General features: G+C 38.8%; 5 protein-coding genes across 10 annotated transcripts; 2 read left to right on the top strand and 3 right to left on the bottom strand.

Annotated features, from left to right (window-relative positions):
• Nucleotides 1-41,380: 41,380 nt before the first annotated feature.
• On the bottom strand, nucleotides 41,381-63,002 carry COPB1 (COPI coat complex subunit beta 1; the record flags this gene model as incomplete). Of its 4 annotated transcripts, none has more annotated exons than XM_080346069.1 (22): nucleotides 62,495-63,000; nucleotides 59,153-59,304; nucleotides 58,197-58,426; nucleotides 57,350-57,519; nucleotides 56,588-56,702; nucleotides 55,883-55,975; nucleotides 55,209-55,346; nucleotides 54,062-54,181; nucleotides 53,517-53,624; nucleotides 53,277-53,423; nucleotides 52,710-52,855; nucleotides 51,556-51,652; nucleotides 50,859-51,019; nucleotides 50,086-50,206; nucleotides 49,522-49,749; nucleotides 49,168-49,347; nucleotides 47,425-47,569; nucleotides 45,891-46,010; nucleotides 45,300-45,445; nucleotides 43,916-44,005; nucleotides 42,977-43,132; nucleotides 41,381-41,707 (listed from the first exon to the last, which is right to left on the bottom strand). In XM_080346069.1, the coding sequence occupies exons 2-22, from the start codon at nucleotides 59,241-59,243 to the stop codon at nucleotides 41,648-41,650; spliced, it is 2,862 nt and encodes a 953-aa protein (XP_080202195.1). In that variant the 5' UTR covers nucleotides 59,244-59,304; nucleotides 62,495-63,000. The 4 variants fall into 4 exon arrangements, with proteins under 4 accessions (XP_080202195.1, XP_080202193.1, XP_080202194.1 ...); XM_080346067.1 differs by lacking the exon at nucleotides 41,381-41,707 and adding an exon at nucleotides 61,910-62,059 and having other exon boundaries at nucleotides 42,884-43,132; nucleotides 62,495-63,002; XM_080346068.1 differs by lacking the exon at nucleotides 41,381-41,707 and adding an exon at nucleotides 61,910-62,030 and having other exon boundaries at nucleotides 42,884-43,132; nucleotides 62,495-63,002.
• A 1,676-nt stretch (nucleotides 63,003-64,678) lies between these two features.
• PSMA1 (proteasome 20S subunit alpha 1) lies at nucleotides 64,679-73,847 on the bottom strand. Its single transcript, XM_080345456.1, has 10 exons — nucleotides 73,732-73,847; nucleotides 73,069-73,113; nucleotides 70,606-70,707; nucleotides 70,020-70,123; nucleotides 69,113-69,201; nucleotides 68,322-68,392; nucleotides 67,256-67,385; nucleotides 66,499-66,578; nucleotides 65,522-65,626; nucleotides 64,679-65,027 (listed from the first exon to the last, which is right to left on the bottom strand). Exons 1-10 carry the CDS (start codon nucleotides 73,732-73,734, stop codon nucleotides 64,971-64,973), a joined length of 786 nt encoding a protein of 261 aa, XP_080201582.1. The 5' UTR covers nucleotides 73,735-73,847; the 3' UTR covers nucleotides 64,679-64,970.
• Nucleotides 73,848-95,134: 21,287 nt separating this feature from the next.
• On the top strand, nucleotides 95,135-186,045 carry PDE3B (phosphodiesterase 3B). Its single transcript, XM_080346100.1, has 16 exons — nucleotides 95,135-97,988; nucleotides 159,396-159,446; nucleotides 160,447-160,695; nucleotides 164,751-164,893; nucleotides 168,011-168,117; nucleotides 170,387-170,588; nucleotides 171,133-171,206; nucleotides 171,710-171,813; nucleotides 173,376-173,510; nucleotides 175,281-175,392; nucleotides 176,152-176,265; nucleotides 178,896-179,095; nucleotides 180,946-181,149; nucleotides 181,550-181,711; nucleotides 183,280-183,529; nucleotides 183,869-186,045. Exons 1-16 carry the CDS (start codon nucleotides 96,954-96,956, stop codon nucleotides 184,093-184,095), a joined length of 3,369 nt encoding a protein of 1,122 aa, XP_080202226.1. The 5' UTR covers nucleotides 95,135-96,953; the 3' UTR covers nucleotides 184,096-186,045.
• Nucleotides 186,046-199,445: 13,400 nt separating this feature from the next.
• Nucleotides 199,446-208,978, bottom strand: CYP2R1 (cytochrome P450 family 2 subfamily R member 1; the record flags this gene model as incomplete). Its single annotated transcript, XM_080345281.1, is given in 6 exon segments — nucleotides 199,446-199,621; nucleotides 200,891-201,220; nucleotides 203,963-204,595; nucleotides 204,879-205,020; nucleotides 208,444-208,680; nucleotides 208,682-208,978. Coding segments are annotated over 6 exon segments (1,815 nt in total).
• A 10,033-nt stretch (nucleotides 208,979-219,011) lies between these two features.
• CALCB (calcitonin related polypeptide beta) lies at nucleotides 219,012-222,412 on the top strand (the record flags this gene model as incomplete). Of its 3 annotated transcripts, none has more annotated exons than XM_080345215.1 (3): nucleotides 219,012-219,103; nucleotides 219,399-219,530; nucleotides 220,349-220,547. In XM_080345215.1, the coding sequence occupies 3 exons, from the start codon at nucleotides 219,018-219,020 to the stop codon at nucleotides 220,545-220,547; spliced, it is 417 nt and encodes a 138-aa protein (XP_080201341.1). The 3 variants fall into 3 exon arrangements, with proteins under 3 accessions (XP_080201341.1, XP_080201340.1, XP_080201339.1); XM_080345214.1 differs by lacking the exon at nucleotides 220,349-220,547 and adding an exon at nucleotides 222,253-222,412 and having other exon boundaries at nucleotides 219,018-219,103; XM_080345213.1 differs by lacking the exon at nucleotides 220,349-220,547 and adding an exon at nucleotides 222,250-222,412 and having other exon boundaries at nucleotides 219,018-219,103.
• Nucleotides 222,413-281,928: the final 59,516 nt, after the last annotated feature.

Below are 281,928 nucleotides of genomic sequence, written 5' to 3'. Positions count from 1 at the left end.
CCTAACACTTACATAACTGCACTGAGTAACTGACATGTGGGCAAATTTGGGGTTTTTTAGAGAATGCACCAGTATCAGTTCTTTAGTGAGCAGGCCAGGTTTTGCACAGCCAGGCATTCAGGCAATCCTCTATCTAAGCAAGCAATCCAATCTTGATTATTTTTTTCCGTGTCACTTTTTCTGGTCACTTTCCAGTTGAAGTGAGTAACCAGACATACAGCCACTGGTTGTGACGCCCAGCAGAAGCAAGCTGGGAACAGGTGGCATCTCCTTGCTGCTCAGCGCGAGGGCCTCTGGAGCAGAGCAGCCACGTCCATCCTGCACCCTGAAGCATGGTGTTGCCTTCAATGCCTTACACTGCAAACCTCCGTCTATCTCCTCTGGTCACCACTGACCCATCCTTCTTGCAGTATGGGACCACACCAGAGCGTTCCATGGAGGTTGTCATGCCCTCAGGCGCTGTTTGTGCCCCTTGCAGAGAGCTGCCCAAGACCATCACAGGGGCCTTCATGGCATCTTAGAATCATAGAATCATTTCAGTTGGAAAAGACCCTCAAGATCATTGAGTCCAACCATAACCTAACCTAACTCTAGCACTAAACTGTGTTCCTAAGAACCTCATCTATATGCCTTTTAAACACCTCCAGGGATGATGACTCCACTGCTTCCCTGGGCAGCCTGTTCCAACACCTGACAACTCTTTCCGTGAAGAATTTTTTCCTAATATCCAATCTAAACCTCCCCTGGCACAACTTGAGGCCATTTTCTCTTGTTCTCTCGCTTGCTAGTTGGGAGAAGAAACAAAGAACCTCCATGCTACAACCTCCTTTCAGGTAGCTGTAGACAGCAATAAGGTCTCCCCTCAGAGACCCGTCTCTAGGGCAGAGGGATGGGGCAATGCCAGAGCTTGCTGGCTGGGGGACCCCCAGCATCCAAGAGGAGCTTGTGTGGTGGTGCCCATGCCTTGGTGGGTAACTGCCCCCACGATTTCCTGATGCAGGGGCACACAGAGCCCTGTGCCTCAGGAGCAGGCAGCCGCCATGCAGCACCAGAACCTGTGCCCAGGGAGGGGGCTGCTGCAGAGCCTTGCTTGCCGCAGCGAACCCATGGGTGGCGAGTTCAGAGCTGAGAGCTGAGGTAACACCTGCAACTCTCTGTCCCCATGCTCATCTCGGTGTGTGTCCCCAATGGCAGCAATTTGCCACCTACATGAGGGCAGTTTGAGGGATTCGCAACCTGCCAGGCTGACATTTGCACCTCAACCAGCTGCCCCTCTCTCAGGTTGCACTGCGGGACAGCCCCCTTCAGCCCGATGGTGCTCAGCAGCTGAATTCGCTGTGCCCACCACCTCCGCAATCAGGGGGCTTCAGGTGGGAATGAACCAGCAGTGCTGTAGAAGACAGTCCCACAAACCACAGACGGATCTCCTTGGCCAGAAAATGAGCTGCCTTAATCAATGCACTCAGCCACTTCATGTACCAGAATACAACCAGAGCCTCTGCCCCGGACAAGACACAGAAACTGGGGTTTTTTCCCTCACCACGGAAAAGCTAAACACTGCTGGTTTCTTTCCCCCTTGTACAGATTATAAGAAACTTCTTATTTTCCGCTCACATTCATAAGCCTATTTGCTTTCTTACATTTAATATGTTTCCACAGAGCGATGAGAGAGAGGCAGGATAACAAAACGATAGGTCTTGTGTAGGAAATGCATGGATATCCATAACAGCCTCTGAATCTCAAGATTTGGAACAGCCAGATTTTCACACACCTCTTGATCATGCATGATCCTGCTGCCCCAAAATGCATTACCACTTGCCCCAAGAAACCTCTCCCACTCACCTTGTGAAAAACCTGAGCGTTTGCATGGACTCTTCTTGTTGATCAGTCCGGATGTCAGTCCAGCTCTGCCCCATCATGCCCCACTTCCCAGCTGCTTCACACCTATGGGCAAAGCTCAGAGGCTTTGGCTCTCAGACCAGAGGAATTAAAAACATTAAATCTGTCCTGTGGTGTTATCTTCTTCTTCTCAAACTAAATTCAAACAATGACCATGCTAGCTATGAAAAAGAAAGGTTTCTAACTGCAGGAATAAAATTAACATGTTTTCAGTCAAACAGCACAGGAGATCAGGAGATTGGAGAGAATAAATGGAGAAAGGGGGAAAAGGAAGAGTAGAGTATTATGGATCAGTCACTCTAATCTCGATTTCTGGAAAAAGTATTAAAACAAATAACTAAACTATTTGTAAATACCTGGGGAAAAAAAAAAACAAACAACAAAACAAAAAAAAACCAAAAAACACACAAAAAAACCCCACAAACAAATACAAAACCAAACCAAACAAGCAAACAAAAACCAACAAGAAGGTAACTGACAATCAATATGTTCTTCTCCAAGAACAAATTGTGCCAGATCAAAATATTTTTCTCCTATCATCCATTAACAGGCATTTGAGTTGGAGGAAGCAGCATGCATTCTATATCTTGATTTTAGTAGAGCTTCTGATACTGTCTTCATGAGGTAGTTGTACATAGACTAGTTCCCCATGTTAAGTTAGATGGCAGCACAACAGCAGGAGCAGGGCAGGTGGGAACACTGGACTCGGTGATTTTCAGTGGTTTAGTGACAAAACCGAGGAGGGTACCACATAGCTATCCAGAAGACCTGACCCAATCTAGTATTATTAAATATTTCGGTAATAAACTAGATGATGAAACAAGAAAGCACGTCCCACATTTTCAGAAGGTGCGTGCTGGGAGAGGAAAAAAAAGAATTCCAAATGACCACAAGAATTAAAGAAAAGTTCTTAAAAGAGAGAATGTAATTCAGAAACAACACATGCTTTGTTCCATATGTAGACAAGAATTTGTGAGCTATTTGATTGCAGTTAAGTATATTAGAATATAATTTTTAAAAAATATTAATTTCCCCTTCCCTGGTGCTTTCCCTCACTTCCTGGTATTGTACAACACCTGAGCTTGAACTCCCTCATTTTACTTACATACTTTCAGAAATATCCTTTGTTGCATTTTATTTTTCTTGCTAAATTGCAGTGTAATTTCCACGATAAAGGCTTGTATTACCATTTTAGTACAACTCGTTAGTATGATGACCTACATTTCATTTTCTGCATGTTTCCTTATGCTGAGATCAAAGGAGAGCTAATGATTGAGGCACTCTGGTCTTATTAATACTAAAATTCCTGTCCTCCTTTTGCACTAAGGTGGAGCGTGCTTGTGCTTCACAGCATTTCTTTAGCAAACTGCCAACTCTACTATTACCTGCAAACTCACTTTTTGTAAGGCTGCTCACTTGCAGCCTCGTTTCTATTTCCCTTTACCCTTTGTGACCCATTCCCATGGATTACTTTTCTGATGCGATTTTACTAGAATTCATTGTCCCAGTATTTTTGTACCTCAGCCGTATGCAGAGAGCCAATTGGTTAATTCTGAGAACTCGAAATCCACACAGGAGCAAAATGCACTAGGAATCATTTACTGAAATGCATGACCTCGAAATCGCGTAGTTCCATAGCACAGATGGAGTTTACCAGATGTCTGAGACTATGAAATGATGAGATTTAAAAGATTCAGTGCTTCAGAGTGGTTTAAACAACTGAGATTGCAGTATAGGATAAAGCTACCGGAAGTATATTTAAATGAAACAAGCACATTTTTACATGGATCCATGATTCTGGTGCCTAGACTAGTTTACCCAGCCTGCCTCTCCAGTGTGCACTTACCCATGCAATGCAGGTACATCCTGAGGACAGTGGAAGATTTGGTTTTTGTTGGTACAAAACATGGGGTTCTTCCTTCAACCATCAGACCTGCTCTGGTGATGATAAACCCTCTGTTGTTGGCTGTCCAATGTTTGGTTCTTCAAGATGTCACATTCTGATCTCATGGTGGTGACTGAAATCACCAAAAATCCATATAATGTGGGGTGAACATCTATCTACCCAGAAGAGCTGTCCTTCAAAATACTCACATCATCTTTCACATTTCCAGTGCTAAAAATAGGGCAGTAAGGATTCTTCATGTAGGAGGTGTCTTAGAACAGTGCTGTTGTTAGCAATGGGGTTTGTACAGCAAGGTCCTGACTGTAGAGAGCTTCACAGATACACAAACTTTATTCTTCCTCTGGCTAAAAGCTCCTTGGGCACATGAATTTCTTTCAAGGAGGTATTTTTCCTGTCCCCATTCTCTTTTTCATGCATCCTATCACCAAAGTGCCATGTTTCTTCATACTTCCAAGATGCCCAACAGTTGAAGCTTCCTTTACTATTTTGGTCATCTCTTAACTAGTGACCATGGTTGCCTATAAAACCTACCAGGTTTAATACTCTAAGCTAGTAAGTAAAGGACAGGCTAGTCTGTCTCTGTTTTCAAATGTCACAGGTTGCTGAAATCACTGCTATTGCTTGGTGAAACTGTTTTCTCAACCTACAATGATCTGCCTTAGCACTGTCATTTCATCACATAAGGGTTAGTTGAGGTTGAACGGGAGAAAGTTCAGCAGTTCATTTTCTTTGAACAAGACAACTGAGATGCCAATGTAAAAATGTTGTAAAATGTGTCTTTTTCTCCTGGCTGCCATTCTTCTAATTTGTTTCTTCCCATTCTGCAGGCAAATCCTTGTAAGCTAACTCCCACTCTACTGCTTTCCTCTGCTGGTCTTGTCCTCAGATTCTTCCACCAGCTCCTGGAGCCTCATGGTCTCATCACACCTCCTGTATATCTCAATACATGACAAACAATGAAGTCAGCTCCCTTTCCAAACTCTTCCCATCATCAGCTGGCCAAGGAGCCCCTTCTCAGGATATGGGGTGTTCTTTGGTACTGCTGAACACCAGCTTAAACACCTGGAGGGGTGTTTTTACAAAACTTAACAGATATATGCTACTCAAGTGAAATTGTGGTCTTCTGGCTTGTCCCAATTTAGGTATGGGGAAATAGGAGTGGAAGAAGAATTGCTGGAGGTGAGAAAATAAGCTGTTTCAGAGTTGCAGCAATTCCTTTTCCTCTCCTTTTCCTCCTGCCCCAATCTATTAATACATACCTCAATGAAACCCTATATGCGTAGCAGAATACACTATATTCAGAATATCTTCTGTTTGACTCTGGTGGCACTTGAGCTTTTGGTTCAAAGGTGATGTTAGAAGACTTTGCCAAATCTGTCATATTGTGGCCAGTGAGGCCTATCGCCCAGAAGAAGAAAAGCACTTGTTCAAATATGTGAAATTAGTTCATACCCAGATTTCAGATGAGGAAATAACATTCAATTTTTCATATTTGTACAAGCTGGTTTTTACCACCAACTTAAAGAACCAGTATTAGTGGATCACCCTGGTGGATTCTGTATCAACATGTTGTAAGACCCAGTTTCTGTCACATGGAAATTACCATCTAAAGAGACAGAAGAAATATTATTCCGCCGTTCGCAGACAGGGCATTCAAGCACAAACATGCTAAAGAATAAGCCTGAGGATATGGAGAAAGCCTGCATCAGTCAACTGAGCCATACTGGGAATAAACAACACAAGCCCTTTAACTTCTTTTCCAAACACTCTACATCTTCCTTTAAATCAGCCTATTAATTCACCACCAGCAGCACCGCAGGTGAAGAAGCTGTTGAAATAGTTTTTCTTTTTGTTGTTATTATTTATGTACATGATAACAAGGGACTGAAGTCTATATTAATCAATTAGATCAATATATCTGCTGTAGGAATTAAGTAATTTTAAATACATGTTTTTTAAAAAATTATATTATGCTTGTTCATGCTTTTAAATCACTGAAAATCAGAATCTATCTGAAAAGAGAAAAATGTACCTACTAAATGAAGAATAGGGAAATTAAGGTAAAAACCAACAGGCTAGCTTGATAACAAGTGCATGATAAACAGACATTTTAGTGAAAAGGAGACTTCAGATATTTCCATGACATATTGTTGCCACTTGAAATGTGGTGCCTTCTGGTGCTGTCTCAGAATATCTGGCAGAACATGTTGCATGTAATCAGACACTATTTTTTCAATGTATAATTTTTTTAAAAAAAATCTGTCTTTTCTGATAAGCATCGTGCAAGACAAATGTTCTCTTTGCTAGATAATATCCTTCAGAAAAATCGAACAAACACAGCTCTAGGATTTTCTGTTACTAGCAGCTCTGACTCCCATTTTGAAAGTCCATAACACAATAAGCAAAATTTTTAAGATGCTTTGGCTCACTATCAAATCTTCTATTAAAGGAAAAGATATATTAAAAATGAAAAAAAAACCATTAATCATACAAAATAACAATGGAACAAACAATAATAATAATTAAACCTACCATTAAATCTAAATTTATCTTTCTATTAGTTACACAGGATAAACAGTTCAATTGAGGAGCTTACGCTGTGAGCACACTGAAATGTGGGCATTCACCATTCACCGAATTCAGTCCTGTGCTTAAAGTGGCACTTGCCTTGTAGTAAATGAATGTTGGTCAGGAATATTCCAGCAAATTCTTACCCAGATAAATAATCTCTTGGTCCTCCAAGTAGAACCTGTGCATGGACATTTTCCAAAAGCATTGGCATGACTAGGGCCTGATTTTAACCACCTATGCTTTAAAAAGCAAAGGACAAAAAGGAAAGCAGTGAAAATGAAAATCGGCAGAGACAATGCCAAATACAATGGTAAATAGCAGGTTCCGAGGTGATGAGGGCCAGCACATCTTCCCCGGCCATGGCAGCGCCTGAGCAGGAAACAGGCAACTTTTTCTCACATTATCACGTTGGTGGGGAGGCGTGTGGGGAAGTGCAGAAAGAGATCTGCAGCTTTCCTGGGTTCTGGCATCGAGTCTAGTGCATTAGATTTGCACTTCTTCGAAACAGCTTATAAGACACAAGCAAATATTTGCGCACTTGGCTCCCCACAAATGAAAACATTTAAGTTCTGGCTTGAGCACTGCCTGCTTACAAGGAGCACAGTGAGACAGAGTGGATCAGGAGATCAAATTCAACCATACCGAGGTCCCTACAGCTGTGGTATGCACTGCTGTACCATTTTGGACAAGACGTAGTTTGGTTCCCTGGACTGAAAAACCATGCAAGAGGTTCGAAGCTCTGAGTTCCTGCCAGTTGTCTTTCCACCTGCCACATCTCAGCCCAGCCATCCCCTGTGGCGCAAGGTCCCCCATGCACAAGCTTTTTGCTTCTAATCATATTCCTGCCTCACTCATTCTATGTCCCATTCCAGGTGACACCACAGGCCTGCTGTCCAGGTCTCATCCCAGTGTTGAGTCTGGTCACAGATGGAGGCAGGACGAGAGGCTTCACACTGCAGTCACAGCAGGTCCTCTGGGAGGTCACCCAGTGTGAACTGGTTCTTCCTGGACAACCCCTTGCTTGGGGAAGAACATAAAGTCATTGAGTTTCTGAAAGCCTTTGTCAGTATAATTGCGTTGCCCATTGTCAGCTGAAGACTCTGAGCCAGGGAGGTGAGCTCGGACCAGTGGGTCAACCAGTAGCGAGATGCAGAACTTCAAAATGAAACCTGCTGGCACCACCACTGCAATGCGTGGTGGTTGCCCCTCAGAGCCTTGTGACCTCTGAGTCTTACCAGCCAGTAGCCAAGCAGGCTGTGGTGGACAAATCCAACACAGGCAAAGTCATGATTAAAGATCCCGAGGCCTTCCTCCAAATCTTCTCAGTTTGGACTGCACGAGTCACGGGTATCATTGACACATCCAGGCCACCACTGCCCACAGGTTCCCTCTCTGACAAGACCCACTTTCCCATCCAGTGCCCACCTTAGAGCAGCTGCAACTGCTTAACCTGCTACCACTCCATTGTCAGTAAGCCTCAGTGGACCTGCTAATGCAGATTTACAGACATTCTGGCAGGCTTTACCAGAAGGCCTCATGATATCTGTGATTTCCCTGCCTCCAGCATCAGGTGCAAAGGGGATGCTGAAACCTTCTTTCCAAGCAGGATCATTCACAGCATAAAGCAGAAGAGGCTGAAACCCCTCTGTACTGCTGAGTGATGAAGCCATACCCACAAAACAGTGAAAAGAGTTAGTTTAACCACATTGCTATGAAATGGTATGAATAAGTGGAATGTGCTTTTTTCATTGACTACAATATGGCAGGTCCCGATTGACAGACTAGACACAAATGTGCAAACTGCACAAGCTGCACAAATCAGTTCAGCTCTGATGACTGCTGTGTCCTACACAGCTTCTGCAAGGAATTGGCTGAGCCTTTCCATCTGGACCAGAAGAACAAGGACTAGTTTCTTCAGCAGCCTTATGCCCATCTTCTACAGTCTGTGAGTAGCTGAAGAAGCCGGACGACCCCCTGTGTCTGACCATGCCTTTATTAGTGGGGAGAACTGAGCAGGTCAGGGTGGAGTCCAATTGACTACACATGACTTTTCTGCCTCATTCTGTTTCCTAGGGGTGGGGTTTAGGTTTAGGCTTTACCCACTCAGTCCCCAGGGGACCTCAATCCACACTTCTTGGGGGCAAGCATGGTTACTCTGACTGTGTCTGTCCTGGCTCTTTGTGTCTTTTTTGACCTTTCAAGCATTCTGGCATGCAGCTGTGATTGCTGCCTCCACAACCCTCGGGAAACATCACAAGCTGAGGGCTGCGTGTTTTGCTGGAGAAAAATGCAGCTGACAAGTGGCTGTGCCATGCGGTTCAGGAGAGGGGGAGGGCGAGGGGAGATTTGCTCAGCCTGCTTCTTGGGAGCAGCGGAGAGAGCAGCAGAGGGAACAAGGCTGTGTGAGCAGCAGAGGGAACAAGGCTGTGTGAGCAGCAGAGGGAACAAGGCTGTGAGAGCAGCTCGGATGGATGGGAGAGTAAGACTTGATAAGGGCTATAAAGGCAAGGGGTGGAACCAGCTGGCTGGATTCTACGGGACACAAAAAATGCCATTTCACCAAGGAAATCTTCTTTCCTCCTGTCCACAGTGACACAAGACCTTCTGTCCTGTCCAGTCCTCTTCCTTTTTTATCTCTAGAGAAACTGGCCATTTCACCGTTTACCTAGGCTTTTGGGCAACTGCTCTATTCATGGAGTGGCCATGCCTTTTGAACCTCACAAAAGGCCTGCACCCTAGCTGTTATTAAGCCCCTCTGTTTTGTGGAGAGGAGATGCCATAATGGTCACCCTGTGGTTTGGAGCCTGCTGCCATTTTGTGTCCCACCTAAAGAGGGAGCCAGAAACTCGCCTGGCAGAAGCTGCAGCTTGTACCCCCCACCAATTGCTCATAAAAATAAATCCTTAGAAAAGCAGCCTCCTTTCTCAGCCTGGAATGAGAAGTACTGGCACAGGATATTGTTGATGCTGGCTGGGGCCGGGAGTACAATGAAGAGGTTTGCTGAATTTGTCTTCTCTGGAGCGTTCTCTGGGGTCTAGAATCGGCATCCAAATGATACTTACTCCTTGTGACTCTCCTGCACGGTCTACTTAGAGAGTGGATATCCAAAGAAGTGTCTGATTAAGTAGTGGAAGATGTGGAAAGTGTCTGTACCACATCGTAACATGGGGAACAGCTGCCATGTCACCACCCTGCCTGGTTCAGGTCTTCAAGGACATGAGAACCTTGAACTTGTTCTCATTACCAGCTGGCAACCTCCTGATGCTGCTGCAATGCTGTTTCCTTCAAGCTCTAGGTTGTTCTGTGCTGGCTCTCCTGGAACAAGGAAAGGATTGATATTACTAAGCAAACAAACAAACAAGCCCAACATCAGCAACAACGAAAAGAGAGATAAAAGAGATTGGTGCTTCAGCAAGGGGGAACAGCAACAGAAGGTACAGCAACGAAAGAAGGGAAAAGATTAAGCAGGGAAATCTTAGGGAAGATGAAGAAGTGAGTTACAAACATGAGAGGGCTAACAGTCCGCAGGAAACTTGAGGGGCCTGACGCAATTGGAGCTTTTGTACATCCTGAAAAGCACCTCGGAGTGTCACAGGATCTCCCAGAGAACTTCAGTCCACGCTAGAGGACTTTATGATGGTGTGGACCACTTGCTGCTTTTAGCACTTTGAGAGTGGGCACACAGTAAGTACACACCTAAAAGTGGTTTAGTTTCCTCTAGAAAGGACGTGGTCTGCATGCACCAGAACTGCTGTGTGGTCCAAACCAACAGGCAGCACATGGGGACAACTGGGAGCATTTGCTCCAGAGCCACCCCAGCACTCCAAGCCAAACTACATTATATCTGCAGCTGATGGCCGACAGTGCACAAACACAAACGTAGCTGCTGCTGTAAGGAAATTACAAACCAAAGACAAGGCAGTGGCACAGCCCTGAGATCAGACAGAACAAGCAGACTCCTGATCACAGCTTGGCACCAGCTCAGATCACAGGCACAGAGAAACCAAGTCTTGCCAGGGGTATCACCCATCCCCAAAGGGACGGGGACCAGGTGAGTCTGGGGCTTCAGCCGCAGCCCCAGCAGTGGGGATTGCTGGCCAGCTTGGCCAAGGAGCCTCCTCCACTGCAGCCCCGTGCCCAAGGCAGGACAAGCAAGACCAGCTTGCTCCTTAAAAGGGACATGAGAATCACATCACCAGAAGTCTTTAGGTGATGCAACTAAAAGGTGTGGCCTGTTTGTTTTGTTTGGATTTACCTGACATTAGTGAAATGATAGAGATTCACGTTAGTACTAGCATTAAGTTTTTTACAATTAGGCCTAAAGTGATAGAGACTTTGGCTTCCAAATACTTTCATCAAGCCATGTCTTCACATTTGCTGAAAATGCTCCTCAGTTTGTTGAAAGCAAGATTTCACACTGCCTGTTTAATCAAACTTCTTTATAATTCCTGCTCTCAGAAAAGTAAAGTTGTTTCTCATTTCATTGTAGGAAGTCATAAAAACAAACCTGTCATTCACTCATGCCCTACAGGCTTTTTAGGCTTTTTTCTTTCGGCACTTGTCCTACTATTGGAGAACATTTCTAGATAATTAGGCAATGAAGTGTTAATGTTTTCTGGGCCTGAAGTGAGGGATGGCCTTTGTTTTCCAGAAAGAAACAGAACAATGTCTAATGTAGACAAAATCTGAGTTTTGTTCTTTGTTGACTTTTTAATGTGGTGTATATCTGAACAGGTATTCATCCTCACTTCTTTTTTTCATGACAGTCTGGATTTAATAATGTGAGGCATAGTACAGAGACCATCTTTTCTTGCCATTTGGGAATGGATTGGACATGGTTGTAGTTATTACATCCAAAAGCAGCGTGATCGTATTATTTTTGTGTTTCAATATATAAAAAAAAAGCTGCCCTAGGGATAACAGGCAGGTCTAAGTAACATACACATAACATATGGGTTCCTGCTGTGTATTTTTGACACTCCTTAACAGTGAGAATTAAGATCTATGGCTCTCATCTTTCAGCTGATAACATCAAGACAGGCTGCAGTGACTACACAGAGCCTTCCTGGAATCAAATTGGTCTCTGAGCAAACACAGCAGTTCATGTGAGAACTACTAAATAAGAACAATTTAGGACTGCAGTTTAAAGTGCAGTGTATATAGAAACAAGCACTATTTACTGCAGCAGATGATGCTGTAGCTGATAGTTCTCTCTGACTTGGTTCTGTGATAAAGGGTCACGCTTTTTTAAGGGATGTGGACAGGAACTACCAGCAGCAGCTCATAGCTATGCAAAGAGGTAATCTCCGGTGGGAAAAAAAAACCCAACCGTCACCAAATAATTAATCTTGCATTCCACTTGAGAGCCCTCCCACACAAATGGGGGAAGGTGTGTCATGATTCAGATCACTGCCAAAATAGCACAACATGGCATTTCTTTGTTTAATTGTTTCAACAGATCTTTTGGTTGTTTTTTTGTAAGAATGAGTTTTATTTGAGTTCTCATCCTTGAAATACCAGGGGGAACTTCATTAAGTGCCGTTTACCCTCACTGGATGCCTAAGGAGACCTCCAGTGTCACAGGAAGCACAGCACACTGCACCCCCTCCAGCCACAGCCGTACCCTCCGTTGTCCTTCAGCATGTGTTCAACACCGGGCAGCAATCAATGGTCCATGGCAAGAAGACACTAGCAAGACCCCTGAGACAGTCGGATTTGGAGGGAGAAAGCCCAGGGAAAACAGGGTGATCCCAGTACTACGAACTTGAATCAGACAGGCTTCTACCTTCTACCTTTTTGATCATGAGCCCTAAGAGACTGCCCCAGGAGTCTCCTGAGAACACCAGCACACTGCGTTGAGAAGAAGCCCTCACGTGCCTGCCAGACACCTTACTCACACATATAATTTACTTGTTTCTTCAGTCAGTGGTAATTTTTCCCTTAGAAATGCCAGAAGTGGCTTCTGGTATTAGTAGTTTCAACTCAGCACTTACATGTTAGGGATGTAGTAAGTATTTTAGAACAGGTTCATAAGAAGTTTATAAAGCCTTTGTAAAATCTCAATGCACTTGTCTTTTATATGTCATTCCTGCCTTCTTAACAGTAAAAATGTCGAAAATGAAGACGGTGAATCCTTAGTTGGACAATTACCTACTTAAAACACTGGATATACATCCAAGGCACTAAAATGTTTTTTAGAGAAATACACGAGTGCATGCATGTGATTACTAACAAGCTATAGGGGTTTCTAACCATGCACTTACCATATTAAAAGAAAAATACATGGCAATACAAAGTCATTTGTAGAAACAAATGAGAGTAATGGGCTAGAGTTTCCCAGATTTCCCCCTACTGAATGATAAATATATATTTTTACCACTTACTGGTACACTACATTGAGATTAAGATTAATTTGATTTGATCTCAATACTGGGTTCCTGAGCTCAGAGTATCTGCAGCAAGCACAACAGATGAGGAAGGTGGAAACCACTGCAAGGTGAGCAAAATACTCAGCAATTCACCCCACGAGTGCCCTTTTATCTATTGCTTGTTAAGGATTTAATGCAACACTGATTGAAATTGGTGAGGATTTTACTGCAGAATTAATAAGAATTGTGAGCTACAAATTATCACACAAAAAAGGACTCCCACCATCAATATGGCAGGCACATAAAGAAATAGGCAATAAATTTACTTTTTACATGTCCTGGTGTTTATCTGAAGGTAACCTGTGAGTTCACACAAAGTGCACTAGTTTTCCGTAACTGATAAACGGAGGCAATTCTCTTCCACCTTTACACTAAGATACCCTTCCACTGCACTGCAGTAGGCCAAGCCACAGGTCAGATGCAAAAGAAGATTTCTTCAAGGCAACATGATGTCACTCACCTTATCTTAGTCATCAGAAATGAAACCTGCACTGTTAGAGAGTCCCCAGGACCTTCCTTTGACATTGCCATAGAGCTTTGCTCCAGTTCTTAGAAGTAATATTCACACTTTACTGTTGCAATTAAATGTTGGTATATTTTTCATGAACAATATAAAATAATACTAAGAAATATAGGTACACAAGACAGGAAGTATTTTGCAGTTTAGCAACCAATATCTATATTTATTTAACATTTTTAAAGGCCAAGACTAGGAGAACTGAAGAGCAAGGGCTGAGATTCAATCCATACATCCTTACAGGGCAAAGCCTCCTGAGTTTTTCAATTCCAGACAGCACCTGCCGAGAAGGTAGTTTGCACTAGTTACTAGTGAACTTGGACTTTGTCCTTCCTTAAATAACACATATAACAAACATCAACAACACAAATAATACCCCTACCTCGCCCCCAACAGTAGCTGAAACAGAAATCAGTAGAATGACAAAAGCAAGAATAAACCCACAGCCCATGTGACAATGCTGAACAAATGCAAAAGCAGAGCTGCAGTCTGGTTTGCAACAGCCCTTCACCTCCACTTGAAACCCTGGAACAGACAGCCGTGACTTGGCTAATACACACATTAGGGATAAAGAATGGATCCACTTACACAGTATTTGCACTGACAGTAATTTATTCAATAAAAAGCAGCTCATGCCCACCCTGTCACAATCTCTAGTAAACAGATTCTATTTATCTCTCCACCTACTTCTTATTCCTATCTTCCTTGCCACTCATTATTCTCTCCACAGTCAAGATGCATTGCTTCACTAGCACTCATTTCTCAGTTAAAATCTCACCAGAGACATCCCTCACTGCAAAAGCTCAGCCACCATTCAATAGGATTATCTCTGACCTCCCTCCACAGCCTCCCAAGCCCCTCACGGCTCTTCCTTACTTCATCCTGGGCTAGTTACAGTAGAGTTCTAATAACAAATCATCTTAGAATCATAGAATCATTTCAGTTGGAAGAGACCCTCAAGATCACCGAGTCCAACCATAAGCTAACCTAACTCTAGCATTAAACCATGTCCCTAAGAACCTCATCTATATGCCTTTTAAACACCTCTAGGGATGGTGACTCCACCACTTCCCTGGGCAGCCTGTTCCAATGCCTGACAGTCTTCCCCTTCACACTGTCTTGGAGTCCGTCTCCTTCAAGGAATTCTTCTGCTGGCCTCCTGCCTTTGTGTCCATGTTTCCAAGCCCCAGTGACTCACACAATCTCACTTCCATTGTTGCTGCCATTTCTCTTTTTCTTTCCTTAAAGGTTTCCTAAGCATCTCTTCCTGCTGAAACCCTGTGTCTTTGCCACCATCTCCTTTCTTCAACTACAACATGCTAAAAGTGAGATTTTGTTCAAGCACTTTGGAGACAGAATTGCTGTTCACGGGAGGATTTTTAAGATCATAAATGTCTAAGATCAGAGATCATATGTCCTTCAAATACAGTCTCTGTTGAAATGTGTCCACGAGCTATGTTTGATCCATCTGTAAAACTGGAAATAGCAATAGCACTAAGGAAAGGGGTAATTGCTGTGAATTTCCAAGAGCTGTAGCATTTGCCAGAGATCAAAGAGGAAGAGGAGATGACAGTAATCAAGGTTAGACTTGCCTGCCTGCCCCTCATAGTGAGATTTTGCACTGAGCTCTCCTGATGCTCATCACCACCAAGAGGACAAAATGGGAACCCATTATCCCATAAGTTAAGGTGAATAGCTGGTAGGTGTGATGGGAACATCACTTGAGGCTTGTAGTAGCTCTTTTCCCATAAGTGAAGAGGGAAAAAGGTATTGTGCATCAAAAAAGTATGAAAGTGTCCCGGGTCTTCTCCTTGTACACTGTTATTCATCTGCACCCCAGGGTCTTTCCTTAGGCAATGTCAAACCTGGAGAAAGAGAACAAGATTTAAAAGTTCGGGATGTCACTAAGAGAGTGGTAAAGGGCCAAATGGAGGAGGAGAGCAATGGAGGGGGGGACTGGAAGGTGGGAAATAGTGTAAGAGGTTAAAGTAATTTTAAGAAAAACAAAGGCAAAACAAAACAAACTAACTAACAAAAACACACAACAGAAAGTGAGAAGCTAGTGAATGTGGATAAAAACTCAGCTGAAATGTAAAAAATGAACTCTAAATATAAAAATATTCCAACACATAATATACAATCATTCCCATTATATACATAGTGGGAGCAAAGTGAAGACATCAGAGCAAAAGAAATGGAAGAGCGTAAAGGAAACGAGTCTAAATGAAGTGTCCATTTCAATATAGAACCATTTTCCCAGTTTCACTAAAACAGAATTTTATAAGCAAGTAGTATTTTCTGGAGGGAAGCTGGTTAGATTTGTTGGTTTGGTGGTTTTATTTTAATATTATCAGCACTTGCTATAAATTATATTTGTCTCTGTGCCCAGATATATTGCTCTTGAGAGGAAAGCAGGTTTTCTCCCCCTATCTGCTGTTCTTGGAGAGATTTTAGAGTATTCTCTCATAGTGCCTCCCCACGGTTCCAGCGAAGAACTTGGTGTAGTTGGGGCTACGGATAGATTGCGATAAATTTTATAAAGAGAAAAAAAGATGACAAATCTGGCTCTAGAAAGTTAACTTTCATGTCATCTGTTGACAGGTTCCATACTACTGCCAGATTACTGTTTTAATTAAGGTACTGCCTAGGAATATCAGATAGAAATCAGGAGCCTATTTCTGAACACAATGTAGAGATAAATAATACCATTTTCACCACTTCTAATAAAAAACCAAAAAGCGTTAGCCAGATCCTGTGCCCAGCTCAGATAGTTTCATCGTGGATGCTCATGGTCCAGGAGTTGGTTCTGAGGCAGTAGAGACACCAAACAGAAAAAAGCAACAGGTGTAGGCAAGAAAACAGGCATCAAAAAGGGGAATGAAATCTAACAAGAACCCAGGACTTTGAGGACACGGCTCCTTATTTGCTCACCCTCTGTCTTCTACAAGTTGTGAGAATGGTCCCTATGGTAGCTTGCCATGGGGCCTTTTCATATTTCTACTTGGTTTTATTCAGGGGGAGACACTCAGGAGTCGAATAATGGAAAGTAATATTAGAAGTTATGAAAAAAGCATTATAGAGTTCAAATTTGAAACAGATCTGTAAATGAGCCTTGCCCTTACCTCTTCACTGGAGGAGAAAGGTGGATACTTGCGTTGTACACCGCTAATGAATGCTCACCTGGCATAATGAGACCTGCGCTAAATAAACTCTCAAGCCAATCACATTTAAGAAGTTTACTGGAATTTTATGCTTTTCTATTTAAGGGTCTTCTACCTAACTTTTGCAGTTCATTCAGTATGAGGTCCTGCCTACAGACATTATATAATATTCCCTAATTACTACCAACCATTAGTTCTTCACTATTCATCATTTTTTTGTACTCTGGTAGATTGCTTGTCCTCATTTCAATCAGTCAACTCATCCCACGAGTCAGAGTCTGTATAAATGTCAAGTCAATACTTAATTCTGTTAAGGTTGAAATTGAAAACCTTATTTCATAAACCAAACTACATTTTGCAGTCTAGGCCCTGAGTCAAAATCAGGTGACGTGGGGAAAGCTCAGAGAATCGGAAGAAATTCCTGGAACATTTTGTAAGTAAGTGACAATAAATTGCGTGTCCTACCAAATTCCACTTCAGATAGATCCCTGCCTCCCTACACTAGGGTGAACTGTCAAAGGTTTACCATTTCCAGTAAAGATTATTGTATTTTAGTAGGGACTTAAGGGATATTTTGCATCCATTAGTGGCCTGCTCTGTGCTGAAAGACTTAATGAATTTCTTGAGATATCTAAAATAGTATATTATCACTCACTTATTGGAAAAGTACCAGGCAGATTATAAAATGATGCTATTTAAAAAAAATTAATTAATAACTAAGGAGACACTGCTTTTAACTGCAGGAAATTTCAGTAATCATTCAATACATAGAGATCACAAGCCACAGAGAAATTAAAAGGAAACATATAACAGTGTCTTTTGACAACAGTAGGTCCTGACTCTATGAAGATTTTCTAATTACAAAGCTTCAAGAGAACACCATTTTCATGGTTTGACAGGAGGAGAAGAGTGGAGACGTATGCTCCTGCTTATATGTTTGCTGGGAACTCAGTCTCCCTGCATGGTGAATTTTTTCTTGATGGTTTAGATAGATGTAAGATTGAATTTCCAGCTAAATTAGCTTCATAATATTAGTAAATGAGACTGCACTGCTCTATATTTATAGTCTTCTTGGAAATGTGAGATTCATCTGCCCTTTGTGAGACAGACATCAATGAACAGACTAAGAACTCCAAGCCAAACATTTTCCAGAAAAAAAAATTATCTTTTTTTAGCTTCGTATGATTTTATGTATTTTAGATATAATCTAGTGGGGGCACTAAAAACATAGGATTTTGAGCTGCTGAGTACCCTACATTTTCTGTGAAGGATATACTTAAACAAACCATGAAGGATGAACCCCTGCGTGGGACCTGCTTAGTGTCCGAGAAGTGAGGAACATTTTATGCCTTATCACAACCCCCTAGGTCTGCTTTACAGGCACTAGTAAGGAAAATGCAAATAAAACAAAACAAAACAAATGAAGCAGAGCTGGGCAACAAAATTTCTCATTTGAACAGGTCCTACAGCAGAGCAAGTGCAACCTTGGGAAGGGTCACCACTAGACCTGGCCATTCACCTCTCTGGAAAGCGTCCCCTCTTCTGGTGACTGTTGGGCCATGTAACTGCCAACTCAGGTCATCAATACCTGGAAAAAATTGCAAATTTAAAAAAAAAAATGTTTGTTTTAAACTAAAATGTTAAGACAGATTCATAGGCTTACAAAAACCATTAAAAAACCATTTATCAGTTACAGGTCTTCAGGTTTTAGCATGGACTTTGATAACTGAATTCCTAAGCAGTCTTGAGGCATGACCGGAATGACTTTGGCAAGATCTCCCATCCTGAGCAACTGGGCATGAATTTTTACTCCCTCAAACATAAAAAAACCATCTGCTATTGACTAAAACCAAAACTAACCCCTCCTTCATTTTTTACCCATCACTTACTTAGAGAAACAGAGTGGGGTTAAAGTCTTCTCACAGTAAGGCAGGAGAGATGCAGAGCTGCACCAGAAAGGGGAGAAAAGTCATTATTTGATTTTATTTTGTTCTGGCAAGCACAGCCCCGCTGCCCACTGTCCTGCCAAACCCCCGCCCCACCAGGGCGCTGCAGGGTCCATCTCCAGCTCAGACCAACCTGCATGGGGAGCCCACAGGCACTCCTGCGCATCAGGGCATCGCCAGGAGATTTGTGTGTTTGGGAGAGGGCAGAGACTGTTTGAAATCACGGTTGCCTCTCTTGAGCAGTGAGATTCAAAAAGGATGTTTTTTCCCCTAAGCAGGGCACTAAACAGGGTTTCTAAGACCTGTTTAGGAAAATGAGGAAGCATCCTCACCATTTTTGTCTTGCTATTCAGCAAATGAAATACAAATTAACCCTAACCTATAGCTTCCAGTTTACACCGGTGGCTTTTAAATGTGCTTCTCAGTGAGGATGAGAAAGCCCAAGCTGCCACCATGCCATGGCCGATGAGAAGGTCAGATGTGGAGCCCTTGCAAACCTGCGCTGCCATTCTGCCTGCTGCAAACCGGCCGTCAAACTGGGAGTCTCTGAGGGTTAAAGCACGCTCCAGGACACAGCCTCGGCTAGCTGCTGGTATCCAAACAAGCTGGCAGCGACTCCCTTTTCCACTGAAAATAAAGGCTCCTGTGTTAGGTTTGATAACTTCACCTTTCATTTGGTAAGTCTCCTCAGTATGAAATGAATTGAAATTAGAATCCTGTATTATGGGCTTAAAGCCACCAGCTTTTTCACTGATTTCAATGTTTTCTAAACTATACAGCAGAGTATCCTGGGAGGTACTGAGGTGGAGTACTTCAGGCCTTAGGCAGCACCTGAGAAAGACAAGTTTCTAAGTCAGGCTCTCAGCTTGATTTCCTTCCTGCTTTTGAGGTCCTGCATTCCCTGTCTCTGTTTTGTGTACCTTTGTTGCAGGCTCCTCAAACGGTGAATTTCTCCGCGCAGGGGTTGTCTCCCACCATGTATGTGGAGAGCCCAGAAAGATGAACTTCCACCCAGGTCCTACTGAAATACAAGTAATCAGCTAATTTGATTGTAGCCGGGGATACACTTTGCTAAAGCAATGGGATATAAACACTGACCTTTGTTTAATATGGCTTTAGAAATCAGTGAATTCTTCTTTGAGAACCAATACTTGAAATAATAATTTCCAAAATAAAGCACAGAAACCCAAGCAGAAATGCAAGCCCAGCTAGAAACCTGCATGTGACAGGAGATGTCCGAGTCCTGCCTGGCGTGGGGTACACACAGAAGCAACCCAAAAAAGCAAAGAGAGGAGGAAGCTCACTCTGAACAAGTGTGGCAGTGTCATCACGAAAAGCACCCCAGTGACCGAAGGGGGGTGTTTGCCGTAAGATCACAGTGACAGTCTCTGCTCCAGTGGTTCTCCTGTGCTCAAGAAAGGACAACTGGCTTCCCAAATAAACCAGATCTGCTCTTAGCAGTACCCCTCTCTTTCAACAGTTTCTTTACAGTGAGACAATCAACAAGATCCTGAAGATCCTTTTCTTTTAGCTAGATATGCACATCAAAGAAGTATTAATATTGGCAATTCTTATTAATACAGCAGAAAAAGAAATGTCAGGACAAATAAGCCAGGGAAGATACACGTGCTATGTTTGTTACCGAGTAACAGCAAGAAGCAGGTGGCACAAATCCCCAAACCTCACTATATAGGAAGTTTTTCTCCCTTGCTTTGCTGCTGCTGTGTGACTTTCATTCTGCTTTTGCTGTGTCAGTTCACACAGGATCAGTCAAAAAGAAACACTCCTGATCTTCTGAACCTATAAACACCCAAGGCTCTCCACGAGCACAAAGGAACAAAGACCCGTGGGTTCATGCGGCAATCCAGACCTGTAGAAACACCGTGTAATTCTGCTTCCTTTTTAATCCTGGCAGAACAAAATCCAGACTTACATCCTGAAAGGAAGAGTCACCAAAGGGCGTGCTGGGTGACCTCACAGACCTTTCACATCTCTAACCTCTGATTCAGCGTGAAGAATGCAGACCTGTGAATCATGACACCGCGCCGAACAAGCAGTGACACAGCTGGAGCCAAAAGATCTCCAAACATTGACACTCTTCCCAATGCCTTATCACAAGGATGTAATGAACAGAAAAAGATGATGTGTTTGAGATAGAAACACAAAGCCCAATCCCTCCAGCAGCATGTTTCCCTGCAGAGGTAGCAGTCTTTGGGCTAAAGACTGCGTGGGCAGGGGATGGAAAAGAATCCCAAACTCGGTACCTCGCAGGTGGGTGGAGATTCTGATTCACATTGCAATCATTTGTCATAGCCTGCAGGCATGAGGAAAAATACTTTCATCTCCTCAGATCTCATAAGCTAAGCAGTGTTAGCTGGATCAATATTTGCAGTGGAAGGTCTCCAAGTGGCAGGAAGCGATGCTCATGGAGCTGGGCTCCTACCCCAACCCCACGCTGAGCCAGGGCCGCAGGACAAGGTTTGGAAGGCTTTGCAGGACAAGGTTTGGAAGGCGTTACAGCACAGGATGAGGCTTGAAAGGTGTTACTCTGCTTCTGACACAGGGCTGTAAAGGACAGTCCTGGTGATGCACTGTCAATAAAAGCACCAGGCCACTTTCTCTCTGAACAGGGTGTCCTGAGACCCTGGACAAAGTCCAGCCCATGCCATTGCATCCCAACCCCTTGCAGCAACTGCAACTAGGGACAACATGGATTCTCCCTGTTCACAAACCCATGCGGGTCGTTGGGTTCTCTGTATGTGCTGATCTAACGCGGTCCAGAACCACGGTGATCCACAGTTCTAATTAACTTTACAGATTTAACAGGTTAAGGCTGCTAAACCTGGTCTGAAATCTTGAGCTGATTTCAATAAAACCCAAGGAAATGCTTAAGGAATGTGTTGGTTTTCTTGAGCTGTTGTCTCCAGTTAAAAATAATGTGCCAATAGATAATGATAAGTTTGAAATGAGGATCTTTGCATATGCTTCAGCACATTTTGTCTCTTTGGGGAATAGCCAAAGAATTCAAGACTGAAAAAATAAGCACAAGCAAAATACAGTGGTCTCCTTGTTACTGAAACAAACACTAAGTCATATATTATCATTGTCATAAAAAGACTTTATCGGGACAAAAAGACTCAATGCTACAGCCTGCAGCAAAGATACCATTAATAAAATAAATCACATAATTCACAACTACAAGTGCTTCACTTTAAAAGCAAAACATAGGGAGAATAGGACTGTGTGTACTTGGATGAAACAGTACAATCTGTATCAGTGTACTGCACACGTCAACACTGCTCATACAATGAATAAAGAGGAAATGCAACACAGTCAAATAACTTTATTAATATTCTGCACAATGACCTTCTACTAAACTCATATAACCAAAGGTCTACATGCTATATAACCTATCAGATTTGTCCCCCATGAATAAATAAAATTCCACAGAAAAAGAAAAAAAAAAGAGAGAACGAAAGCTCAATTATTGGTATCTTTTAAGGCTAGTGGGCAAATACTTCAATAAAATATAAGATGACTTGGGGTGAAATAGGAGCACATTAAAGTTTTTCAGCATAAGCAGCAAACTGATACCCCTCCTGTTAATACCAATTTCAGCCAAATTTTGCATATTACTTGAGATTATTCTTTTTCTTTATGCAAATTAGCATAATGGAAGATAGAAACCCAAGGAAGTAGCCACATAGAGGAAAAATGAATACAATAAAGGAGCAGCCAGCTGGAGGTGTTTAACAGACGTAGATGAGGTTCTTAGGGGCATGGTTTAGAGGTGTACTTGGCAGTGTTAGGTTAATGGTTGGACTTGATCTTAAAGGTCTTTTCCAACCAAAAGGATTCTATGATCCTATGACTAACAAGCACATTAGTACTGACCTGTCAGTCAGCTCATCCATAACTCTAAATCAGCCAAAATGATGATACTTGTCCAGAGAAATGCAGAAAGGGAACTAGAAAGTCTTATAAAAGCAGAAGGAAAAGCAGGGTGGATATGAGCAGGTGATGAATATACAGAACACAAATATGTAGGAAAGCTACATTAGCTCTTCTGTGAGTAGAAAACTTGTGTTTCTCAAGGATATTATGGTTAACTTTCTCAAGTGAGGAAACAACAGGACAAATCCTTTATCCTGCTAAGGAAATTTGGTGGCAATACAGAGTAAAATGCAGTTTTAAATGAGACGGAGGTTCTAGCTTAGACCTCCCAGTGTGTGAGGAGACCTTCTGGTGCCAGCCACCCTATCACTCCCTCGGAGGAGGAAGAGAGGATGTGACAGGAGCAGGACTGATATGAAATGCATCATGTCCAGACTTCCTTTAACACAAACAGCTTTACATACATCTAAAGTTGATTTTTTTTTTTGATAGAAGAGGTTCTGAATTGGAGACATGCAACAATCTCTCTGCATTAGTTCTGAAGTATGGACTGGGACTTACCCAACATTGATTTGGTTTTTTACGCATGGATGCTGTGAATGTGAAATGTGTAAATAAACACTTTTAAAATACTACGCAAACTCCCAGGTAGCTCACAGATGCACTCAGAAGCAGTCTGAAAACATTAAATAAGTTCAGAAGAGTTGCTGAGAAAATGGGGTCAAAATTGTCAAACGAAGAATTTGCTTGAAAATGAAGGTCTGCATGAAGTCTTGAAGACTGAAAGCTAAAGGGGGCTGAGGACACACCACACTCAGGAATAGATGCCATCAATTAGTTCTCTTGTCAAGGTTTGATTGCGGGGTGACAGTAAAACCCTGGCAGATGTATCGTTAACCCCCTTTTCCCCTGCTTCCCCCTTTAGTCCCTCCCTCTCCCCCTTTCCCACTCAGGGCAGGCGATCGGGAGGGAAAGAAGGACAGAGAGAAGAGAGCTGGAAAATTTAAAAATGTTTTACTAATGCCACTAATAAAAATCAAGAAAATAATACAAAATATACAAAACCGATCTTGAAAGTCCCGGCAACTGCTCTGGCAGATGTAGTGCCAGCACCCGAAGTCCTGGACTGGACTCTGCAGCCAACCGGAACTGGATTCAGTCTCTCACCAGGCCTCAGTTTGCAGGGACAACTCGCAAGGTCCTGTCCTAATGTTGGCCACAAGGAAAAGGGACGAGATCCTCATGATCTCCCACTTTTATATGAAGTATCACATGAATGGGATGGGATGGGATGGGATGGGATACTTAGTTGGTCATTTTTTTGGTCACCTGTTTCTCATTGCCGCTCTCGCGGGATGTACATCCATCCTTATAATGACCTCGCATTCCATTGCTATGTCTACCAAAACATGTATCTGGCTTTCAGGAAAATGCAGCTAATAAGAAGGCTTTAGCTGACAGGCAAATTCACTAAAAGAGAAGCTTGTTTTTAACAAAACCAGGACATCTCTAAATGACGAAGACTTCTAAACTTTCCCAGACGAGCCCAACAGGAGAGAGAACAGGTCAAACACATCTGATCTTTACTGCCATGCAGGAATATAAGGGAAGTGATGGTCATGCAGGTATCTCAGGTCTGGGACACTACAAGCCCACAGGCACACGGTTTCCGTACCAGGCAGCAGAGGTGAGAACACACGTGATGTACCTATGGGCACACGTGTGTGCTGTCACCCCCAGACCAGCTCTGCTCCTACCTGGCCACGTTCTCCAGACACGGAGTGTTGAGACCCCCACCCTGCAGTAAAGGAGCAGCCGGGGGCATCTGTATGGAACAGGAACAACCCGCCAACACTCATACCCTCTCCAAAATACAATAAGTGTGTTTTAGATACACTAGCTGCAGATTAATTAGAAAAACGAAGGATAATTAAAACTGACCTTAAATCAGTAAAGCGAAGAGCTATGATTAGAATAAATACAGACAACAAATCTGCTACAAAAGGGCCTGATTCGAAGTCCGTAAGGAAAGCTGTTTCAAACAGCATTCTCCACAGCAGCGTTCCCTTTTATAGCACAGAAGAGATGCATGGCTGTGTTTAGGATATCCAAGCAGAAAGCCCAGAAGCAGAGTAAGAACCAAAGACTTTTTATGTCAACAGAAAGGTATACTTTCTTCTCCTCTCCTTTCTTCTTCTCTACACAAACACATTATGCAGTGCCAAAAAAAAAGGGAAGGAAATGAAAAGAAAATGGATCAGTTGAAGCCTCCAGGAAATATAACCTTCAAAGGAAATTTAGCGGAAAATTGAAGAAAATAGAAGCTGAGATTTCTCTTGTACCTCATGGCTACAGAAATAGATAAGTAGGAGAAAAGGCTGCAAGCAGCATTGCTCCTTTTTGTGACAAGAGAGAAAGCCCCAGATATATTCAATCAATTCCAAAGGGAGAAAGATAATGAGAAATTAGAAATATCCATGAATAGGTTTGAAGTTTACTGCTTCTGGACACACAGCATTGACAAGAACATGCAATTTCTACACAGGCGAGAGAGTGAATCAAATGAACTATATGCGACACACTTAAAAACTCACAGAAACACCCAAGCAAAGTTTTAGAAGCTACCAGTGTTATCGAATCTCCATTAGGCTTCCAGAAACTTTTCCCTATTATTACAGATGTATCTGTGAATAAGTAAAAAACCTACTACTTCATCTACAATGCAACACTCCTGAGGCTGTGGCATCCAAGAATAGCTACGCTAAAGAGCAAAAATTAACATTCCTCCCATCAACTTGTTGCTGCCTGCATGGGGGAGGGAGAATTTGGAAAAGGAAAAAACACAGGAAAAAGCTGAGACAGCAACATTTAACATTAATAGCTTGATTTGAAATTAACATCAACTCCAAGAGACAGGGGTTGTTTTGTTTTGAGTGGGTTTAAGTTTTGGGTTTTTTTTGTTTCTTTGGGATTTTTTTTAGCAGAATACAGGCTGATCACTGGGTGAGCAGAGGGGTTGGGGCAAGAGCTCCCGTGTTCCCTTGGCTATATCATCTTGATTTGGTGGCAAGGAGGAAGATCAGCATTTTCTTTAGTTTCTGGGCTTAATTAATTAGCCTGTTACGGCAGTGCGTCCCTGAAGTGGGGGAAGTCTGCTGGAGGGTAAGGAAGGCAGAGAAAGAAAGGTGAGATTGCCTTCTTTAAAATGATGGGGGAGAAGGAGGGATTGGCAGAGCCCAGGAAACAGGCGCTGCCGGTTTGTGCAAATACCCTGCCTGAGACCAAACCGTCCCACCGCTGGGCATCTTCTGGTACTCACAGAATTAAAGTGATCCCAACAGCAGGAATCTTAACAAAGGGTTGCCATGGAAACAAGGCACTCCTGGAAAAAAAAAAAAGAAAACGCTTTTCTGCAACATCAAGGGACTTGCTGGTTACACCTCATTTTCTCTCATGCATTTCCACTGTAAACAACAAAAATGAAGCAACTGCAGTTTTAAGATGACATTTGCAAATGACCCGAATCCTTCAAAACAGTCTCACCACAGCTAAGGCACCCAGTTGCAGAAGTAGTGGACACTCTTCCAGTTGTCCAGCTTCCTTCCATGGATGCCAGCCTGTGATCAGCATTGGCAGTAGTCTCGCAAAACAAATAAATCTTTAAACAATGAGCTACAGATTAAAAGCCTGAGAGGGTCCCCTGTGTCCCATGCAGAAATAAGAGCATTACAGAGAGGGCTGGAGATCGGTGGTGCAGAAAGTTGAGTCACCGAAGACACGAGTTCATATTTGATGCATGGGTAGAGGTGAAACGGGCTGATGGCCCTCAGACACTTCAGGGATTTGTTCTTACTGCAGCACTCGCGCCATAGCCATTTCCTGATGTGGAGAGTCTAAAGGCTGGAATAATGAATGTGTTGTAGGCAGAAATAACTGAGGTTCAACAGCAGCGCTGGGTGGAAATCTGTACTCAGTACCTGCTTTGTCTGTTGTCAAAAGTACCTTATAGTGCCTGTCATCCTTGGGTTTAAACACTGACTACACCGGTGAGATTAGTGTAACGCTAAACCTAGAGTGGATAACTTCTGCCACTGACCAGTGAAAGATCTGTGTTTTTCTTTCTCTTTGTCTCTCTCAGAAACATATGAAGTGTCTGCACCTGCTGGTAACCATCCCTCTCAAGAATACAACTATTAATATATATTCCTAGGGACATCCAGAGGAATACAGGCAGCAGCAGGACACGTGCTGCAATGGACAGTGTGTATATAAAGTGAGGTGTGCTGCCCCTGGCTTGTGGCAAAGTCAGAAAGGGCACATCCATGCTTCGCTGTCATCAATGAGAAACCGATTCCATGCCAGCATGAAGGAAGAAGCTGTTCCAAAAAAATAGAGGACTCAGTTGTCTGCTTTATGAAGTTGCTGTTTCTGCCGACAGTACACAGAGCAAAAGAGAGCAATATAAGTCATTGTGGCAGCAGCCAGCCCTACACTATGACCTTGCCCAGCTCAGAGCACAGGAGAGGAGGAGCCCATCAGCGCTCCCTGTTTCTTGCATGGTCGCGGGCAGGACCATGGCACGCAGCGCTGTCCTCATGGGAACTCACCGTCGCGCCCGCTGACTCTGGAGCTGCTGCTGCTCGGGACCTCAGATGCATCTGCCTGCTGGAATAAGAATAATTTCATTTAAAATGCACTAATATCTCACATCCAACAGGCTATGAAAAAGGAACACTGCCACAGGACTCCTCCCTTGTATGAGGCGTTAGATAAGTATAACCAGGTCCTGTATAACCAAGTAATTTGCTATCAAAAACAAAGCAAAAAATAAAGCCAACAGTGTGGGTACATACATGGATTTTCCCCTACAGCTGACGCTGAATCTAAATGAAATTAAATTGTTTTCATAATTTGCAACCTCTGGTTTCTCCATAATTACAATGTTGTGAAAGGAGCTGAAACAGCTAGTAGATACCCACAGGGAAGAATTACATCTAGTGACCCTGTAATGGTCTAGGATGAAGAAGATGCAATAAAGGAACCCACACTATTCATTAATGAATAAGATCAGTAAGGAAGGAGGAAGCTAGAGTTAATTAATGTATATAAGATTTAGATGCAGAAGCTGCAGAGAGAAGTAGCCAATTGTTTTATGCCAGCAATTGTCTTAGCCATAAAATACTTCATTAGAAACAATAATCTGGAAAATCCCCAAACTCTCCCCATCTGCAGAATGCTGGAGAAAAAAACTATTTAAAAAATACTTTGCCTTTAAAATACAGTGTAAAGAGATGTTATTAGCTATTACATGTGAAATATTCTGCTAAAAACTAATCCTAACCTCATCTGATTTTAGAGCTGCTGCTTCCACCTGTTTTTCCCTTGCACTGCTGAACTGTCTTTTTGTTGACTATCAAAGCTTAAATAATCTCTCAGTGATGCTGTGTTCTTTTATTCACCTGCTATTGTTCTGACTCTGTTAAGTGTTTATCAAAAAAAAAAGTGTAAGCATACCACTAAGACAGGTGGCTATAGAAACTTACAGAAGTACAGAAAGTTAGAAGGAATTTCCCTTCCAACACACAGTCTTCCCTTGTTTCTTTCTCACAATCCTTTGATCCTTGGCGATTGAGAATATACATAACACTAGGTAAAGAGAAGGCAAAAAATCATTTGAAGCTTATATTATGGTATCACTCAGATAACCCGGTCATAACTGATGGCACAGCATGCCATGGTCCAAACATGTCTCGCATATGTTACATACATACCATCCCTGTCTCCATAAAACCTATCTGACAATCTAGATAAGATTCAAAACACAGTTTCATGGTGGGAAGAGCTCACTTGGTTAACTGAGTGTTCTGGCTAAAGCTCAATTTAAGGGGTACCTTTTGGGAAAGGCAAGTTCCCCTTTGCTGACACAGTTTGCAGTAATTACGTTGTGGTTGCACATTTGCACCTGTGACTGATCTGTACCAACAAAGATTTTGATTTGTGTTCATGCTTTGGCACGCAGATAAAAACGCAGAGAATAAGCTGTAGCCTGCTCCAGCATCATTAAAGAACGCAACATTCCATACGTGTGAACTCTATCCTGCCTACTTAACACTCCTACCTTACAGGATTAAATATACCCTTGCTTCTAGTGAATAATTGCATCTGGTATCAAGCCTTGATGGTGAACTCTAACTGCCTGATAAAACTTAGGAGAAGGATGAGCATCATAGCTGCCGGTTCCTTGCTGAGCAACCACATGGGAAACCCTTCTCTTTACCCCCAGGGGCTGCGCATCCACCCGTGTTCTGAACTCCCAGGAAAGGCCGATTACTCAGAAAACAGTGTGCTAAACAATCTTCTAAAAATCCTTATGTTTAAAAAAAAATATTCTTAGAAAATTAGAATTCTTCTGTAAAAATAATCTTCTATCATTACAAACAGTATCATAAGCAGCAAACAACTGGATGATTAGCATTTTCATTGTGCGTTAAAAACTCCCCACTGATAACTAAAGAGGGTAAGACTTTCTTTAGAAAAGTTTAAAGCACATGCCTTATATTCAGAGCTACCAACAGAAGTTAATGAATATCTCAGAGACTTGTTTAATCTCTCAGAAATCTGCTGGATGAAGAATTGCGAAGCCATTTATTTTGTAAAATCCCATTAGTTTTTGATAAAGTCTTTCAGACAAATGGTAATTTTGAATGATTCACCTGAACAAAATAACGCACTCAAACTCTCAAAATGCCATTGGGGTGAGGTCAGGCAGAGAATGAGTCTGCCAGTGTAAATGACTGCATTTGTCTCCTGTCAGAGTCCTTCACTTCAGGCACAAAATGCACTTCCATAAGATTATTGGCTTGACAGAGATCAAGAAAATTGATTGATTTTTAATTTTCAGGAAGTTTTCAAGGAATTTAGAATAACAGATCGTTTTTAAAAGCTTCAGAAGGTCCGAGAGTACGTGGGCCTGTGTGTGGATGGGGAAGTGCACCTCCCTGTGGGGTTTACGGAGGTAGGACAACCAAGGACCGCCCTTCTCTCAGTTATATATCACTACATCATGTACAGTTGTGAACATTTGTGGAAGTAAACATGGAGAACTTGGGTTTCAAAGTGAAATACAGTTGTTGGCAGAGACCACTAATGCCCTTTGGATGAGGGCTGCAATGCTTTTATCTAGAAACAGTCTTTCCAGACTAAATCAACCACAATACCCTCCTGAAACACACTCCTAAAAGAAAACAGATTTATTTCTAAAGTTCAACCCTGCATTAACCCTCTTTAGCAAATGTGCAGGTGGTACAAAAATTTGGTTCTAAGGATATCAGCAAAGGCCCTGGCACCAGTACAGCCAGTAATAACTGCTGTTACAACCACGGGTAGTACCTGGCTTGTAAATATTGTAATGGAGGCATTAGAGCAGGTGTGTCAAACTCATTTTCACCGGCGGCCACATCAGCCTCGGGGTTGCCTTCAAAGGGCCAAATGTAATTTTAGGACTGTATAAATGTAGGAGTAGTTAGAGGAAAAACTGTTTATGACCCTCCCATGGCGCTCAGATCCGTCCCTCCTTGTCCTTCTCTTGTGGGGAGCAACAGCCCAACCCCAGCCAGCCCCAAGCCTCTCATGCTCCAGGTTTCAAGATTCTATCTGACTTTTGTCTCTAAGCTGGCTCTGGCTGGGACACCACCAAGCTTCCTTGCCACTTCAGAACCAGCCTCTAGCAAATGACAACCTTCCTCTTCTGCCGTATCAATGTCCTGATCTACTAGTCCCAAATCTAGCACTGAAGAAACCTGAATTAGCACTTGGTTACTGCACCACTGATATTGCAGAGTAGCTGTGCATGAGGTTCTGTTTCCTTGGATCCAAACTGCAGGGCAGAGATGATCATCAGCCAGTTCTTCTCAAGCTCAGATCTTGTTTCCATCCCATAACTCAAATTCTGCACGGAAAGGACTAACACAAGATCCATTTCTCTAAGTAGCTAAGTTATGAAAGCTGAGATTTAGTGGAACTTCGAAGAGACAGGTATCTTTGCCCAGTCATAAGCACCAGAATTAATTTCAGCTACAGGAACCTAACATATATACAGTCAAACAAAAATGCATTGTATTGCCATTGGGCAATCTATACGATTCAGCTAGATTTTGAAATGATTACATGGAGCTCATCTCTGTGAATGGCACCAATTCAATGTACTTTTCAGATGACTGAACTTTATATGATACTCTATACTGTTAGAGCTGTATCACATTTAAGACTGTCATCAAAAAACATGAAGAGACAAGTGATTGTAATACCTGCATCACTTACATCACCCAGGAAAACTTTCATCATGTGATACAGACCCACTCCACAACATAACTCTGTTATCACTGTCATTCACCCTCTCCATGTAGTAGGGCTCTGGGGCAGCAGCCTTTGTCAATGAACACCACCAGGAGTGTAGTACACAGCATCATTTTTTTAGATGTCATTGCCTTTTCATGTTATCAATTAATTAAATGCAATTTCAGGTTAGTTTAAAGTCTACTGTATACTGCAAAACATGAAGTTAAAAATCCACACCTGAAATCCAGATAACTGCAGTGATCAGCTATAACACTGTCTAGGCTGGCAAAGTATTTCCTTGCCTTAGTAAGATTTGGGCACTTCAGTAGCAGAGGACAGTGCCACTAAAGGAGTCCTGAACGATTCAAGGATACTAACCTTTTTTACAAAGGTAGTTATACGATAGTGTCACAGAAAGATGAAAAAATTAATTTCCCCCCAAGCTCATAATCTAATGAAGCAGGATTAGCTAAACCTTTCAAGGGGCATTTAAGAGTTCTTTGGAGGAGGAATCAACTCCATGGCTTTTCCCCTTTTCAGTGATTACAAATCCCTTCTGTCTCCCTTGAGCAAAGTATATGTCAATTTGCAGATTCTCCTTAAAATAGCAAGATCTGGTCCTCTACACTTATCTAAATCAGCTTGGTTTTTTGTGACTTGAAGCAATCGAAGCTTGATGCAGTACACTAAAGCATAGAATCATAGAATAGTTTGGGTGGGAAGGGTTTAAAGGTCATTTAGTCCAAGCTCCCTGCAATGAGCAGGGACATCTCCAACTAGATCAGGTTGCTCAGAGCCCCGTCCAGCCTGGCCTTGAACATTTCCAGGGATGGGGCATCTACCACCTCTCTGAGCAACCTGGGCCAGTACTTTACCACCCTCATCACAAAACATTTCTTCCTTATATTTAGTTCGAATCTACCCTCTTTTAGTTTAAAAGCATCACCCCTTGTTCTATCGCTACAGGCCCTCCTAAAAAATCTGTCCCCATCTTTCTCGTAAGCCCACTTTAAGTACTGAAAGGCCACAATAGGGTCTCCCCAGAGCCTTCTCTTCTCCAGGCTGAACAACCCCAACTCTCTCAGCCTGTTCTCATAGGAAAGGTGTTTCATTCTTCTGATCGCTTTTGCAGCTTCCTCTAGACTCTCTCCAACAGGTCCATGTCTTTCCTGTGCTGAGGGCTCCAGAGCTGGATGCAGCACTGCAGGTGGGGTCTCACTAGAGAAGAACAAAGGGGCAGAATCACCTCCCTTGCCCTGCTGGCCGTTCTTCTTTTGACATGGCCCAGGATAGAGTTGGCTTTCTGGGCTGTGAGCACACATTGCTGGGTCATGTCCAGCTTTTCATCCACAGGTACCCCCAAGTCCTTCTCCGCAGGGCTGCTCTCAGTCGCTTCATCCCCCAGTGTGTCTTGATTCCTGGGGTTGCCTTGACCCAGGTGCAGGACCTTGCACTTGGCCTTGTTTAACCTCACAAGGTTCCCATTGGCCCACTCTCTTGAGTTTTTCCTGGTCCTTCTGGATGGCATCCCGTCCCTCAGGCATGTCAACTGCTTCAATCACTCCACAAATTTGCTGAGGGTGCACTCGATCCCATTGTCTGTGTTGCTGATGAAGATATTAAACAGTACTGCTCCAAATATGGACCCTGAGGAACATCACTGATCTCCATCTGGACACTGAGCCACTGCCCTCTGGAAGTGACCATCCAGCTAGTTCCTTGTCCACCAAACAGTCCATCCACCAAATCCATACCTCTCCAGTTTGGAGAAGGGTGTTGTGCGGGGCCATGTCAAAGGCCTTACAGAAGTCCAAATGTTAATAGATGACATCCATAGCTCTTCCATTTCCACTGATGTAGTCACTCCACCACAGAAGGCCACTAGGTTGGTCAGGCAAGACTTGCCCTTGGTGAAGCCATGCTGACTGTCTCAAACCACCTCCCTGTCCCCCAAGTGCCATAGCTTCTAGGAGGATCTGTTCCATGATCTTCCCAGGCACAGAGGTGAGGCTGACAGGTACCTTTCTCTAGATCAGCTTCCCAAAGCCCCAGCCAGCCTGACCTTGAACACTTGCAGGGATGGGACATCCACAGCTTCTCTGGACAGCCTGCTGCAGTGTCTTGTCACCTTCATGACCAGAGGCAGTTCCCTCAATGTCGTCTTCTGCACCCTGGCCCCTCACGATCTCAAAGGCCCTGGGCTGAGCCCACACCCAACACATCAGTGTCTTTCCTCGACTGGGTAGACCAGGAGGTGGGTGCAGACACCAAAGTACCAAACAAGAGAGGAGGAAAGGACCTTTACTGTTATTTTCACGGTTTGTTGGTGAGGGTTTGTTTTGGGGGCCAGGAAGAAGGGTTCACACCACCCGTGGCAATCAACACAATAATGGTTGATGCTGGAAGACGAAATGATTGAGCCTGCAGGATGGCCAGGCACAGAGGCTGGGCTTCCCAGGTAACGGCAGGTGTGACAGTTGGGCTGTGTTGGTGGCATCATGTGTAGTAGTGTCAGGGGAGCTGTGCTGGAGGTGGATCCACTTCCGTCTGTTTTTCTCCATCTGTGGATGGACCCACCTCCATGGGCTCCACACCACAAGCCACAAGGTGGAAAACAGCAACTGAGCTTTTGTACAGAACTTTTCACCAACAGATCCCAGAACACTTCACAAATGTGGCAGCTCATCTCCACAGCTGCGAAACTGAGGCCGTAAGGTGATTTCCTGGACATATGCAAAAATTGCAGAAACCTATTTCATTCTCAAGACCTACTCCCATGTACCATCCATTAAATACCACTGTAAAAATCAGTTACAAGCTTTAGAAAACATGGTTGCCCCAATTGCAAACCCAAATAATCTCCTAGAAATCTACTAATGCAGAAATACATTGGTAACAAAAAAACCAAAAGTTAAACAAGATTTGAAGCTTCATTATTCATATGCTGTAATATGTATAACTAATTTACACTTCCAGAAATATAAGTACATATTTGGTAGGGCTTGTAGCTTCACGCTCTACAGTAACACTTGAGGAATTAGCTGGAACACACACAATTCCTGATTTTTCACTTAATTAACAAATGCATTCCATAGTCTCACATGATCTGTATTTTCCATAAATAATAAGCTTAACTGATTAACTGATAAATGTCTTCATCTGCTTTTAGCATCTGCACGCTGCAAGAACAGGTTTCTTTGGCATTCCACACCTCTCTCACAGTGACAGTGTTTCTACGGTAACGTTCACATTTATTAAGGCTGGATATAGTATCACTGCTGAACTTGTGCGCCTGAAGTGTAAGTGAGAACAGGCGTAGGAAAAAACACCTGTTCTTACGTATGGAGTAGGCATACAAACCCTGGAATAATTATATATCTTGTTAAAGATGCATTGACATGGTGTTACAGGTTTTAAAATACAAACACTAAAGTATTGACGTGTCAAACACCTTAAGGTTTTAACAGCTTATTTTCTTGTACCTTTATAAAATCAAGTTTGATATGGCATTCAAAAAAAAATCTCATATGGAATCCAAGGCCATTCCTGCTAATCTGAGTAAGAGGTGAATCAGTTTCCTATGATGGAAATATTTATATTGTATAGCTAAGCCATAAGAAGCAAAATTTCAGTGTTGTCAATCACCTTGTTGGTCTCTGTATGCCAGAAAGTCAGGAGGATACAGCCACTTGTACCACAGGACAGCACAGAACAGCACAGGAAGTCAGATACTGTACTTGTGGTGAAATCACCCTTCTGAGACAATCTCTACCCAGTCTACATCCGATGAGCCAGAAAAGCAGAAATGCTCCTACAACAGGGTTTTTACTGCCAGGCAAGTGGTACCTGAGCAGTTAAACACCCATCTGAATGCAACCTGGTAAACTGGGGAAGATGGGGTTTACAGAAACGGGGGTTTGGGGAGCAGGTGCAGCCAGCAGGACTCTCCCTGGTCACACGAGCAGGAGCTTGCAGACAGTCTGAATCAGCCGGCAACATGTGCTTTGCTGCACGTGCCACCAGTTGCAGAGTCAAGTGGCCTCTTTTCCTCCACCGACCTGAAGTACGGATGAAGGGTGAGCAACAGGATCCTTGAGGATGACGACATTGCAAAGAACCATAGCTACTGCAGAATAAGAATCAGATAAACTGGGACACTTGCCTTCCAGGCTGGTATCAGATCTGTGCACAACGCACAATAAATTAAGTGCACCATTTCAAGTTGCGGTTTTCAGATGTTAGAATGTTGTAAACAAACAGAGATGTTGCTTAAGACTTAATATATCGAAGCCTGGAGGATAACTCCCATCTGGTACAAAGAACCGTACATTTGGTCTTTGTGACAGGATGTCTCATCATGTACGGTGGCCTCCTGCTGACAGGCATCGAACAGCCTGAGAGAGCTCAGAGATAATGCCCAGAGCAGGCAGACACTTCTCTGCCAGCAGCCGCTGGATGAGGTAGGAACGACACAGATAACGGTTGAAGCGAAGCTCAGACAACAACTTGGAGATCAGCTCAGATTTGGTCTGATCTGTTGCCATTCTACTCCCACGCGCTCAGGCTCACCCAGGAATGAAGGTGGCACCAGGTGCCGGTCCCAGGTGCTCCCCACACACAGACCTGGCTGCTGGGGGTCCTCACCAGTGAAGCAGTGGGGCAGTGCCCCGGTTCAGATCTTCAGCACAGGTCCCACCAGGAGGAACACTGCTTTAAGCTGGGGGCTTGGACTAGATGATCTTTCGAGGTCCCTTCCAATCCTTAACATTCTGTGATTCTGTGATGTTCAAGGGCATACCACAGAATCACAGAATGTCAGGGATTGGAAGGGACCTTGAAAGATCATCTAGTCCAATTCCCCTGCCGGAGCAGGAACATCCAGATGAGGTTACACAGGACTACACATGACTACAGCTACAGACACAAAGTAGATTTACCCGAAAACCACGCACTACGTTATTAAAACAGATGAAACCAGCAGGTTGCCATTGTGCCTAAAGGTCCCACGTTCTTGTTTTACAGGTTAAAAGGGAGAGTGAGTACCCTGCAATAAGCTGGGGACCTCTGAAGTGACAGTGCCACCCTCCAGAGTTTGAAGGGGTTTATACACACCTGCACCGTTCACTCGCTATTCCTGGCCTCAGAAAATAATTTACTGCTAAATGATACATGATTCTGCAGATGAACAACCCTCTCGTGTTTCAGTAGGCACAGCTCAAAGAGGAAACTGGCCCACAAGCACCACTAAAGTCAATGGATATTGGAAAGAATGACAGAATTTCATCTGAAAAACAATTAAAAGCAGGGATGCCTATGCAACACGTCATGTTAGTTTTGGACAGGACAGTACAAGAGATCTGCAGTTGTCGGTAAGAAGGAAAAAGTAAAAGGCAAGGAGAATCTCATCTAGAGTGAAGTTTCTACACATTATTAAAATTTTCATGCATTCTCATATAAAGTATAGCTTTAGGACAACTCAGTGAAAAGAATTCTTTTGTCTCGTGTCTGAATATGAGTGACAGCAAAGTTATTCTAAAAGATCAGATTAAAAACTTATTGCTGCATTTTGAAATTCAAATGATCATTTCTTTAACAGAAAATGGTTTCCCAGCCTTTCTAAATATGGAAGTTAGATGGCACCTCCAAACTTTGGAATCAAATAAAATGAGAAACATAATAAAATCCTTACAACTCTCTATGGTATTGTAAGGACTTAGAAAAATAAGAGACCACGTTTTTAATATAAAGTTGTTGGTGTGACCACCTGTTGTAAAATACTAGACCTTTGATCAGGTGTTGCAGGGAAAACATGAAACATCAAACCTGAAAAATACAACGAATGAGATGTAGGAACAGTGGGAGCCACTAACTCTGCTCTTATGCTGGGGCCTGGATAACAACAGACTTATTTTGTTCTGCTTCCCCTCAATGAAATTCCAGTGAAAGAAAGAGCAAAATAGGGACTCATAAGCCACAGAAGCTGCGGATCTTGTACCTATGTAAAATAACTGGTTTTGACAACATTTGAATTCATATAACTCAATTATAAAATATCTACAAACTATAGCTTTAAGAACTATGCTGAAAAATAAGAATTAGCAACTCCATTCTATTCTTGGCAATTGTGCATCATTCTGATGAAATTCGCTGCACTGATGCAATCAAAAATGAGGTACAGAGTTTGGAAAAGGTTAAAATTACAAGATACTGACTATACAAAAAAATCAGGAGAAATATCTGTTGAAATAAGACGGATATTTATGGCTTTGCTCAAACACAAAATTGTCTAAATTACAACTGTACAGGCAAATTCACAGCTGGAATTTCCTGTATTTCACCCATAGCCCTTTCTTAATGAACACATTATCATGTTTTCCAAAAAGCAGATCCTCCCTAGGCCAGCTGCATACAGCCAAATCTCTCTCATTATGCTTTAGAAAAGTAAACTCTCTAGAGAAAAAGTCAGTGTTGAAACATATGGACTATATTAGTGATCCGAGCTGTCAGCACCACTGTGCACTGGTTATACACAGCTAGGCAACTCGAAAAATATACAAAAAAACAACCAAAAGTGATCCTGAGAGTGGGCCAAAATCACCCTGTACCACTTTTCTGACAAAACCTGCACCATATCCTTTACTTTCTTCCACTTAACACTTAATAAATAAATAAATAAAAATTTCTTATCGGTTGTGAGACAGCACCCCCTGGTGCAGCAACACAATATAAACTTATAAAATATGTGAATTTGTGACGAGGTGCAGCTAACTGACAGGCATTCCTCTGTGGGTTACCCAAGGTGTGGAATAACCAGGCGGGTCTTTCCTCAACACTCCAGCTGCAGCTCTGTGCCAAAAAGCACATGATACAGAGCAACCGCCCCTCACGTGAGGCTTCACATCTCTGAGAGCTGTTTGAAGGTGTCTCTACAGAAACCACTTAAAGATCTTGTTAAAGCTCAGTATACAAACTATGTCCCTCCATGGCCTGATTTATTTTTGTATCACCTGCTTTCATGTCTTCTTGGGATGATCCCTTCCTCTCCCAGATAACTGAGAGTTGCCTATATCATGCCTGCCACCAGATAAACATTCCTGCTTCTCATGTTATCATCTAAATAGGACAGAAAAATATAAATCCTCACCGGGTCCTTAATAAAGAAATCTGTCCCCAACTTGCAGCAGCTCTATGTTAGGAGCAGAGGAGAAACCAGCCTCCTGCCTCGTGCAATGACTTTCAAAAACTTTCAATGGAAAAGCAGCCAGTTTTCTTGTTCCATTTACACCTACTGCTGATTGATTCCCATTCTCATCCAAGCTTCTGAAATCAGAGTTGTGGAATAACTTTACTTTCCCAAGCATAGTGTACACAATACATACTCACTGCTGCTCAGAAAATAGGTTAATAACCTCCTGGTACAAAGTTTTGAACTATACAGCCTAGCTACAGATTTACACGAGCTTTTCTTAAGTTTTGGTGCAATGTAAAAGCTCTAAGTGGATCCTAAAGCAGATTGTAGATCATAGAATCATTTCAGAGGGAAGGGACCAACCAAAAGTAGGATAGTCTGTGTAAGATATTCCTAGGTATATGCAAAACAGTTCATTAGTATCTAGCTAACATTTTGCACCCCATTAATGTTGATCAAACACTTCAATAGCAACTACTTCAGAGTTCCCATTCTCCTTAGAACAGCAATTTTTAAGGTAATCACTAATTCTCCTGGAAACCATGATGATGATACATCAACTTTCCTCCCGTTTCCTTTCCCTGTAAGTGGTTGTGGTAGTTGTCGCAGGTACAGGTTTTTTTACACAGTGATGAGCCCAGCCCCCTCAAGTAACACAACTTGAGAATCCTGTCTATGTGCACAGGCAGACACAGAAAATCTGTCAGTCTCTCTTTAGGGCACTAAAGCTACTTTTAAAAAAGGTGTTCTAATTCAAAATCAGTCCATTACCTGAGCTACCGAGCTAAAGCTTAGCCAAAACACAACAGAATATATATAAAAGCATAGAATTTCATCTCTGAAGTACAGACATGAAACATGCTTCTAACTTTTTTTAGTGTTCAGGCTATTGGAAAAATACACACCACCAATGAAAACTTGCACAAGACCAATTCTGCAGGAGAGTTATTGAAAAGCATGACAGGTGGAATATGAATCCTAAAGTCATAGCAGCTTCTGCTGAACAAGTGTTTCCAAATCCCTGCATATAGTTGTGACAGCAAAAGATATCCTAAACCGAGTTAAATTAAGTGTCCCTCCCAGCTGACTAAGAGCCACATGAAATATGGCTATATGCATGTCAGGATGGTTTTCTGTTCTCCAACAAGGAGAGCAGATTGTGACTGAACCAGGGCTTGGGTAACACATACTGCAAGCCAATTCTGCTTCTCCAAAAACATCCTTTCCTTAGCTGTGGTCAGCAAATCCATCTTGTTCACGTTAGTGTATACACAGCTATGACTCAATCTCTGTTGGTGTCCCAGTAATCAGTGTCTTTGCAATGATGAAACCATCCACTGGAGTCTCAGGATTCTCTTCTTTCTTGGTTTGGCTTAGAGTAACTGGAGAAAAAAATGTCCCCCACACCCTCCCAAGCAGCAGACCAATATCCATAGAATTCCACAGGAGAGTACATACAACCTATTCCTATGTTTTTCTCCCATCATCCCTTCCAAATTATGAAGTACTAAGCAGTTAAGATCACATTCTGATTATCTCTACTATAGCCTCGTTAATCTGGTCTAACTTCCCAGAAGGCAATACAACTGCTGTGAGATCATGCGGAGACATCACTTCATTCTCAAGGCAGAGCTGCAGCTCCCATTGGTATCATGCGGTGCAGGAGTTGGGGCTTTCCATAGAAAGCAAAAATAATGGCAGAACCAAAAAGGGATTTCAAAACACACAAACCAAATAGGTCACTCAGCAAAACCATGCTGCACTATCTTACTGATTTACTGCCTTTAACATCTACTGGAGTACAAAAGCTGGATAACCCCCCACTATAGCAGGTAAATATTTTAAAAATCAGATTGTCATATTGAGGGTCAACAATATCTACTATTGATGCCTGAAGCATACATTACTGTGACCTGTACATGTCACAGCCGTATTTGATGCTCAGAAAAGTGCACAAGGTAATCAGAACCTTCAGAAGCTGTTTTCTTTTTCTCTGCTCAAACTCCTGGCAATGGCCTTGCTCATCGAAGGTCTTTTCCTTTTTTCTTACTGTAGGTAATAAGCATGAGGTATGTGCCTATGAAAAAATAGTAAACAGACTGTAGCTTCAGAACTCACACATTTTGCAACTAGAGTATTTCACAGAAGATGTAGCCTTAGCACATGTATGGGTTTGTCTGTACACTGGGGTACAGTAATGCAGACTTTGGTATTGTAAGACACAGCATGGTTTTGATGGCTAATGGCTTAAAAATTACTACTACCAGCAGACTTACTGATTTTATGATTTTTACGTGCTAAAAATTCCAAATTGTACAGCTGCATCAGTGCAAAGTGTTACCTGTTGACAGATCTGCCCCACTTTTTACTATGGGCAAACTATCTTCTTCTAGTACCTAAGCTTAAGAACAGGATAGGAATGAAAACTGAAACCTGGTGCTTACAAGAACAGACCAAAGCTAGCTGACAAAAAGTAGCATTGGGAGGAACAGGTAACAAAATATTTATATGAATGTCACTTATTAGTTCAGTTTTCGCATTGTACTTCTAGGGCTATCCTAGGATACCCAGATAAAATACAGCAGCCTAGACTCTTTCATTTCAGAATTTACATGTGTCCTCCTTCCTGTGCTTATTCAGAGTGGAAAACGGGTATCTTTATCACCAAGGCCTTAAATGTTTTGGGTACTCCGGTTCTTGTCTGTAATACTGGAGCAGGACACAGCTGTTCACCTTCAGCAGCAGGACTTTCTGCCAACTGGAAGAGTACTGTTGGCTACTGTTGCCTCTGGGGACTCTTCTGTAGAATTGCTTGCTTGAAACAATCAAACAAATTCAGAATTAATGCTTAACAGATTCAGCTAAAAGTATTATCAACCTAATGCTTATATTTTAATCTACTGCTAATTTGCATAACATTTAGTAGCCAAATGGTGTTAACTCACTTCCATGTCCTGGCCTGACCTCACAGTTCTTCCTTTCTCCACATTGTCTCAACTTGGTTCATTTCGCTGCAAGACCATAATCAGTCTGAATCCCTCCTTCTCCAGCTCACACATGTGGCCACTGGCTGTGTTGTCTGAGAGTGCTGCTCACGCTGCTGCAGCTTTGACACTGCACTTGCCTGTCTTTTCCGTACTACCAAAAATAAGACCATCACACCAGCGATGTTGTGTTACTCATGACAATACTGTTAGGAAAGCATCTCAGAAAAAATGTTTCTCCTTTGATTCTACCAGTTGCTGGAAAGAGCTGAATTCTGACCATCTCTTTTCTGATGTTACAATCTTGTGATTACATCACTAAACCAGCCACCTAGAACACACCACCTTCGATTTACTTGTCAAATATACATATTCTCCAAGGTAGACCAGTCATGATCACACATCCACACAATTCAGGCCTAGTTATTACTGTAAACACTTAAGCTATTACACACTCCCATCTTCTTAGACTACCAAAATACCCCACCAGATATTCAATACAGATCAAATAATACAGAGTTTATAATTTACAGACAAAACAGTACTGGCATAATTTGTTTATTGTACTGTGAGCATCAGTATATATTAGAGACAAAGAAAACATGACTTCCAGTACAAAGAAAAAAACCTGGAGATTTAAAATGTTGCTCAGTATCAATCATGGAGAACCTATAAATTATCTGCTGGAATGCTTTCAGCTCAAAAGCTTGGCTTCTACAATTACAGAACACTGAGGAATATAAGATGTTCTGGATCCCAAAAGCCACATACCTAAGGTTAAATTGTAAAAGATCTGAAAAGATACTAGGTAAAATTTATAAACTTGTTTTCTTCTGAGACAGATTGATCTTATCTCCAAGACTCAGGGCCATTCCCTGTAAGGAAGAGAAAGAAAACATTCATGACACTGGCACTTCAAAATAACTTTATCTATATTAAAGTGGAAGTTCCATGTACAGAAATCTATGAAGTTAGCTACATGCAAATTGAAGTATTTCTAACTGTTCATTTATTTATATCAATAACAGGGCATACCTTCTTGACACTAGGTAAAGGCTACATCTACACATGTTATTGAAATAATGACACTTAAATTTAAGCTAGCAACTGCTAAATCTGTTACCAATATCGAAGGCAGGAAAAAAAAAACCAGAAGTGGAAGCCTTTTGACCTCCCACCACTTGAAGATATGCTGCCACTGAAGAAATTACAGCAGTCGATCGAGTTACTGAAATTCAGCTGTTGAAAGTCTCAGTGTTGATACTACACTCAATGAACTAAAACTATAGAAAATAACTTCATCTCAGAACCATATTTTCACACAGAAAATGAAGTAGTCTCAAAAGAAACTGCACAAACAAAACCACCTAATAAACAGAGTGATCTCAAGATGAAACTAAGCTGGCATATATAAGTGAATGTAGTCTTATGTAAAAATGCCACTGCGAACATATCAGAAATATTGATTTTAAACCACTCTGAAATCTTTACAACGACAAACTAAATGGTTTTAATGAGACATGTGCGAAAATTCACAGGCAGTCCTTTATTGCACACTGTTTAAAATATTTTTATCGGTACACTAGCTGTTTTGTTATTAAATGGTTCCAAACTTGGCACTTTTTTTAGTCAGAAGTTCTAAAATCCAAAGCAGACTCATGGATGATAGACTTTGGGGTTTGTTTTGTTGTTTTTAAAAGGAACTAGTGAACAGAAATTACATGCATAAAATTTCCTTGTTATATGAAATTGAAATGTAGAATTCCGTAGGAAATAGATCATAGAACCTTGGGGACCATTTGCTCTTTACTTAAAAGCAAATCAAGTATACTGTCCTATTTGCAGCACTATGGATAAAATAAGAAAATCTTGGCCCAAAGGCCTAGTTTATGATAATGCACTGAGAGAGAAGAGGTACAACGTGGTTTTAGGGTATGAGTACACCTAACTAAAAAGCAATTGTCACAAAATACGTATAAGATCATTCTTTAAAACTAAGCCTAAAGTTTCTCTATTCATCTTCCCCAAAAATTTCCCAAGAATACCAGAAACTAATGTCCAAAATTTGCAAGTTTTTTAGAGTGCTCAGTACATTTTATTAAAAATGATGAGGAGAAACAGTACTCAAACAGAAGCCACATTACCTGACTCTTTGCACGGATTCGTATGTGACCAGTGACAGGTGCCTCTGGTCCAAGATGAATTGGCTTTTCAATGCTGACGTTTGCAAGTGCATCTTCTCCGAAAATGGAACGCGCATAAAGATTGGCCGCCATGAAGCCACAATAACCAGAAAGTGCCTACAGAAAGCACACATTAACTCTTTAGAATGGCCAAAATCCTTTACATACATTTTCATTCATCCTACCTATAGCTCGACATACACCAACATTTAAGCCTCTTTCTTCACATACAACCTTCCTTAAAATGTGAAAGTCATGCAATTGGAAAACAGTGGCAGCCTTTTTCTAAAATTAATATTGAAAGATATGCAATCTACAATATTCATCAAAACACAGTAGGATGGCATTTTATGATCTGATTTAATGAACAGCAAAATGATAAAGAAGCTACATAGTAGCAACAGCTACTATACCTATTTTGGCTAACAACTATTATATACACTGTATGTTAAAAGCAAATAGCTAGTTATACATATATTTTGTTTTGCAACAAAAAGGCAAAATTGGCAAAAGAAAGGTAAATTTTGACAGAGAAGGAAGGAACTTGGAGCTACTGAAAAAAGACTTGTATAAAACCAGATGGTTCCATCAAATCTATACTACAGCTTAGCTACTACAAATGAAAACAAACATTCTGGTTTTCTAGCTGGCCAAGAAATAACTAAAATGATTAAGAGACACCGAATTTTTGTAACATTAACTTGCTTTTACTCATTTCAGAGTACTCATTTAAAAATTTGAAGTATATGTACTATTTCATATTTATGAAATAAGAATATTTAAAACAAATAAATATAACAGTAACAAATTTATAATAATATTTACAAAAAATGTTAAACAAATTAAACAAAGCCCACAAACTAAAAAGGGTGTCTAAAAGTCTTCAAGCAAATAGCTCACCTTCTCTGGAGTCAGGCATTTCATATTGGTTGACTTCAGTATGTGCTGTAAGTATTCATTTAGATCAATGATATTGGTATTCACTGTAACCTTCAAGAAGGGAAAAAAAATGGCAATTGCTTTAATTAGTATCTCAGGCATTTCTGAAACCATCTAATCTTCAGGGCTCTATTAAGAGGATCACCGCTACATCTCTCCAAATCACATTATGTGACAGCATCATACGAAGTCTTCACCTCCTACCATCTGCTTGTTAAAGGGTGGTAAATCCATGCTATGACTATGATTCCTAAAATGTATTAGGTGAATATGATACTCTGCTGAACAGGTAGACTCTCTACAGCAAATCGTACACTTCTTGTCTGAATATAGTTCACACATTGTCAGCACAAAAAAAAAAAAAGTGGTATCTAGTCCAAAGCTTGCTTTTAGCCAATGATAAAAATTACTCTCATATTTCCCTTCTGGTGACCAAGCTCTCTAGGCTGCGTTGGCTTCCTCAGATTGAGTATTGTGGGTCTTGTTTAAATTGCTTTTTAACACATCTTTCAGGAGTTGTTTACAAATTGTTAAGGCTTCCCTATTACAGATTAAAATTTGTTTTTAATTTCCCTTTAAGGGAACTTAAATCCACTCTCAAGTGAATATATGTAAATACATGTAGCAAACAAAGGTACAGTTCGTGTAAAATATCACCCATTCTGCTTTAATGTTTCTATTCTTAAATTAAGTTGCTCTGTCGCATGAGATTACCCCTCTTAAAGCCCTTTTGTTCTGTAAGATTATCTCCCTTAAACTCTTTTTAACAGGTCTGTAACTAACAGTTTTGGCACTAACTGTGTAATGTACCTACCATTTTGTTGGTCTTATGTAGCATCCATAGCCACTTTGTATGCTATGGCTGTACTGCAAAGCAATAAATCAAAGATGGCCCTGCCCACAGCAAGGGGGCTGGACTAAATTATCACTAGAAGGTCCCCTACAACCCAAAACATTCTATGATTAAAAAAAAAGACAACATAATTCCAAACTGGAGAGGCTGAGGAGTATGACCAGTTCTCTAGTGTCAGCACAAACTTAGCATTTGTTGCTATTTCACCTTTGAGCCAAAACACACAGCAAGCACCAAGCCATTTGGACACCTTCCGTACAGGAGGTAACGCTCAATGCACACACCCCTTTTCTAAGAAATAACTAGTTATTGCATCACTAAGCTCGTGAAACAGAAAACAGTAAGAGAATGAGTTACTTGAGGCCAAGATCCAATGTGTATGTTGAATGAGGTTTATATCACAAGAGATAATGTTGACATAATGAACTGATGTAGATACAATTATACCTCACCAACAAAACCCCAAATAACATATAAAAAAATAACACTAACTTTGTTTTCCCACTCAAATTCTGCCCACATCTGTCTGAACTCCGCATCCGTACAAGAAGCAGGCTGGATGTAATCCATGATGTCAATGTGAATATCACTGAGCACTACACAGTTCCTGTCACTGGCTGCTCCAGAGATGTCATACACTGCAACATAGAGCACAAACAACCTTAATGTTTAAGAAAATGAATTTGCGCTAAATCAGAGTGCTTAGTTACCACCTGCCAGTTAACAACAGTCAGCACTTGCTCAGCCTCCTCTGTCAACCAGAGCCAACCTCTGTCATCTTCAAGTGCTTTACCCAGTTGCCACAGAACTTTCAGTGAAGTTCCTGGTCCTTCAGGCCAGGCTGCCCAGCTCATCTCATATTCAGAGATGTCAGTTCGAGTATCATGATGACACTCATTCTCAAGGTAGCACGTTCTACTATCATTTTAAGTGAAAGTGATACAATCTTTTTTTTAAACCATACTCATACATTGTAGACCATTTACTTTCCTCTTCCAGTGTTTTAATTTTTTTTGAGCTCATTAAGCAGTTAAGAAATGTTGTACATTAATTTTAATTTTGCATACTGAACTGTGTACTTACCAATATTACCAAAAATTATTCCATTTTCTGTTGAAGCAACTTTGACATTAGCTTTAATGTTTGCAAAATCATGAGGAGCAAGTGTCAGAGGAGATGGTTTTTCCACAAGTTTCAAGTCACCTGTATAAAGAAATTGCAAGACAGAGATCAGGAAAGATTCCTAGTACACAATGAGTTTGGCTTTTGGAGTAGCACTGTTTTATTTTCTTGTCACTTAATTCTGATGTCTACAGAGTTGCGCTAAATACCAGCATAAATACACCAGCTGATTTGGATTTTTTTGTTTGTTTGTGGGTTTTTTGGTGTTGTTTTGTTTTGGTTCTGTTTTTGGTTTTTTGTTGTTGTTGTTTTTTACTGTTTGCTACTTGCAAGACAAAACAATTCACATTACATTAAAAATTTCAGTTAAAATATTTGTGTATTCATCCAAATGCCACTGAAAATAAATATAAATACTGACTTAAACGGGCTTTGGATTGAGTCTAGTATTAATTTTTAACGATCAGGAAATGGTTAATTCTACCTTATGTTTCAATCACTGACATCATAATAGGTAATCCTACTGTCAATTGTCTCAAACCCAAAGTTCAATGTCCAGTATTACATACACTAAGCTATTTATAAATAGGTCAAAGTATCCCCTTGGTTTTGAATATGTTCACAGGAAACAATAACAGGTGTATTTTTCCTAATGCTTTAGCAAGTAATTGTAAAAGACTCCTTAGTTCTATCAAACTGTGGAGTTTGAGAACATAACACAAACAGCATCTACTCTACACACAAGAATGAAGAATCAAGTCAGTTTTTGCAATATATCAGAAGACACCAACTGGGAAATACAGGATTCCACTTTACTGAGCTGGTAAACAGAAAAATCCACAAAATTTATTACATAAAATATTTGTGTTACTTACTTCCATCATTAGTCTGATCAAATGATTTACAAAAGATTAGAAGGAAGGTTATGCCCCTCACACATTGATATCAATTAAAAGTATATAATATGAGTTCTAATACGTTGCAAAAATATTTCAACTCCTGACTGTCAAAACAGAAGACAACTAATAGGTTACTGTTCTTAGATTATTTGTTCCAGTCCCTCTCCTCCAAGTTAATGAAGCCTCAGCATTTGTCCAAGCAAGGCTCTGGTACGGCTGCTGGTGCAGGGCATTGTTTCGGCTGAGGGAATTTGGGATTTAAGTACTGCAGGCTGAGGGCAAGAACCACCTCGGCCAGGTGGCTGGCTGTTGCCTGACATTTGCTCCATACCAGTTTGGATTTGGTCCTCTTGCTCTCCAGAATAATGGGGAATAAATATATAAAAAATCCTATGCAATGTCTCAGGAAAAAAAGCAGAAATAGAACGCTATTTTTCTAGTGAAAAAAGCCTGAAAAAGTGTAAGATTTGACTATGGTTTATATCAGGTTTATATTTTTATTTTTTATATTAACTACTCCTACATTTATACAGTCCTTTGAAGGCAACTGCAAGGCTGATGTGGCCCCTGGTGAAAATGCATCTGATGGCCCTTACCTAGCGTGGCCAGCTCTAGTGTGCAGTTCTGCAGGGTGTCACTGGTCTGGTTCACCACCAGCACATCCAGCACAATGTCATACTGGTTGACATGGACATACGCTTCTGCATAGACAGGGTCCGAAAAACCTGTCAGCTGAGTAACCTGAGAAAGAAGAGAGTTTAAGGTGTTTCTTTTTTTCCTCATAAACCAGTTTAAAACATGGAATCATGACCAACAGTGACAAAAAATAAAAATCAACTACAATTAAATCCAATGCTCTTCAATATGAGCATCCAAATCAAGTTGGTGTGCAAGAGCTTTTAATTTCACAGAATTAACTTGCTAGTAAGAAAAAAAAAGAAAATTGAAAAAACCCCACTGCAATCACCACAAGTTTTGTCTAGAAAATAGCATTTAAAGAAGTCGTGATGTTTAGGAAATATAAAGTACGTGCGTAAGTCTTCCAAAATAAACAGATTTAATCTATTTATAGCTAAATACACAGTAACTGTCCATATTATTCATACAAATAAATTTTAACTGCATCCTTCCTTCACATGTTCTTTTGCGTACACTCTACAATTATAAATCCTTTCCAGATGAAATGTATTCTGAACTTAATTCACTTAAGTATCTAAAATATAGACTGTAATATCATTCATTCTTAAAAATATCACTATGACAAAGAAATGCTGAGTTAAAATGAAAAGGTAACATTAAACAGTAAAAATAATTCAACTAGACTTTTAAAGAATAGAAGTCTTTTTAACTCTAACAAATGAATGAATGAATGAATGAATGAAGAGATTCCTTCTCTTCGTGCCTTCTCTACAGCTCCTGGTACCAGCAGCAAAAAAAATAAAAAAGGTATAAAGAATGAAACAAGGATGCACTGCACTTGGCAAAAGGATATGGTGGCCAAAGAAAGAACAGGGTTCTTAATCACTTGTGACATCCCTGTACTCTTCCCCATGAACCTTACTGGGCTCTTCAGACAAGCAAACAATCTTAATTTCCTCTTGACATCCCATAGCACAGCACTTTCCAAGTCTCAGAATCACAGAATGTTAGGGATTAGAAGGAACCTCAGAAGATCATCCAGTCCAATCCCCCTGCTGGAGCAGGAACACCCAGATGAGGTTACACAGGAAGGTGTCCAGGCAGGTTTTGAATGTCTCCAGAGAAGGAGACTCCACAACCTCCCTGGGCAGCCTGTTCCAGTGTCTGTCACCCTCACTGAGAAGAAGTTTCTTCTCATATTTAAGTGGAACCTCTTGTGTTCCAGTTTGAACCCACTACCCCTTGCATTGGTTGTCACCAAGAAGAGCCTGGCTGCGTCCTCGTGACACTCACCCTTTATATATCTGTAAACGTTAATGAGGTCACCCCTCAGTCTCCTCCAAGCTAAAGAGCCCCAGCTCCTTCAGCCTTTCCCCATAAGGAAGATGCTCCACTCCATCATCTTCGTTGCCCTGCGTTGGACTCTCTCGAGCAGTTCCCTGTCCTGGAATTGAGGGGCCCAGAACTGGACACAATATTCCAGAATTCTCCTCCTTATTCTTCCTCTCCCACATGAAGAAAGTAACAACTTTGGGCAAAAGAGCTTTTATCTTTCTCCTGATCTTACCCAGGAAATAGCTGGGTCTTTCCAATCAACCAGCGTAGCCTGGCTCATCACTTCCAGCCTGTGACTCACAAAGCTGTTCTTGTGCATAAGCAGCACAAAGGGTAAATAATTAAAACACTGACTTTCACATTACCTTATTAAGTTTGGACGCAAGAGGATCAGCAGCTTCTTTCCTCTGTGTGTTTCCCATCGCTGCAAGAAGGCTAAGCTGAAACTGGTCTTCTTTTGAGCTCATTTCATTTTTAGCAGTAAGCTGCATGAAGGAAATGGGATCATCGGGCTGAATCGTCACATTCCTCTTCTCAGATTCCTTCTGCAAGAAGAGAAATATTCAAGAATTCATTATGAATTCCATTCTTTAGCACAGAAACACACTCAACTAACAGCTGACTTGGACACAAACAAATGGTGACATTTCTGGGAGCTGCCTGGATGTGAACATCTGCAAAATACTCCAAGTGTTTATGGTTACAGACTTATAGCTCACCTTCTGGGAAAGTTTCTCCTCTTCTAGCTTGGCTGAGAGCATGTGAGAGAGGGACTGCCTGCATTCTTTGTTGAAAATATCATTCATGAGAGGAGAACATTCTGACAGAACTTTCAGACACAAGGAAATACGATCCACATCATCATCTGTAATCGGCTTCTTGGGAAGAGAGGACTTTCCCAAATGGAGAATTGTGGCCATCAGCAACATAGCTTCAGCAATGAAGGACTGAGGAGGAAGAAAGAGAAAGGAAGGAGATTATTGCGTTTTACACAGCTTTACAGCTCATTTTTTTATAAAAAGGTGTACATTATTCTGTTCAGATATTTTACTATTTGATAACTTATTTTTTTAGTACTTATTATCTAGAAACTGAGCAGTATGATTTAGAGATTGTCTGGATAGAGTGGTTGGAAAGCAGCAGGCCCTGTTTGTGAGCCCAATTATTGTTATCTAATCATAGAACTGGCACCTCATTTGGACTTAACCCTTTTGCATCTGTTTAAAAGAGGCAACAACCAGCCCTTCTTTGCAACTACAGTGAAAACACAACAGATTACTTACATTTTGCTTCTTCTTTTCCTGAACTAGTGACACATATCGTAAAGCAATCTTAGTTAAAGTTGTAGCGAGAGAAGCTGCAACAAAGAAATCGCCATCAAGCAGGAATCCTCGTAATGGAGGTCTGCAAAGACAAATGATAATCAGAAAACTGATTTTGGATGACACTCTTTAGCCTACTTATCTTCATACCTTAACATCCATACTGTACAAACAAAATAAGTTGAAAGGTCACAGAAGTTTGTTTGTTTTCCTTTAGCAGTAATTTTCCAGATACAGAGACATTCGCAAGTCGCATAGCCATTTCCACACAAAATAGGGAGTGAAAAGTGTAATGGATAATAATTCCATTGTAGCTCTGAGACGATAATGGCTACTCAAGATGAAGTAGCCCATCTGCAGTAATTAAGGAAACAGAGCAATTGTTCTGGCTACCAATGAAATAAACTACAGCAAGAAGTACAAGGCAATATCAAGGAAAAAAAAAAAGTTCTAATCTAAAGGCAACATTCCTGTATCCAATTACAATTGTGAGGGGATTTTATGCATAAATCATAAAGAATCAACTAGGATTTAGAAGACCGTAATTAATTACGTCCTTTTTGATATGCAGTAAGCTTTGATTACAAATCATAAGCAACTAGGCAGCTACTATCTACTTGGGATAATACCTTAAAACAGGAAAAATACCTCAACCACTAAATTGCATGACAGGGAATACTACTCAAAAAAAAATTAACCAACTCAATCCTGGCCTAGTATGAAATCTTAAATACCTGTCTTCTTCTTTTTTGGCAGGTCGGGAACTACTGAGAGCACTCTGTGTGGCATAAGTGCCCATCTCTGTCACCAGTTTTTGGGCTGGACCCACAGACACCTCTTCTTCAGGTTTTAGCTCACCAGCTTCTTTCTTGATTTCAGATTCTACTATTGGGATCTAGATACAAACAGGAAACAATTGTTACAATTAATACAATTTTCTTTTTTTCTCTGTAGAAGGTTTTAATTAAAAGCATCTGCATTGTTAAGGTTTTTATAAGTAAAAGGTCAGTTACAGTGCAACAGTTTTGTGAGAATCTGAGAAGACGGGCAGATGTTGAAATACATACAGAAGCCTCCTACCCATGCACAAAGGTCACGTTACACAGACTGTCTTAGACGCCTATCAGAACAACCCAGACTCAAAGCACTCTTCTTTTGTTAGTGGATATAATTAAATCGTATCTTAAAGCTGCCATAACTCTCTGATACAAGGAATTTCTCATCTCTCCTCTTAACAGCTATCACTTATTCTCTATATATGCCACTTAAAAAAAATTAATAAAGAATGCAAAACCATAACATAAGTGCTCAAAACCCTATTGCATTTTATTCCATTTTTTAAAATATCCTTTTTTTTTAATAAAAACAAACAAACACACTGTCTAAGAGCAAGTAAGACCATAAAGAGCTAGCCTAATGAAGCAAACGCACCTCTCCAAGTGATCTGCGAACTTCTGTCATTACACTTTGTATATCTTCCTTTGTGCTGCAATATTCTCCAAGGATCCACAAAGCTCCTCGATAAATCCTAAGACAAGAACAGTAAATTAAGTCACGCTTTCATTATATATACTCACACTATCATCAAAGGAATTGATATATAGTCAGGTGATAAAGTCCAGTCTTGACAGATACAAAAGGACGTGATTGACAGAAAACAAATTTGATCAAGAGGAATCAGCCTCGGTCAAGAGGTCTTGATCAAGAGCATTCAAATCCTTTCAGCCTTGGTAATCTAATGAACAAGTATATGAAGTGAAATATATTCTCTGCTACAAATTTATTTCCATCTGTGTTAATCCTGATATTCAAAAAATTGAATTTCATTACGATCATAATGAAATAATTCCACTGTATGCAAATAAAGTCAGGTGTAATTCCTCCAGCTAACTGAGACTGTCTTTTCCTTCATATAGGAGAAAATGAAAATCAAAAACATGAATGAAGATTAGGGAATAAATAGTAAAGCTTCAGAGTGTTTTTTTTCCCCACTTAATGAGATGACGATGGAGATAGGATTTCCTGTGTATTGGAAAATGGTTCATTGGTGTCTTGATACAGAGAAGTTCTCATTTGACTTAACCTTTGCAGATCCATCAGATAACCAAGTTTTTAGAGCCCTGAAAGGTACTATAAAAGCTTTGGAGATTGCAAATCCCAGTCTATGTTAGACTGGGTTTTCTAATAAATGTACAGTAAGTACTTCCAGTTGCCTACAAGTATAAATTCCTGCTGCAATAATCCCTTAGTAACTCTGTTTTAACAAATATATCACTTTAGAGTTGGCTTTCATCAACAATGCTATCTTCTAACATGCAGAAATACAGTTATCAATTGCATCATAAAAACAAAATTTGAATTTCTTTTCTTCATTCAATGCAACAAGCACCCTATATGTGTTTTGTACAAGTAGGCAAGAAGGAAGTTGTAACTAGAAATCATCTACACCCAAAATACCTCAGCTTCACTTAATTCTTTTGTGCGTGTGAGCTGCAAGGATTTTAGCAGATATTTCCTGACAACACATATTTCATGCAAGTGAACCACAAGAAGCACCAATGTCTGGTATCATATTTTGGACTCACTTGACAGATTTAATAGCGTGAAAGACTTCAAGCATCTTCTCAACAATAAGAGGTCTGAGGTTATCAAATCGCTGGATCGCTTCCCGCACAAACTCCAAGACATCAGCAGCTGCCGCTTCATTATTATCACTCAGGAACTCCATCAGCTAGCACAGGAGAGTGGATATGAGCACAAATAGCAGCACGGCTGAGTGTGTAAACAGTATTTTCCTTCTACATTCAGAAAAATTAAACTACATATACATATCCCGTGAAACAAAGCTGAAGCCAAACCAACATAAGAACATTCCAATCAATTATCTAATACCAAAATTGTTTTTCTAATGATACAAACTATTGCACGTTTAAGGAAAGGCACCCTTCAGCTCATGTTCCTCAAAAATATTTTAAAATAAAGTCTCAGAAAACAAATAACTATAACATCAAAAATCCTATATTTCTTTAGGAATACAAATAGCATTGCTTCATGTGAGGCCACCATTAGAAACACCTCAGCTTCAGTTATTCTCCAGGTTTTGCATATAGCTAGAACATATTTAATGACAATATAAGTAAACATTTGCGTACCACTGGAATAACATTTGCAGCCATATCTGGAAACCGAACACTACAGGAATGCAATGTACGAACAAGCAGCTGTCTGTACTTGTCTGTATCTTCATGCTCTGTCACATTGTTAGTTTTAATCACCTCCTTCTTCAGAACAATCACGAGCTGCAGAAAAGATCAAATAAAATTGAAGAATGGCCCATATTTTTCCACAGAATAAAAAACAGCGTAACGAAACACAAGCAATATATATTTTACCTCCTCCACATTTCTTGAAGAGACAAGATCCAGAGCCAGTTGAAGGGTTTTTTTGCGCACTTCTAGATCTGGGGTACTCAACACTCTGAGGATGTCCATAACGAGATCCTGAAACAATCACAAAATTGTAACTACTTTTGGTGCTTTAAATTACTTCCTTTTCATACACTTCTAATTTTCAGTCCTCAGTAAGACTTTCTGGATACATAGTGTATAATCTGCTGACAAAAAAAGCAAGATATCCTAGACATTAGGAACTGCACGGTGTTCATTTAATACATTCTACATTTATTTAAAAGTCTACCATGCAAACAACATCATTGCTACGATCCAGATAGCATTTGCTACTGTTAGTTCTTATGCAGACAATAAAAGCAGCAAGTCATAAACACAGAAGTCCATCAAATATGTTTTTACCAAAAAACATATCAACAGAAGACTGAAACTGCAGAAGTGCATTTTTCCATACATCACAACACCCAGAAGTTTAATTTATGAAAGAAAAGCCTTCAATAAGATTACAAGAAAAGAGACAGCTCACATACCTGTAACACTCGTTCATGGGAGGGATGCTCCTTTAATTCAACCAACCGATCCAAAACAATCAATTTCACATTATTATCACTTTCTTTAATAATCAAATCTATGTAGCACTGGGCAGCTGCCTAAAATTAAAAGGATCAAAAAGCTTTTTTCAAGCAACAAAGAGGAAAAACTGGTAAATTCCAGACAGAAATTCAGTAAAACACATCTTCTATTTTACTATTAAACCAACTACTCAAAGAGTTGGCACAGAAATGAACCCAAGAACAGTCTTTAAAACCTTCTGGTCCACTGTAAACATTGATTCTAGCACATTACAAAAATGACACAGGAACGCTCACAACGGCATCAGCTTATGAAACACAGACTTGATTTCAAATTCAAAGAAAGTCATAAAGAGATACATTTCCTGGCATGCTTTGGGTCAGCGCTTAGGTATGCAACAGGGCATGAAAACCAGTTTAAAATAGTTGCCGGTGTTAGCCTATCTAGATATGGTTTTAATGACAGCTTCTATGAACAATATTCCTACTCAATAAAAATGACTACACCAAAGCAAGAATATTGGGATACTTATTCTGATCTTTTGAAACTACTATGTACAGTGCTTTCACTCTAAATCTAGACTGCCATAAACTACTTTTGAAATTTACTTGCAAGCTCAAAATTATTCAAAGTGTAGTCTCAAATAATTGTACAAACATAAATTTAGGAACCCAAGGTCAATCAGTAATCAACATAAATCTTCACTGCTTTATGTTTCCACCCTGGTCTGAAAAGAGTAATATTTATGAGTAAATAAAGTAATTCAACCTCTGCAAATCTTCAGCTTTAGCTTGCTTTACTAAGTGTGCCAAGAAGATTGGAGGTTGATACCAACCACTGTACAACAGTTTGCGAGTATTCAAGCTTTTTCCCTGCCAAAGTGACATGAACTCCACTAGCTGCAGGTCTGCAAAAATACAGTCCTAGTCTTTTTTTTAGAGACCAATTTAAAGAGACATTTTAAGACAGTGTTTTGCACATGAAGTGTTAAAACATTCCATATCACTAAAGCCTTCGCTCTTTCAAAATATCAATGTACAGCACACAGTATTAATTCCAGCACGCTAAAAGCTACTGAAACATCTGAAAACATCACTTTTGTACCTTGATTGCTGTTGGTGCACTGGAGAGTGTAACCAGAGTACCTGCAGCTTCATACTTCACTGCAGGACTTGATGACTGCAGTAAATTGTAGATGCAGCGGATAAACCGAGCTCTCTCTGATGGATTTGCATGACAGACCTAGATAAGAAAAACAATGCATAGTTGATGCATAAAGAAAAAACAAAATAGCAACTGTAAAGCCTGACCGCTCCATTATCTTACAATGAGGAGAAAATAAAGCAAAAGATGACAACCTTTCCTGGGAATAAGAAGTGTCATTCATAGTTGTAAAAATCTAATTACATAAGCTATTAAACAAGCTATTATTCACAATTGTATGTGATGCTATAAGGTCTTAAAATCTCGGATCAAAATGAAGAGCAGAGCCTCCACCAGCTTCTGTAACAGATGTCCTGCTCATGTCTATGAAGAACAGTCTGATAACACACAGACCACATCACAGCAAATCCAGTGAGACATCTCACTCTGCACTGTCACATTTCAGCTATTTATTGTTTCAAGAGACAAGTCTTACTCAGCTCTACTAAACAATGACATAATCCTTACATGGACTAAATGCCTTTTCCAGCAACATTCTATCTCTTTTAAAAAGCAGTCTAATACAATCTAACATGTACATTTATTCGGAATGTGCCACAACATTTCTCTTTTACCTTATAAATTAGCTCAACAATAACCAGCTGCAGTATGTCACCGAATGTCTGGACTTGGTCAATACAGGTACTCAAATAATCCAAAGCTCGATCCTATAGAAATAAAAGATAAATTATTCTAAATTATTCTAAATTATTTGGAGTTTGCTCACTCAGTTATATTTTAAATCAAAACACATTTTAAAAATCAAAGCACAAACCAACGTATATTCAACCCTTCAACTTGAAATCTAAAACAATTAATGAAAATATTGTAAATCTGAAGAGAAATTAATCCATTCTGCTGATAAATGGCAAAAAAGAGATGAAACTAATGGTTATTAGGCACAAAAGGCAGTTGACAGTAAATAATCCAAAATACTAAACAGAAATTGCTGTTTCTTTCTCATGTGTCTACAGAAGCTATAAAACAGTAGGTAATGGAGCACTTCTTAATCTGGTTAAGTTCACTTGGCAAAACTAATTACAGTTTTCAGCATCAATATATGCCTTCACCAAATACAGCAATTCTCCTTTTAAATTAACACAGCACTGAAGACCTACTTTAACTTTTGCAGTTACCAAATATTCCACAAATGGGTTAACACTACCATATATGGCTTTTAATTAATATAAATAGTTTATATCACCAAACAACTATTGGCTAGTTACCCAGTACATTTTCAAGCATTTAAACCAAGACAGTTTGAGGACAAGTATTCTTACCTGATCTGCATGAATTAGCATCATAAATGCATTTCTTTTGCAGCTTGCATCTTTCTCATTCACCAAGAAATCATGGATCAATTCAGGAGCATCAGGTATAAGATGTTCAAAATTTCTTTTTAAAAAAAAAAAAGGTAATTAAAAGAAGTACTGGTAAGGAGTAGAACATAAGGCTTAATTGCATAACCTAAAGACAAACTTCGACAAAAATTCAAAAAGCATAAAACACAGCTTTTGTGTAGCTATTTGAAATGCCAACAGACTCAAGGAGCTTTAAAAAATTTGTTTGCTATCATGACAGCTAAGATATTACCCCATCAATTACTTCTGTTCAATAGTAACGTTCAGCCACACTGTTCAGGTAACAACTGCAATAATGTTTAGTGTACACCTGTAGTACATTAAGAATGCCTTACTTGAAATAAATGTGTATCTGCATATTCCTGTGAAGATTCTTCTATATTTATGGTTGTGGACAACAGTTACTATTAATAACATTTAAATCGTTAAGGAAGGCATCTGCCCATACAAATTAACCTGCAATATAAGGACTGCAGTCACACTTCAGAAAGCAGCAACAGTAGCTCTTGCTTTCCCAGAGAAGCCCATGAGACACCAGGAGAAAAAGCAAACAAACCAACCAACCCTCAAACACCAAACCATTGATTGGTAAATGTTTATGAGATCTCAAAAACTACCCAGATCACTAAAACTAGCCTTGGTCTTCTGCCTCCGTGACTTTATATAGTTTCTGGCATTTACCTATAAATGGTGTAAATTGCAAGAACTGCATTTCTGCGCACGTAGCTGTGACGATGCTCTAGACACGCGCGAATGGCTGGCATCAAAGGCTCCAGCAGTTCTGCCTCTTTCAGCTTGCAAAGAAAACGGAGAGTAGATCCTCTGATAAATTCATTTGGGTGCTGAAGATCCTAAAATCGACAAGAAACATATTTGAAATGCCAGACTCTTCCGCCCTCTTGTTAAGCTCAGATGAATATGCTTGCTACCCTACTTCTCCCACGCTCAGCCTTAAAACACTGCTGCCCCACAATATTTAAAAGCACACATTTCTGTGTAGTAAAACTTTGGCTGTGGGATGCTTTTTTGTGCATTGTGTATGTTTTCTCTGATCACTAGGGCTGTAAAAGCTCACCCTGCAGGCACTCCTGCACACTGGATACCAATCTCTAGGTCATCTGCTTCTGACCCATTCTCAAAGAAGCTGAAGGACCTTATTATCCTTGTGAAGGACTGTCCTACGATGAAGATATTCCAAAAGTCGTGTTCTTTTATGACCCGTGGCTCGACCCAAGACAATATGAAGACCGTAACTAGGTTATCCCTCATCTTTGAGGTTCATTGACTTGGAAACAAAGAGCACTAAATTTTTGTTAAGTTGTAATAGTAAAAGAACACATAAAATATTCCTTGGCAGGAGGTCTCCTGGTCATCTACAATTGCCCAGCTCTGAAGCACTGGGACATAACAGTTAGGAAGGAAATGCTGAGCATAAACCACTTTTAGACTTATCAAACAAGACAAAATGAGATACATCACAGAAAGATCCAGTATAGGCCCTTAAGTAATTAACTAAACAATGGGCTACCTTTCTGTATGCATCACACACAAGGATCATTTCCTGCAACAGCCGTCCATCTGGAGTGGTCTTGGGCACTATCTCCCAAAAGACAAGAAGCAGTTTTTTGATGGTATGATCTTGGAGAGGCAGTACAAAACGTATAATGGTCATCAGAAGGCCAGGCAGTTTTTCACCATTCAGAATCATGATGATGACTTTCTTCAAGGCCTCTGTCTTCAGCTTGACATCTCCTTTTTCTAGAGAAGGAGGAAAGGAAATCAGGAAGGCTAACCTGGCACAGCTAGTTTAAGAGGAATATTGACCTTCAGTGTCAGAAGATACGAAACCCCTCTGAAAGAGTGCAATATAGCATAGCAATAAAATTCACCCCATTACTTCTACTAAAAGGATAAAGGGGAAGCAAGAGATATTTCACGAATAACCACGGAGTTCAGACTTAATTCTAGAATGCACATAACGGAATTAACAGAGTTCAACAAATTTTAGAACTGTTCCAATGTTTAAACAGCCTTTCATACCAGGATACTGCCATGTACTCTGATGTCATACCTATACTAAATACTAACACTGCCTTTCCTCCAAGCAAGACAGAGCAGTGAGTGCGCTGAACAAGTGATAAGACAACTTGCTTCTTATCACTGCATTATTTAAATCTGCCTGAGCCCAAACAGGTATGACTTCAAACAGAAAGACAGAAAAAGATTTCCAATTTTTGCGCAGACTGAGGGGAGGAAAACAAACAAACAACAACCAAACACTTATGATAAATACAATGAAGTTTCTCAAAACATGTCAAACAGAGGAATGCATACATTTCAAATATCAACAAAACAAAATCAACATTAAATTGACTTGTTTGCATTTATAAAACATAAACAATATTCTAGGAAAGGCACAATGAGAGAATATGAGAATTATCCAGGTAAAATGGAATATCCTTCAAATCACTGTCCATTACTTGCCTAGGTCATTTTTTAAGCTGATTTCAGAAGGTGGTTCTGAATCCATAGGAACATTGATTAACGTGTAACACACGTTTTCTGCAGCTGTCATGGTTCTTGGTTACAAAAGTTTTCTCAGTGGAAGAACTATTTTGACACAAATATCAGACAACCTAAAAAGCAAACAAAATCATCCCAAAGTTAACAGATTTTATTAACAAACACCATAAAAATATTTTCTAAACTGATATAATTATTTGAAGGGATTGCTGGGTTTCTTGAGAAGGCACATTCAAAAGCCATCTCAATTTTCTGTTATGCTAAAATATTCCCATCAGTACCAGAAAATGAAGAGCATGAAGTTTCCCAAAGAGGAAAAAAAAAAGTAAATGAAAAAAAAAATCTTTCCAATACTTCAACACAGTCAGAGATAACTGAAGTGTATGGGCACCTGACTGCAGCTCAATGGAAGCAGCAGTTTTTCCCTCATCTTCTCACTCCTCTGATCCCAGGTCTGTATTCCCACAACCTTTCCTGCAGCTCTGTGCCTCTCTAGGTGAGCTGACACAAGCTGCAAAGTCATAGAATCATGTAGGTTGGAAAAGACCTTTAAGATCATCAAGTTCAACTGTTGACCTAGCACCGTCAAGTCCACCTCTAAACCATGTCCCTAAGAACCTCATCTACACATTTTTTAAACACCTCCAGGGATGGTGAGTCCATCATTTCCCTGGGCAGCCTGTTCCAATGCCCAACAAACCTTTCAGTGAATAAATTTTTCCTAATATCCAATCTAAACCTCCCCTGGTGCAACCTGAGGCCATTTCCTCTTGTCCTACCGCTTGTTCCTTGGGAGAAGAGACCAAACCCCATCTCACTACAACATCCTTTCAGGTAGCTGTAGACAGCAATATGTCCCCCCTACCTGAAAAACATCACAGCAAAGAAAGGTGAAGAGTTTTTGGCTCATTTAACAAGTTGAATCAGCCTATGAAGGAAGCTTTGAAGATGAGCACGAGATCCAACAGAGGAGAAACAGCACTGCAGTGGAGAGGGAAGCAGGACCAGAATCCCCAGACCAGCTCAACTCTACTGTCTAACTGTTCCACTGGACACTAATGAGGAAAATAAGTATTTTTACAGTCAAAAGTATGACAAAGTTACAGATCTATCAAACCTGCCCTTGGCTCACAGTTCAGGTAACAAGATTACCAATTAAGCTCAGTCCTCATTCTCATGTTTGTTACTTCCTTATACATGATAGACATACACGATCAAATAAAATGTTTTATTCTATTTCTTAAGTAATGAAAAGTGTCCAAATTTGAGCTTCCTCAGTTAACACTATGATACCATACTGACAAGCACAGTAAATTGTTACTTTTTATTACATCACCACTGTTGTATTTTCTACAGAAAAATGTGTCAAAAAAACTAAAGACAAACTACTTTCTCTGTGTTTCTATTGCTGTTAATTTTCTGGAAGTCTTAGACCGAGTTTAATACATCATTAAAACAAGGAAGATGCCTTTTTACTTTAAATTAAGATACTACACATCAGTCAAACATTGTATAAAAGCATGCTTGTTTTATGTAATTATTATTATTAACTGAACAATATGTTCCCCATCAGTGGTTGTGGCTGACATAAAGATGAAAACACTAAACTTTCCAACTCCAGGCTGTGCTTTCACTGCAGATCACTTTTCCTCTAAGAACAATGATCTCAAGGAGGGCCATACATCCCTGACATAAAAGATTTCACTAACACACCAGTTTACAAAGTTATTGTCTGGGGACGCCAGCTCCTACCCCACATCACCTTTTTGAGCTGTGCAGACAACTTGGGGGATGCAAACCCTGTAACCTTCCACTTCAGCCTTATTTCTGAAGCAGTAAGAAATACACGCAAAATCCAACAGGCCCACACACTCCATTCCCAGCCTGGTTAAAAGCACCATCCAATGAACAGCTCTGAGGAAAGAGAGGGAAGGGCGGACATGGAATCGCAGCATTTGCATGAACAGCTGAGATGCCGATGAACTGCTGATGCACAAGCCGGTCCTGGGTCCAAAGTCCCTCTTCCCAACCAAGAAGCACCTAGAGAACCTTGGGCTGAACAGTGAACAGCTAACTTGTGCTAACTTGGACTCCAGCCTCTTCCTACACAAGGAAACAACACAACTAAAATAGTACCGCAACTACTACCCAAAATAATAAATGCAAGATGATTTTTTCTTTTTTAACGCTTCTGTTATGATTTCTATATTTTTAATAATTAGATTCTTCAAGTTCATTGTTTACAAATATCTACACAAACTACTCCTGCTCATTTTTAGAAATACAACAGTTTTCTTGCCTCGGCAGCAGTTTTTTGCGTACTTTTTCCATAGTTACCCAGAACTCCTGCCTCAAAGCCCTGAAGCCAACCACCTTCTTCTCCAATAATGACTCAAAGACCAGAAAGTAGATTTTTGTGAAAAGCAGACCAGGTATCTTTGCTCATACAAAGATCTCAACTGCAGAAATTCTATGAAAAATTGAAGCCAAACAGGTCTCTAAAGCATGAAAACATGGATTGTATTTTAGGCTCTGAAAAGCAGCAGTGAAAACCAAGTCCCTTAAAATGTGGAGCTGGTGACTGGGCAGGGAGAGCCACCACTGAACCTTCCCCCTTGCAAGGCACCAAGCCTTGATATCACAGTTTAACCTTACAGAGAATCCCCACAGACACAGAAGTAGGTGTTATTTTTCTTCAGCGATAAAACATCTGGGTACCTGCATAAGGAAACTGAAAGTTTTACAGTTCATACAACACAGGAAGATCAAAAGCTGCGCCTGCTCTCCAGGTACATCCTTGAGAAGCCTTATGAACTGGGGTACCTGGCGAACCAAAATCCTGAGAGAATCATTTTATTGATGCACGACCTACAATATATAATGTCAAAACGTTTATTAAAGAATCCCAAGTAAACGTATAGTTTAGATTTTGCTCATGATTTCCTATATGACTACTTTTTGCTCAAAAAAAAGCATTTTTAGCGACGAGTTAAAACTTTAAATACGTGGATGCCCGCGTTTGCCCGCCATTCCCCTCAGCAAATTGGGAAACCTACAACCCCCAACCCCCCAGCACCCGCTCAGCGAAGCTCCCAGAAACGTTAGCGATGCCGGGGGCTCCCTCAGCGACCCACACGCAAGGAACCCCTCCCCACATCCCTCAGGGAACCCCCAGGAAGGTGCGGGCGGGGCCGTGAGGCCTCGGGCCTGCGGGCCCCACCGGAGCGGCGGCTGCACCGCCACGGTGCCCACCGTCCTTGAGCCCCGGCGAGGCCGCTGCTCCCCAGGCGCAAAACTCCGTACCCGCTGGCGCGGCGGCCCAGCCCAGTCCGCTCGAGTCGGGCCCGATGCGGAGCTCAGCCCGCGGCGCTCCGGCGATGGCTGACGTGGAGCCGCTCCCTCCCCAGGCCACATCGATAGTACGGCGGCCCTAGCGGGACACGCCTCCAACCCGGACGGCAACGCGAAAGGGGCGGAGCCGCCCGCGGCGGCTCCGCCCCTTTCGCGGTGCCGCCCGGGTTGGGAAGGGGGCGGGCTCCTGCGTCTGACGTCACGGCCTCGTGGCAGGCAACGTCATTGCCCACGTAAGGTGGTTCGGGCAGTGGGGGTGGGAGAGACCAGACCGAGAAAAAACTAAAAATAATAAAATAAAAGGGACGGGGAACTAGAAAAATAAATGGGGGGGGAAGTAGAAAAGGCCATAGGGGCGAAAAAATAGGGGAAAAATTAACAATACTAAGGGGAAAAAAATTACACAACTAATTAGTAATAGAATAGAACAAATAAAACTGAAAGGTGCTTGTCCCAGTGGTTAAAGCCAAATACACAGCCCTAATGTTATTATTCTGCTAATATTTTTGTGACTGAACTATTTAAATGGATTCAACATAGTGTTTGTCTTTTATTAAAGACAACATGCAAAGTTTTTGTGTTTTGTTTTGTTTTCTTAAGTACATTGAGCAGGGTATCAAGGCCCTATATAAGTCCACCCCGAAAACTTGGGGTTTTATCATTTTCAATGTATTAATTAGGGAGAATGATTACAGCAGAATGATTGAACATGGAAAATGAAAAAAACAAATAAAAATGCAGAACTAATTTTGCTTAAAATACAGCATCACACCCATTTCGCACACAGGAAGCACTGACTCACTGGGCTTCCCTGCCAGATGTCCCCAAGGAAGTTGCCGCCTGTCTCCAACTTTAGGGCGCTCAGCTTGAATCCAAATGGGCAGCGGGGACCCACTGCAGGGACACAGCACATCACAGGGACACGGCCCCACTGCAGGGACACCCCCGGCCCCACAGAGCCCGTGTGCTCAGCAGTGATGCCGACCCCAGCGCTCAGGGGATCTGCCATGGGAACTTAATGCGCTTCCCTCACTACTTCAATTTATGCCGTGAACAGCACTCCACTACCCCAGAGCTAGGCAGTGGCTCTCAAGAAAGGGATTGATTTTGGTTCCACATGAGCCAGGGTTTACTGGATCAGAGAGCTGAAAAAAAAACAGATACACAAGCTGGTTGGCAGCCTGTCCTGGTTTTGTTTAAAAAAAACAAGTTTCTCTTTCAGTGAATTTGCCTGTCAGCTAAAGCCTTCTTCTTAGTTGCGTTTTCCTTGAAAGCCAGATACATGTTTTGGTAGACACAGCAATGGAATGTGAGGTCATTGCTAAGAACGGATGCACATCTCATGAGAGGGGCAACGAGAAACAGGTGACCAAAAATTGACTGAGTATACCAACCCATTCATGTCATACTTCATATAAAAGTGGGAGATCAGGAGGATATCGTCCCTTTTTCCTTATGGCCGACATTAGGAGAGGACCTTGCTAGTCATCCCTGCAAACTGAGGCCTAGTGACAGACTGAATCCAGCTCCGGTTGGCTGCAGAGTCCAATCCAGGACTTTGGGTGCTGGCTCTGCAGTTGTTGAGACTTTCAAGATTGTTTTTTTATATTTTGTATTATTTTCTCTATTTTTATTGGTAGCATTGGAAAAATTAAAAATGTTTTACTAACTCTCTTCTCTCTGTCCTTCTTTCCCTCCCAATCGCCTGTCCTTCGTGGGAAAGGGGGAGAGAGAGGGGCTGACGGGGGAAGCTGGGGGGAGAAGGGGTTAACAATACATCTACCACGATTTTATTATCACCGCACAATCAAAACCTCAACACAGCCTCGTGCTTATTCAGTCTACAATGTTTCTGGTGAACAGTCATAACCAGAAACATCTTTTCAAGTTGAGTTTGAGACAATGCCAAGATGACGTGGCGAAACACGCTGCATCCTCTTTGGTCCACAGCTCTTTTGTAGTTTTGTAGGCATTTTAAAGCCCTCTCAGTTCAACATTTTCCAAGAGCAACACATCTATAAATAGTAAGTAAATGCTCACATGGACAAATGGTCAAATACATAATGGCACCTCAATACAACAGAAGTATTTCAATAAGTGTTTGTTCAGATTAAAAAAATGAAACCCAGAGCAGATTCCAAGAAAGTGATTTATTTCCACTTGTCCTTACAAGTTTTATGCTTGTCGTTAAAAAACAGTATCATGTAATATTTAGAAAATGATTACACCTTTCTTGTCAAAGAAAATACACCCAATTATGATGTCCTGTCTACCTTTTAAGCATAGGTGGGTTGGTTTCATTCTTTTTAAAGAGTAATCCTCAGAATGTATCGTCAGAACACACATATAAGTGAGGATAAAGTTACGGCAAATGGATACGTTCCTGTATAATTAGACATACGTTAACACAGAGTAACTCATCCACCAACTAGTGCTCCATGGGCTCCTCTGCCTTTTCTGCAGGTTCATCAGCAGGTGGAGCAGGCTTGAAGAGAGAAGAAAAATACATTATAGAAGGGCAGAAAACAGCACATGACAAACCAGCTTTATCCTGGATTAAGCATCATGAGTGCATCCATGCAGATCATGTCAGCAAAGAGCTTACAAAGTGGTGTTACCCAAATTAACGATGGAGCAAGACAGAGCTGGTAATTAGGAGACTAAGAATGCGCATGAGAAACATATGTAGATACTTCCGTTGCAAAGAAAATGAAAACCAGTACTTGGTCACAGATGAAGAAAGACGACAACTTTGGAAAGGCCCATCACCAATTCAGCATAAACTGATTTAATTGGCATCTTAGTCTCCAGCTAAGATGATACAGTTTCATGTAGTAACTTCAGATTTTAAAAATCACATTCCTAAAACTCTACTAGAATACTAGAGAGTGTTAAATGTCAAACTTAAATGTGATGGGCCATATATCACAAAATCTTGTCTTTCAATAAAGCCTATTTATTTCTATCTAAAACACATACCTTTCTCTGTGGTCTCTCCTCAAGACCTTCTAGGAATGGTGCTACATCATCATCATCATAGATGGTAAAGTCCATGTCTTTGCCAACAATCCCAATGGAAACATTCTGTTCAGCAAAGTTTTGAAAGAAGTGAGAAGCATTTTTCTGCAAATAACTCTGTGGCTTTACAGCTTTTGTGAAACAGATAAAAGTTCCCTCTCATTATGAAGAGACTTACTATCCTGTTTGTGTCTACTTAAGGAAAAAAGGAAATTTTGTGAGACTCCCTCTTTGATATCAAAGACTGTACCAGAAACAGAAAGGGAAGCAGATTTACTCCCTATGGAAGCTATATCATGGTTCAAAATCTTGTTAGTAAAACCACTTTTCAAGGATTTCAATTTATTTTAATTTTTTGTTTTATTTTTAATAACATACATGATTTAAAAAAAAAAAAATTAATCTTATTTTGCATATTGATTATTTTAAGAGCTCTAAGAAGCAAGCTGGGCTCAGAACAAAACAAAAAAACAAGGAAAAGGGCAAAGCAGGCACAAGCAGAACACCAACTAACGGATATCCTTAGAATTTTCTGGTTCAACAGTTCCTCAATTAATTATCAGAAGTTTCTGCAGCTTCTTGATGCCAAGGTTACTCAATTAACTATTTTTGCATTACCTTCCCTCACCTCCAAGGTGATTTACGGTGCTTATAATGCAAAGTTGTGACTCTAGTTGCATGTAATGTATCTTAAAGACTGATCGAAGTTTAAAATAGAATGAAGCAACAACAGAGAGAGTAAATTTTTTCTTAGGAAAACTCAATCTGAGATAATTAAGGAAACTCTGGATAAAATGGTGATGTACAAAATCAAGATGATACTATCTACCAGTGTTCAGCTTCCAAATTTCAGTGCCAGTCGTACCTTACACAACTTTTTTCATGGTAACTTCTAACAAAAATGGCAGTAAAATTTCTTAAGAAAACCCAATGTTTACCTTGGTGGTCAGATCCTGTTCAGCAGGAAGAGTCTCTCTCAGGGCACGCAGTCCATGTTTAACTAGCTCATTTAGGTTACCTTAAAATGAAATCAGAAAGACATTTACTAAATAAGTGCTATTATCTCTAGACATTAATTTCCCCTTCTTTCCACTCCTAGTTGACAATGAGAAAAACTTGGCCAGCCTGACTTCCAGAACTCCTCTCCTTAGGTACTTCTGGTACTGATCACAGAGCTGGTTCTAAAAGCACACCTTGAGAAACCAGCCCTTCCCTACGCTGGAAGTCAAATGCATCTGGTTTTGGCACCTGCCCTGTCTCCTCTACAGTGATAATCACACTCATTTTGCCCAAGAAGACATTTAGGAGCCTCTTCCTCACCATTTCACATAAAAATAAATTCACCATTTTAAATGCACCACCTAAATACTTGCCCTGAAATACTATCCCTGCTCTGACAGGGAAAGAATTGTTCTTTCCCTGGGTTAAACAGAGCATAGGCATTTAAATTTTTCTTTGCTTTTCTGAGCTCAATTTCTCTTTTCATTAGAAATAATAAGCATCCAGATGTTAGACATGAAGATTTGCAATATTTTCCTTACAATTTTTGTCTTAATGCAAATTTACACTTATGCCAAACTTCATTCCACAAATCCATCTTCCCACTTTACTAAATAGCAAAGAATGGAGCAATAGTAGAAAAACTGCACAACTGATGAATAAATCCCATTAGACAGACAGGGTTTCATTACTCACAGTCAGTAAATTCAGTCATGTGTCTCTCCAAGTACGTTCGCGCTGACTGTGAACGAGCACCGATGGACATTGCTTTGCAGTCAAAATAGTTTGCAGAGGGACAAGTCTGGAAGATGTGAGGACCCATATCCTACAGAGGGGAAAAAAAAAAAATCCACTAAACATACCACAAATGTATATATTCATACCAAATCTGCTGCTGGAACACATGGCATTTTCTAAAACATAGCTTTGATTCGTAGTACATCACACAGCTCACATGGACACACATATACATATTTTACACTGCTTATCATACCACTCCTCTTATACAATTCATTCAAAGCTACTGTAAAGAACAAAATCAAGCAAATCTTTCTTTATACTTTGTTCATTAGGATGCAGTCTTTATGCAGGCAGGATAGCTGGCACCAAAAACATTTCCTTCTCTGTTCCATAAACTGTACTGTGCTTATTTACGCTTTCAACTTCTTGGCTTGCAGTAGCTATTTGACACACATTCTGTCTTATCTGCACAAAAGTAAAAACCTGTTGTAGATTTAACAATGCCATGCAAGATTTCAGGCAAGATGACAGCTTCCTTCAACCTTCCTCATGTCAAAAATCTTCAGGGCAGCAATATTGTGTGTGCTGCACTAAGCAAACTGTTGTTACTAAACAAGTAAGAGAGAGGCCAGTGATCATTTCCACATCCATTTTTTACAAAAAGTATTTAAAACAGTGGTTTGTAAAACTCCAGAATCACTAGTAAAATAATCACTGTTATAAAGGAATCAACATTTTGATCCCTTAAAAGATGAACAAATTTTAGTTTCGCAGTATTTTGCACCTTAAAATAATTAGTTTTTCCTTTTTGCGAATGTAGACCTCATATAAGCAATGGTAGCATTAGCTATTAAAAAACATTTTTTAAAATTATGTTTTAGGGCAAGACGTGGAAAATTATTTCCTTAGAGAATTTTGATGAGTCCACCTCTTCCTTCCTTTCTTAATACCCATTTGTTGTAAAAAATTCCATTAAGCACATTTTCTTTCAGATCAATAGTAACTAGCACAGCTCACTTACATCATAACCTGCAATGAGCAGTCCTACGCCGTATGGTCTTCTGCCATAACGCTGTGTTGGTATCTGGGTTTCTTAGGCAAGGTAAGGAAACAATCTCAAAATAACATGTTAATTACCAAAAACATTTTCCTAAGCCAAGTAGAGATGCACCAAAATCACTAGTCTTTGAAAACCTTTTTGCAGCAGTGAAGACTACATTCAAAGAAACAGATTGCAGAACTTATTTGAAGTACTGACTTCTTTTTTACCTAAAGAAAATTTAGCGATTAGCTTTCCTGAAATAACTGAGTGGTGCAGTCAGCCAAGTCATATAAACAGTTCACCTAACGCTGCATGGCCTCATTTATTTCTTAGCCCTTTGAATTTTTTTTCTAGACACCTAAGAACAGAATCCAAGGTCTCCACTGTGTTCCATGCAGAGATAGAAGTTGCCACAGGGAAAAAGGGGAAAAAGATTTGAGCAAGTAGCTGCAATCCAGTAAGTGATCATATCTTGAACACTGAATTTACTGACCCTGCCACACCTACAGAGGCACAGGGCCGTGGAACAGAAAAACAGTGCGATGTTGAATGTTGCACAGCACTTTACTGCTTCTCTATGAGTTCAGTCCATATTATGGGATATTCTCAGAAAGAACACACAAACAATGTAAATAAAGAAAAATTAATTTAAAATTAACTTCTTCAACTTAATATTACTTTTAAGCTGCAATATATGAAAATTATTTTATTAATAAGTATGAACAAGTACAAAGCTATAAAGGTGTTGCAAGTGTTAACAAAAAGGATACTGCTTCCAATTAGTGACACTAGACGAGAAACTGGAAGAGGTCTATCAAACACAAATCTAGAATCCAGACACTCCTGACGCATGAAATTGCTAGGAGGAATAAATAAGTAAATATCAAACCAATGCATAGATAAAAGTCAGGAGATACTGTCTCAATTCTTATCTGTTAAGGTAAGTATATTTTTATTTCGGTTCTGCTCACTGAGAAAAAGGGTCAAAGGCATTACATAATTTCATTTCATCATGACCTATAATTGTCATTTAGAAAGCTGACCAAACGTTTGAGAGAGTATTACAGTATTTCAGCCATACAAATGCAAAGAAGGTAGAAGTTCATGCAGGCAACAGACAGATCATCTGGAAAAAAGCCATGGTTAAATGGCAGCATTTCTTTGTAACATTGCAGCATTTAAAATTTGTTCTATAAATTCTTCCTATGCTTTCTTTCTCCTTTCCTATCAAACTGAAGAACACTCCTTCCATATACATTTACCCATTTGATGAAACTAAGTGGCCAGCAGGTAAAAATCAAGACCCTCTGAAGCTGACACATAAAGTAGTTTATGTTTTTAGTAACTTTCTTAAATGTGTGCACACAGAGGCAGCTGTGAGGGAAATAAGTGATGCACTTTCTCAGACTGCTTGGAAACCCCGTCACACTGAAGAAACCAGATAGGACTGTGTTACCAATAACAAAACCAAAGAGCAAAATTTTGGGCCAAACAAATGAGATTTCTGCCAACTAGTTAAAAATCTGCCAGAATTTCACGCTGAGGTCTTTGGCATAGTGCAACAGAGCAGTAACTCAAGACTAATCCTTAAGTGACCATAAAATTTCATTCGCAATAGTCCACAAATGAACTTTCACTCGTTGCAGAACTGCGTATGTCAACAACTGAGCTACTCACCACAAGAGCCGTGCATCAGCAGTAAGTCCAGCAATTGAGATACCAATATGGTTGTCAACGTACAGGATTTTTTTCTGATGGGCTGCCAGCTCAGACTGTGCTCTCTACACATAAAAGGAGAAAGCTAAGTGGCAGACTGAACAGTTAGCCAAGCACTGTGGAGAAATCTGCTAACATTTATAGCAAGAACTGAATATGATCATGAAACAATAAAAAAACCCAAAACTTTTATAAACTTGCAACAGAAGACAAGAAAAACCTAATTCCACTTCAGTAGGAAACTTTCAGAACAAAAGAAAGAACAAACATCCAAGCTTTGGGAAAGTAAATATATAGTTTTACTACTTAACAACTAATAAAAAAAAAAAGGAACACATCTTTCAAGGGAAAAAGCAAAATCTTTCACTTCTTTCCTTCACCATTTTGTGAAAATCAGATTTGCATAGGTACTGAAAATATTTCTAGTTCTATGCTGGTACTCAAGCAAAAGGAAACTGGCATTGCATTTACATTACACACAGAAGTTCAGATGGCACAGAACTAATCTGCCAAACCAAATGTTTTCTACTAACAGCTTTGAAGTTACCTTGAGAGCGACCAGAACAGCATGTGTTTTCGACTTCAGCCCTACAGTAGCTGAGCCTTGTTTCACAGCTTCCATGGCATATTCTATTTGATGAATTCGGCCCTACAGAATAAAATCAAAGGTAATGATTCTAAAGTTAATCCTCTTTTTCAATGTTTTTTTTTGTTTTTTTATTTTCAGACCTTCGATACCCCAACAGGTACACTTACTGCATAACAGTTTAAGCCTACAACCAACAGACTTCCTCAATTATCTTCTGCAAATACATCACTGTTAACTCACAAAAATCTGGCCATCAATGATCCGCTCCTTACTGCATACAAAGAAAGAGGAAAACTATAAAGAAATGGTGAATAATCATGACATTATAAGAATCACAAGATTTTTGTCACTGTCTTCAGAGGAATCAGTATCTGACCTGAAGTGATTCAATAACAGAACTTCCAGCTGAAGCTGGACACTTAACTTTTAATCGAGTTTCCTGAAGACATGAGTCTTATGCAATTGTTGTGTCTCACCATCCATTCCCTAATAACTTCTGGACAAGTTATTGGTCAACTGCAATGAAGTTGGAAAGAGGAGTAGAGGTCTCAAAGACCATTATGTCCCCACAAGTTCTGCACAGGCAGCCAGCAGCTTTGCAGGAAAATAAGACAACGTCCTTTTAATGCAACCGCTGAGGGCAAAGTAGGTCATTTTCTGCACTCCAGCTGGCCAGCCGGTGTCCAACAGCCAGCATGCTCAGTGCTGCTGGGCTCGGACTGGAATCACCAACCGCAGCACACAGCTGCATCTCACCAGTTGTGATGGAGTGGAATGTAGAAGCCATTATAGTGAAATGTACTGGGGAAATCTACAGGAAATCATCCTCTATTAGATTGTTGAGGTTTGGGGTTTTTTTCATAAAAGGTTTTTTATTTGATTTACCTAGAGAAATACAAAGTTCATTAGATGATTAAAATGCCCTCATGTTCCCCTTCATCCACCAAGTTATAAATGGAATTTCAATAACAGGATATTTCCTGCCCAAGAGCAGTATGGAATCATTGTGACCTGTTCAACATGCATTTATCACTTTCATCAATGCCTTGCAAGGCTGTAAAAGTGTGAAACCCATTCTAGCCTTTAATCACATATTTCCTTTTCTTTACAACAATATTTGAAAACATCTCCCAATAAAATATGATTATTCTTTGTTCTTATATTAATAATGCCAAGAATTGTGGTATCATATCACTGCCTTACCTACAGAAACATACAGAACAGTAATTGCAGCATAGTAGCAATTTTAAATGTCTTTTTTATAAAAGCCATCAACATTATACTTTTTTCCAATGCAATTTATGAAAAAAATTAAGTTAGCCGTAATAATGACTTCACAATATCAACTAAAAGTCTCAAGATAATGTTAGAATTTTAAAAGTAACTTTTATAGTAATAGACAGATTAAAAAATTTAAAATTAAAGTTCCTGATAAAGAATCTGCCAGAGAAACGCAATCATTAAAAGGATGAAAGCAGTTCAAAGCCATCACACGGGAAACCAGGGACATGCAGTTGCACAGACTTCACTGTTATAGCACAATGTAAAGTCTGTTATGAATTATATGGCATGTAACCACTTACATGTTCTAGCTCTTAATGTTATAAACTTTATGCAGGGAGTTAATTCAGCAGTGATGTCTGTGGCCATTTTGATTCATACTGTGAATTCATACTGCAAAAATCAGTATCTCAGATTCCATGTTTCAGATGACCATATAGGTACAGTCATTCAAAACACAGGCTTATAAGGCAGTAAACATTGTGTGTACAAAAAGAGAAACAGGTGCTGTTATGCCATACTTGAAGAAATCAGTCTATTCTCACATAAGCACTAAATATTAAATTTGATTTTGTTCTGAACAATCTGAATACAGTAAAGCTCTTCATTAAAAACCAAAAAAAGTTCTTCCGAATTGTAAACTGAATAGTTCCTTCCCAATATTAGCTAGTGAATAAAAGACACAAAGACTCAGCTGTGGACTAACACTGTGGAGATATAAGGTCAGTTTCATGCTTTTTCATACCTTACTTACCAACTTCTTATTACAGGTCTGTAAATTTATCATAGACTCGCAGAACTGTTTGGGTTGGAAGGGCCTTCTAAAGATCATCTAGTCCAGCCCCAACGATGATATAATGTATTTTGTAGCTCACAGCTACATTCAGAAAGCAACTGCCTTAATTACTTTGAGGTAACAGGACGCACCTAAGCATCCTTCAGGTTGATACCGAGGAACTTAAGAGATGTCCTAATGCCCTTCTAGAAACCTAGAGCCTATGAAACAAGAAGGGAGCGGAGATTTAAGCGCCTGAATACAGTCTATGCTACTGTGATACCATTGGGGCAAGAACGAAGAAAAATACAACAACAACAAAAAAGCAGGTAAAAAGCCAGCTAAGAAGCTTACAAAGATTTTACCTGTGGGCTCCACACCGTGACATCGTTGTCATACTGGTTGCGAAACTAGAAGGGACAAAAGGAAATCCATGAGCACAGCTAGCGCGGAGGCGGCAAGTGCGACCCCGAGGGAAGTTCTGCTCCATTTCCTTTACAAAGCTTTTCAGGCCAGGTGCCTGTGCCCAGGCCCGAAACACGGGCGGCTCTCCCGTCACGTTTCTCTCGCTGCCGGTGCAGGGGCTCGCAGGCACCGGGCAGCACAAGAGCCTCGGCCCGCACACGGGTTCTGGTTCAGGTGCCGGCGCCGGGCGGGGGTCACTGCCCGCCCGCTCCCCCGGGTACGCGATGCTGCTCCACCCGCTCAGCCCATGGCGGGGCAGCCGAGCGGCCCCGACTCGGCTCCTGCAGCGTCACGCCGGGCCGAGGAGGCCGCATCCCGCCGCCGCCGTGCGCTCCGCTCCCTGCCCGGGCCCCGCCGAGCACAGCGCGGCCGCCCCTTCCCCAGCAGCCCCGGCGCCGAGGCCCAGGCCCGACCCCGACCCCGGCCCCGCATGGCCCGCGAACTGCTTACTCACGACCTAGCTCCCTCCCTCTCGCCCTCCTTCCTCCTTCCCTCCCGCTCGCGCCGCAGCCCGAGCAGGAGTTGCGGATGTCCCGACCCGAACCGAACCGGCCGCCCCTCACCATCCTCCTTCCCCCGACAACGGCACGGGCTCCGGGGCAGCGAGGTGGGACCGCTCCGGCAGCGACCGCTCTGGACTGGAAGCGGCCAAGCAGCGCTAGCCGCACTCCGAGTCATCGATGGAGCTCACAGCGGATAGCCCCGCCCCTGGAGGGAGCGGCGCACGCGGGTCCCGCCCCGGCCGCGCATGCGCTGTCCCTCAGGGCGCGCCCGGCGGCCGTTGGGGTAGCGGCCGGTCGCGCGCAGCGCGGTAACCGCCGCCGCGGGGAGGGAGGAGGCGGGCGGGCGGGTGTCCCCGGAGCCTGGGACGCCCCGCGCTGCCCACGGCCCTCAGCTGGCAAAACCCCGGCAGCTGCGCGGCGCTGAACGGCTCCGTTCGGCCCGCGCTGCCCGGCGTGTCGCTGCTGTCCAAGATCAGCAAAGCGATGGAGCGTGTCTATAGAGATCCTGTGTGCGATACAAAAATTCATTGCTGGAGGAAAACTTCCATTGTGGAATTTGGAATTCATTTATTTTTCTCAGTCAACGTTAGCCATTTTATTAGTTTTGAAAAAGCTGTAGTAGTTTTTAAACTGCTGAAGATAAAGGCTGTGACGTAAAATGGGATTCACGTGCTGTTAATTGTCTTTGTACTCCGGGAAAACTCCCTCTTTGTTCTTGATGTTCACAGGCTATGAAGAGAGCAGGGGAACAATTGTTACAGCCACCGCTAGAAATGTTTTGGGTTCTATCAAAATATGTAGGAGGGCATACGGATAAATTCAATCACAGTTCTCTTTAAAAACTGATTAAAAACCAAAACGAACCACTGTGAACTTCCCAAAAGCTACCCTGAAACCGGCTGTGAGAACTTGTTCACGAAGTTGTGAGTTTGTGCACAGGCACTCAGGAAGGTACTGCAGAACCATCAATATTAGGTTTGTACTGGTTTTTCTCCTCAGTTGTTTTTGTTGGTTCATTTGGTTTGGTTTTGTTTTTTCCACTCTGAGGCAAAATGCGTTGCTGTCAAGAAAAGGGGATCTCTGTAGAGCGTCTGTGTGTTGCACCAACCTTGTGTGGACGGCGAAGATATGAATGGGACCTCTTGCTTCGGGAAGCTCCAGAGCCAAGCCCTGCCTCTTCCAAAACCACTGGAATGAGACTTTAAAGCTGGATTTCACTCATTGCCCTTTCATTGCAAGCAGGTGGTTTATGAAGTGCTGTGCTGCCCAAAACTGCAGGGAAGTTTTCATACAGTGTCCAGGCTACCAAAGGGTATGAGCTTTGGCAGTTCAGGGTAAAAAAACAGATGAAGGCAGTTTGGTGGGAGTAAACCAACAGCCACTGTTAATCAGATGTAGCAGAGGTAAAATCCTCTTATATTTCTCTCTTGGAAAAAAAGGGTACAGGAAGTCTCTGGAATTATATAAAACTGAATAAGAAGCACTATTATGAATTGTATTTCAAAAATATTACTTTGTCTTTCTTAATTAAAGCTGCAATTAAATTTCTAAATGGGTCTTTTTGCTCTCAAAGATAAACTGCAAGTGCTTAACAAAAATGAATTGCTTAGTGGAATTGTTTGCACAATGTAAAAGATTTTTATATAGTTGTAACTGAAAACTGCGTTTAAAATTACTACGAAATCTCCCCTACAGGATTGCGTGACTTAAGCATTAAGATAAAAGATAATCAATTATACTGTATTGATATGTTTTATTTTTTTTTAAACAAGTATCCAGCTGCTGGATTTGCAGTCATTAAATTAGTATTCTGTCACCTTTTGATTGTTGCAGGACCAGTGACACCTTCCTCTTACCACTGGAGAATTTTCTTTTTCCCTGTAGAGGGCTATGGTGTTGTCAAGGTAAAACAAACAAACAAAAACCACAACAAACTAAAGAGACTCATTTACATTATCTTTTTTGTTATTTTTAAGCTTTCTGATGAATAAAAATCCACTTGATTTGAAATAACTTCCTTTCTTCAACATTGTTGAGTGTGCACTGAAACAGGATATATAAACATTTTATTAAGTGAGCTGAACAGCTTTTGAGTTTCATGAAACTCTGAGTAGAACTCCTGCAGCCTCTGCTGTAATGTCGTTCTGTAATAACTTCCTACAGTAATAAGGGACTCCCTAAAATTCCGTTTACTCCACCTACACTAACAGAACAATAGACAGACATTTCCTCTTTCTTGGCAAAAGTGTGTAGTTTTGACAGAATGTTAAACTCTGCTAAGACCATTGTACTGTAGATACACAGCAAGTGCTGTTAGGACTCACGATTTTAGTGATAAGAAGGCAGGATTTGTAAAACTTCACATAGAAAATCGGTAAAAGCTGCATAAAAGAAGAACTTTGGGAAGCTATATGAACTATTGTGTAGGTTTATTAAATAACAGCTTATGTATTTTCCTGAATAATCTTTTTTCCTTTATTACATGAATAGAAAAATATATTCAAAGCCAAACTAACCAGCTGTCCAGCTATTAAAAAAAATATTCTAAAGCAAACTGATGGTGGTCATGTGCCGGCAGGAAGGGTGGCAGGGGATGGAGTTCCAGCTGCTCCCCGAACTCCAGGCAGCACAGGTGTTACCGCTTTCCTGGCAGCAGCACCGGGGGATGTCAGGGCAGGAATGATCTCTGGAAGGGGAAATGCTCAGGGGGAAGGAAGTCATTCACTTCCTTCTGAGTGCTCCTGCTTGCCCTTCAGGCTCAGTGGGTGCTCTCTACAGGCAGGACTAAAGACAGCGGGTTTGTCAGGCGTTTCTGATTACATCTCAGTGCGTTGGTGTTAAAAAAACACCTAGCCTATTCCCCACTGATGTACTGGAACCTGGAGTGTAATATTTAAATACAAAAGGAGAGAAAGGAATGAACAAGGCAAAAATCAAATAGCTCGTTTTCAGACAACAAAGACATCAAATCAGAAGGGAAGCATTTTACATAAATTTTGCCCGAATATAGCAAACTTACTGAAATTAGTGAAGTTGGTCGTCTGTCAGTCATCCAAAGTTGTTAGAAAAATCGAATGAAGGCCTTAAATGAGAGTTTCAGTAGAATTTAAATTATACATAAGCATCATGTTGGCCACTGCACCCGAGAAAATGTCGCACTTGCTATACTTAATGATGTACAGTGGCCTGCACAAAATGATCGGACAGTTTTAGCTTCACAGAAGATAAAAATCCACATGACGAAAGGCTACAGTAACACAGACACAGTGGATAGACACAGCAGAAAAAACAGTGCTGAGTGACCAAGAGGGTTAACCTGCTGTTGTCTCCAAGCTGTGTTATGAGACACATCAATGAGGCAACGTGGGACACAACTTCCCACTGATTTTGCCACTGCTGTATCTGATCCATTATTAAATATCTACATAACTATCCCAGTTGTCCATATGGCAGGTATTAATTTTATATAATACTAAAAGCTATAGGAAATTGCATCAAACATTTTGGTAACAGTCATAACGCCAGTCTTAAGATATGCTTGCATAGTTCTATAGAAGGTTGAATTAATAGAAAAAGAGCATTAAAGAAATTTACAAATTACAAATGTAATTGTAGAGAAAAAAAAAAGAGAACAGCAACCAGCAATCAACATATTACATCAAGAAAACCCAGTATAAAAGACTACAGGACTGTAAATCTAAAACTATCCTCACATTTAAATAATCTACTTATAAAACATCTATGTAAGGAGAAAATAGTATTTTCTCACTTTTAGTTTCATGGTTGGCAACCTGATAATCAGGATCACTTCAGATAAATGAATACGCAATGGATAGCTCTGCAAAAATATGCTCAATGCTCAGTAACAAATTAAATGTTAGGGATTATTAGGAAGGAGAACTGTATAAATCCATACTACATCTGACACCATTAAGACTTGAACACTGACTGTAATTTTTGTTTCCCACCTTAAAATGATGTGGCAGTAGTGAAGGCACTGGGAAAAGTAGAAAAAAATATTCAAATTATGGGTTAGCTTCATATAAAGAATGACAGTAAAGAGAAGTTTTCAGTCTAAGTAACAGATAAACAAGGGGAAGTGATGAACACTTATCAAATCACAACTGGCACGGAGATGCTGAACAGATCTGATGGTTCTCTCTGTCCTCCAGCACTGGTACTGGGTGTCATTAAAAGCAGCAGGTTCAAGCAAAGGCAAGGCAAGAGACGTCATAGCTGTGCTGTGGAAACCTTTTCACCTGAACACATCGTGGTCTTTTGGTCATGTATTGAGAGAACAACTGGACAAATTCACAGTCAAAACAACTTTTCAAGCCACCTTACAATACTGCTGATACAATGGTTGAACTAAGTGCAGCAATGAAAAAACAGCTAACATAAAACATGCATATACAGTCTCAAGAGAAATTAATGATACTATTTTGTTCTATGTTATGTTTCCAGCATAGTTATAAACAGCAACTGACATCTGAGTGATGGCAGGCACTGCTCTGCAGAGATTAATATCCAGGAACTAAAAGGCAAGGCCATTACGCCTCCTCTTCTGCTGATTCATTAGAGGAAACAACATTCCACCAAGTCCCCTTTTGGGATACCACTCACCGCCAACCTACATTAACCACTCTGGTGCTGTGCACTGCACTGCTGTAGTTGCACAGAGGTTTTTTTGGTAAAAGATGGGCTCTGCTGGGGTCAGTGGTAATGCTCCCAGGGACTGCATGTTTTGCACTACATAGGGACAGCAGATTGCAAAATAAGAAAGGAGACTCAGAGACAGACTGAATGAAGGCAGCATCTTTATCCCCTTGGAGAAGGACAGGTCCCAGGGAGCTCACAGAGCACTCCTGACAGATGGACAAGTGGTTACTCACAAATAGTTACTGCTGAGCAAGAAGGAATGGGCATATTACTGTAACATTATTCAAATAACCTACTTCAGTGTCTTTGGCTGGTATTTCATGGCTCTGAACTATAACTTCTTGCACTAAGAAGCCATTCATATATAAAAGTCTTATCAATTAATCTCAATCCTCCTCCTCCTCAAAAAAAAAAAAAAATCTGTTGCTTAATATCTAGCAATTGTTGGGAGTTTGTTACCATTGGGGGAAAGAAGTGGTCAATATCAGCCTCAGGACAGCTGAAGGTTCTATTTGCGCTGAAGAGGAAGGATGAAGTAAAGCTCAGTAGCCAAGCAAAAGTCAGACTGCTCCTATTAATAGAATAGGTGGCTATGCCAAGAACACATGGTAACAAAAAGTGAGCTGCATTAGGCAAGTAACTGTCAAAGGTTTTATAACAATGCTTTCCCTATTGAAATGAAATGTGGGACACTGTAAGAAACTAAGGACAGCAAAATACTGAGACACAAATAATTTAGTTTGTACAGACAGCTCCCTTTTCTGTATTGTGTGGTGGATGTCTATTTGATGATCAGTCATCTAGGCCAACACTAGAGAGGGAGTGGATACCTTCTTCGGGAACAGAGTACAAGACTTTCCTAAAAATTATAATCAGGAGAATGTGCTACAGAAGAGAGACCTGAAAACAGCAGTGCTCTTCCTTCCCATATTAAAAGAAAAATCCAAACCACCAAAAATTGGTCTTCTTGTAGTCTACAAATACTGGAGGGCAGAAATGGCAATCACATTTGTTTCAGAAGACCCTTTGATTTGACATGCTGTATTTAGTTGAACTACATTTACGCCAAATTTAGTCTCAAGTGACCATGGTTGATAATCACTAGACTTTAAGTGCCTCTTACACTTCTCAGTTAATTGATTTGTATCTTTCGTTTTAAATGCCACAAACCCAGATCTTAATCTCTAAAATAAAACTGGGTTTAAATAATGGACCAAACAACCTTATTCCAGTCTGACATACATACAAACATTTCAGCTTCATGTACGCTGGTTGGTTTCATCAAAATAAGATAACTTAAAATTAGATTAAATTGGATATTGTCGTAATAAATTCAGGATTGAACATTTTGACTTAAGGGTTTTTTTGAGAACTGGCTTACTCTTTTGGCAATGTGAATAGCCCATATTTAGATTTAATGCCAGTAATAAATTTACTTCATGAATAGATATTTTATAAGGTGAAAAGACTACTTAATTGTAAGCATTTAGGTATGACATTGGTCATATTTGATGACATTTTCATCAGCTAGGTTAAGACCAAGGGCAAATATTTGACAGCTGCTATAAATGGATGTACTTGTCTTTAGAATCATTAAAAGATGACCTCAGGAGTGCTCACAAAGGAAAAAAAAAAAATCTATCCTTTTGTATTTAGTACTGCAAATAGGCAAAATAACTTGTCTCTATAAATGATGCCAAATTCCTTTCCTGTTCTTTTGCAAGTTTTCAGCAGAGGTGCAGACATTTCTTTCTCTATGACAACCTCAGACTCATGTTGCCAAAGGCATTTTTCTAAACTACTGACCAATTTAAAACACTGCAATATTTTGTAATTAAAAATGTTAACTACACAAATTTTTAAAGTCTATTTGTAATATTTTAAAACCCATAGCTTTTGTGAACTGACATCATTTGTCCTTTCCAGGACAGGCCTTCAGGGCAATTAACCTTGTTTGATCATCAAAGCTGGCTGGGAAAGACCAGGCAATGCTGAGAGCAGGCTAAAATAATCCCTCTGGAAAAAGAACTGCAGAAAAGACTCTGGCTCTTTCTGTGCAGCTCTGGAACAAACAAGGGGCACAAGGTTCAACACAGTAGAGTTGTTGTAGCATATCCCGGTCATTGAAATAGTTTATAAGTTCCTGCTTGAATAAAACAAAAATATATTTAGAGATAAATTAATATGGATATTATTGCTGGTTATTTCTTGGAAGTGAAATTTATTTCTTTGTTCTTAGTGAGGAAGGGTTTCTGTACATTACTTGTACAGGAGTAATATTTTGAGCTGTAAATTGCTTGCTAGCCTAGAAGTTATGATTTAAACAGTGTTCATAGTATTGCCTGAGTCATCAAAAGATAACTGAAGAACTATTATCATAATTTATGGGAGTATTATGAAATTTATTATTTTGCTTCAATGAATGACAGTTATTATTTTAAGGTTCTTAGGATAAAAGATCAATTTCAGTGGGCATACAGCTGCACAAACTCTTTCAAATATATTGCTCCTGTTGATTTGTATTGTTGGAATTACTTTTGACTGACTATACCTGAATCAAAACTAAAGTGTCATCAGACATTCAGCAGTTGATATATATATAACGTTTTGAGACGGGCGTCTATGAATGATGCAAAGTTCATGAATGAATACTACATCAGTTATGTAGTGATGAAATTTTTCAAGATTTCTATCTATGAAAGAATTAAGTATAATTGTCAGCACAGATTGGAATTAACAAATACAATGATACAGAAATAAAGCCTTTGTAATCCATAAGACCACTAATGGATCCCATTTCCTTATGACAGACATTATTGTCATATTAAATTAATGGCTGGACAAAGTATTACCTTCTTAGTTATGCATTTATATTCCATAAATATTTTACAATGAATACTTACATGTAGATCACACAATAAAAAATTCTCAATGCTTTTGCTCCATCTACTATTGCCAAAAGTTTCTGCTTGAAAAATTGAAATACATTCACATACTGAAACAAATTTGCCAGAGGCTATTACACTAAGTACTTTAAAAAAAAAACAGAAAAGAAAAGAGATATATAAGACCCTAGGAATGAATTACTATTCCTGGCAAGACCTGAAGGATTTCTGTTGACACTTCTCTTTACAGGCATTTTCAAGTTCTACAGGAGTGTTAAACTTATTGTAATAGTCAATTACTATTTAGGCAACAATTCCGGTATTTGTGGACCAAACTTTTCAAAAAATGACTCAGCCCATTCTTAGCATGGATTCAGTTTTTGATTAGGAAAGACTACAATACAGAATTAATATGCAGGAAAAAAACAGATGTTTGAATAAGCTTTAGTCTTGAAAAGTCTTGCTGTCATCAGCCATTTTTTTCTGCTGTTTGCCAAGCTCCTAATTTTGCTGCATGGATTTTAGCAGCTTTGCTGTCAGCCATATCCTGTTTTCATAGTACAAATTTTATTTGGCACTGCCATCTTTACTGCATATATTCCTAAACTAACAACAGTGCAAGCAGAAATCTAAGCCTGTCCTGACAAATGTGAGAGAGCTTCTGGCAGTGTAATGTCCATTGTCTGCAATCATCCTGACAGATCACTGAGCTCAGATAATGCATCATAAATGCTTAAATTATGAACAAATTCCATTGAAGCAAGGACAATTCTAAATCCAGAGCATTTGGTGCAACATAGGCCTGGCTTTCAAGCCTGGTCCATGGAAGGATTCAGTGATGGGCCTCAAGGGCTCTAAATTAATTTCAGACCACCACAATACAACCCTCCCTTCAAACTATAATAGCTAGGGAATATCTAAAAATTCCTGCAGTAGTTATTAGCATATCACCATACAGTCAGCACATCTGCATGTTTTTTATTTTCAGAAGTACATATCAAATAAATTTGTGACTACATGTATTTCATCACAACAAATTCTGTGGCACCAAAATATTTTTAAGCTGTGTTTAATTACATCATTAAATGAACAGGAATAATTCTTCAGACAAAAGGTATCACCAAAGGGAATATTTCATACTTGGAATAGGAAAAGTTAAAAAAAAGAGCATAAAATCAGAATCTTTGCATTTGTAGAGACTCTTTGAACTGTGCTATAATAATTAATAAAAACAGGAAGATATTATCCAGATTGGAAACTGAATATGTACCGGTCAATTTTGAAGTGACCATTGATAGAGGCTACCAATTTTTTGTTATGCAACTTGGTAATCCAACTTGCAATATGCATCTTAAGGTAACACAATTACCAGAAAGCCCTGGGTATCTCCATGTTTCATAGTGAGCAGCAATTATGAATGGATTTGTATTTCTTTTTAATATTGATTTGATAATGCAACTTTCTGCTGAAGGGCTATCAATGTATATTTCTAATGCAAATCAGACTCATTAAACATTTCTTCAGAATACGTTCAACTGGAGTTTTAAAATCCGGTTTCTCAATTACAATCTTTACATTATTATAAATGATTTTTTTTTTCACTGACTTCAGTATACCCACAGTTTTATTTAGATGTTTAACATGTAGTTGGTACTGTCAAATTTAAATCAAATTAAGAAAGTATCTACAATATAGTTTGTTTTCTGCTTTTATTGCAAATTGGTGTATTTGTTTATGTATCTCCAAATTTCATATCATAGCATTTGCCTTGTGAATTTAAAGGATTAATCTAGATACTGGGTATCAGCCTGCAGCAACATATTCATAAATGGTCTTCTGTCTTTTGGCCTGAATCTGATTAGTCACAAATAAGGAAAGAAATTTAAAAATATAACAGGAATTGACAGAATAACAACTTTATTACGAACATTTTAATAATACAGTGCTATGCAACTGTAGCATACAAATAAAATGACAGCAGTATTTCATTGCTTAGGAGTGATTTCCTTCTCCATGAAAAGACTTTTGAGCATTAGTATCAAATTGACCAACTTTCTCTGGTTTCTAGCCAGGGGTGAGTTCATTAATAAAATCACTTCTACAAAGTGAAGTAAATGTGAATTTCATGGAATGTTTCTAAGCTCAGGAAATGCCATTTCTTAAATTGCACTCCTGCGTGTACACATCACCACTTTAATGTCTTTTCTTTAAATAGTTGATAACAGTTTTAACATATATCTAGCTTTGCATGTGTTCCTTTTTTCCATACTTTTTCTTTGTTAATGCATATTTCTTTCCAAGATTGGCTGAAGTTATCAAGGACCTGTGATGAACATTCACAAACACTTCAAAGTTCAAGTACCATTTCCGATCACTCAAAAAGTGTTCAGAAACAGAGGAAACAATTATGACATTGACATCCTACTAATACATAGAGGAGAAAAAAAAATATTAACAAACCCTTCAATACAATTCCTATAGTATCAACAAAAACAAAGAAGCCACCAGCCTGGAAGTGCAGCGCTGAAACAGTTGTCAAATAGATGGAGCTGACAGGGGAACCCAGTGCCATCCAGGAAACTGAGCAGAATTCCAGACAGTGAAGCCAAGGAAAGGAAAATTGGCTTTTCTGTGTATCACAAGGAAAATTACATCTACTTGGCAAAATGCACTTGCCTTTATTGGTTCTTCTATTAATTACGGAATTTCTCTGAAGGGAAAAGAAAATCTCTGGGCATATTAAAAAAAAAGGAGGACTTCAACAATGAAGTCAAAATTATGTCAGATCTGCCTTATGTTCATCCTTAGCTATCAGAAGGATCATCATTATCCTCATTTATCTTTCAGAACAACTCTGAAAATTAGAAAACACATGCATGGTTGACATGATTGCATCTGTCTCCCTTAAGAGCTGCTTACAAAAGGGTCTTACAAAACACTCTGGAGTAAAAAAGATGGCATTTCCCATTCACATCCATGGGAAGAATAGGTCTTGGCTAACCACATTCTTGTAGAAAAGTGTTCAGAACATTGTCTTGGACTTCCTGCCTATGACGTGAATATCTGAAATGACCTAATCTGTTTTACAGCTCATTCAAGAACTCAGGCAGATTGCTAGCAAAAAAGTCTGATACCTGATATACTATACTTCTGGAGACGGAAGTGTATCTCCTTCCAATCTCAAGTCACCCAAGGACAACTTCTGGTTAAGAAAGCAAGCATCTGTTACAAAGACCTGGAAAAATGGGTAATTAGAAGAACATCCTAATAATGACATTGCTCAGACTCAGCAACAAAAATTCTATACTTCAAAAAAGGGCAAAACTTCACTAAACAACCAAAAGAAGAGTGAACTATTTCCTACCACTTTTGCTTGCTTCTGGTACAACACTCCAGTTTGCACCCCTTTGTGGTCTATAATGCTCCTTTGGAATGGATGCTCAAGAATCTCGTTCTTTATAATTGTTCTATTCTCCCCCAAAACACAGAAGCCAAGAAAATTGCCTAAGAAATAAGGAGGAGGTGAAAGCAGAGAGTGCTGTCCCTGCTGTGTCAAGTGAGGCTTGCAGGATTGTTCTAGATGACATACGACCCTCAATAACTGGAGTGTCAAGCTTCTGGCAAAAATCTTTGGGCAGTAATCTGATAAAGGTCACCAGATGGTCACAGATCTTGTGGATATAGTTTGAGATGCACACAAGGTAGTTCCAAATGTGGAATTGAAGTGAGGGTGAAGAGTCCAGTCTTTTATGGAGCTCAGGAGTTCTTAGAAAAGCACCTTTGGAAAGTACTTAAGAAGCATGGAGAGGAGGTGAAGATCTAGACCACAGGGAGATCTCTTCCTTAAGAACATGATAATATGGCAATATCCTGTGTTGGGGCTCTCTGGAAACAGGCAGTGTGATGCTGAAGGTCTGACAAGCTTCTCCAATTGCTACTATGGTCATGGAGCTGACCCGCTCATGAGATCTTGCTCAGGAATCAGAGGGTCCAACGCATGGGCTTTTGTCTTTGTCTAGAGTAGAAGTGTTTCCTATTCTGACTGAAACAGGGTGGCCAAAGGCAATTCTCTAGTTGTGTTGACAGGATAATAAGCAATTTTGATGCTACTTGGTCCTGAAGAGCCCACAAACATAATCAACAAATGCTCCTGAAGCTAATGCTAATGATCTCAGCGGGCAAAAACACAAAGTTGCCCACAAATATGGGCTATCAAAGCAATGAGAATGATTATCTGAGATTAAGAAACAAATGCCAAGATCAATGCACCTCTGAAAACCCAAAGAAAAACCCAGAGTAGAATAACAATATCAGCAGTAGCCGAAACTCTCTTAGCTAGAAGAAAAAATGAAAAAGTTTCAAAGTTGGGAGTCAACTTTCTACGCACCACAGGTATGAAATGAGGAATCATTTTGATTCAGTAGACATATAAAAGCAATTGAGTAGAAAGAGGATTGTGCTTATTGTTGCATTGGTATTATGCAGGGGGTTGATACTTGTGCATGTTCCTGCTGCTATAGGATTATCTGAGCTATAATACTAGGTACAGATACACTCTCAGTGTGAACATAAACATAGATCAGCTGATAAAGAGAATATTGAATCCTTGCCTAATTCAAACAAAGGATGTTTAGCTTACTACTAATCATCAAGGAAGCTTTTTAAGCAAGCTAGCCCTTAAAGTGTCCCATAGCCTGTCTACATGGGAAAAAAAGGAAAAAGGAGAGGAAAAATGCGGAAAAAAAAAAAAAGGTGGGGAAAGAAAAAAAAACAGATTGCAGATTTCTTATCAGAAGAAATGGCTTTCAGCTCTTGGAACATATTGTTTGCATTCCATGTCTAAAAAGTTTACATTTGTGAACTATGTTCAGTGATTAAGTAATTAACAATACATGGAAAGCACCTGATTGAATTGGTTAAGGTTCATGTAAGTTAAATTTCTGCAAGTCATTTTGTCATTTACGACTAACTTCCCAAGTAACTGGGAAAGCACGTCCTGACTTCACAAACATCTTATAAAATGTCATGTCCATTTATAAAAATAGTTTATGTATGTTTAAGGTTAACACAAACAGAGAACAAATGTACTTGTGCACACTGCTCTGGCAACTGGAATCTTGTTACCTTACATATAGTAAGATAAATTATATACTAATTTCATTTATGTCCCAAGTCAGTATCTACTATAAAAACAAAGGCTTTTAGATGGACCTCTCGAAAGCATAATTCTGTTTATAGATCATTATTGCCTAAAGCCTCAGTATAAAAAATATATATTAAAGCAGAATTCCTGCCTATCCTCTCTAAGGTTCTTTTATTTTTGCTGGGTACTGTACAGAATTTGGCCTCTCATCTCAAAACTGGAAAATTCCTTAGTTATTTTAATTTACATGCCAGATTATTATGTTTTACAGGAACTGAAAGTTCTTCTATTCACAAATATGTTAATTGCACAATTAGATTTGGTACAGACCTACTTGTGTAGGAGCCTACTTGTGTAGGCTGAGGAAGTAACTAAATAGGATACATCCCAGGATTTCAAGTAACACCATAACTGCCCCACGTACATTTTAACAATTCCTAACCTACCAAGTATATAAATTCAGTCTGGAAAATGGTTATGTTTTTTTTTCCCCTAATATATCAGAAAGCATTGAAAGTTTAACTAAACATTTCCTTAAGGTTGGAATGCTGTTTTCCTTCTTCCTTCCATCCCTTTCAGAACTCACATGAAAAATCCATCTGTCGTGGGAAGGGGACATGTTAATTAAAAAAAGGCAAAACTAAATTTATGTGTAAAGCATAGATTCCTCACTTTCAGCATTAAAGAAAACAAATGTTCCAAGTACATAGTATTGTAATAAATAGGACTATTTAAGTAACCTCACAATAAGTAATTAAGGCCAAAACAGTAGAACATAAAATCTTGTTTAAATCCAACCTTTAACAATACTACCTGACATCTGATGTTCACTTTTTAATACAAATTAACAGCAGCAATTTGAATACATGATGTATGCAACTTCAGTTAAAGTATGTCACTCAGCTTCTTTGGTGTTTAGCTTACCACCGGTGCATGGCTTTCCTGTAATTTTTATCTACCAGATAATGAAAACAGCGTGTAGTGTTTTAAATCCCAAAGGTTGCATGCATCTCCGAGACCTGCATTTAGGAAACTAATACATTGCAATAAGCCTTACAGTAATTAAGTACTAAAAACCAAAGTGGTCAGGAATCAAACTTTCAAACCATTATCAAGCACACATTGGTACTAAGCAGTAATTATTACTAAGTTTAGAGTCTCTGTAATTAGCAGGAGTCACAGAGCAACAGATTACAAATCAGCAAATTTTACAAATTGGCAAGTAGGTAAACAATAATAAAGGGTAATACAGGCACATGTTCGCTTCATTTACTAATTGTACTTTTTTTTCCCTAGCAATATACTGATGTAATAGTCACATTTAATAATCATTCTAATTCTAGTAAAGAAGACATTTTCAATATAGCAATACAAGTAATCAAGTAAACATAGCACTGCAGCTTGTTGTAGATCAGTGCTAGTGAATGCCGTATCCGTGAAATTTATTATGTGACATCTATTCATCTTGAAAAAAATATTTGAATGCTAAGTAAATAAAAACCTCTGTAACTCAGTTCATGGTAAATGTTATGCTAATCGGTTTAATAATATAATAAGGTACATGTACTTCATGTAACTTGCAGTTGATAGAACATTTTTTCCTAATGTAATTAAAATTCCATCAAGGTTGAACTAGACAGATTTTCAGGTCCTAAAAAAAAAAAAAATCAGTATTTTTTTCTATGTGCACATGAAATCTTACATAATTTTAAAAAATCACAACAGCAATCATTATGGAATGGTATAAATGATATTGCATGTACAAGATAAAGAAGAAATCAGTTAATGATGTAAACTTAAACGTAGTTCTTCACTGTTTGAGTTTGTTATATTAAGCATCAGTCATTGCTACCTAGTTATTACTAATTGAGCAGAAGTACAAAGATATCATAATGCAAACCTCAGGGTTTCATTAGTCTGTTCTGGAAAAACCTATTGCTGTGTCTAGTTCACTCTCTTTCAAGGTCCTTTCCTCTCAGGTTGTTAATTCAAACACAAAAACTCCAAAGCAAAGACAGAACCCTTCTAAATGAGTTGCTTTTGTTATTGCAGGTCAATTGTTGCTCTTTCACTGCAAGAGAGATCCAACAGGTTCACATGGCTGATGGTTTCTACATCATTAGTTTGTACCCCAGTATGCTGGACACAGTTTAGCGTTCAATGAGCACATAAAATTTAATCAACTGAAATTAATACACTTGCATTCTCTAGATTCAGAATTTGTACAATTTCCACAGCCTACCCTCGTTTTTGCTTACGTAGTCAATTCAGACATGTTGTGAGCAACAGGGGAGAGGCTTATGATGGGTAAACCCCATAGATATTAGCAGTATTTTCTAAAAGATCCTATTTCATTCTTACATATAAAGAATATCACCTGAGAAAAATTAACATCTTGGAAATATTTAAATACATTTTCACATCCAACTGTTCTTCCTCCTCGTACTGTAGTAGTTTTGAGCACAAAAACAGCTGAGTTAAATGATCTGTTACTCAGTCTTGTGAATTGCTGTCTGCTTTACCTACATTTGCCTTTGACAACTAAATAAAATCCCTTAATGTTTGTAAATAATCATGATCATTAAGCCATAATCATAATCATTAAGCCATACAGAGGAGACAAAAGCAGCAAACCCAGTCAGAGTTACACAAATATTTCAAATCTTTACTTGGTGTGCCATTTCTGATGTGGTAAATTCAGGCTCTGTGTTGTATTAATGCAATTGGTTATGCTTTCAATAAACTCGGAATGGGGAAAGGGACCTTCAGCAAAGATGCTAAGAGCAGGCTGATAAATTACTGCAATTGTACACAGTATTGATTATGAATGCTAAACAGTCCTATTGCACTATATGAGGAAGAAAACTAACTTTTAGTTAAATAGGTAGACTTAAATAGGAAAGATGACTGAGACAAGTTGTTAGCAATTGGAACACTTTCACTGAGTGTCATGACTCCCTGGACAACACAGAAAGATCAGGTTATACATGATGAACAACGTGGTCTTAACAATTAATAAAAATAAAATTAACCTAAGAAATGCCAGGGCTTAGGTTTTAGAGGACAGACATAAACCACATAAATGTATCATTTTAAAATCAGGTGATTTCTGTCTCCTACCACAATTTATTCCTGTCTGCTTTTTTACTCAGATGAATTCCTTCTGTGGTGAGAATGACAAAATATTTCCACGTTATCAAGCTAATTAGCTTAATTGCATAATTTTGCTGGGTTTTGATCTCATGTGGAATCTCCAGAAGAAATAGTTACTAAGTCACAAGTACAAGATTCTGATAAATTTCTCCTTCTTGGCAAGGAGGTGGAGACTTACATTTACATGTTTACATATTTTATTCTGGAGATTTGCTTACATGGACTGTCTTATTAGAACATCATTACTTTGAATGCTAAATATTCCAGATTTTTTTTTATTCAAGAGGTAAGACATGGTACGTATTTCCAAATATTTGCTGTCAAAGCACAATTATTCAGACATCTGTAGCCTGATACTTCAAGTCAAAAGTTTCAGTTTTATTTAATACAGCCAAACAAAATATTTGAGACTATACTCAAGCATGTGCTGAAACACAGGCCAGACCCTGAAGAGTTATAATGCAGCACAATTTCTTTACTAGGTTGTTTTATGCCTACTGACAATATAATATAATTTTAGCAATTTAACAGAATTCAAATGAATGTTAATTAACAAGGACCTGTCTTAATGATTTAGGGCAAATAAAATGTGTATCTGAAAGATGTGGAAATGAGAGAAGCTAACTGATTCAGCTCACTTCTTCCACCACCCCTCCCCCATAAATAACTTGACTTGGACAGACTTTGATCTTTTTTAGAATACATTTATGCATCTGATGCCCATGTGTTAAGTCAGACTCCTCTGAAAAACCAAACCAGCTCCCTAGTTTAGATTTAATCTTTAGCACTATTAATGAGCAGAGTCCATAAAATGTCTCTATTTCAATTCAACACAGAAATTTCAATTAGCAAGTTAAGGACTGAATTGCCATCAAAATATTAGTATGTAGTCTTAAGTCTAATGATATTTCACTAAAGGTGTAGATTTGATAATAAAACACAATTTGGCATAAACTTTATAGAGAGATGCTACATATGAAGAAAGTCACCTATTTTTTGTTTTATTATTAATCTTCAATTTTGCATATACCATAGGATGACTAATTGTTCTCAAATAACCAACCAGCTTTTAAAAAGTAAAATCTGGTAAAAAAATCATATTTGACAAATTCCTGCATTTTTATTGCCAAAATATTTATCTATCCCACTATCCTCCAGATAAGCTCATGTAAAAAAATCAGTACCATATATAATTACAGAGTTCTCTAATAACCTTAAAGCCAGAATTTTGACAACTATTTGTTGCACTTGATAGCCCATGATCTTTATTGTTACTAGTAAATAAGCATCCAAATTCATGGTACTTTGTGGGAAAATTCAGCTAAAGACATGCTTATTTATTTAAATGGATAATTTCTGAATGACTTCTCATTTTTAAAAATGTATACATCATATATTGCATTAAAACAATATCTTAAAAAGTTATGCAATTCCATTATAACTTTCCCTAAAGCTAATATGAAGTGTTAGACTATTAATGTTATTTGAAGGAATACGCAGATTATATGTGGCCTGACTATTGAAATCACATCAGCATCAATAGATTCTGCTTGTAAAACATTAAAAATCATTACCTATTGAAAATTTCACCTTTAAAGTGAGACCTAGGGTATGATCAAAATACATTTCAGCTGTAGGTGTGCACATCATTACATTCTTATCTGGAGATGCAAACGTTGGTCCACATCAGAAGAGTCTGAGTTTGTTCAAATGAGGAGGCTGATTGCTTAGATTTAAAAATACAGTAGTAGAAGCATCTGGATACAGTACCAGCACCCAGCATGCTGTTGCTTCTCTTCATAAAAACAAAAATATGGGACCCACAAAAATCCTGAGAAACCAGATAAAGATTTGTGTCCTTCTAGTTTCCAAAGAGCTAGTGTTCAATTAGGTTGATGCAATATTTTTGCTACTCACTGATTTTTTCCTCAAAGTTTGTCACTGCTGTCTACAGCTTGGATCATCACACTGATATTTTTCTTTGCCTCTAACAGTGGCATATCATAGCAGCTCTGTCTTTCTAGTGCTATCACCTACACTTTATAAACTGACAAACGCGATATCCACTAGAGACATATCATCATACAAGGAACAACTTCTGTTCCATGTCCTGTTTTTTGACAAATTAAACTAAAAGATGTAATTTGTAGTAACTTGGTCTTTGCTGCCACATACTGAAGATCACAATGTTGTGACTTATCTTCGAAACTGATGGCTTTGCTTACTGTGGAATGCAACTGGCTCTCTCTTTTCCACCCTTAGACATGACAAACATGCTAAGGACACCTTATTGCAAGTATACTGACAGCATGCTGGCACAAGAAGCCTCTTTTACCTGTGGTCTTTTAATTCCCTTTAGTAATTACATCTTGGAATCCTTCACGCACTTGTTTCCACTATGTCTGGTTGCCTACAAACCACCGCAGATCCCTCTAGGCCTTTAGTGCTGAAGACATACAAACATCTCAGCAATCGGTATCATAGCCTGCTTTTAAAGGACAGATAACTATGAGATCATCCAAGAAGCTCTAGTTGCTAGCTGCAGCACAACAAAGCAGCCACAGTGTTTGCCGCAGTATAACTTAGAATGATAATACATAATGCTGGTGTTTCTCCAAACATTCACTCAAGTTTGGTTAAGACTTTTGATTTCACTTAGAGTACCACACTTGTATGAGGCTTCTAGAGGTGTAATATTTCTTTTGTTTGTTGGTTGAGCATTTTTATTAACTGATTATGGCAGTAATAATGCCATTTCTTTATTTATTCAAGCACATGATGTAAAACTGATAACAAAGTTGAGGCACAGAGAGTTACTGCCTGCATCATCTTAAATGTCTTTACATTAATTTATAAACTAATTTCTCAAATTGTAATATTCAAAGAAAAAGTAATGAAAAACATGGCATTCAGACATCAACTTCCTCATGGATATGAATGAAAGAAAAGGCGCAAATGCAGTAACTCATTAACTCAGAGCTCCAATACAAGATACGTCCCACTTTTTTCTCTTCTTTTTTTACATACACTCTACATCAGTAGTCAGGTAGTAGAATATTGTTCCCTGAACAAGGGATCAATTCATCCATTCTTCAATCATACACAAGAATTTCTACGTAAATGATCCCAGATTATGATTAGAAAGCCAAGCTATTTAAACCACGTAGCTGGTTTAAATTTCTTTTGTTTCCAATTTCAAAAGACACTTTGTTTAAAGAACTTGATTACATCTAAGTCCATTATTAAAATGAATCTCAAACGGAACAGATGCATTTTGGCCAAGATAAAGTTCAGTCCTTGAGAAAGCTGTCAACCATATCTGGGACAATTTTGTCACAGAAATACACAAAAAGGAGAATCTGGAAAGCACTGATGTGTCTCATAACTTCCTGAAATACTACCCTGTGAAAGTTTCCAAGTTAGGCACCATATTGTTAATCTCTTTCCTGATGTAAAAAGGGCAAGGATTACAGGCAAGGCACAACTACGTATAATAATAATGAGATCTAATTATTATTAATTTGATTAATACAGTATGGAAGGCTTGAGGAGAAACTTTAAAGAGGACTTCCTAGAATTTGATTAACCTTCCAGTGTTGATTGTATCAGAAAGCACAAAATGGTTTTATGAAGAGCTAGGCAGCTGTGTCCAAAGTTATTAAACAGATGCAAAAGTTGTCCACATGGTGAGAAACTGATCAGAATCACGGGACTAAATTAGGAAGGAATAACGAAGTGTTTGTATTTGATGTGTCTGAAGAATGGGAGACAGCAAGGTACTTTATGGTGAAAACCACAGAAATTGTGAACAGAGCTGATCCCTGTGCATACCAAGATTATAGGGCACGCAATAGCCAAGGCATAATTGACCAAAAAAATAAAAAACAGAGGGAATGATTAAAACTTAGAAATATTCAAGTGGTTGTGGTAAGATTTAGACATGTTCTGGATGTGTGGGTCAAAGGAATAAAACAGGCCAAAGAAGATGCCAAGATTACAGCCTTGAGTGAAGAGAGTCATGGTTATATTCTCTGTTCTTTCTGGTTATTCTGTTTCCGAACAGAGAACAGACAACGAAAATAATAACTCAATATTTTGAAAAATTATAGTCAAATTTTAATTTAGAAACTTACCTAATAGCTACTCAGGTCTTGAGTCAAGGCCATAGTATCAATAGCCATTGTTGCACAGGTGCAACATATATTGTATCATATGATACCTTAAGAATCAATCAAAATCACCAAACTACCTATCTTCTTTTGTTAGAGAAAGTGGAAGATGACAAAAAAAATACACTACCCTGAAATTAATTTCTTCATTCCAATTTAAATAAACACTTTATATTATTCTGTATTTCTTTAAGAAATAGTAAAGGAAAAGGTAATTCTTTATTCTAGAAAAAAAATCTGTCACAAGGAGATTTAGTTAGCGTTCATCTATAATAGTTTATAGTTGATGCTAAATTACTCAAACCAAGTTTTCTTTATACTGAAATTGTTGATGATTACGTTGTAAACTACTCAGGACAGGGGCCTGGAATATGCTAGGAAGAGTATTGTTAGGCAAGAGAGATGCTACTAGAGAACAACATATTCTCATTACATTTTGGAATGAATTGTATATACATTTCTTCAGAGTGTTTTTGCACAGACATAGCACTGAAATAAAAGCCAACTAATTCATTATGATCTGAAAACAAATAAATAGCAAGGTGGTGAAAAATGTTGTTGATACTAAGTTACTGAGCGTAGTGAAAATAGAGCTGGCTGAGGGAATCTGCATAAGGCCTCACAATCCTGAGTGCATAGGTGGGTGAAACTTAATGTAGATAAACATAAAATAAACACAGGGAAAAAAATCTATCCTTACTTGTAAAACTATCTAGTGGATATAGATGTTAACAGTCAGAAAACAGATCCTGGGATCGATGCAGTTACTGCTATGACAACAGTGTTCAATGTTTGTTGAATGTTTAACAAAACAACATTCAACATTGCTCAGTTTATGTTTTGTCACTTCCCTAATAAAGCAAACCAAATAAATGGCAGGAATTATAAGGAAAGGACTGAATAATGGCATGAAAGACATTATTTGGACTGCTCTTGTGTCTGGACTACTGTGTGTAACTCCTGGTCTCCTCATCTCCAAAAGCATATAGTAGTGTTCAAAAAATAAATGATGAGTTGAAGAGAAAAGGTGACCAGAGAGCAACCGTTCATTGTTTCTACCAAAATGAGAAGAAGAGAAACTAAGACAGATAGAAAACTTTTAAAAAAACAAAACCACATTTCTCACAATGCATAGTCAAGTTGCATTGATCAAGGACCTGCAGATGCCCAAAGCCTACGTGGACTTAAAAAAAAAATTGATTGTGCAAATTTGTGAGATAAAAATCTATTGGGAACGGTTAAAAACAAGACACCACTTCTGATTCAGAAAGTGCTAAAGCCACAGATGGTGACAGTCAGGGTATTATGGGATCATATGATGCCCTATCTCTGTAGTCTTCCTTAGGTACTTTCTAGTGCTCATTGTTACAGACATATATACTCAAATACTCAAACAAAGACTACAATATCTAATTATTTCTGAAATGCATTTATTTATAGCTGAATTCAAGGAAATTCAACAATAAAGGATAGGCATAATAGGAAGATACATCTTAGCCTTGAAAACATTTACATAGACACTTGATTGTGGTCCAGTTGACATAATTAATATACGAAATGCATGTAAGAATATAACCCCCAAAGGAACTTCACATTTTCTCATTTGAAAACTTTTTAACACAATTTTGTACCATCATACTGGTACTAGTGTACCAAGCCGGGAGAGAATTAATTTTGCTTTTTTTTGGTAAGAGTGTAGGTGTACCACGGTATTAAAATTCCATCAATTTCATCTGCCTCTTGAAAAACAAATCATTACTTATTTCCACCTTCCTATGTACAATCATTGCATATTGTATTTTCCGTTAGAAATCATGCTGGACGATTTCTGCATATTGTGAACTTTTAGGCCCATGTCCTGCAGCAGCACTTCCTGCTACATCAGCTTCCACAAAGCAGCTGCTGCTCCAGTGTATTCAAAAGCAGCAAATCACAAGCAATGGCACCAAGTCATTTCAATAATTCCCTGTTTCAATAAGCAAGCAAAAAGTGCAATCATCGACTTACCTGATCTGATTTCTAAACCAATTTAAGAAAAGCAGTACAGTATTATGTGGAAACATGGCTCAAATGACATTTAAGTAACAAGGAAAAGATGTACAGTTAAAATTAAAATTTCAAAAGTACTAAACAGTTACTCTTCCAGAAACAAACAAACAGGATGAACTGAGCGAAAGCATTACTCAAAATCCCATTAGGTGCCTATTTTCACTTAGAGCAGCCTAAACACTTTTAAAAGTCTGGTCCAAAATGATTATTTTGATCAATTCCAAAGGGATGAGCTGTTCAAATACTCAAACCTGGTCGAGCAATGCAGTCTAATCTGAAATTCAGTTAACAAAGACTGGAAAAAGTGTAGAAAGAGACTCTAATCCATACTTACTTTTCAAGTGTTTAAAAAAAAAAAAAAGTCCTTAAAGGGAAAACACCTCGATACTCTTTGTGTGCTTTAAAGCCCGTACTAGCAACTTTTCCGTGGTGTCTCAGGACAAAAAGACAAATCAGGAAAGTTGAAGCAGCTCAGCGTTTCCGTCCGTTCCGCGGCTGCGGCGCGGGGCCGAGGCCGGTTCTGCCCGCCCGGGCTCGCCGGGCCCGGCTCGCTCCCCACACGGTCCCCGCGGGGGCGGCTGGCCGCCGCGCGGGACCTACACGGATTTTAGAAAGAGCCGCGTGGTACGCACGGCCGGCGCGGCTCCCCGGGGCCCGGTCGCGCTGGATCGCTCCGCTGGCCGCGGCGAGCGCCGCTCGGGGTGCCCGGGCCCCGCCTGTCGCCGCGGGGCGCTGGGAAGCGGCCGGTGGCTCGCGACGGGCGCGCCTCCCCCCGCCCCCGCTCCTCGTGCGGCCGTTAGCGCGTGGCAGTTAGCGCTGCAACCGCTCCCGGGGCGCGTGCCGCCGCAGGCGTTTCCGCGCGCGCCGTGTGCAGCGGCGTGAGGAAAAGCGGGCGGGCGGCCGGGCGGCGGCCGTTCCCGCCTCACTCCCACCGCCGCCGGGGCTCCGCCAGCGGCCGCTGCTGCCTGTCAGCGCTGGGAGGCGACAGCGAGTCCCTGCCGCTGGATCCGTTCGGGGAAAGCGAACGAGCGAGCGAGACTTTTACCTTTTCTCTTTTTTCCCCTGTCTTTACCACCATGCTGCGGACGCCGCTGCCCGCCGAGGAGAAGCGGCGGCTCAGCCCGGCGCCTTTCTCTTGAGGAGATGAGGGAGGGGAGGCCGGGCCGGAGCTAGCGCGACCCGCGCGTCTCCCTCGTCCTCCCCCCTCCCGCGTCTCCGACCACCATGAGGGAAGAGAGAGAAGCCGCCGCCGCGGCCGCCTCCCCCCCCGGACCCAGCAAAGCCCCGCAGCGCTGCCAGCACCCGGACGGGAGCGGGGCGTTTGCCCCCCTGGCGCTCCCCGGCGGCGGCGGCAGCAGCCCGGAGAGCCTGCGGAACGGCTACGTGAAGAGCTGCGCGACCCCCCTGAGGCAGGACCCCCCGAAGAGCTTCCTTTCTCTCCTGCTGTTCCCGACCGCCGCCTCCTCGTCCTCCTCCAGGGCTCTGCTCAGCCTGGGCGCCCTGGCCGCCCTTGTCCTCTCGTTCCTGGCCTTTCACAGCCGGGGCAGCGCCGGGGGCCAGCAGGACGGGAGCAGCTGGCGGAGCCTCCGGCCGCTGAACGCCTTGCTGTGCCTGTCCCGCTGCCTCAGCCCCCTCTTCAGCATCGCCTGTGCCTTCTTCTTCCTCACCTGCTACCTGATCGGCGACAGGCGCGGGGAGCCCGGCGGCGGCACGACCCGCTGGTGGCTGCTGGCGCTTCCCGTGTGCTGCTACTTGGGGGACTTCGTGGTGCTGCAGTGGCTGCTGCCCGCGGAGGGGCACGAAGACGAGTCCCAGCACCCCGCCGAGCCGCAGATGGTCCTGGGCAGGCTCCTGACAGTGCTGGTCTCGGTGGCAGCGCTGACCCTGCTGCAGAGCTCGCTGAAGTTGCGCCGGAGACTCCTCGTCTTGGTCTTCTCCAGCCTGGTGTGGCTCGCGTCGCTCACCAGCCTTCACTCGCTGCCCCCAGCCCTCCGACCGCTGCTGGCCGGCTCGGTCGGGGTGGCAGGCTGCCTCCTGGCACTCTGCGTCGGGGAGCACGGCATCTTCTCGGCTCAGAGCCGAGAAGCGCACTACCAGCATCATCACCACCCTCGGCTCCCCAGCGTGGAGGAAAAAGTGCCTGTGATCAGACCCAGGAGGAGATCTAGCTGCGTATCCTTAGGGGAAACTTCGGCCAGCTACCATGGCAGCTGCAAAATGTTTAGGAGACCCTCGTTGCCTTGCATTTCCAGAGAGCAGGTAGGTTTCTCCGAAACTGGAGGGAGAAACTTTCTGAGGAATGAGCGCCACTCGCTTTTCCTAACTGCCGTGTATGTTTGTGCTGGATCTCTGCTGTCAAACTCCTGTTAGTAGAGGAATGGAGGAAAATGTTAGTCCCGTAGCGAGTTTCTCAACTCGGTTCTGCAGAATCGATTTAATCCTTTATGTCTGCAGAGAAGCTAAATCATTATAATGTGTTTGCTGTAGGATAGAAGGCTCGTTCACTTTTCATACGATCTTAAGTATTAAAAAGTAGTTCTTATTGGTTAAAACAGAACCCCAAAACACACATCTTCTGCCGTGAGCTACCTTGTTATTTTGTTTGTTTCTTTTCCAAAGCCCACCACCTCCTCCAGTTCTGGCAGACTTAACAAGAGAAAGAAAGTACAGCTTTCTAGCTGCTCGGCACTTCTGATTCTTACAGCTTTCTAGCTGCTCGGCACTTCTGATTCTTACAGCTTTCTATCGACCAAGCGATTGCCGAAGTGCTAAAGAAATACCAGGTTTTGAAGGATGTTATTTATCAAATGTTGGCGTTGTTTGAGTGGCAGCTGTCCTTCTGCCTTGCAGGTTACCGTCTCTTGTTTCTCTCTCGCCCTCTCAGCCTCTCTTCCTCGCTCCACATAAGTTAGCATTAGGTTTGGGTTGATGGGATTTCAGAAACTTCTTTTTACTGAAGAGAGAGCTGTTCAGCAGAGTCTGGAGGGATGCCCGAAACGCTCAGTTTTCTTGAATGGAACTCTGTTGGTTTCTACCTCCCGGAAAACTTTTCAATGAGTCTTGGTTTTTTTTTTTTGTAGCACAGATCTCTGTGTGGGGGGAAGTTTGTTTTTATTTGGGAACTTGCACGTGAACTGTAGGAACATTGAGTTGTGTTGCTGGTGGAACTGGCCTGAGGCTGCTGCAAGTGGATTATCAGTCCGTTACAGGAGGGAGACTAAGGGGAGTATATTTCATAAACGTGCAAGTGAACAGTTTCTGGGAAGTGATTATTGCTGTAGAATCCCCCATGTACTACTGTTGTCCCTGAAATGCATAGATATTACACGAAATTTTCTAATTTTGCTGTGACGTGTATTCTGTAATGCACCTCTTGTGACTAACTGTAAAATAAGCCTGAGGAAATATGAGGTGAATCTGAAACGGTGTAGCAGTTTTTGAGCGTTCCTTTCCCTGAATTTGCACAATAGAACAATACAGCAGTAATTGTTATTGCATAAAAACTTAAAATGCAAGGATGCTGCAACAGGCATCAGAAATAACTTGTTCACTAAGTTTCAAATTATCTAATGCATACTGTGAAATAAACATTAAAATACTTTATTAGCAGTTAAGATATGTAGGGAATATTGTATAATTTACTTTCTCTGTTCTCTTCTGAATAGTTAATGCTCTCTTTTTCTATTGCATTTGTCTGCAGTACAAAAACCTCAGAAAATGTGGTTTCATTAACCTTTCCAGATGACAGAAGATATTTGTTCTTATACAAGTTACTAAATGCTTCCTTTGATATTCGGCTCAATTCCTCAAGGCATGCACATATTTCAAGTTAAGGCATTTATTATTCTTTAAGTAACATCATAAATGTCAACCATAACTAAATACATAGAATTTATTGGCAGTAGTTAAATCATACGTGTTCATAATAAAATGTAACTGGTAGACTTCCAGAATTTGATATCTTTTTTATCACTGGAAGTGAACAGAAACAACAGAGAGATCTGACGTTCTTTGTTTTCCTAATAGTCTATTATGCTTTACAATAAATATTTGTGCTTTATTAAGCACAGTTTAATGGAATTCATAGATATATGTTTGGTGCAGTATTTTACGTGTGACTTTATAAGGATAACACAGGTTAAATCCTCTGATCCGTCAGACTTGAAGAGAGATCAGACAATGCAGAGCTGATAAAACATCATTTGGGTGTGGGAGAGTGGGAGGTAGTAAGCCCATAATGTGTGACTTTATTTGAATAAACATTACAAGGTTTTTATATTGCTTCCGTGAAACTGAAGGAACATGTGCACTTAATGCTTTTCAGAGAGCGTTTATTATGTGAATTTTCTTTAAAGACTGATGGCATGTTTTGCAGATTTTTATAAAATAATACAAAGATTCTCTTCCAATATTAATGAGTGAGTGTGATAAGCATTGTTGGGAAGGTCAGTGGAGTACAAAGAATGTGCTGCAGGTCCACCAAGACAGGAATAGTTTGATGAATGACAGCTAAGTTGCTATTGTGGTTTTATTAGAAGTATTTTGTATGATTTTTAAGGAGCCTCTTGTATATAGAGATTTGTTCGAACCTCTGCAAGCAGGCGCATATAAAAACAAAAAAGGCAGATGTATCAAGTCATAGAATACCAGGTTGCAAGGCACCACAAGGATCATCTTGGCAAAAGCACAGTCTAGATAAGGTGGCCCAGCACCTGGTCCAGCTCAATCTTAAAAGTTTCCAGTCTTGGGGAATCTACCACTTCCCTGGGCAGTTTATTCGAATGGATTATTATTCTTATTGTGAAAAATTTTCCTCTTCTGTAGATTTTAGCTACTCTTTGAGGAAAATAGGGAATGCCAATACTGACCTTAAGTTTTCAGTTACCTGTTGATTTGAAATTAAGCCTGACTCTCTGTGTTGTTAAATATCAGAGGAAAAAAAAATATTGAGTTGGCTGCTCTTTTAATTCATAAGCTCAAGCCAACAATTCCAAGGGGTCTCTGCATGGGGAGTGAGGGAACAGGTATGTGCAACAAGTAGTGTGTGCACACTGGACTTGGATGTAGCTATCACTGTTTGCTGGGGCAGAAGTGGAAAGAGGGCCTGTGAGCACAAATGTTTTCTAATTTGAGCAATCCTTATGGCAAATATTTAGATTATTGCTTTCTGTACTTGAACAGGTATGGCAACTATAATGTTGGAAGGCTGATAAAATTAGATTACCTTTATTCTTTTATATGAGTATCTATGTTTACTTTAGCCTCCAAAGTTTACAAATTCATACTGTGTGTGGCTTTTCCGCAGTACATATGGCTAGCAATGTAGTTTTAGCCAAGAGGAAAGAGTATTGAATAGATTGTATCTTTAATTTTTTATGTGAGTATACTTAAATGTTGCTATCAAAATATATAAATACACATATAAGGAAGCAATGTGACTGAAATTAAGACTAAAATCATGCAAATTCAATATATTTTCTGAACTCTACCATATTAATGCTTCTGCTCACAGAAATTCATATGATTTTAGCAGTAAACAGATTTTTGCATTCTTACTCCAGGATTCATCTTGGACCTAGAGAGGAATAGGCTATTAGCAGTACAACTGCAGTATTGATTGGTATGAGAAATTTTGCATAGATGGTGTTTTGATTACACGTATTAATCGGATGCTAAATGTTTTAGTGGTACCTACTGCTACTGGTATCAAAGGGTTTATCTTCATTGACTGTTGCACATTTACCACTTTTTTTTTAAAAAATTATTATTTTTATGAAAGCCAAGTCAGAATTGGGAATCAAAAAGGCACTTATAAGTATTACAGATCTTGTAAACACTCTATGTCCTGAAAAATACAGTAGTAAACTACTTTTTTCTTTAATGTGATGGTGAACATGTATATGAGAGCAAATAACTACAGGTAGAAACTCCTACATAGGAACAGAATAGCTGATTTCTAAAATTCGTATTTTTCCTTGGGTAAAGAATGGGCCTTCCTAATTAAGTAGATAGCATATGTGTCCAAAAGATTCTGCAGACAGAGCTGATACTTTCTCTAGTTACCTGACTGGGTTCAAACATGAAGGAAGGCTGGAATATTTCATGGATAAAGACTGCTTTCACATTGCACTCTGTTAATTACAGGAAGAATCATCTTGTGGTTAGGTTGTTGGATTGACTGCCACCTCTCTCCAGTTTCTGTTCCAAGGTATCTCGTACCTTTAATGCATTACCTTAGGAAGACCAGGACTTGATTTCAAGAGTCTAAAATGTTTATGCAACTTGAAATTAATGCAGTACCTTATTTGCGTAGACAGTTTGTATCTATTGCCTATTTGTGAACCAAATTATACTTTGTCCTTAAGTACTCGGGGTATAAGCTTTCTAGTGCAGAAGCTGTCTGTTAATATGCATTTTACACTGTCTCGTTAACACTGAATTGTTAAATTCAGATACTGTTTGTAGCCTAGAAACATGTAAGCCTTTACCTGTTGGTTGCAGCCAATAACATAAAATGTAACTCTTCTTGTTATGTATTTGACAAACAAGCTCTTTGAAATTTAAAGTTTTCCCCTAATGATTGTAATGACCACACCATAAGTGTATTTGGATGTCAAGATTTGTATCTGTTGTTAACAGAATCTTTGTATCTCTTGGGGTTTTTTTGTCTGTATTATGGAGAAAATCAAGGTAGAAATGCAGGTGTGGTGAGCTGTGAATGTAATCAATTTCAGTGGGATGCAACTGAGTGTCATGTTTATATGGTGAAAGCAATAGTCTTGGAAAACTGTTTTTGTAACCATATTTCAGATGAGTAGGATTATATTGTTTCTTCTTCTCTCTAACCTTGACAAAATGTTTTGTGCTAGATGAAATGTGATATGAGAAGACTCTTGGTAAAAATTGTATCTTCTGGTTTTTTTCATCCTGAAGTTATATTCTTGAAGTATTATACTGTAAAGAAAGGATGATTTGAGCATGGTCTGCCCATAGGCACCTGTAGAGAGGTCATACTTTAAGATAGTATCCTCCAGCAAAGTGAGCACCAGGACCACACAGTGGTTCATAGAGAATGACAAAGAATGCTATTAGGGAGACTGAGTGCAGTTAAAAACTTTCTTAGCTAAGTTTACCTTAAGCTGGTTTTCAGATATCCAGGACTTGGTGGCAGTTCATGTTCTGGACAGAATAAAGTGTGGCAAAAGCAGGGAAACATGTCTGTAAGTTGTCAGTGTAGCAAAGGAGGTTGACTGTTTCTGCAGGTATGGCTTCCTGAAAAGAAAATGTAAAAGAAGAAAGGAAGAAGATCAAAGACAACTGCTGTGGAAATGCTGGATAAATTTGGAGGGAGGTGAGGGTGGAATATTACAGGAGTGACCAGAGCGCCAGTAGGAAAGAAATGGAGGAAGTCGGGAGGAAACTGGGAGAAAAGGTTCCAAGAACTGCCAGATCATAGAATAGTTTGGGTTGGAAGGGACCTTTAAAGGTCATGTAAGTCCAATTCCCCTGCAATGATCAGGGACATTCCAACTAGAGCAGGTTGATAGACCCCCGTCCAACCTGACCTTGAATGTTTCCAGGGATGGGGCATGCACCCTGTCCACCTCTCTAGGCACCTCTCTCAGCAACCTGTTCCAGTGTTTTACCACCCACACTCACTGTAAAAGACGTTTCCTCCTCATGTTTAGCCTGACTCTCCCCTCTTTTAGCTTAAAACCATGACCACTTGTCCTATCACAACAGGCCCTATGAAAAAGTCTGCCCCCATCTTTCTTATAGGCCCCTTTTATAAGAAGTACTAAAAAGGCCATAATAAGATCTCCACAGAGCCTTTTCTTCTCCAGGCTGAACAACTCCAACTCTCTCAGCCTGTCATCATAGGAGAAGGGTTCCAGCCCATTTTTGTGGCCTCCTCTGGACCCTCTCCAAGAGGTCCGTGTCCAGAGCTAAGCTTGACTGCATCAAAGAAAACTAAGGATAAATGGGATGAAGTACTAATTTTCAGCTTTGAGTAGGAAGGCATTTTAAACTTATGAAAGAAAATTGTAGAGATGATGAACAAAAGGTTCCCAGGAGAGTCTCTAGAATGGCAAAGGGGACAGCCTTCACACTGCGGTTTGTGAATGTTGTATTCTGTGATGTTAAATATGAAAGGGGAGAGAATTATAAGGAGTCAGGTGTATTTTCCTGAGGAAAAGACTCATCTTCTGACACAAGGTATGTGTGTGCATGGAACTGAAAGGGTAGTTTAAGATGAGAGTGAAGAAGAGTGAAAGGACGGTGAATTTCAAGTGACTTTTTCAGTGGGTGAAAACAATGCTTAGCAAGATGGAACAACACAAAATAAATTTTAATGGAAAAAAATAGTGGGACTTTTCTGCAACTCACTTAAAATTTAAGATGAAGCTGAGGGCTTGGATTGTTCAGGGTAGACTGTATAATATGTGAGTAAATGTTAGTGAACCATAAGCATGATAAATAATTTTAAGGATCCAGTAGATGTCAAAGAGTACTAGAGCCCTCTAGACAGACAGGAATCATGGATGCTAATAAACTGGAGTTCACAGGGTAACAAGTAAACTGACAGATTATGGTAATTGGGAAGGGGAAGTGTGACAGAAACAGATTGGAGAGATCTGTCCTTAAAGAAGACCAGTTAAGTGAATGGGCTTATTGATGAGTGTGACAAAACAAAGTGTTCTAGGAACTAGGGATGGCATAACAAATGACTGCTGAAATAAAATTATGATTTCTGAAGCAGTTTTATATCTGAAAATGGATCATACTGTTTTGAGAAAGGACATAATTCATATAAATACAGGCAGGGATCTGGTGACCAGACGTAAGTTGTGATGTGTTGGGCCATCCCTACTTTTTTTTTTTTTTTTTTTTTTTTTTTTAAAATAGCTGTTATATGCAGCACGTTGCTTTGAAACAAGTGCAAGTTTACTGACAGCAGGACAGAATAGGGCACAGATGTCCAAGTAATTTTTGTATATCTCTTTGTTTGATAGTTCAATATTTATGAAAACCAGTACTACTATGCAGAACATTAATGACTACCAGTGCTAACCTCACTTTGCACGGGAGCTGTGGAAAAAGCTGATATATTTCCAATTAAATGACTGATTGAATGGTAATCCTTACAAGTTCTGTTATCTGATACTGAGTTGGCAGCCTTAGTGTTCCTTTACGCAAACCCAAATACCTTCTACTAAGTTAACAGCATATTTGCAGCAAATGCTCCATTTGTTGTTCATTTCATAAATAGAAGTTCGTTTTATGGAATGTTAGAATGACCTTTTACGTATATAATTTACTATTTTTAAGCTATTCAAGATACCCTAGGAAATTTACCATGTGAAGCTGTATTTAGGTGCTTTGAATTTTTGAGAGATCTTCCCTCTGAGGCGCATTCTAGGATTTTTAGCATGAGTTAGCAATATAGGTACATTGGTTTAGCTGTACCCATGCTGGTAATAGTAATTGGGAAATATACATGGTATTTAATTTGGGATGAATCCTTTCAGTATGTCCAAAACAACCAGTGCTGCTTCCCCCACCCCAGAGGAACTGTGCCACTGTTAAATGGTGGTACAGCAAGTCTGTGTCACACCTGCCTGTTTATATCTATTGTCAGTCCAGTTTTACCTGCAAAGTTCATAATATAGACTAAGGTCTTCTGAAAGTTTGTGAAACTTAAGGTTTGCAGGGGGAAGTTTTATCAGTTTTATTGAAATAACAGCTTAACTATGACTCCCTGCATAGGCATTATGGTATTAGTGTCTCTCTTAACCTTCATTATTGGTCATGTTACATTTTCTTTTTTACTATATTAAACCCCTTTAATAGGATCGGAGCTAAACTAACGGCTAAAAAAGGCATTCTTATACTAGGCTCTCTGTCCACATCTTTAGCATGACTTTTTTCCCAATGTGACCTAAAATTAAAGGCCTGTATTTACATTTAGGGTCTTCTCATATTTTCTTAGAGTCAATTTAGTATTAGACATTCAATAAGAACTTTGTTTGTTTGTTTGTTTGTTTTTGTGTGTGTTTTTTAGGGGGTGTTTTTTGTTGTTGTTTGGTGTTTTATGTTTGTTTGGGGTTTTTGTTTATTTGTTTTGGTTTTATTTTTTTCCATTTCTATCCCCTAAGCACTCTTGTGTGATACTTGTTTGCAACTTCAGGAATGTAGTTTTGTTCCTTTTGTCTGGTAAATTCTCTTAAAGGAATTCTAAATTTCTGGGTACTCTAAGTTACTAATATAGGATAAGAAATGCAGGGTTGTTTTTTTTTAAGAACAGATATCAGTGAGGTTTTTCTAGTACTTTTGGCTCTCCAGTACAGTTTCTGTCCTTTCACACAAATTGCTGGTGCACCTGCTGTTTTCCAACATTTGATGACTGATAAACACTAGATATCTCATTATCTTCTGTGTGCAATGTATGTTGGCCAAGAACCTTACAGCGTGTGTGCTTTACGTCAGTGGACGGCCTCTTCGCTGGGCTTTTAACTTCGGAAAGGACAGATATGAACAGACTTTTTGTGAGCTTTCTCTGAGGAAGGGATTGATCTCTATATTTCCAGGACATCATACATAGTTAATAAAATTCAGTGTTGTGCATGTAGTTCAGTGATGCTATCTTTAAAGGAATGTATTTGAAAGAAGTCTTAGGTGGTTATTGTCTTGATTAACATCCACACCAGCTTTCATTTCATTTCGTTTGCCACCTAGACAGTGTAATGTGTAAATGCACTCACAGGCTCTTTGATACCCATTCTTGCAATTCCATAGTAATCCTACACATTCTCACTCCCTTAGAATTATCCTCATTACATACTATGAAATAAAATTTCAGTTAATTTAAGCAGCATTTTTATAGATAAAAGTAGTTATGGCCTTATGTGCGGGTAGTAGGGGAGGGAAATTTTTATTGAAACCTGAAGGTGTGATTAGCAGGCTGAAAAAGTTTAGATCCTGCTGTGCCTGTGAAATGCCATCTGCTCTGGCACTGCCCTGAAGGAATTGGCTCAGACTGGAAGAAGTTAAAGCACACTAGCAGAGTTTTCCTCTTGCCTGGCCAGATCTGTGAGAAGCAGGCTTTATTTTGCTCAGGAAAGGATGAATGTTGATCTGGGTTATACTGTTTCCGTTGAGATTGTCCATACAAAAGTGCACTGAAACACAGATGAACCTACTGTGTATTGCTGCTTATAGACAGGGGTAAATAAACACATTAATTGATGACAGGGGCTTGGTTCTTCCTAACATGTTAGTGAAGCTAGAACAGTATATTTCATATCTTAACTGGAAAACACAAACAAGCCTGTGTTGTCCACCCTGTATGTGTCCTCCTCCTGTTCTTGTTTCAACTAACTGCATTTTCAGGGTAGCATAGTATCCTTTGGGGGATCACTGAAGCATGCTTAGAAAGCAAATTTCAAATGACACTTGCAATGAGAGAATTTCAATTGATTGTGCACACAGATGTTTAACTAGGCATCTTCTAGTCTCTTTTTTTTTTTTTTTTTTTTTTAAATACTAAAAGCTGGGGAATGTTATGTAGGATCTTGCTAATGACTTTCTAATGACTAAAGAAATGCAGTATGTCTACCTGAAGTTAGAATGAGTGGTTACTATGACATAAATAACAGCTTTGTGCTGTTATGCCAAAGCACAGTTGAAAGTGTTTTGATTACAAGTATCTGTTAACTTATTTTTATGTAGTTATAGAAAAGGATTAATTAGAATCTGTATTAGAGTTTCTTGGTACTTTTAATTCACCATAGCAGAATGCTACCATGGCATGGTAATACTGAAAATCTATTTTTTCTTTCTATTTGGAGTTTCTGGTTGAATTAGTTTGATTAAGAAATGAGAGTTTGGAACAGCTTTTGTGTTAATGACCAGTCTTTTTTGTAATCACTTTATTTAATTTACTTTTCATAACTGGCAGCCTATTTGTTGGTTTTTAAAGAATTTTTAAAGAAACTTGAAAATAATATGCTTGCAAGTGATTCTTCTGTTACGTCAAGATGAAAAGACAAAGGGAGAGGATGAGCAGATGCATATGCTGTCTGTTGCTTTTAAGTGCGGCCTGTTTTCAAACCCTCTGAGACAATGACCATCATATCGGAGACATCTGCAGAAGGTTCTGCAGAAAAAAACCAGTATTTCAATCTTCACGTGAAGGATAACTTTTTTTTTTATGAAGAGTAAAATCAAGATTAGTTAAAAGACCCTAAGCTTCAAACAGTCTTGTAAAAACTGATTAAAACTCTGTGCTTACTTATGAAATTTGCGTAACCTATTATTAAGATCATTAAGGATAAAATTTCAGGAGAAATTCTTTAGAAACTGGTGCTGTGTCTGTAAATATGGAATTTCTATCTTGTTCAGGAAAGTCATTTACAACTTTAGAAAAAAATCAAATTGTGATTCATGTAATAAAGAAATGCTGTTTCAAGATTAGCTGCAAAGGTCAATACAGCTTTAATAATGGACCTATAAATGTATATAGTTAGTCTTAGGTGATTTTTCTTGTATGAGACCAATTGCTCTTAAAATCTCATTCCTAAGATTTGTAAGTCTTCTGTACTTGCCCTAACACTTATTCTTGTAGGAAGCTCCCTAGGGTCAGCAGAGCACTTAAGCTTTCAAGTGGAAAAGAACACGTGTTTTACAGTCTTTAAGGACTGGGATTATAGTTCTTACTAGTTTAAAAATTCACAGGGTTTAATGTAATTTATAACTTTAGTTCTCATTCTTAAAGCTATGTTCCTTTCATCTGTCTGTTGATGGACAGGATTGGTGTGCGTTTAGAAGGCACATGTTTCTTTTTAGTTACTTGGGCCTTGAAATTACAAGAAAAATAATTTATCAGGAGATTAATGTCCAATAGTAAATTGCTTACTTGCTTGTCTTGTCTTTTTTTAAGTGGCATTTTTCTTTCTCTTTCCCTGTCCTTATCTGTTCTTAATTTTACAGTAATTTTAACACGTCTTCCTACCAGTGTATTCTTTCTCTTTCTACATGTTACTAGATCAGTCATGTAATTTGGTCCAAAATTGCAAGTATGTTTCAGCAAACACAAAAATGTTCTGACTGAAAACATTATATTTTTTTCAAAACCTAGCAATCAAATAATTGGTTTTTGTTTTTTGTTTTTTGTTTTTTTTAAGTGTGGAACATTTTGGAACGTATAATTTATAAAACAGAAGAATTAAATATTTCTTTGCATTTACAGCATGAAAATGTTTCTAGAATCCCTTACATAAGTACCATGTAAATGTCCGTTATTGAAAAAAGAGACATAAGTAAACTACATTTGGAAAGCCATGTAAGTTTAATATTGACATACTCATACAAACCTTATCCTTTTCCTTGATACTATACAATATTGTAAAGTTATTTTTTTCATTTTGTTCTTTTATTTCTGCAAGTTGGAATAAGCAAGAATAAGCAAACTTATTCTTTGCTGCCTGAAGATGATCTGTATGTTTTTTGGTATCTTCAAAGCTGAAAACAATCCCCTGTTTGTTTATTTCCTGGATAGAGAGGACAAAGGTTTTCTAGGTTTGCTTGCTGCTTTTTTTTTTTTTTTTTTTTTGGTGAATACTAAGCCTTTAGCCACCTTGTTTATGTTTTACCTAACTCTTTCAGATTGTAAACAAGTGAGGAGGAAGAAACAGGAGTAGTACTGGCACAAATGCTGTAGTGGTTGGCTGACTAAGGATAATAGGGAATAAACCCTATTACTGAACAGCTTACTCCCTTCACTTCTCCATTCAAAATGGAGGGAAAGAATGACAGGATTTGTATTTGTCAATGTACCTCCTGCAATGTTTGAGAGCTATGAGAAAGCTTTGCCTGATCTTTATAATACTGACGTTCATGTACAAATTTAATTGATGTATTTCATTCTGATTGCAGCTTGGGTTGTAACAGGGTCAGTAGGAACCGAGAAGTGTTTTCTGTCCTGATGTCTTAAGCTTTATTTACCTCCACAGGGCAAGCAAATTTAACTGGACTTATGCAGAACTTTTTTTTTTAAGGAAAATTTGAACTTTATTTCCAATTTCTGAGTAGTAGTTTGGCTTAGCATGTCTGTTAGATTCCCAGCTGTGCCCCAGGTCTGTCCTTTTTTTTCCCATCAGCTTTGCGTCACTTTTGGAGATGTTCTGCGGTGGTACCCCTGCAGATTTCAGGAAAAGGTATAAGCCAAGAAAAGCCAGAGTCAGAAGGAACAGTGAGTTCCCTTCATCTGCCTGGTCATGAGTGTCATCTGAGAGACTATCTAACTTGGTGGACAGAGCTGTGTGGTTTTTTTTTTCTCATGTCCCAGTCAGAGTGTAGCAGGAGGTGAAGCTGGAGAAAAACAGTGGTGGTGGATTCCATAGTTGTGGATTGTTATAAGGCAGTTAACAATTCTGAATATTGCAAAAATAATAAATTGCTAATATTTGGATAGACTCCCAAGCCTTATAGAGGCAAATCTATGCAAAATGATCCTGTTATAGTTCAATCACATACTCAAAATGGTTAAGACACTTGGTGCCTGTGTTCATATTTAGATATATTTTTTAGTGCCCTCTGACAGAACATCCATGTGGGTGTTCTTCCACTTGGTTTTAATCTAGGCATCTAAAACCTCATTTTATCAAAGATGTCCTCAGCAACCCTTTTATGTTTTAGTTTTGGAGAACCTGACTGAACCTTGAATCCCATAACCTAAAGCTGTCATGTGGCTCTTGATTTTTCCCAGGGCTCCCTCGATCCTTTGTTGCATAGAGTTGGGGTGGGAAGCTTTTGCATCCCAGCACAGCTCTGCAACCATAGTCTTGCTAGTCTGTCCTGGTTTGCTTCCCTCCCCGACAGGGATATTTGTGTTCCTCAACATGCCTTGTATCATCATAGGTTTTCTACCTGTCATTACCTCGTCATCCCTGAAACTTCTTGACCTCTGGAATTTCCACAATCACATACCAGACCTTTTTTTTTTTCCCTGAGCTCGCTTTCCATTTAATTCAGGAAAGTTATCTAATGGTGAATAAAACATTTCTTTTGTCTTCTGCCTTCCTGGGTACTGCAACATCAAAATGAAGGGAAATGCAAGTGTATGGGAAGAAGCTAAGAAGTGATGCAAGGAAAAACTATACCAAGAGAGTAGAAAAGCCTGCTGACAGAAGGATCTGCATTTAGATAAAAACATCACTGACATGCTAACAAATAGTTAATTGCTGACTAAGCCAGAGTATTGATCATATCATGTAAACATGGTATCCCTCTTTTGTTTCTTATTTTGTAGGTAAATATAGTTGCCAGTGCATACCTGCACACTGTTCTTTGGAGCTTTATTTCAGGCTACTCGTTTGTCTGTGCCCCTGAGCTTTTTGGGTTAACACTGTATTTTTTGTTTTTGAATATGCGTAAGCTGTGATAATAGATTTAAGCAAGAAGGCCTCCCAAGAAACGGGAGAATCTGTGACGTATTTGAAAAAATGAGACTTTCAGTTACTGGAGAATCAAGGACTGGTTTAGATCTCCTTTTAGAAGCAGTTCTAACTTGATAGGAGCCTGGCCTCCTGAGTGAGTAAACTTTTGTGAAAGAAATAGTGAAAAGTCCCTGAAGGCACCTCCTCCCTGCACCTTCACGTTTCAATACCTAGTTCTCTGTAGTGGTCGGGAAGCTGCTGTGACAGGTTGGTCGGGCTGTCATCTGTCTATTTCAGAATGCTTTAGGGGATTTCCCACTGAAACTTGCTCTGGTTAGATCAGGCAGTGAAGGTGCGAGACTTTTATCAGCAGTAAATTTCATGTGCATTGTGCCTTGGTGAGCATTGTCCAGAATTTTAAACAAAATATTACTTTTATTTTGCCTTTTTTTTTTTTTGTGCACCACGCCTTTTCCATAGTACAGAAAAACAGTTATGTTTTATACTGGGTAAGCACTGACGTTAGCACGTAAAAGCCCTGTGCTGGAAATAGTTTTTTTCGAGTTTATTCATGTCCTGAAACGACCAAATTAACATTTTAAAGTAAACCCTTAAATTATCCTTTTGTGTGTGTGTGCAGTGTATTGTCAGGCTAATATTTGCATTTTTTTATTGATGTGGTTGATTTTTATTATTTTCTCTAAAGTCTGTATTTCCTCTGAAAGATAACATTGATGAGATCCATGCTCTACACTTTTTTTAGATCAAAATGTGATTTTTGTTTTCCTTGGTGTATACAGTAACTGGTTTGTGATACATTTTTAAAATATGCTTCCTACTTACATATGAATACACACCTATTTGAAGTGAATGGGAAGTAGTTTCACAGATGCTCTTGATGTTTGTATCTAATTTACTCTGGATATAGTATAAAATCAGGAACATTCTGGAGCTATACATTTAAAAACAGACACAGAAAAATTGATATTTTATGTAGAATCTGCAAGTGACTTTTTTTTTTTTTTTCACTTAATTTGTGGCAGAAACTTTCAGTATTGCAAATGCAAATGAAAAGATATCTGTTAGGTATTTATTTTAGACAATGTTTTTCTCAGATTTTCCTTCTCAGTTGAAAAGAAAATGCAGTGCAGACAGCTGCTGCAAAGGTGTGAGGAAAATAAAAATGAGTACACAAAACACAGCTGTAAAAGTTAGTTTATAAGTAGGATAGATTAACTGTGAAGATGTTAGTCAAGGGTTAAGCTCAGTGTGTTTCGCTGGCTGCTGAGTGAAACAGGATGCAGTGACTACATTGTCAGACTGCTGGTGTGAGTGCAAACAGATGAGGAAATGCTGGATCAGGCACTTCAGCAACTTGAGCTGTTACCTCGGAAACCGCTTGCGTCATACTTGCCAGCAATTAGCTTACAGTTCTTTTATTTTTGATAGTGTTGCAAGCTGAACTCGACTGTTACAAAGGAAAAGACTGGCTTCATCTCAAACCGTTTGGTTGTGGCTGTGGCTATGGCGCTCAGGAGAATTTGCAAAGTGCTACTTTGGGTAAATTGAAAAGTTATTTAAACTCTCCAGCCTACTTCTGCAAAGAACATTGTAGTTCTTCTCGATTCTGAAAGATGTACAATTAAATTTTTGTGATCTGTATGAAAATGATCTACCCTAGTTATCAAAATTAAGACTTTAAGTTTCACCAGCATTATGGATATCACTGCCTCTTCTAGAAATTCTACTGAAGTATTCCTATGTCTTACATATTAAAATATAGTTTACAAAATTAATGTTACCTGAGGTTTAACCTCTAAAACAAAGGATTTGTATTCTAAATACTTTTCCTTTGTTGATTAGAATGCAGTAATTTCCAGTGGTTACCTAGTCACTAATATAAACCAGTTAGTGTTGGAAGCAGTGTGTTTTATCTCAGAAAATCATAGTGTCTTCTGCATTTCACTGAAGAACTGTAAACAAATTCACAGTAACTGATTTAATATTGATGTACGTTGTTAGTATGAGTATTGCCTTATGGCTAGCTATGGCTAGTTTTGTTTTGGTTTTGGTTTTTTTTTAGGGAAAAATAACACAGTGACCGACACCTTAAACCAGGAATGCTTGTCACTGTGTTTTTACTTTTGTTTGGTTTCTTTGTTTGTTACATAGGCAAACACACAAATAAACTTAGATTTTAACAAACTCGTATTATAGTATATGGTTAAAGTATAAACTTGTTAAAATGTTGAGGTTAGTAAAGAATACACTTGTGTTCCTGTTTTTGTGTGAAGCTTAAAAAGTTACGATACTTTAAGTGTTTGATTTCTAAGATTTTCAAATCATTTTTGACAAATTCTTCCATATAAAGCTCCTGCATTTTCTTCCTTGTTGAAAGAATAACTTTGACAGATCATCAGTTAGAGCAGTGTTAATATCTGAAGTCTGTATGCAAAGCTCTTGGGGGGTTGGAGGCGGGGCGGGGGCAGAAAAACAACCAACCAAACCTCCCTAATCCTCCCAAAAACCACCCAAACAAAAAACTCCACCCAACAACTATGAAAAAAACCTTTCAAACCCAACTCCTCCCCACTCCCTGCTTTAAACCCTTGAATACAAGGCTTAGAAAGATTTAGTATCTTTATTTCTGCACATTTATGATAGATTAACTTGGCTTTAAGAGTCTAGCAGACCATATTTTTAGGGCATTTTTCACACTGTAGACCAATGTCATGTATCATTAGCTGGTCACTGGGGCTGCATTCCAAACAGCGATCACTGTCTATCTGGTCTGGGATCTTTGTATGTGAATTTCTTCAATTTTAATTAACAAAAAAAAAAAGAAAAAAACAGGGTTTTTTTTTTGTGTGTGGAGGTGGTTAAAGCATTGGGATGCCATTCTAAGGGAAGAACAACTGGCTTTGCTGCTGGTTCAAAGTTGTTTGACTGACTTGTCCAACCTCACTAACACATGTTGTTGCATGTGGCCACCGCTTGGTATGTGCTTTATTTGGTATGCATTTATATTAGCTCAGTTGCAAGTTACAAAGTTTTACATTGAATCAGTGAATACTGGGATTTAAATCTGTTTGATTAATGAACAGCTAATGTAGATGTTAACAAAGCAAGATCTAGAAATATCCATTTTGAATTGTGAATTTTGTCCTTAATCATCTTTATCCCTTCAGTTAATTCTGGACAGTAAGACTGAGGTTATGGTGTCATCAGATCACCATTGTGTTCTAGAAGTGTATGTCCAGTAACTTTGCCCTTTACTTAGGGCAATGCCTGCAAGTTATGCAATACACCAAACATACTGAATATTTTGTTTTATTGTCATTTAGTATTTTAGCCCTGTAAGCCTTGTCAGTCTTCCTTCAATGAAGGAGATGGGAGTTACATCATCACATACTTATTTTTCTGAATAACTTTTAAGATTGTTTCATTATCTGAATTTAATCTTCAATCTGACACTTGTTAGCTATTTTCAAAGTGCTTTTATGAGCTAACAACGTTCAGTTGTTGTTTCCTGAATGCCATATTCTCAGCCAGACTGTTTGATATACATGCATGGTTCAAAAGATAAGTCTGTAATAGCAGATGGAGCTGCAAATTAGCAGGATACTATTTGGCTGTTCAATCTTTTAGGTATTACAGTAAGGGACTGTATTTTTTTCAGCAAAGTCTCTGAAGTTTTGTATTATTCCTGGGGAAACATTGGTTTATATTTGTCGTAGTCTCCTGACTTCATAAGTCAACTTTTCTGATACTGTTTGTTCTGTAACTTTTAGATCCAGTCAGGCAGGTGAATGCTATGAAAGAGAAAAGGAATTAAGGTCTCTTTCATCATCTTCTAATTGTGATTTTTACTGAGAAAAATAAATCAGTAAAATGTTCTTTGCAACTCTTATGCTATAAAGTATTTTGTAGAAAATTCCACTGAAAAAATCAAGGAAGTGACTGGCAGTCCATTGTTTCTTTATGTAGGTAGCTAAAATGGCCAGCTGTAGATCACCTTGCATGGATAGTTTTGTGCCTCAAGAATATTTTCATGTTTTTCTGAGCAATACAGTTTGTTTTAAATTTGTTTTCTTATCATATGGTTATGTTCCTAAATGATCATTAGAACCACATAAGATAGACAAACTTTTAAAATTATTCTCATTGTGTAATTTGAATAGCTTTCTTCCAGGTCTTTTTATTTTCAAACCATCTTTGCCAGTAATGTTTTCTTGTTGGCATGTAATCATTAAGATCAATAGAAGAAATTATGTAGATTTCTGTTCACCAGCCACTTTCTCCTTATATTAAAATCTTTACTCTGAATAGGAAGTTTCTCTGCGGTTCTACCCTAGGACATCACAACTTCAGACTGCAGTAAACCTGTCATTGGGCTTCTTTGTTTGTTTTGGATTTTTAGAGAATAAAAGGTATGGGGAATTGCAGAAAGGCATGCTTTAGCCGTCTCTAAATTTTCCTGACATGTCACAAGTTTTCCTTTACTATTTTGTGATTTTCACCATTTATTTATTGTCTCTGTCCAAGTAAGTAACTTGTTTCCAAATTCTTCAGTATCAGCCTTTCTCTCGATGTGTTTGGTATCTACATAGAAGTTGCGTACTTAATTAGTCAATAGAATTTAACAGGTCCCTAAAATCTCATGGAATGGAGAGCTTGTTTCTCCTTTTCATTGCCTTAGATGACAGTTGCAGTTCATTTTTCTCAGTCTTCATATCCCACTACAGTTTTATTCTGGGATAGTATTTTTATCAACATTTCTGATTTAAAACATTGACCTCTGTGTAATGTAGCTATTTAAAGGTAAGGTTTTTGCTAAAATGCACATTGGAGGCTTTTAAAGTCAAATGGTATAGTGATATCAGTAACTTTTCTATACCTCCCTCTTTTTTTTTTTTTTGAATTTTGGAATGCCGCACTCTCGTATTTGTCTCTGATATATTTAACTTTTGTTTGGAGGGTCTTTTTGCCTCTTTTTTTTTTTTTTTTTTTTTTTCCCTGATAATACCAGAAGCAGAACTAACTAAAATGTGTGGTGCAACAGCAGCTTTTGTTGTCTGGGAGATAAAATTGCAGTGCAAGTCTTGATTAGAATTTTGAGTTCTGGGGTTAGTGCGTGATAATTTTCTGATGCTAAGATCTATGTCCAATTTAGATTAGTTCTAATCTGAACACCTCTACTCAGTTGTTCCGATTCCCTGAATGCTTTGTGGTGCTTCCACTAAAAGGAGTGGTCGGTCCGTCCCAGCACTGTCTGCTTGTTCGTGCCCTGGCACCATCCCCCTTGCTGCTGACACAAGCATTCATGAGACTACTCAGTGAACTAAATCAGGGAACTAATCTATGTTGGAACGCATCAGTTCTTTTTGTAGTTCCTTGCCACGTGTCTGCATGAATGTTTTTGCTGTGTAAGGGGGGTGACACAGGGATGGGAATATGCAGCTGAGGGAGGGCAGGATTGCTCCTTTATTGTGGCAATGCCATGTTGTGCTGATCTAAGAGAACTAGGGACACTGCAGTTCAAAGAATGGATGTGTTAGAACTTCCCAATAAATCACTGAAAATAGCATCCCCTCACACATAAAAGCCTCTATATTTTTCCTTTGTCTTGTGTGAACTGCATATTCTGCATTTGTATACCAGAAGCCAAAGGAACAGAATGCATCAACATTGCATAGCTGAAATATGAAGTGTGGAAGTCCTCTCACACTGAGTCAGGAAGTATTTCTGGCCTGCTTTGATGTTTCTAGTAATTTTGGTTATTTTTCTGCTCACATTTGTGGGTACCTGAAGTTTCCAACAAAGTAAGTTGCTACAATAAGGAAGCTTCAGTCCAGCTCTTTGTAGTAATGCATCTTGGCTCTTAATTTTCATGTTGCCAAAAAATCACATATGACAGCAAGAAAAAGGAAAATATGATCAAAATGACAAAATTAATAGTCTAAGCCCAAACTGAACTTCATGGGACAAATAGGTCCCATGACTTTGTTCCTATCAGCTTCGGAGTTCTGTCAGGTTTTCAATTTTCTATAGTAAGCAATTCTGCAACCCAATCATCTCTCACCTATTCCTTTCATAGTAATTCTCAGTCTGTGGTATGTTCGTTTTATAGAGATGTTTGCCTAGATGTTCTGTTCATCATTCCAGTAGAATCACCAGTGTAAAAGGCATTAGCCACAATGATCATTTTTTGCAGAAGTGTCTGGGAGTGGAGAAATGGAAGCAGGCCCACTGCAGGTCTCATTTCAGCTTTTGAACAAATTCATCTGTTGAGAGGCACACACAAATGACTTCAGGTATCTGTTTCTGTTGTGGACTTCTTTATTTTTTCTTCTACCATATGCTGGAGGTTTGGGATACAAGAGGAAATCTTGTGAAAACACCTGCAGTCCTGCTGCTTTGAGTTGTTAGCTCTACCCCTTTATGAAATCTGAAATATTAGATCTTGTATTGTGCAACTAATAATGCTTTCCGATTACAATGGCAGTTTCTCATCACCTTTTTTTTTAATAATGTTTGGGAAGATACAGCAGAAATTAGCCCTTGATTAAGTCCCTATTTTTTTAAAACAACACATTAACAAAAATGTTGATTACATAGATGCTTAACAAAGATTAAATGCAAACCCAGGAAAAGTGAGAGGGAAGCAAAAGGACTAACGAACTGGAGAGAAAGCTTGAATCACATAAAGAAGAAACAAGACTATAGAAGCATGAAGTTTGTAAGTAAAGCCTAATGTCAAGCTGAATTTGCTTGATATTTCTTTTTATCTTCCATACCGGTTATTCCTAGCCAGAAGATGGAGTTAGAACACTTCTGGTTTGTTATGTCAAAATAAGAATTTAGCAATTCTTAGGGCTTTATCTATTTGCTAGTGATTTGACAAGATAACCTGTTCTAGACAATGCTGTGTGAAGTATAATGGATGTACATGGTCCTCTGTTATTGGAATTCCCAGAATATGGTCTGTAAGATCTTCAGTAAGTGTGGCTAGTTGGCAAAAATATACTGAAGAGCTAAAACAGTACAAAGACTTTTCAGCTGAAAATGTTATTAGAAATATATTGTAAGAAATAGTTGATGGTAATTATTCTTTGACTGAGACAGTTTGGCAAGCGCTTCTGAAGAGTGTAAGAGTGGCTCTTAGCAGTCATCTGCTATATGACTGCAAAAAGGCATAATGACCCTACACCATCTCAAGAAAAGGGGTACAGTGACTGCTGTTTGTGATGGATTTAAAACAGCTGTATCTAATGTTGCTAACAGTACAGCTGAGACAATTTGCAGCATACTGTGAAATCTACTCAGGAAATTGGGTGAATATGGGTGAATATTTTATGCTGAATTCCATTCTGCCATTAATCTTTTTGATTAATTGAACATTTGGAAAAATAGGTTTAAATATTTTGCCAAAACTCCTTGTTGTGGCTGATGAACTGTCAAAAGCTGAATGTTTGGTGAAATTTAGCCAATGTTTTCTGTAAATGGTCGATGCTGACAGGGTTATAACCCAAGGCCAGACGAGGCAGTTCTAATCCAATTTCCCTGTCTTATTTTCTATGCTGCACTATCTGGGGGCCTCCAGTAAAAAAAAAAAAAATAATAATAATTCTTATGTGTTGAAGGCTTTGTTCTCAATGCAAATGTAATGTGTACTGATTTAATGAATTAATTAGCTTGGTTACAGTCCTATATGGGTTGAGGAAAATTAAAGATTACACTTTGATCTATTGGTTAGACACATGCATCAAACAGAAGGGATTTCAGAATCTCTTAAGTGTTTGATTGTACTGGTATGTAATGTAGCTTGAGCAACAGTAAGATTACAGATTTTGTTGCTATGTTAAAATGCTGAAAAAGCTGTAGTGCATTTGTATTTATTAGCTTTTGTCACATGAATTATTCTTTTCTTGGAACACTTGTAAAGCAAGGAATTCTTGTTTTGCCAAAGTGCTTAAAGATAGCACTTTTGGAAAACAATATTTTTTCAGCACATTTCAACAAAATATTCAAAGTGCTTCAAATTTTCAATGTGAAAATTAGGAATATTGATATTATAATGAATACTTTTTAGTGATGTGGAATTTTTTTTGGTTCATTCCATAACTTCTTTTAAGTGTTTTGTGTAGCTTTATTGTTTTTATTTGATTGAAGGATTGCTGCTTTCTGCTGTGCTGGTTATTTAGTGATGATTATTAGAATATTTACTTCAAATTGTTTTTTTAAAAGGCAAAAGAAAATCCATGTGCCACAAAATTCTAAAATTTTATAAAAAGAAAAGTAGAATGCCTAACATTCACAAAACATACGTGTTTTTCCCACCCTGTTTTCAGATCTATGTATTTAGTGACTGACTTGTTTTGATGTGTCTAAATATTGTAAAATGCCCTCTGTGTTCACACTGAAATCTTGTAACTTCAAAGTAGCTACACAACTTCTTTTTATTGACAAAAATATTGTCAATGTCAAAAATATAATAAAAATCTTTGAAATTAAATTACAGCTTTTGCATTTTGACATTTAAAATATGTTTCTTACTATTCTAACTAGTTTAATAAACTATATGAACTGTACAGTATGCTTTTTTAAGCAGTTGTAGTTATTTTTAGTAACCATTTATACACACTAAGAAACTACATTTTCTGGTTTGTGAAGTTATAGCTTATTTTCTGTGTCCCGAGGCAATTAACTAAAACTGTGTGATAGTGATAGTTAACATTTTTTAAACGTAACAGTGTGAATCAATCTTATGGTGTTTGCAATAACAAGTCTCCACATCACTTTTTTTTAAGCACTAATATGGTATTTTTCATTGAAGAGTAAATCAATTGAACTGTTTCATCCTGCAAATGAATCTGCATTTCTTTTATAAATAGCTTCTTCTAGTCTTAACCAATTGACTTTTGTGAACTCCAGGTTGAGTTTTCTCTGAACAACATCTTTCATCGTTAAAACTTTAGTCCTGAACTCGCACTTCTTGAAATTATAGTCCTTACACGAAGATAAAGCATTTTTAGCTACGTGTATTTATCCCTGAAGTTTACATTACAAGACAAAAAGTGTTTAAGAAATTATTTCCGGTCTCCTATTTTATCTTCCTGATAAATACTAGTAAAAGACACTGTCCCTGTCCTGGGCTTTCAAATATCTGGACTTGGTGAGCAATTTTTGTTGCTTTATCACAGATGTCTGTTTTCCAGGTCATCTCTAAAGTGGCTATTCTGATCTTCTTTTGGGGTGTACTTCTATTACATGTGTATGTGTAGACTGTAACTTTTTTTGCTTGTAATAGACTACTAGATGGGAATGGCAGTGGCCATTCTTTGAGGGGGACACTCAAGCAGGTATTGCCTTAGCATGAGGCATGCTTCACTGCTGTTACTGGCATGTGAAAGCAAGTTGTCTCATTGGTATTTTATTTTGTGTTGTACCTATTCAGAAGTAGTAGAATAGGTCACAGTCTACTCTTGTGGAGTCCTGAATAGTAAAATTGACAGCAGATAAAAGGATGTTGCAGAGAAGTTTGCTTTTCAGGGAAAAGATGCATCTTCATTGAATTTATTTTCTCAGAATGAGTAGAAAGGCTGAAGGTTTATTAACATTGATTCCTACTCATTTTCCTCACAGTCTTTTCTGATGCTTAAAGTAAGAAAAGTAACTTATGTGTGACTGAAGTATGTTTCTCATTGTATCTCCAATTTCATGTTTTGTTTGCAGATAAGATGGTTTGTATGTTTATCATTTATTATATTGTTTATATGTATACATTGTCTATTTCAGCAGTGAGAGGTTTTTTTTTTTTTATTAACTAGCTGACATTTATGAAGGCAAGGGTGAAAATGGAAAGAAAAACACTTACTTAAAATTTGTCTGTTTCCAAGACCAGTTATTGGAACAACAAAACAAGATCTAGCTCCCAGTAAGCCTTACCTCTTTATGGGATACAAAGCTGGCATTGTAGGAGCATAATTCTGAATAGAATTTTGCAAGTGTGTGCTTAGTGCATTGGCTGCATTTCTGGTGACAAATGGACATCTGCATCTGGGTCTTTGCTTCCTATCACAAGTTATATTTAAAAGATTATCCAGGTGGCTTCTGAGTGTCTTTGTATGAGAGGTTTACCATCAGTGAGCCTTGGATGACAGTGTCCTGCTGGTGATGTCCATTGAAGTACAGCTGAACTGTTTTCTGGCCGCTCAAAAATTCTCAAAAGATGGAACAGTTTGAACAGCTAGTTGTTGCCTTCAGCACCTTGACTGTTTCCAGATATACCAGCAGAAAAATGATACTTTGTTTCCTAAGGGTATTAGAAAACTGGCAACTCAGTTGTCAGCTGTCATGGTGGGAGGTGTGATGGGAAGTAAATTCATGATCCTGGAAACTTGACTTAGAGTCCATGTACAGGAGTATAAATCAGAAAGCAAGTTGAAGCAATTTCTGAACTATAACAGAATCAAAGAAGAAGGCTTTGCTGAGTTTAATAAAGCCAATTTTTTTCTTTAGATCTCTCTGCTTGATTTCTAGATAAACTATTTAGACCTTTGGCTGTGCTGGAATGTTTCAGTTTGGGATCAAATAGCTGTTCTTGGCCCACATTACTTCTGGACATTGTCCAGAGACAATATTCTTTAGGGGTGCATTGAAATCACAGAAACAGCTTTCTTTCACTCACGATACCAGACAAAAAAAATACTATGAGCTGAATGAAACCACGTGTTACCTACTTCAGATCAAGTTGATGTTACTTGTTGATTTCCCTTGTCTTGGTTTTAGATAATTTGAGGATGAATTGTGTAAAACTTTTTGCGTGTCAGGAAGTTAATATTTAAAAACCAAGGATTATCCCTGTTGACTGTGTTTTATATAGGTTTTACACTGAATATATGGATGCTGGGTTTTTTGTGGTGGGGTGAAGAGGGAATGTTCCTGATTTTGATCACTTCCATTTTACAGACCATAAGTTTCAGTTAGCTTTCCCAAATTTATAGTAATTCCTAGCTTAAGGGAAGAGGCAAATTGTGTTGTCTTTCCGTGCATTTTTAATTAGAGATAAGTACAGCAAAAAACTGTGATAAATGCATATACAGCTTCTTGTGTCTGAATAACTAATTATAGTTCAAGGGTTCAGACTGACTGTTGTTGAACATGAGGTTTCATATTGGAAATATGTCAAAAGAATACGAAAATAAGCATTCTGGGTTTTGTAATATTGAATCATTATTCAGTTTTCTTCTCTGCAGTGTCCTTTTTTGACCATTTTAGTTTTAGCTTCTTCGTTCATGTTTTCTTGGAGCTGGTAGGAGGACTGTGAGCACGCAAGATACTGGCTCTGTTACGATGTCTAATATTTGCAGTGCATTCCTATTAGTCCCAGCTCTGAGAAAACTGCGTAATTTCCATAGCCTGAAGCTGGAGAATGCCTGCTAGAGGTGTAATACATAGCACTTAACTTTACATAGTTTCCGCAAGTTCAAAAATGTTATGTAATTTTGTTTTCTTCTTCAATAGATTTCCAGAAGTGTAACAAGTGATTAGAAACTTCATAATATGTTGTTATGGAACAAAAAGTAGCAGGCTACTCAAAATTTAGGCTTTATTTGTAAATTATTCTGGACCAATAAATAAATCTGTACATGCAGTTTTCACACACATTCTTTCTAAATTAAAATTCTGTAAGTGTAAAATTAAGTTTATTTGGGAAGCTGTCACAAACAGCTTTGCAGCTCTATAATTTTATGTTGTTTATTCTTGAGGGTCTTCAGAATAATTTTTGTATTAAGTTATTTAAAGCAGAGCACTTCTAAGTTCCCTAAATGCTAGACTTTCTAAACATTGGCCTGTTTAGAAAATAGTGATGAGATGATTATTTCTACTGCTCCAGGTTGTTTTGTGACATCTTTTGTTTTCCTGCTGTGGGAACAACAGGGCTTTGTCCCTGTAAACAGTTACCCAATGAAGTTGTTACTGGATTTGAATTATTGTTTACAGATTAAACAGAAGTGAAAGAAGCTCAAAGCTTGCATTTCAAAACTGAGAATTTTTTTTTCCCTTGTGGGTGGGCGGGGGGAGGCAGAGTGGAAATTGTACCATTTAAAATATAGAAAAATACATCTGTTACTCTTGGTATTCATTGCAAGACATTTAAGCAGATAAACATTCTTTGAAAAGCCCATGAAGTTTTAGAAAAGATCCTTCATAGCCTTTATTTAGAAATTTGTATCTCTTTTCCTGAAGCTATAGTGAGCCCTGCATACTGTCATTCTTTTTCAATTGTAAACATAGTTTCGGTACTACCACTTTTGCACCAAACGCTGTTCCTAAGCGACTGCTGACGTCAGTTGGTGTAGCACAAGAAGGTTTGTGTGTTTATCTGCTGTGGGCAGACTCTTAGAAAAGACCAAAGTATGTAACTAGATTAAGCCAAAGAGATGGCTGCTTAAAGAAGCCTATATACTGTTTGCAATGTCATACTTTATTTTTTCTATATTTTATTTTGATTAGCAGTTGTATCTTCTGCTGCATATGCCACAGTATCTAGTTTGCAGGAGATGATAAGGAGGGCTATATATTCCATTTGCTATTGCTTTAAAAGAGGTAGCCTTTTTTCTTCTTTTCTATAGCATAGTTAGAATGAGAATTTAAAAGGAATATGTGTTGTAGCGTAAAGCTTTCACACACCTGATCTCAAGGTTAGAAATAGGATTATTAGAAATGAAAGCAGGCATACCATTTCCAGTTCAATTGAACCATATTTACTTAGAGATTTTTGGCCAGAGTCTATACATTTGGAAAAACTGGAATGATACTCTTGCAATATTTTGCTGTGTGCCTTTGTGTCAAACAGAGTTGGAGTGGAGCCGTGTTAATAACCTCTGTGAATTTTATTTTGTCCTTGATTATACTTGCAGCACACCTGCACTGAATAAAAATTACCTGCAGAAAAAAACTGTATGAAAATCTTTGTATGAAAGTAAAGGAAAAAGCAGTGGGACTGTAGTCATGGCAGGCCAAAGAGTAGAGCTAGAAAGTTTATGGGAAGTAGTAGTACTGGATGGTTTAATAAGGCAGGAAGAAAAATGACAAGCATAGGATCTCCAGGTTGAAGAACAGAAGCAGCAACTTTTCAGAACTAAATAAAGGCTGAGAACAATTGCTCCAAATTAACTTAAATTAGATTAAAATTAAAGAAAATGGCTGTGTGACATAGGAGGACATCGGCAAGCATAAAGGTAAAAAGGTCAGGCTAAGTAAGGTCCACTTTGAATGTGGCTGTTGTGATGGTCTTACTGGTTTTGAAGGCCACATCAATCTTTTTATGTTTCCTCTACTGTTATATTGATCTATCCAGTTTGGCCTTGAAAACCATCAAAGATGGATACTGCACAGCCTCGTTGGGTACTCTGCTTCACCTTGTCCCACTGCTTGTCTGGCCTCATGGTGAGAAATTTTTTCCTTGTATGTACTCTGAACTTCTCTTGTTTCCACATTCATCTTCCCACTATGCACCACTTGGTACAGCCTAGCTTTGTTGTCTTGATGGCCTCCTATTAGATACTGGCAGGCTGCCCTTGGGTTCCCCCCAAAAGCCATCACTTCTCCACACTGCACGAGCCCAGGTGCCTCAGCCTCTCCTCACAGGATAGGTTCTTTCATCCTGTAGTCGTCTTGATGGTTCTCTGCTGAACTTGCCCCATTTTATCGATGTCTTTCTTGCATTGGGGAGCCCAAAACTGCACATCCTGTTGTGAGTATGGTTTCACAAGAGCTGGGCAGAGAGGATGGTCACTTCTCTTGGTCTAATGATTGTGCTTCTGTGACTACCAGCCTGTTGTTGGTCACCTTTGCTGCTAGGGCACATGGCAGGCTCACGTTCAGCCCTTCACCCTTTTCAGAAGAGCAGCTCTCAGCCTGTATGGTTGCATGAGACCCTTCCTTTCCAGGTGCAGGTCTTTGTGTATGTTGCTGTTGAATTTCATAAGACTGCTGTTCGCTCATTCCTTCAGGTGTTCTAGGTCCCTCTGGATGGCAGGCCTGCCCCTGCATGTACCATCTACTTCCCCCAGTCTGATATCATTTGTAAGCATATCTAGTAAACTTTCACTGTTCAGAAGAACATAGTAGACTTTAATTCAGGTTAATAAAAGTTAAGTAGCTGCAGGTGCTATGATTTTTTGCCCTTACTACTGCTTCTTGTAGGTATTTATTGAATTTTCATTCTCTTTAACCATGTTTTCTTATAAGAATCTTTTCTCCAGCTTTCAATAGCAAAGGTAGAGTTAAAAAATTACATTTAATTCAGTAAACTGTTCTTAAACAAATGGTGAAGTTACTTGTGAGTTTCATTAGTCTAAAAGCATAAAAATGGCTCAGATTAAGAGCTCATTTAGTTTAGTATTCTGTCTCTAATCTCTGATCTTTGTCTAAGGTAAAGTTTAACATCTGTTCTTATCAGCTAAATATCTTTTACATCCTTGACTTGAAAATGTCATACTAAATGGATTTTTGGGACCAAAAGATGGGTTAGAATTTTTTTCTATCTATGCTATGCATCTGCCTGTTATTGTAGTGTCTCCAGAAGCAGCACACCAAGGGAAAAAAATCAATAAAACCAGTAATTGTAAGTTGCTGCTTGTCATCTTCCCGTCCATTACAAGGGCTAATGTGCAATTAAATGCATTAAAGACCATGGAGGGGGAAAGAAAGTGGCCATCGTCAGAGGCTGATGGAAGGATAAAATTATGATAAGATATGATATGATACTTCCCCTCCCTGCCCCATATCGCCTTCCTACACTCTCCCTACTTCCACATTTTTTCAACTCAGGGCACTTCCAACTGTGGTTTAGCTGTTTAGTTACAAGTGCTGGTTCAGTCTCCCCTTCAACTTACAGGCACCCTCCACCTTAAATAAGTTCCCCTTGAACTTATTTAAACTTCTTTCATCCACATCTTCCTTTGATGAGGCAGGTTACTTACTACCTGTTAGTGAAGAGCTGCCTCTTTCTTCTTTTGTATCTGGTTTGTCCTAGCTCTTTTTAATGGCTTCTAGTTTTTGTGCTGTAAAAAGCAGTCTATTGAGTTTAACTTCTTACTGTCCAGTTCCTTGGGCAGAATTTGCAACAATCATGAATTCATTGTAGCAATATATATGACATATAGCAGTGACAATAAGTTTTAAAAAAATTTTTAGGATAATTTTAGAGACCAGCTTGATATGTCAAAGTTAATGTCTTTGTATATTCTTAGACTGAATATATTGCAGTAATATATAGTTTTGCTGTTTTATGGAGTTTGATAACTCTCTGCCATTAGGATTATTTGTTGTAGCATGATGCCACTCAAAGTTCTGCCAAATAATAGCAGATGTTCTTGTGTAAAACACCTGGAGTTAAATGAACAGCAGAAAAATCTCCTTACTGCGAAATGATACCATGCTGTTACATTCTTTTTCTTTTGCAATGGAAAGTTGTTGATTCTACATTCTATGAGATTGGCTGGAATTACTATAACTGTCTTTGCATACTTAGAGAGGGATGGCTGCATCTTGGACACATGGTTTAGATTTTTACAAATATTTGCTCTTCAGGTTCTGCTTTGAATGATTTGGTAAATGAATGGATTATTAAAAAAATTATACTTTCAGGGTTACTGGCTTCAAAACATAGCCACAGCAGAGATCCCAAAATACAGTTTTATAGACAGAGAAAAGGTCACTTTTTCCTTGTTTGGTCACATGTAACAGCAAAAATTATAATAATAATTAAATATTTATTTTAAAAGGAACTAATTGTTTCAGACTCATCATCTCAAAACAATCCTACTTCAAACTTTAAAAACTGTTTCTTTGGAGTACTGTTTCAAATACATTTAATTTCTATACTTCTTTAAAAGGATCTGTTTAATTTGTTGAACAGTTTAAACAGTTACTATAATCTCTCCTTGAATTAAAGGTATAAAATATTAAAATGAAATTGACAAGAACAGCTGTGGATTAACCATAATTATCTTAAATTTACACAAAGCAACAGGCTTTTATTACATTTCCTAATTGCAATACAACCTATAGCAACCATTCTTGTCTCAGGTTTCTTAGCTACCATTCTGTATGTTCTATAAGCTTGTGAAACTATAACTGGGCTCTGAATCAAAAACTTCTCTCTGTAAATTTAAAATAGACAAAGTGAGAAGCATTTCTCTCTAGACTTGCAAGAAATAGCTGTCATAGTTCTTTATAACTTTTCAACAAGTTATTTGCTCAATTATTTTTAGCCATTCAGTGATCACAGAATGGTTGGGATTGGAAGGGACCTCTGGAGATCATCTGGTCCAACCTGCCTGCAAAAGCAGGTTCACCTGGAGTAGATTGCACAGGAATGTGTCTGGGCAGGTTTTGAATGTCTCCAGAGAAGGAGACTCCACAACCTCTCTGGGCAGCCTGTTCCAGGGCTCTGGCACCCTCAAAGTGAAGAAGTTTCTCCTCATGCTTATATGGAACCTCCTGTGCTTCAGTCTGTGCCTGTTGCCCCTCATCCTATTGTTAGGCAACACTGAAAAGAGTCTGGTCCCATCTTCTTGACACCCACCCTTGAGATATTTATAAGCATTGATGAGATCCTCTCTCAGCCTTCTCTTCTCCAGGCTGAACATACCCATCTCTCTCAGTCTTTCCTAAGAAAGATGCTCAAAATGTTACTTTTCAAAAATCTGTATTTTCAGTGCAGTATCATAATACATTTAAGTTGCACTGGTTTATCATCTAGGCTCTTTCCATAGGTTTTCAATATATCTTAAACTGGCAACCACAGTTTTTAAATCTGAAACACACTGTAGAGTCAACAGAACTTTTCAGAACTGCTCATTTACACAGGAAAATTAAGTTTTGATAATGAAATCGAATAAATTGGGAAGATGTGATGTTAGTATGAGATGCTGGAAATGGAATAATATTTCACTGTTCATTGATTAACAGTAATATTTTGTCATTTTGCTCATTGTTTATGCAAAGTTTATGAAAATATAAATTTGATCTAACTTGGATCCTGTATGTTTCTTCTTCCTACTTTTCATTTGACTTTTGCTTTTATCCCAGATATACAGTTAATAAGGTACAAAGCTAGTGTCTTCAGAAATATCCTGAAAGGCTATGAGCCTTCAACAGATATAGCTTGGTTTTTGGTTAGCAATTAACAGGAAAGCTGGCTGATAAGGTGTATTTATAAGGTTACATATCAAAAATATCTGTTACGTGAGTGGCGAAGATGCTTTTTGTCTCTGTAGCCCAGAATAAACACTTCTATGAAGGATAGCTCACATATGGCTGCTAAAAAAGGAAAATATTTGTAGATAACTAGGCATGATGTCTGAAAGAATTAGTTTCAACTCAAATATGGTAATACCTAATGTAGTCTTCAGAGGCAATTTGGACACATAGGCTTTATTTTGTGATTTCCTTTTGATTTGTTCATTTTTGGATGCAACCACTTTAGTGTGTTGTTCCTAGAGTGGATTCATAGCATATTTTGTGAAATATTAATTATTATCTTTCTGCTGTTGGTAGCTTTGACTCATTGCCCTATTTCAGAAACCGACCATTCGTTTTGGCCAAATAATTGGTTCTCTTACATGTTGTACAGCAGTGGTTCCCAAACTGCTTGAGATAGCCAATGGTTACTATCTCTCTTTGGGTTACAGCAGTTGCAAGAGGAATTCCATTCTTGATGTAAAAACTTAACTACTTGTTAACACTTGGAATTTTAACCCTAGCAGAAATGAGGCTTGGAATGGAAATTATCACAACATGGGAAATAAAATTGGCAACTACTGCTCTTGGTATAAAGGCAAGATGGCGATAGAGTACGACACTTATTCTTTTGTAGAAAACATGTACTATTGACATATTGTGATTCTATGACCTCTTGAGGTCCCTTTCAAATGGAATTAGCCTAGAAGGCTATGTGCCTGTTGGTGTGAATTTTTGTGTAGACATAGCTAACTAGTTCAGGTACTGCTGAGGGCATGTTTGCAGTAGCATGTAATTCTTCTCAGGCTGTGAATCCTGGGAAAGGCGCTGAGCAAATATTTAAGTACTGAGTCAGTGTTGAACTCCAGCCATTGTGGCTACTGAGCTAGGATTACCTAAGTTTTTTAGTTCGTAGTTCTGTAGGAGTTTTCTAACATACTTTTTGCTAGATTGTATGAATGAACTAGAAGCATCTCAGTGCATTTAGCTACTGCTTGTAACTCTTCTGTCATTGTAGAAACAAGCCATACAACTTCATATATCCCTTTTTTTTTTCTTTTTTTTCCTTGTGCTTTAAACTAGCAAAAGCTAGAGACATCTTCATTACTTTAACCAATACCTCAAACAGTCTGATAGTTTGTGTTAGTGTAAACTTATCAGCATGTGTTAAATATACATTCAGGTGGTGGGAGCAGACTAAATGTTTAGTGTTCTGAAACATGCATTTTTAGATACCTGTAATACCTGTTCACACTGTATAGCAGAGCAGTCATAGCAAGTGTGTATTCAAATCATATTGACTTTGAATATCATAGAAACCTGAAAAATTCTGCTAAGATGATAAACACATGAAGTTGCACTGATGTTTAACTTAGCGTGTTGGTTAAATCCTGTGAATTTTGGAGGAAAATGTTGATGTTTTAACAATATGTTGCAATGCTCTTTGACTGCTTTTAATGTCAGTGACCTAGCTCTTCAAAAATTAAAACCTGTTGTTGATATTTTAAATTTAATTCTCTTGTCCCCACATGGTATGAAACATTTGAGTTTGGATGCTGTTGTTTAATGCTGCTGAAGAAATTCATGATAGAATGTGCTTTGAAGTATATTTTGCTTAAAAGCATAAGCCTGTATCTTCCTCTAAAGAAGTGTGTTGTGTATGGGAGAATTATCAGAAATTTGCACCTCTTAAACTGAGGAAAGAAGTGATACCATCAATTCTTGTCCTTCATTAGATTGCATTAGCAAAGTAGGTAATATATAATGAATAAGCTGCATACGTGATTCACATTAGAATTTTTAAACTATTTTACTCTATAAGCACAAAATCTATTTTAAAATTCTCAGTTTGTGGATAATATCAAATTTTGTTGTCTTTTGTAAACAGATTACAGGTAGATTTTTAACCTACTGATCTTTAGCTCAAGTACTAGCAGCTAAACTAAAGAAAGAATTCTGAAATCTCTTTGTGGACCTGTTCCTGAAGAAAGATTTGATGCATGTTTTTCCAAGTAATTAGTGAATCCTGGGGGGGAGTTTGTGAGTGAAGAGCCATGCAGCAGAGGAACTGTGGAGTAGGAAAGCTGCTGGGTCACACAGCAAGCTTTTAGTGCTTGAACAGGTTAACATCTGGTAAGGCACTGCTAGATGTCACTTTCCTCCATTAAGATTGAGGTGTTCCAGCCTCTTGAGATATTGATTTTGAAGCTTGTTAATGGCTTCATTAACTAGCATTAATTGTAAGTGTTGAAGCGGTTATTTGATGGACTGGACCAATAACAAATCATTACTAAACATTCTGTAACAGAAAAATGTGTTTCTAGGGTCTACAAGAATTCCTCATTGCATCAGTAGTATACTAGATTTATTATAAAGGACTTTAAAAATTGGGTAGTCTCTTTCGCCAGGCTTTATCAAGAAAGTTAGAAATTAATAATGGTATTATGGATAGAAATAACACAGTAGAAAAGTTTGCAAAAAGCTATTTTACAAACCAGTCTGGACAAAAGAAAGAACAATATTGCTTTTTTTTGCAAGTTATCATCTATGTGTTTAAGATAAATTAAAATCTCACAAGTCTAAAGAATCTGGATAATTGTAACTTGTTGGATATTGAGTGAGGTGGAGTTAATATTAACTTTAATTGCTAGATAAAGAATGAATTACATATGACAGTAAAAAAGGAAAAATCTTGGAAGCCAGAATGAGTATCTCTTCATGAAGCTGTACTGTGCAATGTCAATAATTGTCAAGAGTTATTACTGAATATTGAAGTAGATAGCCTATGTTATTTAACACAATAAATGTTTTGTGCAGATAATGTCTTCAACTGAGTATACATATAAATAATTGTGGAAACTCTTGCAGGCACTTGTCCTTTCCTCGGTCAGCTAAAAAATCGTGTAAACAGCTAAGAAACTTTAAAAATGTTTCCACAAGACTTTTTCTCCCTTCAGAGATCTTGTATTTTGTTGCATCTGAAGAATTTTAAAACTACATTAATTAAGTATATATTTATGTAGATTGCTTAGATTTTTGCATGAGGGTGGGGTGCTCAGATCAAATCTTTAAATGCCGTCAATTGTTTATTGAAGCAGCCAGTCAGAGAAACCAGAAAAGGAAATGCAACTGTTAACTTCTTCCTGAGGAATATTTAGGATCTGCTTCAAAATGGCAATCAGAGAACATCTCTTTAATGATGATGGCAATATCGGCAATCATTCAGAGTTCATACTGGAGCAGTGGAAACCAAAAGATCTGTTACACTTGTGCTCAGGAACACTGTTAAAACAAAAGGGGAAAGTAAATAAAGTAGCATCCCTGCAGGTGGCATGGAGGCTATTCAAAGATGTCATACTGGAGACTTTGAGACAAATGCTTGCCATTTGTCAAAATAAGATATAAAGATAAAAAGGAAAATGCCATGATTAAACAAAATGATAAAAAGCTCATAAGAAAAAGTAAGCATTCTTGAAAAATGCTGAGCTTGTATCTGGAACAGACAGGTTCAATGTCCAAGGCAGATAAAAAATAATCTGAAGAGCAACTTTTAGAAAATATAGAAAAATATTAGTAATATTTGTACAAATGCATTAGAAGTTTGAAGCCTCCCAGAATACCTGTAGTACTGGTAGAGTCTCAGAAATAGAAGGGGTGCCCAGATAAGATGAGGCCACAGCAGGAAAACATTCTTTTTGATAATGTTTGCTGTGGGAAAACCTGGAGAAAATTCTTATGTTGGAAGTTTACAAGCAATGTTTCAAAGGGCTTAAGTCAAACTTAAGTGTTGTAAAAGTAATTTGTTAAAAGAAAAACAAAAAAATGTCAGGACCACATAATGCATGCTCAGGGTTTCTTGACAAACTTTAGGATGAAACAACCAAATTGCTGAATGAAATGCACAGCTTTTTACTTAAAATGGATTAGGTCCCAGCTGACTGCAAGTTGGCTGACGTCATGTCACTTTATGGAAGTTCCTAGTTGAGCTCTGGACTGTTGGCCAATAATCATAACTTTCATAGCAGGCAAATTGGTATAAATCATAAGAAACATTAACATTACTAATTTCAGAGAAAGGTAATGTTTGGGAGAAGAGTCAACGCTGCTTTCCTTCGTGAGTCTTGCATCAATGTTAAGAGAATTTTTTGAAGGAACCAGCAAGTTTGTAGGAAATAATGATCCACCTGATTCAGTCTGCTTGGATTTCTAAAAGGCAGGTTTGGAGAAGGGAAGAGAAAGAGGTAACAGGACTGATCAAAGCTATTGGCAACCTTTCCTACAAGGCATTATGAGGGCTACTGTGGGGGAAGGTAACTCCATCCCGGCCAGACCCAACACAGGCTGTGATGATAGCATAGAACAGGATGGCTCTAGAGAGCATGTGACTGGCCTGGTGAATCATGAATGGCAGAGAAAACTGTAAGAGGCCAAGAGCATCAGATGTTTGAGCCTTCTTGGGATGGTATGTATTTTAAACTATAAAACTTCTTTTGATAAGATGTTGCAGATGCCAGAAGTTTAAGGAAGAATATTCATTAAGAGCTATTAAATACAGTGCCACTTTGAGGAAGCACTTGAGCTGCAGATTGCTGGATACTGGGAAGGTTTGAGAGAAAATGTTTGTTTGTTTTTTCATTTCTCTGTGAGAATCTTCTGTTGACTTGTCAAAGACAGGATACTAGGATAGGGAGGTTTGAGGTTTGTGGTCTGATTCAGTGTAGCTAGTTTATATTACTGCTTAAACCAATAGGAAAATGTTTGTTACTGCTTTTGAAATTTAAGTGGGTATTCTTGATGGCAGTTGCATACAGAAGAGGAGGGAAGAAAACACAGATAAATTAATAGGTTTGTTTGTTTTGGGTTTGTTGTTGTTTTTTTTTTTTTTTCTTTTCATTTAATCAGAGATTTTGATGCTGATAAACTTAATTATGTTGGGGTTTTTTGGAACTTACATGAATGAAAATAACAGTAGCCAAATTCCCAATATAAACCTACCTTGTTTCAACATAATTATAAAGAATCTTAGGGCTTTATATTACTAATGATTAATAGCTAACTTTTCTCTCAGACCAAACTTGAAGTCAAAAGTAGGCTACATAATAACCCTTTATTTTAAATTTGCTACAGAATTCCATTAATACTTTTACAAAATATTATTCTGTAGATCCAAGTTCTAGATCTAATGTTTTATTTTGCCAAATGTTCCCCCTCTCAATATTAATCATGTTTTTTTTTTCTTTTATCTTCCTTGATTTACAATCTCTGCATAATCTGAACCATGAAGAACTTGTAGGGAAAAAATGAAAGTTACCTTCTTTCAGTTAAGAGTTCTCAGAAATTGATTCAGAATATTTATACTGTTTGTGCACTTTCCATTTTATCACCTGAATTACCAGTTATTAGGAATTTGAAGCACTGAAAGAATCTGATATGACTGGAATGCCAAAGGCAGGGGGGGCAGCTTGTGTATGTGACACCAAGTATTGATACAGGAATTGTTTTTACTTAATGAATTTTGTTAGCATGGAGTCCCTCTTGAGGAACTCAAATTACAAGTGTGTAAAGCTCATTTATATATAAAGTTAAAGGTAATGAAAATGAAAAACCTGGAGTGAATATAGACATATTTGATTAGAAGTTTGTACAATTTATGTTTTAGCTCTGCACATAGGAGGAAAACCTATTAGATACAAGGTTCTGAAGTGAAGTCACACTTCTGTTAAGCCTGTCTAGCCAGAACTTTTAGTTAATTGAGTTCTAAATGTATAATGTAACTTGTGTTTGCCTTCCTTTTCCAAAAAGAAGACTATTCACTTGGCACAGGGAGTCAACTTACCTTATGCTTTCTTTCCTTTTTCTTTCAATGGTATAAGACCATAGTTGTCTCAAACTCCTCTGTTGGAGGACAAGACTGGAAATTGAAGAGAAATAACCTTTATGGCATGGATGTGTGTATTGTTAGCCTTGTGAAAATATGCTTTCAGATCAGCTGTATTTTTAAAAATTGATTTTGCATGTGCGAAATAAACCTTATTTTATCTTTATAGCGCAGTAAGATTCCGCCATAATGTGAACAATCCTCTCTGTAGTAGACCTGGCCTATAGTTTCAGCTCTGAGCTTGGGCTGTATTCCAGAACTGAACAGGAGGATGGTTTCTTCTGTGCTTTGTCTCTCCTCTGCCTTGTCTTGCCTGATTTGATTGCAGTAGAGATAAGAACTGGATGTGGGTGTGAGGAAGAAAATAAGTTAAAATGTTTTGTTAAGCAGAAGGGAAGAAGCTGGGGCTGAGGGAGAGGAGGTTCAAATGGTGGTTTGAACCTGAGTAAGAGTGGGATAATTTTGTGTCTGTGGTAATGAGATTGACATGCTAGACAAGGAGGTTATGATGAGAAGCTTGGGAAGTAAATATAGCTGGAGATACCTGAATAATGCAACTGGAATAAGGAGATAAGGGATGGGTCTGGATTAACGCTGGAAGGAACAGGGCTGTAAATCTTGTATTTGAGAGAACAAACAGAAGTTTGTGCCTGCTGAGGAACACTGCAATCAGGAGCCTGAATGACACCATTTCTCTGCTGCAAATGAGCACCTGAGAAAGGCTCTTAGTGCTTTCTAATACTGAATTTGAATAAAAGATACTAACCTGACTTCTACCATTACTTGCTCCTATGCGACAGATCTTCTGGTGGCTTGTAACTCCATCAGTGTCATGACATATGATAGAATTTGGGAGTTTTGGTTTGCCTTCCTGAGAACAATTAGGCAGTAGCAATAAAAAAAAAATAAAATGGTCTGTGTTTCTGAGGGAATTAAGAAAAATAATTCTGGAAATAGAAGTGCCTATGATTTTGCAAATTATAATTATATAATTCCATATACCTCTCCTGTCTCCCTTTCCCCCCACCCAATCCTGAAATTTGTGGTGTATGACAGTGAATAATGAGAGATTTGTGTGGTTTTTTTTCACTATAGTCCCCTGTTCTCTGTGCCCCCAAACAAGTGTAAAGAATGAGTCAGAGGTCAGAAAAAAGAAGAAGAGATGGGATTAGGCTTGAGGCAGTTGAACATTACATTGGAGAACCGAGTTTTATTCTGACTTCATAACTGAAATTTAATGTGTGTGAGATCCTTGGCAAGCACTAAAATCTAACTGTTCCCAAGTGGTTATTAATTGTATGTAGTGTGGGAGGTTTTCTGTTTGTTTGTTTGTTTGTTTGTTTTTGTTTTCCCCAAGACTATGGATCTGATTTTCAGTAATGGTAATTACTCTTTGCTGTAGCCAAAGACTATCAACTGTACTTTGAATGCCTAAAATCTATGTAAGTGGCAAAAGAAACTGAGCATTCAGACATCTAAATTTAGCAAGATTGGTTCTAGTTAATTTTTTCAACTGAGTTAATAATCAGTAAACTACTCCAATATTTTATAAGCATTTTGTAACTGGTTTTGTGAGAATGTATGTGAATATTCAGGTGTTACCACAGTAAGCATTATACCAAAGGCAGAGGGAGTGAAAAAAAAGTAAATGTTGAGCTGTTTTGAACAATAAAGCAGCAGACTACTGTGCTCTTTCTGGGACCTGATCCATTGTCTTTCAACTGTGGCAAATCACACTAGCTATGTTCCTTGTTGACGAACGTATTTTCTGTCTCGTTTACCCATCTGTAAATCCCTTAAAAATTAGTCTTCTCAGTGTATTGATATTGAATGTGTTTGCTTCTTTTTCTGTTTATACACACATTAGCATTATATTTTCTAAGCACAATTATTATGTCAAACTTGAAGCTACCTTATGAGACTGACAGTTTCAGAGACATTGAATTTTGAAAAATGCTTTCCATTCACTTGAATCAGTGATGATGAACTACTTGCATGCATCACCAAAATGGAATGTGACAGCTAATTGATTGTTCTGTTGCAATAGAGCAACTTCTGTCAGTCATGAACTGAAATGTTTGTAGTACATCAGCACGTGGCAGTGGTGCTGTGATCCTAAAACATGTACCACCATATTTGTAATGTCTTAGAACATTGTGTGTACCGCTTACATACTATATAACTCTATTATAAATATGTGTATGTATATTATAATATACATTACTGTATAGCAGGTTTTTTATATATTTCAATGCAAATATTGGAGTTTTATAGAATCATAGAATCATTTCGTTTGGAAGAGACCCTCAGGATCATCGAGTCCAACCATAACCTAACCTAACCTAACTCTAGCACTAAACCACGTCCCTAAGAACCTCATCTAAATGCCTTTTAAACCCCTCCAGGGATGGTGACTCCACCACTTTCCTGGGCAGCCTGTTCCAATGCCTGACAACCCTTTCTGAGAATAATTTTTTCCTAATATCCAATGTAAACCTCCCCTAGCACAACGTGAGGCCATTTCCTCTTGTTGTATCACTTGCTACTTGGGAGAAGAGACCAACACCCTCTGTGCTACAATCTCCTTTCAGGTAGTTGTAGACTCCAATAAGGTCTCCCTTCAGCCTCCTCTTCTCCAGGCTAGACAGCCTGTGCAGTACAGTAGAGTACTGTGATGCTTTTAAGAAACCTGCATTTATGCTTTGCAGTTTTGCTTGAAATGTTACATTACTAGTAGCTCTCAGTTCATATCTGATGTATGTGATTATGATGAAAGTTTTCCTTTCCCAGCAATCTTTTATCTTTTCTCCAGGTACAGGCTGGTTGTGTTCAGAGAAAATAATCAGTGTAGATTATTAGAGATATGTAATAAATTCTATAGTTGGTAAGACTTTTTGAGAGCTTTTTAGGGTTCGAAGTACAATGAGAAAGGATAATTTTATGGTTGTAATAGCTGAATGACAAAGAATCTTTGTTTGATGCAGTGTTTTTATGTTGATAACCAGTCTATTTCAGTTGTCTTTCTGTCTTGGTCTGCCTTCAAAGTATTTATCATAATGCCTTTACCTATCTTGGAGAAGATGGAGAAGGTTATAGAAAACTCATTAGAAAATTAATTTGTATTCTACTTACAGTTTGGAAGGTTTCTGGTAAAGAACATAAGAAGTCTACTAAATGTGTGGAATAGAAAGAAATACTGATCTTTACTAAAAATGGTCTAAATTAACCTTTTATCCCATAATCACTTAGATGTGTGCATGGGTATGTTACTAAGCCTTGGCTAGTTTATGATACATCAGCACTTTCTGCAGTAATTTGCTTCTATTTCCAGTGTAGTAATATATTCCCACTGTATTTTCTCTGAGGAGTGGTAACTCGAAGTGGTTTGATTTTTAAAAACAGTAAGAAGCTTCAGATGGAGCCACTGAAAAGTCGGAGCTTGCACCACACTAATTGCCCAATGGATGGGTCTGACAATGGTTAGAAAAATATCCCACTTCACTAGCTCTATGTGAAACTGCAACAATTCGCATATCTTGAGTCATGCATTGTGAACCTATTTCTACCAGTTGAGAAACCAGGTAATTCATATTTCCTGCAGTTAAGAGGCGTAAGTTGTCTCAAGCTCCTCTGTTGGAGGATAAGACTGGAAATTGAAGAGAAATATTGAGAGCTTCTGGTTTATCAGATTTCTTCAAAAGATTTATTATAATTTTAGGTCTTTTATTACTATGTTCATAACTTCCCAGAGTTTATTTTGCACTTTCTTTACAGTGCCTCAAAGAAATTTGGGCTACTGCTTGGACAGGACATGCAAGAATGTGAAATGGGTTAATTTAACTTATTACAACAGTATTAGGAATCTCAGCATTTATTTTCAGTTGAGTACAGCTTCTGTTAATATTTCCATCCCCTTGATTTGACCCAATAGTTTCACATGCGGACTGCCAGTTTTAAACTCATTATAAAAGTTCTTTGGGTTTTTTTTTAATATTTCACCATTTTACGTATATTCTGAAGATTTAAGTTAAAGTTGCTGAAGTTCAACAAATATCTAATTGGAGAGCTGTCTCCACTGTGGTGGCAGGCAATTTCTGTCACTCCAGTGGCATCAAGTTTTTCCAAATTGAGTGAAAACCAGTCTCCTAGCCCTTCACTGCCTATATTGGTGTAAAAGTGCCGTTCAGAATGACAGGTTTTGTCTTCTCACTATGTTGTATGCTGATTTCTCACAGTTTAACTTTTCCTTTTGCACCATCCTACAGCAATTTGGTTCAAGCATTTGCATGTTAATAGTATTAAAAAAGTCAAATTTGCATCTTTTGCCACAAGTAATCGTTTTCTATATAGACTAATGATGCAGTAATGAACCAGTTATGAGAGGGCAACTCATGAATATAAATAGTCCCATTTTACAAGTATTTTGCTGAGGTCACGGGGAGAGAGGCAGGAGGTCAGAAGTAGCTCCTTAGTCATAATCACATCTGGAGCTGAAACAAACTCTGTCTGTGGAAATTTGGCAGTGTTTCAGGGTTGCCGGAGTTTAGATGCTAAAATCTGGGACAATGGCAGAGAACTAAACTGCATAGATAGATTAACTGTGGAAAGAACAGTTTATCTGCATAATAACCACTTTTTTGGATGCCCTGTAGCCTTGATTTCTGCATGTCTGGAAAAACAACTGTTACCTCAGAAATACAGGAAAAGGACACAGCCTATATGCTTTTCGCAAGGCATTGGATTTGACCACTAGAACATAACATCTTGGTTATACAGAACATCTGGCAATCCTGTGAGGCTCAGTCTGCATTTTTCCCTCCTCACAGAAGAAATATTAACGCATCAGCAGAGGCATTCTCTGGATACAGTGATTATTGTTCAAGATAGCACTACTGCCACTTGTTTTTGACCTCTAAACTTGTTTCTGCTTGGCAGTGACTTTTGGTATTGTCAAAGTACCAACTGGTGTCCACTCAAAGAAAAAATATTTTTGTTTTCTTGTATCTGTCAATCTGTCCACTTAAGTAGTCTCTGTTATTATGTTATAAAATGTGACTCACAAATTGCCTCTGATTGAAGGAAAAAAAAAAGCTTGTCTTCAAGTTCCCAAAAGGGTGGTGCTTATGTGATTCTTGCTGCAATTTCTCAGTTTAGTACTGGGTTTTAAGGAGACCATCTTGGGAATGTAAATTTTTCAGGGAAAGAGAGCACAAGTTGTCTTAAAAAAAAATTAGCCAGTCAAGAGGACAAAAAGTTTATATTATTGCCTCAGTCAAGGGACATGGTGAGTGCTTTCTAGAAAGTATTTTGCAGCCAAAATAGTCTCCTTTTTTAAATGTATATAGCCATTATTTTTATTATATATCCAACATGTCAAATTGATGGAGCACATAAACTTTTTCTGCAATTACAGACCAATATTGTAGTTTTGCTGAACAAATATTTTATTTTTGACAGTCATTATACATAATTGGTCTAGAATAATGCCATAAAGAGGAATCACTGAATATGTGCTTGAGGAGTGAGATTGTTGCCCTTAGCTATCAGCTGATGAATAGATCAAGCATTGTGTCCTCATGCCTCCTGAAACATTCCCGCAGGTTTGAAGTGCTGCTTGGGTACAGGACTTACCACTTTCCAAAGTCAGGGCCTTTTATGTTACAGTTCAGTAAAACTGTGGTGCTGTATAGATTTGGGAAACAAAGTACTTTTGAATTACTTAATGGCCATGGTAATATATGCCTGAAATGACAGAGTTGTGGTAAAAGGTTTTAAATGTGTTTAGTTTTTTCTGCTGAAGCAGATGAGGAATGGTTCATAATGTGCTGTTATCTGAGCTGGAGTGAAGTCAGAACAGCATTAGCTTCCTGTGGGTATCATCTGCCCAGTCCAGTAGCCTTAGCACATTGCTGATGAGTCCAGAGAGAGCATTAAGCTACTGGATTTATTTGATTTCTAGCATCTCAGTTTGTCAGAATGGTAGCTTGAAAATAGGATACATCCCTAGACCTTTAGAAGTTTCAAATGATAATGCTGTTTGGATTCAGTGTTCAGGATATTACAGCATGGTGCTGACCTTGGTAATATCAGAAACTCTGACCGTTTTGAAGTTGGAAAGCTTTTCAGGAATTTCTTTGGAAAGGGCATTATTAGCCTTCTTCCAAAAAGGTTTATTCAATGGTGAGAAAGTCATAGTGTGAACTATGTGGATCTAATAACTATAAGCCATCAAGTAATCCTTTTGAAAAACTATTTTGGATCAATGCAACAAATAGTGGCAGAGGAATGGTAGAAGGAGGTATTGGGATTTTTTAATTATAATTAAGAAGTTGATGATGGAGAAATTGGCCTGTAGGCTTTTTCTGTATATTTTCATAATACTGCAAATATCTATTGGTTGCATTTGTTTTGTGTTTTAATAGTGAGTATCTTTATACTCTTTTATTATTTCAAAATGTAGTGCCTGATATCAGAAAGTAAACAAGGCAAAAATCTCCTATTCCTAGCAATGTGTATAGATATATATCTATATGTATATATCTGTCTCAGTAGCGATCTCTTAAGTGATTTGTCACTATCCCCCCAAAAGATCATAACTAAGAAAATAATTTCTATCCTAATTCTAGAGTTATTCAGCACGTTGAGGTGTGGACATACAAGCAAATTAGTATCAATTTTCCACAAAACTACATGATGAAGAAAAAAATTATTGCAACTTGCTCAAAATTTTTAAGATGTTTGATCTCATCTGAGACTATAGACGTTGTGCACCAATCTGAACTGTGCAGCTCATAGAATTACACAATGGTTGAAGTTGGACAGGATCTCAGAAGGTCACCTGCTCCAACCCCCCTTGCTCCAGCAGGGCCACCCAGAGCCCATTACACAGGACCATGTCCAGGTAGCAAGTGGTGGCCTGAATAGAATGTAGCTTTTTGTCTGGAAAAATAACAGGAAAGCTATTCTTGTTGTGGATTTTTTCTATAATAGACCAAAGATCTTATTCTGTTCATTATTTCTTATGAAGATCAAACATAGCTAGAAAAACTAGCAGAATTACTAAATGTTTTCAACCTTTATTTTAGGAATTAAGAATTTGTTGTTGTTGTTGCTCTATTTTAGGAAGATCGTGCAACTAAAAGCATACAGAAGATATAGCTAAACTTGTTTTTTAAAAATATATTGGCTCTTACATTGGAAAACTGATAAAATGTATTCAACTGGTTTCTATTGAAATGTGATAGTGAGGCTTAAAATGTGTCATAGTAGAATAAAGTTCAACTCTGACATAATACTTTTGACCTTCCTCAGTATCACACTGATTTTCTTGCAAACGTCTTTGTTGTTGTTTTAATGTCTTTAAACACACAATTACTCATCAAGGGCAAGGGGGAGATTTAAAAAAAAAGGGGGAGAGGGGGGAGCTTGGCATGAGTATAGATAAAAAATAGGAAGATAATTATTTAGTCATTTTATACACTGAAGTTGTATTGTTACATGCGAATCTTGTAACTTTCTTTACAAGATAAACTTAATCCTTGCTCCAATGGACTTCATTACAAAAACTGAAATCTTAGTCTTTTTACAGATTATGCAAACCATAAAAATGCATTTTCTTTAGTTATTATACCGAATTATTATTTATGTGTTTAAACTGCCCATAAAATCAGAAGTATTGTGAAGTGGAATGGAAAATTTCATAGTTATGCTTTCCTATGGCTGACTGAAAATGTTCATGTGGCTCTTCAAGCACTGGTAGTATGTTAGTGTCTAACAAATGGCTTCTTGTTTGTTAGATGGTCTAAAATGGTGACTCCTCAGATTGTACTTCATTATTCGATTACTGCCATTACTTTAAATAAATGGCAGGTCTCAATATATGCATCTCTGTCCTGCTAGGTTTACTTACCATTCCTGGCAAGTGTTTATCCTATCTGTATAAATAATGAAGTCATAGCATGCCTATAGGAGGTTTTTCTAAAGTCAGCCATTAGGTGGGTAAATTTTGTGTCATAAAAGTTTGTAGAGATATTATCTATCTAAATATTTTTAAAAGGTTTTGATTGGTTTTGTTTCATTACTAAAAGGTGGCAAATACATGTGTAAGTGTTGACAGTGCACCTTGTATCAAAATGCATGAAGGCTTAGAAAGCTAAATGTAGGATAGTACACATAATGAAACTGTGCTGTAGTTGAGGTCAGAGAGAGCTGTTGTCCATGTCTGAATCTGAGGGGGAGCTGCATGGCCTCAGAATTTTGGCATGAAATGGGAATAGAAAAATGGTGCAGTGGCAGGAGACTGCAGCTCCTTTACATCCCTTTGATGTCGCAAGGGAAACATATTATTTTGCCTTGCAGGCAGAAAGGTGCAGGAGAGCATTTGTGCTATCTCTATTTGCCTGTTCGTCAGTCCCCTCTTACCCACTAGCTTTTGAACCTGTTGCATAATTTAAAAAAAATAGAGAGAGAGGAGTAGTTATTTCACTGATGATCCAGTTCCTCTAAGTTTGGGGACTGCAGATATTAAGGTTTTCATTGTAGGCTTCTGTGTGAGCTCTACTACTTGATAGAGATTACCTGTGGGATAAAGAGCTCACAAATATTTGAAGTGCGTGGTAATTTCAGTTTCAAATTATATTTTTGATGTATTTTTTTAGACTTTTCCCTTTTACTTTTTTACCATTAAATATTTCATTAAATTGATTTTTTTTTTTTTTTTTTTTACTTTCTCACTTTAATAGTGAGCCCTTTCCAAAAGATTTTCTGAAATTATGAGAAGCAGAGATCCTTTCTATAAATCTTTTATCTACATTGGAGGTACCAGGTAATCAAGCAGGAGTTTCCCTTCTACCTTGTTATCCTGAGGTTTCTGAAGATGTGGAGTTCTTCATGGTTCTATCTTACTCCAGCTGCTCCTCGTCTATTCTAAGTGTGTCTTGTTGAACCAAGTAGCTTGTTTCAGTACGTGTATGACTGTTATGTACCTCTTTGAAGTTGTTTACATTGTTGCAATTAAATTTTACCAAACTAATTTTGATCTTCTAATTTCTAATATACTACTTTATTAAATGTAGTTATAATGAATCTTTTTTTTTTTTTTTTTTTACAAGTGCAAACAAATTACCAGGCTTTAAGAAGAATTTTATCTGGGGCAGAGAGAGGAGAAAGTAGGAAGGTTGGGAGATGACCACTTTAGGCATCCCTTCATTTTATTTTTTTCTAGTTTTGAAACCAACATGTAACTTCTATGCACTTACTTGGGGAAGTAACGTTGGGATGTGACTTGTAACAGAGGTATAGTTGTATTCATTTTAGATGATCTTCTACTATAGTGGCAGTTGCTGAGCAGTGATAATGTAATAATATTTTGGCATATATTCCTGCTGTGTTATGAAACAAAACAGAAAACCACTACCAAATAAGGCATGTTTACGTGTTTAATAATGCTTCTGTTTTGATTTTTCTATTATGCACGTGGATTAGTGTGTATTCTCTTTATAAACCTGGAGTTAGGCTCCTAATACTCAGTTCTTCCAGTTAATCTGTCAAAATACAGAGCGTGGACTAATGTTTTTAACTCTTACATAGTCAGACCTTTTCTTGGTGACAGGAAGGACCCCCAGAGATTGAAATATATTTTGACAATTACTGAACACTGGGTGTGAACAAAAGAGCATTGAAAAAACATTTAATTTGATACGATACCATTGTCAAAACTTACTCAGATGTGCTCAGCTTGAATCTTGCTTGCTACCTGCCAAAAAAATAACCCTGGTTACTTTTCAGTTTGTTTTAATTCCCTCACATAAGTAGGGCAAAATAATGTGTAAATAATTATTGAGATTCTGTTCTTGAGTAAGTACCCTGTGCTTTTTGAATCAGTAGTATCATTGCATGAGCCTTGGGAGTTAAGCAATTCTATAAAACATCTTACTGCAATTTAAATATTGTCATTTGGTTTCATGTTTTTAAAAAAGCTTTCTAGTTTTTAGGTTAAATTTAATTTCCGACTTTATCTTGTGTGAAAGCTGATGAGATAGAAAGATCAGGTGGTACTACAGGATCCATGCACTGTAGTTCAATGCTGAGAGTTCCTTCAGGCTGTCTTACGCTCTCTCAGCCCTGTTCTGAGCCCCAAGATTCAAAAATACTTGCATAATTGGGTACTGTTTTGTGACTTATTAATTGCTCTCTTGGATATATAGTTGCATGTGAGCCAGATTGGCTACTTTCCCAGCTTGCATCACTGGCAGCTGTTTTGCTTGAGGCAAATGGCTTGTAAGAGAAGCACCCATAAATTAGGGCATTGCTACTTTTTTCAAAGCATTTTCTCAGAGAGAACCTGATGAGATGACGTTTCAAAGTGCTTTTTGTATACCCTGCTAAACTTCTTTGTAAGTGTCTAAATAGTACATTTCACAGTTTTTGGTTGTTTTTTTTTTTTTTTTTAAGAATTTCAGGAAAGAACCATTTCACTATAATATAGGCAGCATGAAAATGTTAAATTATATTAAGAACCGTTGGTGATGTTTTCTATATGAAAGAAGGTTCTGAAAAAAAGAATTCATATCAGAAAGAAGAAAGAGGCTTAATATCTTTTATGCAATGGGAGTAAGAGCATTTTTTAAGGCAGCAGCTAGAGCGGAAACAGAAGTGTGTGACACAAACTTCAGTGGTCTGCTCAAGTGTTTTAGGTGTATTCGTGTGTACCATTTTTATTCTGGACTTTTTGCTCACAGTTCTCATGAAGAAGTTTAAAAGTGAGCCTTCTAGAAGACTGTTAGGGAGTAGTATGGGACTTGGGCCATTTCCTTTTAGGTAAGAATTATATTATTGTGCTTGTCCATCCGTATGTTCATTCTGTAGGTGTACACATACTACTGCTTTGGAGACTGGAAAATTTCTTGCATGAGCAGGACACACACACACTTGCATTTTCACACAGAGATACACACACATATGCAATTTTAAGACAGAGCAATTTACTACTTCTGTTGTCTGTTTGTTCTTTTGTTCCTGTTCTGCTGTATTTTGTCAAAGCAAATTACTTTTGGTCTTTTCTTGTTTGTGCTTCAAAGATCCTTTACTATTGGTCATGCCTGCGATCTTCCAGTGGCTTTTAAGAACCACCTTTCCTATAGAGACTGATTCTGAAATTCATGTCTCTATGTATATCTTTGCAATAAGGCATACATTTGAATAGTGAGATATTTGATGTGGATTGATACTCCAGGAAATAAAGGATTATGAGAGGAAACATCAGTCATTTCCTTTAGTGAAGTCCTAAACTTGTGTGCCCTGGTGGCAAGTTGGGAAGGTTTCTGAATCTAAGTTGGGCCCAGCAAGGGCATGCTATAAATGAGGGAAAAATAGGTTCTGGAAAAGAATTGGTTTCTAACCAAATTTAGCTCAGAGAAAATAGCTTTTTCTTCTTCCCTGGGGAAACAAAGCTCTCAAGTTGAGCTGTGTCAGAGTTTTTGATCTACAATACTGGTCCAAGCTGCCTTTGTATGCAGACTGCTGTTAAATCTCTTTTTCAATGCCTTCCTGCCTTACTGGGAAGAAGTACTTGGGAGCAGCTTCGCTCACAAACTGGCCACAGAACCAAAGTCTGTCTGTCTTTATCATACTGTTATTTACAAATTGAGTTTTAATTGTTAAAACATTTGAATAGTTTAGCTTTTGAGTTTATCTGATTATTTCCCCCTCTCCCCAGTATTTTTAATTTTCTTGAAATACCTGATTTGTTCATTTTACTACTGAGCGAGAATGCTGAAATGTAACAGTGGTCTTCCTGCTCTGCTGAACTTGTTACAGAACTCCTCTTTATATGTGCAGAAGATACTGTAAGTATGTGCATATTCTTTTCAAGGAAAAAGGAAATTGGAATCTGAAGATAGATATGAACTATCTCTTGCCATAATTGTTCAAATGAGAATTATTTTTTAAAGTAACATTAATTTGGGTTTTCTGTGCTCCCACATAGTCCATAGAGATGAGGTGATTTAGAGCACTCCTAGTTAGGTTGCATGTCACATAATCTAGAGCAAATATTTAAAACATTCATTCACTCATACTCTCTTTCAACTAAAATTAGCTTCTATGTAAAGATCCACACATTCTTATAAAAAATAGGGTCTAGAGTAAACCAGATGGTAATTATGGGATGGGTCTGTTTTATCTTCTATTAAAGCTTAATTTTGCTGCTGTTACTTCTTTAGTGTTAATAGATCCTTCCAGCAATCAGTGGTATATTTAAAGCACTGGAAACACAGGCACCTGCCATCACAGAGCTTCAAAGTAAGAGTATCCTCCTTGTTTGTGTTAACCTGGAGTTAGTAATAGGTCTTTAATGAGAGTCACTATGTCTGACTGATACCTGTATAACTGTCTCCATTGAGCAAGAAAGCACCAATGCATAGGTAGACCTGGAAAGATTCAAATCATAATGCTCTGAAGGAGAGAGCAGATTGAAACAAAGGCAAATTGTTTTGTGTGTGTGTATTTTTTTTTCCTTGTAAAAATGTGAAATTGGGAAAAAAAGAAACAGCAAAGGCTGTGGGCAATTTTCAGGTGAGTTGGGTTTGGTTTTTTATTTAATTCTGATCAGCTATGGACTGATCAGTTTCTGTGAGCATCTTTGATTACAGTTATTTTCTGTAAAAACCTGCAGCAATGGCTGCAATAATTTAATTAGATAGTCTGTGAGGAATACCTCCTTTGGCTTGTTTTAAGCCGGCTGCCAGATGATCTAATTTCATGGCCATCGTTCATGTGCTTGTGAACAGTACTGACTAACCATTCCGTATTTACCTTCTCCATAACACTGGTAGCTACAGAACATTGTTATAACCCTCTGTTTTCCTCACACTTGAGGGATTTCAGTCTGTGTGGCTCCTCACAGTAGAAGCTGCTCCATATCTTTGATTTATCTTATTAGCCTCTCCTTTTTCATTTCTTCTATACTTTCGTATCTGTATGCAGCACTCAAATTGTGGGTGCAGCATGTATTTATGCAGTGGCCATCCTTTTTCTGTATTGTTTGATGATCCCTTTCTAATATTTCACTTAACATCTGTGAGAATTGGGCTGGCACAAATGACTTCAAGATTTCTTTTCTGGTACTGATTTACTATGAACCCACCTTTCTACACAAATTGTTAGAAATTATTTTTGTTCTTGGTATTTATTCATTAGGTAGTACTGAATTTCATTAATGTCTTATTGCCTATGTACTATATTAAGATCTTTCGATGCTGTGTCACAATCAACTCTATTTCTAACTTTCCTCAGGAATTTTGTGTCATCAGTGCATGTTGAAAACTCTGTCTTCTATTGCCTTTTCAGTTCATTTTGAGTGGGTTGATTAAGATAGATCCTAGCTTGAATCTTTGAGGAAGTCTCTATTGGCAATTCTTTTTCTTGACGTGAACTTTCTGCCTTTACTCTTTACTTTCTATGTTTTAATAAATGGCGAATCCAGAGGAGAGCAATCCCTTTCTTCCCATATAAATGTGATTTCTTCAGGAGCATTAATAGGAGACCATGTAAAAGTTTGGGGGTGTGTCTGTGTTTTCTTTGTTTAATTGGTGCATCTATAAGTTAATTTCATAGGGTTTCTTCCCCTTGCCGACCCCTCCCCTAAATTATCCATTTCTTCTGACAGTTTCCCCCATTCCTCTGGAACCCTTTAAAAGCTGATGTTATAGCTGGTAGTTTCTAGTATTGTGCTACAAGACAGAACTGGTGATTGATTATGCCATGTTGTACAGATTTTACTCCTTTTGAGGCTACTATAATAAAATCTTATCTTTCATGTATTGGATCAGTCGTGATTAAATATTTGATTATTTATTTTGGCCAGTTTATCTCCTAGTTTAGTTTGTATGTGCTTTACAAGGTTATTTGATTATTATATACCTTTTGAATGTCATAAGTTAAGTAATACATCAAAAATGCTCAAATAGAGAAAAAAAATCTAATTGCTTAATTTCAGTGTAAACACTGTAATTAAATGCTGTAGAAGGTATTTGTTATACATATTAATTTTAGAATGAAATCTACAATTACTATAGTGGAAAAACCCTTTATTTTTAAAGCATAAAGTGTATAGCGTATAGTAAGAAAACCCAAACCAAAACAAGCAAAAAAACCCCCACAAAACAAAGAAAACCCCCACAACTATTTAACTCTGCCATTTTTGTAACAATTATGAGGGCTTTTTAAAATTGAATAGCCAATTACAGTGGTCTGATAGGTGTTGTAAAAGCTTTTCTTCTTGCCTCATTGGGAGAATATTTTTCTAGCCAGATATTGCTGGGAATCTTGGTATCCCATAGTTTTTCTATGGTTAGTGTTAATTTTAAAGTCTAGCCTTTTCTGCTTAAAAAAAAAATCAAAACATATGCACGTTCTAGGAGATGGTAGTCAAGAGTTGAATTTGTTGATAAGGACAGAAGTAGTCACAGATGTGTAGACTTTTTTTAGGTTCGTCTCATTAATTGCTATTTCAAAAACATAGTCTGAAGGAGACTTAATAGCAGACACATTAAATGCTATTAGAAAAAGCCTGAGAAATGAAAAAAAATTAATGGTGTTCCCCAAGGAAAAGTTATTTTGCATGCTTTTATAATATTTGATGGATTTATTGGGCATGCTACACAGCAACTTTATTGCAAATAATACTTGTCCCAAATGACAAATTATATTCTCACTGCCGATGTTGTACTCTGTAGGCATTTGTGTAATTTTCACTATTGTGATGATTTTGCTAAAAATGCCTTGCAGTTTGGAATAACATCCCAATACTTTTCTGCTTGTATAGAAAAGGCTGGTGAGCTATTCTTACTATCACACAATCAACTAGAAGAAACCTGACCCATCTTGACCTCCTTCTTTTGTATTAGTATCTCCATTGGAATCATGGAAGAAAAAGAAATTGTGTTGTCTGGGTATTTTTAAGATCAGTTCAACCTGATATATGACAAGGTTTGATTGGTTTTTTGGTTGGTTTTTTTTTTGGGGGGGGGGTATCACTCATCAAAATAATAAGAAAACCTATTATAGAAACAGAAGTCAGTAAGTTACATAGAATAAGGAAGAAGCCATCTTCACTAATTTTTACAAATATCTTTAATGCTATTATTTCTTACACCTGTGTTCAGAAAACTTTGCAATAAGAATGTTGTACGTAACTGTAACTTGTGCTCTGTGAACATGGTAGCAAAGCGGCTTCAAGAGTAAGTCAAAACATTAGAGTGAAAATGGGCCTTTGGATATGATTTTCCATTACCTTTGTGTATAGTAGGTTATACAGTTATGTCTTCAAGTGTGGGAGAGGCCTGTGATAGTTTTAACAGTGGAATGGAACATAATTAATGAAAAGGACGATTTAAAAAAGAATCTGTAGTTTTAGAGATACTGATTGTGGGACAAAGAAGATTTTTCTTTCCTGGAAGCGTACCTTTAGCTGGTGTATTAGCCGATTGTGAAATTCACCTTATGTCTACATCAAGTGAATCAATTTCAGGAGGATGTGCTTTTAAATGTTATAAAAAACATAGCACTTCACAACAACTTCTATAGTTGTAGGGTGCTGAGGATTCTTTTTCCTTCTTTTAACTGAAATCTGAGCTTGTTCATCCCTCAGTCTTTTCATAGAGAAATTTTTCACAAGATTAGTAACTGGTAACAACGACCAGAGGCATCTGACTGCGGACTCTTTTCCTAGACAGATGAGTTTATCGTAAGACAAGTGGAATGGTGCACATGGCTCTTCCCGTACTGCTAGTGGCGATTCCTCTGTTCGCTTTGCACATGACCTAAACAGCTGTCTAGGCAAGACTTGCCATTTGGGGAACAAAGTGAATCTCCCCATGTAGTTTTATTTAATGTAGTTATCATCTAACGGACAGCAAGTGGGAAGGCATCATTGTTTCGTTTAGAACAGCATCACAACATTACTACATGGGAAAAAAAATTCTGCGTTCTTTCAAATCTGCTGCTGTTTGAGGTTTTTCTCAGCTGCTTATGAAACTGCCAACTAAAGTACTACTTAACATGAATACAGAAGAGGAAAGTAAATTGGCACTTTCTGTAGAATGCAGCAATTTGCATTCCCTTGTTCTTCTCTGTTTCTGACAGCAATCTGTAATACATTCTTCAGAGTTCCAATATTTTTTCCCCCAAGAGATCACATCTTGTATTTCCTGGCACTTCAACCAGAAACTTGTCCATTAAGATATTTTTATTATTTAATACTGATTTAACTTTCACTAACACAATTGCTCTTGTAATCAGGCTCATAACTATACTCTCTCATCTGTTTTTAAATTATTGCTTTTAATTCTCTAGCTTGAGCAACTGAGAGTTGAGGCAGTTCAGTCCCCATGTATAGCTTCCAACCACAGCATTGCAGCAATATTTGCTTTCCTTTATGACATTATGTCTTCTTTGGCTTCTTGACCATTTTCTTTCATCTTACTTCCCTAACTTCAGTCATCATCTTTCTTGATTGGATAAGTTATTGAAAGAAAACAACACTGATTTGTGTAAAGCTTGTTCCGTGTGGTTATTTTGTAAATAAAAATCCTTAAGGCAACAATTAGGGCCATCAAATGAAAAATGGCCTTGTTTAGTGAATTGGAGGTTTTGTTATGCTGAAGGTGCTGTGTCTCTGAAGGAACTATGCCAGGGGATTTGAAAGTATGGCCTCGTAGTCTGAAAAAAACTGTCTGGTGACTGAAGTTAGCTGGAGAACCACTATAAGCTTTTGAAAAACTGTTCAGTGAGTAGACTGCATGACAGTGTTGCTGATTGTTTACTTCCTCACTGTACGAATTTGGCGTTGACAGATTCAGAATGAAAGGGAACTTTGCATAATCTCTATTTAATTTGTGAAATGCCTTTGTATATGATATTCGATCTGTAATAAGTTTACGTGGATTATGAAAAGATTATCAGAGAAATGCAAAGGTGAAAAATCTATTGACCTTTGTAATATACAATGACATAGAATATATGGTTTCCTTGAGCTGTGTTGCTAAGGCTGAAAGAATATTCTGAGAATGAGCACTGCTTCCTTAAGAATATTCTTATCTTGAGGTGGCTGCTGTTGTCAGTGCCAAGATACTGGACTAGATGATCATTTGGTCTAATTCACTTGATATGAACCATTCTTGCATTCATATTAATTTTGGCTGAGTTGTACAGTTTAATTTTGTGCTGCTCGTTTCAGAGGGAGACTTGGGGAGAGAGGAGCAATCTAAATCAATAGAAGGGAAAATCAGTTCATCTCTAGTTAGTGGGTTTAGTTATTGCTTTAAGAATATATCAGCCTACAGTAAAATGCTTCAGCTCACCCTTCTATTGCAGAAAGATAAAATTTAAGGTTGCTCTCTCCATCTGTTCCAGCACCAAAGATTAACAGCGTGTCAACACCAAAGGAAATGCTTTTACTATAAATAATTGTAAAATAATGCCAATAGGTGAATGTGAAAAGGATGTTTTGGGAGCAATTTCTGAATTTTGCTTTTTGTAAAATAAACACAAAATTTAAAAATGGTTTTAGGTTTTGGACGATGGTAGAAGTAGCACAGAGAGCTGGGATACCGAAGCAGCTGTATTGGATCAGAGCAGTAATCCACCTAGCACTCTTTCTTTCCTTTGATGGTGATTACAACCACATGCTCTAAAGGAAAATGCTTATAATGGGCAATTAAAGGATCTGCACATGGCAGGTTTTTTTTCCTCTGCCCTCCCTCCCCCACTTGCCATAAATTACTGGTTGGCCTTTACTCTGACACATAAGTCTGACAAAACCTAGAAGGAACAGGAAATGACCTAAGTGTGGTTTTAGCCAGTTTTTTTTTCATTACCTGCATAAGAAGAAAAAAATCCCCTACTTTCCCTTAACAGACAAAAACACCTTTTAGAACCCAATTGAATAATTTGAATATGTTAATAAATATTAAAAGGTAGATCGGAGCAAACATAACAAGCAAGAAGAAAACTGAAAACTTTCTACAGCAGACAAAGTAGAAGCTGACCTGCTGATACTCCTGGCTACAAAAGCAGAAGTAAAGCAAAAACCCAATCAAATAAAAAAGTACTTTTCTGCAGGAGGAAGATTAATATGCCTGCTGAAGGCTTTTTTGAAACTTTAGCATAGCAGTGGGGCATTTTTGCTCTGTTTTTCTATCTGTGCTGACCACGAAGTTACTGGAAACTGTAACTGAACAGGTGAAGACTATAAAGAGACTTGTTAAAGTTCACTTAGCTGCAGGTGTTGTCCAACAATTGTATTTGCAGGGAAGATGAGCATACTGTGGAGTCTGGTGAAAATATTATGCTGACCAGACACCTGTATGTTCAAGTGTTGTTGTTATGTGTCCAGCCAAATATGTTGCAGGTACTCTTCAATGCTCATAATAGAATTTACTAAAGCAAGTGAGTAGAAGTGAGTCTTTTTCCACTGAAGGAAGATTTTAGACTTCTTAAAAAGTAAAGACAGCACCTTTTATGAAAGAGCTTAGTAGAATCAATGGCAGAGTCTAGGATAGGGGATCTGACTGATTCCTTCAGTATGTGTATCCAAACCTCAGAACCATGAAAGCACACTCAGCTTCTGTTCAAAGATTGTGGCTATCTGCAGACTTCACAACCTATTTACCATTTTACAGCCTTGGATAAGTAATGTATAGAGTCAGGAAGTGATAAGTGTTAGGATTCCAAAAATATTCTAGTTTTTTCCTGTCCCATTTATATTCACAGGGAGGTTTAGTGGACGTAGAAATATTATCATGACTCTAAATGCCTTAAGTATAATATTGAATGCTTTTCCAAGTGCTGTATTTTGTCTTGATTTCAATAATCTGCTCAAGTGGCTGTTGGTTTAGCCTGCAAGGTTTCACAACAGAATGTTGTCTGTGTTATCTAGATAATGCCACCCCTACTTTGAGAGTAATTCTTTGGTTGCTTCACCTTTAGTCTCATCCTGAATCCAGTTTAACTACTTAAAAACATACTGTTTTTCAAAAACTACCTCTTCTATATAGAGAGGGAAAAAATCCAAATAAATAAAACAGGACTTCCAGGTTTGTATACTGCTGTGTTTGTTTTTGTATCATTAAATTACATGGGTTTAAAAAGCTAATTGATTGTAAGTTGCTATGGAAGACCTATTTAGAAGTGGAAACAACGAATCTAGCGTAAGTCTTGATTGAAAGGCAGTCGTGAAAAGAAATGAGTATGTAACCTTTTTCATATTTTACAATAAATCAGTTTTTCATCTGGTTGTAGAATTTCACTTTTGAATGAAGTGATTTTTTAGAGAGTTGATTTCTGAATCAAGTTGCTATGGTGTTGGTTTCATTGTTTGGCTAATTCTATGCTTGGTTGCTATGGAAATATTTATTTACGGAGCGAATGCCTAATGGTGTCAAACAGATGCTACTAGCAACTAGGAATCTTTTAGATTTGATCAATGAAAGACTCAGTCAGAAGTAGCAACTCACTTTTGTACCATTTTTGTCTCAAGATTTTGGAGCATGGAACATGAATGGGTGGTGTCGAAGAGGGCAAGTTTTCTTTTCTTAACAAACATTAATGCGCATGGTGAATCTCCTGAATAGTATCATAATTGGAACTAAAACTTCCCACTGACCTAGCTTAGGCAATCAAACCGCAGTGCTACAAATCTTAACACTGTGAATGGCCTTAGATGTGCGTATTTCAGCTTGGGGTATGAGACGTATATTATATTCCAGTTTTAAAATAGATTTTTAGATTTCTAAGCTCTGAAACTTTTTTTTTTTTGGTAGCTGTGTATTTTAAACCTCTACTTAAGTATTAAGTACTGTGTGACCTCACCTAGGCGTTCCTGCTCCAGCAGGGAGATTGGACTAGATGATCTTTTGAGGTCCCTTCCAATCCCAAACGTACTGTGATACTGTGGTAATATGGTCCTTAGTATAACTTTGCACAAACACAAGGAATTATTGAGTAGCTAAGATATGATTTTCTGTTTTGTAAGTTAAATTATTCTGAAAATATCATTACACAGTTATCTAGCCAAGTATAGTTAGAGTCGAGCATTACAGTTTTTTAAAAAGAAATCTAAAAATGCGTAGTGTACTTTTGCAATAATTTTGGTGGTATGTAACTTGAGGAAAGTAAAACCCATAGGCTTTTATTGCACTCAAACCTGTAGAAGTTTAAAATACTCCTCCAACATGACTTTAACCAAGTGGCACTCATGCAAAGAAAATCCAAAAGAACTCCACTGTCCATGGCATCAACTTGTTTCTGAAAGACATATCTGTGACAGGCCCCGGAAGCACTGGCTGCACCATGATAGAAAACACAACTTTTAGACAGAAAAATCATTAAAAACAAAACAAAAAACCCTGAACCTCTGCTGGTTTTCATTGACTGTCTTCTCTCATTTCTCATCTATTTTGAGTTTATTTAGACTGTAAGCTTCTCAGATGGATGCTTTTTTCTTTTTCTTTGTAAAAATTAATATTGCTTGTTCCTATTGCTGTTTGAACTTTAAGCTAAATTAGAGAAGATCTTTATTACTGTTACCTTTTGTACTTTTTTAAACAAATGTTTCTCATATTGCTGACAACATGTGCATTGCAAAAGTGCCATCCTTATGTTTTGGTAGTTCATGGGTTGATATTCAACAATCAAGGCTATTGCCTCTTTTTCAGTGAATAGATGTATTGCGAACAATGTCGGATAAGTTGATTCTGAAATTCTTGTGTTCAAATTGTGTGGCAGTTCGTCTGGAGTATATGAAATACTGTTTTCATTGTTTGAGAAAATATAAACAAAGGGTAATATTGATTACTACTGTCGATTTTCCTGCATATTTCCAGTAAGTAATATGTATTTAAAATCTCCTTAGATTTAACTGAACATCCATAAATCTAAATACAGTGTTCATTCTTCAGAATAGCAAGTCTGTGGAGAATTTGTTGAGCTTTAACAACTTTTTTAGCCTTAAAAGAAGTATTTCCAGTGATTTAAATTCTCTCTGTTGATACTCCTAGCCTGTTTTGAGTGATGTGTTTCAATTTGACCTAAACCCATCACTGGCTGATGGCGGCCAAATTGGAAAAGGTCACTTGTAGGGTTTTTGTAAGCTGGTTTGTCTTCTTTTAATTGGATTAAAATGTATTTCACAGGCTAAATGGATTCAGCTGTTATAAGTAAACGTAATACAGTCCATGACTATTAAAGAATAAGGCATAGTACTGTGTTATGTATGGTTTTGTTTTGGTTTGGATTAGGCAATTACATAAAATGAGGAAGGTGTGATCATTGCTCTTTGGATGGACCAGGAGAGTCAGGGGTTAGAGTCAGGCCGTTGTGAGAACTTCTCCTTCAACCTAACTGGTACTTTGATATACGTGGTTATGGGGAGAGGGCTATATATTTCTCACCATTTGCGAGTTCATTTACAACAGCAGATGCAGTTTTATTTTCAGAGGAGCTCCCAGCTGCGTGATCACTGTGATGCTGTCACTGACAGTGGGTGCTCAAAATCCAAAGTGTGCGAGGTGCTAAGCAGAGTTTTAAGTTGTAGTTTACAACTTTTATGATTCAGATTCCTCCTAGATCAGGTGTTTCTTGTTGGAGGAGGTGAGAAAGAATGTTATGTGCCATGGATTACAAAATCTTGGTATTACAGAGTACAGATCTTTCTGCAGCAAGTCTTACGGTTGCAAAATCAAAAATTGCTGAGTCTCTGCCTAAGACCTATTCTAAGGTCTGTTTGCATTAAGTCAAAATAAACTGTATCCTTTTTATTCCTGTTGTAAGATTAATGCAATTCTGGGAATACTTTGTTGATGATCCACAACAATTAATTAAAGCTTTGACTGCCAAACTCTCAACAAAAATAATGCTGCTTTTTTAGTATTCTAGATTTAACCTCCAGGCTAATTAAGCTAAGTCTGGTAGGTAGTGAGAAACAAAGTACAGTTTACTTACAGTTAGTTTCTGAATAGAATGGTAAGGAGTAAATTCTTCTTTAAACAGTGAAGTTTTTGTAAAGAAGCAGAGTTTATAAGTGATTAACCTTTAAAACTGGCACCCCCCCCTTGTCCCTCAAACCATTTCAATTCTGCAGAAGGACTGTTAAGGAATATGCTGCTGGTTTCTGTTCCTTTCTCCCGAAACTGGTTTTGTGGGGGAGGCTTTCTGGATTTGAGTGCCATCTTGTGGGGTGTTGTAAGCAGCTAAGAAAAGTTGACAACCTCCCTTTCACTGTTAATCTGTAAGGATCTAGTTAGTATAGACATGTACCAAGTTGTGTTTACCTTGGAAAAATACTCATTGTATAGCGATCTCCATTTTTCTTGTTGTGCTTAGTAGAAGAGATTGCTACTTCGTGCCTAAAATTTTCATAAACTCATTTTAATTACTTTGATGTGTGGCATGTGGAATGACCCCTGAAAGTTGTACTGCTGATATAGACTTTGGTAGCCTGCTAGCTGTGTTAATATACTACACCTGTCTTGTCTCAGGAGATATGACTTCTAATTTGTGGTCATGTATAGTGAATTAAAAAAACCCAACCCAATCTGCTGGCAACGTACAGGTAAACTTAAGTTTTGTTTATTTCAAAACTGTTTTAGTTTCTATGCTGTAAAATTGGTATCAGTGGAGAAGCTGAAGTCTTCCAGTTTAAATGACAAAATTTTCAATCATGAATCCAATTTTTTGTTTAAATAAAATTGTGTATAAAATGCTGCCATGCTGTTTAAAATATCAAACCATTATTTGCACTGGAAGTAGACTTTGCATGAGCTGTGCATGTTATTTTACATTGTGTGTACTAGGTGAGTATGGGACAGAAGATACGGTGGTTGTACTTTCCATTTAATATTTTCTGTCTCTGCAACTTGAAGCCTATTTTTTTGCAATATCAGGGTTAAAGCCAAGGGGAAGGTTTTGAAGGTTTTTTTTGTCATACATATTGACACCCCCAATTATCGCAGTATAGCTTATGTCAGTGTGTGTGTGTACATACATGTACAGAACAGCTCCCAATGGCTTAAAGGATGAATAAAGGAGGTTGCATCAGTAAAACCAGTTGCAGTTAAAGGTTTGGTACAGAAATTTTCTAGAGTTAGCAAGAGCGTAGGTATTTTATTAAGAGCGTAGGTATTTTATTGAGATATTAGATATGACAAAATTAGCTAACATATCACATATTTAAAAGAAAAACAAAATATCAGAATTGCTGGAGTAAGGGAAACCTCTTTTCTGTCCCTTAATGGAGGTTGCAGGACTGCGAGCAAGCTGATGCAGCTTGGTGGACCATTAGTATCAAAGGTTGCTAATACAACTAACAAAACTCATGTGGACATCTGATCTTTGTTGCTGCTTGAGTTAAAATTCAATGAAGCAGATTAATGCAGCCTCTGTGTCCGCACTTAGGGGGACAGAATGAAACCGAAAGATTTACTTACGTTTGAAACAGTAAATAAATGTCAATCTGGAAAGAGAAACCTGAGAATGAAGAAAAACAAAGAAAATCCAATCTGCCCAGGTGGAAAGAAAAATCCCTTCATCTTTCCAATGATCATGCTAAAACCAAATGCATCACGCAGAAGTGGTATGGCCAGATAATTTTGGTCATTATCTTAACATCTGTCACTGCCAGGCTAACAGTCATCTCACGTGCTTACTTGGTAAGAAATAAATAAATAAATAAAGGATGGTAGCTAGATTAATTACTTAAGACACAAACCTCAAATTCTTAAATTCTTAATTCTTGATTTAGAACTGCTTACTTTACTCAGTATGATTTTCTGGTATAGCATAGCTTACTCCCAGTTTAAGCACATGCTTAATGATAGATCACTTCTCATAGCAAGCAGATGTCATAACCGTTAACTTCAAACCTGGTTTAATGGTATCTCTATGAGGATAACAGAAGAGAAGGAGTCTTTAAGTGCCACCCTTGCCTGAGTACTCATGACATGTCAGCCTGTGTTTCTTTATCGACACTTTCTGCACATTTTGCTGGATAAATGCCAGCCTGGAATATTGTGTTTTCTCCATTAAAGAGCTGCTAGCCTTAGAGGAAGAAAGACAGTCATAGTTCTCATCTATAAAAATAAGTAGGAAAATTTACAGGACTGCAGAATATGAACTACCAAGTGCAGTTTTGGCACTTCATTTGTGCTCTGTAGCTATGGAAAAGAGGGAAAAAAGCTTGTCTTTATATTTGTTTAATTTCTGAATGCATCTTGTGCAAATAAATTCATTTATCAGAGAATAATTGGAAGCTGTCAAGAAGTCACAAAGACTGAACACTTTTGAAACAAAACAGACATCCGAATTTCATTTCTCGGATACCGTTTTTATTTTTTGTCAGTATAGAAGAAAAAAATAAGTGAGTGCTGTTGACGTACTTGAAGCTGATAGTATCTTCAGATTGTGTTGCTGACGTTCTTTTGTGGGTTTGGTGGGTTTTGTGGAGTTTTTCAGAACATGTAGCCATATTCAAGCAAAACTTAACAAAACCTCCTTCAAGAAAAGGCTTCTTAAATTACTGATTTTTAACCTGAGATATGTGGGAGCTTTTTGCCTTTTTAAAAAATAAATTAAGGTAGTACTTTCTGCACTATATTTACAAAAGTGCTACTGTTTTACTGGTTCTGGAAAGAAAAAAAAAGTGTAAAATATATTGGAGGATTTAGGATAGATTTGATATTATAAATTGAGTTGAATAGAAGCAGGAGAGCACTGTCGCCACCTATTTAGTGTACATGTTAAATGATTTATAAACAATCCAGAAATATTGAAATAAGGCCATATAATTATTCTGTCATGAAGTTATCTCAGATGTATGTAATTTCCTCAAACTCTTCTTTAGGACTTTTACCGGGTAGCATTAAATAAGAAAAATGGCGTAAGTTACACATAAACCATAAAAGGGGAAGAATTTTGTATTGCATCACATACTCAAGGTTTATTTCATTGTTGTTTTTCAGCATTAACATATGACTACTCTCTCTCTCTCTTTTTTTTTTTCTTTTTTTTTTTTTTTCTTTTTTTTTCCCTCTCTCTTAACAGATGATACTTTGGGACTGGGATTTGAAGCAATGGTACAAGCCCTATTACCAGGTCAGTGTATTATGAAACTAATTATTCTTCTCTGAAATGTGATTGACTACAGAATTCACTGTAAATTGCCAGATTGCAATTTTTCTGTTGATCTTTTACTTACCTAAATTATCCTAGCTCTCTGTAGCAGAGACTGGATATCTACCAGTTCTTACCAAGTTAACAGGGATCTACTGTCTGTGGTATATATGGGAACAGTCTCATATAAGGTGGCAGTGTTTTTTGGTTGTGGCTTTTGGTTGTTTTTTGGGTTTTTGTGTTTTTTGTTTGTTTTGGTATTGGTTTTGGTTTTTGTTTTGTTTTTTTGTTTTGTTTTATTTTGTGTGTGTGTGTTTTGGTTGGTTGGTTGGTTAGTTGGTTTTTGTGTTTTAAATATCCATTAGCATAAGGTTAGGGAGTAATTCTTCAGCAATGTCACCAAACTCAGGTCTACCAGGTTCTCACCTTTTTTCCTGATTGCTTCTTTCCCCCTGCCTTCCTTGTATCAGTGGTGGCATCTAACCAGATATTGCTGTTCTTGTTCAGAGAATTATGCCAAATAAAAACTAATCTCTTTTTGGCAGAATTGTTAGGATTTGTTTCAGTAAAATAAGGGTTATGAGGCTGTGGGAATTGCATGTCTACAAGGGGCTTATAACAGTTTTGCCACAAAAATTTCTGTTGATATTATTGGAGGAGATAGAATACTAAATTTAATTTTGAGACAAAGTAACAAAAAATTGAAATGAAAAAATCTATACTGGATCTTTATTTTAAACAGAGAAACATAAACTGAAAGATAATGTTGAATTCTGAAATATTTTTTGAGTGAAAAAAAAACCCACAAAAATTGGTGTCTGAATATGTCTATGTATGTATTTGCTTTAAAAGAAAACTACTTTGCATTGTTTTTTTAAATTTATTTTAAAAATTTGCAATGGATAAGATGCTTACTTAAAACTTAGAATACCATGAAATATTTTGACATGTTAATAGTTTGCAACATTTCCATCTATTCCAGAATGCTGGCAGTGGAAGTGGAGTTGATCTTTCAGTAGTAAATGAGGCTCGGAGCATGCTAACAGACCTCCTGACTGACCCATCCCTCCCACCACAAGTGATTTCTTCCCTTCGAAGCATTAATAGTTTGATTGGTGCTTTCTCAGGCACGTGCAGGCCAAAGACTAGTCCATTCACACCATTTCCCAGTTTCTTCCCTTGTCCTGAAATAGAGGATCCTGCTGAAAGAGGAGAGCGAAAGCTGCTCAAGGTGAAATGACTTTAATTTTTATTCATGTGTGTGTTGCAATTTGAAAAAAAAAAAAAAAGAGGAAAAGTCATCTGGAAGGTATGCTCCTGTATGGATAACAGCTTCTTTACTGAGTTCTTGTGAATGACATTTAAGGTCAAAAGAGAGCAGCTGTGAAAACACACTGAATGAAATGTAGATAGGTACTAAAATGCAAATTCAAGTGGCTGATGGATAGACCAGTAAAAGCACTGGTCCACGTTCTGAACACATGATTTCTCAAAATAGACACAGGATTAAAAATACTAAAAGCAAATATAAAATGAAGATGTTATATTTTCATGATATGGCACAAACAGGGCTGTTCTTGATTCTCCCCAATTCTTGATCTAACAATTGCTGTCAGTGTGGCTTTTCATAGACTATTTCCAAGGAAATTCACTTTTGTGAACATCAACCTAGCCATCAGATAAAAACACATCAGCTATGTAAAAGGAAAAATATCTCTTTGTGTTACATGACCCATGTGTAAATCTGCTGTCACTTCTCCATTATCTAGGGTAAATAAGTGAAAGCAAGAATGACCCGTCAAGGAACATGATGGAAAAACATTCAAATATAGAAACTCAGCTGCAGTGCAGCAGAGTGAATAATTCTAAGGTAGCCCAGTATTGACAAATTGAAGCTATTTATTGTGGAGCTTGGTCTGGGATGTCCCTGCCCTGTAGTTGTTTCTATTTCCAGGCAGTGGGCAGCTTTGCTCAGATTGATCAACTAGTTTGTGTAGTATCTTGGGGCCAGATAAACTGTCTCAAGCAACACTCAGCCTGTGAAATATCTGTTGGGAACCACTGTCAAGTCAAATGCTTTTGGGAAACAGCTCAGTTTCTACAGATTACTCTGTGGAAGATCTTGCAGGATTGTTGCAGAATGAAATTCCTTGGAATGTCACATGGATATCTGCAGAGATCAGTTGGGCAGGGATCATAATCATTCAGCATATGGGTTTTTTTCTGTGTTTTTTTTTTTAATTGACAAGGATTGGTATACCAATGTGAAAAATATAATTTATGTGAATGTGAAAATGTAACTTATGATTTTTAAAATTTCTATATAGCTAGTCAGAAAAATTTGAAATGGAAGACAGTCATTGCTGAAGCCTGATTATAAAGATTATATGATATTGAAAGATTATGCATTTTCACAGCTGTGCTCTTTTCTTCCTTCCTTAAAAATAACTCTTCCTTTAAGTTTGGGGTTTTGTTTCTGTATATTAATTTAGCCGGTGGATAAAATAGTGCTTGTTACTATTGTTAAATGTAATGCTTAACTTTGCTATATGTTTAGGGGTAAGCCAAAAGGTCTAATCCTATGTATGTTGCAGTAAGAAAGAAAAAGATTTCTCTTTCTTTCAAAAACCAGGTAAGTCAGCACAAACTCCAGATTATGACACACCAGAGAAAATAATGAAAAAGTATTTCTTCAAAATGGGACCTTTCAGACGATATCGAAAGTTTCACATTCTTTCTTTTCCTGATTTGCAACATGAAAAGTCTTCTTCATATTTCAAACAAGTTATTTCTTTGCTGAGGATGATGTACATCTTTATTTCTCTTCCCTGCCCGGCGTTCAAAGTGCATTCAGTTATAATTTTTTTTCTTTTTTTCATTATGAACTGCTTGCTCTCCTTGTTAGGGGGAAAAAGCAAAAAACCTCACAACAATAACAACAAACCCTAAACATGCCAAATAAACAAACAACAACAACAAAAATAAAATAAAGAAACTGAGACTGGGCTTCATACCTTGGGCTCTCAATAACTGGTTATCTAATACTAACTCTTCACTCTGAGTTGGTAATCAGCAACTTGAAAAGTTGCCCACTTGGTGCTCTTCACTGATCAGTCTCTTTGAATTCGTAAAAAAGAAAAAGGAAATCTTAGTTAGACAAAAAACATCTCTGCTCTACAATAGAAAGACTTTTCACTTCTATCATAACAGAACTGTCCCCAAATGTCCTAGTGTGTCAGCAGACTCCTTGCCAAATCTGTGGATTTCTGGTGTTATCAAGAGTCATGATTTTAACACTATTCACACTTCAGCCAAATAAAAATCGTCTAGACAAGCACTTGAGTGTCCACATCCCTTGTCTCCTAGCATTGTTATTGCTGGTAACTGAGTGTTTTTTGATAATAACTTTGATTTTTGGTATGGCCTAAATTTTGCTTCCAGAGCAACTTGCCCCCTTTGTATAGTGATTACCAGTGATTTTGCTAGCATAGAGTGATCTAGAGTTTCTGAGTATTTCACTACCCATGGTTTGTTCTTTGCTGCTTTATCTAGTAGGGGAAAGTTCTGGAGATTTGTTATATCCTCAGTGTTCCCTTGTTCATAGAGCAGCCAGGAAGAAGTAGTAAGAGCACGTGCTGTGGCTTTCTTTCCATATTGTACTAATGTGCACTTGTTTCGAGGAGTGGACCTTTCTTCTCCAATGTTGGGGATCTTGAGCTGGACTCCCAATATTTTAGGGTTAGGCTGATGTGATCCATTGCCAGAGAAGTCCATTCTAGCCTGAGAGCATGACCACTGTGGGATAGCACACAGAATACGTGCCTCCGGTTCTCTGTGTGGTTAAGAACTGCCACATGTTTCTCTAAGTGATCTGGTGATCTTATTCTGCCTGTCTGATTCCGCCTTTGTGGCTGTGACCGCAGCTTTGCAACAAAGCAGAGTCAAGGGCTCAAGGCAGTCTGATTTTTTTCAGGGTAAGAGACTACTCTTTTGTGTCAACACCATTTCATTTTTTTGAAATGTGTAATAGCTTTGTCAGTTAAGTATGATCTTTGACCACATGATGAAGCTTAAAACTGCAAAGTCATTATTTCTGCCAGACTTTCAAAGTGGTAGTATCCAAGGGTCACCTGTCTACCTGTCCTCACACATGACCCTGCAGATCTTACTCAATACTGCAAATATTGCTATGGATTTTTTGTTTTAAACATTTGGGGTTTGTTTTTTTGTTTTTCCCTAGCATCCTTTTTTGCTTTGCAGAGTCTGATTACACACATTTGTATTATGCAGAAGAATCTACCTCCCTACACCCTTTCCACCTCCCTCTATTGAATGGCCAAATCTAGGGATGAGTTAACAGGTGGTTTGTGGGCTGAATGCAGTTAGAGAGAGAGAGATTTTTTTAAATTTTATTTTATTTTTTTTAATACAATATGTAGGTTACCTGTGCAGTAGATGAAGATATTACAGAGCTGGGTTTGCAGTGTCAGTTCAGTGATCCTATCCTTTCTATTAGTTGGGTTCTACTAGTTGCTATTTAAACATGGATATATGTTTCTGGAGTATTTCAGTAAGGCAGAGCTAATATATCCCAAGATATTTCCATTCAGGACTGCATGAGTACCGTGTCCCTGCTTTGCAGAGGACTTTGTTTGAGTACAGTGGTGACTCCCGGTGTTTGGGCTGCAGCATGCCTCAGCTAACGCAGCTTCCAGCCTGGGAGTCGTCAGGTGCCTCCAAACCTTCCTGGGTGTTGTGGGGCTGGTATGAAAACAGAGAATGAGCCTCGATGAACAAGAACTGAGTCTGTGCATTGTGCATCATCCTTTCCACAAATTCCATGATACTTGCACTGTCAGTATTTACCATCTGAGTTATCAAAATCTCAGGCTATCCTGAGAACTGGAGACCTGAAGGTAGTGAAATGAATGGAATGTGTACAAAAAGAATCCATAATCCTACAGCAACTAACTATTCCTAGAAGATCTCAGTTTTTAAAAGCTCTGAAGAGTAATTGTTGGACCACGTGGATTTCAGAATTGAAGTAATTTTACATATTTTTATTTGGGGAAAGAAAAAACATATATGAAAAATAATTTCTAGTAAGCAAAATAATTTGATGGCCTCTGTTTCATTTTTCTTGAGCATTAAGACTGAATGTAAGATACCATACTTACTGTTTCACTATAAAACATTAACGATACATAGCCTTCACAAACAATAAATAAAATTTTAGTGTCTGTTTTTAATTATATAGATATTAACCATGGTTAAATTCCTCAACAGGGATTAAGTAGCAGGAATAGCCTGCCAACACCACAGCTGAGACGGACTTCAGGTGTTTCTGGCATTCTACCCGTAGAATCAACATCTTCCAGATGGGAACGGAGTAACAGCAAGAGATCTCATCAGGAATATAACACATCAAGGTAAGCACTTAGCCACATCTTAAGGGCAATAATAAATGTAGCCTTTCTAAAATGTTCATGTTTGTAACATTGGAACTTGGCAGTGGAAGCATTTAATGTAAAATCTTGTGAATTAAGTCTTCAAATTCTGCCAGCATAAACTGGAAAATGTTTCAAGATGATTATATACTATACTTCATAACTCTGTTTGATCTCAACTAGAAATGAGGTCATTCTGAGGTTGGATGGCATGCGCTCTCATTATAAGTAGGCCTCCATATCAGTTTTAGTAGGAAATGAAAAAAAGTCCAACATACACGATTGCTAAACAAACCCATTTAACCTCTAAACGTTTACTGACTTCCTCCTTCTTTTTATTTAAAATATGTATCACTTTCCAACTTCCACATACCCAAAGATTTGTTTTCTAATTGTAAAGATTATATCACTTTCTTGCATTTGGTAGCCACTGTTGTGTGTATTGTGACATTTATTATTCCTCCAGTCATCAAGTAAGCAGTAAGGTAAATTAAGTCATCTCTTCTCTACTTATTAATGAATATGGTGCAAACAAAGCTTTTGTTTCCAGAATTAAGGTTACATTTTGAATTAGGATTAAAATAAATTTACATTTTTTTCCCTTTTGTTTAATGTTGCATATGAATGAAACTTAACACATTTTGTTTTATTTAAATGTGTATGGCTTTGCTCAATATCTTGTAAGAAAGGTACAACAGATGTTAGACATGGTGTTGCAGCTTAAGTCTGTAAAAATGTGTGTGATTTTGCCTTTTTATATATGTATACATACTTGGTATCTCTTAGGACTTTAATGGTTTTACATAAGCCATAAGGAAAGTATAATAGATGCATATGAGTGATGCTGATAACTGATAATTACCAGTAGTGGATGAAAGTTTATATACACACATCCAATTTTTTTATCAATATTGTATTTCATTTTGAAGTGAACCATTTAAATACTTTGGCACTTGTCAGTGACTTTTTCCCCTTGAATAAAATATGCTTTTCAAGTTTTTACATACTAAAACTTAATTGTGGTTTGTGTATAAAACATGATTGACGATACTAGTAGCAGTACTACTAGTTTAAAGATTGTATTTTCATGCTGAGTTGGTTATTGGTGTTTGCAAGGATCCTCCCATCTGTATCTACTGGAAATAACTAGAGACCAGAGAAGTCACTTACTTTGAGGCTCAGCACTCCTAGTGCAGGCACACTGTACATTTACAGAGGGTTTTCTCACAGCCCCTGCCAACCAGAGAACCTACTTAGGCTCACCCGATTAAGAGTAGCAGTATGGAAAACAACCTCAGTTGTATTCCATCACTTTTAAATTAGCCCTTGACTCTAATGAGTAGCATTGCACGTTAGTCATGTTCCCCTGCCCTGCTCCTGTCTGCCCCCATACAGCCCTTGAATATGTGTTTGCTTTTTTTGTCATCTGTCCCCTGCCCTTCAAGGTTTTTGCCAACACTTTACACTGTCTCTTGTCTCCTTGCATCTTCCAGTGATCATTCTGATTGGGTTCCTTTTAGCTTGTAACACACAATCCTGGCAAAATCCCCCATGGGTGCTGACCTCACAGATAAGGTCAGATGAAACAGCTGAGCTGGCGTAGCTGTTGCTGCTGCCAAAAGAGACAGTCCTGCATTCCTAGAGGACTTTGTGCTGTTGGCTCTGGCTCTTGAGTCAGCCCCTTAAATTGTCAGAAAAATAACAGCAATAAAAAGACAGTTTTTCCTTCCTCAGGAAACTCATTCAGCCCAATGAAGGACCCAAAGGTTAGGAGAGGAGCAGGCTAATAGTAAAAAGGGAGAGTGAAACAACAAACTGTTCACTAGGAGGAAAGCTTAAAAAAAAGTCTTTATTTATTTATGTATTTATTTATTTTTACATACAATGACAAATTTCCACTGAATTCTAGCTGAGTTGAGAAAGATATTACATGATGGTATGATAAATTAATATTGCTACAAAATTTTATTGTATATTCCAGATTTTTTTTCTATCCGTGCAGACAGTGTTCAAAAGCAACTCTTGAGATCTTCTGTTTTATTTGCATGCAAATTCTTGATTTGGTTTCTCATGCAAACACTAGTTCAGGATAAAGTGACCTTTCTTAATACATAGTCTTCCTACACTGAATACTGATGCAGCGTTTTTGTGTGCTTTAAAAGAAAATGTGTAAGCTGTGATAGCTAAACGATGTACAGATACTGAGAAGTTCCATCTATCCCTGTTGTCAACCCAAACACCTTTATAAGTTGGCTAATATGTCAGTATCAGACTTCAGAAGAATAAATCTATGTTTATTCTTTAACTCATTTTTTATATTTATGTATTAAAAGAAATGATGGGAGATTAAGTATTATTTCTGTGTTTGACTTTTATTTGAAATCTGATTAAACAAGATTTAATCTGTTTTGGTAAATACTGTTTTCACATACTCAAATTAAATAATTAGTTTTACATAAACTATTTTCACTTTCAAATATGTGTTTACAATTACTTTTTTGTTTACTGAAGGAAACACATAAATGGAATTTTGGGGTGCAATTTCACACCTAGAACAGCAGATGGCGTAATTCAACAATTGAGTTTAACAGTGTCGCTACAGAAGAACGAATCACTATAAGTAAAAAACATCTTTAGTTTTAAGGTGATAATAAAGACAGTGATTAGTCAGATATGCAAAACTGATTTGAAAAGCAAGCCGTGGCTGTGTAAGATTGTCATGCTATTTCCAAAGTAACCAATCTTTTACGTGTTCTCAGATCTGCTAGAGAGCAGCCTACTTTGTGCAAACATCAAAGAAAGTCAATATTATGTTAGAAAGTAAAACCTGTGGCATGTCGTCTGAGCACACGTATTGTGTCATTTTAGGACTGCATAAAGTTTTCCTTTGTTTTCACCCAGTACCTAGCAGGTTTTTTTCCTTATAATTGGCATATATTGTCTAGCTGATCTTGAATTCAACTGCTTTCTAGTACTCTTTCTTTCTTGAATGATAGTGGGCCTATAACAGAGCAGCCTCACTGTTTTATAAGCATTTTATTTAATAAATGTGGAAGGCAAGGTAGGAAAGAAAAAAAAAATTCTTTTTTTAATTTTCAGTCAAGGATCTCATTCGATTGGGTCTTTTGGTACAAACTTGCTGACCATACCAAAGCAAAGATCAGCTTCTGTGACATCGATGCATCACATGGGTCCCAGACGACCAGGTAAGATCATGCAATTTGTATAGCTTAGTGGCAGTATGTCGAGGTAGTGGTTAGTACATTATGTATTACAAATGGTTGGTTGCTTGTCTTTTTTCATTTAAATGTAATACTAATACAACATCAGCGTGTTGCATATATTGAAAAATATTTTATATGCTTCTAAGAATACTGAAAATTACAGTTAACATCAACTTCATAGAAATCTCAACAATTCACCTAATACTTTTTAGCTGCAAAATCTTCCAATGTTCATCATGGTTGGTACCAGTTGAAAATGTTGAACTTCACATACTTTAATAAGGGACTTTTTTCTAGTAATTATGCTTTTTTGTAATGGAACAGTGTCAGTTGCACACTCCTAAATACCTGACAAATGAATACTTAAACAAATTTTTGAAGGAGTTGAAGTGGATTTTATTCTAACACTGTCAGTGTAATAAGCTAGTAGATACTGTTGCGGCAGTGCTCAAATAATGTGTATATCATTTTTTTCAGAGATTATAACTGCCCATATTAAGTAAAAACTTAAAAACTGCTTCTTTTGACATTTCTGTCCATCCGTTTTATTATGATTTAAAAAATAATGACCTGTTTAATAATCTTGTTTTGAAAGAAATGAATGCACCTTGATTTTTTTTTTTCTTTTTAACCCCCAACTCACCAGCTTTCCCTGTATTACTTACTGATGGTTTTGTGGTTATTTTGTGGGTTTTGTTTGTTTTTTCCTTTTACTCTTCTGAACACCAAGAAACACACACACTCAAGACAGATCCGCATGTAAACATATTGTTGCACATTCTCAACTGTTCTGTCTTCATAAAAAGCTGGGCTGCCTTCTACACTTTTCTACTTGGAATCTGTGGAATATACAGAGTGCACTGATATGCATCAAAAGGTGCTGAATGTGTACATGTAAAAAGGATGGACTTAAGTAACCAGCATTAATCTGTTTTAGTTTGGAAATGAGTTTACAAATTGCTTTTCAACTTTCCAGATCTTTCTTTACAGCAGTGAAGTGACATTTGCTTTCTGAAACTCCTGTCTCTGCATGTAGCAATGTGGGCTTGAAAAAATAATGTATTTTACTGTAACAGTGTGTGATTGCTCTTAGCATGTGTAGCCTGTGACACTGCTGGGCACGTATAATCTCTGCGTACTTTATATAAGGACAATACTCTATATTCTCTTAGTAGTTTGTTATCAAGGACTGTACAGTCCTAAAACTTAGGATGTAGTTTTTACATCATAGTTTACAGCAGAATAATGGGTGAAGCTTTGAAAATTACACAGAATACCTCATGATTTTGCTCATGGGCACTTTATTCTTTTTGTTTAAAGTATGTTTGCAACAGCTACAACTTACCTTGGGCACTTGTGGATAACCTAACTTTTGTGTATTTTCACAAGGGAAAGAAATGATGTTTTGGCTTAATGCAAAATTGTGCTGTACAATTCATATTATGTGCATAGTGCAGCCAAAGTACAAATTTACCAGCTTGCTTTCCTAGATTTCACAGACAGAAGCCCAAAGTAAACCCTAGCTTACTGTTTGAACAGGAATGGGGAATTTCATGGACCTAAAGAAGATGGAGCTGTTTGTTGTTCTTTATTTGTTTTTTATTTCTGATTACCCAAAAGCAAACTGTATTTTTTTTTTTCCCCAGTGGCTTATTAGGCTGATTTGGATAGACTGTCATGGCAATAAAAACAAGGTACCTCATTGTCAAAAAAGGGCCAGTATCCACACACTTTAATCTCTTGCTCCAGAATTATGATTACAACATTTTTGGTTTTTACTTTGTTTTCAAAAATTTCTTAAGGATATTTTTTCCTTATTGCAAGACAATGAGGTAAAAGATTTTTGTCTATGTTAGTTATCAATACTGAATTGGTTTTGATTATTTTTTTTTTCTTGAAAATATAAAAAAGCAATCCTGAATCAGAAAGGAAAATTGAAAGTTTCAGCTACTGATTAAGTTTTGCCAAAGCTAAGATCAAGATCGAACCTTTGAAAGCCAGATGTAATAACATCTTACGTAGTTTGCCCATTCAGATGTGTAGCCTAGCCGGTGCTTCATAGTTGTAGATCTCAAACCTTGGAATAGATCTAGCTATTTCATATGTGTTTAGTAGTGTGAACTACACACCGTGTTTTGAAAACTTGCATATTCTTTACAATTTAGAAAGGTTCTTGTCCTTTAATTTCAGTCCTTCTAAACATTAATATTTTTATTATAATCTGAACCCTGTGTAATGTTTGTTTTGGAAGGTGCTTCTCCTGGCCTGAGTCCTGTGGGTTCACCCAGTCATGGATCTGTCTCCAGTGGGGCTTTCAGCAGCTGGTCACCTGTAGAATTTCCTGATACTGCTGATTTTCTTACAAAACCAAGCATTAAGCCACCAGGATCCGCATTTAATTATCCAGATTTGCAGCAGCAAGTTAAAACATCTGTAGGTTATGTGTGTAGCAGGTACTGTAAACTCTGTTACATTTTTTAGTAGCTTCATATGTATTGAAAAGAATACAATTAAAATTTAAAAATAGAACAAGACCTATACATCTGCTAGTATTGAAAACAAATGCGTATCTTCGCATAATAATCTGTAACTGTATTATCTAGGGGAAGACTAACGGAAGTTGTATGTATGCCATTGCATTGAAATGGCTCATCCTTGAAAGCAGCAATTATTGTAGAGTAACAATATTTTACAAATTTTTAGAAAAGAGGGTCTTCCTACCTGGGAATTTAATTCTGTATCTCTGCTTTCTAAATAATTAGCTCTACTTTATTAATTTGTGGAGGTGAGTCCAGGGAGGTGGTGGTTGATTAGTTTCTGAGTACAGATTAAATCTGTATATGCCAAATTTAGGAGAAAATACAAAGGTCACTTGGTGGAGGAACCCTCAAATGCCTTTTTAAGAAAAGTAATTTGCAGATTTTTTCAGTACAACACAGCAGTAACAAAAGAAGAAAATTACTGAATGTTGTAAATATTTTTCATGTATTCTGTAAGCTGTGGACGTCAGATACTCAAGCCTATTCCAGCACCAGAACCAGAAATTGCAGAAGATAAAGACAGAAAATCAGGTAGGATTTCAAAACAAATACTTGATATCAACTTGTTTGTTTGTGGGGGTTTTGCTTGTTTTTAAGTCAATTAAATTAAATTTTTTATATTTCTACATGATATTTTTCCTATAATTTAAGTAACTCATATACATATGTTTTATTTTAGTTTGTGACTTAGGATAATCAAGATAATCTAAAATATTGCCTTCTGCCGAGTAAGGATTTTATAATAGGCTTCCACTTATAGCTTTATAAGTCTGTGCTCCATGTAACAAACATGTTCTCTGCCATCTCAACTAAACTAATCACTGAACCAATTTTTGCAACTAAAAAGTTATGCTTCTAGTTTTTGTCACTCTTCAAATAGGTTTTGTCTAATAAATTTTGTCCTTTACAATGTTTTGTAGAAACAGGTATTACTTACATTTCTGTGAAGAATCTGTATGATCAGTTCAAAAATGTTTAGACAGTAGGAATTTACAAATAAATTATTGATATAGTACTTATGTATTTTCTTTAAGGTGAAATTGGAAGTGCTAGTATTTCAAAAGAATCTTTCCACCACACAGAGAAGAAAAAAGATGAAAGGAAGGAACCAATCGATCAAACACAAAATAATCTGCTTGTAAGCATGTAATTGGAAAAATCTTGCAATAACTTTTATCAATACAGTATTTCTTTATGATTTCTACCATGCTATAAAGAGGTCTTTGCTAAGAGTTGTAATTTCTGAAGGGAAGTGTTGCATCATTGGAATTCAAATTTTCATTTAACAATTATGTATTTCCAGCTTGCATAAATTTCACTAGAAAATGACAAATGGTGATTTTTTTTTATTTTTTATTTTTTTTTAATCAAAATTGATTTGTGTAGATGTACTCTGGATAGTATCTTCAAACACCAACGGACTATTATTTTCTCTTGGAAGTCTATGAAAGATGTGACAGTTTCCGTGAGACTTATAAATGAATGTTCATACTGTGCAGTATCACAGAATGTTGGGGATTGGAAGGGACCTCGAAAGATCGTCCAGTCCAATCCCCCTGCTTGAGCAAGAACACCTAGATGAGGTTACACAGGAATGTGTCCAGGCGGGTTTTGAATGTCTCCAGAGTAGAGGACTCCACAACCTCCCTGGGCAGCCTGTTCCAACGTTCTGTCACCCTCACTGAGAAGAAGTTTCTTCTCAAATTTAAGTGGAACCTTTTGTGTTCCAGTTTGAACCCATTACCCCTTGTCCTATCATTGGTTGTCACCGAGAAGAGCCTGGCTCCACCCTTGTGACACTCACCCTTTATATATCTGTAAACATTAATGAGGTCACCCCTCAGTCTTCTCTTCTCCAAGCTAAAGAGCCCCAGCTCCCTCAGCCTTTCCTCATAAGGGAGATGCTCCACTCCCTTAATCATCTTCGTGGCCCTGCGCTGGACCCTCTCCAGCAGTTCCCTGTCCTTCTGGAACTGAGGGGCCCAGAACTGGACACAATATTCCAGGTGTGGTCTCACCAGGGCAGAGTAGAGGGGCAAGAGAACCTCTCTCGACTAATCACCCCCCTTGTAATACAACTGAGGATGCCATTGGCCTTCCTGGCCACAAGGGCACAGTGCTGGCTCATGGTCATGCTGCTGTCCACCAGGACCCCCAGGTCCCTTTCCCCTGTGCTGTTCTCTAATAGGTCATTCCCCAACTTATACTGGAACCTGGGGTTGTTCCTGCCCAGATGCAAGACTCTACACTTGCCTTTGTTATATTTCAATAATTTTTTTTTTATAGTAGTATATTAGAAGTTCAGGGAGACAAATGGTATAAACTTAACTAAAATTTGGGTTATACATCTTTTTAATGCTTGTTCAATTAATGAACTGCCAAAGCTTGGTAAACCTTTTGTTAGCCTGCATATATTTGTGCATTGTTTTATTAACTCATCTTGATTAAAAAGAAATAAGAATTAAAATTTAGCAGCGTTTCAGAAAGCCCTAGAATCTGCTGCCCCAAAAAATGAAAAGTCAAGCCATTAACTGTGCTATTTGTACTACTGATTTATGATTTTCATACAGCCATAGTTACAGCACTATTCAGTAAGTTAAATAATGATGTATCATTTTCATGGCTTTTTTTGCCAATACAAGTGACAAATTAGTTTTTATTGTTATTTTAGAGATTATGAAGTATCTTACTGTTACGCAGGTGGAGCAGAGTCCTACATTAGAAACAGTGTTTTTAGACCATGATTCACTAATGGAGAAGATGAACAATTGGAATTTCCAAATTTTTGACCTTGTACAAGAAATGGGAGACCAGTCTGGAAGGATCCTTAGCCAGGTTTGTGATCTTTTATTATAGGAGGGTGGGTATATAAAGCTGTCATGCTTGTATATTTTATTTAAACAGTGAAGAAGTTTTGCAGTCAACAAGTATATGAATGATAACTTGAAAAGTAGAAATATAATTTCTCATGTATTCCATCTCATTGTAAACCATAAAAAAGTGGTTTATCAATAGACAACTTGCTCCAAATTTTCTCAGTTTTGTTCTCATTATAAAAATAGGGTAGATTCACACTTACTAGATTTTGTAGTAATGTGCCATTTCCAATGAAAAATTGTCTCCTGCTTTCAGAATTACTACCTTGTTTGTCAACCATTTCTTTTTTCTTTATTTCAGTAAAATATTTCTGCCCGAGCTACACCTGTGGGGGAAGAGAAGTGATCTTTTAGGCAGTCTTTTGCCTCTTGATCCTACAAACAATGGGATTTTTTTTCCATGCTGCTTTCTGCATGTAGTATCCCTTTTATCTCTTTCTGACTTATTACTAAGCTCTTTCATGCAGTTTCATGTTGTGCTGAAGCCAGTAACGGCAGCTGCAAAAGTATCATCCTGTTTGCTCTTCCCCAGCCTCTCCCATTCATCAGTGTCAACTCAAAGCTTCTGTCTCATTCTTTATATTGAATTTAGAAGTCATGGAGCTATAGTATGAGCCAGCATTTTGATTTCCTACCATGGAGTACAATGTGTGTTGCTCTTGCTCAAGGGTAGTGTTAGGAACAAGCAGCTGGAGGGAAGGAAACAGGTTAGAAGCACTTGGTGCAGCTGGAACCACAGTCCTGCACCTGTACTGAAAACAGGAAAAAACAATGGCAATAATTTCATTTTCGTTATTAGATGCTGTCTTTCCTTTCATAATACGCAATATTCTGGGTATTGTTTTAAATCTTCATTTAGTCTTGTTTGATCAAATGTTTTCAGGTCTTTTGTCACCTTAGTGCCACCTGTTAATCTAGACTAGAATGCTACAGTCCTCTCGAGTGGGGTTTTTACTGTAGTATACCTGTACTCTGCAATTCACATTATCTTGCATTTCATTTGTGTGTAATTTAGTGGATAGTTCAAACATATAAGTACTTAAGTGTGCAGGTTTCTTCTAAACTGTAGCAAAATTTCTGTGTCAGTTCTTCCTGATATTGTTTTCACATGTACTACTTGTCCTTCTCACACCCCAGTCCTTTTGTCTGTTGTGCTCTAACCTTTCTGATACGTATCTTACTTAAAAGCTCAGTTAAAAACTGTATTTTACTATCATCATTTGTAAGGTTCTCAGATTGGGTATGTGTAAGGGTATTGGTTGAGACAGGTGGAAGGAGAGTTGTCCCCTCATTTTGCTCTTGTGTTCCTTTGAGCACCTCTCACACTTCAGAACTTACTCTTTCTCTCAAGTATCTGGGAAAGAAGTGACAAAAACAAGTAGCAGTGACTTCTTTTGGGAAGCTTTCTTAACATTTGCAGTCTTGGGGAGGTTAGGTCTTTGTAGTTGCTAAGTTCTACTTGTAAACCATAAAATTTATCGGTAAAGAAATTAAAGCTTTTATTATTCTGTGTTTGAAAGGATGAAAAAAATCCACATTTTTGTGTTTAAAAAAAATCATGAACCACATCTCTATGACGATAGCTTTCAGATAATCTTCAATTGAATTCCAGTAATTTCCATCTCTATCAGCAAGCAAAATTTTTAAAACAGGAAAATTTTTGAATTGAAAAGCCAGAATATGCTTAAGTTTATTTTTCAGACTAAAATTAATTTTATTATGTATTTAGGTAACTTATACCTTGTTTCAAGACACTGGTTTGTTCGAAATCTTCAAAATCCCAACGCAAGAATTCATGAATTACTTCTGTGCGTTAGAAAATGGCTACCGAGATATTCCCTGTAAGTACTATCTAATTACATATGTTTTTCTATTACTGTGTCTTCTTTAGTGTGTGTATTAATATTCAATACAGAGGTAGACAATGTCTGAACTTAGTATATTTTTAATGAATACATTTGTCAGAATTTAGAGCTGATTTATGAATTGCAGCAAAAAATTGGTGGACTCCAAAACTGAATTTGTTAATGTGTAGGCTGCATATAATCTTAAAGAATTTGAATGAGTATTTGAATCAAGTGTACTGAAGTCGATGGGAGAATATGTGTTCATTTAACAGATATTTTTTTAGACCCATAGTAGAATAATTAGAAAATATAGAATTGTTAATTATTCATCACGCTGTTTAGGGCAGCCAAATTTATTGGAAAAACAAAACAGAAACCACCTCACCTCCTTTCCCCAGACATACACCCACCCGCTCCCCATGTCACAGGTGGTTGCACCAACCCAGATGCTTGTAGGTATCAGATGGGAAGCAATGCTAGTGCCTCACCAGCACTGATTTTAAAAGGCTACTTAATCCATTCCTGGCTCTCAGATAGAATGAAGTATGCGTAGAGGATATTTGAAGTTTATCTAACGTGTTTTTAAAAAACTTTCAGTGATACATCCTTCACTAACAATTTAAATTCAATTTTCCTTTATATTTAGTCAAAATCTCCTTTATAGTAAATTCAGTACACACCTTTTTTTTCCCTTTTTGTTCCTTTTGATTATATTTCAGATAGTATTTTTAATTATATTTTTATAATTTTCAGATCACAATCGTATACATGCCACAGATGTTCTTCATGCAGTATGGTATCTGACAACACGGCCGATTCCTGGGTTTCAGCAAATTCATAATGAGCATATAATGGAAAGTGATATGGGTATGTATTTACATAGGCTATTTTTTTTTCCTTTGCTCTAAGAATGTTTTAACGAAACTACAATAGGTGAAACAAACTACTCTGGAAGGAAATATGTAATGATTTTTACCACTTTTTTCTTTGTATTTTAATACAAGGCAGTAGAAATATTACCATTTTAGTACACACCATTCAGAAATATCATGCAGTAGATTTTTAGAAAAATTAGTAGATGAGTAGTGGTTAGTTTATTAGCCCGAATACAGGTTCACTTAATAAATTTTCTGTGCTGAATGAAACCTCTGTATACTGCTACAGTCAGCGTATTTTTAACATTTGAAATACATTAGACTAATATTTCTTAACTTGATTGTGAAATTAAATAGACCAAAGAAAAATTACCAACGTCAAAGCATTTAACTTAATTGAAGTTCTCCTTAATGGTTTTAGTGTAAAAATGAGTACTTCATAATTCTGTGTTAGATATCACATGCAGACATTCAGGCATTGCCATGACTAGTAACTGTGTAAAAGACAAGGTCTTCAAATTCCAATGTTGTATGGCATTAGTTCTAATGAAGCTTGCTTTTCTGTTGTGTGTGACTTCATGGAATTAGCTTTTAAATTTAGATTTGTAGTTCTTACTTAAATATATACTATAAGTAAAGTATAATGATTCTAAGTATACACTTTTATACCAAATTGTATTTGTTGAACAAAAATAAATGGGGAAATCCATCACTGTCTAAGATCCCTGTTTTATATGTACATTAAAAAAGGACAAGATGCAAGTCATGTGACTTTTAAAGGGCTGTAATTTTAAGTAGTATTTTGTGAACTGTACAGACAGTATATATTATTTCTTCCTTAGTAATTAGCCCCTCTACTGTCACCTCTCTCTTTTTTCCAAGTTTGTTGATGTGCACTGATTGTACCCTATTGCATTTTCTTTCTTCTAAGTGTTAAAAGGGTTGGGATTGGAGACTTGACTGGATGAAAGAAAAATTATAGAAAATTCTTTTGTTTCCCTTTACAAAAAAAAGATAAATTGAAAATAAGAAATTATAGTCGTATTGCTTTGGAACTCTTTCAGTATAAATGTTACTAGGATTTTTAGTCTTCACTTTTTCTATTAAGGAAAAGAGATGCCTTTTATTATGCAGCATCAAAATAAATAATATTACTGGGTTTTTTGTTTGTGTTATTTTTTCTTTTCTTTTGTTTTGTTGTTGTTGTTTTTCTTTTGCCTAGTGACTTTGTCCAGGGAGAAGAGGCATATAAAACTGTGAATGGCCTTATCATGCAAATGTTTCTAATTTAATGGGTTTAGTTCTTTTTGCAGTAGTTCCCCTATCCCACAAGATTTTCCTATAGGTCTGCAAGTTCAAGAAATGGGCAAATTATAAAAATACTATAGGAGATGCTGATTGATCCTTTCTTGGTCTTACTGAGGTTGGGAGAGAAACTGTAGAATGCTCTTTTAGTGCTATCATTTTAAGAGGGGAATGAAATTCCAGGTCTGCATAACAACAATTGTTCTTCAGCAGCATGACAGTAAGCGGAAGGCAAAGAAGAGACAGGCACCCTAGTGGTGAAGTGTAACCATTGGTATCCATGTGAATTTTCCAAGATTTGTGCATTGGACTCTGAGATACACATTTTTTGCTAGGTTTTTTTTTCCTTCTCTTCATTCCCTCCCATGGAACAAATTCCTACAATTGCATTTTAGTGATTAAAATCTTAGATTGTTATGATTGCTTTCTAATCTAAATGACAACTCTGCTGCTATCTAGAGACAGACTAGATGGCTCGTGTCCCTTGTTCCACTAGATTGCCCTCTGTGCTCGCTGAAACATTCCTCTGAACCAGCCTTCTGCAGCACGATGAACAGGAGCTGCAGAGTGACTCCCTCTGGTTCATGTCTTCTAATGCACCAGACAGTTTCAAGGTCCAAGGCAAATCTTTTCTTCCATCATGTCCTCTTCCAATGAGGGCAGCAAGTGTAGATATGTGCCCCATGTATCTTTTACACTTCTGGCAATGTGCATTTCTTCTTCTAAAATTGTGTTGCAAGAGTGAGCTCTGACTGTGGTGAAAATATATATTTCTTTTTCCCAGTTGTGGCTGTTCACTGCTCTTCCAAAAATCTCCTTTATTTGTATGAATGGTAGCTATCCCTCGGTATTGTAGTGGGAAATCGGATCCTGAGGTATATCTGTATGTAGTAATAGGAGAAGAATTGCTTTTCAAACAGGAACGTTTGGCTTTCCAGTTTTGGTAACTTCTTACAGGCTCCACAGTGTCCTGTACCGTTTTGCCTTCCTTCTGTAATGTCATGAAACAGCTAAAGCTTTTTATGTATTTGTAAAACTGCATCTACCATTTTGGACAACCCATGTGGCCATGACAAATTTATGACTTACTGGCATTTCAACTTTTCTTCAGAATTGCTGGTTTATCCATAAACAATACTATTACTTTTTTTTCTTAAAGTGTGTTTCCTTGCCAATTATTCAGCTTCACAATTACAAGAATAACTCTATTAAGGTTGTGCTTGCAAATGTATCTGGCTGAGTCATTTAAAATGTATTAAAAACAAGAATGAGATCATGTTCTAAAATATTTTATTTTTGTATTTCCAATTTTCTTAGATGAAGCCACTGGTATTGCCCCTGTTCAAGTCAGCTATATTTCTTCAAAAAGTTGCTCTATCGCTGATGACAGCTATGGTTGTCTAGCATCAAACATTCCTGCTTTGGAATTGATGGCTTTATACGTAGCAGCTGCCATGCACGATTATGATCATCCTGGTCGTACAAATGCTTTTCTAGTTGCTACAAATGCACCTCAGGTAAGAAAGTCTTTAACCACAGAATTATTTGTCTGTATCTGAAATCAGAGTAATTAATATTCTTCTCTTCCATATCCCTCCTGTAGCCTGTTTAGGATCATTTGCCCAATTTAAGAAATGGGGAGATCAATTTGTGCTTAACTTGTGTAATACTTTTTCACTCCTGATAAATTCCAGTGTGTTTTCTGTGTATTGGTTGTATATATGTGTGTAAAAATAATTTTCAGTCTACAAAATTGAAAATAAAGACAAAAATCAATGCAGGTTGGAGTAAAAGATTATTTCATAGAGAGCTGGCCCCAGGAGTTTAAACAGGTAATATCTTACATTTTGGGAATCCTCTGAAATCATAGTGGTGTCAGCAATTACTGTAAAAAGACATTCCTCTAATGGTCTAATGAACTGCATCGCCTAATCTCTGTATTTCAAACTGGTCCTTCATGGTAAATAGCTATTACCTTTAAGGGAGAGTGAGTAAAATAAGAAAAAATCAGCAAGGCATCCTTGCTTTTGTCTCCCATATTCAACGTTGTTATTAGAACAGAGAGTAGAAAGAAAGGAGATGCTGTGCTCTATAGGGTTTAAAAGGCTAAGACAAAAGAGGTAAAGGGGTGGCTAAAGCTGAATAAAAGAGCAGACAGGAAAAAAATAAAAAGTTGAGGTAGGGAAGAACTGGAAGGAAGAACACTGGCGAAAAGATGTCTACACTGCATGGCAAAATATTTTTCTTTAAAGAGTGGGATATTATTGGGGCAAGCATATTTATGATGGCTATTTGGATCTCTCCTGATAAATTAGACGTAAGAAACTCAAATAGTAGTAATAATAACAACATCAGCAACAACAATAATAATAGTTAATCAGAAACCAGTACAACTTGTCAAGAGATGGAGAGTTTAGAAGTGAACTTTCCAGTCAGTTTTCAACAATTCCTTATTGTAGAAAAGTTTCAGGATGTAGGCAGTTATGTATTATATTTCTGCTGAAAACAGGATACAGAGAAGAATAAAACCAAGCAACACAGACACTTATCTCGAGTTTTCAAAAATAAACACATTCATTTTGTTAATAATTTCTTCCTCAAAACATAAATATTATTTTTGCAGTTTTCCAAATAATTGTTTTCAGGTCCTATTTAATCTATATTCAATTAATTATTTTCTAGGATGTTTTGTATAAACACGGGAGTTGTGAGTAAAATCTACTACTGTTTTAATATTTTAATTAACTCATTTGCTGTCAAAATGTACTCATCAGCATTAAATGTAGCACATTAAAAGCCAGTGATACTCCACACTATTTTGCATTAACCACAGTTCTTATATGCTTTGGAGATTTTTTCCGTTTTGTTTTGTTTTGTTTTTTAAACAATAGGGGAATTAAAAGCATATACTTAGATCTGGTTTTGGGTTGGATTTTTATGTTGTGTGGTGTTTTATTGTTTGTACTTTGTTTTCTTTCTGTATGTGGTTTTTGTTTTGGTCTGATGTTTTTGTTTGGCTGGTTATGTCAGTGTGTGTGCTCCACACACACTGCCAAGAGTGTAAAGTCTACATTTTAAGTCGTTTGTGTATATGTGTCCACAGTGTGAATGTAGAAGTAACTAAGACATCATTAAGGACTTTTAAGGAAAGAAAAAACTTTTCTAATTGTTTGGGCTTTTCTCATCTGCCATTTTTATTTCACTTTAACTATCAAACTAGAAGGCAAAACATGTAGTTGTTTTGTTGTAATTTTAAATTAAGACTTCTTTCTGACTATCCCTTAAATTTGAGTATTAAATTGTAAATTTAAGTGTTTACTCTGTCATTTATGATTCTGTTTTGTTTGGGTTTGTGGTTTTTTTGTAGGCTGTTCTCTACAATGACAGATCAGTCTTAGAAAATCACCATGCTGCTTCTGCCTGGAATCTTTTCTTATCACGACCAGAATACAACTTTTTATCAAATCTTGATCACGTAGAATTCAAGCGTTTTCGTTTCTTAGTGATTGAAGCAATCCTTGCCACAGATCTCAAGAAGCATTTTGATTTCCTTGCAGAATTTAATGCCAAGGTTTGTTACATTTTAGTGTCTATGCTGAGCAGGTTGTGATATACTGATGTTAGTATTGCTACTTAGTAGTTGTTAGTATTAATAACTTGCATTTAAAGTTCTGTATTATTTGATTTTAAGTTACTATAAAATGCAAATAGAGTATTTCCTTTGTACAAACCAATTGTAGATTGTTTTGTAGATTGCCTAATAAGCCTTGCAGATGTTACATAGGGAGACCTCGATCATATCTCACATTTCTGTCTTATGAAGCATACTAAATGAATTTATTTTTTTTACTATATAAGACAAAAAATTATATAGAAAAGTTAATGCAGGTTTCTATTGTGAAAAGTCTAATAAAAATAACATTGATTAATAGTTTTAACTTAATTTTTAAAAATGTATGTGCTCAATCCAGGTGAATGATATCAACAGTCATGGTATAGAATGGAGCAATGAAAATGATCGCCTCCTGGCCTGTCAAATATGCATCAAACTGGCAGATATTAATGGCCCAGCAAAAGTTAGAGAGCTGCATCTGAAATGGACAGAAGGCATTGTTAATGAATTTTATGAACAGGTGAGTCTGAAAAGTGTAATTTGCGCTTTTTTAAGGACAGGCAGATGATCAGTTCTTTGCCTTATGAAATGTATAACTAGATAAAACATTATTCCTTGTGTTAAATCCTCAGGTAAGGTATTTCCATCTTCTCTTTCTGAACACTGAGAATTTATTTTTATAGGTAGCTTACTAACATAATCTTTTACTTCCCATCAATTGTGTTAAAATCTTGAAAACAAGCTCCCTCACAGTGTTGTCCATTTTTCAGGTATTACTGTTTTGGTTGGGTATGGGGTTGGTTTGGTTGGTTGGTTTGGTTGTAGTTGTTTTTGTTGGTGGTTTTTGGTTTGGTTGTTGTTTGTTTGGGTTATTTTTTTGGGGGGTAGTGGGTTGATCAGTTGGTTTGGGTTTTTGGGGGGGTTGTAGGTCTTTTGTTCGTTAGTTTTTGTTGGTTGGTTTGTTTGTTTGTCTTAGGATGATGCTGATAAACCAGAATAACTTCCTCCACTTTGGGAAATTAAGTTCACTGGAATGTTTCCAGGTCAAAGAATATGGAGAGAATCCTCAAGACTGGAAATATATATTGAGCTAACAGTGCAAAGACAGAAAAGATATTAAAACTTTAAAAATTAAATATTAAAAATACACATTAGTAGCTAACAGTATTAAAATTTAAATATTATTTTTATGCTGGAACTTTGATAAATAATCCTATCAAGATTAACTGGAAAAAAGTCTGAGAATTTGTTGCTTATTTTTACATTTATGAATTCTGTAAGCCCCCCCAAATACATTCTACCTTTCTACTCTGTTATTTTTCTTAATCAGCTTTCTGAGTAGTTAACTGTTTATGAGACAACAACCAAGGACTGAAAAATATTTTTTTTAAACTAGAGAGATAGAAGTAAACAGCAAAATCACATGGATGATTTAAGCAATAGAAATAATAATCTGAAGTGTTTACACTTACTGTAATTCTAAGTATTCTAAGTTGCTCCTTTAGGAAAACCTTTTTCATAAAACAAATCAGGTCCACAAAAGTGTTGAGATAAGTGATTATAACTTGAAGTTGTTTAGGAGTAGCTGCTTAATTTTTTCTCCAGTTTATAAAACAGGAAAAAACCAAAAAACAAAAAACACTTTATTCCAGATGTTATAGTTCGTTTCATTCTACAACTTTTGGGGGAAGCCATTTACCAAAATGCATTACTCTACCTGATTACTTTCCCATTTTCTCTGTTCATCAGCTCATCAATTGAAGTCAAACGTCTGCCTCTGCTGGAGCTCTCCTGTAATAGCAGAGGAACAGGAGCTCCAGTAGAACTAGGTCTCCACCCATGCACAAGGATATCTTGCAGCAAAGCTGAAGGGAGGATTATGGGCTATGCAAGGCTGAGCCGTAATGTGTCTTTATTTAAAATTGGCCTGATTACATTTTCTTTCCCTTAGTCTAGACTATTATTGCCTCTGGTAAAAAGATACAATCCTTGTGATATTTACTTGGTTCCTAAAAAGTAATCTTTAGGATAAAAATTTAAAGTTAATTTTACAAGAAGTCCTGGTAATCTTTTTCATTCTGTTTTCAGGGTGATGAGGAAGCAAGTCTTGGATTACCTATAAGCCCTTTCATGGATCGTTCTTCTCCACAGCTTGCAAAACTGCAAGAATCTTTCATCACTCACATAGTTGGCCCCCTGTGTAATTCTTATAATGCAGCTGGGTTGCTTCCAGGGCAATGGGTTGATGAAGAGGAGGAGGATGCAGAAAGTATTGAAGACGATGATGGAGCACAGTTAGAGACTGATGATGAAGAAATGGAAGATGACCTCATTTTAAGTAAGTTTTTCTATTTCAGTTGGTGCATAAGGTTGTCATTTAATAGATTCAGACATAGACATGATGGCTGAAATTGTGTAGTACAAATATTGTAGATTTTGTGATTATGCTGCTTCATAAATTTTAGTCTTTTAATAAAATCTTCGTTAATACCAGGACACTTGCAATTTGATACAGAAACTCTTTGTCCTTTGTCATGTCATTATTTACATATTCTGAATAAGCATCCATGGTTTTTGCTGAAATTTACATCTGTCTTACAATGTGCCATTGGTTTTGTATGCATAAAATATAATTACTTTGGATCCTGAACAATCAAATATGCTTATAATTTTACAGAAGCTCAAAGAAAAAAGGGTAGACGAATATTTTGCGAGCTAATACACCATCTCAGTGAAAATCACAAAATATGGAAGAAAGCAATTGAAGAGGAAGAAAAAAATAAAGCTGAAGGAGCCAAACTGCTGACTGAGATCTCGTCTTTACCTCAAGCAGATGAAATTCAGGTTATTGAGGAAGCTGATGAAGAAGATGAGCGACAACTAGGAGGAGACAAGACATGCTAATAAAATGTCAGCAGTGGTGTCCAGGATGATGATAGCCTATTTTTTTCTCACTGTGCTGACTTTAGCCTGACACAGTTCACATAAAATTTAAAGGCCTTAATACTGTGAGAGGATTCTTTCTACTCTAGTGGAATCCCACTCCTATGCACTTTCACCACACAGAATATGAAACTTTATTCTAAGATTGAGTATTGTATACCCTGATGCAAAGTTCTTTATGCCTGATATAATGATATCCTGATAAAATGCTGCCTTGCTGAATACGGAACTCTTATTTTCCTTGAGGTACCTGCAATTTTTGAAAACATTCAGTTACTTCAATTACCAAAGTGGCAAGAACTTTTGCTAACAAGGAAACATGGGATGAATCCTATTATTGTGTTGAGTTGTTTATTTCATGTTGGTTTTGAACATGAAGAAGGAAAAGTCTGTGCCTATAGGAAAACTGTGTTACTGTTGCAGTGCAAGCCTGTTTGGGGTGTCTACTTAGTGCAGTAGTGTGCTTAACGTAGTCATCTCAGATCAGCTCTTCAAAGACTGTGACATGAATGCTGAATTCTGATATTTGTGGTTTAAAAAGGAAAAAAATCCAGGTGCATCTATTTCTGATGCTTTTTATTATTGTGCATAATCTGATGTTTTATTTTTGCAGAAAATATTCAGGTTTGCAGTGGGTGTTCATGAGAATTCATTGAGTACAAGGCCATTATCATCTGTTGCCTTGCTGTCTTGTGGTAGAACATTAAAAACCTGTTCAGCTACTTAAATTATTAAGGAATTCTATTCTTTTAGTCATAACGCTATATTTCCTGCCCTTACTCAGGTTCTTGTTTAAAAACAAGTCAACAACATTACAGATTTTTTTATCTTGCACCAATTTTTGGTATTAAATTTTAAGGAAATAAGATCGTATTTCATTTATTCTTTGTATGGAAAACTTTAGGACAATGAAAGATTTTTTTTTTAAAGAAAATAGAAACTACTGTTCCAAAATGGCTAGTGTATTTAATGTGCCCCCACATCTTTTCTCCCATCACAGATATAGCTTATATTGCCTTCAAGTTTGATGTGCAGCCTGAAATATACATATGGAATGCAGAGTGTGAAAACTTCATGTAAAGCCTAATAGTAAGATAAACATCACTGTATTATATTACAATTTAGATTGTTGAGTTTTTAAATAAGAAACTTAGACATTCCACACAAATGTATTTTTAGGAACACTGCCATTGTAGATCTAATTGGAAAAAGAAAAAAAAAGAGCATAAATTAGGCTACAGGTATGTAAGTAAGCCACAAATAAAGCTAGTTTTAAAACTGTACCTTTTAGTACTAAACATTTATATGCTGTGCAGTTGAATTAAATAAAAACAAATGCACACATGTGCAAGTTCCTAAATGTATCTTAGCATATTTGTGTTTACATTTACTTCGGATGACTTGAAAAAAGGTAACATTCCTAAGATAACCTTTTGTAAACTGCATTGCACTATTTTACACAAACAAAATTTTATTTTGCTCGTTGATTGGCCAGTTTAAATAACTGAAAGAAATTCTGGTTTTCCACTGATAAGCTTTTGGTTGATCCATTTAGAAGACCACTGAGAAGAGCTTTTGCTATTTTATATATTCAGTGCCAAACCCCCATTTGCTGCCATTATTTCTCTCACTGCATTTTTTGTAACACGAGCAGTGTTAAAACCAGATATTTCTGTCATTAATAAAATGTAGCACTATTGAAGCTGGCAGTTATTGATCATTCACTTGTATTTTACATTTCTTGTATGTATATTTTCCTAACACGTAATTTGAAGACTACAGAAACTATGCTTTTTTTGGTATGCTGTATTCTCAGCATTTTGTGTTTAGCCTATGTGTTTGTACATAAAAAAATCACTTTAATGCTGTTTAGTATCATTTTTGCTTTGACTTGAAAAAATATGCAAATTACCTTGTCTGAAGTTACTGCTCTTTTACGTGACAGTTTACCATTTCCTTTTAAAAAGATATTAAAAACTAATATAAAGAAAGAATAAGAAGGTAAAAATAACATTTTATATTTTACTAAAGCATAGTCAGCACTTGGATCTGGTGACAACATTGCCAGCAACTTTCTTATCTCAAGTTTCCCTTAAACTCTTTAGAAATAATGAAGCAATTTTTAAGTTCAGAAACAAGTAACAAACCTCAGTGTTTAATGAACTGTAATGCTAATATGCATTTCCAATTAGAAATTTTTGAGTTACAATAACTGGCTTCAAGAATATGTTTAATTGTGAATGTATTCAAAATCCACCTTAAATTTCTGTTATTTATTTGTACATAAAATGTGACATCATTACTCTGAGAGCAAGGATAAAAGTATGTACAGATGTCTCCAAAGGTTGGTTCAGGGCATGTTTGCAGAAGTGAATGTAACTTTAATTAGAGGTGTCTTAATCTTTCAAAAATGGTGATGTAGGATCATTTGAATGTTGGTTGAGCTCTTGTCAACAATAATGTATCTCCACATGAGGCATATCACTCTTATTCTGGGAACCAGCCACTGAGAAATTACAACCAATTTACATCTGTGGTCACACTTCCAATTCACAGCTACCAAAGGATGCTAAGGAGCACAGAAAAGCACACAAAAGAACACACTTCAAATACTTTCTAAAGCAACACTCACCACTTTTTTCCCAAGAGTTAGGCCAAATTAGGTGACACTGAAGTTTATGCTGCTAGACTAGATATACCTCTTATGGATAATATTCTCAGGTAAAGTCTCCAGCTCCTTTCCTATCGAGTCTCCTATCTCCTCATTACTTCTGTTACCATGTGTGTTGGTTTACTTGCTTTTGTGCATACAGTACATACAGAATTGGACTACAAAGCTTCCTGTAAGGAGCCAGTTCCCTCCAATACTCTGGAGACCTCTGGATGTTACAGTGATGGTAAACTAGTCAAAAGGAACTAATTGGATGCTCCTCCCCTGAGTTCTTACTCCATGACAAAGTGAGACGGTAAGTCTAAGATGGTCATCCTGTTGTCCACCAGGACCCCCAGGTCCCTTTCCCCTACACTGCTCTCTAATATGTAATTTCCCAACCTATACTGGAACCTGGGGTTGTTCCTGCCCAGATGCAGGACTCTACACTTTCCCTTGTTAAATTTCATTAGGTTATTCCCCGCCCAACTCTCCAGCCTGTCCAGGTCTTGCTGGATGGCAGCACAGCCTTCTGGCGTGTCAGCCACTCCTCCCAGCTTAGTGTCATCAGCAAACTTGCTGATAGTACACTCTATTCCCTCGTCTAAATCGTTAATGAATATATTGAATAATACTGGCCCCAGTACTGACCCCTGAGGCACTCCACTAGATACTGGCCTCCAACTAGACTCTGCACCATTGACTACCAAATTTGAAGTAATCCAGTGTGTGGCACCAACATTCACAGGGCAATATTTTCCCTTTTGTCCAAGAAACATTTGAGAAAGTGGTGTGGGATTGGAAGCGTCTCATACACTGGTGAGTGTGAGATCAGGTATCCCAGTCTGTGAGACATGTTTTAGAGTAAAAGGATGGAGCTAACATAGGCAATGGGAATTGGAAAGAAGTAGGAGGAATGGGATGCACACACAGAGGAAAGATACATTCTTATTCAGAAGAGAGATGCTGTTTATTGTTTCAAGCCAGTTTGTTGTCTTCAAAAGAATAGAGAAACAGGATGTTTTGTAAGTCAGAATATTTGGATTGCTAGAAATGAAATTAAAATGGAAATGAAAGTGAAATAGTACTACTAATAACAATACAATTATCATAACTTAAGTTGTGATGCAAGTTTAAGTATGTTGATTTTTCTGTGGCCAGTGGAGATTAGATGAGAGAAAACAAATATACAGTAGTTGATTAAATAGTGATCAAGACAGATTTTTATTTTGCTTTTTTTCCTCCAGCTTGCTATAGAATTGTGTTTCTGGACAACTTGCGTCTTCATGTCTGTGTTAAGGCAAATAAGGTAATGAATTGCTTTCATTTTTGAAATGAAGAATTTTCCTTTTGGTATCTTCTGAAGTAAGCCTTTAACTTTCTATAGCAATAATCATACTCACAGATGAAGCTGACAAAAGAACACTACTGTTAGCTGGTCCCTATCTGATCTCAATTTAATAAGGCCATAAGCATATAGTACTTTTGTCCTCTGCTAAATAAGAAAGAATAATGTCTTACATCTCAGAGGAAACAGCGAAGAGAGCTTATGGAATAAGCTGTTTTAGGATAAGCATTCCAGAGCACTTGAGTTTCTAGTTGGCAGTGACTCTCCTGGCATAATGTACATCCCCCACATCCTTATGAATCCATCTAATAGATATATAACTCAACTGAGCAATCCATCTCGATGTTTTTGTTGTCCATTTGTTACTTTCATTTTGTCTAAAACATTTCTGGCTTAGATGTGAAATAATAGTTCTAATTAGTCTCATTTCTGTTATCTGCAATATTCTCAGAAAACAGAGTAACTAGCAATAGCTTCTTTTGTTAGTAATAGCGTTAAGGTATGGAAAGTGGTTCTGGTAAAGAAGCAACTGTTTTCCTTTGGTACTGAGATTGAAACATCTGTCCAGAAATTGGCTGACTTTAAATGCTGTTGTTGTGTCCAGTTACTGAATAATGGATGCTTAATGTACTTCAGTGATTGACACTTACTTGGTTCTGTGTGACACTACAGACACCCTTTAAAAAGGGCACAATACAATCAGAAATGTTTGACCGGAAGGTTTATTTTGGAATCTGTACAGCATGAGTCATCTTTTGATTTCTGTACTTCAGGAGATCACAGGTGATAACAACTGGTGTCTGTGACAGGTTCTACTATGCAGACTGTATTACCTGGCAGAATGTTACAGTCTGTGATATCGGAAGTAAAGACGCAAAACCTTCTGCCTTTTGGTTTATCTGTCAAGTTTCAGAAATATAGAAATGCGTAACATTAAACCAATAGAAACCTTAAATAATGGTGAGAGAGCAGAGTGTTTCAAATTGTTCCTACCATTCACCTTGTAGTTTGTCCATGTTCTAAATATCTTGCCAAAAAACAGGTGATGAGTCACTTCTGACTCATCTCTCCAGATCAGCAGAACTCTTTGCACCTTGAATGAGATCAAAGTCTTTTCATCTTATTTGCATATAAAACAAAGACTAGTCCTTAGCTTGAAATGTAAGTCTTACGCCAAAAATCCAAAGGGTAAGCTTCACATTTCTTATGGCACGTGGCTAGTAAGCTGCAGACTTTGCCACTTGTGCCAGTTAGATGGGAAAACTTGCTCCCATATGTGGTCGTTCAGATGAACTTAGTAGACCCCTCTTATATCATTACATTAATCCTACTAGAATTTATTCATGTCAGTGGTATTGCCAATTTATCTGACTCATATATTAACTAAGCATTCTCTCAGTCAGAGAAGTGAATGAAGCGGCCCTCCTATTTATCTTTGAGAATGGGTTTGTAATCATTTTGTTCTATTCATCATAAATAAGGCATTACCAAAATACTGTTTCTAATTTCAGATGTCACACCCCAGGAAAAATATCTGTCCATTAGACAGATTGCAGAATTCCATTACACACCAGTGAGACTGACCAGAAATATAGAAGACGTGGCCTAAAGTTTCTTTCCTAAAGGAGAAAGATGAAATTAATTGAAGTTTTTTTCTGAGTTTAGAGAAAATGAGACTGAAGTGAAATATTCTAACGTTTTAAAGTAATCAGAATAATGTTTTCAGTCTTCATAGTGTTTAGGACAGGAAGTAACAGCTTTAGATTGCAAAAAGGAAGATTCAGGCTCAACATGGGCAGTTGTCTAAGGACTGAGAGGTCTGTGACTCACTGAAATAGATTGCCTTGGAGTATTAAGGAAGTTTGTTTGTTTTTTTTTTTAATTGTCTAAAAAAAGAGCTTTCAGAAAAACATATTACTGGGTCAGATGAGTGAGCTGTGTAACTTACTGAGATCCTTTCTGGATCTATTTTTAACTACTGGGACTAGAGATCTGATACGGATCACTTTCAATACCAATAAGAGAATGTGCACAGTGATAGAAAATAGCCAAACAATATTCAAACAACAGGAACTGGATGAATCAACTGAACCTCTATTTTAGTGAATATTAAAAGCTTTTCATTTACTGAGTATTTAACTAGTAATGCATCTCCCACCAGAAATAGCCTTTTTATTTGTTGAGGGAGAGATCTAGAATCCTTTTGAAAAAATAGACAAGGTTTGAAGTTCAGCCAGAGTTAAGATTCTGCCTAGTTGTCAGGTTATGAATAAATGGAAGTGCCATAGCCAAAAATGTTTAAAAAAATACACGATTGTTTAAAGTTAGATAGCTAAAACTTATATGCTAAATATTTGTCAAGCTCTATGGTCCTCTCTAGATCTTAAGAAAGTGCATACTTCAGACATTGCAGGTGTTGGATGCTTTTGAAGATGGTGTAGTTCATATACTTACGTAGAGGAATGGTTTAAGCAAGTGGGAATTTTTAGATAAATTTTAACCCTTAGTACTGAGTTTTATTGCAATCAACAACAAGTTGTTCTTACAGTCTCTTCTCAAATATATAATCATGACATTCATTATGACATGAAGAACTTGAGTATTCTATAGACTTTACCTACAATTTGTGAAGCAGTAAATGGCATTTAAGGAATGTTGCATTTCCCTCTATACTGTGACAGTTCAGACTGTATATGCTCTGAGAGAGAAACAATTTACACGATGTAAAATACAATGGAACAAGATCGGAAGATGCTTAGAAGGGGCTTTAAAAGGCAACTTTTATGCTTCCAAAAAAGAGCAATTAAATTAACTTTCTAACTTACACAGGCATGAGAATGGTCATAAGTACCTATGTTTTTCCTGGAAAAAGTAGGCTTGTAAAATTCTATTGTGGTGCATGTTCACCAGCATTATTATTTTAAATTATTGTGCAAGATGAAGAGAAACAAAAGGGCATTTGAACTCCTTAAACAGGAATGCATGTTGAGAAAGGAAACTCAATTATCTGCGAATAACCAGAGATTCTGTTACCTAACTTTCATTCCTTATTGGTATGAATCCCTACCTGGATTACCTATGTTAGAGAATGACCTGAACAACATTCAAGCCATCCTTTATTCCCTCATTTTAGTGATGGTGTAAGAGTGTCCATGAGGCATACAGGTGTTAATGGTGGGAGTGATGTGGTTAGGCATCCTAATTAACGGTAATGTAAAAAGCTTATATTTTTTAATGTAATATTTTTTCCATGCTTCAGAAAAGTCACAGTTTATACAAACTAAAAATATTTCTTTTCAGGTTTTTAGTACAAGCATAGAAAAGTCAGCACTTGAAAACAGCAAGGGAATAAATAGTAAGTTTATTCTGTTTTCTAGTATATTACTATAGGCTGATATATATCACATGTAAAATTTTAGGCAAGTGGCCATCTGCTGCAGTAATAGTAAGCTATTGGATTAGATTGCACATTCCTGATATGCTCCATTATTTTAATGGATTTAATCTATTTGGAATGTTACTTATTGAGAAGAATGTAACAAACGTAATGTCTCCTGAAGTCTGGCAGTCTTCCTAAGAAATGACCACTCTGAGTATGAGTTCTGCCTAATTCTAATCACATCGACATGAAGATAGTTGACAGCCTTCAAAAATATCTAAAGGGATAACCTAGAAATGGAAAAATCTGCTGATCCTCAAATTGTATTGTATGAAAGGACAGAATAAGACATAATATCTCCAGGACAGAAGTTTAATTTGATCTTGATTAGAAAAAAGTTTTGAATTATGAGGCCCGGTGCCAAAAAAAAACACCTCAGCCATCTAGCTGCTATGAAAATGCATGTCTGTACCTTCACAGACCAATTTATGCTGAGAGTTTACCTTTCAAACTCTTATTGAATAGTCCACTGTACGCGGCTGTGTTATCTTGTGTTTTCATCATTCCATCCATCTCACTCAATGATAAATTCTGATCTGGCATCTTCACCATGATGATTTTTTCTCTGTTTATACTCTATCCTTATATATTCCCATTCAATGCATTGTTGCAAAATTCACATAATCTTATTTTCACCCCTTTTTTCAAAATGGTTTGACTGTCTTTTATGGTTTGACTGTTCCCTCTGAACTTGCTGCTTTTCAGGTGAATGTGCTATCTTAACACCACTACAATCTTCCTCATCTAGTCAGTAGCACTTGTATAAACCATTAGGCTCAATTTAAGCTAAAAAAACCTGCAGAGTAATAATTTCTTTTCACTACTTGGACAGCTTGAATCAGAATTGGATTCAGAATTTATTTGTGTAGCAGAACAACATACTAGATCAAGAAAAGACCCACTTGCTGTGTGACCTCAGGCTGCTTTAACACTTGAATAGCCAGTAAAGGTTTGGAGTTCAGTGGATTTTTATAAGCTGATCATAGAGACAGGAGGGACTACTGTAACCCTATGTGGTTTACTTCTCATGCTGAAGACAGTGCAAATTAGAACAAGAGCACAGGAAAAAGGTCTGATAACTGATTTTAATATTTCTCTAACAATCCAGGAATAACTACTAGGTATATACCTGATTCATCATCTAAAGCTTTTTGGAGTATTCCTCTCGTTCCTAGTTTAAAGATATTTCACCTTGGCTTCTATTTATATTTTTGTCTAGTTACTGAAGAGATCTTTTATCAACTTTTTTTCTCTGTTTAGATAGCTGTGGACTGTAATTGAGTCAATCATGTGTGGTAAACCAAGCAAATGAATTGTCTTGAAGCTGTCACTAGCCAGTGTGTTTTACAGTACTTTTCTGCGGTGTGTATTCTGGAGACGTGCTTGAGCCTCCAGCTTATCCAAAAATTTCTAACAGTATCAGTGTGTCACAAAGTCTGAAATTATAAATAATTCTGAAATTGAATCATATTCACTTGGACACAGAGCTGCCGTGATATGATAACATACTATTTGGTCAGCTCATATATCACTAGATGTATCTTGCAGCAATGCAGAATATATAGCATAAACCTGGTCATTTTTACAGCTTTATAGGAACACTACCAATTTTTAAAATGCTCCTTCAGTTCTAGACAACGGAACAGGACACAGTGCTTGTGCCAGCACCAAATACATCTATAGCTTCTGTATCCTCACTCAATATTCTATCAATGCAAGATCTTTTGGCTGCACAGTTAAAGTTTGTGTTTAACTAACAACACGCTATGAATTGCAAGTTCTTTTAGATTTACAGCTTTTCAATATAGATTTCCCTCATCCTATGCCTGTTTTCTGTCATTGGCTCATAGGCATCTGAATTTATATTTGGACATGTCCAAAAAGGCCAGAGTCCAGAGGGAAGACCTTCTTTCAATTGATATTAGATCTGGCCCACAGGAGGTCAAAAAAAATACTCTGAAATGAATAGATTGTAGTGTGAGCATATGAAATGAATGTAAATCAAATGAGTTCTTTTCAGGATTACAATTGTATAACTTCTGCAATGTTACCAGAAAATAGAGTGGTCTTGTATTACCTGCATGATGATGATGCTTAAGGAGGGATCACCAGAACAACTGCAGAAAGATTCGTGACTTCGCCTCAAGCTCTGGTCTAGTTACGGGCATGGAACATTTGGAGAGAGATGCTGAATACCACTAAGTAGAGACTGTGCTAAATTACTGCAGCATAAATTCAGTGCATGTCAGATCATCCTGTGCAGTACTGTAATACTAGTTGTCAACACTGCCTACATGGTGCATGCAGAATTATTCTCCCACTTGGAACACATTGAAGTTTCCTTTGAAAAAAAAAAAAAGGTATAGGGCAAAGAGAGGTATGCACATCTGTTCAGCAGGTTTAGATTCAGCAAATATTTCCATCAGTAGGAAGAAGAAATGGGAATGAATCCACGAGCACGCAGAAAGGTTGTTAAGGGTAGGTTTGGTTAATAAGTGGAAAAACTGCATCAGTGTGGTGGCCATTATACAGCAGGTAGCAATTAGGTTTCCCTGTGCAGTTCTGCAAGAGCCTGTACAGCTCTAAAGCAAAGCAAAATATCTTGCCTTGGACACTACAAGGAGCTGATCTGATATCCTACCTAGACCATTTGCTTCAACAATCTTTTTTGAATATGATCCCCAAAGAAATGAGCTCTCCTAAAGCATCTTCATGCAAAGTCACCTAGTCTGTCCTTGGCACACTGAGTAATTTTGAAGGTTTGAACCAGCCAGTAAGACATTATTTTGAATGACATGTCTGTTCTCTTAACTTACACGTAATCTCCATGGCAGATACTTCTGTCCCTGTGGTGACACCTATCTTCAACAAAATACTTGAAAATTTACCAGCTATTGTCCCGACACCCACAGGCTAAAGATGGCATTGCCATGGATCTGCAGGGCTATTTGAGCAAGGTCCCTCAGAGAATGCCAGATCATGGTGTCACATAAGCTACATTATTTTGGGTCTACAGAGAGCATGTTCACTTTGCTCTCTTTAAAGGTGTCTAGGGCTCCACAGCACTGCTTTTCCTTTTACCCGTCATACAGTGGCATATCCTCACAGCAGAAGGAACTACTGGTTCTGTCCAATGAAGAGGCAATTTTCCTTGAAGAGGCAATTTTCCTTGCAGGTTCAGTTCATGTTTCCTGCAGTGACACTCAAACCATGGACAAGGGAGTTCATGTCTTCCAGGCATATTTTAGCTCTTAAGTCACTACAGATCTTAAACATGAGCAAGTTTTGCTCCTTTACAACCCTGATTCTGTACAGAATTAAAAATTACCACTGTTCTATGATAAACTTGGTTTAAGGATGAGATAAGCAGGTCTTTGGAAACTCCAGTCTGAAGTATCACTTGGGCTGCTACAGATACAGTGATTTCTGGTACTAAGTCTGAAAAAATCTGCCAATTCAATCCGGAAATGTCGTCAAAAGGAGTTTAATTAGTTTTCCAGAAAAACCACTCATGCTTTGTAATGATTTGTAAATAATTATAAAAATTACAATATATTGTCTTTTTGCTTTCAATCTACTCTTTTCTTCCCTATTTATAATTTTTCTCTTTATTTAACTTTCTCTCATTTTCCAGATATGACCAATTCTCAGAGCAGTTTTTAGTTCCCAGTTAAAACATTACACACTTGACAGTGTGTACATAACATTAAATTCATGTTATTATGTTCTCCTTTTCCTCTTTCTATTTTATCATTTCCTTATTAAGAGAAATTGAGATCTAAGACATGATTTTTCAATGAAAAAAGAAGTAGCTACATCCTGGTATATAGTCCAAGTTAGCTATTTCTAGTACATACTGGCAAACTAACAGAAAACCCCATTATTATGATCCTCTAGGTCTTTTTCTCACAACATATTCTCCATACATATGAAGAATATATCACAATAAATTACTGCATCTCTGAAAGTAAATATTTTTAATGTTTTGGAAATTTTATGAAATTTCACTTTGCATAGTTAATTTCTGAGGGCATAAATTAGTGAACCTTCCTACATTTATTAGGTTCATACTAAGCTTGTGTTCACCAGTATCACAGAAACTGGTGGACGTTCAGGAGATTAAGTGCTGAAGAGTGAGATTTTTCTTCAGCATTCTTTCAGTGTCATACATAATATGCTTGTTGTGTTCCCTTTTCAGTTTCTGGAGATGCTGGCATGGCCAAATAACTTAAGTGTAAGGATAGGATTTTATAAAGGAGGATTTAAGATATTATGGTGGTACTGATTTGCAGGTTTTGGATCAGTGTTAAGAAGGGAATCTCCTGCTGGAGAGCAAGATGCATTACCCTGGGCCTGGACTTAGTCTAGAAGTAGATTTAGCAATAAACTGACTGAGAAATAGGGCAGAAAGCATCCAGTTTTGTGGTACAGAAATGGCACCAAAGAGCAAAGGCACAGAACCACTTCTAGAGTTTCTAGATTAAGGCAAGTGAACAAAACCGGAGCCAAGCTGGAGAAAATAGATGTAGCAGAAACATACAACAGCTCAATCTTCCTACTGGTAATAACATTGTAGTTGGCTGTGGAGACCTTTGAATGGGATATAGTAACCTAATACAATGGTGAGTTGACTATATTCTCCTCCAGTTAGCACAATTTCTGTGATTAGAATCAGAAAAGACAACCAGTTATTGCTCAAGGAGAAATTAAAATAATCAAGTAAAGAATATAAAATCAAGTCTTAGGAAAGACTGCTGAATTCAGTCTGCATTTACAAATACTGAACAAGATCAAAAAATAGCACAAAGAACATTGCAATAATCTCACGAGAAGGGAAAAAAAGCTAAAGTGTGTTGTGTTGTTTTGTTTTGTTTTCCTGGACAAACTAGAAAAAAAGAATGATTCAAAACTGTACAGGGATTGAGAGCAGCAAAGACAAGCCGAATATGCATTTTTAGCTACATTTACAGCAAAGATTCCTTCACTGCCTTTGGGAACAGCAGAGGAGTTATGGAGAAGGCCCACAGAAGTTTCTTCTTGTGGTTGTGATGTACTTGTATGTGGAAACAGTGCTGCCAGTTCTAAAGTATCCCCATGAATTCAAAGAGCTAACTCTGCAAAAGAAAAAAAATGAGAAGACCATAAATACTGGAGGGAATAAAACTTAGGAAAATTATAAAACCAAGAGCGCAATAAATGGCATTATTATACAGAAATCGAGAGGTTACGACTTTAGTTTCAAGAAATCTTTCTGTCAGTATCTGGACACATTGTTTTTATCCAAAATGTCAGGACATTTAAGGCCAGATAAGAAGAAATTCACACGTTATTTATTATCTTTTTTCATCTTTAAATTTTACAATCAGAAAAATACAGACGGGTTAATATATCAACCTTTAATCCCAAAACAATGTTGAAGTGTAGCCAGCTATGCTAGATATTTCAGCTGTAGAAAACTCTCGCCAGGAAATTCTGAACATCTGGCTGGCTACTGATGTTCATTACTAATCCATCTTGATACAATGGAGAAATTCCAGAGGACTGAAAAAAACTATTATTATGTCAGTATTTCAAATCATTTAATCAGATCACTAGGATAATTCTAAGAGGGGACATAATGAAAAACTTGATACAGAATGAAACATAAATATAACTAATACTGATACGGATTTATAGAAAAGACAGTTTGTCAAATGTATTTGACTGCTTAAACAAGACTGTAAGTTGGCAGATAAAGGTAAAAGTTTGGATTGATATTAGGAGGCTTTTGTAAGCCATTTTGATTTGGGAACCAGAATGACATATAATCAATATAGTTCTCATTAAATGGATTAAAGAGTAGCCAGGAGTTAGATCTGAAAATACTGCAGCAAAAGGGAATTATCACTGGCCAGCTGCATTTTGAGAGTAGCCTCTGCAAGAACTGGTTCGAGATTTTTTTTAATCCTCCCACCACTTCAATCAGGATTATTTGAACCATGTTTAAACTATGGATGTCCCAGGGTTCTTGCAAGCCAGAAGGCAAGCCCAGATACCAACAAAACTTTGGCTGTCTGACCTAAGAGCATAGGCTGGGATACAGGAAGAATTACCGTGAGTCCAGAACTGCGGGGCTGAACTCCTCCATTCAGTATTGCTTCATACTGAAGGCACCTAAATTTGGTAGATTACACAAATTTTACTTAAGCATTTGTGAAAAACACCCAATTCCTACTTGTGTAGGTATCCACAAAAGCCTCAGTCTTGATTCCTAAGCCCCACTGTTTGCCAGTATCTTAGGAATGGTTTATTCACAGCTTTCACGGTGTGCTCAGTGCACAGCAATCAGACTTACCTCTTTCCTCTCTTTTTTGAATCTTGAATCATCCCTACAGAAAGGCAGTTCCTCAGCAAGGGGAGTAGCCTGCCCACCCTTTTCAGAGCACCAGGGACACGTGTTTGAGATGCTCTTTGTGGGATAGGTGGGTCTGACTGCCCTCAGACACATTAAGTAATTTAAGCTGGGCCTGCTCCATCTTAAGTCAGTAGGCTATTAAGTGGACTGGTATTAGCTGTTTGATCCTCCTCTTTTGCTCTTTCAAAAGAAATGAAGTATTTCTGCTCAGTTTAAGCTGAAAACACCAGTTCAGCAGAAAAACACCAACTCCTGCCTCTGAACTTTCCTGCAGCTCCAAGTTGAAGCATAAGCTGTATAAAGAGCAAGGTCTAACATTCAGCCCTGTCCTTAGATGGCCACTTGGCTCGGTGCATGTTTTGGTCTGAACCCTACTCTGAGGCCCCACTTCTCCCTGCATGGTGGGGACTGAACATACCATACTGAGAGTGCCAGGGTCTCCTGTAGGGCCTGCATACATAAATCTTTATCTACCAATAACCACAAAGAAATAGCTGTCAAGAATAAAAAAATGAAGCTGGCAGAAGTCAAGACTAGCTGTTATGCCTAAAACTTGTGCTTAAAATAAATTTAAGATGGTTTTCCCCACCTTATTCCACTCCCTCTCCCAAAATGTCTCTTCTCTAGGCAGACTCATGAGCAGCTTCTTGACTCGTGGTATAGTTGCATGTGACTCTGGTAGCACAAACACTGTTTTTTCTAGACTATTTAGGCAGAGATTAATCATTACACAATGCTTTGTGTTGAGAGGCAATGGAGGACATGGGTCTGCAAACGCAACAAACTGGCAAAAAAAGATTGCAGTAATTGTCAGGAGTATGACAATAACGGAACACTTTGTATATGTTACTAAATGAGAAGCAAGCCATAAAATATCTTAAAAGCAAATTCACACAGTTATCTGCTCCACTAGAAAATGACGACCAACTGGAAAGACAGGGCAAGGAGAAGGATTAAAATATTTTAATAGACAATTTGTTTGTCAAGGCTGGAAAAGAGTTTATTCTGAGTTACAGAAATTTAAATAGATACCTTTAAAACCTTTTTAGCTATGTAAATTTAATGGAGAATTATAAAGAACAGCTTAGCTGGAATAGTGTAAATTAGATTTTTATGTCTGAATAGGAGTATAAACATTCTGAGCCATATTCTCCATGCTTATAAAAATATCCTCACAAAGTAAAATGACTTGCTGAGTAATTAGATATTTAAAAGCTGAATCAGAAGTTAGATTCAGAACAGGCTTCTGGAGTGAAAACATCAACTTTAAACACAGGATGCGTTTCACGTTTTTGGTTGAGGGGTTTTTTTGTGTAAACCAAGTAAACAGAAACCATTAACTCGTGCACAAGTAGTCAGAATATATCTGCAAGTCCTTTAAATTTTTGTTCTTCTGACATGAAGACATTTAGAAGACAAAGTGGATCCTTGGCTGTGACTTGGAGCATTGTGCTCCACCAGACAATTGAGACCCTTCTGTTCACCGTCTCTCTGCACAGATGAGGTATGGCTGTGGTTGCAAGGTCATGCCTAATCTTGGTTTGAGATCTGGAATCACACCATGAGGAAAACACAGGTGAAACCGTTGTAGTAATGAAGTGAAAAACAAAAACATTTCCATTCGAGCTAGTTGTTCTCCAAGACAATGTCTTCTTCCTGGATTGAAAATAAGGTTTTGTAAAGACTTAAAATGTGTTCAGTTACATTTATACTCAGATTATAATGGTCATTTCTGTGTTCTAAGAGGAACTGTATGAACTTGGTGGTAGTATTCTGTAAGAGAGGACAGGTGATATTTTACAGCAAGAAGCAGATTTTAGATAATCTGTTTCTCTCGCTACACAAATGCCATTGTAACTGATCTGTCAAATTTATTTAAATAAGCTTTAGCTGCTTTATCTTGAAGTGCCAGTCTAGAAAGGAGATGTTTTTAAAAAATGATACTATGAATTTCAGCCTTTGTCACCTACTTTCTTAATTACATCTACTGCTAGTCATAATTACCTGCCAATTACCATAACTTGCTAGGTAGAAAGATATGAAACAGGTCTGGATAATGTCTTTAAATATTAGTTCCCATTCTGTGTATAACTAGTTACAGGGAGTAAACGTGGTTGTGGAAGACACAGATGAATGAGTAACAACATCTGGAACTGGTAATTTCAAACAGGCAAAGAGGCATAATAGAATACACAACAAAGGTGGACTTTGCCAAATCTAACTTCAGCAATTTAGATGTTGTGCATCTATTCCAAGGGAATTGTCTTGTCCTGTCTCCTATTTTTTGGAGAAAGAGTACCCCAGATAAGTAAACTAAGTCACCCCTACACAAGGCTGTGTCTTTCTGTGGATTGCAGAGGTAGCCCTGGCAATCAGCTTATATAGAACATCTGATTTTTTTAGATTGATAATCATACATAAGGTAAATTATCCACTCTTACAGGCATCAAAAGACAAATATGTAATGATCTAGAACTGCCAGAATACTTCCTCAGGTCAGAACGCAGTGCTATGTGCTGCCCCCCAAGCCAGTTCTGAGCAAAATATGCAATTTCTGGTGCTGATCAAAGTGCTGAAATTTGAAAGTTGGTTGTGTAAATCACCTGTATGTAATTACTTCGGCAACAAATAACTATTAATTGTGAAACAAATAATGCTTCTGTACTATAATTATATAAAATGCAGAGAGTCCTCATAGAAGACTTTTGTTACTTTATATATAATAATGAGCTCATCTATAGAAAAGATATTATGTTAAAATGCCTTATGTCCAGGGTGCATTATATTTAATATCTTTAAAATAGCTGTTTCATCAGAATGGTGGATAATTTATATCATTCTGTCCATTCCTGATTTATTGCCATCACTTACACGTTATACATCTCCAGATTTATGAAAAGGAACAGTGGAAGGAATCACTCTTACCTAGTGAAAAAGGAATAAATGCTTCTTTCTTGACAAACTGCCCGTTGCTGTCCAAAAACCTCTCAGGAAAAAACACTTCTGGATTGCTCCAGTATTTTTCATCAAAATGAACAGAGTAGAGGTTTGTAATGACTGTAGTGCCTTCAGGAATGGAGTAACCACGCACAACAGTATCTTTGGAAGTTGCATGAAAAATACCGAGTGGAGCGATGTTACAGAACCTTAGAACTTCATGTAGGACAGCCTCAGTGTATGGCATTTTGCATTTCTCCTCTAACGCAGGCATTTTGTTTGGGCCAATGACTAAATCGATTTCTTTTTGAACTTGCCCTGTCAGGAACAGGAATAAAAGCTGATGTTTATTGGGTAATATCCTTTATTTTTAAATTTAATTTATAAAATATATACTTCTTAAAGGATACCAAAACGTGAAATATCTTATAAAATATAGTAACTTATAAGCTTTTAAATTTAGACTATACTCTTTATTCTGCTAGTAGGAATTATTACTAGCATGTATACCAGTAATCTTTTCCTAAAGTAAATATTCTCAGTAAAATAGTGTTTAAGCATACTTTTCTTTGCTTGTGTGTATTTTTATTTCTGGAGCTCTTCAAAACTGAAGCAGCAGGCAAAAGACTGCAAAGATAAAGTACATTAAATACTTAAATGAATGCAGTTAACACTGAAATTAGCCACCTGAACTTTCCCTTGTCTAATTCTAATGATTCTTTAGAACTGCCACAGTGTAATCTCATTCACTCTTAAACTGAAAATATTTGTCACAACACAGTGAGAGTTAAGAGGGACAGGGGTCTGAATTTAACTCAAAAGGAACAAATTCAGTCACTGGTTTTTAACCCATTTTCAGAAATTAAGTTCACAGGTTATTTGTGTAATTTCAAAGGCATTCAAACTGCCTCCACTTTTTCCAGATCCACTTTCTTTGTTGAAACTGCCAAACAGCTCCCGACTAAAACAAAGTTGGACTTCCACAATTAATGTGGAACCAATAATGAAAATCTGTGCGATGGCAAAAAATCCTCTACCAGAATCACCAGGTTTTTCAAGCTAAATTGGTGATATTTCACATCAAAATGAAGAGGTGAAAAGCAGCTTAGTGAAAGTATATTCTGTGATGTAGTAGTGTATCCGTCTATATTGTATTACTCAGACAGAGAAAGTCTAAATAAATTAAAAGTAATGGTAATTTTTATTTTTATCCAGATGAACTGATTTTTGAATCCAAATTCAGAAACTCATTATATCACAATAGCCAAGATCACAAGATTATTTCAGGTGAGTGGATCTCTACAAAAACAGCCAATGCATAAGAGACACTAAACTAAAAAGTTTTCTTGATCTTTATTGAAAAACAGCATATTGGTCACATCTTAATAGAGAAGGAATAAGTATGTTCTTGTTTTAAGGTATGAATATTGTTTGTGAGCCATGACAGACTGATGAGAAACTTTAGGTGGACCTTTTTGCATTTTGGCTTTTTATATAATGTAAAGCATTGATATATCTATTGACTAATTATGGAACTTAATATATTTTTAACTAAAATACGGACAAAGTGTATATGCATCCTAAAACATAAGTATCTATAAAATCAGGTGGTTTTTTTCATTCTATTAAATGTTTTTCTTTTTTTGGTAGATTTTCTTATTACACTGTGTAAAGCATATAGATGGATCAGTGGAACTCAAAAGCATAAAAGCAACACTTCATTTTTTTAAACCCATTTATTTTAAATTGTCTGAAATGTGTTGACTGGGTAAAAATTGCAGGCAGAGTTTTAAGCTTCCACCAAAAATATTATTAGCTGTATTTAGTGAGCCGAAGCTACATGTTTCTCTTAAGTATGTCTCTAAAAGTTTTTAAAATTAACAACTCAAATCCTGTTTGATCTTGCTTTTAATCCTAGGCTAGAAGAAAGCTTTTCTACATTTTAATCTTTAATCAATTTCCTCATGTTCTGTTAGTTAATTGACTAACTAGAATAGTTGAGTAAATGAAAATAAGAAAATATGTAAGAACTTTGGTTCTACTTGCTTAGCCAGATATTTTAACTAACTCAGTGAACGTGGGACTTAAAATAATGACAATAATAGCAGAGAAAAAAAGAGCTTTGGCATCAACTTCTTCCTTTAATCTGAATAATTTTCACTGTTTATAACATGTCAGGCCTTGACAAACATTATCACCATATTTTGATTTTCTTTTTTTTTTTTTTTCAAGTAACACTGTATTTACCTTAAACATAAATAAGGAATTTGACCTCTAATTTTAAAATAATAATTGCTTTTTGTCCACTCAATTTAAATTAACAATTATTCTAGCTGAGAAAATCAGAAGGTATAGAGTCATGCACCTACTACCATGGGAAGAAAAGATAATCTTTCATACATAAAGATACCTGGTGCCTATGCAGAACTTCAGATCTCAAGAGCCTTAAAGCTCCAAGTAGCGTTGTTATCTACATTATTTTAATTTTTCTTTTTAAATACTACTTTTGTTCTTCTGAAAGTATAAATATTCATGTCTATAATATGGAAATCTACTATGAATTAAGGCACCTAAGGATAAAAATAAATTGTACCTAAACTGTTAACTACAACCTGATTTACATTTTTGCTGATGTTTTTACATTTTTAATTTGGTTTATTAATGTCATATTTAATTGCATCTCCTTATTATTTATTAAATAAATAGATGAGTACATCCACCAACCAATATTATGCATCACAACACTACACTTAAATATATTAGAAATACTTTATTAAAAATATTAAAGCTTCATAAAAATGCATGCACAAAAATAATATGCTAAAATTTTACCATGACGTTGGGCTTTTGATATCTTCATCTGCATATAATGTAAGTTTATCACATCTGTCCAAAGTTTATCACATCTGTCCATAGTATATTGGATAAATAGTATAATAGAATAATATATACAAACCTTCCTTTTTAGTTATGACTATGGATCACTGCACCACTCTGAGAAAACAGTTCAAATTTGCATTAAGAAAGTGTATTGGTTCCTTAAAATGTCAAAGTTCTTACCTTGAATGTTTGGATAAAGAGCCATAAACAACACTGCCCATCTTAAAACATTTGTTGTGGTTTCTGTCCCAGCTATGATGAGCTCTCCAACAGAGAAAATTAAGTTTTCTCTCGAAAATGTAGATTCTGGATCATTTTCATTGCAATCCATCTCATCCAAATAGGCATCTACAAAATGTCGAGGTGCCTGAGGCTTCCTATTTTCAGAGACACGTTCAATAAGCTCATGAAGAAAGTCATAGACTTCTGCTGCATTTTTAAACAGCTGCTGATGTTTCCCAAATGGCAAAATACCAATCCAAGGAAAAGCATTATATAAAAATACAGAAGCATTAGCAGCTAATTCAATATTTTCACTAAAAATCTCAATCATGTGCTGAAATTCAGTATCTTCATATGTGAAACGTTCTCCGAAAATAATCCAATTAGTAATGTTTGAAACAGCATTTGTTATCAAGTGCTTAAGTTCAAATGGTCTGCCTTTGTATGTGTCAATGGCATCAAGAAAATACACAGATTCTTCTGAAATTTTGTGTTCAAAGGACCTTTGACCATATCCGAAAGTTCGAAAGATATTTACAGCTAATTTGCGATGTTCTGTCCATCCTCTGCCATATTTACTGTTCAGTAAGCCTGAAAAAATATTTTGACACAGTATTTTATGCAACGCTTTGTTTTTCCCCATAAATAAAATTATTTAACAAGACAAAAAAATGAGACGAAAAAATTACACACATCTTGCTATGGAACATGAGTGACAATCCTTTCCAAATAATATATTTAAAGAAGCACTAAGAACTTTAAGAAAGGAGATAAAGAAGTAGAAAAAAAATGGCTAAAGCAAATGTTTCATGTGATCACCAACCCATCTATTGGATAAAAATTACATTTTTATTTAAAAGACATTAGCACTTACCTCCCATGTTTGTCAGCTTCTTAAACAGAGGAAGAGATGGTCTATCTGCAAAAACTTCGCTTTGATGAACAAGGCATTCTTTTACTGCATCATAGCCATTCAGTACAATAGCAGATATACCTCCCAGATCAAGACTGAAGATCTGTGGGAAGAAAATAATAAAAATTTTAAGAAGAAACAATGAAAACAAGTAAAAACGAGTAATGAAAAAGTGAAACAACACTAAACATCCATGCAAAATACAGACTTGAATCAAATTCAGTGGGGCAGACAGATAACCAGAGATGATACAACTGTGGCATTACACAATAGAGTCTAATTTACTCTGTCAAAAGATACAGTAAATTAGCCTGCACTCTTTCTGTGCTTTCCTGTGCACCTAAACTGGCCAGCTCTCCAAAGTAAGGACTGGGACACTTTCATGTAGTCATTTAAAAAATATGAATTTGGTATGACAATGCATATTTCTCATAAAAAAAATGTACTGTCCTCTAGCATTAGTACACATAAGTAGATATTAGTGTAAGTATATATACTTATAAGTATATAACATAACCTTATTGGATATAAGGTGTAGCTTTTATATAAGAACTAGAACTAAAGTATTGTCTGCTTTCCCAGTTTGCTGAGACTCCTGCCCCAGGAGGGTGTAAACTTTGCTGCTGTATCTGCTCCTCCCTCCTGCCCGAGGAAAGGTCAGTGCCAACAGCTTCACCCAGTTAAGGGCGCTATGAAGCTACAAGTTCACATCACTAAGACATCCAACACGTGACTTAGTAATGGCAGACACACAAGTGGTGTCAGGTGTGAAAACAACCAAGCTGCACCCAGTCCTTTCCACCTCTGGAAGTGGACACCAGCTTACCCTACGCAGGCTCCCAAAGAACCCTCACATTTAGGGACTGATGACAGAACCCGAGGGAATGGCAGGAAGATGTGCCAGGGCAGGTTTAGGTTGGACATTAGGAGAACGTTCTTCACCCAGAGGTTGGTGGAGCCCTGGAACAGGCTCCCCAGTGAGGTGTCACAGCCCCAAGCTTGACAGTGTTCAAGAAGAGATTGGACAACGCCCTCAGACACATGGTGTGAACTGTGGGGTTGTCATATGCAGGGACAGGAGTTGGACTTGATGATCCTTGTGAGTCCCTCCAAAATCAGGACATTCTGTGATTCTATGATAGAAGGGAGAGCCATGACAACAGCCACCAAATGACAGCATAGCCTAGCTAGTCCCACCTCCTGTTTCCAGAAGGAGTTAACATTAGACGCTTTAGAGGAAGACAAAATAGATCCTGCAGAAGGCACATACAGGATAAACCAAATGAAAATCCTAACTTAAGTTTTAAAAATGAAAACTGAGGCTAAATTAAGATTGAAATAATTTATCACTTTCCGTATTTTTCTTAGCATCATAAATATGTATTTTTACCTATACAAATCTTGAGTTCTTCTTTCATCTCAGAGCTATTGACCTCCACAATATGAAATAGTGTTAGCCTAATTACACATTCTGTGACAACTGGGTTGTCACCAAAAGGGTTGTCAGGCACTGGAACAGGCTACTCAGGGAAGTGGGGGCGTCACTATCCTGGGAGGTGTTTAAGATGTATAGACATGGCACTTAGGGACATGGTTTAGTGGTGGACTTTGCAGTGTTAGGTTAATGGTTGGATTCGATGATCTTAAGGGTCTTTTACAAGCTAAGTGATTCTATGATTCTGTACCTATTTTGCTTTAGCAAGCTTGATATTTTCACTGTTATGACAGCTCTTTTTTATGTGACAAAAAGACACTGATATGTTTCTGCAAGCCATTTGTGTTTTGTATACTTTGATTATAGCTTATATCTTTCTTCTTATGTTATCCACAACAATAATTAAAAAACCTTTCATTGTATTTTTCCAGAGCCCCCCAAATAATCATACACTGTCTTCAATTTCCCTCAAATTCTGCAGGATCCTTTCTGGCAGCAGGTGACTAGAACTACATACAGTATTCCAGGCAAGTAGAAAGCTTAGTTTATTTGATGACACATTTTCCTTCCTATTTACATTCTATTTGTCCTAATATTTTGCTTGAAACACACTTCTTTATTTTTTTGTTGCCAAAACAGAGGAAACAAAACCTAATAATATCCTTTTGTTTCTGCCATTTAGCATCCTTCTAGTTTGTGAACTTTGCTTCATTTCTCATTCATGACAAGACTGTGACTTATTCTGTTTCTGCTGTAGGTTTCTTCAGTGATCTGGTCAAAAGCTTTTGACAGACTTAAGTTCTAGCAACAGTTTTATTTGCTTGTTAGGGGTATTATACTTAAACAATTCTAGTAGTTTGAAGGACATGATTATCTAGACAAACCACTGTTTGTTGGACACAAAACTCAGTCCTTCAGAGACCTCCAGCAATCCTGCTAAGTAAAACACCAGAGATGTTCTAGTCTGCAGATGAGGAATTGCTGGCTGCGCATGGGCACTGTCTGGGCAGTGGCTATCAGAACACACATGTGTACATGCATGTTACGTGTACACACTGACAAATGCTAACACCTGCCTGCCTTTCCCTGCTACATGTAATTTGGATTTAATTTTTATGAACCTTTGTGAATCTTCATGCAATAAGTAGTCAGTTGTACTGGCCTCAGGATCTTTCCTTTGTCCTAGCTGCAAAATGCCTGTGAAGCATGTGTCAATGCCAGCATCCTATATAAAAATCTTCCCTGTGTGTCAGAATAAAAAGTGGCTTGAGCACTGCTAGAATAGACTGTCTGCTTGAAACTTGACGATGAAAAGAAATACCTGATATAAAGGAAAGTATGAAAAAAGTAATCATGTATTTATACTAATTGACTGCAAGTATTCCAAGTATCTCACTGAAGGTACTTGGAAGCAACGTGTTTTCAGTGAAAATGTGACTACTACTATTGTTAGTTTTGAGCGCTTTTGGCGTGTCCAAGACGTGCGGATATGAAACAAGCAAGTTACTTCCATGTGCAGCAGGACACCAGTCCGAGCATCGTATCATAATAAAGCAGGAGCAGAGGCCAGGCGAGCAGAGAGCTCTGCTCCGCCGCTCTGACCCTAGAGGGGGCTCCGGCCTAAGAGTGCAACCGCTTCCCCTCTGCCCCTGCTCCGGCCCTGCGCTCACGGGAACCGCTGACAGGTTTTGCCAGAGCCTTGTGCTGCGGCGGCCCCGCTACCGACCGGGTACTGGGCCCTTTCCCCTCCTCCCGTTAACCGGCGGGACTGCTCCGCCCACGATGCCGCTGCCTCCGCCCCGGGGCGGTGGGACCTGGAGCGGCCGCCTCCGCGGTGCTGCTCGTTCTCCGGCGCGGCGCGGGCACTGACAGCCGCTCCGGGCCGGGCGGTGGAAAGGCCGGACGCACCGTGCTGCCGGTGCGGCTCCGGGCTCCGCGGCAGCCCCGGGACCGCCAGAACAGAGAGCGCCCGCCTGGCTGCCTCCTCCTCGGGCTCTGCCGCCGACAGCGCTGCTCGCCCCGACCCAGCCCGAGCCGCTCCCGCCCCGGGGGACCCCGAGAAGGCGGCAGACGCTGCCGGAGCGGCGGTACCTGCCCGTGGATCTGGCTCTGCCGCCTCATGTAGACGTGCGGCTGCTCCGCGCCCAGGGCGTGGATGTTGCCGATGAGGGGCAGCCCCGCGGGGCCGGGCGGGAAGCCGGGCGGCCGCCGCTGCTTCAGCAGCTGCCGCACCACCAGCGCCAGCACCGCGGCCGCCAGCGTCAGCAGCAGAAGGCAGGCGCCGCTGCTCGCCGCCGCGCCCGGGTCCCCCGCCGGCCACATCACGCCGCTTCCTTCTGCTGCCGGCCCGCCCCGCCGCCCTTATTGGGCAGTGGCAGCACCGCCCCGCGCTCATTGGCCCGCGGCGGCTCCGCCCCGCGCGTCGGGGCGGGGACGGGACGGCGCGAAGCCGCCGCGGGGCGGACACATCGGCGCGGGAGTTAGTTATGGTTGGACTCGGTGATCCTGGAGGTCTGTCCCAACCGATATGATTCTGTGATTGCTGGGATGAGCTGAGGACGGGCTGTCCTCCGTTGGCCCGCGGGACTGCAGAAAACGGGTGTCGGGAGAGTGACTGCACACACATACACACAGGATTCAGTGTACTTGCTTATGTTTGCCCAGGATGGCAGATTGAAAGGAAAGATAAATGTCACGTGTACATCACAGAACAATACAGGCATCACTTTTAATGAAGGCAAGTGTAATGATGCTGACCCAGTTTTCTCAGAGTTGTTGATGCCAGTGTGTTGTAATGGACTGAAGGCTGGTTAGGCTGGCTGGTTGAACCAGGGTCTGTGCTGGTTTCCCTGGGTCCATGCAGTGAGACACTCTGATTTTCAGGTGAATCTTCATGCAATGAGTAGTCAGTTGTACTGGCCTCAGGATCTTTCCTTTGTCCTAGCTGCAAAATGCCTGTGAAGCATGTGTCAATGCCAGCATCCTATATAAAAATCTTCCCAGCATGTCAGAATAAAAAGTGGCTTGAGCACTGCTAGAAAATTATTTCTTTCATTCTACTTCCAAGTTATTTATTCATCCTTTCTTCCAGTATGATAGTGCCTGGTGTCTTGACTGAATTACTTGGAACGAACCTGCAAAAAAATGTCAGTATTTTCGTGTCAGTGCCTTACGATTTATCGCCAGAGGGCAAGAGATTCTGGACCCCAGCTTGGCCCCAGGCAGAGGCAGAATGAGAAGAAATAGCCAAGGATTAAAATAAGATATGCAATGTGCTTAAGCAGTTGTGCTGAATCATGCGAACTCAAACAGATTTAAACCTACTTACTTACACACATTTAGACAAAGAGGGCGTCTCCAAACACTTTAGGGCAGCATATTCAGGTGAACAGAGGTACACAGACTGGCTGGTCAGAAAACACTTCAGAACAGTGTGAGAAGGACTAATTCACAGCCTACAGACTGTAATTGTACAGCATTAACTTGGAAGATGAAATTGCTGTTGATTATAGTGGGAGTAGAAACATTAATATGCCAGATACACCATGCAATTATATGGTGTATGGTATGGTGTATATGTATATGGTTACTATTGCAGTCTCAGTTAGGAGAATGTAACCCATTTATGTACATAAGCATATTTGGAAAGAAGACGTTGGTACTTTTCCCTCCTCATACCCATTCTTGATAATATGATACTTGAATAGTTCTCAAAGTGTATGAGGAAACACAAGAAGAGGTACTACTGCTTTGATTGACTGATTAATTGATTTTTACTGCTAATCTTCAACATTCTGTTATTTAAGTGTGTAATACTTCACATGTACCCACTATTTTAGATGATTGTGATTTCCACTGCACCTGTGTAAGAAAAGAAAGAAAAAAGTGATCAACAATTTTATCAGCAAACATTTTGAAGCGGGGCGGGGGTGTGTGGAATAGCATGGAAAATATCAGAAGAGAAGTCCAAATGTTTGGCTAAAAAGGAAGAATTAGACTTGTATGGGGAAAAAAACCCATAGTTTATATTTGACAAATCTTCAAGCAGGGTCTAAGAACAGTCAAAACTGACCTTACCGTAGTGTTTGAGCCTTGGTGATGGAGAAGAGATTGTTATCCACTGTAATAGAGGAAGAGAGACTGAAGATGGTGATTGGAGAACAGTAAAATCAGTTTTGGTCAAGGCAAATGCAAAAAGGTGGTGATCAGCCAAGGTTAAAGATCTGAGAAGCTCTAATGGGTGCATGATTAAATGGAGGAAAAAGTACCAGCATGGATAAATATGAACTGAAAGTTATCAAAAGTAGGTGATCAATAAAGCCTTGAGGACAGATGAAATTACTTAAGAAAGCAGGTTTAGGGCTCCAATGGCTATCCAAGGGCAGGATTCCTTGCCAGTTTCTGACTGATCAAGTGTGGGGGCAGCTTGTGCTGAATTGCTTCTTTGGGAAGGTTTTACTCATCTTAATCACAAATGGTCAAATGAAAAAACTCATAGGATGAGTAAAGGTTTTTTTATTTCAATTATAAAAAAGATGGCTGAGTAATGAACCCCATTAAAGAACGTATCTTTATTAAATTCTAAAACATTCTAGTCATCAAGATTTACAATTACTTTGCATTGTAAATTCTGTAAGGAGAAGTTGGAGACAAAGTAACAGGAAATGATTGTGTTCCTGTCTTCTCAAGACAAGCAGAAAGTAATTCTTTGACAAGGAGTGACTACACATATATAAGCTTTGACTTCTGAAGAAATATACTGACTGATGTGGCTGTTCTTTTGGTAACAATATTAAGATTCTGATGATAACTGTTACTGTTACACTCTTGAGAGAAACAGTAAGTAGTTTGCAAGTTGCGCTAAATATCTCATCAACTTGTATTTAGCAACAGTTTGAAGCAGGCTTGGGCTTTCTTACTCTTTAGCATTGACATTGTTGCTGTACTTCTAGAAAACAAGGTAAACCTTGATCAAGCTAAAGTGCTTTCCCTTCTAATACTGTCTCTTGTCCAGTGAAGTCATGCCATTACTGATAAAGTGTCATACAGGAAAACAACTTCTTCATAGGAAGAAATGTAAAAAATCTGCTATTTTATTTTATTTTTTAGGGTGGGACAAGGAAAAGAAAGAGTTCTGTATAGATGTGTGTAAAACAGGCATGCTTCTCATTGAAGAATTAATTTTATAAGCCCACTGACAAGTTTAGAGTCACGTGCAGATGTTATCTATTACACTTACATAGCTCTTTTCAACACACCTGTGTCATCAGATCAGTTTCTAAGTTACAGTTCTCTCCTTCGCTAAGCCTATAATGATGTTGGTGCTTTATAGATTTGCTGAAACAGAAAAACATATCTCAGAAAACTATGGCAGTGGTTTAAAGACTGTAACTTCAAAAATATTTTTGGCATATTTTATTTGCTGGCTCTTTCAGAGTATACTTAGATCAATTTTATGCATAAATTTACAAATGTATATTTTTAATTGATAGTCTCATACAAATATTGGTTCCCAGAAACTCTGCTGTGCGTAGATTAACACATATTATGTTGTAATAGCCTTTGCCTTCATGTACTATTTACCAGCACTGAAAGGAGAGAGATCTTTTTTAGTCCCAAATTTAGCTGAAGGTAGAGGTTAAATCATTGCCTTTGCACAAGTGTTTTTTTCCCAGCTAAGAAACAATTGCACCCCGTCCTCCTCAAGCAGAGGGCGGTGCTGGGAAGGGCAGGGATGTGTAGCTGCAGTATCTTACAACATCGAGTGAACTGAATGGTCCTGGGAGGGACTGATAGAAATAGTAAGTTACACTGTGGCTTAGTCAGACCTCAGTGCTATCAAGATAAAGAAGGAAACCATGATGTGAGATCTTCCACCTTTCTTATAACCTGTAAAGAACAAGCATGGGATTAACTTGAGGATTTAGGATATAGTTTCTCGCTATATTTTTGCTGACGTGCTCTGATGACATATAAGATAGTAGCATAACACTTACACAAGCAATCAAAGTTTTATAACCACCCTGTTGCTTAACAGGGTTAGTTTTCTGTTCTGAGGTTGTTTACCAGAAAAGAAATTTGTTCAACTCTTACCTTACCTGCAGACTGCATAAAACTGAAGTGGAAATAGGTGTCGATTTTGAAATATTTTCAGAGTGAGATTTTCTTCTGTAGTTCATCCCGTCTGTGCCACCCTTGTCACACTGCACATCTGGCCCTGGCTGTATTGGGTGAGCTCTGAGTCCCTCTGGAGGGATTCCCCTTGTCGGCCTATTGGAGGTGCAGCCTGGACAGAACTGGGTCTGGCCGCAGCTCCGGGGAGTTCTGCCAGTTGTCAGAGGGTTGTCAGAGGTGCTGCCAGGTAGCATGAGACAGGGCTGGAGCCTCCGTGAGCCTGCTCAGTGTGAGCTGCTGTTCACACAGGGCAGAGGGTGCCAGAGCCACAGCCATGCGCCCTGCGGTCTGCCCCTGTGCCCTTGCCAAGCGAACCTCAGTGCAGGACAGCGTGACCCAGTTTGATTTAAAAGATTATTCTGCACTGGATTTGGAATATATACAGGGAAATTACTGCAGAACCTAACGAGTGAAAAGGCTCAGTAGGAATGTTTCAATGAGATTAAATCAGTGCAATGCTGGTCTTCCATTTGAAGTGTCTTCCATGCTTCATTCTGGAAGCTTGTCTAAGGTGTTTCAGAAGAACAGAATTTGCTTCTGGACTGATTCACAGAGTTGCCAGTAATTCAATAACAGTTCCACTTTCTGAAAAGTAGTGACTGAAGCAGCTGAAATCCATATTCAATGCCCATTAAAAAGGAGACACTTTAGTCCTGAGATCTGTATCAATGTTTTGGTTCTCCAGCAACACATATTTTTATAAAAACAGGCTCTTGGTTTTGGGCCATATTCAAACCAAACTGCAAGATGGACGCATAAAATATCAACATGCTCTCCTGAACAGAGTACTCTAGCAGATGTAGAACTTAGCAGCAATAGGTAGTGTGTAAGGATTCTGGTCTTAAACAGCATTCCTGCTCACAAACAGATTTCTTTTATATCAACACGATGTTGTTAACTCTGGCTCAGCTAAGATAATTTTCTACAGAATGGACTGCAATGAAATGTTAGCAAGATGCTTTTGTGGGAGCTCAGTAGTGCTCAGTTGCTCCCACATGGCTTTCAGAGTCTTCTTAGGTGGCAGCATTTTCTGGCCGTTCACGGAGACAGGATCCCAAATTGGAGACTAGATGGCCACCAGAAACACAAGTAAGTAGCCCCCCAGCTTCTCTTCATACAGAAAGACTGTGTGATTTTTTACAGCTGTTTTTATCATGAAATGTCCTTACTTGAAAAAGACTTAATGAGATGCTGTGAAGAACAAGCTTAGTGAGAGCAGAGACCTGGATCATGCTCACCTGCTTTGGGAAGAACTTTCCATGTCTGTGGGTCATCCCTGCTTACCCCTTTGTTTTGTAGGGTCCTCTCTTGTCAGATAGGAAATTTTGTCTGCAGCTCACAGTGTTGTCTGTCTTAAAGAATTACATTTTATTATTGGACAGAAATCTCAGCAATATATAAATGTGATATTTTTGTTTAATAGCATGTCAGCTGGTAATATGTAAGAACCTCATTGTCTATGGCTTGTTGACGGAATGGCAATATTTAGAGTTAGAGAAATGGTTGCACTTTAAAATGTAAACAAAATAATATAAAACAGAAGTAGTATCTACTGTAGAGAAAATCACTTGAAAGAATGACAGATTTTTCTTACAACTTACAAATTCAAATACATTTATTTGATAAAGATATTCGTTTTGCTTGGAGCTGCAAATTCCATGAGATAGTCTGATTTCTTAAAAATTCAGTCATTCTATATCTCTTCATTTCATCTGCTTTGAACCTATACCCATTGATTATTTTACCTGATATATTATCAGGCACTGAAAAAACCAGAACAAGTTCCTTGGAACATATTGTTTCGGTAAATGTCTTGCTATACTAGTGCAGTGCTCATAAGTACCCCTCTGTGCTAGTTTTTCCATGAATACTTAACATCTAATTTTGGATTTATCTAGGAACAGGAGACCATCATCCCGTGAAAACCACGTATGTTTTTACAGCTTCAAAAACAGGCAAACTGGTCTTTGGAGTTCTTTGTACTGGCTAAACTGTCTTTCTTCTCCATCTTATGTATAAGAGAAGAGAGGTTTGTAAAAAGAAAATATATCTGGCGAGACCAGATGACGTACAGCTGAGGGGAAAAAACAGGACCAGCGTTCCAGCTGGGAGTCCCTCCATTAGCTCTGGCAAGGAGCAGCCAAAGCTCTTGCCAACATCCAAGTGCTATTTCATCTATACGTGCACAAAAGTAGATCTATTGGCACTCATACCTGTTGCTTTAAATTTACGTTTCTTCCTGTGAAAGCTTAAAGTAGCAACGTTGGCATCTGAAATGCTGTCATCAGTGCACCCTACAGGCTGCAGCCCGAGGCTGAGTTGCACTGGCAAGAGAAGGGCTTGAACTGACCGGAATCAACCGCAAGATTAAATGTAACTTTCTTTTTCTTCTTTTATTTATTTATTTTTCCCTCTCTGAAGAGCTGAAATATGCTATTCCAACAGAGTCATCTGGATTCTTTAAGGTTAAAACAGGAATATTCTATATGGATACGAAGTAAATAAATCCCCAAAGTGAATGTGAACGACTAACTGTCAACATAGGAAGAGTAAAGGAAAAGTGGAGCTGGGGAGAGAGAGGGAGAAAAATGTCTGATTGGGAGCCCAGTCATTAAGTTCCTACACTTTATGTCTGTTGCTGTAGCTATACAGATCACGTTAAAGCAGCAAAAGTGGTGCTGATCTGTTTCCTTAGGGGCTACCTAATGTTTGTGAACACAGCCTCAGAAAACTAGCTTAAAAATCACGATAGGAATTGTGGAATTGAAATAAAATTCTTAAACTGCTTCTCCCGAGAGGATTCTCGTAATGAGTATATGGGCGATAGAGCTGCTATTTAAAACGAAAATTTGAATTTGTGTGTGCGGGGGTGAGGAGGAAGCCGAGCGGTGCCCGTAGAGCGGGCTGTGGGGCGGGCAGGGGGGAACTGGAGGGCCGGGGGGGGGCGGCGCCGGTGCGGGCACCCCTTATCTGCTCCATCAGAGCCTCCAAATCCTGCTTGTGGGTACGGAGCAAGTTCGGACCCGCCGTAGCCCACACACTGTGCACTTAAACGCCCGCTCTCCGCCCCGGCCCCTCGCTCGTTTCCCTCCAGTCACTGCGGGCAGCAGGTGAGCTCGGCAGGTCGGGGCGCACGACCTGCCCCACCCCCGGAGGCTGTAACTCGTTAAAAACTACGAAGACGTGTTAAAAACAAACAAACAAACAAACAAATTACTGGTAGTCATCTAAAAAAAACCAACCTCAACCCCCCCAACTGATTTTGCAACCGACGTTCTGCAAAACGCACACGGAGAAGTTGCGCGGCCCCGCCGGTGGGCCGGCCCCGTGCCAGGGGGAAGGGGAAAGGGGTGGCTGGGCGGGTGCTGGCACCCGAAAGGCTGGCAGCACGGCAAGGAGAAACTCCCATCGGATGATCAGCGACTCGCGTGTGGTTTTCAGTATGTCCCTGTTCCTCTTCGAACTTCAAAGATAAATGCAACAAAACAGCACCCGCCCCGCGCTTCTCCTCAACTTCGTTCCCCTCCCTGTGAAACACCCGTGTCATCGGGAGCCACCAGTGTCATCGGCTTCTGCAGAAACATAAACGAATAGCCGCCAGGAGGTCCCCAGAAAACCTCCCCCATCCGTTTTAAGTAGAGAAACGAGCGATCAAGATGCGTTCGTCGCTTGCCTCGCGGTGCGGCCGCGCAACCTGCGCGGTTCTCCGCTCGCTGCGTTCTCACCGCCGGGGCCCGCGGTGGCGGCCCAGCAGCGCCGCACAGGCGGTAACGCACCGCGGGCCCTGCCCGCAGCTGCTGGGAACGATGAAGAGCCACTGCGATGCAGGGAAGCGAGGGCAGGGGCGGGAGCGGGTGACTCCGGCCCGGGGGTCCCGGGGACCGGCAGCGCCTCCCCCTCCTCCGGCTGCGGTCCCTGCGCGCCCCCCGCCCGGCCCAGCGCCCGCTGCCGGCGGCTGCCGATGCTCGGATAGCGCCTGGGCATTCCCGCTGCTGCGGGGGCACGCACCGGCGGTGCCTGCCGGTGCCGCCAACCTCGGCAAATGCCCTGAGACTTGTGGTGGGCAGGAAAGGCGCTCGCTAACCCCGGCGCTCGAGGAGCGATGGAGAGGCTTTCCGTATCCAGGCGCTGAACAGCAGCCCGTCCGACCCGCTGCTCCCCCTGCCCCACGGCCGCTCTGGCGGACCGCAGTGTCCTTCCACCCACGTGTGGTGTCTTGTCTCCCCGTGCCTTCCCCCGGGGCGCGGGTGGTGCGGCCGCCCCCGCCGGCCCGGTACTTGCTGCGCCTGGACAAACATCCTGCGCGGGCAGGTGCAGCGCCGCCGCGCCGTGACAAAGGGCCCTCCGCGGGTGATGCATGGGGCGGCGAGCAGCTGCCCGGTAATCCCTGCCAGTGGGTCTCAGCGTTACACTGAGGAGGCGACCCCCTCCCCTTCCCCGGTGCCTCTTCTGTGCGCCGAAAGACGCTGCACCTGTCCGGGGACAGAGGTGTAATTACGATGATGCTGATGGCTTTCCTCGAGGACCACGAGGTCACGCCGCCGACCAGCCCCGCGTGGGGGGGAGCAGTGCGGCCGCTGCCGCCGTGGGGCTGCGCCAGGCACCAATGGCCCCGCGCTCCGGGAAGGAGCGGCGAGGTGCCGGCCGCAAGCGTCCCCTCCCCTGCCGGGGAAACGAGGAGGTCCTGGGGTGCACACGTCAGGCAGGGGTCGGCGCTGCCCCGCCCGCCCCGGCAGGAATCACGGCGCCCGGGGAGACAGCGGCCGTGGGCACCTCTGTACATGGTGCCCCTGCCCCGCTGCACACATCCTTCCTCCCCAGTCCCCGCCCGTGCGGGACCCCCGCCCGCCCGACCGCCGCTGCTGTCGGAACGCCGGGGGAGCGGCTGGGTACAACCGGGCGCTGCGCTCAAGCCGCGGCGGCTGCCGGGCGGGTGGGGAGGGCGGCTCCAGAGGGAGAAATCCCGGGGAGGGAGCGGCCCCGCTCTGCAATGCGGTTCCTCTGCTGCAGAGGTCGCCACGCGTGAGCGATCCCGCGGGGAAACGGGGGCGAGCCCCGGCCGCGCGGCGTCAATGGTTTTCCCGTACACCCCGCAACGCCCCCGGCGGCACCTCGCCCCTCGCCGAATTTTTTTTGTGAATGGGACGCTCACGGAGTGGGGCATGACGTCACCGCCGAGCCGGGCTCTGGAGCCCAATGGCAAACCGGGTCCCGTCGGGAGGCCGAGACGGCGATTGGCTGGCGGGTCCGCGCGGGCGCCCACGCAGGCTGCCGCGGCGGCAGGTATAAAGCGGAGCCGGCGGACAGCGCGCGGTACCGCGGTTCGGCGGCGCCAGCGGCAGCGGAGCCTCACCCGCGCAGCACCGCCCGCCGGTAAGCGCCGCGCCTAGAGCACCGCGCCTAGAGCACCGCGCCGGCTCTGCCCGCCGCTTCCCGGCGTGGGGCGGGTCTCGCCGCGGGAGCCCCGGTTTTCCCCCGGGGTGCGGAGCTTTGCACGGGGCCGTGGCGCCTTCGCTCATGTACGCGTGTGGGCACGGAAGCGAGTCAAGGAAGGTGGGAGAAAGTTAGTGCTCGGTCTCTCTTCCGTTCCCCCGCCGACACGACGTGGGGTGTCCCGCCGGGCGGCTCTCCGTGCACAGCGCTGCCGGTGCCCGGCGGGGGCTCTGCCGGTGCTGGGCGCCGTCCGGGGCGCCCCGGGGACCCGCGGGGAAGCGGCGCGTCCTCTGCAAGGTGCCCCGTCGTTCCGGTGAGCCGCAGCGAGAGCTGGGAGCTAGTGAAACTGGAGCTGGTGCGGGAGTTAATGGTGTGCTTTCTTGAGTGGAAGATGCCGATGATATGAGAGAAGAGGTGGATCTCGGAGGCCTTCAATTATGTATTTTTTATAGATTTTGTTCCAATGACTGATTTTTTTTTAACTGATCATTTTTCTGGTTTCAGAGTGTATATATTTGTTGAAATTAAAGTACTTAGTCCTTATAGTATAATCCTAACTGGGATATTAGCATGCCAACTGTCAAGAAGCAGCAGCTTCAGGTAAAGTGCCAACAGTGGCACTTCATTCTTAAGAATGTTAAACACTAAACATTTTTTTTTTTGGTGACTTTTACCCTATAACTCTGCCTGTTCATGCTGGATACACTAACCATGATGTTGTATGCAGTAGTTAGAGCAACATGTTTTCCACCGGTTTAAAGGAAAGTCTGCATTAAGTTGAATGCAGATAGCTGTATAGACCTGCACTCTGAAAAGCTGCATTTTTATCCCCTGTAATAGTGCTGAATTATTTTAAAGTTTTGACAAAACTAAACCAAAAAGGCGATAATCAAAATAAATTGGAAGCTAATAATACTTAAAAAAGAAAAGGTGGGGGGAGTTAGTATTTGTGCTACTTGTGGCTAGGAAAGGATGACCTCTTCAGTAGATCTTATAGGACTGAAAGGGTTGGAAAACAGCCATTGCTTGATGTACCTCTTTGTTGTAGAGAGGAAATCATGGTTACGCTGAAGATTTCATCTTTCCTTGCTGTTTATGCCTTGGTTGTGTGCCAGATGGAGAGCTTCCAGGCAGCCCCAGTCAGGTAAGAAGCTGGTCCTGTTGCTGAGTGCTGCGTCTGAATGGTGTCAAAAGACTTAATGTTTTTTAGAGATCCAGGAGGGAAATAGACTAAGTGACTGAGAAAGCTGGCTTCTTTTGATGCTATTTTTGACACTGTGGCTTTTAATTACATATCTAAAATGCTTAATGCTGTGCATGAGTCTGGTTTATGTATTCACACCAGTGAAAGACATTGTCAATGACAAACCCCTCTCTTCTGCGTGGATCTCTGCAGCAGTCTGGGTTTTATTCATCCTGTTCTGTTTGCCTCTGCTTAGACCTGGCTTGGAGTCCATAACAGATCGAGTGATGCTCAGTGATTACGAAGCTCGGAGGTTATTAAATGCGCTGGTGAAAGAGTTCATACAGATGACAGCAGAAGAGCTGGAGCAAGCCTCTGAAGGGAACAGGTAAGGACTGCAGTCCTGGGGCAGGAAGGGGCGGGGGGGGGAATGTTAAGTGTTTGATATTTAGCAAAAGCCATCTGAGCAGACCCTCTGCAGGTGAAGATTTGTTTTCTTGGGGTTATGGCTGACTATGGTCACCTAACTGGTAAAGGATGATACAGCAGAGACATCCTGCTGGTGGTATTGTGGAATAGCTTCCACCCAGTTAACCTGCTTCTATCTGTCTTCTGCAACTGAAAGTGGAGGGCGATTTGAGCTTGAATGAGGGGGTTGTGTTAAAATATAGCAGCAAAAGGTATGTCTTCCTAGTGGGATTGCTAGAGGCCATTCAGTCACTCTTGGATTCTCTGTCGTGAAAGTGCATGTGATTGTGAGGCATGGAAAGTCCCTGGCAGGGGACGTGTTCCTCCTAATGCACGCAGCGCCACTCTTCCCCCCAGACCAAAGGCATGCAAGTGCATTTGCATTATCCTAATAGGATTTGTATTGCAAAGCATGGTGGTGATGTATGAGAGACTGAACAGCATGCTGAGTACATGGGAAATAAAACTCCCTGGCCCCTGACTATGAGCATCCAAAAGGCTAACGATCTTGCTTTTCAACAAAGTTGAATTCATTGAAAAGGAGTGTTTTCCTTCTGACTGCATTTGTATGAGCCTTCCTTGCATGGAGTGTCATGTGGAGGTGTTTCATTTATTTATTTAAGTTTCCTAACAGTAAGTGTCTATCTAGGGAAGAAACGCATGAAGGTGCATGTTTGAGATTACTCTTCCTTTGGGCATGTTGTGTTTGTGGTTTGTTTTTCTTTTCCCCCCCTGCAGCCTGGATAGACCCATTTCCAAGCGCTGTGCCAGTCTGAGTACTTGTGTGCTGGGCAAACTGTCTCAAGAATTGCACAAACTGCAAACTTACCCTCGCACTGACGTCGGGGCTGGAACTCCTGGCAAGAAACGAAATGTGCTGAGTGACGTGGAACACGAACGCTATGCAAACTATGGGGAACCCCTAGGAAACAACTAAACATGCTTATTTCTCCCCTTCTCCCTTTTTTTAACCTGATGCATGTGAATCTAATTTTGATTGCTAATTTTGCTATGTTCATTTGATTCTGTTTTTGACAGAGAATGTTTGAGATGGACCTAGTGTTAGGAAGGCAGAGAACATAACACGCATACCAAGCTAGGGGAAAAATAAATAAATAAAAATGAACAGCACTACCTTGAGATTTCAAATTATTTTCTTAGACCCTGATTAAAAATGAATCTAAAGAATGCTCTTCATTTCTGGCTGCTAAATATAGAAGTAGACTGTTCTTTTGTGCCTGCTCATGCACTTGTTCAATAAACCTATTTTTCTATAAGGATTAGATCTGCTTGGCTTAATGACTTGTCTTAAAATCTGAGACCTCTAGATAAGCCCAGAAAAAAATTACAAGTTGTCTTAATGTTCAATCTCAGTAATTAAAGAGAACTTAGAAATTGAAATCATAGGCATTCATTGATATGTACTAATGTGATGAGGCACGCATGCAATCTTGTTAGTAAGGATCCTGAGAAGCAAAGGAATCAGAAAAGCCTTGTACAGACTTGTTCAAACAAACTAGAAATGTAATCCTGTTTAAAACTGGGTAATGAACACTTCCAGGTAAGAATTTAATGTTCTTTTCCTTCTTCCTTCTTACTTTACAACAGGCCTTTACACTAGTATATTCAAAACTCTCTTTAAAATATTTGCATTAATGCAAGACAATATGATGTAAGTAAATTAAGAGACAAGATCCCAAATTTCTTTACAGCTCTTCTCTTGCAGTACTGCATCTCTCTTTTAATCAGAGGCTTGTTCCAAAAAGTTGACATTGATGTTAGGAGCAGTATTTGTTGTTAACATTAATGAACTGTCTTGTAATGCTTAGCTGAGAAAAATCTTTCCTACTGCAAGAAAAAGTCATTGCTAAAGCCAAGTAGAAAATTGCTTCAGGTGAGGATTGTGTGAATGCATATGCCTGAAGTTCCCTGTCTGGCAAGGTTATTAGCTGTAGGCTGGACTCTGAGCACAGAACTAATTCTACTGAAGTCTATGAACTACTCCCATGGTGAAGTGCTGTGGTAGACAGGGCTGTAACTCCAGGTAAGAAAGGTTCTCATTAAATACGTGGAAGCAGCATGTTTGTGTGTGGTTCAGCTCTGAAAGCAACTGGTCAGCTGCTGTGCTAGAGCCACTGGCAAAGCCCCTGTAGTTGTCAGTGATGCCAGGATTTTGGGTATTGCAGAGAATAGGTGTTGAAGTGAGAAGACAAGCATCTGCTTCTGTCTTTCAGCAGCGTTACAAACAAAACACAGATGGAAGCTTTTGGAGGAAGTGAGGATTGGTTCAGTGCTCCAGACCTGGGCCTCCTCAGCACCTCTCTGTTGGTCGTGATGACTTGCTAGAGGCAAGCAATGGCCCAGGTGCTGCTGAAAATCTGGCTTGGCTTAGTGTTCAGTCCAGTTGCCCAAGAAAGGAAGAGCTCCCTACCTTTTGTAAATTGAGTCTGACACTTGGGAATCATGCACATCTTTTAGAGTTTGTAAGCTGTCAACACAGAAGTTGCAAATGCTTGGCTGCACAGCAAGCCTACTCCTTCTGCTATAGAGAAATCTTTGCTAGGCATAGTATCCCTTACTGACATTTTGTTGTTGAGTAGATACTTCAGGAACTAACTCCCTGTTTTCCTTTTGAAAAGCAGCGTAACAGCACAGAAGAGGGCATGCAACACAGCAACCTGCGTGACCCATCGTCTGGCGGACTTTCTGAGCAGGTCAGGAGGAGTGGGCAAGAATAACTTCGTACCAACCAACGTGGGATCCAAGGCCTTCGGCAGGCGAAGAAGAAGCGTTCAAATATGAAAAGCTGAATGATAATGTAAATATGGTAAATACATTGCAATAAACAGGATCTGCAATGCAGGCAACCTGTGGCATTGTCAGAATCTTAGTTTTGCTGGATGAGTAACAGATCTCTGAGAAAGCAGGGCAAGTAATAGTATTAAAAAAAGGTGTAACAAATACAACAGTAACATGTTTAGCCTGCGAAGAAGAGCTTTTGTAGATGTCCTGCCTAGACAACTAGCTTCGCAGTGCATTAGCTAAATGCAACAGTTTAGTTGGAATGATTTGTCTATTTTACCAGTAACATTCTGTTATTAACGTATCAGTAACTCTGGGTTTGTTTCTTTCAGATTGCCATGAAACTGAAAATTCAACTTTAATTTCTAACAAAAGCAACTCTCCTCCATAAATCAAGACAGCCAAAAAGAAGATTAATTTTGCATCCTAATATTGAAAATGTTTTATTTAATATAAATGAAAACACTTCTGTTATGTATAGTACAAGATAATCTAGTTATTAAAGTTAAATTATTGTATATTCTTTTTATATGCAGCTCTATTTCAAATAAAATGTGACAGCATCTATTATTTATTTATCTTCCAGCTTATATGTGATCTATGCTACTTATCCTGGCACTACTGCCAATACTCGGGGATTATACTAAACTGCTGCCTGGCAGGGCATATGTGTATGATATGGTGTGCTGTGCCTTGATGTAAAACAACTAACCTGATTGTACAGTATGTTTAAAAAAAAAAGCCCAAAACCCAGTTCAGTATTGTATCATTTGTGAATTTATGCAAAATTAAAAAAAAGTATTTTAGATACACTTGGATTGAGAAACTGATTTTTCATTTGAACACACTTCTGGAAATATCTGGCACTAACCCAACATGGTTGCAGATCAGATGGCCCATTGCTCTGCTGCAGCCTTGTTAACTATAAATACTAGGTTTTGAGTTGAAAGTTCAGGACAGAAAGAATAGCTGCCTTTTATATGTATTCATAGAGTGGTAGCTCAGAAATACACCACTTAGTGAGACTTCTGCTAGAAAACAAGCAAACAAAAAGAAGCCATGGTTACATTTAATGAACCATCCAGACAAACTTCATCGTGTGTGTTAAGACTGAATGTTTTTATACAGGATGTAGTTCAGATGAAATGGCCTAACATGCTTTGTAGATTTGATTTCTGTCTAAATTTGAAAAAGTGAATCAAAAAGGGAGAGAAAAGGGAGCTATGGAAATGTACATTTCTTTTAAGCAATCCTGAAGCAGAATCTATTTAGGGATCAGGGATAAATAATTAGAGTGAGTGGAGAAGAGAGTAGCTGGAAGCAATCCATGGACTTCTAAGTGGTGCTGCCAACTTCCTTCTCAAAGCTGCTGCTGTTTCAGTTTAGTAGCTGAGTCAGATATTTGTTTAGATGTGTTTTGTGCTCCACAGCCAGACTCTAAAATCTGCTTCCTCAGTTCAGATGAAGATCACCCCACTGCGCAAAGCAAAGGTGAAGGCTCTCATGATATCTCTGTCTGTGTCTGCTGCAGGTGCGATAGCAAAAAGAGAAGCGTGGTCACCCCGGTGTAGACATAGCCAGTCAGGCCACTCAGTGATGACACCTCTGTACCATGCTCATACATGGCTATGGTTTTACTCCTCGGGGAATGTTTCAGCTCTGGTAAGTCAGTGTAAAAAGTAGACCTCGTAGAAGATATAAACCAGTTTAGAAGGAGAAGTTCCAGTGCCTGAATGGGCAATGGAGGAATGTTCAGGCTTGGCTTGCAGATCTGTTGCCCAGAGATAGTCTAGTGCTTTTTTCCATTTTTCTCCGAAGGAAAGTTGTTTCCTACTACAGCACCCAACAGCTTAATCTTCTCCAAGATAAAATGCCTAAGCATTGGGATGAATACCTGTAATTAAATGATTCCTATTCAACAAGAAGTGAGACAATGTTCACAGGACCCTTCTTGCTTCAAAGTCTAAAGGCTCAGGCAGTTTATTTTATCCATTTACAGCCCTTTTCTGTTGAGACACCTGAGGCTGCTTCATGTAAATGTATGACAGTTGTGTTCATCTAATCTAAAAACTGCTAATCCTTCTTTTCAGTTAAACAAAGTTACACATTTTTTTCTGTCAGCTAAAGGGATTTCCTCAGACTAATATTCTATGCCAAATCACAAATGTAACATGTAAAAGAGATTCTAGTAAACTTGCTGCCTGTTTTTATATTGTCCTAATTGGATAAGGTTGGGTTAAACTTTTGATACTTTGAGGTATGAACACTAATATTTAAATGTTTTAAATTGTAAGGCAGTAGAAAGAATTGTAGAGCCACCGGAGGCTTGTCAGTTGCTTTGACTGACTGTGAATAAGTGAAGAAATTGCTTCTATTTTTAAAAAAATGTTGTTCTTGATAATATTAGCCAAACTTGTCAGCTCTTAAATAAACCCCACAAGTCTAACGCAGGAGAAAATCTATTTAGAAATTAGCATTTAATAAGAGAAAGTATGGTTTTTAATGTACTTCCTTTTCCATTTTAACTGCATTGCCATTTTAAGCGTGCTGAATGCTGGCAGAAAACATCCTGTTGGTGCAGTATGTGCGAGTGGCATCAAACTCCAGTTACTTCGTGTTCAGTCAGCCAAGACAATACAGATAGTCATGCACAAGTGTGTGTATTCTTGTTTACAAGGCAATATCACCACACCTCTAGTTTGATTCTGATGTTTTTACATGCTTGATAGTATATGTTTTCTTTAACAAATAGGTGGGTTTTTTTTTAAAGCTGTGCCCAAATGAAGACTTTGGGAGTACACTTTGCAAGTAAAGACAAAGGGGGAAGAAATTTCTGGGGAAGAAATTTCTGAGAAAGAAATATCTGAGGGTAATTTATTGCAGACCGTTTTCATGTCATTATGGAATTATTCATGTCATTATGCATTAATTTTGCAGATTATTTTCTAGTGGTTTGTTTTTTCAGTGCAAATATAGCCACAAGCACCATGCAGGGGCAGGAAAGGTGACGAATTTTGCCCAGTCCTCTGTTCTGAACTGATGGGAAGTAAAAAAGCACCATCTTGTGGCCAGTGGATAAGCACAGTGCGGGCACAGGGATGCCTCTCAGGTGAGGTATTTACCCACCTGTGTTTGCTTTTGTGTGGCTGGTGGGTGCAGCTTCCAGTTGGACACAGGTGGGTGAGCAGGAGCAGCCACTGTGGCTGTTGCTGTGAGGAAAACTCACCTGCTCGCCTCCTGGAGCAGGCTATGGGCATGGGGACATGCAGGAGGGTGCTGTGGACTCCTTGGGGTGTCACAGGCCCCCAGGGCAACCGTGCAGGCCTGTAGCACCCTACGGGGTACCAGGCAGGTGATAACCAGCTGCTGCAGGGCCCGAGTGATGGATAACAGAGGAGCTAATACCAGCACTTGTCCTCATGGACCTTTGCAGCTGCCAACACAGGGCTGCAGGAGCTTTTCTGCTGTGTGCTTTTTGCCAAGGGGTAGGTGGTCTCCTGCTCATAGATCTGACTGAGGTTTTGGTTCAGGATCACACACCATGACGTGGCTGCATGTATCGATAGAGCATCTTTTTGAAATAACCCAAGTGGCCTTTCACTGTGGCTCTGTCCAGATATTTAGATCCCTTTTTGCTTCTTCTGTTAGTGGAATTTAATTCATCTTCCTGAAAGCTTCCATCATCTGCAGTGTGAGAAAGGAGGAGAGCTAATGCTATTGCTTCTGACAATGAACACTGCCAAAAACAACTTATAGCAGGCAGTAGTAAATTTTGGTATTGGTTATTTAATCCAGCATTGTCATGTCTAATTAGCAGATTGAACATCTCTACAAGGGGAATAGTTTAAAACATGCTGAAGAATTTGAGCTTGTGTATTTTTCTAGACTGAACTATTTCAGAAGGGGAGAATACCTGTCAGAGATGAAGTGGGCATTTCGAGCCTGATTTCACCCCTGTTGAGTGCTGCAACTTCTTTCCAAGCTGGTCGTGCTCACTGCTTCCGACAATCAGGTGAACCCTGCTGGAAGGGATCCACATGGCACATATCTGCTGCCTCTTTATTGTTCTAAAAGGCACCACATCCTTCCCCTGTTCTGCACAGAATTGTCCTCTACTTTGGACGCTCCTTATGCCTTTTAACATTGTTCTCTTCTGCAGAAAATGTCCAAGTCATATAGTACCATTTTTCTTTCAGAAAGTAAATAATTCCCATTTCTAAATTATGCCAAACACTGCAATGCTTTCTCTAGGAGAATTCAAATCAATCCTTGGAGTAATAAGGATCATTGCAACATTTCTCTTTTCTTTCTAATCTTGGCTTTATCACAGTTCCTGTTTGCACCAATCACTCTTTTGGCTCCGGCTGAGATGTGATCCCAGCTAACTTATTAGTGTCACCTATACAAAGGCAAACGCTGCCTTTAAAAGTCTGAATGTGTACCTCTGGGCAGGCTTCTTTCCCCCCTAATGTGTGAGAAAATACTCATAGATCCCACTTGATACTTCATTACATTCATATTGGCTGTCCACAAAAGATGATTAGACACTTGCTTGTTTGGCTTTTCTATTTCCTCCTGGTGTTGTGTTGCATTTCTTCTTCTTTTCAATGGCTTTTCCTAATAGCATCTTGTCACATTAGCACATAAGGCAATTTGAAATTGCATTAATCTATTCAGTGTCCATGAACTACAGCATATATCATATATGCAAGAAATCCATTTAATCTTCCAGGAGCTCTTTGCGAATCTGCAAGCCAGTCATTTCTGTGGAGACTACATGGCAAGGAGTACAGTCATCTGCAGGTGACAGTCATGCATGGTAGACATAGGTACAACAGTCTTGAGTAACCCCTACCAAGGTTGTCTTGAGTAAGCGCTCCCAAGACTGCCAGTAAACATAAGCTCTCTAGGTGCTGGCAGCTATACTATAGAAATTGTATCAGAATGAAGCAAAGGAGAGAATTTGTGTAATTACGAAGTGTGGATGCTCAAGTGTTTGTGAGCTGCCTGCCAGACACCACAGGCATTTCCCTGAGAGGCTGCAGTTCACATCAGAGCACAGGCAGGTGGAGAGGAGAGGCAGATCAGTTTTTTCCATAACACAGTGTTTTGTCTCCTTTAGCTCTAGTTAAGTGTTGCTGGCCATCCCCGCCTGTCTTCGGGTCTCCTCTCAGTCAGGTGGGGAGGGTCGGATGTCCTCGGTGCTGGGGGCTGGCTGGCTTTTTAGGGCAAGTTGCTCCAGGGCTGGAGGTGCTATGGGAGCAGCTTGTGCCCAGCCCCTCCAAGCAAAATAAAGTGGGATTGACAACTTCTGCTCCTCCAGGCTGGAGCCCCAGCCTTGGCCTCTGGCTGAGATGTTTCCCCACTGCCTGGTCTACCATGTCTCCTGAGATGCCAGTGCTGCCATGGCAGGAGGGGGAGCATCAACCCACTGCTGAGCTGCCTCTCATCAGCTCCTGTTTCCCCACATGGGAGCAGCTGTGGCGGTGGGCATGCTGGATGGTGCCTCCTCCTCCTCTCCCACAGCCAATGGAGACAGCCAGGGACCTCAGTTGTCCCCATCTTGGTAGGTCCCGCTGACCTGTGTTTGTTGCACAGTCAGCTGCCTTCCTGCAGAGCTTTGCTACAAGTCATAAATCATCATCATAAGACTTTTATTTTGCTGTTTATAAAACCGGATATTTTGCCTACTTTTGGTTTGCTTCCTCTCAGGCCATTTCTGCTCCATGAAAGAGCTTCATCCTATGGCTCTGTGGAGTCTTTATAGCCTTTTTGTAGCTTTGCAAACACTTTGAAAGTCCAAATCAATTATATCAATGACATTAATTTGCCCATTATTCTGCTGACAAGCTCGAAAGGCTGCTATAGGTCTTCACTGTCTCCTGTAGTGGAAGGAGCCAATAATTCTAATTAGCATATATTCCTAAAATAGTTACATAGATAGTTTATATTTCCATTTTAACTCATGATATAACCGTGTTTTTATATTGAACAACATCATAGTTGTTATTACTAGCGGGCAGGAATGGCCTGTTACTGCAAATGAATCCCAAACAAGTGCATCGGAGGAAATGACAGCAGCAGTGCAGTGACTTTCATGGGGACAGGCAGATTTTGTCTATGGAAGAGACTCAGCAGCTTAGAGGTGCTTTTTAGCATGTCAGTCCTCCTACTAAGGCTGACGACAATGATGCCGGTGACATTTTTTGAGTGTGTGTATACTTTCCAAACAAGGTTTTTAGTCCTATTTAATGCAGTCCTTTCCCTGTATACTGAAAAAATCTTGTTTATCATTTTATAGCTAAAGGTACTATCCAAGTGTTAAATCAGTTATGAAAATTAATATTGATTTGTGTCTTTAATGTAACAGAAGCAGAGTATTAAACGGAAAAAGGAAATAGATCTGACCTTCAAATGCTGGAATTGCAGAGTTTAAATGAAAACTGCCTTAATTTTCATTTAAAAGACTTACATGTAAGCAGATCAGAGACCAAGCCATTTGAATCACTTTACGTATATTGACAGTGAAGTCAAAGAATTTTTCATAAACTTCATGCATTTCCTGCTTCTAGTTCAAGTTTATTTCTGGTAAGGTTATACACTTCAATGTGCAAAAGTTTTGCTGCGTTATGTGAAGCTGCCTTTTGGTTCTTTTTTCTTAAGATTCTCAGAAAAGGCAAAATGTCTATATTGTACCTATTTCCCGCTAGACAGTGGCAGAGCTACCCTGTTTTCCCAAAAATAGGACAGCGTCTTATATAATTTTTGCTCCAAAAGATACTTACTTTTTTACACATATATCTGCCTGGACACTATTTAAATTGACTTTTTTATGAACGGTAACTAGAGTTTATTTTTGGAGTAAGGCTTGTGTTTCGAGCTTCCTCAAAAATCCTGAAAAATCATGCTAGGGCTTATTTTCAGGGTAGGTCTTATTTCTGGGGAAAAAGGGTATGTGTTGCTCCTCAGGTGCTGAAGCACTGGTTTTAGAGTTGTGCATTTTAAACCGCCATGCATTTAGTACTTAAGTAACTGAAATGTCTTTATGACTGAAGTTCTTGATAGGGTTAGTTTCCCTATTCAGTTATTCCAGCGACTTTCTGAAAGACAATGGGATACAACCTTATAACAACAGCACCTACAGCTGCAGTGCTGCTAACTAGAAGTCTCAGCACTGTGTCCTGTCTCTAGGTAGCACAGGTCAACAAAGTGTCCCACTTGCAGAAAAGAACAGCCCAGGTAGCTTTAGGGTCCCCGAGACTTATCTCTCACTGTAAACACCAGTATTTCTCCACACCAAAAGTTTTATTGCTTATTTGAATATTCCTTGCAACATCTGGAGAAGTGATGCTTTACAGGATGCCACTGCTGCCACTCTGATGGTACAGCGGGTGGGATTTAGGTAAAGCTCCTACTCTTACAGATGTTACCAACTTGGCAGGTAAAAAGTACTTCTAGTTCAGGAGCATTTCATGATAAATCAAGACAAAAGTTAACCTGGGTTGTCTCTTGCAGCCAGCCAGCATTTACTCTCTTAACTGTGCAAGAAGCCCCCTTTCTCCTGCAGGGTCTCTAGTTATGGACACCAGGCTTGTCTTTTTTTATAATGGGCACACTCCCTCCTCTCTTCTCCCTCCGCAGACTTTGTTTTCTAATCAGAAATTAATCCTGATGGGGCTTCACAAAGCACAGCCTCCAGCATACTGATTAAAAAATGCCGTGATTTGTACATTGGGTACTTTTTGCTGTGTAGCATTCTATGACCTTACTTAACTTTATAATTAAGCCAGACTAAGAAATTATATCCCATAAGTCTCACAACTTACTTTTTTTCCCCCTCAAGCCTGGCATATCCAGTTCCTGGAATTCAGGTGGCATTTCTTGGGTGAGCTGAGGATCCTTTGCAACATTCATGGAGGACATTAAATTGATAAAAATACAATGTGTACCCATAAAGCCCATTTATATTGTCACAGAAGTATTAAGTGGCTTTAAGGTAAATGAGATTCTAGGCTAACATTTTCATGTATTTATTTCAGTCTCAGGTAAAAATTACGTCTGGGAAGAAGAGAGGAGAAGGCATTTCACTATCTATTTTAGTAAGTTTTTAGTGACTTCATGGAAATTAAAACTATACAAACGCACTCAAGTTAAGAGAGTGATTGGTAAATACATCTTCTAGAAGCTAGAGGGCATAGGAGACACAGAAAGCCTCCGATGTAACTCAGTCATCAAGAGTCATTTAGAGTAACTTTTTGTTGTTTGCAAATAAAACAGCACTTGATAGTTAAGTTGAAACTGATTTTGTTCTCTTTCTGAAGAGAAGTAACTCAAAAGCAGAAATATCTTTCTGGATCTTTATCAGTTTTGCAGATGGTCTAAAAGAACATCAATTATTTGTAAAGTTATTGATCTCAATGAAGATGTTAATATATTCTTCCCATTTTTATTTCAGAATAGTTTAGTAATAAGTCTATGTTCTGCAGAAGCTCCTACCATTAACTGAGAACTACTAAAAATTGTTTTAATGGAAAAGCTGAAAGGTAAGTTCATGAGCAAAAGAAGCATTGCTATTGAAAGGAATAACCATAGACTTCAGATTTTCACTTGTCTAGCTGATCCAGTCAAAATATTTGGTAACTTTTCTTCACCCCTACACACTATTTCTGTGATAGTAAATCCTGCTGTGTTTTGTGTTCCAGTCCATGTGTCCACTAGTATAATACCTGCATGAGAGGGATACTGGCAGACTTTTTGCAGTATTGACCAAGCCTTATTGTGTTTCCATTTTGAGAATAAGTTTAACAGAGCTTACTCTGATTGTGTAAGAGCAACAGAACATCCTGAGCTGCTCCTTGGAAGACCTCCCCAAATTCCAGTGTGTTTTATTTCAGATTCAAAGTAATCCTGTGCAAGAACTGAACTTTGCCACAGTCTGTAGAGGAGCCTTGATGAAGATATTGATTAGTTTATGCTGAGTTTCTCAGGTCAGCTGACTTTCTCAAACAGAAAATCAAAGGTACCGTGAGTTTGTAGGACTTCAGCATTGAAGAAAAAATTCCCTCCAGCCTTTATGAACTGCTACATTTTTTCCACAGGTTTTATATCTGAAGTCAGATGGGTGCTGAAGCGTGGGATGATATTCCAGTAAACAAAACAGGACTGGTGGAGTAACGAAACTCCACTGAATTATTAATTGGGTCCTAATGATGCAGTAAGAGTTACTATGGTGAACAGCTCTGAAGACGGGAGCAGTACAAGGCGCAGCCCTGCCTGTGTCATGCACCTCACCTGTTTTCCCGGTAGGCCTCTGCAAAAATGAATACCTTATGTAAAAGAACTAGAACAATCATGTTTGGTAGCTGTCCGTTACTCCTCTAGAAATAATTGATCTAATTCCAACAAAACAGTTGAGTATATACTCCAGTGCCCTGGACATAAAATTAAAAGCACGTTCAAGTGCTTTGCTGGAAAGTAATGGACTTCTACACACCTTTAAAGAGAAGCACATCTTCAGGCTTGCTGGCTCAAATGCAATGTTACTTCCTAATAAATGTCACAGATAAATACAGGAACAGAGAATGCATCAACACAGAACTGGTTCCATAAACCAGCGCATACCAATAACGCAATTTCAGCCTGTGAAGTATTTTCACAGCTGGCCTTTGGAAGCTGAGGAACTGTGCAGCCTCATCGAAAAGGTAGGTATCTCGAGGTGTGCTCAGGGTTTAATAATGATCAGTGATGTGTTAATGTACAGAGTGGGGAGGCTAAAGGAGGGTGTTCCAGCACAGGCACAGAAGCTGGGGTGGAGAAAATTACAATGGTTCACTTTTGGAGCGTGCTGGGAGGGAGTTTCTGCTGAAATCTGCCAATAGTGGTGTTGAGCGAATCTGTGTTTCAGCCTACAGCTCCAGAGGAAAAACTATGTTGGGAATGTGAGAAAGGAAGGAACCCCCGTATAAAATGAATTTGGAATCAAACCCATCTTCCCCAAAGAAAGTTTGTTCTTCAAAACCCCCTTACAAACTTTGGTGGAAGAAATAAAATATTCAAAATTACTGCATAATAGTCTGACTGCTGGAATCCACTCACGGCAGAGAAGCACTTATAGGGAGAATCATGCTGTCATCTCAGATTTGTGCTGGGCTTGAATGTGGTAGTGATGAGTGCTTTAAGAAAATCCAAGAGCAAAATGACAGGTGATAACACAGGGTTTGAGAAATACACAGTGCCATGAGGGCTAAAGGGTTATAAAATACTGTTCATTGAGTGGCATCTGCACTGTGTACTCAGTGAGGCAGAACCTCATAGACAAAGTACAATATAAGCATATAAGTCAGGGCAGCATTTTGAATTGTGAAATAACAAGTCAAGGAAAAGCTGGAGTACTCAAGCTTCCCCACATGTGACCTCATATCTTAAATAATGTATTTTTAACACTGTATTAGTATAAAATCCAAGTACATAGTAACATGCAGAATAATTTAACTCAGCTGATATCCCCTGTCTGGCTTCCTTCTGATGGTAGTTACTGCTAAGGGCTGTTGTACTACTTGAAATTCCCCAAGAACAAGGTACAGATATTGCTTCACCATCAAATGTCGCAGAATAATTGATTTTTTAATCCTCCAGTGTTTTAAAAAATATACTTACTCTGTTTTTCTTATTTATTAAGGGGAAAGTAAAACTTATTAGGATGCCTTGTAATCCTAGAGTAAAAATTAGCAAAATAATCCAATGCTTTGTCATAAGAACCCAAAAAGTTATTTGCTTTGCTACTGGATGTCTAAGCATATGGCTACTGGAGTATGTGACTCTGCTTAAGGGCATTTTTTTTTTCCTGATAGTAATTTGCAGGAAACTGATACATGGTTAGTTCTAAAATTGCAGGTTTTGATTTAAAGCAATATTATCCACTTCATCCAGTAGAAGACTGCTGTCTTTGCATTTTCTATAGCTGATGCACACACCAGCTTCGCTGGCTCCATTTGGTGAGACCGTGTTGCTAGGCAGAGGCATGGAAAAGTTCTAGAGTTGACTCCTTGAAATTATAGGTATTTATGTCTTGCCACTGTCACAGGCCTCCTCCTTCCTGCCTGATGACTGGAGCAATCTATGGTATGGGGGTTTAGCACTTTATTCTCTGAGTTTGACTTCTAAGAGATCATGATTTATAGGGAGCTTCACTGGGAAACCATTTGTTCTAAAATGTTATGTACTCATGAGTTCTCCTGCACAAAAGGCTTGCCATTTTTCTGTCTTTTTTTTTTTTTTTTGTCAAAACTTTGACTATAGGGCTGAAATAGGATGATGTTTAGTTACTGCTTCTCTGAACTTTTGACACTCACTGGCTGTTTTCTGTGTGTTATTCCCTATCCAGTCCAGATGTTTCTGCACATGAACCGCCTAGCCATTCAGCTTATTTTTTTTGGATGGCACAGCCTTAATTTTGTCTTGTGATGGAGAACATTTGAGCATGGAGACTGCCCATTTTTTGTGGAAGGACTCCAGTGGCCGTGGCATTCTTGCATGATTGAGTGTGGTTACCAAGACTCACAACATTCAACTGCTGCATTAAAACTGACCTTGGTAGAAGTTATGTGATTTCTGTAGCATTTCTCCAGGTTGTGTTTGGTACACTGTTGTTTGTTCCCAAAAGACTGTAACTCAGGCTCATGGAAGTACCTCACGAATGGCCCCCGAGATTACTGGCACTCCTCCCAGCCTGTATTTGACCGATGCTGCCTGCAGCCTGTGCTCCCAAGGGGCCTGAATGTTTTAAGTCCAAATTCAGATCTCTTCCTCCCTTGAGACGTATGTTGAGAGGGTTATACTCTCCTTAAGCCTGACCAGTAGTATTTCCAAAAAATATGTTAAAAACGGGTTGATCACTCCTCAGACCAGATTTCCAAATGAGCTCTGCACCCAGCAGGTCTCCCCAGGAGAAGGTATCCAGGCTGAGAGCTGCAGCCATAAACAAGACAAAATGGCATTTTTTTTCGGAAAAGCTGCCTTTGGCCTATACTGGCAAACCACTTGTTAAACTCCTTGTTTTGGGCCACAGTGCTCGTATGGGTGAGAAGAGCAGGCAGAAACCTGGTCTCCTCCTCAGGGCTGTTGGGGTAGGTCTGTGAAGTGAAAAGCTGGGTTTCCCCTAACACCAGTGGCTTTCTCCATTGCTGGTACAACACATTTTACGTTATTAAGTTGCTGGAATAAACGCATGAAGACGACAGAAAAGGAGAAAGGAAGCTCATGTTTGCCAGTCAGAAGATTAGGAGCAAACTAAAGCAGGAATTGTGCATGGGCTGCGGTGTGTACCTTACTGCAGGCACTGCCAATAGTCCCACTGCTGCAGGAGCAAGATAGAGCAAGGCTAACCAGGGACTGAGAGCGCACATAAATGAGACTATATTGAAAGTAAAATAGAAAGAGATAAACTGGAAAGAGCTCAAATCCAAACCTTAAATTCAAAGAGGGAAGATTATTGTGCTTCTTCCCTGTTCCAAGTTTTTGGGAGGCCAGTTCTGGCTATAAGCTGTGCAGAGCAAGAAATGTGCCCTAATCTTAACAGAATTTGACACGCTTTTAAAATTGCATTGGATGCAATGAGAAAGAGAGAAGAAAAGAAATCCAGGCTCAGCAGAAAGGATAGTTTTTGTTGTGTGAATGCAGTTGCAGGTTGCAACCACATCCAGTAGTCGGAAAAAAAAAGTGTGCTGTTGGTACCATTATGAGGACTAAGGAGCATTGGTGTCAATGCCAGAGCATATGAACAGTCTGAGAACTTACAATGAAAACAATTAATACCAGATTCCCAAGAAGGTGGTGGAATTTGCCAAGCATTCAAAAAACAACCAGACCATTTTCAGGTCCTGATTATTTCCTAATGAACTGCTTGACCCCAAGGGCCTATAGCAGCCATGAAAGTCTGCCTTTGCAAAGCCTCTTAGAATAGTTCTATTCAAATACAGACGTAATTACACCTCTCCTCACAATATTACATTTCAAATATCCTCCCAGTAATCAGAATCACTGCAGTGTGTGAGGAATGAAGAGCTCCTTTATCCTTATAGCAGAAAGCATCTGAACTGTTATGAGCTGAAGAAGCTTTATAATGAGAAAGAGTAATAGAAAAGGCTTTGAGGCATCCTCACGGTCACAAAAAAGGCATGAGCAAATCTGAGCCTGAGAGTGAGCGACAATGCTGTGCCTTTACTAGAAAAAACTCCCATGGTGAGTGAGTGAGAGAGAATAAGAATCCCCTACTTCCCCCACAGAAAATAACAGCTACAGAAAAGTTGTTGTACATTTCAGTTTGTTCCTATGGTTTTAATCTTCTAATTTGCTCTAATTATGCCTGTTCAAGGCTGATTTATGTTTGGCAATTTTACATTAAAAAAATGTTCCCAGTAACAGAACAATGCTCATGCTTTCAGACAGGATGAAGAGAATACGACATTTTCAGATGCAATGTGAGCCAGTCATTTGGGCAAACTTTCCATGAAAGTATCTCTGATAATGGCTGCGCATACTGATTTTTCCTTATTTGCAGTAGGCTCTTGGTTTTTTGTCTCTGCTTGATAAAGAGCAGAAATGTTGACCTCATAAAGGATTTTATCTAGTTTGTTTCCCAGGTTTTTTTTTATACTACTACATAATTTATTTAACAACTGCATGTTTTTTACATGAGCAGTATGTAACACAATAGTAAGCCTCTAAGGAGTTTCAACCAGCTGTCCTGTGTTATGTTGTGACATTCAGAGCTCCGCTTTCCAGAGTGGAAATGAGTTTTTGTCAGTCAGACTCAGTATCCTCACATTGGGATGGTCACATTACAGCAGGAGTAGGACATGTCTGACAGCCATGTAACTGGGAAATTCTGTAAAATCCTGATACATTATAGATACTGAGATCCACAGGTGTTATCAAAATCAGCATCCAGGTGGTTTCCTGAGAAGGAAAAGGTGAAGAATTAGTTGGTATCTTTTGTAGAAACTACCAGTCACTGTGAGCTGGAGATGAGCTCGAGGAGTCTGGCAGAAGGAAGCTGGGGAGCCACAATGGGTATAATATGGTAAGGAACTGAGATTACATATTAATATAATAAACAGCATGGAAATCTATAGGAAAATAACACTTGGTAGTTCTGCTGCTCGTACAGAGATACGGACTTTGCAGTTTCTCTTCAATGGGTATGGGTGTGCATTCACAGCACAGAGGTGGGTTGTCTGGGCAGGTGACCGTTTTGTCAAATAAAAAGCAACTGGTAATGGTGATCTGATCATGGGACAGAAAGAGCACAGAAAAAACAAGTGGTTTGGCTAAAAGAGGAGCCTGCAGTTGCAGCCAACTGGCTTCAAAGGTGTTGCTTTGCATTGCAAAAGGTGACTGATGTGCCTATTGTCACCTACACACAAGGAAAGATACAGAAAGAGTAAATTATATTTATAATGGAGGAAGAATTAGTAACAAGTGAGCTATACACTCCCAAGCATTACTGCAAGAAGCTTTACTGAAACAGCCTGCAAAGTTTGAGGACTGTAACCACACATAGAAACAGACTGAGCTGGCTTGACTGAAAGCCTGTAATTTCCTAGATTAACAGTTTGCAGAGATATGGTTTAGTACTAAGTAAGGGTTGCTAACTGAAAAAAGAAAAATATTGTTCAATAGGTCTTGATTTGTCTAATTATATGCAGGATTTATTTAAAGCAGAAACTAGTCTACTTTAAAAAAAAACTGTAGTGGATGCGTCTGAGTGCATTTACTCTTGGAAACATTTGGTTCCCACTTGTGGTATCATTTCATTGTTTTTAAAACATATAAGAAGACACACATTTCTTGATACTAAAATGTCTTGGTTTTGATACGGCAAAGATGATTCCAGGTTATGCCTATGGTGCTATGAAAGTAGCATTTGACATAACAAGGGGAATTTTACGTGCCTATGGTCATTGGTATTTCTGAGGAGAATGACGAGAATGGGCTGAATACTGAGGGCTTTGTCTAAGGGAGACTCTGTGGAAAGGGCTCTGGATCTGCATAGCAAAATGTGTGAGCTGGAGTCGTAGCTCCATGGAAGCCGTTCATGCATGATTTCGCTGTCCAACTTGGTCTCCATGAGTCGTGGGAACTGTGGGAATTTGGCTTCTTATGAACCTACTAATGAAGAGTGGCAGGTGACAAACTCCTGCTGGATTTTTTTCCCCGTTTTCATTAACCTCTGTATAGATATGATTTTAGTTAGAATAATCTTGAGAGCATCTATGAAAAAAGCTGTGGGGGTTGCAAGAGCAATTAAATGTGTTGTCAAAAATGATAAGCAGCCTGGTATCACAGGAAGGAAATTAACACTCTGACCAATAATGGAACAGTATTCTTAATCCAGAGCCTTTTGTCTCTCAGAAACTCCTGAAAATGGATGGATTTTGGGGACCAAGCAATTTTACAACAAGACAGTTAAGCAATAGGTATCATAAAGTATCTCCATGTTAAAAGTCAGTGTCATACTGGTGTAACAGTGGCTGACAGCCAGCCAGTCAGAAATGTGGTGTTAATTAGACATTAATAATGGTATATGTGCAAAGCCTCAACTATTTTTCTAAACTTTGGATATCAGAAAGGTTAGGAATTGTATTCAATATTAGGTCATGGCAGTGGAGTTTAACAACTATCTGTATCAGTGTCAGTGGTCTGTTTTGAGTTGTCCCCTGTGGAGAGAAGGCATGGAAATGCTGGCAGGCTGCTCCCTATTGTGAGCAGGACAGGGTTTGAGAGCCTTCGTTTCTGGATTATGTCACCTTGAGTCTTATTTTACTTGGGAGCTGCACTGAGCACATAAATGCACAGATCTTTTAGTAAATGACAGACTCCCTAAATCATAGTATTTCACTCATCCTAAAGGCACCGTTCATCCTTTTAGAACTGGCACTGCATTTGGGTAGGCACAACAAAACCCAAACCCTCTCTGCTGGCCCAGGTTGGAAGGTGCATTCCTCTCCCCAGCCACTCCAGGCTCAAGTGGTGCAGATGGAGTTGTGGTTGGGTCCATAAGAAAGGCCACCCAAGGAGAGGGGAGCTGTAAAAATTGCCATGTTTTTACTGTGGGAGGGGCTGCCAGGCTATTGAACTAAGGGTTGCACTCAAATGCCTCCTCATGAGAAGAGAAATGGGAATAACCCATCAGGAGGCAGCAGGCAGAGGAGATATATTCCGGCTTGGGGGTGGATGAAGTTGTCATTATTCAGAAACTCTGAAAAATGATGCTAAAAATGATTATGGTTTCTGGGCACCAGTGTGGCACTACCTGAGGTAAAATGCTTCTCTAACTGTGGCAAGGGCAATGGGTGAAGGATTACCAGGGAATATAGAATCATAGAATCATGGAATAGTTTGGATTGCAAGTGATCTTCAAACGTCATCTAGTCCACCCCCCCTGCAATGAGCAGGGACATAAACTAGATCAGGTTGCTCATATCCCTGTCCAGCCTGGCCTGGAATGTTTCCAGGGATGGGGAATCTACCACCTTTTTGGGCAACCTGTTCCAGTATTTCACCACGCTCATTGTAAAAAATTTCTTCCCGATGTCTAGGCTGAAACTCCCCTCTAGTGTGAAACCGTGACCTCTTGTCCTGCTGTACAAGGCCCTGCAAAAAAGTCTGTCTGTGTCTTTCTTGTAGGCCCCTTTTAAGTACTGTGAAGCCACAATAAAGTCTCACCAGAGCCTTCTCTTCTCCAGGCTGAACAACCCCAACTCTCTCAGCCTGTCCCCATAGCAGAGCTGTTCCAGCCCTCTGTTCCTTTTCATGTCCCTCCACTGGCCCCTCTCCAACAGGTCCATGTCTTTCCTGCACTGAGGGCTCCAGAGCTGGACATAGGACTCCGGGTGGGGTCTCACCAGAGCAGAGTGGAGGGACAGAATCACCTCCGTCAGCCTGCTGGCCATGCTCCTTTTGATGCAGCCCAAGGTATGAATAGCTTTCTGGGCTATGAGTGCGCATTGCTGGCTCATGTCCAGTCTTTCATCCACCAGTTACTCCAGCCCAGGTGTAGCACCTTGCACTTAGCCTTATTGAACCTCAGGAGGTTTACACAGGCCCACTTCTTGAGCTTGTCCAGGTTGTTCTGCATGGCATCCCGTCCCTCAGGCATGTCAACTGCATCATTCAGCTTGGAGTCATCCGCAAACTTGCTCAGGGTACACCCAATCCCACGGTCTATGTCATTGATGAAGATACTAAACAGTACTGGTCCCAGTACAGACCCTTGAGGGACACCACTTGTTACCGGTGTCCATCCAGACATCATGCCATTGGTGACTACTCTCTGGGTGCAACCATCCAGCCAGCTCCTCATCCATCAAACAGTCCACCCATCAATCCATACCTTTCCAATTTAGAAAGAAGGATGTTGTGGGGGACTGTGTCAAAGTCTTTACAGAAGTCCAGGTAGGCGACATCTTTCTTTTTCCACTGATGTAGTCACTCCATCATAGAAGGCCACTAGGTCAGATCTTTGTAATTAAGGGTTAAATGGAGAAATTAAACTCCTGTGTAGTCAAGAAAAGGGCTGACAAGTTTGGTAAAGATAATCCCGCCTTATCCTTATCCTGCCTCCCTAAATGTAATCTAATCAGATCTGTACCTTAGCAGTTAGGTCTTCCTTTTGCCCTTCTGTCCCCACCCCCATGTCCCAGCTCATGCTCCTCTCCTTCACATTTTCTTGGCCCACTCTCAGCAAACCTGAGAATTAAAGGATGGGATAATGTCATGTTCCTGGTCAGGGAAACCTGTGTAGTAATGTTCCTGAGATGTTTCAAAGGGAAGCAAGTTTCTTGTCCTGCTGAAGCTCTAGTAGCATGTTGGCTTGTCTAGTAATGTGTGCGCACCCATCTGCAATGTGCGCTCATCTGCAGAGAGGATTTTTTCTCTCTCTTTTCCATCCCTGAAATTAAAATGAATGTCTTCATTCAGTTGAAGCTACATCTTTTAAGAGCTGTGATTTGAGGAAGAAGGAAATAAGTAGCAAGGTGTTAAAGAAAGAGCTTATTTCTTGCTTGCTTTGCGATAATGTCCAGCAGCATAAAAAGACTGGATTGTGTTATACTAGAGACCAATTCAAAATGTAGCAAGAGATATTTCCTATCCCAAGGACATTCACACTGTAACGAAACTTGAAACATCAGAGCAAAGAAGCAACGTGTAAGTATGGAGAACCTGGGAAACAGGGGACAGTGAGTGCTTCTTTTGTTCTCTGTTAAAAAAGGCACTGTTTGTTCCCCACAACACTTACTGTTACGATTGACTAGTGTCTTCTAGTGCATCTCGATGAAGTCTTTGACCTGAAGAATGATGACAGCCAGCAACAGCTTACTTCATGGACTAGGTCAGAGAGAGCTTTCTACACTGAAGGAGTATTTTGGATGGCAGCCCAGCACGCAGGGGTGGCTGGAGAAGCCCTAAGACTGACCAGTGGGGTAGGGTGGTCACTCAGTGAGCAGAACCGGGAGAGAGGGATGTAGAGCTACAAAGACAACTAAACAAGAGCTATTAGTGAGTAGAGAAAAAGGACAGCAATGCAGGATATCAAAGGGGGATTGATGGAAGCAGAATGACAAGCAAGCCTGAAAGGGGCAATGGGTGAGGAAGCTGGACCAGAGAAGGAAGGCAGTAGGGACAAAAGTTCAGCTTCCTCGATGATGTCAGGGTTTTAGGGGATTGAACTGAAAGCTTCCCTTGTGAGGAAAGTCTTGTATCTGGAGAGCTCAAGGGATCAGTAGAGATGTACACTGCATTTCAGTGTCAGCTTCCAGAGTGAATATACACAGGAAATAACCATACTGTCTTACTGATATAAGAAGAATAAAAATTAAATGTGACAGAAGTGAAACATATAATTTCCAAGGTATCTTCCTACTTTACAAAGTCAGAGGTTTAGTTTATTTTATAAATCAGCAATAGGCAAAGATGTGAAGTACTTCTAAGGAAACACCTGTGTTGAATAAAAACATTAACATACCAGACATAACATGGGTGGTAAAACAAATGTTTAGTTTTCCATGTAAATATATAATTTTTTTTTTGCTAAAATTATTTAATTAAAAAGGCTAAGCCTACCTTTACGGAAAACATGTTGTGTTTTGTGTCCTGACAACAGTGATATTTAAAAACACAAAAATTTTTTACAGCTTTCTTCCAGTAAACCACATCTGGATTTTTAACCTCATTGAAACTTTTTATTGTGCTTCTATATCAGACTTCATTTGTGCTTCTATATCAGACTTCGCTGTAAAGGAATTGTTATTTATTTATCTGCAAATTTATCTAGTTCCTCCTTTGTGGACGATCTTATGTTTATCGTGGTCTTTAATTACATTCCTCTACTAGCTGACCACTACAAAATTGAAATCCTCACCACAAATCTGTAAAAATGTTTCCACTTGCGCTGGGAGACAAAAATAGAATAATTCCATGTCTTTTTGGATGGATGCCTAGCTGAAACTATGCAGGGTTTGACTGACAAGAGGATGTAGTCTTTGCTGAGAGCACTTTCTTTAAGGTCCTTTTTAGTCTTCAGGAACATTTAAGTAGATGAATGAAGAGAGGATTTAAGCTAGTTTCCCTGCATTTTCATTAACTTTGCCTGTTTTTTTGGTAACTTTTATCTTCCGCAACAAAATCTTTTCAGCTCATCGGGCTTACTGAATATATAATCGCAAGCTGGTAAGTAGTAACTTCAGGAGTTTTGATTTGAAATGGCACTCTATTCTTTGTGTACAGCTGTGGTAGAAGAATAAAACCCCTTTGTGCGGCTAAGCAAAAGTAGAGTTATTTAAATGCTCAGTGTTTGCCAGGGTTATAACTGTGAAGTATAGTCTTTCAGTGGTGAATAAGTACAGTTAACACATAGCTCAGCCTGCAAATGCAACGGAGAGACTTCGCTTGAGTAAGTTCAGAATTATTTTGCATCCGAGCGAGCTCTCCCCACTGTGCCGCATGGCAACTTATCCGTTTCCTGGGGAGTGTGGATGGGAGCTTACAAAGCACAGCAGGTAATTGGCTGCTTCAGTTGAAAAAGAAGGAAAAAAAAAAAAAGAGCATATTTGTCAGTATATACAGAAGGAAAATGAGAACAAATGGTAATTATTACCGAGTGATAATATTTGTCCATAGTCTTCTGAGCCGTCTGTGAGATTAAATCCATACCGACCCTCTGTAAGAACAGTGAGTGTGTTAAATGGGATGTTTAGGCGACTGAGCAACTTTTTTTGTCAATGTATTTTGGACTGGAACTTTCATATGCTTTGAACGTAAAAAGGAGGTAAATGTGTATGAGATAACACAGTTTTTCAGAATGTTTTCTTCTACAGTTCAAGACTTGTGTTTCCGTATCTTAGTGTATATTTTTGTATCATTATTTTGAATGATATCTTCATCTATGTGAACCATACTATCTCTGGTCAGTGGGAAGTGAACATAGCTCAGCCTTTAGGCACTTATTTCTGTATTTCTAAAACTTACTTACACTGATACAAATATTTCCTCTTGGAAAGGGAAAGCTATTATTAGGTTAGATACTTTTCCTCAGTTGCACATGTGGCAGTTTCTACAGACAGACTGAAAAAAGCTGTAATGGTGTATCTATGTTTTTGTTTAAGGTATTTACCTCCAGATGTGGTGTGGAAGTATGTCAGCACTGTATAAAGACAGTTGTACCAGGTTTCTCCTAAATCAGGGCCATTTTCATGAAAACCTTTTTATTATCTGCTTTTTCTTTCCCTCCTCTCTTTAACTAAATGAAGCATGAAGTCAAGGCTGATAGATGCTAGAATAACATAAGTTCTACTTTAATTTTCACAATATAAATACATTGGATAAGAATGTATGATGAGTCTCACTGGAATTGGTTGGCATAGGAGTATAAAATTCACTTCAAAAATATCTGCAGTTTCATGTTGCAGAACTCCAGTCCTTGGGCAGCTTGGTTTTAATTTGTCTGCTGAAAATCTCACCAAGAAACCTGTGCACTGTGTTGGAAGTCAAAATTGTGCTACATCTGTAAGAGGAGACTAAAATGAAATATTTGATGGATTTGTTAGGTCTACATGATTGTATGTAGAAAGGATACTTGGAAGACTGAAAAATAGATTTTTAGCACTTTATTATCCTCACTAGTTTGTTTCCTTCTCTTTTGTAAAGAGGAAATAAAAATTTTTATTTTCTTATTTTATACACTATTGTATTCTTTGAGGTGGCTTTAAATCCCCATAAGTGTTGCACAATGTAAAATGTATACTAAAGCATTAAGGGAAATGGGGTTAAGACATGCAGTGTCTAATAAAGGGTACTAGTATTTATTGGCAGTCATCCTTTGGCCTGCGTAAATTCCTTTTCCAAAGGGCACTGACATTGCTCTTGCTCTCTTTACAACCATCACTCTGTGTGCAGGTGCTTTTTTGCCCCGTTCCCCTTTTTTTTCCGTATATTTTTTGAAGGCCAAATTCTTAATGTGTCAGCTCTGGCAGAAAGCTTGGGTGATGAAAGAGAAAAGAAAATGGGCTTGAAGCAAGTTGCTGGAAAGGCACATATGGGATGGCATAGCCATGGGAAGCTCTTTTTTTTTAAGGAGTTGAGTGCCAGTCTTCATGCTGACTTAATGAATACAGGAGGAAGCACATATTTTTCTTGGGCTTGGAAAGCAAATGTGATCTTGGAGTGCAAGGTTTACTACCAGTGTAATCAGCTAGAGTAACATGAATGACCATGTGCCAACTTTCTTTTACCTCCTGTGTACCTGGCCCAATTAACTCCATTCTTCATTCTTCAGTCATCTCCCCAGGTGGCTCTCTGGTCTTAATGGGCCATAAAATAGGTGGCATTGGTCCATATTGAAATGCCTTGTGGTGTAGGGGGTCTCATAACCCTTCAGAGGGGTCCCTGAGAGTCTCAGAGGTGGCAGCACTGTCTAAAAGGAAATTCAGAGGATGAGTACCTGTGCTCTCTCCCCGATTGCTGGAAGGCTGTCTTTGGGTAATGTAGGTCATCACGTGAAAGCTAGATTGGTTTGGGAGAGCTGCACAGAGGACCCAATGGAGTGAACTTCTCTTAGGCACAAAGGGAAAAACTTCAGCTGGGATTAGATACTGTTGTTCTTATCTCTTAAGCAAGGAGATTTCTTCTTTGCCTCTCTCTCCCTCCCTCCTGAGTAGCGATTAACCATAACTTTTCTAATTGGACTTCTAAACGGATTGTGCTAAGTTGCAAGCGGCTCAGCTGTTTCTTTGTCACTTGCCTGTGTTTTCTGGACTCTAAGTCTCTATCTGGAGATACTGATGGAGTGGGAGGTAGCATGGAACAGACTGTCTGGTGAAAGGTGCTCACTCTACAGACATCAGAGTCCAAAGAAAAAGCCCTGGAAAGGCCTGAACTTCAGCAGGTGAAGCTCTGCATGGAGGGAAAGCACTCGGTGCTGGGAACCCAGCAGAAGGAAAGAGTTCTACAAGTTTTGGGTAGGCTCATGCTTGAAAATGCATTGAAAACATTTTAGCAGTCTTGTGACCTTTAAAAGAGATTAGAGATAGTTATTAGTTCATTTCTACCTCAGCAAGTTTATTGAGAAGATGGTCTGTATTAAATGTAAATAGTATGCCTGTGCGAGCTTCTGTGGGGATGCAGGACCACGGTGCCACATCTGGTGGCCTAAATGGGCATCATAGAATCATAGAATGTCCTGAGCTGGAAGGGACCCACAAGGATCATTGAGTCCAACTCCTGTTTCTGCATATGACAACCCCACAGTTCACACCATGTGTCTGAGAGTGTTGTCCAGTCTCTTCTTGAACACAGTCAGGCTTGGGGCTGTGATACCTCACTGGGGAGCCTGTTCCAGTGCTCCAGCACCCTCTGGGTGAAGAACCTTTTCCTAATGTCCAACCTAAACCTCCCCTGGCACATCTTCCTGCCATTCCCTTGGGTTCTGTCGTTGGTCACCAGAGAGAAGAGATCAACACTTGTCCCTCCTCCTCCCCTTGTAAGGTAGCTGTAGCCATGACGAGGTCTCCCCTCAGTCTCTTCCCCTGATTGCAGAGAAACTATGTAATAATCCATTTCACTTCCATTTGTATTTAGGAGGAAAAGAGTCAAGTACTGCTCAGTTTACCATGTCTAGCTTTGAGAAGTGACCACAGTATTCAACAGACCAAGTTTCTTGCCTGATGCACTTAAGACACTGACATTTTTTTTTCTCAAAAATGCTCAGTTTTAGGCCTTTGTCCCCAGTTAGATCAAATGACAACCATCTGGTTTTTGTGGTCCTGATTGCTCTCTCACATGGAGCTGCACATGGCCATTTGCAATACCAGAATGATAACTCATCGAAACTGCAATAAATCAGAGTTACCAAGAAAAATGTTTGGTCAGACTTGGTCAGACACCAGTGAAAAGCTACTTTGAGAGAAATGATGCTGGTTTTGTAGGCTCACGTCCCCAGGCTGTGTACCCTGGCAGAGCCCTAATATAGTCAGTGGAGCCATGTTAATTTGTCTTTGGCCAGGATAACCCCTTATAGTTTTACATAAGTGGTATCTACATGAAGGAAAAATAAAATCTGTGATCTTGTAACATACAAGTGTGTTTGGAAAGCATAGAGGTTAAAACTAGAGATACTGGTACTCATCAGATTTAGTTTAGGGACCTCTCCCTGCAAACCTAAATCCACCTCACTGACTTCAAAAATTGTTAGGGAAACCTGAAACTCCCATATGGTAATAGGTCACTGATAGCTAGAAACTGCTCACTCTGATGCTTTTTGGATTCTTGGCCAGGAAAGAGTTAAAACTAGTGCTAGAAGGGAGCCGAGATACTTGGAGTAAGAAATTTCCAGAGGGGGCTGTGCTGGCCAAGATTGGCCTCAGCGCCTTCAGCTGTGCTTCTGCTTTCTTAAGGTGTGAAACATGTAACAAATGCCTGGTCGTTGGAGTTCATGAGGCATGGCTCACACCAAAGTCATTTGGTATTTGCCCAGTTGAAGCATCCACAAATTTTGAAAGTCACACCTGGCTTGCCCTGGAGTTGAGGCACAGGGCAAGGTTGGCCAAGAACCATCCTGCATTGCCCATGCCAGGCTGCCCAGCTGCCCAGGTCGAGTGCATGTGCACCAGCAACACAGGTCCTTGATTTGACCACGTGCATTAGCTGGGACACAGATATGCTGCTCTTCTCTGTGCAACCGAGTCAGGGTTAATAAAAATCTGTTGCTTTATTTTATGAAAAGGAAGAAAATATCAGACCATCGGGGCAGCATGGAGTCGGTCTCCCTTTAGGGCTTTGCCAAAACAAAATGGTGCACCTTCCCTGAGGCAGGACTTTGTATGCTGCCAGGGCTCAAATCCCCATCTCTTTCCAGAGCTGTGCACCAGACCTACAGCCTCTGTCACCAGCTCTGTGTCTTTCCTCATGAGAATGCAAACTTCTTTCAGCTTTTCTGCAGGGCACTAGCTGCTGAGGTCCTGGTGCTGCAGGGAGGCCATGGCCTGGGCCGGACCCAGGGAGGCAAAAGTAGGAGAGCTAAACAAACCTTGGCTAAAACAGATCATCTTTTGGATATTCTCTTAATTCCTGTGGGGTGTTGAAGGTTTGCTGAGGGCAGCCAGAGAATGCGTTCAGCTCCCTCCAGCCAGCTGTGTGTGCCTGTTGGGGGACTTAAACCTCACTGAGACAGTACGGCTGTGTTCGTCTTATTATTCACTTTAAAACATGGATCATCACATGTTAATTATCCTTTGCACACAAGTCAAAAGAGCTGTATGATTCATAAGTAAGAATATTATGTGTGTTGCCTTTGATACTGCGTAAGTCAGGCAGTAACATGGCACAGACTGTGTTCAAGGAGCCTTTCCTGTAGGCAAGACCTGCACTGGGACTCATGCCCACAGCACACAGAGCTGGTGACTAGACCTAAAAAAGAAATTGTCTTGGAGGCATTTCTTGAGAACAGAGCATTTTGCAAGTGCTGTATTTCTAACCAAGGAGAACTGCATTAGGAACAACTTCTTTGTTTGCTACTTTCTGTTCCTAGGAGGAAGCCACTTCCTTCCTCTCTTCATTTAAATCCTTTGCTACTTTGACCTTCACCTGTGCGACTTGCTCACTGAAATCCTCTCAGGAGGATCAGTGTCAGCTCTAATAAGCCAGCTGTCACTTTACACCAAGCAGAAAGTTAATGTTTCATTTGTTAAATGGGCCAGTTAGAATACATTGCCTTTTTCCACCATCCTCGGTTTTCTTCTAGGGGAAAGTGTTTTATGTGACTGAAAGTGCATAAAGTGGATTTGAAGCTGCAGATTTAAGTGTCTGGAATGAAGACTGTTATGTAACACTTTTCTTTATCAGTTTTGCTGAAATATGATCAACGTTACAGCACAGGATCTGGTCACAATTAATTTTCTTGTGTTTCCAGTAAGAAGATAAGAGATACACTGTGTAAGGAACGCGCTGGAAATGTCTTTTCTTTACGAAGCCGCACAGGAAGGCACAGGGACAGTAAGATTATTGCATAGAGCTTCCAGCTGCTGATGTAAGGCACAACACTGCTTCTTGTTGGGATTTTTGGTATTGACTTGACTGCAAGCAGGACAGCTTTTCTCTGTCATATCTTTTGCTGTGTTTATTTATTGCTCCCATTCCGCTGCTGTTTTGTGCTGACAAGCACAGCCTGTGCTTCTCTACACAGGTGGGTTAATTTTACACTAATAAGTTTGGAAAGTATTTGAGAGTGAGTGTTGAAGGGAGTGCCTTTTTTGTGCCTTTCATGCAGAAGCTGGTGTTTGAGGTTTGAATTCAGTAGCTTATGGAGTGCTCTTTTTTTAAGTGGTGTTTGACAGACATGAAATCAGTGCACATTGCTGACCAACCGCCTCTGAGGAGAGCAACTTGAAAGAGAAGAAGAACCTGACAACTTTGCTGTGTAAGAGGAAGGCCATGGCTTTTTTTGGTGTGAACATGGAGGTTGTATAAGTATGGTTGCTTCTGTGGATTTAACTCTGTGTTGCCTTTTTTTTTTTTTTTTTTGTAATGCTGAAACCAACCCCGGATGTAGAGTTAAAATAGGTGCCAAAAGTAGCTGTAAGCCACTTGTGCAACTTCATTCTCTGGCTCTGCAGTGAAAATATATGAATCCAACTCCTCTTCTCATGTAAAATAAGGCCCCTTGGTGATGCTCTTGCAGGCACTGTCTGCTCAGCTTTCAGGGCACCTCAGAGCCTTCTTGTTCTGTATTGTTTGGAGGTATCTCCGCAGTGGTGCAGTAATATCCCATGGGCAATCCTTCAGGAGATCTTCAAGCTTCTCCTGAGTTGCTGCTGTAACACGGGAACCTTTTCCAAAAGAAGCTAATGGACAGCAAACTGCTTAGTAGACATTACAGGAGGCTGCTCTAGCTTTGCCCTGGAAATCAGCCTTTCACCCCACTGGCCACAGAAGCAGGGAGGGTAACTTGTCTCTGTTTCTCTGGATAGTTAGTTTTGTCCTTGTCTCATGATTTGCACAGGGTAGAAACTCAGGGCCAAAATCCCTCTTTGTTAGCACCTTAATTTATGCTCCAAATGAAGTGCTTGCAGTAACCGAAAGCTAGTTAAGTCACCAATATATTGTCCATCAATCTCTCTCAGCTTCGAGACTGCATGTGTATGACAGGTATATGTCTGTCTTCTGTGCAAGTATCTCTCAGTGTGTCAGGAAAAGCCTTGAAAACTTCAAACCCAGATCCCTGTCCTTGGCTCTGCTCTAATGACAAATAAATGGTTCTGGTTTTGTGGATTCTGTTTTCTAGATTTTGTGTTAAAGTTTTTATTGGATGTAGCTGGTGGATGTGTTTCTAAGGTGGTGACCCGCATAGATTGGTGAATCTGCTCAAATAATCTCATTGAAAATGCTTGCAACTTTCTTGGCTGGAACACCACCTTACTCTCATCATTCAAGTTAGGCTTTCTGCAATCAGTTGTGAGAAAGGCATTTTTCAGGCCAGGGAAGCTTTCTCTGCTACATGTGTTAATGATTAACTGGTTTAATAACTTTAAGACTACATTTCCCCCCTGCACTGTGTCACTCAGATAAGCGGTGTTGGTGGGCACCCATAGCAGTCACCAAATATGAGGGTTCTGGGTGCCTTGCTGCAGAGATACCACCTGTGCAAAGAAGTAGGATGGCAGAGGAATAGTTACCACAAGAAAACAAACAAAATGAAACCTGAACTGGCTGGGCAGTCAACATCAGGTGATTTGGCACAGAAACATAAGTCACTGTTTTTTTTGATCCAAAGTATCATTTTGAAATTAATGATGTCTCTGAAACTGGAATAAATCTTAAATATTCTTCCCAGTAAAGTGTTTTCTGTGGTTGAATTGCTATTTTGTTATCCTCTACAAATGGAGAAGCAAATAAATTCCTCTGAAATTCAGAATTCAGAGAGAAAATTTTGCACCCTCCACTTGAGAAGGTGGGGTAACTTTTTGATTCTTTTTGTTCTGTTCAACTAGACATAGTTGTGCATGTTTGCTGTTCACCCCACCACAATAACAGCAGACACAGATAATTGCCACCTGAGTGGTAAATGTGTTCTCAAGTGTGTGCTGGGATTAATACAGCTGATACCTATGAGAGATTGTTTCAGTCAAACAGCAGATGCTCTAATTGAGTTGGTGTTTTTCTCCTGAGTATATAAATGTCCTCTCCCTGACTTCCTTTCTCAGAGCACTCCCAAATCTGCTTTCCCTTTCTGTCCCTAAAATGCCTTCAAGCTCCCACTACTTGACAACCCAAAAGAGTGTACAACTTTCCATTGAGGTCTTCAGGATAGCTGTGTACAGTGAAGATTATCTCATGTTGGATCTGTTTAGCTCCAGCCAAAGTTAGGATTTGTACAATTATTTTCATAATAACCTGCGGGACCCAATGCATGTTGCAGCAAGGGCAACAGTGAAATAGGTCTGGGTACTATGAACAGGTCCAAAATGATGTAACAGTAAATTGTAGTGCCATTAAGTGTCTTGTTGGTGTTGAAGAGAAGCTATGTGACAAAAATAGTCTTTGGTCTTAGAGTCATGGAGATTGTTTTCTACAGATGTGAAAGCAGAGACAAGATATGGAGTAAATTGCTGGGACTACTATGAAGCCCTTTGCCAATGTGTTAGCGTTCTCTGTTCATAATAAAGTACAAAAATGGCAAAAGGGTTTCATCGTAGTTGTGAACGTGCTTCTGTTACATTTTATTTTTGAACAAAAATAAGACAAATATGCAAAACAGGGGGGACAGAGATGTCATTTCGCTCTCAATTTGATCATTTAAATTGCTAATGCTTCTGGATCCTCTGTGCTCTCTTCACAATGATAGGTGGAGACCTAACCACCATCTTAATTTTGATGCTGATCTCGGTATGGTAATAATCCAGATGAGGTTAAGTGAAGACTGACAGAAACATGCTGGTTGTCACATAGGAGACTCTCATTACAGCGTAATTCCTTGTCCAAAGCAAAGACAAAACTTCAATGATGCTCTCTGGGGTTGTGTACTTTGTTGCAGTGCTAATAGATGTAAAACAGGAGTTCAATTCTTTCTGAAAAGCAGCTTCATTCAATTGTCTTTAGGAAATAGTTTTAAAACAAACAAAAAAGCAAACCAAAAGCCTTGTTTTAGAGGTAAAAGAAAACACTAGGACTTGAGACTCCTATAAATCTCTTTCTAAAAATGAACCTATTTATAAGCTGCATAAGATAAACACTATTTTTTCTCTCTTTTTAATTGTACCCTTGTGGGAATGGCAAATACCCACTCTGTCGGTTCAAGAGCAGCATCAGAGCTCATAGATTAGTGCTCTGTTATTCTATCACTGATCAAAAACTCCCACGTACAGAAGAAAGGACTTGTGACAGGTTGTGATCAAGATAATATCTTTTGATTTAAGAATATTCTTTTTCTTCTCTTAGTTTTTTGGGGTTTCCATGGATAAACATGCTGTCTAAAGGAGATGCTTATAAAACATGCAATTTCCTGGGGTGAAGTTATTTCACAAACACCTCCATGGCAGATTTTGGAGATATTTCCATGGAGACGCTGGCAATTCTGCATAAAGGACACACAGGATAACAGTTTGGGATTAATCAGGTTCCCTGTACCTCGAGTTCTCCTTCATGGTTTCTGCTTTTATGATACTGGTTGGCAGCTCTTGCACCTGTGTATACATGCTATGAGATAATTTTCAGCTTTTCTCTGCAATCTGGCATTTTTTTTGGTCACAGCTAAGATGAAATTATTATTATTTGTTTCTATTTTCAGCAGAGTTTTATTTGCCATTGTCAAAACCTGAGCACAAGAAGCTATGTCACAAAATAATAGTAAATAAAACTTATTATAAACAAAACAAAACCATTGATTTATACTGTGAATCTCTGTACCATTTGCCAAAGATAGACTACCATTTAATGAGCTTTGAAAATAGAAACATTAAATTAATCAGGTCTATTTCTATGGAAAATAAATGAGGGAATTCTTATCGTATGAATAAATTGTTCCTTTAGAATACTGTTTTGTACCATTGCTTCAAGTACCATTTATGAAATCTCCTCATGAAAAGCCTCTATAACAACCAGCACACTGGGTACGGAAAAGGCTCAAAATTCCCGGTTTCTTTCAAAAGCAAATACAGTGTGTCCAAAAAAAGAGAAGAAGGGGGGAAAAAGAGTAAGGAGATAGAACTCATTTCTTTGAATAATAACTGAACTAGCCAGGGGAGAAAAGTCATATAAAAGGGTAACATGTAAAGAGTTTTTCACACTGATTGAAGTTTTCTTTGTTAAAAATGTATTCAAGTTGTCTAGAGCTTTTTTCAATTTAAAATACTTTCTGCCTTTCTCTACCTCTCCTCCCTCCCACTCCAGCCTAGGCACCTCCAAACTGAACTTGATGGAATGGGCACAGGGGTAATTGGTTTGAAGAAAATGAGATGAGGATGCGAAAGAGGGAATAATATTGCTAAAGAGAGAATAATGCTGCTTGAAGGAGGGAACTGACCCACCAAAGTGCTGTAGAAGTATTCTTTTAGCTTGCAGGTTGTATTAACTCAATTGCTTTCTTAGTTATCACAGATACTAAATATAAGTAACTATAACTCTAGATTTTTGGAGAAATAATGAAGTGCAACTTTATGTGCCAAATCAATCTGTTCATTACTTGTTATGGATTTGATTCCATAAACAAAGTGCCCATCAGTGGAGATGAGATCATATCTTAAATGCCAGAGAAACTCTGTAACGGCTCCAGGTCTCTGTAAAGCAATACCTGCCTCCTCTTGACCTGGCTGCTGACTGCTACTTTTGGAGAGAAAATGTTGAGTTGATGCCTGTTCCTCTCTCTCTCTTTTCTTCCCCCCGCTTCTCAGAAGGTGTCAGCTGTCCAGAGAAAGCACAAAGGGCACAGACTAGAGTCTTCGTAGAGGGGAGACCTGTAGTTTGGCTCACACTCTGATTCATTGAGGCTGAGCCACTTCATGGTTTCCAGTAAAAATGAAAAAAGTACATTTGTGACAAAGGCTTTTCATTTTGATTGTTGTGGAGTTTAATTGCCTCAAACTGGGGCCAGCCTTTTTTCTGTCCTGCAGTTAAGTAACTGGCATTTACGATGGCTTGCAATTACTGTGCAAGCTATCATTTTTCCTTTTCAAAAGTCACCATTTCTCCATGTTCACTACATTATCTAAGATATCACAATTATATACATCTTCAGATGGTCTTGTGGTGTGGTAAGTGTAAGGAAATGTATTTTGGGGGTTTCTCTGATAAACGTTCTTACGGAGCCAAATTTTTATGGGTGTCTGAGGAGACAATCTGGTTCATTGCAAGTACTGTAATGCCTTTCCTATGAAGACTTTAGGTCAGCTATTAATTTTTAAGTGACTTATATGCATATGTAGAAGGTAAATATGAGGTAACAAACATAAGTTAGTGAATAACCCAAGTGTCTTTTAGTCATAGGCATGCATGAGAACAGGATCCAGGAGTCAAGAATGACCAATATTTTTTTCCAAATAGGCAATGGTCTCAGACACTGAAATTAAAACAGATGTGCAAGGAGACCACTTCCTACAGAAACTGCTAAAACAGCAGATTGGCAGTGCCAGCCCTGGGAAAACTGTGCTGTCTTGGTGTTTGTTTGTTCTGATTTGCCCTTTGGCTTCCTGGAATTTGTAGAGTTCTAACTTAAATACGTGGTACCTAAAAGCAAAGAAAGAATAAATCCATATCTTTCTTTTTTGTCAGGGGTTTGCTATTTATTTTTTCAGGCAATGCGCAATCTGCACATGACACACTGCAAGTGGGAAGGCAGGGGTTTCGTCACTGTCTGATCTCTGATATGTTGGGTTCCTAACAGCTTCAGTGTTGTGGAAGCCAAGAGATATTTACAGATGGATTTGGATGTGTAAGATCTACTGCAAAAATAGATGCAATTTTAACATAACCTTATGCAAGACGCATATAAATTCTTCTGCCTTTTGCCAGTGAATTAGCTAGGGATGTTGAAAAGTTATCTCGCCTCTCTTCTGCCAAAAGCTGTAGGAGACAACTACAGTACAGCCTTTTAAGTCTGGCAACTTTCTACTCTTGTAGAGCTGATCTGTCAAGCTCTTTTTTTTTTTTTTTTTTAATAAGAGACAAACTTTGCAGAGGGTTGTTGATTAGTAGCTTATTATACAAATGTCACAGAAGATCACTGTTTGGTTTGTTTGTTAGTGTTAACAGAGATGTAACAATAACAGTGTACAAACAATTTGATAGCTTGATGTACCAGAATGGCCAAAGACTTCAGCTTCTTGCTTTTGTTTGTTCTTGACAGAGGCTTTCATAACTTCAGGGCAGCTAGTAAACACTTACTTCATTCCACATAAAGGGCAGAATCAGCTGTGTTTATTGTTGAACAATATACTGTTGATTTGGGGAAGAAGAGACTAAGAGCAGCAGGGAAACAAAATCCTGAAACCTGACTGTGACCATTGTTTGGCAGCCCATCTAGCATGGGAAGCCTTGTCTCCTCCTCAAAGTCCTTTGGAGTTCAGGACATGCCAGTCTTGGGTTCAATCTGCTTTCCCATGTCTATAATTTTTTTGTGGTCTGTTTGTTTGCCCTGGTTTATTCTGCGTATTTGCTCATGCTTGTGCCTTGCCTGGTGGAGGGGAGGCTGCAAGCCCTACCTGCAGCAGCACCACTACCAAAGACCTTCTGTCCCAAAGACCACACATGGTGTTATATGTGGCTTCCACTGTAATAAACCAAATAAGACAGCCACCCATGTAGGACTCAAGAGCTGACTTTTTGTTTTGTCTCAGTGGTGGTTTTAACAGTGTGTTAGTACTCTGTGTGCCTATCTAATATTAACGAGAGAAAGACAGAACACAATTTAAAACTTTCATTTTATAATGCCTTTAGTGTCACTTTGAAAGATGGGAGAGATCCAAATGAATTGCTCTGCAAATTCATTTGTACCATTAATGATACATGTGCTTACATGACAAGCAGTTAAACTTCAGGTGATTTCTTCATGTGTTTATAAAAATTCTGTGGATGGGCAGTTAACAGATAATTATTGATAAAATGCTGAAAAGGTTATGTAGTAGTTAACTTTGAGTGAAAGAAAATTCAGTTCTGTAGAAATGTCTGTAATCTCTTTAATGTCTTGGATACTTAAAAGCTCTCTTAGAGTCATCTGAAATGTTTTATGCTTTATAAACTTGGCACAAAAGTGTCTGGTATTACAGTTTACAGTAAGCTTGCTTGTCTGAGGAGTGTAGTACCAGGGAGGCCAGACACTTCCAAGGTGCTACTAATAAAATCAGTTATTGCCTCTCTGTACAAGTACACAGTGTGCATGGAATGAACAAAGCCCCCTCTGCCTCCTACTCTCTATGAAGCCTGCGAAATGAGAGGGTCCTTTATCTAGCCAAAGAAGTAGCTTTGTCTGCTCTCATACCTCTTGGAAACAAAAAGAAACTATACATGGCTTTGGTTGTGGCTCTGATTTGTTAGTAGCTGTGTGCAGTCCTTCCTTGGACTGTGAGCACCATTTTGTGATATTGCACTCAAATATGGTGCAAATGGATCAAAACTATTACACAAATACTTTAAAATACCAGCAAACAGTGAGAGAACTTTTGAGATGTGTATGGTTTGTCTACAATAAAATGGTCTGAAATAACAAAAGTGATTCATCTTAGAAAAGAAATTCAGCGAAGTAGTTTGAACACTGAACAGTTGACCAAACTTCAACACAAGTCAGGTCTGTTGACAAGAATCCATCATAAGTTTTTGAGGGGCTTAGTGTATTTTTCTAGTTAGTGCTGATCAATATTATTACACTGTAGTCCTTGTTTATGGCATGAAAAAAAAAGATATTGGTAAAAGAAAGATTAAGATACTGCTATAAAATCTGTTAGGTGTCACTGCATGTAGCTGTAGTTTATTATAGTGCTACTGCCGAAGAGTAAAGCCCAGACTTTGAAGTGCCACTAGAAATTGTAGGTAATAGTATAATTAGAGCAAATGCAAGGTATGGTCTTTTTTTAATGTTGCAGTATCAAAATAATATTCTATGGTCTGACAAACTTTTGGTGAGGAAAATAAGTGCTTGTGCTGAGAAGAAGTCAGTAGGTCCAGCTGATAAATAAGGTTCACAATAGTGGGTCATTGTATTTATTCTGGAGAGCCCTTATCACTCCTTTGGGATGTCAGTGTGAGATGAAGTTGTCTTTGAGCTTTGCGGTGCTGATTGCTGCAGTGGTAACTCTGCGCTTTCTAGCGATACAAAAAAAGACATTTCTTGTTGGGTAGAAAAATGAGATTAACAAATGCCCATTTGGGATTTCATGACCAAATCCATGTGCTCATGCCATTCTGTGCACTTGCAGTTAAGTTTGAAGCCCCCAGGAAGTATCAGACTATGGCATTCTAAGTCCTGTGGCCGTGTCTCTGCAGTAATTATGGTTCACTTCAAAAGTGCCTGAACTACTGTATGTGTGATAGAGCTATGCTTGGATTTCCAGCATTACCGATACATGGCATATGACCAACAATACTGGAATGTTTCATGTATTAATAGGCTTATTGTGTGTTGGGAGATCCCAGATGAATGGAAGCTCTACTCAGAAATTCTGTGCACAATGAATTCCTACTTTATGCATGGAGAACTTAGTCCTGTGTGGGTTTCAGATTTTTGTTACAAGGTAAAGACGAGTGGGTGTGCTGGGTTGGCACTTGAACTTGGGAATTTTTAGTGGTGTCTCTGTGAACTCATGTCACAGTCTTATATACTTCGATATATTTGTGTTATGTGTGTGTGGTTTTTTTTTTATTCCTCCTAGTAACCCAGCTTTCTACTGATACTGTGAGTTTTCATTTCTGATGTTCAAAATACCCCTGTCTGTGCAAATAATTTCTGTATAGGATAGTATTTTAGAGGATCAGAGGCTGAATGATGAAAAGGCAGACACTTCTCAGGCACTATGCTGTGTTATTCCCACAGTGTGCTGACACCTTCTTCATATGTTAAAACAGCCTCCCAACAGACATGTAGCCCTTGTGTCATCTCTCGTTACCAAAAAGGACAGTAGGTGGAGAAATTCAGGGTGTTAGGAAGGAATGAGACAAACTTGCACATAACCAAAAGCAGCCTCATTTTGATGTCCCTTGCTTTTCTTTTTTCCTAAATGATAAACTAATTTCTATATGAGTTTGTGAGTTGTGACATCATTGTCCTGTCTTCAACTTCTTATTGACAAGATTCTCTTCACTTGTACTATTTTTTCTGTGTGAATCTGTCGTCGTTTGCAAAACCATAATTTGCCTACAAGTGTATATTTTTCATACTATTTCTTCATTGTAACACACATATAAAGTCTTGGTTCCTACACATTATGTTTCTAGTAAGAAAGCTGTGGAAGTCTGTGCAGTGTATTGCTGTATCTCATTTTTATCATTTGAAATACGTTGCCAGCTACAATCTGTATATACTTAATTTGTCTAAAAAAAAATGTGCTGGCCAAATTTTCACATTTTAGAGTTATTCAATTTACCCTAATGGTCTTTCACTGAGAATTATGTTCACACAATGGAGGATAAAATAGACTGAAAATTTTTCTCAGAGCTATTAAATTTTTGAACTTGATGAGTTCTCATCCGGTCCAGAAAATACAGGTTTCTGAGTGTGTCCCTTATACCTGTAAACTCTGGCAACCAGGAGCTAGATTTGTTGTAGTTACTGGAAGATGAAGGAATAGTTTAAAGCAAGAAATGAGAGAAATGTGATTATTTCTAATCTAGAAGGATTGGAGGGCCGGATGACCAGCTTGTGTCCAAGTGACATAACGTCAGAAGCACAGATGTGCTGAGGCAACTTGGGGGAAGCAGAATTCTGCATCTGCTCAGCAACAGCACCTTTCTAGGTAAAACATTGCAGTTATCTCCTTCTCAGAGCCTGAGGGGAAACCAAAACTTTCCAAGGCTGTAGTTTTGTTCTTGAATTCTTTATATAACCTTCCTCCTATGTCCCACAATACACACCAAACAAAATAAGCCAATCCCAAAACAAAACACCAAACAAACAGAAAACCCCCTCAACCCAAAAGAACAAACCCTAGTGTTTTTAACGACATACTTCATAAAGAAGCACTGCTAAAGAGCTTAATGCATACACTCAGCGTAAAGGTTGACCACATAACAGCACTGAGAAACCTGTATTGAAAACCATTCCACTGCTCCCAAACAGCCCTTAAGGTCGGTGTGCTGTGCAGGCATTTGCTACAAGGCACTAAAAAACTTTTTTGAGTCTAAGCAATTACGTGTGGCTACAGTCCTTTCAGTATTGTTCTTACTGAAAGCTTCTCTATCAAGTTTTTCTCTAATTTCTTCAGGAGCTATGTCGAAGGCTTAGAAACCACTTTTACTTTATGCATTTTAGTGGAGAAACAGCAGCTGTGCTGAGGCCTCGGGTGGCCCATGCTCCAAACCACAGGGTGTTTGGACAAGCTAAAGGCAAGTACCGAAGGACAATGCAACTTATTTCAGTGAAGATTCACAAGCAGCTTAGCTGAGAAGTGCTGAGGTTGCTGGCCCTAATGTAGCAAAGCACTTAAGCAGGTGTCAGGTTTTAAACATGTGACATTTTTCATTCTGGTTCCTATGGACATCTTTAAGTACTTTGCTGGATTAGAATCCTGGCAGGACTGAAACCCTGGATATCTTTGCACATAAAGCAGTGTAAGTTAAAGCAAGAATTTATTTGGATTTGCAGGTTTTCCTTAAATTATATAACATAGGTATGCTATTTCCCTTTTGGTTATTCTTGCTTTTTTTGTGCTTGAAAGAGTTTATTGGTTTTTGTAATATTGAAGATTCCACATTCTCTTGCTATTAGATGTGCAAACATGTTTAAAGATCTTGAAAATAATAGAAGACCCCAATAAAACCCACAAAACTGAAACCAACAGAAAATATTTCTTTTTTTTTTTCCCCAGAGATTTGAGGCTGTTCATAGAGAGAACTGCGATATTTTCAAATAAGCCATTGCAGAGTGGAATTATTTGTATTCTGGCCTGCAATGAAGACATAAGTTATTCAGCATGAAGCCCAATATAATGCAGATCTAGCAACAGCTGAGCTTATGCTTTTCCATTGAAACAAAGTGTGTTCAGGTAAGAACTTGCAGCTAATGGAAAACCATAATAAATTATGTACTAGTTGTACTAGAAAATTACTGCTGTTGAGCCTGATTGTGCTTGTGTTTCATGATTGCATTACACACCTCTCTGTGTGTCTTTGGTGAAGATACCTTTCTCTTTTGTAGAGTTTCTTCATGCTGTTTTTATCTATTATTGAAGAAGGAATTGGGATGCGTGATGGCAAATGCTGTATGCAATGAATTTTTCAAAAGGTGTTAGCTGTTAGCATAAACCAGCTGAATTAAATGCTAATAACCATCAAATGACTTTTCAGCATAGAACAACATATGCTCCTTCTGGCTGATGAGAAGAAAGCTGAACCAATGCTGGGAGAGCTGTCATGGTTCAGGCAGCAGGAGCTGGACTGTACTTGCCCAGTTTATGCTGTAGTAGCTTTGCAGCCTTCCTGTTGTTCTTCTAAAACAGACTTTTACATATTGACTGAGGGTCTCCTTTGGCCCGAACAGAGGGAGAATGCTGCAGTTTTTCAGAGCAGAGGGAAACTATTTAGGCAGAGAGGGGTCTTGTTCCGGCTTTAGGTACTTTGTCTTCCCAGCTATTGAGTCTGTCCAAGACAGATGGACTTCAGCAGTTCCCAGTACTGAAAAATAGGTCAAGGAAGAAACTAAAGATGATACTATTTCAGGAAGAATTTTACTTAGTGAAATAAAATATATATTTAACAATATAAGTGCTGATCTTTTGGAAATGACCACCATTACTGCTGTTCCTCCAGCTAAATGGATGTGAACTTGTAATTCTGAAAGCATACCAAACAAATCAGCCCCCAAATATGATACTAGTTGCCTTAATCACATCGCAGACCTTACTATTATTTTGAGGTTTCTTAGATTTTCAAAAGGACTGAATCGACTCCTTCATTTCTCTTCTAAAAATTCCATTTTGGTAACAAAACACCATCTTAGCTTTTGTTCCTTGCTCCAGCAGAAGGAAAAGGAATTAAGTCTACTTTCAGCATTATGCCAGCTCCAGGCCAAGGCTTTTTTAAAAGAATATCTGATATTCCAGTTGTATTCAAACAGGTAAGTATGCTAGTGTTCACAAAAGCTGTGAAATAAGTAGAGCCATGAGCTGTTCGTCCCCTTCCTGGTAAGTCTATTAATTAAACGCGTGGTAAATGTCTCTTGGAGCACTTCTTTGACCTTAGCTCTGCTAGTGCATCTTTGTTTAGGTTAGTGAAGAGGGAGGAGGTGTAAGACATAGCAATCTCTTGGGCAATATGTAGGGTTTTTTCTGTTTGTGGGTTTTTTGTGTTGTTTTTTGTTGTTGTTTTTGTGGTGTGGTGGGGTTTTTTTTGTTGTTGTTGTTTTGTTTTTTTGGTGGGTTTTTTTGGTGGGTTTTTTGGTGTTTTTTTGGGTGGGTTTATTTTTGTTTTTCCCTCTTTTGTCTTAGGAGAAGTATGTCTGCACTCAGTGCAGTATACAGATGCAACATGCCCATGCAGGGCTGAAGTATTTGTTACTCTGCAAGCCTGCAAGCAGGCAGAAACACACTCAACAGTCCAACAGATAGCTTGTAGAGTAAATGTCTGTTCGTTTATTAGGATGGATTAAAAGACAGAAAAGTAAATGCCATGTCTAAGTACTAAGCTGTGCTACCATGCTGTGAAAAACAAATTGAACTTTACATCTATATTGTCTTAGCATACTGTCTTGTCTGTTCTTGATTTATAGTTTTGAAAACTACTTTTAAGCCTTAATGTGAGCATTTTTGTGTCACATAATCCAAGGGAACAGTTTATGCTTTTAAAGGGAAGAATTTCTTCTTATTCACTTTTTGGGTCATCCAGTTACTTTTAAGTTTCATGGGCTTAAACATGCTTGTAACTGTGACAAGATGAAGTGGACACCAGAACCAAAATCTCACTCTTTGACTAGAAATGGACGTTGTCTTCATTCACAGTGATAGGGATACCTGTTTTTTGCCTTCTTTAAGCTGCACTATTTTAACTATGGTAGTAACTAAAATGGTGTTTTATTAATAATGATACATCAACTGATTTATTGGATGTTTTGTGTGATCAAACTTCTTTGTAGCACACAGCTCACAGTAAATAGTCCCTAAAAGCTGTGGATGAAGTTGCAAACCTCTTGGAAGAACATCTAAATAATTTTCTGCTTTATGTGACATCTCTTCAAACTATTTTGATATTAAGAATGTTCTTCATATAGCCTAGTTAATAGTAACAACACAAATTATTTTCTTCAATAGCTCAGTGTTGATGAGTTTTTAATATTTACAAAATTTAAATTATATATCCCAAAGAGGACTTTTTGAACCATACAGTTTCAGCCTGTGCTCTTATCCTACACGAAAATAAGCTTTTCATTTCTGCATACTGGCCCTATGCTGCAAGATAAGGTCGGGGTAGGGGGAAAGGGAATGTATGATATAATACACAACTGAGTTTTCTGTGTAGGGAAGTGGTATCCAGAAATGCTGCTTTTCCCCAGGGATGGTTTGTTGCACTGCATATACTGAATTCTAGTTCATTGCTTCCTTCAGGACAGCATAAAAATTTCAGAGAAAATACAACAGCTAGAAATTCACATTAATAAACCTGGGCCATAGCACAATATTCTTAGATTCTAGCTCTCTGTGGCAAAGGGAGTGAGCTTTATTTTCAGCTGGTGTAACCTGGCACTGCTCCATGATTGCCATCTCTTGTTGGCATTCATGCTGTCCTCCAGTAAAAGAGAAGTTGTTGATTCACTGTAGGTTATGTTCTTAATGAATCTATATTACAACATTATATTTTATTTTAGAAAAGTAATTTTCCGATTCGTATGTCAGATGTGTGCTTTGTGTTATCCTGGAATCCATGTTCATCAAATTTAGAAAATATTTCTGACTTTTGTGTGTGTATGTTATCTTTATTTGAAAATCTGATCCCTTGAGAGATTTTTTTTTTATTCAAGATCTCTTCCATGAGATTTACTTTCATTTGGAGGGGAAAAAAATAGATGTAAACTTGTTCACTAGAATCAAATGGCCTGTTGATCATTAGCTGTCTTCAGAAGACAGCTGGAGTACCACCAACAGGTTAAACAGGTAGAAAACATATATGCAAGAACTTTGCTGTTGTCAGAAAGAAACTGCTAGAAAATATTGTAGGGAGTAAGTTTGGAGGGCTGGCTGGGTTGTATACTTTTCCATACATTGCAGCTGGGAAATCAAACCTGTTCAAAGAGTCAAGCATAGGAAGAATTAAAACTAGGTCAACTTGTCCTCAAAGATCAGGATATGAGTAATTTGCAAATGTCATCTTTCTTTGTATAGAAGAACTATACTGTCAAGCATACACTACATATATTTTTTAAACATGTCTTTTCAGCCTAAATGCAAGGGAGTTGGAAGGCATTGACTGTACCAATAGTGGACTGACCTTCTGGTATTTCACTTTTTCTGCCTCTTGTTCGTTACAGGCCAGGTGAGATGTTTCAGAGTGGATGACTTGTTTTGTTTTGGTTTTTTTTTTTTGAAGGCAGTATTTATTATGTGTCAAAAAAATAATTCTGACGTTGTGTGATGGAGCGAGCAGCTGCAATGCTTGACGTCAGTCCCTGTCACAGCACTGGCAGACTGAAGCGTGTGCTCTTGAGCTTCTGGGACTTGTCTTTATCAGTATTACTTTAATGCATTGACCTGTAAACAGTCAAGGCAGGTAAAAGCCTGCTCCTAGAAGACTATAGCCGCTAATACCAGGGCAAGCTGAAGACTGAGGTTACATTTTCTTTAAAAGCTATGATATTTAATGCCAGTCTTTGCCTCAGAGCCTGAAGAGTTTCTGTATATTGGATTCTGGAACTGCTGTTTCAAAACTTATTATTGGAATCACAAATGTACTCCTTGCGTGTTGGAAAGGCTTTTAGTTTGTGTTTGCTTCTAAGCTGTTTAAAGCAGAAAGAAAATGAAGATAGAAGAATACCCAGCCTATTCTGGAGACTTTGTTTTCCTTTGCTGCTTCTATTAGCTAGCCACCATGATTTACTGCATCAAGGTGTGGGTGTGCTAGAAATTGCGTACATAAATGCTTGGAGTTTTCTGCTGACACTGTGATGGTTATGTCTTATCCAAGACAGTGCAGGTGAGCAAAGCCACCATTATCTCCAGGGCACTGTGTTCCATGGGAAAGCAGAGCTAGATGCACCTAGGCATATAGATCCAGCAAAGATGTTGATCTGGCGGCTTTAGTCTCTTGATATGCGATGTTTTCACCTTTACTTGAAATCCCACCAGAAAAGATCCAAATGGTTGTGATAGCTATACAGAGGAAAGAAAGGCAGAAAGTGAACTTGAAATATTATTTCATAGTGGTTTTTGCATATTTGAACTATTGTCTTAGGAAACACTCTTACCTTTGATATTTCTAGGTCTGATTTCTATCCCTTGTGGTTTCTCCTTCCTCTTCTCCCACACTCTACACGTATTCTGCCAAATCCAGAATAACATAAAAATAAGAAAATATACTAACTGTCTCTATATTGAGGAAGTGGTTTCCTTAGAAATGGTAACCATATGAAAGCTAAAAACGCTGATACCAAAACTATAGTCGAATATATGGATGTGGGCCCTGGAATAAAGGAAAATGGGATCTGTTTGCTAGCTAAAGGGAAAAATCTTGTTGCTGCCTAGGCTTTTTGCCAAAGTGCAGCTGAAGATAGATTACTATAGGTGTGTGTTGTGTGGCAGCTTTTCCTCTCTTAGTTTTTATATAAGGTGCTTGTAGGATCATGGCTAGGAACAAAAGTCTGGTTTAATTTCATATTCTCATGAGATCATAATGGAAAAGGTGGGTGCATACTTCAACAATTGTGTGTGGGACAGGGCTCCCAGTGCTGCCTTCAGCTGTGGCTTGTTACAGCTCAGCTTCCTGACACAGTTGCAGTGATGTTTGGACAGACACAAGCCAAATGCTGCTCTTGCCGATCCCATTGCAGCACTGGGGAGGGGGTTTGGCAGCTAGAAGAAGTCAGAGGAGCAATTGCTGGCAGCAGAGTGGGAGATAAAAACCAGGACACCCAAGAGTGTTGTTACACACATAGCTCCATCCTCCCTGCTTTCTCAAAGTGCCCACGCTAACCTGCAAAGACACCTTCTTGCTAGCCCTGAGTTACGGTAGCAATTCCATATAAACACGTTGTTGGTTTTCATCCTGAAAAAATTTAGATCATCCATGAATGAGACTGATTAAAAACTTGGAGCTGGATTTCTCTAGAACTGTTAGAACATGACCATACTGCACAGCACTGTTGGACACCAATGTATAGTTGGTGAGGTGCAGAGCTTTACACTCATCTCTCAAGTAGAAAGATATTTGCCCTTGAAATTCTGTTATCCTTCTACCTTATAAGATATAAACCTTGGTACTTTTATATCCACTTTATTTTTTTTCTCCTGGGACCTGCACTTTGATGTGAGTTACAAAATCAGTCAATCAATAGTTTTCCTTTAAAGCAAAAAAAAAAAAAAAAAAAAAAAAAAGAAATGAATATTCAGCAGCCATAAAAATGCTTTGGAGATTGCCTTCTAATAGGGGTGAAATAAAAAGCAGTAGCTGATTAGAATTCCAGAAAATGGGACATCCATTAACTTTAGGAATTTGAGTCTTCATATGCTAGATTTTGTAATTTAGTTCTCAAAATGTCCTTGATTTTTAAGCACTTCTGGAGAAATCATTAAATGAAGGAAAAGTAAGAGGAATTTAAAAAAGAGCCAAATTAGGTTGATTTACAAAAGAAAAATGAAGCCAACATGGACTGTCTGGTTGAAGGATGCCTGAGTAAAATATAACACAGTACTGTGCCTGAAATGTGCTGAAGCGTCGCCCCATGCCAGGGACTTACTGTCTCCAACACAGACTGATGTGCTAAGCCAGAAGCGTAGGACGCAATGAGACTTTTTCATGGTGCATCTTCCTTGCTTATTTTTCAGATTGGGTCATGGACCTTTTCAATGCAGGTGCCTCCCTAGAGCAGGTTTTTCTTTCATATCTATTATCTTACGTCCTTTGTGTGTTTGAGTAATCTTACTCCTCTCCTCTGATTTCTGCCTCTGGAGTACATGGCTTAGGAGGACATTCTTAGGACTTGTGAGAAGAAAGTGACCTCTGGCTGCTGAGAAAGAAAATGTAAAAAAATTGCTGGACTTCCACTTCTACAAAGATGTATTGAACATCTGCTAACATTGTGGGAGCCGCCTCTGGAAAACCTTGGGGAATCATTCTACCTTGTGCTTGTTTCTATTAAAAATACTCTGTGTATACTTTTAAAAATCTAAATTTATATGAACTTTGAAATTATGGAGGAGGCCATTATAGAGTGGCCTACTCAATATCTCTTGTGGGAATGTTAGTTGTTCTTTTATTTATCTAAGTGTTACCATAGCTAGAAAACAACGTCAAAGGTTTGGAGAAAAAAATCTCAAAAGAAAACAAAGCAAAGCTTGATGTTATATCAGCAGGGTTGGGCTCCCTAATCATCGTGCCATTTTCTAGCTGTTAATTGTAATATGAACGAAAATGCACTGTACCTGCATGAGGTGGAGGAAAATATTACTGTATTTTCGTATAATTTTACTATGGTCTACTGCTCGACAAGAGATTTTTGTGTGCTTTGTAAATAATAATTGTAAATCAAGTCCATTTGGAGCACTGGTCTTGTTTTGGAGAACCTTGTGCACAACAGAGCCAGGGCTCTTGCTCGGGGCTTGTCAGTAAATGGGGATGAGGACAGAGGAGCTGTGAATACCTGGACCTTAGCATTCCTGTCTGTACCATCTGAAAGGAGATGTAAGTGACTCATCCTAGGCCATATCATTACTCCCAATGGTTGCTCTTGCATTTTCTTGGCAACAGTAATAGCCACATTCTTAGGCCACCTTGGCCATGTTGTCATTGCTGGTGTGAGTGGTCCACTGAGCTGTGGTCCCACCAGCTGTGTGGGCTGCTAATGCACACCCATCACAGCCTGGTCCTGGGGAAGGCAGGACTTCTCTATGAAGAGCTGAGGGGAAAACTGAAGTGCAACATTGACTCCTCTTGCCTCCTCCACTTCAGCATCTTCTAACTTTTCTACCTCCAAGCAGCTTACTCTGAACAACTGTTCAGAAATATGCATACTATTTTGTACACTCAATATTTCATTTTCAGTACTGCTTAGTGTAGCTATGATGTGTAGCAGCTTTACTGGCAACGTACCCTGAATGTCTCAGTTGCTCTGAACTTTACTGTCGGGCTGTCTGAGGGATTTCAGAACTAGAAAAATACAAATGTTAGTTATTTGGTGCACAGAAGTCTATTTTAGTGAGTTGAGTTATTAAAAATGTGGATCCAAAGTAACATTATCCCTGGTTTTGTGTTTTGTTTTGTTTTGTTTTTTTTTTCAATATGTGATTTTTTTTGTTTTTTTTTTTTGTTTGTTTTTTTGTTTTCATTATTTTTAAGTTCTTTCTAGATAAAGGATTGGCTTGCAATATGGTTTAGCTCAGTGCCTTTCAGGCAGGTAATTTTTCAGCAGAAATGGAATGCTTCAGAGGATCATCACATGTTTAAAGAATGTAAGTCCTAGTCTCTTCTTTGTGCACTAGGGGAAACATCAGCAGTTATAAGTATGTGTAGTCTGAGAGCAGGCGGGTGGACAAGGAAGTCATTGTAGGTCAAGCAAAGACAGCCACTGGACACTGAAAGACCAGTTTTGCTTGCTAAGGTCTGGAATTGTTATTGTTACTTGTATTACTGACTTGTTTTACTGTAGTCTCACATAGGTGTTTCAAATGGAGAGGATTTTTGAGTTTCTCCAACTAATAATGGAATAATCTTTGCCTAGTAAAAATTTGCATAGCAAACATAGTTCAGAATGTCTGTGGCTCTAAGCTAAAATTTGCTTAATATATTTGGTTCTGGTATAGCTGGAAATTAAAATAAGATAACTCTTTCATAAAAGGGGGCAGGTAGTTAGCAAAATAAGCAATAAGTATTGAACTGCAGAAAATAGGCTCTGAAGCTATTGGAATGCAGATATTCCTTAGCAATTCAGGAGATGTGTGTAGAAGGTCTTCTGAACAATATGGCCAGCACTTTTGGGTATATGGGTAGCAAATGACTGTTAAATGCATAATAGTCTAGTTATGGTAAGTTGGTCTTTTGACTTAATTCATCATTACAAACAGCCAGTCTGGAATCCCTGCTCATGGAAGTTAGTGAATACATGCTAAGAGTAAGAAGGGTTTCATTGTGCCAGCAGCTTTAGAAGAACTGAAGCAGTAAGAAAAAAAAAAAAAGTAATCCATTCAAATGTATCCTTGACTACAGATGCTGGCTACAATTGTATTTTCTGTAGTGTGGTGCTTGCAGTCCCCAAGCGAACTCTGCTTGCTGGCATAGGCAAGCGCAACTCCCATTAAACTTAGCAGGAGCTTGCTTGCTAAATTTGGCCCTCTGCCTGCAGAAAATTAAATGCATTGGCAGGTTAGCCAGAGGAAAGTGGGGTGCTCAGCACTTGCTCTGAGGTACTCTGGGCTTGCGGAAGAGAATCAGGGCTAGCCAAGAGGGCTCAGACAAATTTCCTTTTCCTTCTTCTCCTCTGTATTAAATGCTGGGAGGCCTGAGAACTGTGCAAAGGATGGTCACTGGCAGATTCAGGATGCTTTACTTGCACCTTGCACTTTGTGTTTGCACCCACAATTAGGAGAACTTCTCCTTTATTTTCTTCTTTATGAGGCAGGAGTTTGACAGGGGACCTCGAAGTCATAGCGTCAGCCTTTTTCTAGGTGTGGTGGCCACTCTAGCATGTGTAGAGTGGGGATGGTAATGTGTGTGTGTGCTCATGTATGAAAGCACACACCCTTCAGCACCTGGAAAGGAATAGAAGAATGTGTGAAAAAAATCTTCAAACATGAGACTGTTTTTGAGTTATTGTAGTGTGATCATTCTCCCTTCTTCTAGGCTGTGTTTCAGCCCCAATCTACACTTTTCAAGCTTGTGATTTTTTGATTATTTTTCTGAATCTGTTTCTTAATTCATGAGGGCAGCTGAGCTCTCCTTTCCTGGGATTTCATGAATTAAAAATACCCCACTATCCAAATTCCTTTGGGAGATTCAGTCCTCTTTCTGAAAGTGAGTTAGGCACTTAGTAGTATAAATCCCATTATAAATAAATGGGATTCAGAATTGCCCATGCCTATTATTTTTTTAATGGAAATTAAACACATGCTAGCATGTGGTTTTTTTGTGTGTTTTTTTTTTTTTTTTTAAAAAAAAAGCAATTTTGTGTGTTACTTGAAATTTTGCTTAAAAGAAAGCAGTTCTATAAGATCCTGGTTACTAGCATTCCTTGTATTCTATGATGACTTACTTTAGGAGTGGGCAGAATTATATTAGCTGGAGTTGTAACGCTTCAGTCTCTCTTAGAATGTTTACAATAAAAATCTGATGCTGACAAGTACTGTGGAGTATATTTATCCTCTTGCTGTGGATTAAACAATTGATTCTGAAAGATTAAAATGCCCCACCTGCCTTCTTGCACACTTCTGTTTTGCCGTGTCAAACAATATAAAATGAATACTGCACTTCCCTCTATCTAATTGAATAATTTACTGTAAATAGCTGTCATTTACTTTAGAGCAGTAGGGGATCATTAGCCAAATGGATGTGAGTAAGTCATGCCTTTAATGCGTTAGAGGGGCCTAAAATGGAATCATCTAAATGGGACCATCAATACAGCATGCTGAATTAAGTCAGAGGCACTTAAAGCTTTAAGTCCTCTTTCTTGTAAATTACATGCTCCCTCGGCAGAAAAGTAATCAAGAACTTGCATAAAATATGGCAACTTTGTTTCAAACCCTTATTTTTAATGAATAAAATAGTACAATTTAGATGACATGATTGGTAGGTATGACTGTGTTTTGGATTTCCCTCACTTTAATTACCTCCCTTCCATACTGACTGAAGCCTTCTTGCTTGTAAGCAGCTACTTGTGCTGACTAATATTGGCTCTATTCCCTAAATAAGTAAGATGAGCAGGTAATAAAATATCTTTTCTTGACTTTTATGGGTATATGACCTGATAATTATTTGCAGAAGTTGGTATTTTGTATATGTAATTTTAGAAAGGTCTCAGTCAATCTTAACTCCTAAATGTACAATGATGTTTTTGCCTTATTTCACCACAAAAGTCAGTGGAAGGGCTGTTGGGCAATTTCATTCATCAATCCTTCTCATTGACTCTATCTGGCCCCATCTAGTTCTTCTATTCAGTTCCCTGTTACCCTGGAAAAGGTTGTTCTTCAATTAAAATAAGAAGCCAAACTTTCAATGACATCCTAACAGGAGGCTGCAATACATGTAGCAATTGTCTTGAGGTGCAAGACTTGATTTTGAAATTATTTTAATTAACTGTAACTTTGGTAGTGTGTATTACCCATAAGAGTGTTCCTTTTTGAAGTTTACTGAGGTCCCTTCAACCTCAACCATGCTGTGACTATGTGATACCAGCTTCTGAGTCACAGTGATTTTGTGGGAAAAAGTGGCATGTTTAAACAACAACAAAATCCCTGCTAAGTTTTGATTTCTCCGTGTTTTATTCTTCTAATCTTTTAGGGGTTCTAGGATGAGCATATTTGTGACTGTTCTTTTCCATGTTTATTCCCTCCTTAATTCTCCTTTTTGTCATCTTCTGTCAGTGGCCATCCATTTCAAATTTTTTAAAAACCTTGTTTTTATGCACTAGACATTCCAGTCTCACATAGATGAACTCTTCAACTGTTGAGATGAAATTTGGGAAGGTATTTTAAAAACACCTTGAGGTTCAAGGGCTGTAAGTAAACAGCCCCCTTTTCCCCAACAATATTGCAAAAGTAATCTGTCACTGCACTGAAAAGAGCAAAAGAATTTGATACACTGTTACTTCAGAATATGGGGAGGTTAAATAATTTGTTGTGTAGCTGGAAGTTGGTGACAAACCTTGCTGTGGAAAGCAGAATGATTTCTTTATTTTCATTGCCTAGCTGTAACCACTGCCCGATGTTTCCTGTAACTGATTTGTTTTATCCTTCTTACTGATTTTTTTTTTTCCTTAAGTTAAATTCATCTTGTGCTTTGAAACTTTTCAGAATCTGCTTATGAACTGCTTTCACTTTTATTGGATGAGTCATGAGTCGAAAGCTCTGTCCTGTAGTTCCACCATGAGTAATGCTTAGCATTTTCTTGGGTTCTCTTTTAGAAGACTATTAAATTAAAAGAAAAATCCGTTTTTTGATATCTTAATGGACAATTAGGTGGCTGGGTCTCAGAACAGATTTACATTTACCACTGCAGTAATTTTAATTTTTTCCTCCAATTTAAGGATGCAACTTTTTTTCCTTGCATGTACATGTTGCTGGTCATAGCCGTCCACCTTCAAATAAATAAAAACATCCCAGTTTTTGGAACTGCTGTACAAATATTGATTCTGCTTTTGGAGATATTTTTTTAATTGAGGTCTCTATTGACAGCAGCTACAAAAGCCGACCCATGTACGCAAGCTTCAAGTAACCTATGTGACATTCAACTCATAGTAATGAATAAGATGGTATGTGGCTTCAGGAATCCTTTTCTTTAACTTGAGCACTGACTAAGAGAGGTCATGGGTTGTTTGCCTGAAACATCTGTGCTTAGTCTTGTCCAGATAAAACGTATCTAAAGAAAAACTCATATGTGCAGTCTCTATGGCTGATAGGGTAGACTGTCAAATGAAAGATCCTTCCTCCTCTTGGATGCCAAGGCACTGGCGCATCAGTAGATGGGTATTGGCAATACCTAGCAAGTTATATGACATACCTGACCACCGGGTACTTATTGGTGCAATTGACACAGTTCTTTGGGTCAAGCTGATGCAAATGTTGGATTCTTGATAGTATCTCTAAGGTTAGGCACCCTAAAAATAATGAAAGCCACACTTGCAGGTGGAAGATACAATCTGTCTTCATGAGGGGTTAGGTACATATCTGTTTTATTGCTTAGGTCAATTACTGGCTTGAATTGTATTGGTGGTATTGGGAGATGATAGGTATTTGGAGATGAGCCGAATTTTCTGAAAATGATCATGAAAAACTGAGAGTTATGAAACTGACACATGAAATTCTCTTTCAAGGTGGTAGATAGAAAAAATGGTGGTATTATAATAGTGAAATGACCTCTCTGGAGAGATTTGGAGTTTACTTGACTGCTCTTGCAAATGGGGGATGGTCAGCTCCACAGCCCACATACCACAGGTAACAACAGAAGTTTTCAGGGCTAAATTTTGGCCTGCTTGCACCTGAAATGGCCAACACCAGATTTCTGGGAATGGAGGTTCATGGAGAACATTCACACTTAAATACTTCCTTGGTCTTGTCACTCTCATGTGCCTGCAGGGTTACTAGTGCACAGGCTTGCACTAAAAAGGGCTGAACAGAATACTTTCCAAATGGAAACCTAATGTGTATCTGTCTGTTTGACTTTCAGTGAAGTATTAAGGAGCATGTTCTGTGGCATAGTCATAAATAACTGCAAAGCTCAGCCAAATTTGTGGATAAAAGCCAAGGTCAAAGTTATGTTTCCCATGGGGAGAAAAAATAAAGTCCAATATCTGAGCATTCCTAAGCCTAATGATTAGAAAGTCATTGAGTTTGGCTACTAGTAGAAAACACTTGGCTCTAGGACCTTTACTTTTAACCAATTTTGATATGTATGTCTCTACTTGTGCCATCACAGACTGTTAAAAACTCATTATAATAGTGGGAAATATTTATCAAAACTTAATTATCTTTGGCAATGAGACTTGTGTTGTTTAAAAGATATTTTTTCTCTTCTTTTGATATTGCTTGTTAGAAAATCATAAGAACAAATAATGCAGCAGTCCTGGAACAGACTGTGAAGTAGTTCATTGTGTACTCAAAACTTGTGTGCCAGTTCCTTTGCGTAATAGGTTACCGAACATCATCTGAGGAGCACAGTCAGTTACTGTAGTTTGGCTGACAGATGTGAAGTTGCTGGACTCCATTAACTTCCCATGTATCTGGGAGTTACCAATGAGAAAGAAGATACAGGCCATAACTTGTATACCTTCCAAATTTGGGGCATTAGTGTCACATGTAAATAGTCACTTCAAATCAAAATACACAGATCTCTACTGAGCTACAGTATTTGTGGGAATAGTAATGTGTAATATTATAATATATTACTCGCAGTTGCTATAAGCTGGTGGAGGATGCCATGTTGACTCTACAGTATAGCTGGATTTTAAACAAAAGGCAAAACCCAAAAAGCCGAGTGCAAAGCCCTCTTTGCTCTACATTAATGTTTTTGTCCTTGTACTGAGTGTAAGTGACAAACCTTGAAGTTTACTCCTTCCTGGGCTTGTTGCAATAGGACAAGGGGTAATGGTTTTGAACTAAAAGAGGAGAGATTCAGGCTAGACAGGAAGAAGAAATTTTTTACCATGAGGGTGATGAAACACTGGCACAGGTTGCCTGGAACGGTGGTGGATGCCCCATCCCTGAAGACATTCGAGGCCAGGCTGCATGGGGCTCTGAGCAACCTGATCTAGTTGGAGATGTCCCTGCTCATTGCAGGGGAGTTAGACTAGATGACCTGTGAAGGTCCCTTCCAACGCATACTAGTCTACAATTCCCATTTTCATTGAATCCTTAGTTGTGCAAACTTTTTGTTGATGGACACATTTCTGGAAAAGGGCATCCAGTTTTGTTCTGTCAGGATCGGTAATATTATAAGCTCTCAGATACAGTGCATATGTACATCCAACAACATGACAGGGTGGAAATACACACATACAAAAACCTAAAACCAACATCAAACCCCACAAAAAGTGTGCCATAACACCATATAATACCATTTGATTTTTTTTCAGTTGGCCTTCTGGAACTTTGCAGAAGTGCTTGACACAAAGACTGAGTACAGCATGTTGACTTGCTCTCCGAGCTGTTCCCAAGACACAACTTGATCTCTGGTGTAAATCTAATCTCATGTGTACAGGCTGCAAAGTCTCCTGGAGCCTTTAGATTTGCTGGGGATTTCTGAATGGCTCTGAACATGTTTTGTCTGCCTTTGAGACACTGAATACAGGAATGATCCTACAGAGCAGTTGTGTCTTCAGTCCTGCTGGCGATTCCCTTTCTGCATCATAATTAGAGCTTTTTGCTCCTTCATGTTACTTTGTGTGAAGGACAGAGGCAGAAGAAAATGTCTGATGTTTGGATACTCTTTGGCAGTGGTTCAAAAATATAAATGCAGTATTTTTTCCTTGAAAAGAGAAAAAGCCCACTGCTGCTCTATTAGTTGACCTTTATGTAAAATCGTAATGACTAGACAACACAGTTCTGCTGATAGGCTGTCTGGAGGTATCAATTGAAGTTATTAAAGGAAAAAAGCAAGAAATATGAGCAACAACCAAAAGTTGCTGTAGCTCAGAAGTTCGTATTTTTTGTGTATAGGTAACTTCACAAACACACTTCCCCCCCCCCCCCCAGCTTGTAGGAAGAAGTTTTTGTCTATCTACTGGTTTGTTGTCTCTGTCTAAAGAAGACAACATGCTTAAAGGTAGAGATGGTAATTGTCATGAAGACAGCCTAGTGGAGGAGAATCACTGTTCAGTGACCTGGGATTCTTGAAAGCACATAGCTCAACCACACTTGCTTTACAAGTTCCTTGGTGTGTGTTGGCTCATCTCACGTGCTTGTCACAAAATTGTATGTCCTGTTCTTGTATTCTGATGAGATACCTTATCAGCAGGGAAAAACGTTAACATCTCTTATTTATCTTCTTCCATTTTAACTTTTCTACACATTTTTGATCTCCTTGTCTTTATTTTATCAATATGTAGAGTAAAGGAGGAAAAAAAATTATCATGAACTTTAATGACAGAAATAACAGATTTGTTTGTAATTCAAATAGAGAAGTTGTTCAGTGACTAGAGAGAGCAATTCTTGGCCTTTTGTATTAACTTTTTGGTCAATGTGTTTTCATCTGTGTTGGTCTGAAGCTGGTTTTAAGGTTTTTTGAGTTTGGACAAAAAAGAGCAACTGCATATTAACTCTGTAAAATGAAAAACTTGATTGCTGCTGGCAAATATTGTGAAAATACCACCACTGTTTACCATGTAATGCCTTGCAATACTTCCAATAAAGATGAGGCTAGTGTGGGCTGTAGCCTGAATTAATAATATTGTTTTACTCATCTCTGTTAAAATGTCAGGTTTTTTTGTTCTTTAGAGGAATATCAATATAAATGAAGATGTCTTTGAGGCTGCCTGTCTGACTAACTGGAATGGATAATTAAGATGAAGTCCTTTCATGAAAGAAAATTGATTGTATACAGAGATGAGCAAGGTATTGCTGTTGTCTTTCCTTGCAGCTAGTGAGTAACTTGTGTAGGTCCTAATTCCTTTTCCTTTATTGAAGTTAAATACAAGGTTATAGTCTTCTCCTTGTACTTATTTGCAGCATTAAAAATTGGAATACTTGGTTTCAATTCGTACTTGTCTCATGTTTAACTTTGGTTAAGTCACTTAATCTCCATTTCCTGCATGGGGAAAAAAATTATCTTTTCATTTCAAGCTCCTTTTTTGTTTGTTTGTTTGTTTTGTTTTTAGGGGAATAATGAATCTTAGTTATAATTTATTACACCTAGAAGGCTCATGTTAACAAATAAGGGTAAAACAGTGATACTCTGTATAATTTATTCTGAACAGCATAATCTACACTTGTACAAGCACGTATGTACAAGGTAAGCTGAAACATTCTCTTCCTATTTTTCTTTGTGTCCTGCACAATGTCTAGTTGGAATAACAACCCTTTCACTTCTGATGTCTCCCCAAGGAAACTGGGAAGGCACAAGGTTCCACCTCCTGTTGAGGAGACAAAATGAAATCCTTTAGAGTGGATGTTGTTTGCCTGTGGCTATAAGTGTCAAGGTAAATCAGACCAAAGCAGGGGAATTTCACTTGAATTAATTTATCACTAATCAACACAAACCTCTAACCTCTAATACACATGCCGAGGGAAGTTTAGGGGAGCCTCCAACTGCCTTATTTTCAAGGAGACCTGTGAAGCTGAAGTGCAGCCATCCACGATATTCTCATGGTGGCTGGAGGCTTCTCACAATTCCTCTCATGGCGGCCACAGATCCCTCATCAGCCAAGTCCCAAGTTTGAGCTGGTATTGTGTCCTGCCACTGGGCTGTTGCTTTACCTCAGGGCCATGTGGAAGCAGTTCCAAACAGTGGGGAGCACCTGAGGGGCCCCCTCAGGGATAGTGTGGGGGTCCTCAGAGCCATGTCTGTGAGGTACTGAATTTACAGCTGGCATGTTCCTCATTAGTGCCTCATACCCACTCTTAGGGGTTGGAGGGTGGGGGGCAGGAGAAGAAAAGGAAAAAAAATGGCGGGGAATTGTTCTTTGGTCTGAAAGCAGCCAGGCATCTCTGAAGAGAAAGCCCTCACGCCACACAGGGCCCATTGATACAGGCACCGCCATGGCTGAGGGTGATCCACAGTGAAGAGAGGTGGTCTGCAAATTATACACTTAAAACCTGTTTATCTGTTTCTCTTCAGAAATACCTTTGGAACCAAGAGGCCGTGTTCAGGCATAAGATGACCCATTGTGTTTGAATTGAGACTTGTGTTGGTGCAGGTGATGTCAAATTGACTGTTTGGTTTATTTTAAGAAGGGGTGAAGAAGGCACTATGCAGTCTGCCAGAAAGCAAGGGAAGCATAAATACAGGGGAGTTGTATGTCTCAGCATTTTATGGTAGCAAGTTGCCTTAATATTGCTCTGAGAACCAATAAACATTTTTATATGGTGATTATTCTGCATCACATAAAAGAAAAAAATATAGCGCTGGAGTGCATCAACTTGCCACCTATTATTTGGTTTCTGAACCTCAAAAGCAAATTCTTTTCCAGCAGAACTGCCTCTAAAATGCTAATTGCTAGAATGTGACCACTAATCAGTTTGTCCCCATAATACTGCCATCTTTATAAATCGTTATGACCCTTCCAGAAGGGGAGATTTTAAAGTCTTTCACTGATAAGATTGAAAAAAAAATATTCCAACCAAGTGATTAGCCCAGTAGCTTTTTGCTCAAAATAATTTTAAGGAGAGGGAGGTAATGAAATCTTAAAATTCTGTTATGCACTTCTCTAATTCCTTATTTTAAATATTTTCATAATGTAGTCCATGATGAGGTAAACTCCATCTTTCTGGAGATTTCATATTTCAATGGGAAAATTTGCTGAAGATACATTGTAAGAAAACTCTTGTCCGGGCAAAAGGAGTGAGTGTAGTGCATGTGATGACAGATCTCTTTCATTCCTAATCTCTGTGGTTATATGTATACTTCATCATAGGGAAAGCTGAGTTGTTGGAGTAACAGGTGTATCCTTCCCGTCTCAGTGCATCCAGATCTTCTGGTTACATTGCAAATATTCTTAGTATGTTTCCAGAAGATCCACTTGCTAAAATAAAGTAATGGAATGGACAAGTCAGTATCCCTTGCTTTAAGAGCAGATTTTTGCATTGTGGTGATTAGAAAGAAAAAATGATATATGGTCAATGAAGAGATCCTAAAGGCTCTAAAATCAGAAAGTTGAATGAAGGAATCATACAGACTTTGTGTGTAGATGAATGAGACAATGTCTTAAAGGAACGGTTTCAGATTTCTCCCCACTATTCCCCCTTCCCTCCTGCCTTGAGGGAGGGAAGCATTGCAATTGGCAGCATTGGCAATGTTGCAGTTCTTATGCTGTTTTAAGATCTACCAAATAATGTTCGTTGTCTGTAATTTTCAGGATGATCTATTTGAAATTAAATAGATCTTTATCTGCGTTTTTTCTGGCTACGTTTCTGATATAGCTGCGTACAGTGAGGCTAAGATGAGAAAAATCCAAAATGGAAGTAGCACAGACTTCAGCAGGCTATGTTAGAGAAAGAGAGATATAGCCCCCTCTATTTTTATATTAAAGCATATATTACAACATATACATTATCAATATTCAATATAATAACATAACATAATTATAAAATAATAATTTATAAAATATTTTAGAAAAATATTTACACAATGTAATTGGAATAATAATATAAAAATCAATTTTAAAATATATTAATATATAAAATATTAATTATATATTTAAAGGGGTATTATATATTTAAAGGGGTATTGTCAAAGTTGGAGATGTCTAAAATTAGATCTTCTCTCTCCAGAAAACAGATAAAAAATGGGAAGAAATAGGCATTAAAAATAATGGCCTGTGTGAGTGAAAATGGATTTATGCTTCATGTTGTACTTGAATTGTAAGGCATAAACTTTTCAGCAGTGCTTTCTCTTCAATTGTTGGTCCTGCAAGAGCAGCTACCATGAATGATTACTGCAGATCACGCCTGTTCCCACCTCTCTCTTCCTCTTCCAGTTTTAATTTTGCATTCTAGGAGTGTAGTACATGTATCTACATACATGCTCTCATGCTAATACAGCCCATTTTAATACATCATTTGAAGTACTTTTCATTTTTTCTTGCCTCTGGTTTTATGGCTTCTTAGACTTGTGACACCCAGTTTAATTCCAAGTTGGCTTTTACTGTTGTAATTAATCCATGTCTATACAAGCCTGTTATAATGCAAAATGAGGACAGGATCTTGAATCCTCAAATGGTTAATGTGGAAAAACTTGTGATGGACCAGACATGTTGCTGAAGGACAGAATGTATGTATCTACATTCTGACCTACCACATAAGTGCTGTCAGAATTTTGCTCTTAGTTTGATTTGTGGCACTCCATTAACACTTATTCTGTGTACCAGCAGAATGATTCCCAAACTCCCAGAATTGTGAAATGAGGACAAGTCCTGTTTGGCAGAACAGAGATTGTACTTTACTACAGACAGGAACTGTTCGTATTAATCAAATGATATCTAGTCTGAAATGACTTTTAGCTAATGACTTCGTATTCTCAGGTTAGCCGTATTGCTTATAGGTAACATGCACTTCTAATTCTGATGATTATCCATCATCAAAGGCTAGATGTGTGCGTTTCTGTCTTTCAGAATGAGAAATGATGCTCTTGATTGACCTTATATTAAAAAGTCCTTACTGTTGAAATTACTATGTTAAGGGTTAGAAATGGCATGGCAAAAGTTCATGGATATTCTTTTTGATTTAAACCTTTATAAGGTTGAACGTGTGCAGTGAATGAACTAAAAATGTGAACTTAATTGTGTGAGTTTCAGGCTTAATTGTTCAGGACATCATTTTGTGATGGCAAACTTCCTCATGGTCATCAGTAGTAGGAATAAATGAGTCACGCTTATTTCACCTTGAACATGTTCTGCTGCTGTGATACTTTTGTACATGGATGTATTTCTGATAAAGTACTTGGCTGCTAAAATCCTCTTAATTTCTGGCTTGTCAAATATAAGATAACACATTGAATCATGGAGATGAAATTTAAATTGGGAGATTTTACAGTATTTCTTTTCCTAGCAGATATAACTTCTTTTGTAGGATGCTAAAGAGCTGTGTTGCACTGTAGAAGCTGCTCTCCAACACTAAACAGGCCTGAGCGAGAGGAGGCTCCCAGCAGGGAGTTCCTGTATAGGCAGGAGGGGTTTGCTGTTGTGGAACCAGGGGTGTGACAGCTCCTGGCTGCACTTCTGTGCTAAACAGGCATTGCACAGCTTTCATGGGTGCTCTCAGGCCTGGTATAAATTAAGATGAAACTCATCCTTCTTCAACTTGCAGGTGGGCTAGCTTGACAGGTTTTTTTAAGCTGTTTTTTAGTTCTGTGTCAGTTGCCAGCATCAGAGTCTAGTACTTGTACATAAGCAAGTTACCTCTTCCTGCTGGTGTGGTTTTTTGGCCATGAAGGTCACATCCTCTGTTGACACTACTTTTTCTGCAAGCAATGCTCATGTGCTGTTTCAGGTGTGATTTGTTTTCTTCTTGTCTGGTAGTTCTCTGAAAAAAGCCTTGGCTGACTGTCTTCAATGAGAATGAAATGTTCTTTGTGGTCTTCTTATCTATGTCTAACTGGTGAATATGAAGAAATAACATCTTGAAGTATAATTCAGTGTTGACATGGCAAAGAGAATGATGAAGGACACAAGAAGAGCCTGCTGCCTTGGATATGTCTAATTCCACACATACAAACTGCTCTCTACCAGGAGAACTAAACTGATTTTTAAGTCCCTATTTATAATTGCAATGCGACTTTATGTGCATTAATTTATGTAAAATGCTACATAAGGTATTAAAAAAATTGGCCTTGTAAAAGTCCAAGAGTGACAATTTTATTATTTCAGCAGAAGCGTCACTTGGGCTTGTACCAAAATGATCAGTATTGTGAACTACCAGTAGTGTTATTCTTTTAGTACAGGTTTGCCTAGACGGCATCTCCGACCAGCTGTGGGCCTCGTCAGAGGCCACTGAAGCCAGGGAAAAAAATTAATCTCTGCTGCACAGTTCTGTTAATTTTTCCTGTTAGTATGTATATACTCAATAAATGTGAGTGTGCGTATATATATACATGCATAACATATATACATTGCATACATATATTTTTGAGATGTTAAGTTGGAGGTGCATTTTCCTAAACGGTCACTAGAAGACAGGTCTCTGGCTTCAGGCACTGTCTCAGATCTGTAACTCTGCTTGCTGCCACATTGTCCCCACCACCTGTGAGGAGGCAGCAAGTGGGAAGGATTAAGAGGCATGTGGGCATATGCTATAGTCTGCATATCCTTGGGTGCATGTGCTCACATGCTACATGTGTTGGTTGTGTATAGCCATGGTGTGAAAGCTATTGAAATTCTTGGTGCCTCTGCACAGAGACTCAAACAGCATTTGCAGCAGAGGCTGTGCACATTGCCCTACCCATGGTTTTGTCCCTCAGAGAAAAAGCCTTTTCACGACAGGTTTTTAGCACATGTGTTTCTGTTAGTAACAGTAGATTTCTGTTCTTCCATTTCTGTTGTCCTGTATTTGCCAGAGTAAAGAAGCCTTTGACCCTGAAAATAATAGGATGGGGAGAAGGATGAGGACAGACATTTTAGCAGGGCCTGTTGCGATAGGACAAGGGGTAATGGTTTTAAACTAAAAGAGGGGAGATTCAGGCTAGACATGAGGAAGAAAGTGCCTTTCAACCCATACTATTCTGAATCTATGATTTTTTTTTTTTTTGTAGAAGATGAAACATTTGATACTCTGACAGTTTCTTGCTTTGATTCGAGGTGATGCTTAGGTGGTCATCTACACAGTTGACTCTAGTAGGAGACCTTCTTTTTAGGAACGCTGACTGGAGCTCAGCACTGTGGCCTTTAATAAAAAGCGACATCAACCAAACAGAAGGATTCATCAGTCTTGTCATGATCTTTACTAGGAAGTATAATTGTCTTGGTCTTACCCGGAAGAATGCATGACAACACCAAAACCTGAATGTCTGCCCTTGAGAACCGTTATTGCCCAGCACTGGAGGAGCCATTTTGAGCAGAACCAGAAGCCTGTACCATATCGGGCACTGGCTCTTCAAGCTCTCTTGTAGTCATGAGTTTGGGCGGGTTAGCGTGGTACTTTGCTGTCCTGAGGGTACAGTTAATCCTCTGGCAGACTGCCAGGTGCTTGGGGAGAGCATTTCCTCATATTGTCAACATTAACTTGGGCTTAAAGATTTGAGCTAATATCTAATCATGGTCTTGAGATAGACTGTTTGGTTAAGATACTGGTGTGACATTTTGTTATTGTTCCCAGAGCATAAGTGACCTCTAAGTAGGAGTTGATCATGTTTTTAAAGGCTCTCAGCCATAATATAAATGTATGTTTTGCGGGAAGACGGTGTATAAAAAGTTGCATTTTTGTCAAGTTTCTGATTTATAGGGAACAATGACATGCAATAATCTAATTTATGTCTGTGTACATTATGTCACTGATCACAAGTAATGGAGTACAAGCAGGTGCTTTGATTTGTATGTGTAGAAATTGTGAGCTAATGGTGAAGTAGCTTTATCTTGCCAGAGGGAAGCTGTTGATTTTGTGTTGGTAGCATAAAAGGGTAAATCCTGTGCCTGGTACAGATCAGAAGGATGTAGCTAGTGTTCATGAAGTCTGTACTTCTGCAGGCTGAAAGACTATTTTCTCAGTCCTTTACATGATAGGATCTAGGAGAGGAAACTTCCTCCTGGAGATTAAGATTTTATGCAGATGTGTTGATCTTTGATTAAGGGTATTTTCTCAAGACAAAGGTAGTGACAATTTTGATAATTGGCTATTTCCAATAAATCTGATTATATGATTATTTGTATTACCAACATCTTTGACAAAGAGGCAAACAATTCCTACTAGTAAAAAGATATGAAGATAACCAATTTATTACAGTTGTTAGTGAAATCTGTGCATCATAGGCTAAATGCTTTAAAAAACAACAACAGGAAGCTTGTTTTTCAAATCGTGGTGTGTCATGGGAGCAGAAAGTACCAATATTTTCATACTTGTGCACAGCCCTATTTTCAGGCAGAGCCTATTAAGTATCCGCAATCTATTTTAAATCAGCAAATTTGGCAACACTGAAACTGCATATATATTTATATTTTTTTTCCCCTAAACAGGCTCTTCTCCCATTTTTTAATGTACTCCTACATTAGATGCATGGACTAAGAAGATTAAGTTTGTTACTTCCAGGAAAATTTGGTGGGTAGGGAGGAACACAGGACA

This window comes from Nesoenas mayeri (genome assembly GCF_963082525.1).
Source record: "Nesoenas mayeri genome assembly, chromosome: 5".
In the NCBI taxonomy this organism is placed as follows: domain Eukaryota; kingdom Metazoa; phylum Chordata; class Aves; order Columbiformes; family Columbidae; genus Nesoenas; species Nesoenas mayeri.
Note: the sequence above shows the minus strand (reverse complement) of the source record. Positions and strands in the feature narration are given on the sequence as shown.

Coding starts and splice junctions, on each gene's coding strand:
- PDE3B (XM_080346100.1), top strand. CDS start 96,954: ATGAGGGAAGAGAGAGAAGCCGCCGCCGCGGCCGCCTCCCCCCCCGGA. Junction 160,696..164,750: donor GAGAGCGAAAGCTGCTCAAG/GTGAAATGACTT, acceptor ATTCCTCAACAG/GGATTAAGTAGCAGGAATAG. Junction 164,894..168,010: donor CAGGAATATAACACATCAAG/GTAAGCACTTAG, acceptor TTTAATTTTCAG/TCAAGGATCTCATTCGATTG.
- PSMA1 (XM_080345456.1), bottom strand. Junction 67,386..68,321: donor TGCTCATTGCAGGTTATGAT/GTAAGTGAGCTG, acceptor TCCCCTCTGTAG/GATATGGGTCCTCACATCTT. Junction 65,028..65,521: donor AGGAGAGACCACAGAGAAAG/GTATGTGTTTTA, acceptor TCTCTCTTCAAG/CCTGCTCCACCTGCTGATGA.